The sequence below is a fragment of the Meriones unguiculatus genome, chromosome 1 (genome assembly GCF_030254825.1).
Source record: "Meriones unguiculatus strain TT.TT164.6M chromosome 1, Bangor_MerUng_6.1, whole genome shotgun sequence".
Classification (NCBI taxonomy): Eukaryota; Metazoa; Chordata; class Mammalia; order Rodentia; family Muridae; genus Meriones; species Meriones unguiculatus.
This window is the reverse complement of record NC_083349.1, coordinates 189,599,093-189,886,456: the sequence shown is the minus strand read 5'-3', so window position 1 is coordinate 189,886,456 and position 287,364 is coordinate 189,599,093. Positions and strand designations below refer to the sequence as shown.

Here is a 287,364-nt window from a genome sequence, read left to right as displayed (position 1 = left end):
TTTCTTATACACTTTGTTTTTGAAGCAGAGACTAGTGCACCAAGGTGCTTGTTGCCCATTGATTGCTCTAAGCTCTTGTAATTCAGTGCTTAGTGACCAGGGACTGGCACTCTGACAGGATTAGAAGGCTCAGGAGGTGTGACCTTGTTGGAGGAGACATGTCACCGAAGGGGAGCCCTTAGGTTACTGTGCCAGTGTCATGCATGTGGCCATGCTCCCCGCCACAGTGGTAATGGACTAACCCTTTGAATCTGCAAGCAAGTCCCAGTTAGTAAAAGGTGCTTCCTTTTACTTATATGAGTTGCCTTGGTCATGGTGTCTCTTCTCAGTGACTAAAACAGGGAACAATCCCTGTCTCAAAGAATAAAGTGAAGAATGGTTGAGGAGAGTTCTTGACATCGACCTCTGGCCTTTACATGACTTTCAGGCATTGAACTAGTCATTAAGCTTGTATGGCAAGTGTTTAACTCACTTCACCAATTCACTGGCCCCTTTTTCAGAAGAAGCATACAAACTCACTTCAACAAAATTTTTCTAGTTAATTTTAAATATCTTTACTAAAGTGTGATGTAGTGACTCATGCTTGTAATCCAGTATTCAGGAGGCTGGGGAAGGAGGGTCACCATGAGTTTGAAGCCAGCTTTGTCCAGAACAAGACTCTTGTCTCAGAAACAAAAATGGGCCTGGAAAGACAGCTCAGCAGTTAAAAGCAACTGCTACTCTTCCAGAGGACTGTAGCTCAGTTCCCAGCACCCACATGGCAGCTGTCAATCATCCACAACTCTAGTTCCAGGGAATCTGACTCCTTCTTCTAACCTCTGTGGGCATCCAGGGCACATGTGAACAAAACACTCATGCATTTCGTAAAATGAAAATCCTAAATCTAAAGCAAAAATTTAAAGGAGAAGCTGCAGAGATGGCCTGGGGTTAAGAGCACTGGAATAGCCCAGAGGACCAGAATGTGAAGGACGGCACCATGTGCTCTGTAGATCCAGTTCTAAGGCAACCAGTGCCTCTGGAAAGCTCAAGATGCCACAGACAAACATGATGTAAAGCACCCATACACATAAAATAAAATACAAATGTCATCAGTGAAATATGCATCCTTGTCTCAGTTAGGGTTTCTGTTGCTGTGCTAAAACTGCATGGCTAAAGGCAACTTGGGGAGGAAAGGGTTTATCATAAAAGAAGTCAGAGCAGGTACTCAAACAGGGCAGGGGCCCAGAGGCAGGAGCTGATGCAGAGGCCACAGACGAGTGCAGCTTGCTGTCTTGCTTCCCATGGCATTTCTCAGCCTGGGTTTTTATGTTACCTGGGACCACCAGCCCAGGAGCCGTCCCACCCACGATGGACTGGGCCCCCTCCCTCTCCACTCATTAATTAAGAAAATGCTGTCAGCTCGCCTACAGCCCAGTCTTATGGAGGCAATTTCTCAATTGAGGTTCCCTCTTCTAAGATAATTCTAGCTTGCATCAAGTTGACATAAAACTATGCAGCACAATCCCCATCTCAGATTTGGGGGGGGGGGGATCCAACAAATTTAAAGAAAGACATTAAATTCAGCAATAAATAAGTAGTCAAAGGATAGGGGCAATCAGCTCACATCCAAAAATGCATATAGATGCTTAAACCACATTCACCTGTAATTGTATTCAAGTGCGTGCATATCAAGAAAAGAATGGAAACTTTTAACCTCTTTATTCCTAGGGGCAAACTAAAACTCTAGGGTCATATATCATTCCAATGGGTGGTGAAACCGTGACACCCAGAGTTGTGTCTGACCTTGAAGGATTCCTACAAACATTTTTTAAAGGACAGTTTGGCAATATGTCTCAGGAGCCAAGAAGCATTCTCACTCTTTCACCCAGTTAAATCCATTCCTGAGCCTTTATTTCTTGCAAAACTTCAGAAAGAGAAACTGTCAAAGGTATTCATTATAGGATTTTCTTTATTTAAAAAAAACAACAACAACTTTTTTTTTTTAATGTAGACTGTATCAGTTACTTGTGACAAAACACCTGACAAAGACAGCTTAAGACAATAAAGGTTTATTTTGACTTGAAGTTTGAGGCTATCGTCCATCATTATACAGAAGTCACAGCAGCAGTTGCTGGAGGCAGTTGGTCACAGTGTGCGTGTATGTGAGGATCTTGGCAGTCCAAGAGCACAGGCTGCTCTTCCATCAGCTCGGGTTCTATTCTCAAATCTACGCGGTAACTCGCAAACACCCGTAAGTTCCGGGAGACCTGATGCCCTCTCCTGGCCTCCTAGGGCACATGTAGTACACATATATAGTACACATACACAATACAATAAAGGTAAATGAGATAAATACATTTTAAAAAGAAGAAGCAGTGAGCGATGAGTACTCGTGCTCAACTAGCTTTTTCCTTTTGATGGGGCTCAAGATCCCAGCCTGGTTTACATAGCAGGACAGCCAGGCCACACAGTGAACTCCCATGTCAAGAGAAGCTCTAATGCCTAAAGCATGTCAAGGAACACAGTGCCTGATGGTTGGGAAGGCATGGCGGTTGGGGGGTACCGTGTCCTCAGGAACAGGCAGCAGCTGTTCTTTCCGACTTCCCGTCTCTCCCATCTAAGCTCTGTCCATGGCGCAGTGTCACTCATATTCATGCATGGGTCTCCCGTGGGTAGCAAGAGCAAAAGTTAATGACAGTCAGATGGTACCTGGGAAAGGGCTGAAGAGCACAGGGAAGAAGAGGTGAGAGGAAAAGGCAGAGTCCAAACCCTCACATGGATGTCGTGGTAAGTGGCGTGGACTCTGCCCTGGGGCAGTAATGGGACACGACTGACAAATTACATGTTTCACTTACTAATGCATTGCTTTGCTTAGTGAATCCTGGCCAAAGGATTTGCCCTGTGAGGAATTTGGGGGGTGGGGTGGGGGGAATACTATCTCTGGGATTGCCCAGTACTAGGACTTGGAAATGCAATTCATGGAGGTTGTTCAAATTCCATTGATCTCAACTGTCTCTCATATTTGCTTACAGTGTAGAACCCAGCTTTGTTCTATCTGCCAAGTCCACAGGTCAAGGGCTTAGGATGCTATGCAAACAGCAATGAAACGTACCTCAAAGCAGATAATGAGTCTCAAGGTCTTGATTCTCCCTAGAGTGGCCGAGCCCAAGGCATCAAGTGTAATGGAGTGAGCCTGACTTGGTGAGACAGGCCTACGATCCCAGTTACTTGGAAGACCGAGGCAAGATGAGCAAAAGTTCAGATCCTTCCTGGAGTATATAGTTAGTTCAAGACAAGCCTGGGAAACTTACTGAGACAAAATGTATGAGGCTAGGTGGATGGTTGCACAGTAAAAAAACACTGGCTGCTGTTTTTGTTTATTTATTTATTTATTTATTTATTTATTGAGACAGGGTGTCTTTGTTTATGCTTGATTGTCCTGGACTCCCTTTGCAGACCAGGCTGGCCTCAAACTCACAGAGACCCACTTGCCTCTGCCTCTCCGAGTGCTGAGATTACAGGCTCATGCCACTCACCTAGCTTGCACTGGCTGTTGTTTTAGAGGACCTGGGTTTGACTCCCAGTACCGACATGGCAGTTCACGATCATCTGTAACCCCAGTTCCAGGGAATCTGACACCCTCTTCTGGCCTCCAGGATGCCAGGCAGATGTGCTACATACATGCAAGCAAAACCTCTGTAAAAAATAAAAAAAAAAATAGTTTTAAAACAAAAAGCAAAGGCTGGGGGAAGGGGCTTGGACTACAGCTCAGCATCAGAGTATTTGTCTAGGATGTGTGGGGCTCCAGGTTCCGCACTCAGCACAACTGAACGTGGAAAGAAATGGGATGAACACTTCAAAGTCCATTTCCTGAACCTCGGGTAGACGGTACCTGTTGCCCATTTCAACAGTTTGGCATCTATTCTCAGTGATGGTGTCATGGCAATGGTGGGCAACCCCAGGCAAATATGGGCTCTGATTCTCACTCAGGCATTCTCTAGATGTGTGAACCTGAATGTCCACTTCCTTACCTATAAATCAGAGTTATCAAGTCCACAAAAGGTTCCGCAGAGCTCAGTGGTTAAATGGGAACAATACTGTATAACATCTCAAAATGCTTGGAACCAGGTGTGGTGCTTCACACTTGTAATCCAAGCATGTGGAAGGTAGCAACCAGAGGACAGGAGCTTAGCTACACGGGGAGTTCAAGTCCAGCCTGGGCTATGAGACCTGGCTCAGACCATTTTACTTTAGCCATATTTAAGCACAGCACAGTTTTGGAAAAGAGTATTCAGCTAACAATTAACTCAGCCCCATGAGTACAACAAAACTTAAGACATGTTTACATTGACGTTCTTAGCAAAGTACATAAGACTTCATCCTTAAGAGGAAGATAAGGGTCTAGGGAGAATGGCTGGGGTGAACACAGTGCCTGTGGAAGTCAATAATTGGCCTGGCCCTAAGATAATATAGGAGTCACTTAGGCTGTTGTAAAATACAAATGACATCACTCATAAGAATGGATTTTATGGTCTAAAAGCAGTGCTCAAGATTTAGGAGGAAAGGGTCTGAGCTAAGTAAATTCTGGAAGATACCAGCAGAACCTGTCTCATGGGATCAAAGTTGTAAAACTACATCACAAGGATCACAAGTTGTAAAACGACATCATTCCTGGCATTCCAGGAAGAGCAGCTGCACACCTCATTCCACTGAAGAGGTAAGCTGGGCTTAACTTCCCTGCCTTCTCCAGTGCTCCTCTGTGTACACAAGGCCTTTTTGCCTCTACATCACCCTTATACAGGGATGCAGCCTGACTTTCCCCGTGGCAGGAGAGAGGCTGCTCCTGGCGGTAAACAACTATAAACACAGTCTGCTGACGGCTGCTGAGTCGTCTCTCTCTGCCTCATGTCTCTTTACTCTGCCTCAGAACTCCAACAACTGCGATCCCATGGTAAATATCTGAATCTCAGGAGAAAGCTCAAACAGCTGTATAACCCATCATCTTCTTGGGAAGCAGGGGCAGGTGTCATTGGGCTACAGAGAGACAACAGGCTTAGTGAGCTCTGCCTCAAAAGAAAAAGAAGATGGGGTGATGGTGGCTACCCATTTCAGAGGCTCTGGGTTCAAGTCCCTGTATCACAGAAAGCAAGAAGAAACAGGACGCAAGCAAAGCCATTGATTAAAGTGGAGGGGTTATGGGATGACAGAAAGAACTTAATATTGACTGTATTTACCCAAATCCTTTGGAATGTCCGAAATTAACCTCTAAACCTCACATGCCCAGGGACCAGTTCACTTCCTGGATTGCTGGGAGTTGTACTTCTTGAAAAATAACAAAAGCTTTGTGGGAAAGTACAGTGGCCCACGGGTTTGTCTTTATAAGTTCCTACAACATACTGTCTTGAGGCCACTCCGCTGGAAGGTCCAGGGAGTGGACCTGACCCAGGTCCCACTTGGTCAGTGTTTAATAAAGCCTGCTTTAAATCTGGTTCAAATGGTGGAACTGGTTTTTTTTCTTGTGAATCTCAGGATAAGCATCTTTTACCTTTTGTCACACCCACTCCTTGGCTGCTTGCTGACATTTATTTGTTTTCCTTTCAGATTTTAAATTCATTGTAAGAATCAGAATTGAAATAGACAAACAAAAAGTCAACATTTTAAAAATATTCACAAATTGTCAGGTATCATACAGCATTCCCAACCCCCACCCCTGGGTCAACTCTCCCACCCCTATACTTCTCTGTCTTCCTGTGCTGCATATAGGGGCAGTGACAAGACTGCAATTGCCTAGGAGCATGGACCCCTTAAACAATGGGAGCTATAATTCTATTTCCTGCCCTGGACAGTGTGATCAAGGAAAAAGCCGGGGCTCAGATCTGTTGTTTTGTTTTGTTTTGAGACTGGGTCTCTCTATGTAGCCCAGGCTGGCATGGAACCCCCTTATCCTCCTGTTGAAGCTTCCTAAATTTCAGGATACAAGTGTCGCCTTGGCCGGCAAATCCCAGATTTAAACACACATTATCCTGGCATGGTGGCTTATGCCCATAATCTCAACACTCAGGAGACAGATGCAAGTTGGTTTTCACAAGTTCCAGACTGGCCTGGGCTACATAGTGAGCTCCTGTCTCAAAAGCCATCCCTCCCTCCCTCCATGCATCCATTCATCCATCAACAGTTGTGTGCTTTCTCTGAGGCCATTTCTTCATCTACTTGACAGGAAAGTAACATCAGACTCTACAGACTGACAAGGTAATTATGAAATGATTATATTCAGTTGATATAAAGTCTGACATGGTTCTACACACCAGGTAAGAACTCAACGTTCCTTCTCCTTCTAAGCAACACCCCGTGTTTCTCAGGGCCTGTCCTGAACATCTGGAATGGCCAGGGCATAGGCATAGAGAATGAAGTTAGAGCCTTACTTTCTGACTCCCCAGCCGGGTGGCATTGGGCCAGTCACTTTGCCTCTAGCTTGCAGTTTGCCTGTCACTCAAGATTTGTATCCGTTGGCCTTCCTCACAGTATCATAGCTCAAAAGAGAGGGCTTCAATTAGGGCAATGAAACTAGCAATTAAAGGGGATTTTAAAAGGGAACTTTCAACTCAACTTGGCCTCCTACATTTCCTGTGAGAGGTTTGTAGAGGTCCTGGCTTTCCTACCTAGGATGGGTTATATGCAAATGAGTGGCATATTAGCAATTACACAGGAATGTCCCAGAACAGGATCTGAACACACAGAATTCTGGCTTGTTCCTGGGCACTCCAAGACAGGGAAAACATTTGTAATAATAACTGTAGTTTGGCAAGGACTTCTATTCCCCTGATTCTAACTTTTGAGAGAAGGAAGTACAGGCAGAGAGTCTCTTTTTGTTTGTTTTGGTTTTGTTTGTTTGGTATTTATTTATTTATTTAGCTACTTAGTTAACTAGTTAGTTAGCTAGTTAGTTTTTTGAGACAGGGTTTCTCTGTGCAGTGTTGGCTGCCCTGGAACTCTGTAGACCAGGCTGTCCTCAAACTTAAAGAGATCCATCTGCCTCTGCCTCCCAAGAGCTGGGATTAAAGGCGTGTGCCACTGAAAGAATCAGACTAACTTTGTAACCTATGTTTCTTTTAACTGCCTTATAACCTACAGTTTTAGGCCTATGTTAATTAAAGCCTTTTAGTGCTTCTCCAGAGAGCTGAGGAATGTAAAAGTTCCTGCCATCAGCCATCTGTGAGGGCAGAGATAAGGAAGAGAACAAGCAGAGATTCCCTACTAAATGAAGAGTAAATCACCGATTGGTGCCTGTGAAATGGGCCAAATGACCCCAATCCTTCTCCTGCATAGCTCCTGACCTTTGATCCAAAGCCTGTAACCCCCATTCCTCAGAATAGACACGGGATAAATTAGTTACTCTCCCGTCGTTAACTGTGGCTATATCTCATGTGGCAAGAAATTCCAAACTGACTTGGAGATCAGATATTTACGGCAGGACTGACTGGACCTAAGGGTGCCCAGAACCAACCAATTATTTTAAAAGTTAAACACCTCCTCCAATCCTAAATTGCCAAGATAGCAACCCCAGGAGATTCCCACCTTCTGCCTTTTAAAAACCTAAGGTCTTTGTCTCCCGGTGCCACTCCTAGCTGACCAGCAGGGGTGACCCCATTGCAATGGTCAAGAAGAGTCTCTTGCGTTTTTGCATCGATGGATGATTAGTTTCCTGAGTTCTCTTCATACCTTCTTATATTTAGGCTCTTGCTGGGCTTAACACCACTACTGCCTGGCTCAGAGAATCTCTTAAAGGCACCTGCCTGCTCCACGGCTTCTGGTTCCCTGAATCTTAGAGGACAGAGCCTACATCTTTCCCACCACTAAGGTCCCTGTGGCATGTGTCTACACTGAGTGGAAGGGGATAAGGTGGCCTCTGAAGACAGCCCAATCGTTCCCTGGGCTGCTTACCTGCTTCCTGACCACTGGAAGCTACTGATTGCAGTGCCTCCAGGAACACTTGCAGTTCCTGCCTGTCTGCTCAGGTGACCTCTGCTGCACTCACTGGGGGATGACAGAATAAAGCCCCAACCAGTTACAAAAACAAAAAAGAAAGGACTCCCCCACAAACTGTCACCAAGCCCTCTGACGAGCTTCAGTAACAAGCTGCAGTTTAAGCCTCAGGTGTGGTCCAGCAGCAACTACGAGCTCAGCCACCCGAGTCCGACTAAATCAGAAGCTCTGGGTACAGCTTTCCTTGTGATGTCGAATCGAGAATCTAAGAAACAAGGCACATCTAAAGGCCCTTCCTGCCTTGAGCTCCCTCTTCCATGTGAAGGGCTTTTGTAAGCGCTGTGGAGTGCAGACGAGACAAGGGCAGAAGTCCTCAAAGGAAGGGTGTTTCCTTTTCGAGCCTTCTCCTCCTCCTTTTCCGCTTCACAGCTGTGTTCTCTTTTCTTTTTTCAACACTTTTTAAAAAATCACATTATTTTGTGTAAAGGAGCACTCAAGAGCACAGAGGGTAGGATGGGGCACATGTGCCAGGATGAGTACGCAGAGGTCAGAGGGTAACCTTGCAGAGCCGGTTCTTGTGTTCTACCCTGTGGATTCCAGAGACCCACCGCTTGGCAACATGCTTTATTTCACCGGCTCTGGTTTTGCACTATGGTGCAGGGCTTTGCTATTTAAATCAGGCTCACGCTGACCTAGCAGCAATCCTCCTGCTTCTGTTTTCTGAGTACGAGGACTATAAGAGTGTGCCACCATGCTTCACTTACTTGTTTCTTGGTCAGTTTTTTGGTTTTGATTTTTAGAGACAAGCTTTCATTATGTCACCCCGGCTGACCTTGAACTCACTCCTCCTGCCTCAGCTTCAAGAGAGCTGAATACAGACATGAAAACCATATGCCTGACTACATTTTATTTTCTTATTTATTTTAAACATTATAAATGATTACATCCTTGTGTTTAATTTTCATCAGTAGCTTTTATTATTTATTAAATTATTTATTATTATTTATTTATGTGTATGTGTGTATGTGTCTATGTGTGCCATGGCACATGTGCGGGTCAGAAAATAACTTTCAGGAGCTGGTGTCCTTCCACCACTGGGGTCCTGGGGACCAAACTCAATACATCCAGCTTAGCACCCTTACCCACGGAGCCATGTTACGGCCTCTCTTTTTACGTCTTAACTTGTTATTTGTATGTGTCATGTGTGGAGGTCAGAGGACAACCTTTGGGAATCCATTCTTTCCTTCCATCACGATTATTTGGGGATTAAACTCAGGCTGTTACGCTCATGGCCGAAGTGGTTTTATCCACTGAGCCATCTGACTGCCCCATATTTTCTTTCTAGACAAGCCTGTCCATGGAAACATGAGGAGAAGAAAGAAACACTGCAGAGAAAAACAACTGAAATGGACGGACCTTCAAAAACAGGGTGGGAGTTGGGGAGGGCAGGCAAAAGGAGGAGAGGTAGAAACCAAAGTCCAGGCTTCACCACAATTCCATCCCACGTCTCCTTAATAAGTTTGCTTGGGGACCATTTTCTCATACTTTCACATTTTTACAGTAGAAATAGGGTTTCCACCACATGGTTACATTTCCAGTCATCAAACCTTTAATCCCTCCCCACAGGCGGCTGGGTAGTATGTCTGAACTGCTGCTTCCTGCTGAGTGATATACAGCTAGAGATTTGAGGACAGACAGTCTTGACAGGAAGAGAAGTGGACAGGTCTGGGCAGGACCTGAAGTGAGGGTTGGACAAATCTTCTAGCAGGCGACTAGAACCCACACAAGCCTTCTCGTCACCAAAGAGGATAGCAGAAAGCTAAGGGGAAATTTCAGGTGAGCACGATTATAACGTTTCCCTGACTATACCTCAGCCTTGAGGGGCTTTGCAGGCTGTGTCCTCTGGCCGTCCATCCACCAATAGCCTGGTACATGACTTCCATCAAGGGCACATGAAGCAGTAAACTAAACCCGTGCTTATTCCCAAGAGTGGAGGTGCTATTACAGTTGGAGAGGAGAATAGAAGGACTTTATACAGTACCAACCATTATACCCTCAGCTCTGCCTCTCAGTTAGGTGTCCCATGCCGAGTAGCTTGTGCCACAACTAAGGAAGAAATCCTTAAGCTCAGCTGAGGCTCCTTGCAGCTTTTAAGAAAGATTTACATTTTATTTATCTCTGTGTGCATGTGTGTGTGTGTGTGTGCCCGTGTGAGTGTATGCCATGTGCATTCAGGTGTCTATGGAGTCAGAAGACAACACTAGGATGCCCTGGAGCTGGAGTTACAAGCAGCTTTGAGCTCACCAATGTAGTTGATAGGAAATAAACTTTGGTTCTTCAAAAGAGAAACAAGAGCTTTTTAATAGCGGAGCAAGCCATTGCGCTCCAGCCCCTGTATGGGCTGCTGTCCTGGCCTTGCAAGAGACCCTTTAGCTTCATGTATATATGTATGCACGTATGTATGTATACATGTATGCACATATGTATTTCTCTTCACCAGTTCTTCTACTTGCTCAGACCAGTCAGGATCTCCTAATCATGCAGTGTCTCTTGGAAATGCTGAGGACATCCTCCATTCCAGTTCACACCAGAAGTAGAGAGTAGGGAACCCATATCTGAAATTCCAGAACTGAAGAGGCTGAGGTAGGAGAGTTGTGAACGCAAGGCTAGCCTAATCTACATGGCAAAGCTCTATCTTAAAATACAAGTAAAACACCAAGAACAACAATAAATAAACAAGCAAATAAAAGACCTGTTGTGTAGACGCTTGTCCTAATGATTATAGCAAGAAAAACCAGGCTGACTGGCCAGGTGGTGATGGCGCATGCCTTTAATCCCAGAACTCCAATATGGGGCTGGAGAGATGGCTCAGTGGTTAAAAGTACACCATGCTCTTCCAGAGGACCTGCGTTCAGTTTCCAGCCCCCAATAGCAGGCCCTCAAAACTACCTGATACTTCTCTGATCCCCTCAGGCTGTGTAGTTGTGTGCACACACACATGCACACACAATTTAAAAACAAAAATTAAAAACAAAAGATATCACTCAGAGCTGAAGAGTGAGATGGCTCAGTTGTTAAGAGCGCTTTCTGCTCTTTCAGAGGACCTGAACTTGGTTCCCAAGAACCCACACCTGCCAGTTTATAGCTTTGGGTAATTCTAGTTCCAGGGTATCTAACATCATCTTCTGGTCTCCACTGGCTTATACATATATGTGTCAGACACATAGATATACACATAGATGAAAATAAATCTTGAAAAATTAAGAGTAGAAGACTCAGGGCCTCCAAAGCAGTATAAGTCAGGCAAAACTGGGCAATACAATATATGTTTTGTTTTTGTTTGGCGGTGCTAGGAATTGAACACAGAACCTCATGCATGCTAGGCTAGCTCTCTGCCACTTCACTACTTCCCAGCTAATTACTTGGTCATGTACTCCAGGTTGGTTTGAATCACCTGTGTAGCTGAGGATAACCTTGAACTTCTGATCTTCCTGCCTCGATGTCCCAAGTGCTAGGATTACAGGAGACCGAACTCATGTGGTCTTGGCAGCCCATGATGGGGTTATCATCCAGTAGGGCCACCAGGAGGCTTCGACTCAGGTTTCATGAGGTCTGCTGGCCCCACAAGACAGTAAGGGCGACCCCATTGCTGGTAGCCTTCCTTGTGGTGGCCGGGCACAGATAGGTCGTGCCTGAACTCCCGAACTTCCAGGGTTCTGGATGGGCTTTTTCCAGTGGCCACCTTGATGGGGCTGATGACAGTAGCCCATCATGTCTCTTGGTTAGCCTCCTCTGCCCTGCCTCCATTATTAAGTTCCTTGAGGGCCTCACTCAGCAGAGTGGCTACAGAGGCTGATGTAGTCACTTTCCCTAGTGTCTGGCACCAACTGGGTAATCTTACCCGTTGCTACCAGAGCCCACACCTCTGCTGAGGTTCTAGTCTGAATTCATCTATATTGTTAAATTTTTTGTATTTTATGATATGGGTGTTTGCCTGCGTGTATGCCTGTGTCCTGACTGCAGGCAAGCAGTGCCCACAGAGGCCAGAAGAGGGCATCCAACCCATTAGATCCCTGACAGAGTTTAAAGGTGTGGGCCCATCTGGCTTGGGGCTTTGTTTGTTTGTTTGTTTTAATAAGGATTCCCCTGCCCATTTGATTATACAGTAAATACATCTGTATGTTTGTCTGCCTTAAATAGGTTTTACGACAAATTAATGTTCAGGTTCAGGCTGAGATTCTAAAAGGGTTTTGTTTCTCTTATAATACATTTCATTCAAATCCCAAGAAAACACCCTGGTTTTTGTCACACTTCTCTGGACACGGTGACTTCTTTGGATTTTCTCAAGTAGCAAAAAAAAAAAAAAAAAAAAAAAAACCAACCAACCAACCAACCAACCAAACAAACAAAAACAAAACAAAAAGCCAGGCATTCCGTCTTCCTCCCTAGACGCCTCCAGGTCAAGGGCTGGGGGCCTGCAGGCTTGGAGTCCTGAGACCACACCCCCTTCCTCTCTTCCTTGCTTGGGGTGGAGCCCAGCATCTTGTGAATGTTTTACACGCATTCTACCACTCAGTACATCTGTTGCCCTCCAAGAGGGTTTCCGAGGCCAGTGTCCAGGTCGGCCCCGCTCCTCTGCAAAGGGGCTGCCAGAGGAGAAGGGCGTGTCCAGGGTGAGCACAGGTGGCAGAAGCCAGCCCTATCTAGATGCTCTTGTAACCGGCCTGAGAGGAATGAGGACATTCTAAGGAGACACTTGTGCCTCTCAGTCTGACTAGCGGATTGTTGAAACAGTGACCCTCAAGAATTGGAAATTTTCGCAGAAATCTCATTCTGGGAGAAGGAAAACACATTACTGAGAGGTGGAACCTGTCTCCTGGAAAGAGATTTTTTTTCCTATTTCTGGTTTTTGTTTTGTGTGTGTGTGTGTGTGTGTGTTTTTTTTTGTTTGTTTTTGTTTTTGAGTCAGTATCTTGCTATGTAGACCTGGCTAGCTTAGAACTCACTATATACACGAGGCTGGCCTCAAACTCACAGCTGTCCACCTGCCTCTGACTCTCAGAAAGATTTAAAACAATGTTGGGTCAGTGGTGGACACTACCATACCTTGACCAGGACGGCTTAGATGTGCATACCTTGGCTCTCTGTTTAAACTTTGATCTCAGTTTAGGACCCCAAAGGCAGACTTGGGGGATTTTCTGGATCTTTTTGTCCCTCTTCTCAATGCCGCTGCACTGAATAATTTTCTTTCACTGTGTTTAACTTTTGTTGTTGTTTGTTGGTTGGTTTTTCCGACCTGGACCAGTTCACCCCTCCTTGGGCAACCTGGCGGTTCCCCGCTCCCAGGAGGTTGATGCTGAATTTAGGACACTGGATCCGCCTAGAGCACTACAGCCCAGAACTCCTGAACTAAAGCAATCCTTCTGTCTCAGCCTCCCTGTAGTTGGTTTTTCAAGACAGGATTTCTCTGTGTAGCCTTGGTTGTCCTGGACTGGATTTGTAGACCAGGCTGGCCTTGAACTCCCAACAAGCCGCCTGCCTATGTTCTCCCTGTGTGATGGGATTACAGGCGTGGGCAGTAATCCACCGCTCTGCTTTCAGATTTTTAACTTGGCTTTTAAAATCGGCTTATCGTGGACCGACCTGACATGGGAAGTAGGTTGTGACGCGGCCAAACTCAGTAACACCTTCATTCTCAATCTAGGACCACATCCCTCATGGGAGGCCCGAGGATCGTGTGCCTGTTCTACCAACTAGTGACTCTAAGGGATTTTCTGGCCCACTGTCACCAGGCATGAGCCGGGCGTTGCGGGTCAGAGTGCTAGGTGGAACGGGAGACACCGACAGTGGCCAGGAGTCAGGCGGCCCTCGGAGGCCACCGCTTGGCCATCCCAGTGCGCTGCAGCAGTGTAGACCGAGCAGGCCTCTGTCCCCTGGGAGAAGTCACCTCCCGACTCAATCTAGACGGGCTAAGGCCCCGCCTCCTTCCCCCAGGCCGCGCCTCCGCCTCAATCCCGCCCCCGGCCCCGCCTCCGGCCCCGCCCCGGGCCCGGCCCCGCCTTCCCGGCCCAGCCCCTGCTCTCTCCCACTGAACTGCGGGACCCAGCGGAGCGGGCCAGGCTAGGCTGGCGACGCTGCCCGCCCCCGGGCTGGCAAGGGCCGCGGGTGTCGGGCTCGGGGCTCCTGCAGCTGCCGATGGGAAGCGGCGCTCGAAAGGGTGAGAGACGACTCTGCGGACACCATGGGGAACAAGCAGACCATCTTCACTGAAGAGCAGCTGGACAACTACCAGGTGAACCCGGCGCGCCGCGGCCCCTGTGGTTCTCCCCGCTCTCCTTTTCCGAGGCCTCACGAAAGCAGAGTCACCGAGGTTCAAACCCTGCCGCTGCCTTCAGCGCGTAGCGTCACCTTGGGTGGATGACATCCCATGGATGAGCCTCAGTTTCCCAGGCCGGGGGATGAGAGAGCATTCCAGTTAGAATAGTCTGTCAGAAGCGCCCCCCCCCTTCTTCCTACCCTCCCAGGCGGGAACCCAGCCATTCCTCCCACTGGGTATGACCCCCATCCCAGACAGGTCTTAGAGTAGGAGGAGGACAGGAGGCTAAACACGCGGTTACAGATTGGGGTGTGTTGTTTATCTGTTGGGGTTTCTCTATGGCTCTAGCATGGAAGTAACTGGAGGAAAGAGACTGCATCTCTCAGCTTTGTGCTCCCAATAGCCCCTTTCACCCCAGTTTCTTCCAAGTCAGAGCTAGTTGTTGACGTCAGTGAACTCAAAGCCCCCGGCCATGTGAAAACTTTTCTGTAGGTGTAGGTAGAAACCCTATCTCCCGGTTGGCCCGGAGTCTTGCTCAGGTGCCTAGCTCACCTCTGCTGCGTTAGTCTCCTCAGCTCTCTGTATCCTGCACCCTGTACTCCATCTGCCTGAGTTTCCCCACTGGCCAGGTTCAGTCAGTTTCCTGGGCATGAGATGCCTTTCTCTTGTCTCCGTGTAATGCCTCGGGTCTTTGAAGGCCCAGATGAGGAGTTTCTTCTGTCTCCTCTAAACAGATTGGGTAGGACTTTTATGTCGAGTGTATTCCTGCCGTAGATGTGTGTAACCTTCATGAATATTCAGTTACAACGGAGAGATTATCTCCAGTGTGACCCTAGGAATATGTACTTTTGAAGAGCCCTAGTGGACAGGGAAGGGCAATAAATAGCAAGGGAGCTCTTGCTTTGACTAGAAGGTTCAGAAACATTGTAGAGTTTGCACAGGGCCTTGGGAAACCAGGATTTGTACTCAGTAAGTTCTGGAAGGAGGCATTCTAAGTGGAGGTAGATACAGGCAAGCAACCCAGAAGAGTGAAGAGTGGCCTGGTGAGGGTGGGGAGCCTGCATGCACACCTAGACCAGCCTGGCATTGGGTTACTAGTCAGACCCAGTCCAGTGTTGAGTTCTGCTCCTTTGCCAGGGCCCAGCTAGACCCTGCCAGAGAAATGAGAGCCATGAAACACGAGAGATGCACCTCTCCTTCCCTCTGGCGCTCTAGCATGGCCAGCCAGGGCTTGGTGGGGTTATAACCAGAGTTATGCTTCCTAGCCTGACAGTCTTCTCTCCCTAAGGCAAGATGCCCCACTTCCTGCTCTCCAGATGCCACCACAGATACCCAGAGTTTAAGTTACTGTCCCAGCCACTTACAAGCATGGCTCACCCATTGCCCCAGCCCCTCAAGGACCCACACAGGGCCCACTGCCCTCCCCAGAACCCAGTGCCCTCCTCAACCATTCCAGCTCTTCGCTTTAGCCCAGGTTTTCAACTACGAACAAGCCCTGTGACTCAATCTGCTCTGCCTCTCACCTTGACATCCCCTCTTACATCCCAAGAACATGGCCCTGGCCAGCCCTCCAAAGTCTCCTGGGGACAGAGGTCTGACTGGAGCTTCCTCCCCCAGCTCGAGTAGTTGACTCCAGCCATGGTCCCTGTAGTCTTATCTTTTGTCCTTCTTCTCTTCATTCTCTCCTTCCACCCCCACTTCCTCTTCCCTCCTTCTTTGGTCTTTCTATCAAGAGATAGCATATAGTTGGGTTCACTAAGTGAACTAGACCCCTCTAGGAAACCCTAAGAGGCCATCCATTGGGCCTGGATGAATGTATGTAAACGCCATACCCAGCTCTAGCAGAGAACTTTCTAAAACCAATATAGCTGCCTTCTCTCCAGGTAATTCTGGTGTCTTGGGATGACTGTTTGAGCAGGCAGAACAGGGCTCATCTAGCCTGGTCTAGGTTCAGCTGTTCTCCAACTTCATTTCATTTTTTTAAACTTAGATTTATTCACTTTATGTGTGACTGTTTTCTTTGCATGTATGTGTATGTGACCATGTGTGTGCCTGTTGCCCGTGGAGGCCAGAAAAGGGCATGGGGCCCCTGGGACTTGAGTTACAGATGGCCGTAAACCACCATGTGGGGGCTGGGAATCGAACCTGGGTCCCAGGCAAGAGCAACAACTGCTCCCAACCACTGAGCCGTCTCTTCAGCCCCAACTTCATTTCCTTCAAGCCCCAGGCACCTGCAGGGCTTCCAGTCAAGCCGGTGCTGTTGCCTCAGCTCCTCACCAACAGTCCGTCTAGGCTTCCCGTCTTCAGGATGGGTTCCTCGAGCTCACCTTGGTTCATTCGCCTGGGAGTACACTGTGGGCCTGAGACTCATATACCTCTCCAGTCCTTTCTCCGGCCACTGAAGGGTTCCTATTGGGTAATGTTGCTGCCTGCACGCCTCCCTTCCTGTGAAGCCTTTTCTAGGCACAGAAGAGGCTTGTGAGGAAAGAACGAAGGAAGAAAGGAACACAGACATAACATATAGTTATGTTCTAGGAGGGCAAAGAACTCGATGCAGGGATTCTGAAATCCTGGGTTCGGGTTGTAGTTGGGCAGTTGGTGCTATGGCAGTTAACAAATTGGTGTTCTCTTTTGGGCCCAGGTCCCCACTTCTGTGATGGGAATTCTTACTCTCCAGCTATGCTTATGTCACAGGGCTGTCTGTCACAGGCTCAACTAAGGTCATTTTGGAGCCTGACCTCCAGCTGTTTGGTGATTGGTAGGGCCAGGAACAGGCTGGGCTGGCAGAGCCAGAGAGGAGCGCCCTCTCCTTCAGATGGCACGGATAGTGGCTTAGCTCCTGACCACTGCTGTAGGCAGGCCAGGTAGATAGGAAGCAGACGCCAGACAGAGTCTTGAGTTGTGTACCAGCTATGAGGTGCTTCTCAGCCTGGGCTGCACTTTAGAATCACCGAGGGATGAAGGGAGCCCTGGGCAGGTTGAAACTAAATCTTTCCGTATGCTAAGCACTCTACAACCATCGATCCGTGTCCCTGTCCCTTGTCTACTGTTCACTTTTAACCTTTTTAGACAGTGTCTCACTCATTGTCCCATGCTGGCCTTGGGTGCTAAGTACTCAGTAGTCCACACAGGTCTTGAACTTTGATCCTCCTTTCTTAGTTGGGATTACAGGCCTGTTTGGAAGGATTGAGTGGCTCTGAAGGCTACTGATGCTTGGGAGGATCCAGGGACTTCCCGTTTCCTTGGTCTGAGGGGTGGCAAGATTCCAGGTCTTACAAACTGCTCTTCAGGTGGCACTGTCCTGGAGATGTTGCTGGTAGGAATTGGCACCACTGGGGGGTTTTAAAATACAAGTGTCCACCCAGAATTTTTGACTCCAGAGTCTGGCACAAGAGTCTCCATTTCTAACATATTCCCGGGAGGCTATGGCTTGGCCACTACTCCTTAAAGGTCCGTATGAAGTGAGTCCAGTTGTGCTAAGATGGCCACGATGTGTGGGAAACGTTCACACCTTTTGCAAGCAGTACTCTTGCAGGGTTTGTATATTTTCTCTCTGACTCGGGATGTATGCAGGAGGAACAGAGAGACTGGAGCCGAGACTCCCTCTCCTCTATTCCAGGGCTGTGACTGCGCTTCCACGTTAGTCAGCAGAGCCCTGGCCCATTCTGCTTGGTCCCCTCAGATGGCAGAGCTATCCCTCCAGATAGGGAGAGTGTTCAGGCTGCCTTGGCTGCTGGATCCTGGACTCTGAGAACAGCCCATATGCTCTCAGCCTGCCTGAGTCTTAGCCCTGCCAGACAGGGAGTTTTCTGTCTGCACTAGGTCAGGATGGAGCTGCTGCTTCCCAGCCTGAGCTGTTCCTGACTCCTACAGAGACACCATTGCCATAAGTGAAGTCGAGCCCCCTAGGAAAAGGCCCTGAGTGTCCAAGATGGGCACAGCCCCATGGAGTCCTTCTTCTGTCTCCCAGTAGACAACAGGCAGCTCACAAAGACAGATTCACTGGACTTCGTGGGAACCTGGAAATTCCACCCACCTTCCTCTTTGCCCATACAGAGGCAGCACGGAAACCCCAGCTGTTGTGCAAATACTGTGGGCATCCTCTTTGGCCCACCTCAGTGTGCCATCCAGCCGGCCTGGTGTCAGCAGCTCCATGTCTTCCAGAGCCAGCCCGGCTGCGGGTACGCCTGTTCTGTGTCCATTCGCCCCCCTCATCAGAGCAGCTCTGCTTAGCATAAGGCCCCAGGAGGCCCTGTGGGCTCTGCAGAGTCTGAGGCCTTCTTTCTTCATGCCGCAACAGTGGGCAAAGGCAGAAGAGCTAGACAGCAGGAGGTAAACGGAAAAGCCCTGCATCGGTGGACATTTTAAGTCCTGTTGGGTCATTTTCACGTCCTCTGGCATATGCCTGGCATGGTAACCATTATCTAAGACTCTAGGCCATAATCAGATGCATTTCATCCAGACAGACAGGTCCTTAAAAAGAGTCCAGATGCTGCCTGTCCACTCCCTTCTTCTGGGGTTTACCCCTCATAACTCAGGCCCTCCATCTTGTTCCTAAGATCCTAAAACCACAGATCACATGCCTGGAACTGTAAGTTTCCAAACTTAAGACTGCTGCCTGTGGCTACTCAGGGCTACTCAGACTGTCAACCCCCATGAGGCCCTGCTCTCAGTGCGTATGGTGCTATGCCGAGGCATGCCACTGATGCTCTCTTGAGTGGTTTTGAGAACCGTCTCTTAGCTACCCCACTGCTCTCCCAAAGTGTATCCCCCGGCCTTCAAATCTTCTGTGGCCACTTATGTTCCTCTTGGCTGAGTACCCCGAAATGTGGCACCCAGCCTACCCCACCTGTGCTCACTATACTGGGCCCATTTGGGAGGAGACATGGACCAGAAGCTTCTGGAGGCATCTTCTGGACTGACTGGAATTGGCTGTCTCCTCTGGGTAGGGGTGGAGAGGAGCAGTAGGCACTCTTCTGCCTTGGATCCAGGGCTGTTGGGTGGGGCCCCATAGCTGTGAGGGTTCCAAGGGTCCACCATGTGTGTTTTTCTCCACAGGACTGTACTTTCTTCAATAAGAAGGACATCCTCAAGTAAGTATGGCTTCCTGTCTACCTCTTTAGGGTTAGGGCCATGGTAGGGGTGGGGTCTTTTGGGACCTGCTACCATAGACCCCTGTCTCTTAAGCCAGAGGTTCTAATAATACTCTGGCTTCAAGGTCTGTCACTCCAGGGATGTTCAAAAGCCAAAGGCATGCCCACCACTCCTGAGCTGTTCACTGGGGGGGGGGGATCCCCAGGACAGCCCCTCTCCCTGGGGGCTAAGGAGGGGGTCCTGAACAGGAGCTTGCAATGTGGTCATTTTCAGATCAGTGAGCAGCCATTACAGGACGCTGGGAAACCTGCAGCCATTGCTGGCCCCTCTACCTAGGCTATCCGGTGTCACTAAAAGCCAGCAAAGTCTCAGGATCAGTTTCCCTGGAGATCGATGCCCAGGCTGGGACTGTAGCCTGGCGTGGCCTCCCCAGAGGGCTCTGTTGTCGTTTGTCACTACCCTTCCAGCCCTTCCTTATTTGTGGGGAGAGGATACCCCATCTTCACCTCTTACAGGGTCAGAGCTCCCAGACTTGATCTGGGTTCTCCTCCCACATCCACAGCACTGGAGTTCTGTGCCTCAGTGAGGTTTGTCCCTCTGGAGCCTCGCATTCTGGGGTGCTGGCTCCCTTATCAAGAGGCAGTAATCAAAGGCCTGGTACCTGACCACTGGGACCACTGGGAATGATGTGTCTGTCCTCAGCGAGGACTTCCGGTGCTGACTCTGACTCCAGAGCTCTTGGGACACGCCCTCTGTTCACACGGGTACTGAGCTGTGCTTCCAAGTGCCGCAGCCCCTGCTCTGTGTTTGCTGAGTCTGGCTGCTTGCACGCTGAGGCTCTATTTCTATTCTGATCCAATTCCTTGCCACCCGGCACTTACAATGCTCTTAAAGCCAGCCAAAGCTCTGTAGATTCATAGGCTCAGTAACTAGCTTCCTCTGGAGCAGAATTTGGGTGTCCCTACCCATGCCTGTTCCTGGGCATGATGCCTCTTAGCTGCCATTGATTGTGTAAGAGTGTGATTAAGAATAGGAAGACTGGCCACAGAAGGACATTCCAGGATGGCAAAACTCAGAGACAAAGGCACAGGCCCATGTCTCCTTCTCACCTGACCATGTACCATTTCTCTTGAGATCAGCAAGGTTGCCCTTGGGGAAGCATGGCTCAAGACCAGGCCAAAAATTGAGCTTGTCTGACAGGCCTTGGGGTGTCTCTGGCAAATGAAAGGCTCTTGAACAAAGGTCCCTAGTTCCACACTGCCCTGGCCTTTTTATCTCCACACTTGAGAAAGAACAAGTGTCAGGTCCCCTCCCGGGTTGAGGAACCCCCAGCTAGGGGGACACCCATTGTGAGCTGTTGTCCAGCTTGTTCCTGGATGTCACTGCCAGCAGAGGCCCATGTCACTGACCCCTGCAGCCTGACAGGCCAGCCCCTCCCCACTGCTCACAACTCAGTGAGGCCTAGAGAGGGCAAGGAGCAAAGACCACCCAGCATTGTACTGCAGGTCTGTGGCAGAGCCGGGCTGGCCCCACTCTGCATCCTCCAGCCTGTGCTCCTCCCGTGTCTTTGACGCAGCCTCCCCCTTCCGTCTCCCAGCTGCTTGTTTCCTTGGTAAGCTGCACCCTGAGTACTGACCAGATGGCAGGGAGGAAACCTGAGCAGGAGGTTCTTCTGTCATTGATTGGGATCACAGATAACCCCATCTCCTGCTCAACTGCTCCCCTACCGCCAGCCCCTCCAGGTCCCATTACCCTCCCATCCCAGCAACCAGGGGAGTGGACAGCCCACCCCACCCACCCCCTCCCCCTCCCCCCAGCTTCTCTGCTTCCCATGGGTAAGAGCTTGGCCCTTCAGCTCCCTTGTCCTCAGTGACACTCGCTTCCTGAGCAGGCAGACAGCAGTCCTGTCCACCACAGGCAAAGACAAGCATGTCCAGTTGACACTGCTAAGTGATTTTCTTAACCTTTAAAACATTTATGTCATCTATTTTAATTACTTTTTATTTATCTTTACTATACATGAGGAGTCTGGAACTTAGCTGCCTGCAGGGGCTAGCCTGCACCACAAGTAAAGGGTGTGAGCCAGTCCCTGGATTATTTCTGCGGTAACAGCTGCTCCTAGTGCCAGGAGGATCAGCAAACAGATGTACAGTGTAAAAGTCTTTCAGTTCGTCAATGCTGGCAGATAAATTTGAAATTTAATTTAATCTTTTCTTTCCTAAAAATGTAATATATTTAAAACCCCACTGTGGAAGCCAGGCATTTATATGGGTTATCAGTTTCTGACTTTTCAGAGGAGTCTCTCTTTCCTCCAACAATTTCAAATGCTGCTTATCATAGGTTACATCTCATTAACATTCAGGCAACATTCCTCTGAGTCTGGTGCCAGTGTCTATTTCTTTTCTTTTCTTTTTCTCATTGTGGGAGGAGCACAGGAGGCAGGAAGTTAAGACAAGCTATAATTGGATGGTTTCGAACTTTTGCAGGTACTGTTGTTTCATTCTTAATGTGTCCTTCTGTGATGAGGGCTTGGTTTGTCTCTCCCTTTTTTTCCTCTTTATCTGTCCCTCCCCCCTTTCTCTCTTTGCCTATCTATCTATCTATCTATCTATCTATCTATCTATCTATCTATCTTTGGCTTTAGGTTTTTTGTATTGGGTTTTCTTGTTGCTTTAGGTTGGTTAGTTGGTTTTTGTTTTTGAGACAGGGTCACCCTGTACAGCTCAGGCTGGCTTTGAACTTGGAATCCTCCTCCTGCTTCAGCCTCCCTAGTGGTAGAAAAGGCTCTTTTAACTTACTAAAATCATCCAGGTGTCTTCCATATTTGGTTTCATTCAGCTAGAGAGAGGAGCACAGCTGTCATTTCTGGTTATGATGGGATGTACAAATCTTTTAACCCAGTGCTCGTTTTTGAGGGAAGGAGTGAGAAAGATATGGTTCCTTCCTCCCTCCCTCCCTCCCTCCCTCCCTTCCTTCCTTCCTTTCTCCTCTTTCTTCCTTTCTTCCTTCTCTTCTTAGATGATTTTCCTCCCACAGTGATTTGGGCTTTTTAATTATCTGTGTAGTTCCTTAAAGTTTTCCAGCAACTCTAGTTGCTTTACTTTTTATTCTTAACATTTTAAAAGATTTATTTCTTTTATTTTATGTGCATTGAGTGTTTTGCCTGCATGTACGCATGTGTACCACATACTGCCTGGTGCCTGCAGACATCAGAAGACGGGATAAGAAGAGGGTGTTGGATCCCTTGGAGCTGGAGTCACAGTGGTTATGAGCCATGGTGTGGGTGCTGAGAACTGAACCCAGGTCCTCTGCAAGAGCAGCAAGTGCTCTTAGCTGCCAAACCACCTCTCCAGCCCCAATTTATTTTGTGTGTGTGTGTGTGTGTGTGTGTGTGTGTGTGTGTGTGTAGCCCTGGCTGTTCTAGAACTCACTCTGTAGACCAGGCTGGCTTCGAATTCAGGGATCTGCCTGTCCCTGCCTCCTGAGCGCTGGAATTAAAGGTGTGGCCACCCACCTGCATGAATATGCATGCATATGTGGGTGCATCTGAGTGTGCATGCGTGTGAAGGCCAGAAATCGCCTCCCATTATGCTCAAGCCCTTCCCCTTTGTTCTGAGGCAGGGTTCCTCAGTGGCCATTGTTTTAAGCTTACCACATAGGTCAGGCTGGCCGGCCAGTTATCAGGGGTCCTCCTGTCTCCTGCTCCCCAGCACTCCCCAGGTTTAAAGTGCATATGGTGGGGATGGAGAGATGCCTCAGAGGTGAAGAGCACCTGCTGTTTGATAGAGGATCCAGGTTCAGTTTCCGGGCCCTCAGCAGTGGCTCTCAACTATCCCTAAGCGTGTATGCGGTGCACATACAGAAATGCAGACAGCACACTCATGCAGATAGAGTAGAATAAGCGAATCTTCAAAACCTTAAATAAAGAAAATGTTAGGATTTCTAAAACCAAAAACTCCAAGTGTGTATGTCATCATGTCCGGCCTTTTCTTTCTTTCTTTCTTTCTTTCTTTCTTTCTTTCTTTCTTTCTTCCTAATATAGGTTCTGGAGATTGAACTCAGGTCCTTCCCTCACTTTATTTACTGAGCTGTCCTTAGCCTGCTTCAGTTCTATCAACACTGTCCTGTTTAATCCATACGAGTATGGAAAATGACAGACTGGTTTCCATGTCTGCCTGAAAGTTATTCTCTGCGGTCACTCCATTTACCCAAGGCCACCCCATCAGCTAGTGAGTGCCTTAGGTGCATTTCCAACCTCAGCCTGGCTTGAAGCTCCTGCCGTAGCCACCCCCACAACTTTGGGGGCACACGCTAATGTCCAGAGACACCCAGTGTCACCCCTAGTGCAGGTGGAGGGGAATAGATGTAAAGGTCTAGTCCAAAAGGCGATCGGAAACACAGCGGACCTGTTGACGGTGAAGGAATTAGCCAAGAATGGCAGTCTCGGCATGGGGAGGCTGCAGGCTGCCAGATCGAGGTCTGCAAGGCCAGGCTGCACGGGAGACCCTGGCAGCCCCTGCTTCCTCCAAAAAGCACACCAAGTGCAAAATACAAATTTTGGTGCAAGGACTGTTATTAAAAAAAGAAGGGCACTATTCCTCAGGGTAGGAAATAGCAGAACATCTGAGCGTCCTCTTGAAGAGCCCCAGCTCTGATCTGGCCCTGCAGTCTGCTGACCCCTCCTGCACAAAGGGGAGGATCTGGAGGTTTTCCCCTTCTGCTCTGTCCCTGTGGCCTCGGGTCCTTTGATGGAGATGTGTTCCTGGAGCATGAGCCGTGGCTTTGAGCTTATTGTTTATCCAGGACACGTTCTGCTCTAGGAGAGGCAGTGTTTTCCAGGGGGCTCGACCTGTGTGTGTGTGTGTGTGTGTGTAATTGTGCTGCGTTCAAATCTCATCTTCACTGCTCCTTCACTATCCTTATACAGGGCACTTAATCATTTGGTCTTCAGTTTTCCCATCTGGACAGTGGGAGGCTAATGCATACTTCTCAGGGGTGTTTGGCAGTTAAAGGGAGCACGGATGTCCACACAGGACTAGTCTGGAGACGTGGGACTCGGTAGATGGCAGGTTCAGTCACTAACCTTGTACCCAAATGATCTTCCAGATACCAGGGGCAGATGGGACCTAGCTGAGTACTGGGTTTGCTGTCCTAGGGGAGGACCTGGGCATTTTAGTCACTTAGAGGGCCTTTTCTGATCTGATTTTGAGGTAGATGGGCAGATCCAGCCCAGGGGATGTGAGGTCATACATGGTCCAGTCTGCTCTAGTCTGGGGCCTCACCTTGGCCATAGCCAGGGCCCCTGCATCTGCCCATACCTTGAGCAGCTTACCGGTGGGACATGGCCTCCTGAGTACAGAGCAGGAGTGTGGGGTGGGAGCTGGGGACCTGAGCCAGCAGCCAGGATGGTGTCGCTCGGTTGGAGGGCTTGGTCCTGATGAACCCAGTTGGAGGAAGGTTGTAAGGACCCATCCACAGGGGCTCCTGGGGGATGTGAAGGCTGCTGAGTGTCCTTAGCCACTGGCCTTCAGGACAGAAACTGGGGTGGAGCTCTGGAGGACCACCTGATTGTGGTAGGCAGAGGAGTGGTTGTGTTTCTGCTCTGGACTTTCCACTCTCAGGTTCCAGCCACGGACCTTGAAGTTCTGGGGCTTCAGACAAATTTCCCAGTCCTCAGTTTGCTTAGCTGCCCACTAGGATCATAATGTGTCTGTCGCCTGCACAGTGGTGAACAGGACATTAAGGTGACAAGTGTCAAGCACGATGCCTGGTGGAACATACAAGATTCCTTTTATTAAAAAAAAAAATCACATTTATTTATGCCTGCGTGGTGTGTGTGTATGTGTGTGTGTGAGAGAGAGAGGGAGAGACAGACAGACAGACAGAGAGACAGAGAGAGAGACGGAGAGAGTGCCTGTGGAGGTTATAGGACAGCTGCGGGGGTTGGTTCTCTCCGTCCATCATGTGGGTCTCAGGGATCAAACTCAGGGTGTTTGTTGACAGGAAGCACCTTCACCTGATGAGCCCTCGTGCCAGCACAGCATAGAAGACCAAATCAGGTCAGGGTGTGGGGAGAGGAGGGCAGAGAAGATGAGAGAGACAGAGAAAGAGGGAGGTGGGAGGTAGTTGTCCAGCTGGGGACAGAGAGGAAGTGTAGGGAGGACAGTGGTTCGCTGCATGTATGTGTGTTGGAAGCAAGGAGGGCCCAGGCAGTTGGGTCATCAGCACAGGGATTTGGGCAGAACCCGTTTCTCCTCCAGGCTATGCCCTCTGTGGACAGAGCAGTCAGCCTCCTATTGGCCCTTCACTAGATCTCGGATAAGGACTGTTTCTCTAAGCCCAGACAGGGTGGCACTGGGTTACGGGGCTCGGGGCTGGCAGCCTCTAGTGCGTTTCCTCTGCTTCTCCCAAAGGCTTCATGCACGGTTCTATGAGCTGGCCCCCAACCTTGTCCCGATGGACTACAGGAAGAGTCCTATCGTCCACGTGCCCATGAGCCTCATCATCCAGATGCCGGAGCTCCGGGTATGTGAGAGGCCGCTGCTGGGGAATCCACATCCAGGCAGAGAAGAGGCCCGGCTCCAGACTGAAGCCCGCCTCTCCTCACTGTGAATATGTTGCCCTGAGACCATTGGAGCGCTCTGTGCCTCAGTTTCCGATATGCACTTTGCATAAAGGAGTTATGGGAGGGCATGGGGCTTGGTAGGTATACTGTGCATTTGTAGCTGCCCACTTCCCAGCCACTGGCCTGTGCCCACCTGCATGTCCCCATGGACTAGCCTGGGCTGTAGCAGCAGCCCCTGCGCTGCTCTTTCAGACCACTTTCCCCTCTTCACCATGCCTGGTCATGGATTCTCGGTCATCTCTAATAACACACTTGGGACTCGAGCCTCATGGGAATCTTTCAGAGTGCCTGTTTGGATGTGGGATATGTGGGGTAGCTCAGCCAGCTCCCAGGGAGGCCACCAACACATTGACAGCTTCTTGATTCCTTCGGATGGGCTACAGAAAGGACAGCCCCACAGTAAGAAAGCATTGGCACGATCCCACAGTGCTGCGGGACGAGGCAGGCCTGGGGTGAATGGCTTACAGTAGGGTAAGAGAGCCCCAGGGCATCTCGATGGGCCTGCACCCAACTCTGTCCTGAGAGATGACAAGCACAGGGTTGGCCTTGGAAAGCTCTGCCTGTCCTCCAGGGAGTGGAGGACCAGGCTGAGTGTCATGGAGAATGAGAAGTACTGCAGGGACCTCGTCTCCAGCCCCCGGGGCTGATCCAGGCTGAGCATCTGTGATGGAAAGAGAGTGGGGTCTAGACAATTCAGCATCACCAGAAGGAGCAGAGGCAGTGCTGGAAATGAGAACAAATGGGCCCTGCGGCTGGAGGCCTCAGAACCACCTCTTGCTGCTTGCGTTGGTCCAATTATCTGACATCTTGGGGCCTTACTTCCATTTCTCACCTGTCTAGCCTGAATTAGCTTGGCCCGAGGGCTTCCTGGAGCGGTTGTCTTCTTTTGCTGGACACAGCCCAGTAGGTGGGGGAAGGAGCCTTTTTTTTTTTTTTTTTTTTTTTTGTGCCTCTGAAACACGAGACAGTTGGCATGCAGGCCCTGCTCAGCCTGTGCTCATGTGGAATTCTGTGCAGCATGAGAGCATGTTTGCTGAGCCAGGCCCCGGATCAGTGCCTTACACACTCAGACTTGGCAACTCCTCCGACAACCCGTTAAGTAGCCATGATCATGGCCTCATTCCAGAGGCCACACTTGCAGGCTGTCACAGGCTGCCCACACACTGGCAGGTGGCCCCTGCCTCACCTACCCTCAGTGATGGCTGTGTTTATCTTCAGGAGAATCCCTTCAAGGAGAGGATTGTGGAAGCTTTCTCTGAGGATGGTGAGGGGAACCTCACCTTCAATGACTTTGTGGACATGTTCTCTGTGCTCTGTGAATCGGCGCCTCGAGAGCTCAAGGCAAACTATGCCTTCAAGATCTATGGTAAGGAAGGGCTGGCAGCAGGGCGGAGCTGTGGAGCTGAAGCGAGCATCATATGAGCCATTGCGCCATCCAGTGATTGCTGGGTACGCTGAGGCTACCCTTTGAAGAATGGCCGCCTTGAGGCCACAAAGCATGCCTGAGACACGTCTTCCAAAAGGAGGAGAGACTCGCCCAGCCTGGTGGGGTTTAGAGTGAGGACTGCTGTGCCAGGGACTAGAGGGCCAGGGGGGACAAGAGGACAGACACCCTGACAGAGTAGGTGGCAAGGCTTTTGGAGATAAAGAAGGTGTGGGATGTGGTGGGAGGAGGGCTCCGTGAAGGTACAGAGAAGCCAGCTAGGCTGTGAGGAGTTTGGGCCGAGTGCTCACAACCAGGACACTGCAGGCTTCAGGCAGGGGAAGGGCAGTTGTGTGCTAGAAAGATCACTGGGAAACTTGGAGTTGTAGACTAGAAAAGTCAGGTTAAATCTGGGGGCCAGACAGGAGACTTCCTGGGACATGATGATGAGCCAGGGAGGGAGGGAAATCCCCCAGAGTCCCCCCTCACATGCCAGAGGTAGGGCCCTTCCATTTCCCCAGCCTGCTGACCCACCTGCCACTAGAGGGCGCTGGGTACGCACAATTCTCCCGTGGCTAATTGGAGGGTTCCACAGAGCATTGTGCCTTGATTTTACTGAGCCACAGGAAAAGACTACAAACCTTCCTGTACCTCTGAGAAGCTGGTGGAGGTCCAAGCAGTGGGCCTATCAAGCGCTGTCTGCTACTTTTGTGATTTCGTGTTTACTTCAAAGGACTTTGGTTTAGATACAAGGTGTGGCACAATGTTTCCATATAAGAAAGCAGACCCTGCCTGTCCACCCTTCGTAAGTGTAGATTCTAAAATCGCACCCTTTATCCTTCAGTCTAGGACCCCACAGTGCTGCGCCTGGAAAAGGCTCTTGTCTTCCTACAAGAAGAAAGTGCAGGGCATGCGGAGGTCTCAGTTTCTTACTGCTAAATTGGCCCAGGAGTCTCTCCAGCCCACTAGCCAGAGAGCAGGTCTTTTTATGGACCCTCCTGCAGGCCCTTCAGGAGAGACGTAAATCCCACCCATGCCCACGTGAAGGCCTTGACAAGCAGGGGCAGAGGCGGCAGCTCAGGCCTGTGAGCTTAGCGAGGTCCCTGTCCTCTCCAGCTCCGCCTCTTCACCTGCGGGAGTACAGGCATGGTTTAAGTTTGGCCCTCACCGCTGCCATTTATGCCAGCCTAGTGGGCAACAGGCATCTAGCTGGAGGGACCTTCTAGCTAGAGGGTGCTTGAAGAAGTGTGGAGGCAAGTGGGTATTTGCTGGGAAGGCATCGGGGGCATCGGGAACCAAGGGCACGGAGCTGGCAGCTCTGCCAGGAGGGGGAGGGTGATGGAGTTAATCACGATGAGCTTGCACATGGCTCCGCCCACAGAACCACTGGCCCGGGCTCTGCTGATAGTGGCAGTGCCCAGGGGACCCATCAGCGCCCCCTACTTTATGCACAAAAGCCTTCCCTGCACTGGCGTCTCTCTAGGGAGATCCCGTATCTCCTGACTTGACCTCTATGTTTTTTTAAATTGACGGATTAAGTTGTACATGCTTACTGCATACAACATGATATAGGAGTTAGCCATGTGTGCCTGAGGCCTACCAGAGGAGGCGAGGGGCCATTCAGAACGTGTGGGTCTTAGAGTCTCGGAGACCTTGTGAGAATCCTTGCCCCATCTCTGACTGGGTCTCTGACTTGGACTCAGGCACTTGGTCTGGGTCCTGGCTTCCCTGGCTCACTGGGGGGTGAGGCCAGAAAGGCTAATTGGCTTCATAGGAAATTCTCAGAGAGAGCCTCATGTTTGGAACCGCTTGAGCGATAGACACCTTCACTGTGTGTGGGGGGGGAGGGGGGTTGTGGGTTCTCCAAACGTCAGTTTAATTGTGGGTATTTAAGATATGCTTTGGGTGTGAGCCTTTTGGTTTTTGTTAGTGGGGACATGGACCCCAGTGTCCTCTGGGTTCATAGAGATACTCTGGGGACTCCAGGGGCTGGTAGAGAGATCAGGGCGGCCAGCTGGGAGCAAGGGGTCATACTGGGCAAGGCCCCCTCCCCCACCGAGGCCCCGGTGGGGAACTCAGCCCTCTCTTGACCATCTCCGCTCGTCCCACCGACCTTGCAGACTTCAACACTGACAACTTCATCTGTAAAGAAGACCTGGAGCTGACACTGGCCAAGCTCACCAAGTCAGAGCTGGATGAGGACGAGGTGGTCCTTGTGTGTGACAAAGTCATCGAGGAGGCTGACCTGGACGGGGACGGCAAGCTGGGCTTCGCTGACTTTGAGGACATGATCGCCAAGGCCCCTGATTTCCTCAGGTGCTGCCACCCCCGGGGCTGGGCTCGGGTGGGATAGGCAAGAACGTTAGGGTCACAGCTGGCTGCCTGGTCTTGTGGGACCACCATGGGCAATGATATATACAGGCCTGAGATACCTGGTCAAGGCCTAACTCCCCAGATGCACGACTGACGCTTACGTGACCTCCTATCATGAGAGGGATCAAGACCTGCCATGGTACACAGGAGGGATCCAGACTCTCGGGATTGGGGGTAGAGGGTGAGGAGTGGGGGCAGGGGTGGTCTAGGCCTTCAGCATGGGGGCTAGAAACTGGACAGCTGCCCCTTTGCGTCTTCTGTGGTCACCGCCTGCAGCTTCCCTTCAGGGTTAGGTTAGCTTTCCCCTTCCCCTGCAGAGCTTCCTGCCCAGCCCACAGCCTCTCAACCCTCCCTGTGCTTTCTGTCTCTACAGCACTTTCCACATCCGAATCTGAGGACCCTGCCAAGGCTGCAGGGGCGCCTAGAACGCAGTCCTCCAGCCTGCTGTCAGTGCAGGTATGGTTTCTCCAGTGCTCCAGGAAAGGAGCAGTGGCCTCTGGGATTCTCACCCGTGGACATTTCCTGTGGCCCTTTCAGCAAAAAAGAACAAATAAAACACTTCAGAGCAATGGGGGAAAAAAGAGCAACAGATGGATTGTGAAGAGCAGGACCCTCCCTAGGGCCTCGGTGGCCCACCCTCAGTACCCCGTGGACCCTCTCAGCCACGTCCTTGCCCAGTCCTTATCTCACACAGCATTGTCCCCCTAGGAGGGGAAGGTGGAAAACCTAGCAGGAGGGATGGGGCTGAATGAGCCACTTGCTGGGCAGACACGCCAGTCCCCCAGGGCTAAGTGCAAAAAAACCCCAAACCAAACCAAAAACAGAGACTGGTTTAACAAGCTATGCAATCTTTTACCAAAGCCACGGCTGGGCTACACCCACCCCAACCCCATACTTTCCCAAAGTGAAGCTGTATCAGCAGTGGGTCCAAAGGGCTCTGCCCCATGTCTGGACACTACCCTGCTCACCCCCTGGATGACATGGTGTCACTGGTGTGTGCTGACCTCAGATTTGTGAATTCCTAGAAATAAAACACTTTGGTGTCCTGCGCTCTCTGTGTCTGTCAGCACTGAGCATGCCCAGTGGAACCTCTGCATTCAGTCCCTGAAGCCTTAGCCTGGGTGAAGCGTTGTCCCGGGTGTTGGATGATAGTTTTGGTTTCAGGGTGTTGGGTGAGGATTGTAGTAGTTTTGTCTGGCTAATAGACTGTTCTCCAATGTAAGGTTTCGGGCTAACCTACTTCTCTTAAACCTTTTGCTGCCATCCCCAGCAGAAAGAGACTTCTAGAGTTTAGAGGAAAAAAGAGCATCAAGCAAAAGTCTTCCAAGGAATGGCTTTCCCCACAAATGTGCACTGAGCCAGTTCTGCCCAGGGCCTGGGTGGAGGCACGTGGGGAGGGGAACTGTGGTCTTGGTTCCTGCTTCCTGCGTGTAGGGTCAGGGTGGACAGAGGACAGCAGACCGTATGGGTGTGGGGACACATGGTTGAGGGGAAGTGGCACAAAACAGGAAAGGTCCCTGGAAGAGCCAGCTTGTGGCCAAGGGGACAGCTGAGGCAAGAGGCCTACGTGCCCTACTCCCAAACTGGTGTCTGGGCAAAGCCCTGGGCACTCACTGCAGGTAAAACCGCCAGGCTGGTGGTGGATTGCATGGGAGGAATCTGAGTTGACCCAAAGGTCAGGGCTGGCTGGAGGCAGAGAGCAGGTAGGGGTAAGCAGCATCGTAGGCAAGGCATCAAATGTCCCCTGACTGAGGAGTCTCTTTTCACGCCCCCAACAACTACATCTTCAAACAGGTGGCTCTAGCATAATCTAGGAGTTTGCAGAGTGAAGCTAGGATAAAGAAGGAGAAGTAGGGCAGGAAGAGCTGGGGCGGATCCCAGGAGCCCATCCAGCTATTAGGTCAGAGCCATGGCTTTTGAAGCTGGGCCCTGGCTGCTATATCCCAAGCTTCTTGCTGTCATCCTCTTGGGGCAGGTGCAGAAGGTGTGGCTCCTGGCCTTCTCCTCCCATCTTCCGGCAAGACCATGAGGAAGGGAATTGGTTTTGTTCTCAGAAGTAATAGTGTAATGTTGGGAAAATGTCTGTCTTGGCAAGGGGCCTGCCACATGCTTGTTAAGTATCTGAGGAGTGAGGCAGGCTTGGCCGATCAGCCCAGGCCTCTACGTGTTCGTCCAACCCTCCCTTTAGGTAGTCCCCCACTCTCGCTGGCCTCATTTCCTTCACTGTGTGGACAGACAGCACGGAGGACACATCCAGGAGTGCAGGCTGCTGCAGGGCCTCTCCCAGACCTTCCCAGAGAGGTATCTAGGCTGCATCCCAGAGCCTGCTTCCATAGTGGCTGGCTGGGTCACACCTTCAGGTGAGCAGAGGGAACCAGTAATCCTTGGTGTGGCGTGGACACCCAGAAACCCTCCACATGACGGGCCTTCCTCAGAATCTGTGCTTCTTGTCTGTGAAGAAGAGCCTCCGAAATTTGTCCGGCTGGAAGGAGGGAAAAGATGTTAGGGGCTGGGCTCCCCAGTGGAGAGGGAAAGACCCAGGTTCAAAGGCTCTCAGCTCAGGCCTGGGGTGAGGGTCCAAGCTAGACAAATGATGCCAGAATGCAATGCTGGTGTGGCTCCCACATTCCTCTCCCAGGGCCCCAAAACTCCACTTTCAGTCTTCAAATTTAAGATGAACATTTGCCATTGTCTGGCCAAAAAGGGGTAACAGGGGAGGGAAGAATGTGAAAAGGTGGAAAATACTGCAGAGCATCATCTTCCCTCCTGGATATGTGCTCATATCCTGCTGCCTCTTACCCATCTGGGGCCTTGCTGTAGCCTGGTGGCAAAGGTGGAGGAGGAGAGGGATTATATACCGGACCACCAGGGTTAGAGGAAAACATGGGAACACCTAGGGGAAGTGCAGGCATGGCTTCTGGAGTCCCCAAAGGACCGTCCAGTTAGAGGATCAACACCTCAGAAAACGATGGGGCTAAGAGGACACAGCCCTGCCCTGAGGGAGGAGCTGGGTCACCTAGAGGCTTTTGGTTCTTAGCTCAGGATGTCCCTTGTTCAGGCCAGGGGAGGGAGGTTTCAGGTTTCTGGGGACTTGGGGCTGTGTCCACAGGAAGATACCTTTCCCCTCCTGTTGTTTGCCAATATAAGCAACCGAGGGGTGGGGAGGGGTTTGTGGCTCAGGTGCCACCCTGGGGACCCAGAACCAGCCCCATGCCAACTGCCTCTTTACCCGCCATGTTCTCCTCTTCTCTACCCTGAATCCTCAGAAATAGTCGCCCTGTTCACCAAGAGCCACTGGGATCACGCCCAGGGGCTCTGACAGTGTCTTGTCAAGAGAAGATGTGGGGCACTGTTCCCTGGGCAGCTGCCCTTAGCACAACCGGATGATCAGCCCATTTTACAGATGTGCAAGAAGAGAATCTGGGTAGGGTTGCCTCGTAACAACACAGGCTGCCCAGTTAAATCCGAATTCTAAGAAAATAAGATTTTGTTTGTTTTTCTTTTCTTTTTTTTTTTTGAAACTTAAAAAAAATGATTGATTTATTTTTATTTCATGTGTTTTGCCTGCATGTATGGTTTGTATGTCTATGGAAGGCTGTTGGATCCCCTGTAACTGGAGTTATAGACAGGTGGGAGCTGCCATGGGAATTGAACCCAGGTCCTCTGGCAGAGCAGCCAGTGCCCTTAACCATTGAGCCATCTTGTCAGTCCCCATCATGATTTTTAAGACCTATGAAAACTACTGGTTTAGGTCCAATTCAAATTTAACTAGATGCCTTGTATTTTATCTTGCTGAATTTGGTAGCTTAGTCTCCAGGGAAATGGGCTTGGCCAAAGCCAGAAGCTACAGTTGCTTCTTCATGACTAGGGCCAAGGGCGTCCTCCTTGCCACCTCCCAGTGGGGGCCTGCGCTGGGTCCCAAGAAGGGCGAGGGTGCTCTGCCATGGAGGAGGCACTTAGGTGGTTTCACCTGGAAATCTAGCAGCTGCTTCTCTCACCCTGAACTTACCAGGTGGAAAAGTTCTGGGCGCTTCCGAGCATTGCCTCATGCTTGAGGCCCCCAAACAGGGTCTCTCTGTGTAGTCCTGGAGTCCCAGAGCCCCCTGTGTAAGACAGGCTGGCCTTGGACTCATAGAAATCCTTCTGCCTCTGCTACCGTAGTGATGGGACTAAAGACGTGCGCCACCGCCCACCCCCTCAGGGAACTCACCTTGGGCACCCGTCCAGTGTCCTTGTTCTTGGAGGCTGGGATTTGCTCATAAGTGTTTCCTGGCTCTGGCAGCTGAGAGGTCCCCGAGATCTTCTCGTGGCCACAGTTCGAAGGCTCTGAGAGCTGGCTGTATGTGGGACTGACTCCTGGGTATGGGAACTTGGCAGGGCCATGCCAGCAGGCTGGAATCTGCTCATAGGTACTGCCTCCTTGGTCTGGTCTGTCCCTACCCTCCTGCTGTGGGCCTGCTGTCCCAACAAGCTGGTAGGTATCGGTAGAGCTGGCCTCAGAGGTGGACTGAGCCTCATGGCTCAGCTTTAGGAACCCCTGCCTCCAAGTAGTAGCCCGTGATCCCAGGGGCTCAGAATTGGGGGCCTGGGGGAATCCCAATGAAGCATAAGGCATTGTAGAGCCCTGGTTTGGTTTTACTCCGGATGGGCCAGGCCCCAGGCTATTGGGCCTGTTCTGATCTTCATTTGAGAGTTTCCCTGAGGGCTCCCTGTCTGGGGAACAAGCCAGGCTGCCCGCTGGAACTGGCCCGTGCCTGCCAGATACCTCTGTGCCCAGGTTTAGCTGTGCCCGGTTCATCTTCTTCAGGTCTGCATAGATGATGTCACTGGGGCTTGCAGAAGGCTCATCCAGAAGAGAGGGGCTCCTCTGGGGAATGGGGGGCACTCTAGTGGGTGCCTGGGGGAGAGGGACAGAGAATGTCTTAAAAGCACCCCATTGCTACCATAACCTCAAAGCTCAGACCCCCTGAGCTCTATTGATGAGTTGAGCTTCCCCTCTTTTGCCTCAGTGTGCTATCACTTGCAAGGATTTATTCATAGCCTTCAGGTTTCCTGGCTCTATGACTCTTAAGTAGCCTTTACCTTGACACCCAAGGCCTTGGGCCATCAGCTCAACAGCCAGCCCAACTAACCCTGCCTGGTCCTCCTGCTCCAGCGTGGTCCACTGGTCCTCACGGGGCTCCATGAGCCCACCCACTCACTACTATGTACCCCTTCAGAGGAGCTTATGCCCACGGATCCTTCTAACAACTACTTCCTGAGCACCAACGACATGACAGGCAGTGTAAGTCCCGGGACCAGCTTGAGTTTACATCCTAAGCTGGAAACAAGCACCATGAGGCTATGTCATGGAGTGTAGAAGGACTTGATGTAGTGTATGGTACATGAATGCGTCATGAGTAATGTCATGTCAGATCAGATCAGTGCTGTGGAGAGCAAAGCAGCTAACGTGAGAAGAGAGAATAACAGGTGGGAAAGGTGACATGTTCTATAGCCAGGCGGATAGGGGACATGTTCTGTGGGTCAGGTGGCCTTTTGGAGGAGAGATGGCATGCAGTAGGAGTAGAAGCCAGGTGAGACAGAATACAGTATAAGTGACATCACTCTTAAGGAGAGCAGCTGGGCAGAGCATGCAGCAAGTTAAAAGCCTCAGGGGTTTAAGGAAGATCTGGAAGGCCAGTGGAGGCACCGTGAGGATGGCAGGGAGGTTCAGGATGCTAGGGAGCTTAGGTTTTATTCTGAGCGGAAGAGGTGCTCAGCACTCTGTGTTCTCTGTTTCCCATCATAAAGATACGGCACTTTACAGTTTGCTAAGGGATTTCCAGGTATCTCATAACCATCTCATTGAGACCTCGCAGGAACTTCAGGAACGGTAAATAGACTCAGAGAGAACCCAGGACTCCCGCAAAGCCTCACAGTGAGAAAATGGAAATGCCTAGTCTAGGCTTGAGGTCACTCTGGCTGACCAGGGCAGGCCTAGCATTGGTGGATGCCTGGGGACTGGCTCTGGGTTGTTCTTTTCCACCGTGGGCCTGATGCTCACCCTCTATGTCTGAAGAAAGTGCTCTGGTAGAGTCTAAGGACCTGACTGTGGTATGTCCCCCCACCTCCTCCAGTCCCCACACTCTGGGCTCACCACCATCAGCTTGTGTAGCTCAGAACCCTCCTCACCTCTGCACCTTCCTCTTTTGAGACAGTCCGGGGACTCACATCTAGAGCTTTCTTGGTGTGCAGGAAGGAGACCTGGGGCTTTGAAGCAAGTCGGGGGCTGGTGGCCTTGTCCGGGACCATGATGGGAAATTCCATGGCTGGAATTTCCAGGCCCAGATTAGTCTGCTGGAGGCCCGTGTTGACAGCGTCGTACAGATCGTTTTCCTCTAGCTGGAGCAGTGGGGACAGGACAGGTTTATGGTCACTGGCAGTCTCCCACTGCCTGCCAGGGGCTGCAGAGAAGGGCCGGAAACACCCTGCTAGGTTTCTGACCTTGGGTAAGAGTCTTTTTTGAAAGAGGGCCATGACTCCTCTGAGTTCCCATGATAGCATGTGCCTGTGTGATTCCTACCCCAAGGCTGGATACCCCGTCCTATCACCCTCACCCCCGCAAGAAGAGTGCCTAACCCGTGGGCAAGCAGCAGCAAGGGTCTCCCCGAAAGGCTCAAGCTGCACCTCCTGGTAATGGCGCAGGAGCTCATCCAGCGTTCTGTGGCTGAGGGTGTCTCCTGAGATGAGGTAGCGTCGGTTTCGGAGCTGATTGATGACAAAATGACGGCAGCGGTCACTACCCCTGGAACAATCACACATAGGCTGGGTTGGCCTCTGCCTGCTTTGCCCCTGAGTATCGGACAGGATCATCTCTCAGTTCAGTACAGACTCATCTGACCAAAAGCCTCCCTGCCCATGTGAATCTGTGGTGTTCCTTGGGGAAGCAGGGGGCCACTTCAAGTGTCTGGGGCCCTGGGAAGGACCTCAGCTTGTTCTCAGGAAGGGCACGGCTAGGACTAGGCTGATTGAGACACTCACTGAGACAAAATTTAGAAGGTACCCCCAAATCTGGCTCATCAGATTTACCCATGCAACACTTTACCTGTTTGTTTGTTTTTGTGGTACTGGGGTCAGGCCTAGGCGTCTCCCACATGCTGTGAAATGCTGACCACCCAGCAATGCTCCCCCTGCTAGCCCTATTTACTGGTTTATTTTAACTTTAAATCCTTTAATTATTTACTCATTTATTTTTGAGAGAAGATCTTACTGTGTAGCCCAGGCTGGCTGGCCTCAAACTGAAGTGGATCCTCCTGCCTCAGCTTCTTCAGTGCTGGCACTTACAGGTATGAGCTACCATGCTTAATGGATGCAGTATTTAGAAGAACGAAATGAGAGAAAACAACAAACCCATAAACACAGAAACAGCGAGGAAGGAAACATCAACACTTCCAACAAAAGCAAGAGCCAGCCCAGCACCTTTACCACGAGGCTTCACCCAGGCCCCGTCCTGTGGAACAGCGGGCCCCTCCCCCTCCTATAAAGCCCTGCCCTCTTCACCGTCCTTGTTAATGGGAGACTGATTTAAACCCAGAGCACAGGTCCTGGGAGTGCATCAGGATGAACTTCTACACATAAAAACGCCCATGTAACCACATGCAGATCAGGATACAAAGCCTTGCCTAGCCCCGCCCTGCCAGCATCCCACGGGCGGCCTCCTCCTGACCCCTACTGCCGCGACTCTGTTTCTTCCATTATGGAACCTCAATAAATGAGAATTATGCAAAAGTCCTCATTTGTGTCTCACTTCCTTCACGGGAGGCATTTTCAGATTCACTGAGGTCCAGATGTTCCTTCTTTTAAGAGTTGTGTGCAGTGTCTCACTTGATAGAAAACCTACAGGCTATTGGGTATTTAAGCTATTTGTTTATGAGGTTGTTATAAATATAGCTGTTTATGCTTGCCTTTGTTTTGCTTTTTTTTTTTTTTTTTTTTTTTTTTGAGATAGGGTTTCTCGGTGTAGCCCTGGCTGTCCTGGACTCACTGGACTTGTAGACCAGGGTGGGCTCGAACTCACAGAGATCCTCTTACCTCTGCCTCCCTGAGCACTGGGCTCACAGGCCTGCACCGCTGAGCCTGGCTTGTTATACTTGTCTTTTGGTGAATGCATTTACTAATTTCAACTAAGAATATGCCAAAGAGTAACAGGGGCAAGGTGGAGGAAAACACACACACACACACACACACACACACACACACACTATTAAGGAAAAATTAAATCCATCATTCTTCTGAGAGCTTGTTTGGGGGTTCTAGAGCAAAGATCATTCTTTCTGTATTTTGGGAAGCTTGCCCTCTTCAACAAAGCGTGCTTCAGGAGAGATTCGTATGTTGTAGTGAGGAGGAAGAAGACACTGGAGCCAGCCAGAGCAACTGAATCAATGCTGGCCATCAGTCGGGCCACAGATGTTATGGCCAGATTGCCTTCACATCCAGATTTATCAGTCTTTTATAGCAAGTGCTTTTTGTGTCTAAGAATTTTTTGTTTATCCTGTTTTCATAGGCACTTTGTTTACTTATGGACATTTTTCTGTTTCTTTTTAGAAAAGTTACTGTTTTCTTTTCCTTTCTTTTTTTCTTTCTTTGTTTACAGGGTTTCTCTGTATAGCCTGGGCTGTCCTGGACTCACTTTGTAGACCAGACTGGCATGAACTCACAGAGCTCTGCCTGCCTCTGCCTCCTAGAGTGCTAGGATTACAGGCCCTGGCTGTAATCACAGGCGCATCACTGCACCTGGCTAGGTTATTGTTCTTGTTTTTGTTTTGTTTTGTTTTGTTTTGTTTTTTTTGGATCTATGATCCTTGTAGAATTACTAATTTTTGTACATTATATGAGGCAGTGACCATTTTTTGCCCCATTTGGATATCCAAGTGCTCTGTGCCAATTATAGCAAAACCAGGAATGACGACATCTGATGCAAATCGGGGAGTCAACATTCTGAGTCGTCTCTGGGCTTTCCTACCCCTTTTCACTATTTATATTTCTTTGAGCAGCTCCGCTTGCTATCTTTTATAAGGTGGCATTCTCTCTGAGGTCCCATGAGGGAGAGAGAATCTCAAAGAAACACGAAATACAGGAAAACCAAAACCAAAAAGAGTTTTTGAAAATGCTTAGTCATTATATTTCAGAGTGCCCAGAATAGGAGGAAAAAATGAGAATTAAGCGATGATTAACATTTGTTTAGCCGTTCCATGTCTTGTTACTGTGCTGGGCACTTTCAAATCTGTCATCCTACTGTGCGCTTGCAACCATCCTATGACAGGAAACTAGAATACTCCCGTTTTACATATGAGATGGCACAGGCACAGAGAGCCAAAGACACTTCCTCCAGGTTAGGACCCGAACAAGGTGACTCTGTGCACATGATTTGAATCAGGATCTGAAGACTTGGAAGCTTGCCCTGCAGCCCTGGCCTCCTTCCAGGTCTCCAGAGGGAAGCTTTGACCTTCCCAACTCAGCCTAATTTCAGGCCAGGGTTCAGTCATCACCTCCAACTTTGTAGTAGGTACCTGCTTCTTCCTCTTTGGTCTCATGGCCTTACATTAGTAAGACCCAAGATCTTCATAGCCCACCAGTGGCGTGCCCCTCTCCCACGTGGTATTCACAGCTCCAGACTATCTCCAGTTCTCCCTTATGCCATTAGAAGGGCCTTGGTGAAGTGGCAGTTTTCCTGGATCCCTTCTCTGTGGTAATACCTCTCATCCAAGGCTATCCTGCTCCCAGAAACTTTGCCTTCTGCTGCACCCAAGGATCTGTGACTCTCAAGTCTTGCATTTCTGCTCATGCCAGTCCATGCACTTGGAAAACATCCTTATACCCAACCATGCCTTCTTCCCACTACCTAATACCTGTTCCTCCTCTCTTGGGCTTAGAGTTCATCTGTGCCCTCCAGGAAGAGGCTTTATCTGGTTCCCCTCATCCCTTTGAGGGCTGCAGCACCATCCCTGGCATATAGTCAGTGCTGCTGCTCTGAAAGGGTTGGCCAAACATGGGATGGATGAATCATGGGGTCAGGGCCCAGGGAAAACCAGACAGTGGGTTTTCAAACCTCCCTGTTCATCAGCAGATTCTGGAACCTTGAGGCTTCCTATCCCTTCAAGGAGGGATTTTCACTTACCTGTAAGACAAGATGTAGCCCACAGCCCGGTCACTGAGGCGGATGAGGAAGGAACCGAGAGCTTTGTCCCTGAGTAGCTGCTCTGTCTGCCTGGACAGAGGACATGCCATTAACTGGGGTGTGCACCCTCATAGTAACCAAGCAGCCTGAATTAGACCTGCCTCAGGATCCTTGCAGGCCATGGCCTTGATAGAGAACCTTCTCAGACCCTTGACTGACTCTGAGGTCTCTCAAGGCACAGTCTGTGCTTGGTCCCGCCTCAGGTGAGCTAACTAAAGACTGTCGGGAGTTGGATGCGAGTCCTGAGGCCAAAGGCACCCTCCACTCCCTCGGCAGCCTTGCCAGCAGGTACAGTAGGCGCACCTGCAGCTCCCTGCCCTCCACCTGGAAGGAAGAAGGATGCCGCACAGCTGGAGGCCTCTGCACGGTCAGGGATCCCTCTCTTGGGACTAAGGGTGCAGCTGTGTTAGATGCTCGCCCTGTAGGCATTTCTGGAGCGAAGAGCTTCTGCTGTGTCTCAAGCCTGGTTCCAAGAGAAGCTTACAGGAACTCACCCCACCCCTTGGTGCCTAGTGTTTTGGGGACATGGTGGACAGTTCTAGCTCTTTTTCTGTTTTTGATTTTGTTTTTGTGGCTTGGCACAACACAGACCCTATTTTTGCTTACCCACTTACTCACCAAATACCCCATTGAGTGTCTACTCTAGTCAGAACTGCCTCATAGTTTTCAGGGATCAGTGCCGAATGAACACTTGAGACCTCTTATTTCCAAATGAGGAGTAGCAAGACAGTGGAGGCAGGGCGTTAAGCGGGTGCAGCTCCCCCCCCCCCAACACACAGCCTTCTGTGGTCCAGAAAACTGTCTCTGGTTCTGTGTTAGGCATCGGGCCAGGACTTGGTGGGCTTTGCTCTTCATCCCTTCCCTCACCTAGTGCTCGGGGAGCTTGGCAGTCTAGCTCAACCGCAATGCATCTCCTACATTATCACCTCCGTGCCAGGTTAACCATGTGTCTAGATTTCCTGGACAGTTTTTCAACTCGGCTCCAGTAGCATTCCGGTGCTGGTGCATGGCGTGGTCTCGTAACGTTCACCAAGATACCGGGAACTCATTTAAACACGCCCAGCTCCCACACAGTCTGCTTTCTGTCGTTCCCACAGCAGCAACTACCGAAGACTCCAATAGGGAAATGCCGTCCCCCCCCCACCGCCTTCAGAAGCTTCCTTAGTCTGTCCCCTCTTCCCCCAAGGTCCTGCCTAGTGAGGGAAAGGTCAGGAGCCCAGGGTTCCAGTGTCCTTGGGCCATATTCTCAGCCTCGAGGAGCTGCAGATCAAGCTGGTCATGTGATCAAGGGCAACCTTACTTGCGGGTGATGAATCCATGAAACCAGGGTGGCAGAGCTCCGTTCTGCAGGATAGAGGGGGCCTGTGTCTCCATGAACCACTTCAGAGCCAGCTCCTGGATCTCAGCCAAGGCCCGCCCATCCCCTGTCTCCTCCAGTGCCTTGCCCAGATCCTCTGGGTCGCCCTCCATCCTGGTGAACACAGATGGGATGTGAGGCCTGATGACGGCAGTCCTTTATATCTGCGAGTGATGCAGCTCATTTGCCTGTGCCCACACCCTCCTCAATGCCCGCAGCACACAAGAGTCCTATTGCCTCTGGGCTGGTAGCTGGGTCTCCTCTGTGAAGCTTTGGGACCAGGCATTTTTGGCTGGCTAGTGTCCCTAGCAGGAGGCTACCACAGCAGCCTCACCCTGGGAAGGGTCAGGGCGGAGTTCCATGATCCCTGGGCCAGCGGATGACTGCTGCTGATGTTGGCTGCGGTCACAGCGTGGTCCCCAGATTTAAACCCAGTGTATCCTGCCCTCACAAGGACTTTTGTATTTTGGTGGGGGAAGTTCCATGCTGGTTAGTTTTTCCTTTCACTTCAGACTGTATCAAGTACCTGCTGGACACTAGATAAATCTGAGAATAAGGTCAGAACATGTGGGAAAATATTTTCTGTATGTGGGCAAGGTGTGTGTGCTTGTGTGTGCTTGTGTGTGTGTGTGTGTGTGTGTGTGCGTGTGTGTGTGTGAGCGTGTGCTTGTGTGTGTGTGTGTGTGTGAGTGTGTGCTTGTGTGTGTGTGAGTGTGTGCTTGTGTGTGTGTGTGTGAGCGTGTGCTTGTGTGTGTGTGTGTGTGTGTGTGTGTGTGTGAGCGTGTGCTTGTGTGTGTGTGTGTGTGTGTGTGTGTGTGAGCGTGTGCTTGTGTGTGTGTGAGTGTGTGCTTGTGTGTGTGTGTGTGAGCGTGTGCTTGTGTGTGTGTGTGTGTGTGTGTGTGTGTGTGTGTGCGTGTGCTTGTGTGTGTGTGTGTGAGAGAGCGTGTGCTTGTGTGTGCACACATGCACACAGACATTTACCCATGCATATGTTTGTGGAAGTCAGAGGTTGGTACTGGATGTCTTCCTCTATCACTCTTCACCTTGTTTTTTTTCTCTCACTGAACCTGGAGCTGCTGTTTGGGGCACCCTGTCTGGCCAGCAAGCTCCTGGGATCCACCTGTCTCTGGCTTTCAGTGTGTCTGGCTTTTCTGTGGGTGCTGGGGTCCAGACTCAGGTCTTCATTCTTGTGAAGCAAGCACTTTGCCCACTGAGTCATCTCCTCAGTCCCAAAGAAGTACTTAATACTAAAGGAGGTAGATAGACAATAAATGTGTGTGTGTGTGCGCGCATGTGTGCATGCTCACGTGCCTGTGGATACTACAGCAGATGCTCTCAGCCTGCAGGAGGCTGGGTGAGGAAGAGAGAATGTGTTGGCTGCATGTCAGTCTTGCCCAAAAGTGGCAGTGGGTCCTTGAAGGAGGAAGTCAGGCACCTGGGTGGAGAGAGCTGTTGCCAGCCACGGGGAAAGTAAGGGCAATGCCAGGATGGTTGGGATCAGTTTAGGGCAGGTAGTAAAATGCTTCATTCACACACAGATATTCCCAGTCTTCATGCCAGCAGAAACTGAAGCCAGGGGACACCAGGGCAGCAAAATCAATCAGCCTCCCCCCCAAAAAAAAAAAAACAAACAACAACACTGGTTTGAATCCCACTTCCATCACATTTTGGCACTTGGGATCCGAGGGTTGCTGAGCTGTTGGAGATCTCAGCTTCCTCAGAGACTGGGAATTGGAGGCTACTGTCTAGGCCCCGAAATCATTACAGTGAGGAGGAGTAAAACTGTAAAGAATGACATATCATTTACATAAATTCAAAACAGGGCAGAACAAATCAACGGTGCTAAAAATTAAGAGAGCAAAGGCTGTGGTGGTGGAGGGTGGGAGTGCTTAATGACTTCCAGGGAGGGGTGAGTGCTAGTACGTTTCCACTCTTTGATCTGGGTGCTGTGCTCGCTATAAACATCCATGGGGCATAGTTTATGCTCCTTGATAATTACATGCTATATTTCAATAAAAACCATTGACTGGAAAAGAAGGAGAAGATGCCACAGCCACATTTCTGTGGTTCAGATTCTGGCTTGATAGCTGTGTGACTTTAATCAATGTCATCATACCTTCTCTAACTTCAGTGTCTTCATCTTTGAAATGGGGATGATAATAATATGACCTGTGCATTAGTTTATTTTTTATTGCTACAGTGAAATACCTGAGGCTGGGTGCTTTGTAAAGAAAAGGTGTTTAATTCATAGTTTTGGAGGCTAGAAGGCCAAGGTGGGGTACTTCTACCTATTTGGGCTCTGACAGATGTCTCCTCAGCTAGATCACAGGATGGTGGATGCCACCGTAATTGAGAAGGAGCAATCACATGGCCAGACAGGACCAGGTTAGCTCTTCCATAATAACCCACTCTATTGAGAACCCTCTAGAATTCCATGAGAGTGGAATGAATTAATCCCTTCTAAGGACAATGCTCCCCACTGACCTGTCTTCTCCTGAGCCTCCTTCAGGGATCCACCAGCTCCCAAAATTGACACTCTGAGGTTCAAGCTTCCAACTCATGACTCCTTAAGGGGACAGGCCACATACAAACCATAGCAACCTGTTGTTAGGAAGGTCAAACAAATTAACACCTTTGAACAATAGCTCCTTTATTTGGAATAAAATAAGTGATTAGGATTAGCCGTTGCTCTGATGATCATAACACCAATGATGGCGATGATATAAAGATTCCTAAATATGAATAGTCTGCCCCTGTTAGGGAGACTATTACTACTACTTCAACTTTGTTATGAGTCATCTCAAGTCTGAAATAAATGGTGTTAAGGGAGGGGGTGTGTCGGTGCACACCTGCTATCCCAGCACTAGACAGGCAGAAGAAAAGGATTGCAAGCTTGAGGGGAGCCTGGGCTTCAGAGCAAGAGAGCATTTTGAGAACAGCCTGAGTCGTACAGCAAGACCTGGCCTCAGAAACAAAACAAGGGTCCTGGAAAGATGGCTCAGTGGTTAGAGTCAGATCTGCCCTTGCTGAGGGACCTAAGCTTCATTTTCAGCACCCTTATCAGATAGCTCATAACTGCCTGTGACTCTAACTTCCAGGGATCCGGAGCATCCTCTTCCGGCCTGCTTAGTTACTGCACTCACATACACATACCCTCCTCACATATACATAATTAAATATGAAATAAAATACTTTTTAAAGACAGGTCTCTTTATGTAGCTCTGGCTGGCCTGGAACTCACTATATAGACCAGGCTGGCCTCGAACTCACAGAGATCTGCTGCCTCTGCTTTCTCAGTGCTGGGATTAATGGTATATACACCACTATGCTTGGCTTCGAAATGAAATCTTTTGAAAAAATGTGTTTGGGCGTGTGTGGGATGTGTTTGGTTTGGCGGGAAGGCCGGGGCTTGAAGCAAACCTGCAGCCTGGACCTGGAGCTCTGTCTTTGTCTCTCAGTCTCTTCTCATTTGCACAAAGAGTAACAGCGCTCACCTCTCACAGACACCTCTCAACACAAAGACAGGCACATGGCTACGTAGCAAGTGTTCTTGGAGAGTCAATTTTATAAATTATGAATTTCCAGCCTTGGCAATGAGAGTAATGTCATCATTTCTGAACCTGTTCTTTGGTCTCCCCATCACAGGCAAGCAAGAGAGGTCATGTGGTCTGGAGTCCCAGGCTCAAGTCGGCAAGAACTAGAATTCTCTAGAACGTAAAGCCAGGGAGGAAGGAGTTTCTGTGTCTATTCTCCCTACCTTTTTATTGAAATTCAGTACGGCCTTCCTGGTGAACACACAATAAGGCCCATGAACATGAACAGCACCTGTTATTTCATCACCAGCAGAAGCCACAGATATTTTCCTATCTCATGACAGCAGCTGCTGACATGTGCACAGACCATTTTCCTCATCAATCAGAATGATAAAAACTCAGCCCGATGCTGAGTCTTGCTCTTCAGCACAATGTAAAAGCACAGTGCTACTGCACCGATATTTTCAGCAACCCGACTTCCACATAATTTAATCCCGCTGTCCCTCTATAGGTCCAATTTCGCACATTAAAAAAAATAGCTAAGAGGCACACAAGACTCAGCAGATTTTCCAGAGGCCCGTGGCACCATAAAGAGTGAGAATTCTGGGGTCTAACCCAGAGCTGGTTTGCTTCCAAGGTAAGAAGGTCCTGGAAGTATTCAAATGCAAAGAAATGTACTGCTCTCTTTTTCCGTGAGGCAGTCCCACCCCACCGCCTTTTATGCTGGATACATTTATGTGTAGAACCTGATTATTTTCATAAGAAGACAAAGGCTTTTTTGTACAAAGAGGGACATAACCCAGATGGTTGTGGACCAGGATTGACAATTCTGAAAGTTAGGCAAATAAGGAGAGCTCTATATTTATACCCAAAGAAAACACGGGACTGAGGAGGGGCAAAGCCCAGGTTTGGAAAGAATTGGCTGTGCTGTGTAAGGATTATAGGTAGGAAAGGATTGTTTGGGAAGAACTCCATATCCCATCTTTCATTTCACTACGTGTGGTCACCTATAGGATGCTGGTGGAGAGAAAACTGTGGAGTGTTCCCCTTCTGCTCTTCCCTGGGGCCCAGAGGTGTAGGGAGGAAGCGCAAGGGCAACAGGCTCTGGAGTCAGACTAAATGGCTCGGAATGCCAACTCCCACCACCTGGCCCTGTGATGTCACCGTGTCTCAGTTTCCACATTTTCCTCAGTTTTAGAGTCTCTGTCTATAAAGATGGAGTGGGAGTGGTCAAGCACTCCCATGAGGCTCTGTGTCGAATCCCTCCCGTCGAGTAAAGAGCTGGATGTAGTGGCTTGTACTTGTAACCCTAGCTTTAGTGAGGTGGAGGCAGGAGGATTTCTGGCAGTCACTAGCCAGCTAGTCTTGCTGAACTGATGAGCTGCTCCCAGTTCAGTGAAAGACCCTGTCTCAAAAAAAAAAAAAGGATTAAGGGGCTGGAAAGATGACTCCAGGATTAAAAGCACTTCCTGCTCTCACGGGAGTTTCAGGTTCAGTTCCCAACATCCACACGATGCTTCATGACCTCTTGTAACTCTAGCTCTCAGGGATCTAACATCCTCTTTTGGCCACTGTGTGTACCAGGCATGCGCATAGCACATGTACAAAAATGCAGGCAAACATTCACATACACATAATAAAAATAAATCTTTCTACAAAATACAGTGGAGAATAATAGAAAGGAGACCCGTCAGCGACCTATGGCCTCTACATGCATGTGCGCATACACGTATAGCTCACACATGTGGAGGAGGGGAAATACCCACGTGATAGGGCTTGGCTGTGAATGAGCTAATATAAATAGCTCAGTGGCCGGGAGGCATGGCCACACAGGCTGGCAACGTGATTCGTACCTTGGCTTCAAGACAGTACAGGTTGGGAAGTGCCCAGAGTTTGGTGTCCTGTCTGTGTCAGTAATTCCCTGTCCTGGATCCTCATCCCACAGACCCTGCTCTTCAAATAGAGAGTGACAGACCATCAGTAAAGGACTTTTCTAAAGGTGTTCAGCCTGGCCGAGTCTTGGAAGCAAGACGGGGGTGTCGCATATCTTGCCAGGCACCTGACTGAGCCCAAAGAGCGAAGCTGAAGGAAGCTCTGGCTCAGGCTTCTTCCCTGAGGCACTGCAGTCGTGAAGGTGTCCACGGTGAGGTGTCCTGGTCACAGACTCCTGGGGAGAACGTCAACATCGCCCTGGCGATTCTGAGGACAGGGCATGATTTTGCTCCATGAACATGAGGACCAGAAAGAGAATGACACCCCCCCTCTGTTTCTCTCTGTGCCTGTCTGTCTCTGTCTGCCTCTGTCTCTCTCTAAAGGGTCAGCCATTCTCTGCGATATACTGTGCCCAGAACAGTGCTTGGCACAGAAACAGTAGGTACATGTTACATTATTATTCAAATAAATGGCCATTTAGATGATTTGAAAAAAAGATTCTACATATTTTTATTACTGAACAAACTAATTAGTTCATGTGGAACATATAAAAGGAAATCAGATCCTCAATTGAAATTAGCGCATAGGCTAAAACGTTCAGCTCCATCCGGTAGGATTCATGGACGACCATGACTCACCGTAAATCCCCAGTCTCACCATCCTGCGTGAATGCTTACACACCCAGCTTCATTCTCCAGTGTATTCGCTCAGAGTTGTACCTGACTTTGTTACCAGTTTCATCCAAATTCGCTGGGGGAATAGGACGATTTTGCTTTTGTTTCTTGGCCAGGAATCGCTTGATTCTGAAAGTCTTGTGAGAAGACCTGGCGAGAAGCCAAGTCAGGTGAATGGCACGTGATGGTGGAGGGAAAATTTAAAAACTTATTCTCCTCTCATATGTTACATTCTGACCATAGTTTCTGCTCCCTCTTCTCCTCCCAGGCCCGGCCCCTCAGCCCTCACCCCCATCTACTTTTCTTCTGTTTCTCAAAAGCACATGCCTCATCCAAACACGGCATGTCGCATTGCGATGAGATTAGGTCCCTCTTCTCGTATTGAGGCTGGATAAGGCAACCCAGCAGCAGGACGAGGGTTCCGAAAGCAGGCAGAGGAGTTGGAAACAGCCCCCGCTCCCACTGTTAGGAGCCCCGCAAAAAGACCAAGTTACACAACCATAACATATATGCAGGCTCCCTGGTCGCCAGTTCAGCCTCCGCCAGCCCCTATAAACCCAGGTTGCTGTGGGTTTTCTGGTGATGTCCTTGACTCCTCTAGCTCCTAAAATCCTTCCCCCAACTCTCCTGCAGGATTCCCTTAGCTCCCTCTAATGGCTGTGGGTCTCTGCCTCTGTTTCCATCAGTTGCTGTATGAAGCCTCTCTGGCAATGATTATGCTAGGTTCTGGTCTAGGAGTATAGCAGAGTATCATAGGAATCATTTTATTGATTTTTTTTTTTCCTGTTGGAGGTGTGTGGTCAGGTCAGACCTATCCTAGGTCTCTGGGATATCCAGCCTCTGGTTCCTGACCCTATAGGCAGTGTCAGTGCTGGGCTCCCTCAGTGGGGTACTATTTAGCTGTTAAAATATCATCATGAAATTTGCAGGCAAATGGCTAAAACTAAAAAAGAAAAAGAAAATCATTGGCTGTAAAGTAAAGGATAAGTATGGTCTTTTAGTTTTAATTTTAAAAACACACAATGAGGATAGGCCTGGGAGGGTGGGTCATTACTCTAGCTACTCAGAAAGCTGAGGCAGGAAGATGGAAAGCTCAAGACCTGTGCAACTGAATGAGACCTTGTTTGTGCCTGTTTGTTTTACGTGAATAAAGGACAGGAGGGTAGCTCAGTGGTCCAGGGCTTGCATGTGAGCTGCCTTGGTCTCTATCCCCAGTACTGAATAAAGAAAACAAATTGTGCCAGAGGGGAAGGAGAGAGAAGCGAAGAGAGGGGAGGAGAGGAGAGAGGAGCAAAGGGGAGAAGGAAAAGCAAAGGAGGTGGCTAATATCGGTCCTCTATTTGACAGGACCTACAATTACTTAAGAGACAGCTCTCTGGGCGTGTACGTGAGGGGGTTCCTGACTGAGTTCCTTGAGGTGGGAAGGCCCACCCTAACTGTGAGTAACACCATTCCATGGACTGGGAACATGAGACAAAACAAAGAAGAGAAAGTGAGCCGAGGACCAGCATTCCCGGTTGTGGATGTGACCAGCCACATCCTGCTCACATTCCCTCCGTGATGGACTCCTGAGAGGTGAGCCAGAAAAACCGTGCCCTCCTTCAGCGGCTTTTGTCGAATATCTCATCACAGCTAATGAGGAAACAACTAAGGGGAAGGAGAGAAGGAGAGGAGGGAGAAGAGGAGGGAGGATAGGAAAAGTTAGAGCTGTCTAGGCATCAGGTGCACACCTTTATTCCCAGCATTTGGGACGCTAAAGCATTTGGGTCACAAGCTTGAAACAGCCTGGGTTGCACAATGCAGCATTAACCTCAGCCACCCAGCTCCTGAGCCCACCTCACTCCCAGAGGTAGCCACTGTAACTCATTTCCTGAATGCTCTTTCTGCGTTACTGACCATATGCATCACACACACACACACACACACACACACACACACACACACGCATACATATGCGCGTGCGCACGCGCACACTCCCCTCCCCACCCCCTTTTTGAGACAAGTCTGCCTATGTTGCCCGGGCTATTCCAGAACTTACTACATAGACCAGGCTGGCCTCCAACTCTGGGAGATCTTCCTGCCTCTGCTTCCTGAGGGCTGGGATTAAAGGTGTGCACCACACCTCTGCCTCACCCTCCCCTTTTTTGAGGCAAGGTCTCACTACGTTGCCCAGGTTTCCCCAGACTTGTGGATTCAATCCGTCTTTCCTTTTCAGTGTGCGGAGTATCTTGGACGACTGGGGTTTTTTACTGTTCCCCTGCTTATATAAAAGGTAGCCAACTGTATAGTGTTCTACTTCTTGCCTCATAAAACATTCAGTGATGTAACAGAGCTCCTTCCACAAGAGTTCACGGAGAGGTGACCTATTATTTTTGGAGCTTCATAGTCATTCCATTATCACCATGCCTGCCTCCCCATATGCCCAGGATTACAAAATGGCCTGTGGGCCAACATGCTTATAAACTGCCCCACTTAGGACAAGGCTTAGAAATGGCATGTGCCCCCCCCCATGTAACCGGGTTTGGAAATATCATGTATACCAACATGCCCCTGCAACCCTCCCCCAACAGAACAGGGCTCAGAAAAGGACAGGGGTACAAACTTGCTCACTCTGCCACTCTGTATGACTTAGGTCAGAAGTGGGATGCGGTCCCTCGTGCTCTACACGCTCTCCTATGACTGACCTGGCCACACACCTCCAACGTGTCACACATACAGTGTCCTCATATGCCCAGACTTGGAATGGCATGTGGGTCAGCATACCCATGTATTTCCCAGGTGACCAGGTTCAGATATGGCATGTGGGCCAACAGGCACTCTCACTGTCCAATGTGGATGAGACTGGAAATGCTGTGTGGGCCAGCATGCCCATACAGACCTCCATGTGACTGAACTAAAAATATTCATGTGGGCCAACATGCCCACATACCTGTCCATGTGACCAGCCTTGGAAACGGCACGTGGGCAGATAAGCCCATGAACATCAAGCTGTGTCTGGGCTCTGTATCTGGCATCTGGGTAAACATTCTCCTTCACCCCTCTTCGTGATGGAGCTCAGAAACGTCATTAGGCCTGTATGCCCACACACACATGACTCCCCAACGTGGCTGTGTTTACAGGTGGCATGTAGGCCAGCGAACACTCACACCACCCGGCGTGACCCAGTTCAGAAAGGCTCGTGGACCAGCACGCCCATGCATTGGCTGTGCTAAGCAACAGTATGCAGGCCAGTGTGACCCTTCCCTGATCTATGGGAATTGTCAGAAAACTGCATGTGGGCAAACATGATACGACCTCGCCCTGAAATGGCAACGGGGCCACCATGAGCACAGAACCCTGACGTGTGACCTGGCCCACATATCCCAACGTACGACCAAGTTTGAAAATGAGATGCAAGCCGTCCATCACCTCAAGATATGACAAGTCCCAGATACAGACCAGATTTCCAAATGACCCGTGAGCCCACATGCCATATAACCAGGCTCAGAAACGGCGTATGGGCCAGCATGCCCACATGCTCCCCTGTGACGGGGTTTGAAAGTGGCATGCGAGCAAGCATGCCCACACAGGCTCAGAAATGGCGTGGGGGGCGATTTTGAACCTGTCCCGTGGTGGGCTAAAAGGAGGTGATATGGCCATGTGTCATTTCCAAGGTTGGTGTTGGCACCGATGAAATTTCTAAACTACGGCACATCTGTGGGTGTGTGGACCTGTTTACCCACATGCTATTTCTGAGCCTGATCGCGTGGTGGTAGGCTTGTAGGAACATGTTGTCCCACAGGTCATATCTTAGCCTGGCTATACTGTGTGTGTGTGTGTGTGTGTGTGTGTGTGTGTGTGTGTGTCTGTGTGTCTGTGTGTCTGTGTGTGCACATGCTTGTTGGCCCACATGACATTTTTGAGACCCATCATGGGGTCTGTAGGCATGTTAGCCCACATGCTTACTTTGAGCCAGGTCCCACGGGCTGCTGTATGCGTGTGCCGTTTCTTGCTCTGGGCACACTGGAGTATGTGGAGGCAATTTTTCTCATTACTGAGATGGTCGTATGGGGAAGTTCATAGGCAGTTTAGCCTGTATGCCATTTCTAACCCTGGTCACATGGAGGAGTACATGACTGTGTTGATTCACCTGCCGTTACCAAGCCATTCATATGTGAGCGGACACGGACGTTTTGGTCTCTATGCCTTCCCAAGACAGGTCTTGTGGGAGTCTGTATGTACGTGCTGGCCTACGTGACAGTTTTGAGCCTGGTCACGTGGAAAAAGAGTTGTTCTCCTACATGCCATTTCCAAGCCTGGTCACACCAGGGAATGTATGTGTATGTTGGGTCACATGCCACTTGGGGCCTGGTCATATGGACTTTGTATGGCAGGTTGACCTACATGCCAGTTTTGAGGGCTGTCACATGAATGAGAATAAACATTTTTGGACCGTCTACCACTTCCCCATCCTGTCATACGTGAGGGTGGGGCTTTAATGTCTACGCTGAACACAGTTACCCAGGAGAAGTGTGGGTGTGTGTTGGCTCACAAGCCATTTCTGAGTCTGGACACATGGCAGGGCATGGACGGATATAGTAACTTTCATTCCATTTCAGAGACTGGTTTTCTCTCTCTCTCTCTCCCTCTCTCTCTCTCTCTGTGTGTGTACATGCTGTTTTCTGAGACAGGTCATATGTGGTGGTGTATGAACATGTTGGCCCATTTCTGAGACACGTGCTGGTTGGTATGTGAACATTTGGCCTATAATACATTTCTTAGCCCAGCCATTTGTGGCATAGGATGGGCCTGTTTGGTTGTTGTTATGTTTTTAACTACAAACCTTTTCCAAGCCAGTCTCACTGGGGTGGAGTCTAAGCATGTTGCCTCACACGCCATTGTTAAGCCCTGTCAATATGTGCGTGTTAGCCTATATGCCACATTTGAGTCAAAGTACATTGAGGCTGTGTAGGGGTATGTTGGACAAGCCTTTTCTGGGCCCTGTCACATCGGGGTGGCATATGGGACTATTGGCCCACATGTCATTTCTAACCCCATTCTCACAGGGCCTCATCTGGCCATGTTTGTCCTTAGGCCACTTCTTAAACCAGTCCAATGGGAGATGCCCAGGCATGTTGGGTCACCCGCCGTTTCCAGTCCTGGTTGTGTGAGGGGTTGTATTGGTGAGTTGAGCAACCTGCCACTTCCATACGCAGTTAAAGGGGTGTGTCCGTGCATGTCGACTCACATTCTACACCTAAGGCTGGTCACGTGTGGGAGACGTGTGGGCTTCCTAGCCCACATGACATCTCGAGTCCTGGGACGTTGGCACTATGGGTGCTTGTGGGCAGGCAGAGCTCTTGTGAGTTTAAGGCCATCCTGGTTACATGGTGTGTGCCAACCAGGTACCTTGCCTCAAAACAAAAGCTGCCCAGAGCACACACAAGAATCAGAACTGAGCATGCCTGTAAGTCGAACGCTCGGGAGGTTGAGGCAGAAGGATCATGACGAGTTCAAAGCCAGGCAGAGTTAAATCTTGTCTCAAAGAGAAAAGAAGAAAGGCCGGAAAGGAATGTAGGCTGATCATATTTTAGTGAGAAAAGGAGTAAGACCCTCAAAGGTGACATCTAGAACTACCCAGTGGCTGCACAGACCTGGTATTCCCGGGAAGGAGCCTTCTTTTTTCTATTCACGTGACACTGGGCATCGCTTCGGAAGAGGATTGGGTTTACATGGAAAGTCCTCTTGAAATAGTCTTGGATATTTAGGAGACACGAGGAAATGCTGCCACCAGGTGGACGGCGGCCCTGGCGTACCTCAGGGAGGGAGAATAAATGACCCTCATCAGTCTGATAGCTCCTGCGCAAAGTGAATATTCTCATACTTGCGGGATGAGTAGATTAGTGATGTCATGACTATAATGACTTATTTAGTAGACTATGTCTTAGACTGTGGTGGCCAGAGTTGAAAATTATTATCCAGGAACTTAAATCAGTTCAGAATCAAACCAATGGCGAAAGTAGTTCTTCTGTTTTGGATATAAATAACTATTTGTTGTCATCCAGATTATGCCAAAACCATATATATTTTTTAAAGGCGAGGTCTCATGGAGCCCAGACTGGTCTAGAATTTGCTATGTAGGTGAGCCTTGAACTTAGATCCTCCTGTCTCTACCTCTTGCGTTCTGGGGTTACGGGCAGCATCACCATTCCCAGTTTATCAGGTGCCATGTTTAGAACACAGGGCTTTGCACACACACTAGACAGATACTCTAACACCTGAACTCTACCCTTGTCTCCCGAACCACACTTTTGATTAATTTTAAAATTGTTTTACTTAACCTTTTATATGTTGGTTTGCTTTTGTGCTTCAGTTGGTCCAAATTATTTTGCATCATTTCCCCGCTGCATCAGCTATTTTGACCACCTTCAGATTTTGGGATTATAACCCTGGGTCTTTGTCCAGACCGTTAGTGCTGAAGCATAAATGGGGACTGACTCCTGGGGCATTCTTTCAAGTAGCTAGCTCAGACTTGTGGATCAGCTCTCAGAAGTAATCCCTCAGGCCAGAGGACTATCCTTCAGGCAACCACTGGGGGTTACTGGGCAAGGAAGTGCCCAGTTGAGACTCAAGGGCAGGAGGATTGGGAGTTCCAGGTCGTCCTCAGTTATGTAGGGAGTTGGAGGCTAGCCTGGGCTACAGGTGACTCTATCTCAAGTGGACAAACTAAAAGACCTGGGAATAGAAGGAAGGGGGACACCTCAATAATTTGCCAAAGCCAAAGGCTACAGTATGCAGAGCGTCCTGTAGAGAGAAACACCCAATGTTATGATTAACATTGATCAATGATGTCTCATTCACAGGCTATTAAATGTAACTGTTCTCAAAGTGAAAACAAGTCCCAAGGAAAATGCCGGCCTTCCCTGTCTCATGTCAAGTTTCTTGATAGAACGCCTTCGTTAAGAGTTGGATATTCACATCGTCTAACAACTCCCTTTGTTCAGATCCCAGACTGTTTTTGAAGAGTCAGGATTTCTGTGTAATGAATGGCCAGGAGAGAACAGATTGGCCAGATTAAACTCACTAGCTGGGCCACCAGCCCGCTGCAATTCTTTTGGAAAATTAATTACATAGTGTTTTATTCCCATGTCCATCAAATGTATAGGGTACTAGATATTACACAAAGGATTATTGCTTCGAAGTTTTAAAATGCCCTTCTAAAAGTGATATGACTGGATCATGTGGTGTAGAGAGATTTTAATCCAGGAACATGGCTACTCTGGCTGGAATACAGACACACCCTTAGTACACACCTTTAATCTCAAACAATGAAGGTAAAGTTAGTTGGTAGAAGGAAGGAGGCATGTTTAAAATGGATGTCTAATTGAGGGGCAGAAAAAGTGACCAATCAGAGAAAGATTTGACAGAATAGGATACGGCCAACAGAGAGGAAGGAGAGGTGACTTAGCACAGAGAGAGAGCGAGAGAGAGGAGGCAGTTTTATAGAAAAAGTTATACACAGACAGGTTGCAAAGAGAGAACAAGCTAAACACAGGTGAAGACAGAATGAGCAATAGAATGAGAAGGCGCAAGAAGATTAGAACGTATCATCAAAGTTAGGTGAGAACAAGCAGAGCAAGCCAGTGAGAAGCTGAGAGAGAAGCCAGATTGGATCAGTCAGCTTGGAGAGGAGTTTGAGCCGGAACAGCCTAGTTGAACCAGCCAGCCAGAGTTCAGAAAGAGGTTGAAAGGGTGAATTTATTAAGCAGTAAGTCTCAGAGGCTGAAAACATTTTAGGCTTAGGTTACATTGTACAAAGGCTAGAAGCCTCCAGGACCAGGCTGATATTTGCAGAGGGAGGCAGTAAGCCTCTGAGGTGACAATAACATCAGGCAAATAAAAGATCTGTTAGCAATGTGGAGCGGGCCATAAAGTAGAATGTACTCTCATGTAAGTAAAATTCAAGATTGGGTAAAGCCGATCCAAGGTGGTGGAAATCAGAATAAAGGCTGTGTCTGGCAGGTGGAGGTGTTGACTAGAAAAGGGTGTGAGAAAGATTTCTGGATTTAGGGGAATAATCAGTACTGATATTACATCATGTGTCAAAAATTTCCAGGCTGAACCAGGTAGTGGTGGCACACACCTTTAATCCCAGCACTCGGGAGGCAGAGGCAGGTGGATCTCTGTGAGTTCTAGGCCAGTCTGGTCTACAGAGTGATTTCCAGGACAGCTAAGGTTACACAGAGAAACCCTGTCTTGAAAAAAATATACATACATACATACATACATACATACATACATATATATGAAAAAAAAAGATTTAAGTGAGTTTGACATTTATTTTCAGTGAATTCATTAGCTCCTGATAAATATATTCCTTTTTAGTTAACACAAGTTCTGTTCTATTCTTTTTTTTTTAAAAAAAAAAATTTGATTTATTATGTATAGTGTTCTATCTGCATGTACACCTGCACACCAGAAGAGGGCACCAGATCTCACTATAGATGGTTGTGAACCACCATGTGGATGCTGGGAATTGAACTCAGGACCTTTGGAAGAGCAGACAGTGCTCTAACCTCTGACCCATCTCTCCAGCCCGTGTTCTACTCTTTACTAAACATTTCGGCCACAATTTTATTAGTTTTGAGGGTTCCGTATCCTCACTAATTTTAGAAAATTAAGATATTTGTCAGAGTCCAACTGGCACTTTTACTAAAAAGCAAGTTAAAATCATATAATACAGTCACTCTTTTACTGAATTAGAGAGATGTTCTTTAATTAGAAAGGTTGTTTGAGAATCTGTGGAAGACAAGCATGGTGGTCCAGCATGCTTGTATGATGAGCACTTGAGAACTAGAGGCAGAAGAGCTGGCAGTTCAAGGCCACCCTCAGCTCTTGATGTCAAGTAATTTCCCCTCAGAGTCAGGCCTCGCTGATCTGTTACGGCACCTGGCACATCATAACGCCATTATCACTAGCATAAAATCCCCACTCTTCCCATCATCTTCATCAGCCAGCCACAGGCACTGGTTTCCCAGGGCAGAACCCTGTGAACTACCACAGGCTACTTCATAGGCCAAAAGATTGATCGCTTTCTGCCAACAGCCTAATTGAGTCCGGAAGGAAAAATTCACACCCAAACCACAAGAAACTGTCTCTTTATTTGTTTGTTTTGAGACAGGATCTCACTAGGTTGCTCTCGCTGCCCTAAGTAGATCAGACTGGCCTTGAACTCAAAAATATCCATTTGCCTCTGCCCGTAAGCACTGAGATTAAAAGTGTGTATGCCCCCATACCTGGCTTTATTGGTTCCTTTGTAACAACACAACTAGATGCTTCAGAATGATTTTCCCTCCACAAGTAACTCAGAAGACAAATAACCTCTGAAGACAGTCTGATTAGTCCAGGATCCTCGTTCCCTCCCAGGAACCGGCCCCTCCCATTCCTAAGTGGGTGACAGCTTTAGACATGCCAATACAACCTTACTTGACAGAGACCACAAATAAGCCAGAAAGAGGTACTCACAGGGTTCCTCCAAATGTGAAAACGACAACAAAAGGTTAGCTGAAAGCAGATGATGAGCTGTTAGGGAAAGGGACTCTGGATAAGGGAAAGAGAGGAAGGCATGACAGGACAGAGAAAAGGAGAGCATGGCTGGAACACAACATAGGCATGCCTGGAGACGTTACAGCGAGGCCCATGAGTTTCTATAATTAGCATAACAACCTCCAAGTTCTTTATAGAAGGGGTGTTGGTGGGTAGGTAGAAATGGCTACTTTGTGGAGAAACTACTGTGTTGTAGATCTTAAATGGACATATATTATTACTGTTAATCTTTACAAGCACATTTTTGGAACTGTGGTTTTATTCTTATTATTTGGGTGAAACCACCAAAGAGCAGAGAAGAAAACTGCTTCCAGTGCCACGTGAGTGGCGGCAGCTACATCGCTTGCACTTACTTCTCCATGTCCTCTCCAGCCCTGGTTGTTTCCTCTGCGTGACCACTTTAAAATGGCTGGTCCAGTGTTCAGGGTCATTGCTTCTTTAACATCTAAGTCTGGAATCTCAGGACAGCACAGCATCGGAAGGCATTTCGACAGGAGAAATCAGTTGTTGGACAGAAGATCAGATCTTAACTTTGGGAGTTTTGTAGAAAACCTTCACAGTAGTCTGGCAGAGTTCAATCCAGAGAGATCTTTCAGTAAACGGTAACACAAGGCCATTAAAGACTCAAATTCCCATGTCAGTTTGTAGTTGTCTCTAGAAGTCTGGATTTCAGAAATATAGTTGGAAAGGTAAGTCCATAAATTAATAGGAAGAGAAAGGGGAAGAAGAGTTGCTAACTTTTAATTTGCCCAGAAAGCATGTTACAAAAATTACTGCTACTCTTGATTGTTAACTATTGTTCCCATGGCTGCATGTTCATTCCTGAAAGCCAGAAGAACACAATTCAAAAACAAGGATTACTCTTCCAGAGAAAGACTAGCTGGTAACCTTCCTCTGCCAGTATGTTCTTCATTACCGTCATTTCTCCTGTATTTGTCTCAGATGAGAGAACTCTGACAGTCACTCTACTTCTGGTTATGTTGTTGCCAGAAGCAATCTTTTACAGCGTGTCAGGAACGGCACTTTCCATGGCAATCAATGAAACGAGGAGCTCATTCTCAACACCTAGGCCTTTAACTTTGACTGTGTTCCTGGGCCCATGTGTGCACGCCTGCCCCCAGGCATGTGAACCCTAGAGGACAATCTAGGGTGTCATTCCAGGGGTCATCCATCTTTCTGAGACAGGGTCTTTCATGGGGCCTGGAACTCACCAAGCAGAATAGACTGGCTGCCCTGTGACTTCCAGTCACCCTCTGGTTCTGCCTCCCCAGGGGGGAAATTACAAGTGGAGGCTGCCACATCTGGCTCTTTTGTTTTTGTCTTGTTTTATTTCTTAAACATGGACTCAGGGACTCAAACCCAGGTCCTCAGGTTTGTGTCTGCACTTTACCAACTGAGCTATCTCCTCAGCCCCTTAAATCTGATTTTTAAACGTTGCTAATTGGCATTTCTGTTTCTGGCATTTGTTAAAAAGTCAAGGTATAAAGCATAGAGCTTCGATCTGTCAATCATTTGTTTAAGGCAGTGACTGACCTTTGAGGTTTCTATGCCCCATTTGTTAGTGTTTGGACATTGGCCTGAACCAGGAGTAGCTCAGGGATTAACAGTCTAGAAACGCTGAAGAAAACAAGGAAGTCTCATTGTTTCAACCAAAAATGTTCACTCCGTGTTTATTTTATTCTTAGACATAAACACATGTAAATTTATGGTGTCACTAGATTCTGACTGAGTAAGGAGAGAGAACCAGTGTGGTTCTGACTGTTCACAGAGTCCTTGCTGGAGCAAGGAGTCTGAAAAAAAATGACAGATAGGTAGGAGGTCCTTGTAGAAATTGCCACAAAAATCAGATGACCCAGTTTATCAAGCAGTAATAAACTACAATCAGTGGATAGTGCTTGACATTTATGGGGTTAATTCTAGGAGAAAAATATAGAAAATACAAAATAAAATGAATATAAAATAAAAACAAAGTGAACAACAACAACAACAAAACCATTTCCAAACCTAAACAAAATTACTTGGCCTCTACTGACTACTGTGGTCCAGTGTTGGAAATCAACCTTAAAAAAAGAGATGTATTTAGTTATTATTTTATTATTATTATTTAATTTTTTAAAAATTTATTACAGTTTAGTCACTTTGTATTCTCACTTGTAGCCTCATCCTTGTCCCCTCCCAATCTCACCCTCCCTCCCTCATCTCCTCCCATGCCCCTTCCCCAGTCCACTAATAGGGGAGGACTTCCTCCCCTTCCATCTGACCCTAGCTTATCAGGTCTCATCAGGACTGTCTTTCATAGTCATCCTTTGTGGCCTGATAAGGCTGCTCCCCCTACAGGGGGAGGTGATCAAAGAGCCAGCGACTGAGTTCATGTCAGAGACAGTCTCTGTTCCCCTTACTAGGATGCCCATTTGGAGACTAAGCTGCCACAGGCTACATCTGTGCAGGAGTTCTAGGTTATCTCCATGAATGATACTTGGTTAGAGTATCAGTTTCATAAAAGACCCTTAGGCCCAGAGTTTTTTGGTTCTGTTGTTCTCCTTGGAGAGCTCCAGACCCTTCCAGGTCTTTTTATCTCTCCTTTCTTTCATAAGATTCCCTGCACTCTGCCCAAAGTTTGGCTATGAGTCTCAGCATCCGCTAGATGCTCAATCTTCATTCAGAAAGGCAAACGGGATAGACATCGGAAGAAGGTGAAAACAAGGAACAAGATAGGAGCCTACCACAGAGGGCCTCTGAAAGACTACCCAGCAGGGTATTAATTTATTATTTATACAGTGTTCTGCCTGCATACCATAAGAGGGCACCAAATCGCACTATAGATGGTTGTGAGCCACCATGTGGTTGCTGGTAATTGAACTCAGGACCTCTGGAGTTCATCCAGTGCTCTCCTGAGCCATCTCTCCAGACTTTTTGTTTGTTTTTTTTTTTGAGACAGGGTTTCTTTGTGTAGCCTTGGCTGTCCTGGAATTGCTCTGTAGACCAGGCTGGCTTTGAACTCACAGACATCTGCCTGCCTCTGCCTCCCAGAGTACTGGGATTACAGGTGTGTGCCACCAAGCTTTTAATATATCTATCTATCTATCTATCTATCTATCTATCTATCTATCTATCTATCTATCATGTATATGAGTGCTCTATCTGCATATACACCTGCATTCCAGAAGAGGGCATCAGATCACATTATATAGATGAGCCACCATGTGGTTGCTGGGAATTGAACTCAGGACCTCTGGAAGAGCAGGCAGTGCTCTTAACCAACCACTCCAGCCTCATGGAAATCAACCTTGTTAAAGACAGTCAAAGTTAGAGCACTGGGGAGGTGGGGCTGGAGGACTGAGAGTTGGAAGCAAGCCCCACTGCATAGTGTATACTATCTCATAAAAAGGAGTTAAGACAATGAGATATCCCATCATTTACCTTATCCATAGAGGCTAATAATTATGGGAGGTGTATGTGTTATTCACCCGAAACAAACAAGCAAGCATCTTTTCTGCTCACGCCATTAGTAGTCAGAGACAGGATTATTTCGTTGTCAATATCTGTTGCATTCTCCAACACACCAAAGAGAAGTGCCATATTTTCAGCTTTTGATTCTTAGTAAAGTGAGATAATTGGTCTTTTGATTATGTTTTCCAGTTCTCTTAATTATGTTTCATGGTCTCCTTGGTGATAGCGACTGTGTGTTGGTATCAAGCTGGACCGGAAACACATGCCAAGCAGCGTGGTTATTTAATTATTACAAACCCTACGAGGTTTGTGGGGGCTCCTATAACTCTCATTTTATAGATCAGGATACTAGGACGTGGCATGGTTAATTTGGCAGGACTACACCATCAGCAGGGGGTAAATCTAGAACGCAGCGTGTTTCCCTAGTATCTCTGCTATACTGCCTTGTGCCAGAGCTAGCTCATTAGAAATACCTCCACTGCCTACTGAGTTACGATCTCTAGGAACAGGACCTAGAATCTTGCATTTTAAATGGGCTCTTTAGGTGATGCTTCAACCTCAACACAAACCAGAGAAAAAGTCACTCACGCAGCCCGAAATAGAGGTGTGTGGGAGTGCAGAGGCTGCCTCATATCTGAGAACATAGAGAGGCAGAAGAAATTGCTCGTGAGGATAAGCAAACAAGTGCTGATTGAGCCAAGCAGCAGCCTACATGTCTGCAGAGGCTACAGTATCTTCAGAGTCTATAAGGTGATTGGTCTTTTTTTGAGTGTGTCGTGTCCTTCACTGCCTTAATTTTTGCACTTCCTCATGGTTCTTTGCCTAGAGAGTACTTTAAAACCAAGTAGGGATTGATTGGATAACATGGATGTGCCAAGAGAAGATTTATATAAAGGACACATAGGATGTATCTCAGAGGTAAAACCTTCGATGGCATACTAAAAACATAGCAGGCATTGACAGCCAGCCAGGGGGAAAAAAAGCAGCTGTGTTGTTCTGAATCTGCTCCCAGGGAGCATCACCAGGTCCTGATCTCTGGTTCCTACTGTGCTTGGCTTTGTTTCCGGCTTCTCTCTGCAAACCTGCTTACTTCTCTGCTGTGTAATTTGTGCTCATTTTTGTCTCAATTTTACAAGTCCTTTAGGGTCTTTTATACACTATTGTCTGATCCAAGAACTGTGTCCCAGTTTCACATGCCCAGGTCAGAGAATCTGATTGGCTCAGTCCAGTCTGTGTGTTAGCTCTCATTTGAACAGGCTTTAGTTAGCTCATTCTAGACTTCATGGAAACCAGAGCAAATAGGGTCAGTTGGGGTCACCTTGTCAGCAGTATGACAGGTGGACGCAATTTCAAAGGACACGATTTATATCAGTAAGTTCAAATATGCCCAATATATTTGATGTAATTTATAATTACACTGTAGTTCCCAGTACCATCACTGCCTTGTATGTTATGTGTAGTTTTGTATTTTTCCCAGACTTTTAGCATCATTTAGCATCATATGAATTCACTATACCCTTGCCTATAAAAAGGAATTAATACAAGTATCCATATGTAGAAAGCAATACATTAGTAGAAAGCAATATATATTACCATCAGCATAATCTCTTTTTTTGTAGCTTCTGTCTCTCATACATTTTTATGTGTGTGGTTAGACTGAATTCTCAGTAGGGAAATTGTATATGGGATTTCACGTTAGGATGTGTGCAATCCCTTTCTACTATGGCTAATACACAGGCCACAGACTTTGTGGTCTGTGTCTGTGTCTCTGTTCAAGTGTATATGTGAATGTGTGTGTGTGAGTGTGTCTGTGTGTATATGTGTGTATCAGTGTATGCAAGTGTGTGAAGATGTGTGTGCATGTGTGTTTGTGTGTACATGTTTCTGTACACATATGTGTGGGCATGTGTGTATGCTTCTGTGTGAATGTGTAAGCATATGTCTGTGCATGCATGTGTGTTTTCAGGCGATGTGCATGAATATGCAAGTGTGTGCCTGTATGTAAAACCAGAAACTCACCTCAAAGGAGGATAAGAGATAGTTTATTCTGGAGCCAAATATAAGTGACTATGGCCCAAGAACACAGATTCAGGTCGCTACAAACTCCATGTTCCAATGCAGAAGCAGTTTCCTGAACTTTCTATAGTAACAGAACAAAGAAAGTCATAGATCAAAACACCTTTAAAATGCACTGATGTAAACATTGGAGAGGAGGGTTATAGTCTCAGCTATTGGCCGCGATGTTACTCAACAGCAGTCTTAGCCCTTTGACTGAAGGAAATTAAGGTTCACTTACACATTCTGAAGGGTTTTTGTCTGTCAGTCACAGGCTGTTAGGTCTGACACAGGGGTGGGCAGGGAATGGCTAGTTAAGGGGCTAAGGAAGGCCCAAGAGAAATGGTAACTGGATAAATTTAACCCCTCTACACCGCTGAAGCTCACCAGCTAGTCAGCAACTTCAGACACAGCTTCTTTCCGGCTTTTTATTCTCAGGTATGTACATAGGTGGATGTCAGAGGGCTCTCAGCCTGTCCTTGCAGTCTTGAGGGACCCAGGAATCAAACTCAGGTCAGACTGTTGTGCCCAAGAACCCCTACCTACTGAGCTATCTTATCTTTATTTTTTGAGACAGGGTCTCTCACTGACACTTGCCCTTTGGCCAAACTGGCTAGCTAAGCACGGCCCAAGGACCCTTCAGTTTCTGCCTCCTCAGTGTTGGTATTATGGGCATGTGCTGCTATGCCTGGCGTTTTATATCAGTGCTGGGGATCTGAACTCAGGTCTTCAAGATTATATGACAAGGGCTTTATTTACCAGGCCATATTTCTAGCTTCTAAAAGCATAGTTCTAATAGATTGTTATCAAATAGATTTTTACTCTGAAGCCCAGATTGGCCTCAAACTCATTGTGTGGCCCAGGCCAAACAATGAATCTCTGGCAATACTCCTGCCTCAGTTTTCTGAGTTCTGTCATTATAGATGTGAGCCACCTGTCTGGGTTTTTTGTTTGTTTTGGTTTTCTAGACAGGGTTTCTTTGTGTAGCCTTGGCTGTCTTTGACTCACTTTGTAGACCAGGATGGCCTTGAACTTACAGAGACCCAACTGCCTCTGCCTCCCTGAGTGATGGAATCACAGGCGTGTACCACCGCGCCAGGCTTCTGTCTGGGTATGCATTTTTAATATGTACTGAGGTTGGTCCTTATGTCAGATGAAGGTATCTGTTTTCTGCTTTTCGTGTGTGTTTGTATCCTAAAGTCTTGTTCAGTGCATGGCCTGAAGGAGCTCTGAGTGTCTGACCTATATCTGAAGATCTAGCCTTGGGCTGAAGTGCTAGCAGATTTGCAGGCAAAACTCTAAAGGGTCCAGTGTCAGCAAAAGGATCCGAGACTTGGAAGCAGACTATAACGATGAGCAGATGTGCCCTCAGCCAGGGCGTCATAGTTAACTTAGGGTGTGTGGTTCCATTTGCTTGATTTGTTATTGAGCAGGATGTTTTGAAACACTGAAAGAATAAAAAAAAATGTTTAAAAACTAATAGGGTTACAAATAATTCATTTAAAAATGAATGTTTAATTAGCTTGCAGAGTAGCAGGTTTCCTGTGGTATTTCGATAGCTACTGAGTTTTGATTAACCCTACCTCACCCTCATAACTCATCTGCAAAAGCAATGCCAGTGACTTTTGTTAGGTGGGGAATACAAATCACTGTAAGCCAGCATCTCACTTAAACTAGTTTAATGTCCTTCTGGCTACTCGTTAAAAAGCAAACTGAGAAAAGCATTTGGGATAATTTCATTTCATATACACAGGGCAGAGGTGATGGAGCTGAGGGTTGTGGGGTATGGAACTCAAGTCACCAACGCCAGGAGCAAAGGCTCATCAGGGACATCTGACCCTTTGGGTATCTGAGCATGTGCTCCTTGTAGACTCAGGAGCTCTGTGCTGCCTAGGTGTTTTATAAATGTAGATGTATATTTTACATTTGGATTTGTGTTTGACATACACATACATTATTTTACTTTTAAATGATAGTGAAATAATTCCACAATCAACTTATTTGTTCTTATTTAAAATCGAATTCTATAGCGAGGCATGGTGGCACACACCTTTAATCCCAGCACTTGGGGAGGCAGAGGCAGGCTGATTGCTGTGAGTTCCTGGCCAGCCTGGGAACTCAGTGTACAAAGTGGGTCCAGGACAGCCAAGGCTACACAGAGAAACTCTGTCTCGAAAAACCAGCAAGAACAACAATAACAAAAAGAGCATTGTCTGCTCTTCCAGAGAACACAGGTTCAAGTCCCAGCACCCACACAGGAGCTCAACTGTGTATAATTCCAGTTCCAGGGGAAGTGGAAAAGTATCCTCCCTTCCTTTCCCTTCTTCCGATGAGATGGATTCATCGGAAACAAACAGGTCAGGAGCACGAAGCACACTCATGCTGTTGGACATGTATCACGTCCATGTGTCTCCAAAGCACGTTCAGCTCCTGCACAAGGAGCCCTGTTCCCATTAAGCAGCTGTTCCTCAGGGCTTCCTTTCCCAAGTTCATGGCCACTACCAATTTGTTTTCTATTGATTTTCCTAGCTTGGAAATTTTGTATGAATAAAATTGTACAAAATGTGACTGTTTTCTGTCTGATTCTTCATTTATTTATTTCATCTTTTTTTGAGGTAAGATCTCACATAGCCCAGGTTAGACATAAGCTTCTATATAGTTGTGGATATCACTGAACACCTAGTCTTGGTGCCTCAGCCTTCCAAGTGCTGAGATTACACACAGGAGTCACTGCTCCCAGCTTGGCTTCTTTTATTGAAGCAAAGCACATTTTTGAGGCTCACCCACATTATAGCATGAGTGAGCAATTCTATACCATATCTTGACTGAGTAATATTTTCTTGTATGTTTGTAGCACATTTCATTTAATCTATTTGCCTCTAGGGGAACAGCTATTTATGTATTTATTTATTTATTTATTTTTGCAATCTGCTTTTTAAAAAACTCACTAAGAACAAGGTCCTCGAAATCAACCAAGCGAAGCATATACGAATTCAGGACAAAGCAACAAGCACAGGGCCTACACAGGTCTGCACCAGGTCCTCTGCATATACATTGTAGTTTTCAGTCTAGTATTTTTATGGGACGCCTGAGTGTGTGGATGAGTGGGTCTCTGATTCTTGTGCCTTCTCTTGGGGCTTGTTTCCTTCTGTTGGTTTGCCTTGTTCAACTCTGATGTGACAGCTTTTGTTTTATCTTAATATACTTCACTGTGTTATGTTCTGTTATTATCTCTTAGAAACCTGTTCTTTTCTAATGAGAGACAGAAAGGGAGTAGATCTGGATGGGAGGGGGAAATTGGAGAGGAACTGGGAGGCATACAGGGAGGGAAACTGTAATCAGGATATTGTGCTTGAGAAAATAATCTATTTTTAATTAAATGGGGAAAAGCTTATTAAAAAAAAGAACCCTTCCTTCTATCCTATTAAATGATCTTGCATCAAAGCTGGAAGTGCTAGTGATCATAGGAACATGTCTGTACAAACAAGCTTGCAGAATCCACAGCGAGGATTAAAGGAGAGTCAGTTGACAGCATCAGGCCTCGTTTGTTTGTTGTTAACCAGGAATGAAAGTGCACACACATTCTACCTATACTAGAAACCAGCCTTAGATCCAAGCCCTTTCATACTCTTTGTTTCTGCTGTGAACTCGACCATGCGAGGGAGAACACTGTTTCCTCACTCCTCCCTTCCCTTTCTCCACGTGGTGTCAGGAAGTCTGGCCTCTGACCACTTTGTTCCGTCCTGAGGAGTGTGGTTACTTGGAGATCTCAATAACACAGTAATACCACAGCCCTTGTTTTCCTCAGCAACTAGAAGAACATAGCAAGGTCTTTTTGCTCTCTAAGTCTATGACCAAATTCACCTCCTCTTCTCAACTTAAAATTATAGCCTGCTTAAACTCCACCCCAGCAAAACCAGTTTCTCTAGAGGCCTAACATGGCCAGCTGTCTATTCATCACACCAAGACTAATTCAGTGACTAATTCCAACTTTTCAATCCCCACTCTTTATCAATGCTTCCCACCTTCGAATTCCATTCTGTAACCACCATCTGCCACCATCCCCCCCCCCCCCCGCCCAGGATATAATATTTTGTTCCAGATGCTTCAGGAAGGTATGTGAATTCTGAGCTATCTCTGATACTTTCACTAACATGATCTACATAATATATCACCAATACAATTAAAATGCTTGGATTTGTAAACTTTTTTTTTTTTTTTTTTGAGACAGAGTCTCACTGTGTAGCTCTGCCTGGCTTGGAATTCACTTTGTAGACCAGGCTGGCTTCAAACTCAAAGAGATGCACCTGCTTCTGTCTTCCTGGTGCTGGGACTAAAGGGGTGCGCCACCATGCCCGGCAGCAGACAGTTTTTGAATTCCTGCTTTGTAGCAGGAATTGCCAGGCTTTCGGGAGTAAAACAACACCAGCAGGGCAGGCTATCAACTTTAACAGATAGACAACAGCGTAGTTACTGGAACAAAACAAGTTACGCTGGGTGTGATGAGGTTGCCCACCTGCAGTCCCAGCACTTGGGAGGGAGAGGCAGGAGGACTCGTGGATTCTTGGCTCCAGTGAGGGTGAGACTAACCTAGGCTACACGAGAACTTGTGTCGAAATAATCAAGAACATAATGGTGGTGATGACGATAACAGTGGTGATGATGATGGCTGAAGAGATGCCTCAGCAGATAAAGGCTGCCAAGACTGATGACCTGAGTTTGATCACTGGGACCCATATGAAGGAAGTAAAAAGCTGGCTTCCCAAAGTGTCCTCACTGTTCCATGGCATATGTACGAACACACACGTGTGCGGAAACACACACACAAACGTAGCCATACCTGGCAGATGACGCATGATGACATCATAGGTTGCTAGACAACCCAGAGCAGGCTGCCTAAATACTAACACACAGAGCGAAGGATGATGAGATTTCAGAGATGATTGCCTCTGGCCTGAATTCAAAACATTGTGTAAGGAAGAGTAGAAATTAGACAATTCCTGTGGTGTTGAGGGAGCTTCCAGATAGGAGAAATAACCAGTGTCCAGAGGCTTGAAAGGCTAAAGGAGTTTCCTCCTCTCCCCTCAGTGTGGAGGGACTGTCTGTTTAGAGATCAAAGGTATTGATGTTGGAGAGATGAGTATTATCTCTACATAGTAACTATTAAGTCACAAAATATCTTAAAAATTACTTCCCACTTAAGTGCTCATTTAAAATGAACCCATGAGTCTGGAATAGGGGCCCTGCCTTAAATCCCAACACTCAGGATGCAGTGCAGATCTCTGAGTCTGAGGTTAGCCTGGTCTACATGTAGAGTTCTAGGACAGCCAGGACTAGGAAGAGAGACCCTGTCTTTAAAAACAAACAAAGAGAGAAACAAAGAAAGGAGGGAAGAATTTAGTAAATCAGTCCTTTCTTTTTTGCTCTTTGAGACAGGGTCTTGCTTTCCAGCCTTGGCTGGCCTGTCACTTGCTCTGCAGGTCAGGCTGCCCTTCAGCTTGTGACTGTCCAGCTTCTGCCTCCTAAGTCCTGAAATGATAAGTGTGCCCCATTACCCCAAGCTTCTGTTTCACAGCATACTTGTATGTAGTATGCAAAAAAAGAACCATTCTTTTCACAACCTTCTAAAGATTAATCTTCTCGTAGTCTACTAACAAATTAACCTATGAAAACGCACCCTTTTATCCTATGAAAATAAAACTGAGTTGAGTTTTATTTGCCTGTAAGAGTCATAAAGAACTATCACTGCCTCACAAAGGGGTGTTTACAAATTGCCTTGTGTGAGAAAAAGTCGGAGACCTAAGGTTTGAGTTAAATGGCCAACTGTGAGGTGTAGTCATCAAGTTAGTAACTGTTCGTGACTTGAAGAAAGATTGCATGACAAATGCAAGCTCTTCTGCCGTGTGATGACTTTTATCATTGCTTTCGTTTGTTTAAAGTCATTTTTGCGTGTATAGGTGCTTTGACGGTTTTGTATGTCTATGCAGTGCGCGTGTGCCCAGTGCTCGCGGAGACTTACGTCAGATGCCCTGGAACTCCTCATTCTCATATCCCAAGGGGTTACAGACAGTTATGAGTATCATGTGGATCCTGGGAATTGAACCGGAGTCTCTGGAAGAGCTTGGGGTATTTTCAACCACTGAGCCAACTCTCTTATCCAGATATCTTTTTGTTTGCTTGTTTTTCGTTCTCCCCCTCCCACAGTTCTGGGGCCCTGTCCCCTCTCCTAGAACTCCCAATTCTTTAGTCTCCCCTCTCAAGTACTGTGGTTTTAGGAGTGTGCCACCACCATGGGTTGCTATGGTACTAGGGAATCAAAGCTTCACGAATGCCAGGCTAATGCTTTACCAACTGAGCTGCATCCTCAGCCTCAGTGGTGTGATTTCTTAGGCTATGCTAAAAAAGCCATTGCTCGTTCTACCAATCTCACTCATATTTCCTGTCATAGGGAAGATCGTCTACCGCGTGCCGAGAACAGAACTATGGAGAGAATCACACGGTGAGGAGTCGTGTCCTTCTGCCAGCTGCCAGGATCAGCTATCTGGCCAGGACAGCGTACCATCTTCGAAGCCTACGGACTTCTATAGCCCAGGCTGACACTTCTTCTTAAGGTTGCTTTATCAAGATTATACTTTACTTGACATAAAATTCACTAATTCCAACTATGTAATTCAGTGATTTCTGGTAAATTTGCAGAAGTACCACGACCACGATTTTATTTTAGAACCGTTATTTGTATCATCCCCAAAAGCAATCCCATGCCCATTAAAAGTTATTTTCTGTTCCACCTTCTGCCCAAGGAAACCATATCAATATACTGTGAAGTTTTCTAGAAAAGGAATCAAGTGATATGCAGGCTTTTGTATCAAGTTTTTTTCATTTCATATCAAGCTGACATTTTGACTGCATCTGAACCCGAAACTTCCACCTAAGCTAGGACTGAATTCTTCACCCACAGGCACTGTGATGTTGTCATTCTTGGCCACCACATTTTGGGCATAGGTTTTGTGATTACTGCTGGAGAGCTAAAGGCCTCTGACATTTACTGTATCATTAAATCCAACCCTCAAGTATTTGCCGTTAAAACCGGTAGAGCTGGCAGTGGCGGTAGTGGCGCATGCCTGTAATCCCAGCACTAGAGAGGAGCGAGCAAGAGAACCCACAGTCAAGTTTGGCACAAGTTACAGACTGAGCTGAGGCCAGCACTGGCTACCTGAGATGCTGCTTCAAAAGCAAGCAAAACTTGAGGATTTGAGGCATTTGCCTTACAAATGTATGTACTTGGGTTTTGTTTTGCTTTTTTTTTTTTTTTTTTCGTTTTCTGAGTCAGGGTTTCTCTGTGTAGCCTTGGCTGTCCTGGATTCTCTCTGTAGACCAGGCTGGCCTCAAACTCACAGGGATCCTCCTGCCTCTGCGTCTCTGAGTGCTGGGATTACAGGTGTGTGCTACTGTGCCTCGAATATCTGCTTGTTTTGTTCATTTATTTTTTAAGCATTTATTTTGCTTTATGAGTGTTTTGCATGCATGTATGTACCACAGGTATTCCTGGTGCCTATAGAAGCCAGAAGAGCGTGTCCCTGGAGCCCCTGGAGTGGGAGTTACAGACTGTTGTGAGCTGCCATTTTGGTGCTAGCATCAAATCGAAGTCATCTGAAAAAGCAGCCAGTACTCTTACCCCGTGAGCCCTCTCTTGAGCCACATGTTTTGTTCATTTAAAGGAGCTTTAATCTCATCGTTCTTTAATCTCACCTGTTATTCAGAGGCCTGCCTAGTCTCTCTAGCACATTCCAGGCCGGACAGCCATTTCCAAATCAGAAGAAAGGACCTTGTTAATATTTAGGTCCATGCAAAAGGGTAGATGGCTAAAGAAGCAATGAAATAGTGGATTATCAAAAGAAACAGTTAGTTGTGAGCGAGTTTAGGGGTGGCTGGCCTGGACAATAAGAGGATTGGTTACGATCAGGAGCCTTAACTTGCCATCTGCTATCCTGAGACACAGTCATTTAAGGACTCCAGGGTGCAGGAGGAGAGGTGCGGCCAGATTTTGATTTTTGGGTTGATACGGGAGAACAAGGAAGAGCTCTTCTTCACAGTTGTATGAATGGATCAAAACGTCATGGAACGCTTTTGTAGAACAAGAACCAGCTGTGAAATACTTAAGTGAGGTGGAATCAGTAGTCAGTCAGTCTTGGATGATTAATCTAATAGTGGTTTGACCTCAGTGAAGGTTCATCGAGAATCTAGTATTAACAGTGGGTGCCTCTATGTTCCTGCATGAGTGTGTGCATGCATGAGAGAGAGAGAGAGAGAGAGAGAGAGAGAGAGAGAGAGAGAGAGAGAGAATATATATCTAGAAGCCTAACTGGGATCTTGGATGCTTTTCCCATCTTGTCCCCCCCCACACACACACAGGGTCTCTCACTGGCTGGACAGTGAGTTCCAGGAATCTGCTGAGTTCCGAGTCCTCCCTGGTGCTGGAATTACAAGCATGTACCACTATACCTGCCTTTTTTTTTTTTTTTTTTAAACTGTGTTCCAGTGATTGAACTCCATTGCTCATGTTTTCAAGCTCTTTCCTGGCTGAGTTAGCCCTGAAGCATGGTTTTCAGGCTTTAAAATGCTATTTCAGTTGTGAGTGTGGAGATTAAAATTGTTTGCTTTTGGGAGCTAGGCTTTCCTAAGCTTCTTGAGTGAGCCGACACACTTAGCTCAAACTCTTTCTGACACAGACAGTATTCACTTCTTGCTAAGTATCTATTCTTCCTAAAACTGGCTTCTATAACCTACCCTCCATTTTCTTCCTTTATTTGGCATTTAATAAAACATTTGCCTCTGTTTATGAATATAGTGTTAGAATTGCTTCAGGTTGTTACTTTGCTGTTTTTTTTTTTTTTCTAGTTTCTACTGAAAAAAAATTTCTTTTTTCAAAACAGGATTTCTCTGTGTAGCACCGGCTGTCCTGGAACTGTCTCTGTAGCCCTGGTTGGCCTCAAACTCAGAGATCCACCTGCCTCCGCCCCCCAAGTGCTGGGATTACAGACATGCACCATCCCTGCCTGGCAGGAAATCTTTATCTACTGGAATTAAGCTTAACTTATTGTATTTAACTGATTGCTTTATACATTTTCACAGCACACCCCATGCCCTAATGTGCGACAGAAGAAGTTGGTGTGACCAAAGTACAACCCCAGTATTTGTTTCCATGGCAATTCATGCATAACATAACATGGGCCTTTATTGGTTATGATCTTTTTTTTTGTCGTCTGTTATATCTTTAATGTGTTTGCTTTTAGTCATGTAGCTTTCTATCTTTATTCATGGTCAACTGTCTATTACTAAATCAGTGATATTTCCCAGAATTCATTAAGTTGCACATAGTGTCAAAAGATAGAAATGACAACAAATTTGGTATGAGGCTCTGGGTATGTATTCTAGGTTGGCCTTGAATTTACTAGGTAGCTCAGGCTAGCCTTGAATTTAAAGCAGTACCACTGCCTTAGGCTCTGTGGTGCTGGGAATTGCAGGTATGTGCTACCACGCCTAGCTGGATGCTGTTACTTATCTTCAGCTCCTACATGTCAGTAAATTACTATAATTCTAGTACCAGGGAAAATTAAATATTGAGCTTAACTTGAACTGTCTATGGAATCTAGTAAGCAAACATACAGCAGTGTGTGTGTGTGTATGTGTGTGTGTGTGTGTGTGTGTGTTTATGTGTGTGATGTGTGTCACAGAGGAGGGAAGCCTTAGGTATTTGGAAGGTAGATAAGGTGACCTTCAAGTTACAATAAGGTTTGTCAAGTCAACAAAGGGAGGGAGGCAATCCAGAGAGTACAAAGAACATTAGAAAAGTCAAGGAAGCAATTTAAAAAACAAACAAACAAACAAACAAACAACCCGACAAAAACCCTAGAATGCTCTGGAAAGAGCATTAATTCAGAAGGGCTGGAGACTGACTAGTGGGGAATTGAGCAGCCTGAGCTAAAACAGGAAGATTAGGCAAAGCCAGATTGAACGGGATTGTCGGCCAAACTGAGGAATGTGGACTTTAAACTCGTAGGGAATGGGAGCTAGTAAAGATTTTAAACAGAGGGGAAAATGGTTTTGCTGGGTTGGTGGTGGAGCTCAGTGACGGAGCGCTTAGCCAGCTGCTGCCAGGTCCTGGGTTCTCTTCCCAGAACTGCTCAAACCAAACAGAAAAAAGGTTTCTCTGCATGATTGGAGAGCGCAGGTACAGCACGTGGAGGCAGCGAGAAGAGTTAAGTGAGAAGCAGTTGAAGGTAGAACAATGGGAAGAGGGCTGGGGAGCTGGTGAGGGGCATGGATTGTGAACCTCAAAAAAGAAACGGAAGGGTGGAGGTGGGGAATAGCTCCGAGGTTTTAGCCTGGGGTTTGCGGCACTAAACGAGAAGGGATGTGCCTGAGGTCGTTGGGAATTAGTTGATTACTTCTGCTTTTCACGGAACAGTAAACAACCATGCCAAGCCTGCCTCCATTCTCCCCGCCCTCGGCTTAACGCTTGGATGCGCTACACAGTCACCTCAGAGCAGCTCTGCTTGTAAGTTTCAGCTCCCACGTAGCTGATAGCCTTCAGGACGAAATCTGGGCTTCTCAGGGGATTCAGTGTCCGGCAAAATGAAAGACGCGGACCCCCTGGGTGCATTTATTTCTTGTTAATTATCATATCCTTTCCCTAAGTGTTATGCAGTACCAAACACCTGCCTCAGGCATTAAACTTAGTGCATCTAACTACCCCCAGCCATTTATTTTCAAGCTCTGGGTAATTTCTCCGTCGTAATGCTGCATTTCTAGTTGCCCTCAGCCTGTCAAAATCGGATCTAGGGTCTCGTTAGTCTGTGTCCTCAAAGGGCTCCTTCCAGACTCTTAGTCAATATAGTTTTTCATCTTTTGTGGCCTCATCGATTTTTGTATCTGCCGTAACACTTCTGGTGCTTGTCTGGTTACCCTTCTTTCACGCCTCGGTTTCTTCTCTACAGCCTGAGCAAAAATAAATAAATAAATAAATAAAATAAAATAAAGTAAAATAAAATAAAAATTGCAATGAATTGACCCGGAGCAGGGATCTGATTTCGATTTAGCAGACAGTCTGGAAAAGCAGGCGATTCTGCAACTTCATGACATCACTCACGGGGGGAAAATATCTAGACAGAGGAATCACCGGTCTCTAGGGGGACGCGTGAGAAAAACTGAGCAAAACAATTTGCTGTCGGGGGAGCAGAGCTTTCCCCAAAGGCTGTTGGAAGCCAGGTACTTTAAAACAGACAGAAGGGCTAAGATCATGGGACTTCCCGGCGATGGCAGTGTCCTTCCCCTGAGGTCAGCGGTGCTGATCATCACACACTGTGCTCGAGGCGAGCTTAAACACGTAGCCAAACAGGCCGGTCCCCCGGCCCCGCCCCCGGAGGTCTGGGCCCGGGGCTCACAGGCAACTCCGCAGATCTGCGCGCGCAGCCAGCACGGAGGGTCCGCGCGACGCGGCGCGCCTAGTTGCCCCGGAGACGGCGGCACGCGCACGCGCGCGGCGCCAAGCGCTCGGCTGCGAGCGCGGGAGCGTCCTCGTCCCTCCGCGTCGCGCCCTCGCGCGCGGCGTGACGGCCCGCACGCGCCCCGCTTGCGCGCTCCCCGGCGCCGCCCCCGCCTCGCACGCGCCGCGGCTCCGCGCCCGCACCGTGCGCCGGTGCGGCAGGCCGTGAGAGCATCCGGGCATTTCCGCAGCCGAGCGGCGGTCGGGCGGCGGCGGCTGCCGGAGCCTCTCATGGCCGGGCGGCGGCCGGCCGGCGACGAGCGAGCGCAGCGCTGAGTCCCGAGGACGCACGGGGAGCGGCTGCGGCAGGGCGCGGGGCTCGTCCTTCTCCGGCGCGGAGCGCGGTCCAGCCGGAATCCCGAGATGCATTTGCACCAGGTCCTCACCGGGGCTGTCAACCCTGGAGACAACTGCTATTCCGTGGGCAGCGTCGGGGACGTCCCCTTCACGGTGAGCAGAGCCACGGGCCCACCCACGCCCCCTCGGCTCCGGGCTTGGGCGGGGGTAAGGCTGAGGACTCGCCGCCCTCGTCCGCCCCTCGAGCGCGCCGGCGGCAGAGCTGGAAGGTGCGGGGCAGCCTCGGGGTCTGCGGTGCCCGGAGGTGGTTGCAGCGGCCGAAGCCTGGGGGGTTTCCACCTGCTCCTGGCTGGCGGCAGTAGGTCTTGGTATGGAGGCGACGCTGCTTCCTGGCTTCCCGGCCAGCCTGCGGCATTAAATGCACCCTCCGAACAAGGCAATAGAAAAATTCTCTCTATCCCCAAAAGTGTTAGAATGGAAGTCACCTTCCCACGAGTGGCCTATCTATCTCAAGGTTCGGTTTTGGTAATCCTTTTAGGTAATAACTTAATCTTTGCAAGGTGTAGTTTTTTTTTTTTTTTTTTTTTTTTTAAAGCCCGAAGCAGTGTATACATTTTATGACTTTCCTTGGATGTGTGATAAAGATGAATGTAAACATAACACTTTGGAAACTAGTACCTACCTACCCAACATGTTTCTCAACGAGATGGGATTCATCAGTCCTTTTCTGAGAATAGACTGTTAAAATTAAGCTCTCCTAGAGATTGTTTTATAAGACTCACACGGATTAATAGGAGTTTTCAAAAATTAAATTTATATGTGGTCCTTCTTAGAAGGAATGATATTAGTGAGATTGCTGTTAAGTACATATTGATAATCATGCCTAATAAAATTGGGTATTGCTTGGTAACGTGCTTTTTTGGACAAACTATTTGATTTTATGTCTACAGCAGCATGCTTTTAAAACTGCAGGGAAAAAAATTACAGCAAAACTGCAGAATCATTATGTAGCAGTGCGTTCTGGAACACCACCTCTGTTTTTAGTGTTTTGTGATTCATTAAGAATAACCCAACAAGGTCGCTTCAGGGCCTTATGTTTTAAAATGTAGTCGGCTCAGCTTTGTTCTAGTTGAAAGGATCCCTTAAAAGCAGGGTTGCTTGACATATTTTATCGCCATCAGTGTTGGTGTGTGTCGGTGCACATGTGGCCTAAAACATGAGTGTAGGCCCCATGAGATGGCTTGCTGGGTGGAAGTGCTGGCTACCTAACCTAGAGACTTGAATTCAGCCTGCCCCCTGTGGCTCGCGCTGTGGAAGGAGAGGAGAAACTCATGGCAGGTTGCCCTCTGACCTCCGTGTGCATGCTGTGGCGATCATGTGGTACCCCTCCCCCACAACAAAAATTGCTAAAAAATTCCCCAATAACGTTAGCATAGATTGGAGCTTGGTTGTTAAGTGTGTAGATACTGGAGAAGAGAGGGAGAGAGGGAGAGAAAACCTTTGTGTCTTGTAGTGTGTAGGATCAGAAGAATGGGTTTCTTTCACCAAGAAGTCACTCTGGACTTTTGATAATGGCTGTTTCTCTCTGTGCGGTGATGGTGGCTTACTGTGTCCGTGTAAAGTGAAGCACTAGCTGGGTGTGGTGGCATACACATCAGTGCTGTAGAACCAAGGGGATAGAAGTGTGAATCCATGCCTTAAACAGAGCAAAAGAAATCAGTGTCCCTGCTCCCTCCCGGCCGAGCTGGGAAGGCCGGTATGAGAGCCCCATCAGTGCTTTGCCAGTGTGGCTGCTCCACAGGCCATCTTCTGTCACCAAATCTGGCTGTTTGTGGGATGCCTGTCAGATTTACCCCTCTCAATGTCTGGAGTCACCACGTTGTTGGAGAACCCCGTGTTACTGTGAAAGCTTCCAAATGGTCTCCCTTATTCTCATCATTTCACCCTTCTCATGGCTGCTGGAATAATTATTTTGAGTGCTATTTCATCATGACACTCTTCTTTCAAGAACATAGAGTTGCTCCAAGAAGCCACATTAAGAAATCATTGTCAGATGGCCTGCTGTCTTTCGCTTTGTTTGACTGTCTGTTTGATTTCCCCCTCTGTGACATAGTGATTGTGCTGATAGCCGACATTTAAAAAATATTTATTTTGTTTTAAGTGATGTGTTTGTGTGTGTGTTAGTGTGTGGGTCTGTGCAGGCGAGTACAGACGACCATATAGGCTAGAGCTGTCAGATCCCCTGGAGCTGGAGTTATGGGGAGTTGTGAGCCACCCAGCATGGGTGCAGGCAACAGGGTTCATATCCTCTGCCCTTGACCAGTGAGCTCTCCCTCCTGCCCTGTACTAGTTAGGTTCACCAGGACAACCTTTCTTACTGTCTTCTTACCTGCTACAACTTGAAAGTTTATTTGGTTCAGAACAAACATATTTGTGTTATTTTGTTATTTTGACCCTTTGGGCAAGTGCAAATACAGATCTGTTTGCACACATTTCATTTTAATATTTAAATTTTGAGTGCCGTGCTCAGTTATCTTGCTGTGAGCTAAAAATGATCTTCTGGGCATTATGAAAACATACTTCGCTTAAAAATACAATAATAAGGGTTTTCAAGCACTCTAGAATAATATACCTCAAAAACTATGTATATAGTAAAAGTAAAATTTCAGAAAATGAAGTCTCTACACTAGAGCATGTCAGCTGACTTTATAATAGTCTGATAAAGGGAAGCCTTCAGTTCTGGGTCAGGTGACTGCAGCAGGGCTAGGCATGGCCGGAATGAGTCTTGTGACTATTGATTTGGTGGTCTTTTCTCAGAGGTTTCCTTCATAACAGAGAGCCTGCTCTGGAGAGAGAGAGAGAGAGAGAGAGAGACCCTCTAGACATGGTTGCTATAGAAGAAAAGTCTGCTTTGCCTCTAGTCAATGGTTCTTAGTTGACTTATTGCCTGATATCTTCCGGACCTTTTAAAAATAGAGTAGATAATTTACTTGGATATAAAAACTGAAAAAAATTTGAAGAGTAGAATTGTTCTAAGATTTTCTTTTTTTTTTCAACTTTTCTATTTATTCCATTCCCATAAAAATGTTACAAATAATAGTCATTCCTTATACAATTTCCAAGTATAATTTTCTTTCTTACACTAATTACATATAGTATTAAGCTAGTATTTGAAATTTTTTAAAATATATTTTTTATTTTAATTTTTATTAATTACACTTTATTCACTTTGTATTCCCCCATAAGCCCCTCTCTCCTCCCCTCCTAGTCCCATCTTTCATCCCCCTTCTCCATGCATGCCCCTCCCCAAGTCCGCTGATAGGGGAGATCTCCCTCTCCTTCCTTCTGATCCTAGTTCTATCAGATCTCATCAGGAGTGGCTGCATTGTCTTCCTCTGTGGCCTGGTAAGGCTGCTCCCCCCTCAGGGTGAGGTGATCAAAGAGCAGGCCAATCAGTTCATGTCAGAGGTAGTCCCTGTTCCCATTATTATGGAACCCGCCTGGACACTGAACTGCCATGGGCTACATCATGTGCAGGGGTTCTAGGTTTCTCCATGCATGGTACTTGGTTGGAGTATGAATCTTAGGAAAGACCCCTGTGCTCAGATTTTTTGGTTCTGTTGCTCTCCTTGTGGAGCTCCTGTCCTCTCCAGCTCTTACTGTTTCCCACTTCGTTCATAAGATACCATGCACATTGCCCAACAGTTGGCCATAAGTCTTAGCATCTGCTTTGATAGTCTGCAGGGCAGAGCCTTTCAGAGGCCCTCTGTGGGAGGCTCCTAACTTGTTTCCTGTTTTCTTCTTCTTCTGATGTCCATCCTCTCTGCCTTTTGGGATGGGGATTGAGCATTTTAGCCAGAGTCCTCCCTCTTGATTACTTTCTTTAGATGTACAGATTTTAGTAGGTTTATCCTATATTATATGTCTATATGAGTCAGTATATACCGTGTGTGTCCTTCTGCTTCTGGGACAGCTCACTCAGGATGATCTTTTCCAGTTCCTACCATTTACCTGCAAATTTCATGATTTCCTTCTTTTTTATTGCCGAGTAATATTCCATTGTGTCGATGTACCATAATTTCTGTATCCATTCTTCAGTTGAGGGACATCTGGGTTGTTTACAGCTTCTAGCTATTACAAATAAAGCTGCTACAAACATGGTTGAGCAAATGACCTTATTGTGTACTTGAACCTCTTTTGGATAAATGCCTAGGAGTGGTATAGCTGGATCTTGAGGAAGCACTATTCCTAGTTGTCTGAGAAAGCACCAGATTGATTTCCAGAGTGGTTGTACAAGTTTACATTCCCACCAGCAGTGGAGGAGGGTTCCCTTTTCTCCACAACCTCTTCAGTATGTGTTGCCACTTGAGTTTTTGATCTTGGCCATCTAAGAAGATTTTCAATGCTTATACCATTGGAATAATGGAAAAATAGTGTACTGTGTATTTCACTGCACGCAGTGGGGGTCGTGGTTGGCTGGGCTGTGAGTGGCTGCTTGGTGATGTCATGTCCCAGCTTATGCTGAATGGACATGGTGGTGCAGTTTGTAGTGGTGTTCCAGTGAAGCGTGTCATTTCATAGGTGCCGTGTGAGCTGTGATGCTGTTTATTTCTGTTCTGTCGGTTGACAGCAGCTTTTCCCCCTCTCATCATTCCACTGTGACTTTGAAAATATATTTTAAACTGACATTTTTGTATGTTGTTCTTAAAGTGTCACCTTTTTATCTGTCTGTTTTTTTAGTGTAATATCCAAGTTTCAGAAATAGTCATTCTGGCTGGGTGTGGTGGCGCACGCCTGTAGTCCCAGTGCTGGAGAGGCAGAGGCCGGTGGACCTCTGTGAGTTCAAGGCCAGCCTGCTCTAAAAAGCAAGTCCAGGACAGCAGGACTACACAGAGAAACCCTGTCTCAAAAAACAAACAAACAAACAAACGAAATAGTTATTCTGAAGAAAGTTAGATCCTGGTTGGTCCAAAGATGCTCTCCCATGTCTGAGCTTCATTATATTTATGTTGCCTTTAGAAACCCTTCAGATAAGTGAATGAAATGAGGCTTTTTAAATTAGATGTAGGTTTCTCATTTATTATTATTTTCTTGAAAAATATCCCTTACTTCTAATTATTCAACTATTAAAATAAAATAAAATACCTGATGATTATTAAAGTTTCACCATCTGTCCTTTAGAGAGGCCTATTGTAATTTTAGATGTATGCGAGCAGTTATTTCAGCTTCACATGAATTTAACACTTTGATCCAAGTTTGCAAAATTAGTCATTTTCATTTCCTTTCTTAAGGAATATTAATCTAATATATTGGTTGATTAAACATGATGAGCATGAGTACAAGTAGGCAGAGAGATGAGAATACATGTGGTTTGTGAAGATTAATATTGGGGCTCTCCAAAGGCAAGAACAACAAAAGCCAAGGATGGAGTAATACAAAAGCTGAGTATCAAGCAGGTTCTCTTCATGTAGGAAGTTTTTCTTGTCAGCCACAGGCCTTCATTAAGTAGCAGATACCCCTAGAATGTTGAAAAATATGATTTACAAGCTATTCATAGCCTTTTGTTGTTGTTTTCTTGAGATAGGGTCTTGCTGGCCAGCTTAGATTGAATTGCATTTGAATTTATGATTCTCTTCTGCCTTTGGAGTACTGGAATTACAGACATGTAGCTCCATGTTTGGCCTGTAATTAAAAAATAATTAATATACCACTAGAAGGTTGGTCTGAATGAAAAGCTGTTCCTCTTCAGAATCAGAAGGTGGGAGGTTGCTTACCAGTTACGAGCAGACTGCTCCTCCAGAAGACCCACATTCAGTTCTAGCCCTCCATGGCAGCTCATAACTGTCTGTAAATAGGTCCTAGAAGACCAGATAGCCTCTGCTACCCTCTGCCAGCATCAGGCATGCATATGGTGCACAGACATAGGTATGTGCAGTTAAAACACCAGTGCACAGAAAAATAAATTACAAAACAAAAAAATTAGGAGATAGTGTTACATGCTCTTTTTTCTAGCAGTTAGATATGTTTTTAACTCCACTGTAGAGTAACATTTTACTATTAGAATTATGGCAGGTTTAATAGTTTAATATTTAGAGAATTAAGGGCTATATTTTTCAAGGAAAATAATCAACACTAATAATGATCAACCTGCTTATACATTTAGCACATGTTTGTTGAATGCATAGATGTGTTGGACTCTGGATTAAAAAACAACAACAAAAAAACAACTGGAAGAACAAAGCCCTGACTCAAGGGAGACAACCAGAGAAGTGTAGGACTCAGATGTCTAGTAGGAGCATTAAATACGTCAACAGCAGCCGACCAGCTGTACGGCTTTATTAGGCGCTGCTTGTGAGGACTCAAGGGTTGAGAGGCTACTTCTGGACAGGGTATCAGAGTTGGTCAGAAAAATGCTCCTGCACTGGCTGTTTATTAACAGGTGTGGCACCTCACATATCTGTTTGACTACCTATGCTTAGAGTGAGGAGGAAGATGAAGTCAGGTTTAGAAGGATTTCTTTTTCGAGAGAAACTGGCCCATTTGGTTTTGGAGTGTAATTTTTTTTTTTTTTTTTGAGTTGATAGGAAGTATTTAAAAAAAAAATCAAGGGCTTACATTTAGTGTCAGTTGGTATGTGAATGTGAATTCTGTCTTTTCTAAGTCCATGTGTAGATTTTTTTTTTAATTTTTATTTTTTACCCTGTGTAGCTCACATGTAGACGAGGCTGGCCTCTAAGTCACAGAGATCCCTTTGCCTCTGCGCAGAGTGCAGGAATTTAAGGAGTGTATCACCACACTGGGCTGTGTGAAGATTGTTAACTAGCTTTTCTGCTGAGGGTGAGGAGACTCGAAGCTTCTGGAAACCCTGGGGTGGTTCTGAGTGCCTGCCTCCACAGTGCGAGTTCAGTGTCTAAGAACCTGTATGATCTTGATAAAAATCACCTAATCATTTTTCCTCTTTCATCTGTGAAGAGAAGTTCTTAGGTTAGGTGCTCTCTATGTGTTTAGTGAATTTTCTTAGAAATTTCTGGGGCCAGAGTTAAAATACAAAGTGGTTGTGGTGATAAAATGGGTCTTAGGTGATGGTTGCCTAATTCGTGAGACCCCATAGTCTGGAGAATTTTTGAAGCAGTAGGCTCACAGCTGACAAGGAGCTCCCTTCTCTTCCTTTAAAAGACATTACATTACTTAATTTATTAAGAGTGTGTGTCCAGATGGAGGTGTGTGGACATGCATGTGCCATGGCATGCATGTGGTCAAAGGACACTTTGGAGGAGCTGGTTACTACCATGTGGGTCCCAGGGCACAGACTCAGGTCATTAGACTTGGTGGAAGGTATCTTTACCTGCTGAGCCATCTCATCTCCATCTCCCCCCCTTTTTTCCTTCTCCTCCTTTTCCCATCTCCTCCTCCCTTCTTCCTCTTCCTTCTCCTCCTCTTACATCTCCTCCTCTTCTTCCCCCTCCTTCACCTTCTTCATTATTCTTGCTATGTTGCTCAGGCTGCTCTGCAGCTGGCCATCTTCCTATTTCAGCCTAACAAATGCTGGGATTACAGCTGTGTTCCACAAGCCATTCTTGGGAAAAGTTAGAACAGTGGTTCTCAACCTGTGGGTCTCCCAACCCTTTGGGGGTTAATGACCCTTACACAGGGTTTGCATATCAGACACTTTACACATCAGATATTCACATTACAGTTCCTAACAGTAGCAAAATTACAGTTATAAAGTAGCAACAAAAATAATTTTGTGCTTGGTGGTCACCACAACAGGAGGAACCATGTTAAAGGGTCTTGGTTTAGGAAGGTTGGAAACCACTGATGGAAAACAAATCAGAATCTTCAAAAGGAGCACAGAATGCTGGTCAATAACTACAGGACACAGCAGAAAAACAAGTCATGCTTGGCCAAGTGAATTTCTCCAGATGATAGAAAGCAAAGTATTATTTGTACCCCCTTGTTTGTTTGTTTGTTTTTTGAGACAGGGTTTCTCTGTGTATCCCTGGCTGTTCTGGACTCACTTTGTAGACCAGGCTGGCCTTGAACTCACAGCAATCCGCCTGCCTTTGCATCCTTGAGCGCTGGGATTACAGGCGTGTGTCACCTTGCCTTGCACCCATATTTAATTAAAGATAATTTTTGGTGTAAGATTGTTTGCCTGCATGTACATGTATGCACCGCATGCATGCTTAGTACCTGAGAAGGTTAGCCAACGGTGTTGGGTCCCTCGGATCTGATAAGTTCGAGATGACTCAGTTCATGTCTAACTCATTCATGTGAGCCACCGTGAGAGTACTACGGGTGGAATCTGGGTCCTCTGGAAGAGCAGTCAGTGCTTTTAATGGCTGAGCCATCTCTACAGCCCTGTGTCTAGCTACTTTTATAAAAAGCAAGTTTTTAAGGTAGATATTTTGGTATAAATCTTAGGCTTTTCAATTTTAGAGTTTGTGAAATTAATTTGCATGTCAATTTATAAACCTGCTACTAAGGAGTAAGTACAACTTCTACAGGTTGTATGACACCTCCCCCGCGCCCTTTGTTCGCTTTTAGAGATTGCTCGTTGTTGTAATCCTAGGAGTTGTTGCCAGTTTCCTGTACTTCTGATCCCCTTCTTGCATGAGTGCTTAAGTTTCTTTAATGTTCCTCATCACACATACCTGACAGTGAACCTTCTGACAGAGAAGTCAGTGCTAGAGAGGGGCTTTCTTTCTTTCTTTTGAGACAGGGTTTCTCTGTGTAGCCTTGGCTGTCCTGGATCCTGTAGACCAGGCTGGCCTTGAACTCACAGAGATCTGCCTGTTCTGTCTCCCTGAGCACTGAAACTAAAGGTTTGTGACAGCTACCCCAGCTTTAGAGGGGCTTTCTAAATAGAACTGACAGTCCTCGAATATGATAATTTGGTGAGGCCACTTAAAGGACAAATGATAGTATCTTAGATGGGATGGAGGAGGACCAGAAGGAGGAGCAGGAGGAGAGACAGCAGCTTCACCTCCTCTTCCTGTTCCTCCTCCTCTTCCTGATCCTCCTTTTTCTTCTACGAATAGATGCATTTTCTTCCCATCTCCAAAGATTGATTTTTTTCCCCAGATATGATAATAATTAAACATACTAAATCATGGTGATGCTTTTCTCCTCTGACTTTAGGGAAATGCAGGGAAATTTGAGGGATTTTGCAAGTGGGTGGCCCTTGAACAATCACAAACACTGCCCTCCCCCAAACAAGATGAAAACAACAAAACCAAAACCAAAAGAAACCAACATAAGAAAAGTTTGCTTTATACTCAGTTTACAGATATATGTAGCTTATATAGTAGCTGTTATTCAAGAACAAAATAATTACTGGTTCTGTTTGTACAGAGCTGTAATCTCAGCTGCTTGGGAGGCTGAGGCAGGAGGACTATAGATTTAAGGGCAACTTGGGCTCTAGAGTGAGTTCAAGGCTAGCCTGGGGAACTTAGTGAGCCTCTGAGAATGCAAAGAGGGCTGACAGCTGGGCCCACTGTCAAGGCTAATCAAGTGCATCACCATGCACAGATTTTCCATAACACATCTGTTGTAAATGTGTAACAAATGGTTCGCACATGAATGTAAAATATGAACTTAAGGACATGTTTTAACTAGGAGCTCAGTTTGCTTCATAGAACATCGTTTTTATTTGGAAGACCACTTGACAAACCAAAGCTATTCAGAATTAGATATTCAGCAATCATTTTCTCAAAAGTGAACGAGGCTAAGATGCTCCTTCAGAGATCTGACATTATTTGCTGGCAGTGATAAAAATCAAGCTACAGTTAGAAATTTGGAAAACTGGACTTAAATAATGACTTATAGCTTCCCAGTATAAAGACTTTCCTTTTGAGATCAATGACACTATAAAAGTATACAGCTTTTTTGGCTGGCCTGGAACTTGCAATGGTCTTCTCATCTCTGTTTCCCTAGTAACGGAATTACAGATGTGTGCCTCTATGCCTGGGCTATAAAGTATAATATTGTGATATTGTATTTAGTATTGTGTATTAAAATAGGTTAATATTTAGAAGCTCCTCACAGGCTGACATATTAACATAAAATCACAGATGGGCAGCAGCTATACAAGGGTCAAAAAGATACCTGGATTCCAATGTCATATATACAGGAAAACACAATCACCATAGAAAACCTTTGACTTACCTAGCCTCTGTGAATCTGTGTACTGGAATATTCTTACTATTGATAAAGTTAGTCTGTATGCCCAGGGTCCTGAATCTTACCCAACACTGTCTAGATTGTTTGTTGGAACAATATGATTTATAATTTATAAACCTCTGGTTCCCTTTTGGGATGCTGGGATTATTGTGACTATTTGTACATGGGCACAATGCTGGTATATCAGCCCATAAGTGCACTTTCCTTGGCAAAACCACCTCACATGTGTTGTGGAGGAAGAAGTGTGCTGTGAGTAACTCTGAGGATGGAGAACCTTGGAAGGTTGCATTTTCCATGTTCTACCTATGTGTTTTTCCACCTTAAGACATGCTATTTCTTCACCATAACCATAAGTATAACTTTCTGTGCCCTGTAACTTGTTGTTGATCTTTGTCCATGTAGGTGGTCAGTTCCAAAATGATATGACAACTTTTCTGATGATTTTAGGATATGGTGATGTGTGCCTATAATTCTAACACTTTGACAACAGTCTGATACTTTATTATCTACATGCCAGTGTTCAGATACTACCATTCATCACCTGGCCATGGTAGCACACAATCCCAGCTCAGGGGAGACAGGCCAGTCTTGTCTGCACAGTGAGTAGCCAGCCAGAGTAAAATTCAGGGTAGTGAGTTGGCTCCATGGGTCAAAGCACTTGCTGCCAAGCCCAACTACCTGGATTTCTTTCCCAGGACTCCCATGGTGAAAAGAGAGAACTGACTCCCACAAGTTCTTTGACAGGCAGTAGGGCACACGCACTAAACAAAAATAAAAATAAGATAAAAAATATTAGAAAAAGCTATTAAAATATTTACCCATCCAGAATCTGTGATGCCAGTTAAATCATCACAAATAGAATGTGAAAGCAGACAAGGGAACTAACTCAGCTGTTTCTTCATCTCTGCTGTTGCTTTCTGTTAGGCATGGGTGGCTTATTTGGGGAGTGCCTCAGATCACTGTTAAGGAAAGTGTTGCCAGGTAGATGGATATAATACAAATGGAGATGAAGAATGTATGCCTTTGCTCCCATTAGACTGTGCTGCTCAAACGGAGGTCTTTGAGAACCCAGACTCAGCAGCTGTGGAGACCAATGCCCGTCTTTCTGCTTACTCATTGCGGGCGCTCTGCAATGACAGTGCATTCTAGGCTCTTGAGTTCTTAAGGATTTGGGAACCACTCACCAGGGGCAGCTTTAGGTTGGAGCCCTGGTGGAAGTAGTCAGTATGCTTGTGACTAGAAACCCCTCCCACCCCCTCCCTGGAGATGCCCACTTTGCCTTGTGCTTTTGAGATGTCAATGGTGAGCCTCCTGCTGTAGCATCTCTAGCACTGGCATCACAGGTGTGTGTCTTATGACCCCTTTTTCTTGGTCAGGCTTTCTCCATGTCACCCTGGCTGGCCAGGAACTCACTGTGTAACTAGGTTGTTTTGAACCTGAGGTAGTTCTCCCATTTCTGTCTCCTAAGTGCTGAGATTACAGGCGTACACCAAAAGCCCTAATCTCCTTAGCTACATAGTTTACTCTCAAGGGGTCATGGAATATCATGTGTCATTATTCTGCATTCTGTTTTTCCAGGCCAGCATCCTAATGTTTTCATTGCATTCCCTGCTACAATTCCATGTTTCCTTTAAAGCTCTGTTTTGAATATCTTTACGCTTTCTTTTGCTTTTGTTTCACTTAGGACAAGAGACCACATATAAGTAAAAGCAAAATTTAAGCCAAGTATTGTGCATGGCTGTAATAGTAGCTGAGGCAGCAGGATCTGCTGTTCAAGGGCAGCCTGGTTTATCTAGTGAAACTATCTCAAAGAATCCGGAAACTGGGCCTGGGCCACTGGCAGTTGCCAACACTGGCTGCTCTTCTAGAGGACCGGGGTTTAATGCTCAGCATCAACCTGGTGCTCACAACCATCTGTAATTCTAGTTCCAGGAGTTCTGATAACCTCTTCTGGCCTCCTCAGGCACCAGGCACTCATGTGAAGCACAGACATACATACAGGCAGAACACTTATACACAGAAAATAAAAACAAAACAAAGAAATTGAGGAAAAAAAAGTTTTTTGCCTACTTTTTTCCAATCATGATAGTTTTATATCTGAAAAAAATGTTAATTCCATTGTTTTGAAGCAGCCATTTTTTTTCAACTAAGATGTTTTTTTGTTACTCGTTTTAAACATGATAAGTACTAATGCATATTCATTGACATGCCCATGCATGCATATGTCATGCTTTCATTATGTCGCCTTCCCAGCTTTCTTTCACTCTATTTTCTGGCTTCTCTCTCTACTAGCCCTTCGACCATGAGATACTTTATTCTTTTGCAGGGCAAGCTGTTTTATACTCTTAAGCCCAAGAGAACAAATTTGATGCAGAAAGATGATTATTTTTTACACATGCTGGCGCATCTCTGGGGCTGATACTATGCTCATTTTACTCTGATTACTCTAGCATTTTTATAATCAGGCCTCGGATAGCTTTTTCTTAGCACTCTCACAATAAGCAGTTATTTACATTTGTTTTCTACTGTCCCACCTTCTAGTGAGAGTGCAGACAAGCTGCAGAAAGCTGGCTTTGTGGTGCTCAATTAGAGCAAATTAATTATTACATGTTTGCTTTTCCAGGTCTCCTGTTCCCTTCAGCTATTACTAGCATTAGTAAACATGTTTTCTTTGTCAGGGGTATAGGAGTAATCTCAGTTTGGGCTTCTTTTGTGTTTCTTTTTAAAAAACATTTTTTTTTTTTTTTTAATTTTAGAGTGTTTTTCTTTTTTTTTTTTTTTTTTTACAAGAATCTTAGTTTGTAGCCCTGGTTGGCCTGAAATTCAGCGTATAGGCCGGGCTAGCAATCTTTCCATCTTCGCCTCCCACTACTGAGATAGATTTGTATCACATTACTTGGCTTACCTGCTTAACTCAATATTTAGAAATGTGTTATAGCGCCATCTATTTTGTTATTAATGTAAAATTGGCTAGTTTTTGTCCAGTGATAACAATTGTAAACTAAAAGTCCTGGGATGGAACCCAGTTCATGGGAAGCGTGTGCTCTGTCGCTGAGCTATACCTCAGACCCAAGAGAACTTTTTCATTACTACTGAATAAAAAACATGTTTTCTTTAAAACATTCTACCCATCTTTTTCTGGAAGTAGGTTTTATCTTTACAGATTTCAAGCTTTGCTTTCCTGCTATTTTCAAGTATTTGTTAATTTTGCATCCCTCAGTTTTTGGAAAGGAAGGGTTCTTTGGTTACCACACATATAGCTGCTGTGAAATGGTCACACTGATTTCCTCATTTTTGATGTAGGATAATTTTTTTCCTAATACATAAATCTCTTTTGCCCAGTTAGCATTGTTGAGTGGACTTTCCGCCATTGGAGCTTATACATTAGAAGTAAAATATTTTTGTGGGCATGTGAAAGAACATTGGGTTTTTGGAGACCGGGCCTTGCTGTGCTGCTCTGGCTGGCCTAGAATTTTTTTGGTTTGTAGATAAGACTGATCTCAAAGTCACAGAGATTTGCTTCTGCTTCCTGAGTGCTGGGATTAGCCATGTGCCATCGTTCCTGTTTACTTTTACCATTTTTAATTGTGTGATTGTGTGTCTGTGTGTATGTTCATGGATGTGTGCATGCTTGTGAGTGCAGATGCTCCAAAGGCCAAAGGTATTGGTTCCCCTAGAGCTGGATGTCCAGTTAGTTGTGAGTTCCTGTGAATGCAGGAAGCTGAACTTGAGGCTTTTGTAGTTATAATGGATAGACAAAAAAGGGGTTCTTAACTGCTGCGTCTTTTTAATCCCTAGATACTTCTGTCTCCTTAATACTGAGAATATATGCCACGTGACAGTCATTTAGTGACTTCTAATGTTTGCAGCAGCAACAAATAGGACATATAGATTAATTATGGCAGAATTACACAGTGGAGTAGTATGCATTTAGTAAGAATAAGGCTGACCAAGGGAGATACTAACAGATGTGCTCACGTGGAAGGGGGGAAGTTCAGGAGGCTCCAGCCCTGCTCAGAGAACTACAGGCAGCTGAAGAATGCTGGGTAGAGAAATAGCCTCCCCAGAGAGGGGCACACCAGTTGGTTATGCAGTACCGCCAAGTGGTCAGCCCTGAAAACATAGACATACAGGCATACACACACACACACACACACACACCACCACCACCACCACCACCACCACTACCACCAATTAAGGGAAAAAAGCCCATGATTTTGAATGAGAGTAAGGTAGGGCACATGGGAGGAGTGAGGAAAGACAAGGGGAAAATGATGTAATTATATTATGATCTAAAAAAATTATAAAAAGCAGGGCACAGTGGTGCATTCAGGGAGGCAGGGGCAGGTGAATCTCTCTGAGTTCAAGGCCAGCCTGGTCTACAAAGCGAGTCCTGAACAGCCAAGGCTACACAAAGAAACCCTGTCTTGAAAAAACAAACAAAATTGTAAAAAACTGAGGTAACTCTTTCAGAGCTAGTAGGGAACACTCTTCAAGATGAGTTAGTTGAATGAAGTTTCAGAATAGTGTACAGCGCAGCCCTATCTGTGCTGAAGAGGGTCATGTGCAGTTACCTTATAAATAAACATCTCAGGAGGACCATTGTAACTAAGTGACCGCTCCTTAGTAATGAGGCTCATCAAGGGCAACAAGGTGTCAAGCTTTTCTGATTTAAATTTATTTACGTCTTTTTTTTTTCTGCTTCCTAGAGTGCTGGGATCACAGGCATGGAGCACTACACCCTGCTCACTCAGCTATTTTTTTTTAAGATTTATGTATGTATGTATGTATGTATTTATTATACATTGTTCTGCCTGCATGTGTGCCAGCAGGCCAGAAGAGGGCACCAGATCTCACCATACATGGCTGTGAGCCACCATGTGGTTGCTGGGAATTGAACTCAGGACTTTGGGGAGAACAGCCAGTGTTCTTAACCTCTGAGCCATCTCTCCAGACTTCATTCAGCTAATTTTTAAGTCTGAGAATATTATAAGGAGTAAGGATTTTAATTAGATGACTGAAATGAAGAGAGAGAAGGGATATTATCTTTGTTTTTGAGATTATAATATAATGGTACCATTTCCCCCTTTTTTCCTTCAAACCCTCCCATATGACCTTCCTTGCTCTTGTTCTGATTCAGGGCCTCTTTTCTCATTAGTTGTTATTGCATATATATTTGTACATGTATATTTCTAAATATAACCTGCTCAGTCTGCGTAAAGTTGTGTTACATGATTTCAGGGCTGAGCACTTAGTGTTAGGTAACCAAAGAACTACAGGCAACTAAGAAATGCCGAGAGTAGGAGAAATACTATTTCCTTGCAGCATTTCTTAGTTGCTTGTAGTTCTCTGTATAGAGTTGAGGTCTCAGGGGCTTTCCTCTGCGCTCTTTGGTGTGTCTATTGCTGTTGTCTTTGTTCAGCTTATGTTTAGGTAGTCATGTTGGTGAAACTTCATGGATGTCACGTCTGACATGACAAGGAGAGATGCACTCTCACAGCAAACTCCCCGATCCTCTGGCTCTTAAGTCTCTTTTGCCCCCTCTTTTGCAATGCTCCCAAGCCGTAGATTCTGGAGTTGTTTTGCAGATGTGTCATTCAGGACTAGGACTCACAACTCTGCATTTTTGTTTTCTGTAATTGTCTCCATCTGTTGCAAAGAGCAGTCTCTCTGAGGGTTAAGGGCTGCATGTGACTGTAGGTATAAGGACAAATACTTTTAAAGTGTAGTTAGGGAGTGTGCTGGTTTAGTAAAGTAGTGTTTGAAGGTTCTCCTCCCAGATCCATGACTTCACTAGCCTTCAGTAGTTACCTTGGTTCCCAGACCAGGCACTATTCCCCTCTTGTTGAGCAGGTTTTAAGTCCAGTTGAAATGTTGGCTGTTGCCAAGGTGTATGTGCCACTACTGCGCCCTTAGGCTTATGGTGCCATGCTGGTCGTTGTTTTGGGTTACAGGTGTTTATAGCTGGGTAGGACTGTTGGTTTCTTGCCTTCTTTGGAAGCTTGCGTAGTGTCTTCTTGGTACCATGAAAGCCAGTCTTCAGGGAGGAGACATTCAGATTGGTTCCAGCTCAGGGGTCGCTGGATTCTGTTTTTGAAGCACACGGGGACTTTAGCAATAGGGACTTTTCCTTCCACCCTCGGGGAGAACCAAGGGCAGTAACAACAGCCTGCATGTTTTGAGTGTTTCTTGGCTAGCGCTGACCAACAACTCAAAAGGACTTTGCATGTCTGGTATTTAGGTTTTTGTTAGATGGTCATTAGTTTTAGGTGGAGGAATTGTCAGCCCAGATGAGAAAAGCTCATTTAAATTATGTGTGTATTTATACACAGATTTGTTTATCGTAGGCTTGTTTTTATGTAGTTAGTTAATAGTATGTTTCCTTATGACTTTTTCAGACATCCTTGTTGTTATTTTATCCTCCCTACCGTACTTACCCCCCCCTTTTTGAAGTAGGGTCTCCCAGTGTTGCCCGTGCCGGCGGGTGCTCAGTCATTGTCTTTCTCAGCCCTGATTAGCTGGGACTACAGGAGTGTGGCGCTGCATGTGGCTCTTGGGAAGATTTTGTCAGTTTTTGACTGTTAGACATATTCATAGTCAGCATTTGCCTCCCAAGACTTTTTCTGGAGAAAATTTGTATAACCATGAGACAGAGCACAGAATACAGTATGATGAAGCCACCTGAAGAGTCTACACGTTGTCCTTGCCAGTAACTGACACAGCTTTATTTATATTTTGTGTTTTCTTAGGGAAAATCAGATTCATGTAAACATTTCAAACATTTTTGTTTTTATACTTAACTTTGGTGCTATTGGTGTTTTGAGACAGGGCTCTTAATCTTTGGTCCTGGCTGGCCTGGAACTCAGAGTAATCCTCCTGCCTCAGGTTCTCAAGAACTTGGATGGCAAGCATGAACCACCATGCTTGCGTTTTACTTGACATTTGTATTTAGTTTATTTGAAATGTAAAAGAAATGTGAGAGGTTGGAACAATGTGAATTAGAATATAAGATTTTTTTAAAATGAAAATAACATTGTTGGAACAATGTGAGTAAGAGTATTAGATTTTTTAAAAGTGAGAATAACATTGTCAGAGCAGTTCTCTAAAAGGGAAGTAAGAGAGGCTAGAATAATGAGACACATTTCATCATTGTTCCACATAACCTTAAAAATCTCCGAAGAAGGAAACAGTATTGGTATCATGGTAATTTAGTATATTATTTCACAGTACTTTTAGCCTTTAGTGGATGATATTTAATTTTTTCATCAAGTGTTGAAAACACTCTATTAAAGTAAAAGGAGACAGTCATTTTGTTTTGTAGCCCTAGGCATTTGGCAAGGCTGCAAAAATCTTGTTTCTCCTTTGCATATGAAAAATCAGTGCATACTCAATGTCAGCTGCTGCATTTACCTGGCACAAAGGGGCCCACACCCATATTCCTTGAAGTAGTCTAGCGTTTGCTTAGAGCACTCGTTTTTCTTTGTACTATAATTCTTCCTCTAACAAAACTGAGTTTTGAAAATGAAGAACAGAGCAAAATTGCACTTCTAATCTCTGAAACTTTTTTTTTTTGGGACAATGTTTCTTTGTGTAGTATTGCTGTTCTGGACTTGCTGCTTTGTAGAGCAGGCTGGCCTTGAACTCAGAGATGCACCTGCTTCTGCCTCCCAGAGTGCTGGGATTAAAGGTGTGTGCCACCACACCCCGCTTTGATCTCTGAAATTTAAAATCTTTTTAGTAAGTATAGATTTTGTAGATAACATCTCTTTTTTTTTTAATTTTTTTTTTTTGCTTGAGACAGGGTTTCTCTGTGTAGCCCTGGCTGTCCCAGAACTCACTTTGTGGATCAGGCTGACCTCTAACTCCAAGATCCTCCTGCCTCTGCTTCCTTTGGTGGTTTTTCTACACCCGTTATATTGCTGGTTGGAAATTCTCAGCAGCAGCAGGGCTGTGTCACTTCTCCCAACTTCACATTCTTTGGTTGATTTTTTTTTTCTTTTTTTTTTTTTTTTTGTGCTTAGAGTTTTGGAATAAAAATTTTTAGGTTGCCTGTCTCTACCTCTCCTAAGGTTGAGATTACAGGTTCCTTCCACCATGCCTAGTTGGTTGTTGTTATTTTATTTTATTTTTGGGTTTAGAAATAGTTTTATTTGATTGATAGTTCTAGAGGACAGAAAGTCCCAGAGCATGATGTAGTTTGTGGTGATGGTGGCTGCTGGGAGAGGGTAAGTGGGGTCTCCTCAGGGCTATGCCCCGTGAGGCTGCTCCCACAGACGTCCTGCGCCCAGGCATAGACTGGCAGCAGGAAGTAGGTGCTCAAACACTTCATGCTCACATGCATCTACTGAGCTCTCTCTTCAGCACCCTGACCCCATACTTTTGAGATAGGATCTCAGTATGTAGTTCATGCTGGCCTTGAGCTTGTAGTCCTCCTCCTGTGTCAGCCTATGTTCTTTCATACATTAAGCTGATTTAATAAACTTGGGTTGTATTTTTAAACAATTTTCTTAGGTAAGTTCGATGCAGCCAGGTGTGAGAACCATTGCAGATTAGAAAAATAACCTTCCCCCCACCTAGATAAATCCTTTGGAAACTGTGAGGAATAAAGCCTTTCTCAGTGACTGAGCAGAGAGCACTGTGTAGCAAGCAATAGTCCATATTAGAGAAGCAACTGTACTGACACTTAGCTGAAAAGTTTCTCTTGTTTTTGCTCTTCATCTCTCTCTTTCTCACTGCAGAAAGATCACATCTGTTTTGCTTGTCCTTGTGGTCACTGCAGGTTCCTGTTGGAGCTGTTATGAACAGAAGCCATTTCCCCCCCTCTCCCCCCCCGAGATAGGGTTTCTCTGTGTAAACTTGGCTGTCCTGGCACTCATTCTGTAGAACAGGCTGGCCTTGAACTCACACAGAGCTTCCTGTCTCTGCCTCCCTGAGTGCTGAGGTTAAAGGCATGAGCCATCACCACTTGGCTAGAAGCCATTTTTTAACAAGATTTATTTATTTATTGTTTATACAGTATTCTAGCTGCATGTGTATCTGAATACCAGATGAGGGTACCAGATCTCACTGTAGATGGTTGTGAGCCACCATGTGGTTGCTGGGAATCAAACTCAGGACCTTTGGAAGAACAGCCATTGCTTTTAACCTCTGCACCATCTCTCCAGCCCCAGAAGCCATTTTTTTTTTTTTTAGCACGTTCTTGTCTGGGATAGTGTGTTACTTGACATGTAACTCAGGGAGAGAGTGTAGGAATCATAAAGGCCTGAGTTTGGACACTTCGTATTTTAATCATGGGCAAATGAATGAGTTTGGCTCTTCAATAATAATAATAATAATAATAATAATATCATCAGCCTTGTAGGTTTTTGCTGAGATTAAAGAGGTATGATGTGTTTATTAAGTATATCCTTTGCCTTTTGCACTGTCAGCTAGCCTTTGTTTTTGATGGATAATTTACCTAGTCATGTCTTAGTGCGGAATCCTGCCTTGGGCCTTCATATTGACTTAGCCAGATGTTTAAGTAGTATAGCATGTGCTGCAAAGTACTTGTCTGATGTCTGTCTTCATTTTTCTCAAGACTGGTTTGAACCCTGAGAATACGTTGCCGTTTGCAGTGACTTTACTATTTCCATACGAGGTTATCATTATTTCTTTAGGACTTTCAGAGACTCTAGTAGTGACTCTTCCGCTGCAGAGACTGATACTGCAGAGTAGAGAAACTGGAAGAACTTTTGCCTGTTGAAGGCAGTTTTTGAACGATAATACGTGGAATGTGGTTGGTTTATTTTTTTATTTGACTTTTTTTTTGTTTTGTTTTTTGAGACAGGGTTTCTCAGTGTATCTTTGGCTGTCCTAGAACTCACTGTGTAGACCAGGCTGGCCTTGAACTCAGAGATCTGCCTCCCCAAGTGCTGGGATTAAAGACACGCACCATTGGCTTTTGATGTGATTTGTGTGTGTATGTGTTGTTATTTGTGTATTAACTATTTTGTAAGATATGTCAGGTGTGCCTTTATATTAGTAACAGAATCCAAGATAAAATAATATGTAATAATAATTCAAAATTGTATCTCTTACATGTCGCAACTTTTTTTTTTTCTTTTTAGGCATATGGATCAGGCTGTGATATTGTTATTCTGGCGAGTGACTTTGAATGTGTGCAGATCATCCCTGGTGCTAAGCATGGAAACATCCAAGTCAGTTGTGTGGAATGCTCTAACCAACATGGAAGGGTAAGAGAGTTAATCACTTAATTAAATGACATTTAAATGTACTTAGCTCTTAGAGTATTTGCTATGAATTGTAAAGTGCTGTACCACTGAGGATGTGATAATTCTTCCTCAGTGAATACACTATGTTGTGTAGTGTAGGCATTTTGCTCTTCTGGTTGTTGTGTAACCTTTAAGCAGGTAAGAGAGGAGGGACCAGTTTCCGCCAACTTCCAAACCCAGCATTGTTGTTTAGTTTTGAGATGAAGTCTTGGTGCAGACTGGTCTTCACTCCTGGACATGAGTGAGCATCCTGTTACGCATCTGCCAGGAGCTAGCGCAGCAGACCCGTGCCTTGCATGGGCAGTAACAGTGAATGTTATCAGGACGTGTAGTGAATTTTGTCTAATAGGATACGTCACACATAATGCTTTGTAAGTTTGTCAAGTTAGTGAGAGTGTATTTGTTGAGGGAATACTTAAGAATTTATTCCAGCTTTAGAACAGAGGATTTATTTTGAAATAGTTAAAGCTTCATCTGAAGACTTCTTAGATTTTCTTTTTTCCTCTTAGTTTTCAAACAATATACAGTAAATACTAATGTAAATATAGCACATTTGATATATATTCTATGTATTCAGTAAGAGCAGTATTATATGACAGTTGTATGTCACTACAAGATTATAAAAAGGAAGTTTTAAAGCTGATTGCCCAACCAAGGATCATTCATGGATATAACCTAGAACCCCTGCTCAGACGTAGCCCATGGCAGCTCAATATCCAAGTGGGTTTCCTAGTAAGAGGAACAGGGACTGTCTCTGAAATGAACTCAGTGGCTGGCTCTTTGACCTCCGCCCCCCCTTCCCCCTCAGGGAGCAGCAGCCTTGCTAGGCCACAGAGGAGGACAATGCAGCCAGCCCTGATAAGACCTGATAAACTAGGGTCAGATGGAAGGGGAGGAGGACCTCCCCTATCAGTGGACTTAGAGAGGGGTGGGGAGGAGATGAGGAAAGGTGGGTGGGATTGGGAGGGAATGAGGGAGGGGGCTACAGCTGGGATACAAAGTAAATAAACTGTAATTAATATAAAAAATAAAAATTTGGAAAAAAATAAAAGAGGTTCCTTGTGCTTTTTCTACAAACAAAACAACAACAAAACAAACAAACAAAAGGAAAACCGATTGCTGATTACAGTTATTTATTTATTTTTGTATTTATTAAATTTTTTTCGAGACAGGTTTCTCTATGTAGCCTTGGCTGTCCTGGACTCGCTTTGTAGGCCAGGCTGGCCTCAAACTCATAGAGATCTGTCTGCCTCTGCCTCCCAAGTATTGGGATTACAGACGTGTGCCACCTTGCCTGGTCCAATTACAGTAATTTAAACACTCTTAGTTTTCTAGAAGTTGTTCTTTATTGGATAACATTCTATCAAGAATATGTTAAATCCATGGTAACCATGCAAATTGATACTGAATAATAAATTATGATTACTTTATTATTCCATCTCCTGCCTCATTCAGCTGCTTGTATCAAGTTTAGTAGCTATATAAATGCACCCTTATTTGGTAGTAATGTACTTGAAACACTTTATTTTCTGGTGGTCTCTATATTGGCTTCTTGCTTTTTTGACTTTTAAGTATTTTCCCCATAAGCATTGCTTGCATTTACTTTCGGGAACAAAGAGGACCACCTTTTCTTTTCCTTTTTTCTTTTTTGTCACTCCTCTTTCCTGGCAGAGCAAGGTAGCTTTAAGCTTGCCTAAGGTTGAATGATAATTGCCAGAGATCAATTTTAATAAGTTATCTAAGTGTTCATGATAATCACAATTACTTTGCGGGAGTAAAGATTTTAAAAATATATATAGTAGAGCTGGGTGAGATGAGGGGATTGCCTAAACCTAGTAATTAAAGCCACCTTGGGCAACTCGAAGACTTTATCTCAGAAAGAAAAAGGTCATTAAAATGTGCAAGGTTTTTGTGTTCACAACCACGGGAAGCAAGCAGACAGCCCGTATCTGTTCTCCTTACGTGGGACAAGAAGGTTAAATTGGTGTATCTTTATTGCTATGTTTTTTTTTTTTTTTTAATTTAGTCCTTTATCTTCAATTCTTGTGATGGTAACTGTCACATTGGTGACTATCACATTTCACATTGGTGACTAGATGGTAAAGGCATTTGAAATAGGTCCCTTGCCCTGCTGTGGATTAAAAGATTTTTCTTGGAAGGCATGTCAGATATTTAGGTAGCCCCTTTAAAGGGAAAAACAAAACCAAACATCCAGCCATCCATTTATTTATGCCCGTTAAGTCACAGTAAGCTTTTTGGCAGGCCTTCAGAGAATGTTTCTAACTTAGTTTTGTGGATTACCCAGGGCATTAGGGCATTAGAAAGGATGGCTTTGGTCGGTTTCCTGATGCTAATTCTTTCCTTGTCAAGAGGATGATGAATTGGGAACTGCTTCCAGCATTTGTTAGATTTGAGCTCTGTTAGCCTCTAGGAACAGAGGGACTACGGCCCTTCTTGCCAGGTATGCCCTGGAGCAGAACAGTCGCTCCCCACATTCTGCTCTGACAGTAGCTTCTCCGGCCAGGTGCCATGGGTAGCTCAGTGGTTTCCCATTGATCACTTCTGTTCCTTTGTCAAGGTGATTTCCTACTTGGTGTTTTCTGTTTGGTGGTATAACTAAAGCCATTTTTGTGACATATTCTTAAAACCTGTTACCATTTGATTTTTTAAAACTTCTCTTGATTCTTGTATTATTTTCACCGTATTGTAAACATTGCTGATAAAGAGATATAACACTAAATGTATTTTTGTCACTGAAGTTATTTCTATACTAAAACATTAAAATTCTTAAAATTACACTTTAAATTTGCTGTGCTCATTTGCACGTGTGTGTGTGTGTGTATGTGGTATATGTATGTATGTTTATGTGGTGTGTGTGTGTATGGTGTATTTGTGTCTGTGGTGTTTGCATGGGGTATGTGTGGTGTGTATGTATGTAGTGTGTGTGTATGTGGTGTGCATGTTACGTGCTATGTGTGTTATGTGGTGTGTGTGTGTATGTTTGGATGTATGTGTATGTGGTGTATGTTTGGGTGTATGTGTATATGGTGTATGTGTATGTGTGGTGTGTGTGTATGTAGTGTGTATGTATGTGGTGTGTGTGTATGTGGTGTGTGTATGTATGTATGTATGTATGTGTGTGTTATGTGTGTGTAGAGGTCAGAGGACAGCTTGCAGGAGTCAGTTCTGGAGATTGGATTCAGGTCATGAGGCTTGATGATAAGTACCTTTACTCAGCTATCTCTCTGGTCCCAAAATAAATTCTTAAAGAAAGTCTAATTTTTAAGATGGACTTTGTAGTGCATACTTGTAATCCCAACAGGATTAGAGGCAGGAAGATCAGGAGTTCATGTCCAGATTTAGGTACATAGCAACTTTGAGATTATCCCTGCCTACCTGAGAATCCATCTCAAAAAAATTTCTTTTTCTTTTGAATAGGATAGCTTTGTAATTAAAAAAAAAAAAAAAAGGCCACTGAATTTTTTGGTAACAGAGATTGTTTTTTTTTTTATTTTTTTTTTGGGGGGGGAACAGGGTTTCTCTGTGTAGCCATGGCTGTCCTGGACTCACTTTGTAGATCAGGCTGGCCTCGAACTCACAGAGATCTCCTGTTTCTGCCTTCTGAATGCTGGGATCAAAGGCATGTGCTGGCTGGTAACAGAGACTGTTAAATCTATATACTGCCAGGCTTATTTGTAGAAATAAACCCTGGTGATATATTGGAATTGGATTATATGAAATTAGTTCATACATTATTGTGCAGAGAAGGCTATCTGTATTTGCCTCTTTTCTAAACACTAATGTGTTCGTTGTCTTTTAGGTTGCAGCGTCATACGGAAATGCTGTCTGTATTTTTGAGCCCCTGGGTATAAATTCTCATAAGAGAAACAGTGTAAGTATTAATTGATAGTAGAATATTTTAAGAATCTGGTTAAATTTATTCTTATTACTATTTTGGTTAACTTGGATCTAGTTGGTTTTTTTTTCTTGTTTCTTAGACTATTTACAATAGCGGTAAGAGCTGCTTAGGAAGCAGTATAAGCAGTGGGTGGGAATGAATATCTGTAAAGTTTAGTAAAGGCCTTGTAGAAACCTCAGTGTTGATAATGTTGCTAATTGCCGTTGGCTGTGCTGCTCTTCCTTTTTCTTGGGTTACTACTAGTCTCTGGCACTAGTTTCCTATTCTCATGTCCCCTTCTTTCTTCTCTATAGAGAGGGTGTGTGCTTCTCTGGAAAATTGTGTAAGGGCACCATATTTCTTTTGGATTGCAAATCTGCAAATAGACTATAACCTTTCTTTTTCCTCCAAGCATCACACTGTTCTCCTTTAGAATGTATCCCCCTTTCCAGCCACGCTTGTGTTTCTGCTGCTTTTCAGTCGCCCTCCCTTTAGGCCTGAGCACCAGCTGCTCTGTGGATGCTGCCTTCTCTGTTCGGCTCCAGGGCTGGCTTCCACAGACTTCCTCAGAGAGGTGTACTCTACTATAAACCATAAATTCTCCTGTATTACTCCTGCCCCTCTTGCCTCAGGCTTCTTAGTGATGCGGTTACAGGCATGAGCCACGCTGCCCCAGTCTGCTTATCTTATAGTAAACTTCTCCCTATAGTATAGCACTAGTTCATTACTTAGAGTTTAGAACATACCGTCCCTTCACAAGTGGCCAACTTGATTCTTTTGGTTATTGTTATGTCCCAATTATTTAGACCAGTATCTAGTGTATTCAGACTTCCCTAAACATTTGTTTAGTGGAGTTACACACTTAGATGAGTTCATGAACCAGCTAAGCGATTAGCACATCACATTAAGAACCATTATGTAGCCAGGTGTGGTGTGCACATCTTTAATCCCAGCACTCAGGGAAGCAGAGGCCAGCCTGGTCTACAAAAAAGTGAGTCCAGGACAGCTAAGGCTACACAGAGAAACCCTGTCTCGAACCATTCACAGGTATGTGGAGTGCTGTGTTTTATATTACTTAATGTTAAGAAATCCTATATGGTTAGAGTCAGTAACCAGTTAAAAAATTTTACATGGGGGCTGTTGTACAAACGTGAGGACCTGAGTTTGAATATCCTGAACCCATGTAAAGCTGAGAGCAGTTGTGAGGCGTGAGGTGAAGACAGGAGATTCAGGACCAGCTTGCCTACTATACTTGGTGGCAAATAACAAGAAACAATGTCTGAACAAGGTAGAGGGGAGAACTGGACACTCAAGGTTGCCCTGTGATGCCCACATGTGTGCTTTGACATGTTGCACTTACACTCACACAAATATGCACATATATACATATATCACACATGCATCACATACACAAAGATTAAGAATCCCGGTCAAAATTCCTTTATAGTTTAAAAATATCAACTTAAAATAATCAAAATTGTGGACACTAAATCTCAATGTCAAATTTATCTATTCATGAGTACTTTCTGAGATAGGATTTTGTGTAGTCCAGGTTGGCCTTGAACTCACTGTTTCTTGGAAGATGATCTTGACCTTATGCCTCCTCCACTGAATGCTTGTATAGTAGGTGTGCACCAGCACTCCTAGTGTACACCATATTGGGGTCACCCGGGCCTGTGCGGGTGCTGGGCTACATCACGAGCCCTGTCCGACATTTAAGGTTTTTCTTTGATTTGATTTGCTTATATCCTGAGATGAGGTCTTGCTGAGTTGCCTGGGCTGGCTTCAAATCCCTCTCTCAAGCCATTCTCCTCCTTTAGCCTCAGACTTAGACTGTAGCTGGAACTACAGATGAGCCGTTGTGCCCATCTTTAAATGTGTTTCTTAAAACCAGTTTTGATTGAAATCTTGTATGTTTATTTATATCTAAGTTAAATTAAAATATTTTTTTTTCATTATAGAAATAGCTATTAAATTGTACAGAGGCTGAATCACTTAGAGGTAGAGATCAGTGGCTGATCTCAGTGTGTACAAGGCCTGGATTTGATGCCTCCCACCACAAATAAAGACCCAGCAGGAACACAGTTAAGAAAACAGAGATTGAGAGGCTAGAGAGGTGCTTATTGGTTAAGAAATTCACTGCCTTGTAGAGTATGTGCGTTAGGGTTAGGTTCACAGGACTCACATAGTCATTCCAGGGGATTTGATCCCATGTGCATGAAACATGTTGTGTGTTTTTTTTTTTTGTTTTGTTTTGTTTTTTAACAAAAGGGCATTTTCTACTCTTATAAAAACAAAGAAATACAGTTTTATTTATTCAGAAGACTGTATTGCAAGCCGAAAGCTTTTGGCTTTTAAACTTTTAACCACCTTGTATAATGAAAGGATTAGATAATAATAACTCAAAATATAACATATCATATTTGTGAATTACATACAAATTTAAAACCTGTCGTCTTAGGAGTTTTATTTTAGACAGTCCATTTCTGTGCATTAATAAATGTTTCAAAATGATTTATTTTTATTTTTTCTCTCTTTCTTTCTCTCTGTCTCTCTCTGTGTGTATGTGTGTGTGTACAGGGGCCTATATATGCCAGAAGAGAGTGTCAGATCCCTTGTAGGTAAAGGTATAGGTGGTTGTGAGGCACCTGAAGACGGTGTTAGGAAGAGGACTTGGGTCTTCTGGGAGAGCAGCAGGTGCTCACAACTCTGTGCCATCTCCAGCCCTAACAAAAAGAAGTTAGCATGTTTATAATAGGTACAGCATGTGCCAAAGGTAAATGATTAGAGCAGTAACTCCTGCTTGGCTGCAGAGGCTGGAGGATCACCACAGAGAGAAGTAGGCTACATGCCTAGACCGCATCTCAAAGAAACCCCAGAAACAAAACAAAAAGACAAAAAACAAAACTAAAACTCTTCACCCAGACCCTTCCCAACCCCAGTCCTAACAACAACCACAGATATGTCATGCTCGTAGTTGCCTAAAACTCAGCACTTGGGAGATGGAAGCAGGAGCATCAGGAGTTCTAGGTCATCTTTGCTATACAGCAAATTCCAGGGATTCCATGAGATCAGATCCGTTTTTTTTTTTTTTAAAGAACAAAAACAAGGCAAACACAAAAATGTTAAACAACAGTGACAAATTCCCCCAAATTACTATGACATCCTTCCTTCCTTCACTTAAAGAGTTGCTGTCTAGTAGGAAAGTCAGATCCATAAACGAATTCTATGTAGTCAGTGCGTGATGAAAGAATTTGAAACTCTTTTGGATGCTGATACAATGTCAGAATTCACAGAGGTGATGATTTAGACAAATCATTATGAAACAAAGGGACTTTCAGATGGAGAAGGGAAGGTTGTCCCACATAGTGCAAATGTGTCTGTAGAGAGAGGAAAGCTTGAGAGATGTTTAATTGGGCATGCAAGCAGCTCAGTATGGCAGCATGACCTGTAAGTGGGACTGTCGGAAGTTATTTTAAAAATAGTAGTGAAATATTTAAATCTTCATAAATTTGTTTTAAGTTGAAGAAAATGATAAAATGGTGGAATTTTGGGGGTTATATAAAAAATGTCCTTTTTTTTCTTTCTTTCTCCATGTTTCAGCAACTCAAGTGTCAGTGGCTTAAAACTGGGCAGTTTTTTTTGAGTTCCGTGACATACAACTTAGCATGGGACCCTCAAGGTATTTAGCAGCTCTACTTAGAAATTATTAAAATGAAGCATTTGATTTGAATGTATAATTAAAATGTCGCAATCTTTGGTGATAAAGTTACAAATGTATTTTGTTAATGAGTAAATATAGCCTTTCTTCTTGGTATGCACTGCTTTGCACAGAGCTTAATTTTCTTCCCTCTGCTCATTAGCCTTTGCCTTCTGCTGTTAACATGTGATATACCTTACTCTTGTTTTATCTACAAAGTCATGCATGAGACAGGGTTAGAGCATCTTCTACTGTGTTTTGTTATTGTGTATTTCAGAAAATTTGTCTTTAATTTGCAGAGTTTAGAAACCTGTAATGATAAGTAGCTGTTATCTCTTTTTACATTCACAATTAATGAGAGTTGTTTTGTATTCTATGTAGAAAAATTTGCTTTTGTTTTTGATCCCATCTTGAGAGTACTTCCACTGTAGAGGGCATCTGAGATGTGGTACTCCATTTCAGCTGCTCTCAGGCTTGCTAGATGAAGCCCTTGGCATGTTCTCTGATAATGACTCCTTTTGAGGCTCCTTTTCGTTCTTTTCCTCCTGCTACGGGGTTTCTTTTGAGCTGACCCATGTGCTTGTCCTAGATGGATTGTATGATAGGGTACAGACCTAACAGAAAACGTGTTCATTTCTTTTCTTAGATAGTTCTTGGTTGTTCATCAAAACATTTTTAAATTTTCAGATAACAGATTGTTGACAGCAACTGATTCAATTCAGCTGTGGGCGCCCCCAGGAAATGATATTCTAGAAGAGGAGGAAGAAGTGGATACTAAAGTCCCTCCTGTTTTAAGTGATTGGAAGTGCATCTGGCAATGCAAGTTAGTGTCTAAGTCTGTTGTAATCTGTGTTCACTAAAAATGCTTCCTAAATTATGTTCATTCTTACAAGGTCTTTGTTTTCTGGTGGTATTGTATTTTAGAAATCTAAAAAGTGGGCTTTTTCTAACCAAAACTGATGTTATTTAATCTGCTTTGTTTGCACAAAAGTAAAAAAAAAAAGTTCATGTTTACAGTTCAGTACTTGAGTTGACAGAATTTACGCGCAGGAGTTGCTCCCGAATGTGTTGAAATGAGAATAATGATGGGAAGATACGGACTTCAGCTGCCTTCTGGTGTGGAGCTGTGACTGTCCTGTTAGTGTCAACATGGGTCACGTAAAGAGACCCAGTTAACCAGGGAAGGTGATAATCTGTTTTTAATGTGTTATAATGAAGTTTTGATTGATGTGGATGTGGCAGTATCATGTTCAGGCATCACTTCTATTCTTTGTTTTTGAAAGTATACTTTGGAATAGTTTTATGCTTTTAGGAAGGTAGAATACTTTGTATTGTTAAGATATTGTGACATTGATATTAGGAATATCTTATTTTGACCATTTATGCATAGAACATACTGTGCTCTGAACACACTGGTTTTGTTTGTTCTTAGAACTTCAGTGTCTGTACATCTGATGGAATGGTCTCCTGATGGTGAATATTTTGCTACTGCTGGAAAGGTAAGGAGCAAGCCGAAAAATAAAGCTCTCAGCCAAACAACTGAAAAGATCCCTTGTGTTCATTTCCAGTTGGCTTCCGTAAATTGAGATAATTCTCCTGCAAAGCTTGCTTGAAGTTTAGTAAAAAGGTGGTTACCATTGGTGAAGTCCTGAGCTCAGTTCTAAGCTCTGTAAAATGGAAAAATGTTTTAAAATCTGCTATCTTTACAGATAGTAAACACTTGGGAAATAATGTCTAACATTCCTATTTTACTTTAGTGCAATTACATAACTTTTTTAACATTAGTGTGTGTGGTGTATATGAGAGATGAGGGTGGGGGATGGGAGATATATGTGGAAGGATTATTAATATTTAATATTGATTTTTATTTTTAGTAAAGCAGCAGTTACTCCCTAACCAGCTATATACCCAAATAACCACACAGAGAGAATAGAGTTTAATTAGCCTAGAACAAATACTGAGCAATACTTACTCCATCCTAAACCTCTAAGCTACTTTAGCTTCTTCCTGTTCCTATTCCCACGTTATACTTACTTTTTAGTCATGTCCTAGGTCCGGTTCATTTCCTCTGGTGTTTCCCAGTCCTCTCCTCATGGCTCCATCCCCTCCCTTCAATGGTTCTGGATGTCCCCCCACTCTATTTTCTGCATTTCTCAGCACTGGCTGGTTGGCTTTTTACTGGCAATAAGAGAACAAATGGTGGGCATGTTTACACAAACTTGAGACAGGAGATATTTAGAATAAACATCAATTCAGTGCAATGTCTGCATTGAAATAAGACAGGGTATGGAAATCAGCATTTGAATGAACAAAGGTAAATTCTATACAGTCCACAAGAATGGGGGAGGGGAGTAAGGAAGAGGGTGGGATGGGGGAGAGAGAATATGAATGAGAATGAGTGATGTAAGGAAGTCAGCTTACAAGAATCAGCTCTCTTCTACATGTGTGTTCCCTATCCAGTGGGAATTCTGTTCACCATTCATTTATATTTAACTTTTTAAAATTAATTTTTGAGGCTTTTATACATTATATTTTGAGATTCAACTCCTCCCAGACCACTTCCCAGTCAATACTCTCTCAACTTGGTGTTCTTATTTTGTTTTTCAACCCAATGAGCCCAAAGTTGGACATAGAGGTGCACACCTTTAATCTCAGTGCTTTGGAGGCAGAGTTAGGTGGATCTCTTTGAGTTCAAGGCCAGGCTGGTCTACACAGTGAGTTCCAGGACAGTCAGAGCTATATAGTGACACCCTGTCTTGAAACAACAACAAAAACCCCAGTGAGTTTGTTGGCATGTTTTTTTGTTTGTTTGTTTGGCTGATTTATTTAGGTTCTTCGTCTACCTTCCTTCAACCTTTATTCCTGTCCTTGGTAGGACAGAAAGGCAGAGGGGAAAGGGCTGTAGGACTCTTCATGCTGATTATGTCATCGGGTTGGGGCAAGTCCAATTTTCATAGTAAGGATATGCCCAACTTCTTGTTCTTGGGTCACACTACAACCAGAGCAGCAGCTGGAAGCAGCAGCCACCTTCTTCTTAGCCACCCCCTTCTTTGGAGTGCTGTGTCCCTCTCTGGGCTTTGGCATTTTTTCCCTCTCCAGAGTCCCCAGAATTAATCCGTAGCTGGCAAAGATCATGCCCCTGCTAGTGCACAAGACAGTAATATCCCACACCTGGGATTAAAACAAAACATATTTACATAACATAACTGGGTTTTAAAAGAAACCCAAACTCTCACTATAGAGTTCAATTTATGCTACTAATAAAGCTTTGGATGTGTGGCCACCCACTGAAGCATGATCAACCATAAAATTAGTTTTTCTATTTAGTTTTATTGAGCTGGACAGGATGGCATACTCGTATAATCCCAACACTTGGGAGGTAGAAGCTGGAGGGTCAGGAGTTGACAAGGGGTGGCACATATTTTTAATGCTAGTATTTGAGAGCCAGGTAGATCTCTTTGAGTTGGAGACCAACCAGAGATGGCTGCTGTTAAGACCCAGCCTACAAAAGGACAAAACAAAACAAAACCCACTAGACTTGTGCTACTGGAGTCATAATGACATACTCTCTGCTTAATTCTTCCCTCTCCCTTTTCTCCTCCAGTCTTCTTTCCTTTTTCCTTTTTTGACAGAACGTTGCTATGTGTATTAGGGGTCTCTAGAAGAACAAAACTGAATGAAAAAAAATATAGAGTGGCTTACAGGCTGTGGTTTGAGTAATCCATTATTTTATTCCAAATTTTAAACAAAATTAATCTCACAATTAAGTCTTTAATTCATATGGACGTCTTTGAATATTGCTTACTGACTTCTTCATTCTTTCCCCACCAACCTGCCATACCATTTCCAGATGTGTATTTAGTAATGCTTCTGTTGTTGATTATTGTACTTATTATTGATTTATCTTTTAGTTAATCAGCAGTTATTCCTAAACCAGCTGTATACCCAAATCACCACACAGAGACCAGGATTTATTTAATTAACCTAGAGCACAATGCTGGGCAATAGTTACTCCATCCTAAAGCTCCATAGTTTTCTTCCGTTCAGATTTCCCACATTATGCTTGCTTTTAGTCATATATTTGGTCTGGTTCATCTCTCCTCATGGTTCCAAGTCCTCTCCTGCTGATCTCTCCTCTCTGACTCCTCCCACTCACTTCTTTCTCTTCCCCTATGGACCAGGGTGTCCCACTCTATTCTCTCCATTGCTCAGCACTAGCTGGTTGTTTAATTGACAATACAGAGAACTCATAGTGGCATGTTTATACAAACTTGAGACAGGTGGTGCTTAGAATAAACATCACAATACAGTGTCCTGATTGAAACCAGATAGTGGGGTAGAGAAATCAGCATTGAATGAACAAGGGTAAATTGTATACATTCCACAAGAACATTGTATCAACATGCTTCAGTAAGGGTCTTGCATGTGTGCTAGGCATATGTATGGATTTTCTCGAGTGACACAGGAATAGATTTGGTGAGTCCTAGGTTACTTGAATCTTTAGCTTTTATAAACAGTCCCAGCTAGTTCTCCAAAGCTGCTGTTCATAATTAATTTCTCACCAACTTTGCCCAGTTCCTTGCCCAGACTGATATTATCAGACTTTTAAGTTTCCAAGTTTGGCTTTTGGACTTTGTTCAGAAAGATTTGTACAGTCATCTGTTATTATTCGGGTTCTGTCGGAATTTGGAAATTCAGAGTTGAATCACTGAGTGGTCTCAAGTGAACTTTATCTTAGAAGCCCATTGGGATGTCTAGGCCTGCCTTAGAAAGAGCAGCAGTCACACTCTGTGGCTCTTCCAGATGTTTTGAATTTTGCCAAACTAAAGTTCTGTTTAAACCTAGGGTTTGCCCTGTTGTCACTTGCTTGTCTAAACTTAGGTTTAAAAGTGCTACCTTCAGCGAAATGCTTGAGTTCAGAATTAGGTAATTATTTTCCTGTTTCTACAGTTTTAAAAATCCATACTCAATTCTGTTACTTCATAAAGTGAGAAAAGAAATTGTGCATTTACCCTTATGGCTAGATAAGACTGTAAGCACCCCATAGACAGAAATGCACCCTGGGCTTATTCTCAGGCATATTTCCCAGGTCATTGTAAGTCCTGACCCTTAGGGACTTCTTGGCATTTCTTTCCCTTTACAACTGGCCATACAGTAGCTACAGTCACACTATATGCCAGACAACAACTTGCCTTTAGCATGAGAGGAGTTCCAGTTTGATCCATTTTTCTGCAAACCATAAAGTTGTATTTATTTTTTAACGGTAGACGAAAGTTCCATTATAGGGGTTGGAAAGATGGTTCAGAGGTTAAAAGCCTGTACTGCTGTTGCAGAGGACCTGGGTTTGGTTCCCAAAACTCACATGGAGGCTTACAACTGCCTATAACTCCAGTACCAGGGCATCCAGTGACCACTTTTGGCCTCTGTGGGCTTCTGCATAAGGTGGTGCATGTAAACTTACGTGGGCACAGACACACACAGCCCCCCCAAAAAGATTCTTAAAACAGCTCTTTATGGCCAGCTGCTGACACATTTTTATAATCCTGGCTCTTGGGAGGCTGAGGTGGAGGCAGGAGGATCATGAGTTCAAGACCAGCATGGCTGTATAATAAGACCCTGTCTCAAGCAATGCTCCCCCAATTAAAAACAAACTTCTAAACAGCAAATCAAACATGCCCTCCATTGTGTATCACATTTTCTTTGTCCACTCATCTGTTAACAAGCACCTCAGCTGCTTCAGACCTTGGTCCTTGTGAATAGTGCTAAAGGAAACACGGCTGTGCAGGTATCTGTCGGATGCTGACTCAGATTCCTTTGGGGATCTCTAGTTGTGAAACAGTCCAGCTTTACTGTCTTGTGGCTGAGTAACTGCTTGGCACAGAGGTAGTTGCTCAAGAGTTGCAAGAACGTACTAGGAAAACTGTACCACATTGTAGACAGGAAGGTTACAGTCACATGGAGGTTAGCAGTGGTTCCCATCAATAACAGTTAGAAAGTGAAATGTGTGAAAATATTTTGAGATGTGTAGCAACTGTCTTAGATCACAAATATTTGTGATCTCTAAGACAGCAACGTATGGATTGCTAACACTGCTTAGTTGAAGGATTCCTTCAAATAGCAGTTACGGAAACAGATGATGGTTCTTCAAGTTTGTGGAACTTTGGGTCTTAGTTTGTATGCTTCTCTAGATTCACACTGAGATAAGGATACGTTGGGTACTATGGGAGCGGTCTTAGCATCTTTCATGCTGCTGTTGTACAATACTCTGACCAAACATCTTTAAGGGAGAAAAGTTAGTTTTGGCTTAGTGAGTCACAGACCATCATCACAGGGGAAGTCACAGAGGCCAAAGCTTGCAGAGCAGGTCATATTGCATCCCTAGTCAGGAAGCTTGGTGCTTCTCTGCACCCTTTCTCCATTTAATGGATCCGGATTCTAGCCAGGGGCTGTTTCTACCCATGGTGGGCATTGTCTCACCCTAACTAATGCAGTCAAGTGAGTCCTCCACAGGCCCTGAGGCCTATCTCCCAGGTTAGTCTGGATGCTTCCATCTTGACAGTTAACAAGGTATCACACAGGAAATGATCAGACAAAGTAGATTGGACTAACATGGCAGTGTGTCCTTTCTTAAGTGTATTAATTGACTTAACTCTGTGTGTACTCTGAGAGCCAGCATTACTCATATACATTGTGCTCCTTATACATATTCTTCAAAAACTGTTAACATTTTTTCATACGCTATATTTTGGTCACACTCCTCTTCCTCTACCAACTCTTCCTGATTCTTTCCATCTCTCTACCCACCCAAACTCTTGTCTTATACATGTTCTTTACTCATCAGGGATTGGCTGGCACGGATAGGGGCAAGAAACTTCAGACACATAGATGGAGGTAGATGCTTTCAGTTGAAAACTGACATTCCAGCTTGCTAAGGCTTGTTTTGTACAGGTGATGGGGCAAGAGCATCTGTTATATTGAGAACCCCTGGATTTAGAAGCTGGGCATTTTATATTTGTATTTGACATTCAGTAATTTTCATGGTTTGGGAATGGCTAGACAAAGTAGCTTTATTTTCCTATGTATCTGTCCATATATCCAGAGGTCCTACATAACTTACTGAAATCCTTGTCTTCCCTTGCTTTGTGGAGCCAGTTTTGTCAGAAAATTGAATGTCTACTTTTCTGTGCTCTTCTTTTCAGTGTGTTCATTCCTTGTACTTATGCCACTGTCTTAATTGCTGCGCTTTTAAAACAAGTCTAGTGGTACAGGCCATTACCTCTCAGCACTCATGAGTGGAGACAGGCTGGTATTCTGAAGTAGAGGCTAACCTGGTCTCCCTAGTTAGATCTACCTGAGGCTAATCAGGGTTATGTCGTGAGACCCTATCTGACAAAACAAAATCAGCTCATTTAAGCCAGGCATGGTGGTCCTGCCAGTGGTAATCCTAATGGTGGGGGGCTAGGCCAGCAGGGTGCTTATTCTGAATACAAACTTCTCTCATTTTTTTGGAATTGTCAGAGAATGCCCTGGAGTCTGTTTCCCTATCAGGAATAACAGGAATGCTGCTCAGTTTTTGCCATGTCTCCCTGCCTTCATTGTGGGACCTAGAAAGGGTAGTTTCTTCTTATTGTCTACATATTTTTTCCTCATTTTCAGTTGAGTCCACCTACATTGTCATCAGACTTCCTGTTACTGAATTGTGTGGTTAATTCTTACTTAACCTGTAAGCATGAGTCGACACACAATTAGTTACTTCTTTCTTTTTAAAGTTTTATTATTAATTTTTTGTAAGAGTTCTTTGGATTCACAGGAAAACAGAGGAAAGTACAGAGAAATCTCAGACACTATTTGCCCCTCTAAACATACACATCTTCCTTTATTGTCCACATCCTCCTAAGCGTGATGCATTTATTTCAGTTGATGAACTTGCACCAGCAACCGCTGGCAGCCAGAGTCATTGTCTATCAGCGGGCCTGGCTAAGTTGAAAACCACATGATCTGACATCGTAGTGCTGTGTAGAGTATTTTCACTGTCCTAGAATATATGTCCTCTGCCTATTTGTAATTCTGATTGTCCTTCAGATTTTTTGTTTGTTTGTTTTTGTATTGGGGCAGAGGTGGTGGTGTTTTTTTATTTTATTTTTTATGATTACATTATTATTATTATTATTATTATTATTATTATTATTATTATTATTAGGACAGGGTCCCGTGGATCTCAGGTTGGTTTCTAGCCCAGTGTGTAGCTGAGGATAGCCTTCTAATCCTTTTGTCTCTCCCTCTCAAGTCCTGGGATTATGGATGTTTGCCACAACCGTGTCTCTGCTACTTTTAGTATTGGAGTAGCCAGGTTCAGGATCTTTCCTCTAACTGTACTCATTCTCTTAGTGTTTAAATGCCATCTTTTAGATGCTGATGACAAGTTTTTGTCTCTTGCTTGCCCCTCTCGCTTGCTCTGCACCCATGCCGTTGTCCTCGTGGATCTTCACTAGGACATGTACATAATCTAGTCACGAGTTTCGTTTTTAAAGCAACAATGAACGAGCCCATCCAGATAAACTGTGCTCTTCTTGATTGCCTCCATGATATATTATTCAGATACAGGTCTTTAAAAGGTTAATACAATAATTCTTCCAGATTTTACTGTTTTCTTTCTTCTTTTGGTTTTGTTTGTTTTGTTTTGAGACAGTGTTTCTCTGTAGCCATGGCTGTCCTGGACTTGCTTTCTAGATCAGGTTGGCCTCACACTCACAGAGGTCTGCCTGCCTTTGCCTCCCCCAGTGCTGGGATTACAGAAGTGTGCAACCACACCTAGCTGTGTTCTTGTATTTTCTTTCTTTCTTTTTTTTTTTTTTTGTGTGTGTGTTCTTGTATTTTCAAAGTGCTTTTAAAAAACTTCACGCCAAGCCAAAAGGTCAGGTGTGGTGCATGCCTTTAATCCCAGCACTAAAAACCTAAAGTAGGGAGTTTTCATAACAATCAGGTGTAAGGTGTCAGTGTCAGGTTAGGATGAGCTACGACATTAAGACCCTGTCTCAACACTCCCCTGCACCAAGAAAAAAAAATACATAAGTCCTATCAGGTCATTCTTCCCTTAAAACTATCCTGTTTTCTGTTCATTCTAGAAAGCCAGAGGCTTTACAGTGGTTCACATACGCGCCGCACTGTGTATGTCTAGTGGTCATTCTTTGGGTGGCAGTTCTTGCTCTTTCATTCTTTGTAGACTTGACTGTAGCCATTGAGGCCTTATTGTTCATAAATAGGTTAGGCACGTGTGCGTACAGTGTTGCTACATTTGTACCTCAGCCTTGTATACGCAGACACCTGGGGGCTTTTCCCTTTTACTTCTAAATGTCAGTTTACCATCAGGGTTTTTCTGAGCACACCTTTATAAGTTGTACCTCACCTTTCAATGTATGTTCTGTTCTGTTGGTCTGCCTTCATTTTATCCATAATATTTATCATTAGGAGTCTATACCGCCTTTTTTTTTTTTAACAACAAATTACTACGAATGCAGCCACTACCATTGCACATTATTATCTCAGCTCTTTGGATTAGAAGTCTTGGCTGGGTGCTCTGATGAAGGGTGTGAAAAGCTCAAATAAAGATGTCATACAGTCATACAGTCTGGATTCTTACCTGGAGGCTTGACTCTGGGGAGTCAGCCTTCAGATTTACTCCAGGGCACAGAGTCAGTATTTTTGCAGCAGTCTGGCTGAAGGGCTAGCTTATGCTGGCTTTTGGTTGAGGCCTTCCCTAGACTCTCTGGCTCCCTGCAGCAACTCCTTTGGCAGTTGGGCTTCCTCTCTTTCCACTCCCAAATAATTAAAATACCCAAACAGTTTGCCTTAGTGGCAGGTGAAAGTCAAAGAAAACAGGAGCAACCACAGCTGGAACAAATGAATACAGCTAGAGTGAATACATTGGAAGAAAAAAAAAATACTAAAACTAGATTTAAGAAACAAAACCCTGGAAATTTTGGTAAGCTTGTTCAGTTGCTTCAGAATAATAAAAAGGTAATTTCTGTATAGGATGCAGAAATTTATGGAGAATTTTTTTTAAAGCAGTGTCTGAGAAGAATAGGTTAATAAAGGAAAACCATTTTCAAAATCAGAGAAAAATAAGTTGAAAAATAGTAGAAATTGTAAGCTTTTTTCTTAAACCAATGTAATTATTTTTTATTTGTACTTTGGGGGTTGGGGAAGCTCACGTATATGCCAGTGTGTGGAGGCTGGAGGACAGCTTTCTTATCATGTGCATCCAAAGGATTGAACACATAGAGATCCACCTGCCTGGTCCTCCCAAGGGCTGGAATTAAAGGTGTGTGACACCATTCCTGGCAGAAAGATGTCTTCTTAGTAAGTCTGTATATGGAGACAATCAAATGTTGTGAAATGATTACTTCTGAAATATTAGAATTGTATAACAGTTGAATCAAGAAAGGTACATTTGAGCTGAGTTGTCACTCAATGGCAGAGCACTTGTCTGAGGTGTAGGCCTGAGTCCCGTAGGGTGTGTGTGTGTGTGTGTGTGTATATGTATGTATATGTATATATATATGTGTGTGTGTGTGTGTGTATGTATATGTATATATATATATTTTAAGTTAATTATGTAGTCAGCTGGCTCTAATTTAAAAAGAAGATGTACATGATCATGCCTGGTGATATGCTTTTTATTTTTGAGACAAGGACTCACATAGCTCAGACAGGCCTTAAACTCATATGTAACTGAGGATGACCTTGATTCCTGGTCCTTCCATCTCCTCAGACCTGGAATTACAGGTCTGTGCTACCATGCCAGGTTTGGGTGTACGGTCTTTTGACAGAATCATTGGCACTTTATTTTATTTGTGGTATGGGGCATTGAATCTAGGACTTTGTACATTCAAGGTAAATCTGTGATTGAGCTATATCCTCTTTCCCTTTTCCATTTAAAATATTCTTTTGGGTCAGAGAGATGGCTCAGCAGGTAAAGGCATTTGCCACCAAGTCTTAACAACCTGAATTGGATTCCCGGAACCTGTGTGGTTGAAGGAGAGAACCTACTGCAAATTGTCCTCTCTCTTCCACCTGCATGCCATGGCATGTGTGTGTCCCCACTCACAGACACACAGACACAGACACACACACACACACACACACACACTAAAATGTCTTAAAAAGTTAAAAAATGTTGTCTTGAGACAATCAGTTGGTCTTAGTTGCCAAAGCTGGCTTTGGACTTGTGATCTTGCCTCAGCTTCCCCTGCAGCTGGGTTGGCAGGGCCGTGTCTCTAGACTTGCCCACTTGGCACACCGTTAAGTTTGCTAACGACCTGTGTATGGTAATCAGATTCATTGATGAAAGATGTGTAGGAATAAGTCACAAGACTAAAAGATTTGAAGCTCCTCAGGGCCTTCCACCTTGGTTTAGATCAGGAACCAAATATCTGTCTTTGAATTTTTATCACATACAACCTTAGCAGATTACGGAGAAATTTTACTTGTTTAATTATATTCCCTAAGCTTGTATTCAGTTCTCTGAAGAGCTGTTTAATAATTCTTATGGAATGATAAGACTGTTTTATTGATAAGGGTCCTTTGAGGGTTACTTAGCAAATGTGTTGGATTTAAGAAGATTATTTCCTCAGGGTTTAAAAGGTACAATATTAATTTAGATTCTCTTGAGAAAAGGACAGAGACTGACTTTGGAGTGCTGGGCAGTTTTTGTCCCTACACCCCCATCTGTTCTGCTGATGAAACTGAGTTTATGGGCTTTGATGAAACAGATGGGTACTTGCTGCGATCTCCCAGGGAGCACTGCCCACTCCTGCAGCACACACCGGCAGGGCTCGGTTCAGCTGTTCCGAGACTCCAATCCAATTAATTTCAGGATTTTGAAAATTACAGGGGACTTTTGCTGATAAGATCCATTTCTTATAAAAGTGGAGTTTCATTTTTCTTGGGCTTAAGTGTATTTGGAGTTTTTATCTGAGCTTACTTATTAATGAGCCAGTTTTCCTCACAAAGTACTTGATTCTTTTCATTTTAATAGTCTCTCAGCTCACGCTAGTCTCTAATTCACCCTGGCTCAGCTTTCCGAGTCCAATGCTAGGATTGTGAGTGTGTGTGTGTGAGAGAGAGAGACAGAGAGAGAGAGAGAGAGAGAGAGACTGATCATGGCTGGCTGTAAAGTCTTTTAAGGGCACTGTCATTTTCCATCATGTGAGTAAATGTACTACAATAGTCACACAACTTAAAAAATTTATTGTTATTATTATTGTTGTTGTGCTGGGATGGAATCCAAGGTGTCCTGCAAGTTAGGCAGATGCCATACTGCAAAGTTAGGTGATACAGATCACAGGGCTATACTCCTAGCCTCAGACAACTCTTAATGAACATCAAGAAGTTATTGTTTCTGTTGTTAAAAATGAATACATGAATCTTGTCATCCTTTTTCCTTTTTAGATTAACTTACTGAGATAATTTTTATAAAACGTGTTTAAGTGCATCGTGCAATGGATTTTGACAAATTGAAAGATCTATACATTCCTCACCACTAAGATAAGAGAACACTGCTATAGTCTCAGACTGTTAGCTGCCTTTTGACAGTAGTAAGAGTCTGTGCTGCTTCTTGTTGAATTTGTGTGTGTGTGTGTGTGTGTGTGTGTGTGTGTGTGTAAGCCAGAGGTCTGCATCTGGTCCACTTCTGTGTGTGTGTGTGTGTGTGTGTGTGTGTGTGTGTGTGTAAGCCAGAGGTCTGCATCTGGTCCACTTCTGTCACTCTTTACCTTGTTGACTTGTTTTTAAGATAGGGCCTCTCAGTTAACCTGAACTTATATGAAAAGAGGAGCATGACTGCATAAGCCTGTGTTTTCAGCATTTTGGGAGAGGGCTTAGGTGGGTCCCAAGAGCTTGCTGGCCAGCCATACCAGCCAAAATGGTGAGCTTCCCATTTAATGGGAGGCTCTGCTCCAAGGTAGTAAAGCACCAAATGAGAGAGGAAAACACCTGAAGTCTTCTGAGGCCATTTTCTGCCTCCACATGTGTGTGCTTAGGTGCATGCTCCTGCATACGCAACATGGATATTAACATACACGTTACATGATGAAAGCAATGCTGTTGTCATACTTGTAAGCACTGTAATAATATCAGGGATTTCATTGGCTAGCCAAATGTTTTCTTTTTAAATCACTTATAGGAGGCATCACGATATTATTAGCCAAGTACTAATATGATAATTACAGTTTTCTTAATTTGTTACTTTTTCGTGCTTTTTACATTGTTTAATTTTTTTAAGATTTATTTTATGTGTGTGAGTTACCTGGATGTATGTGTATGTGCCACCTGCATGCCTGGTATCCACAGAAGTCAGAACAAGATGTTGGCTCCCTTGAGTGTGGAGTTACAGATGGTTGTGGACCACCATGTGTGTAGTGGGAATTGAAGCCAGGTCCTCTGCAAGAGCAACAAGTGCTCTTATCCGCTGATCCAACTGGCCAGTCTTTAACCTTTAAATTTTTTTCTTTATTTTTTCTTTTATGTTTGCCGTCTGTGCCCTGTCCATGCAGTGCTCACATAGGGTGAAGAGGGTATCAAATTCCCAGAACTGGAGTTATAGGTAGTTGTGAGCCACCATGTGGATCCTGGGAATTGAACCTGGGTCCTCTGAAGAGCAGCCAGTGTTCTTAATCACTGAGCAATCTCCCCAGCCTACTCCTTTTTTTTTTTTTTTTTTTTTTAAAAAAAAAAAAAACATTTCTAAAGGGTTCTAAAAAGGAAAGGAAAGAAAAGAAAAGAAAACAAAATAAAACACAAGTAATAATCTGTGACACAGGCCTATGACATGTGGCTTTTTTACTGTCATCTATTTGGCTCTATAGAAAAAGTTTGCTGATTCTTAAAACTCTTGTGGATACCTTAAAACAGGTGATAATTTTAGCAGTGACTGATGGTTATATCCAAAGGACTAGGATCGCCCTCCAGTCATCAGCAGGACATTATGTAGCATTTGTCTCTGAAAAATGCTAGTGTGTAGAGAAGGTTGATGATGAATAAACTGCCCATTTATTTTTTTAAAGTAATAAAATGTCATTTCAGGATTAGTTTTGTAATATATTGGCTACATATTGTGTTTTTAAAGTATGTTTTGTTTTAAAGCTTATAGCACCACATTTTGAACGGTATGTTTACCAATTAGTTTTCTGTGGACTCACGTCTTTTGCAGGATGACTGTCTTCTGAAAGTATGGTACCCTATGGCTGGCTGGAAGTCTTCCATCATCCCTCACGATATCCATGAAGTGAAAAGGAGGCAGGCTTCTACCCAGTTCTCCTTCGTTTACTTGGCACACCCTCGGGCAGTGACAGGCTTCTCATGGCGTAAAACCAGCAAGTACATGCCCAGGTTGGATACACGTTTCATACTACAGGAATTTATATTCTTAAACGTTTATAAAAATAGTGAAAATGGAGTCTTCCCTGTACAGATACATAATGATTAACAGAACAGAGTGGAACGAAGCCATCTGAATTCAGCTTCTGCTTCTTCTGTCTTACCCTGGGAGCTTGTGAATAGGTTTCTTTAGCTCTCTGTCTCTGTTTTCTCTCTGTTAACAACAGTAGCGATAGCACTGTCTCAGAGTGCTTGTGTGCATGAAGTATCTATTGTACAGACCACAGCGCATACTACTTGCCCAGACAACATTAGCTGCTACTGTGAATAGCAACATTAGTAGCAGAAGATTCTAAAAAGGATATTTTTGCTAGTAAATAGGAAAGTACACATTGAGGAAAAGTGATAAACTGAATAATGTACATGGTGGTAAGAATATAATTGATGGTGAATAAACTGTTTAGGTTGTGCCTTTTTAATGCTAAGGTTACCAATAAGATTTCCTCAAAGCATTTTATGTTTCTTTATTGACATAAATAATCCATTTTCCATAGTGTTCTTGTATGCATGTGTGTTTATGTGTGTTGAGATGATGCCATGTTACATCGCGCTGGGACATATGTGGTCAAGTGTTATTGCTTTTAATTAGTCATTTCTTTACGCATATGAAGGATTAGTTCTGAGACTTCCCAGACATTAACATCTACAGATGCTTAAGTCCTTTATATAAAATAGTACATTATTTACAAAAAACCTGCACATTTTCCCATGTATTTTAAATTCTCTAGGTGATTTACAATAACTACTTCAGCTGATTCTTTTTATTTTATTTTATTTTATTTTATTTTATTTTATTTTTCTTTATTAATTATACTTTACTCACTTTGTATCCCCCCCCATGGTACGTAATTTTGTGTGTGTTTTACTTCTTAAATTTTTCTTCATAATTTATTTATTATATATCCCAATTAAAGTCTCCTCCCTCACCTCCCCCCAGTTCCACCCTCCCTCCTTCTTCCCCCTATCTCCTTCTCCTAGTCATGTGTGTGTTTTAACTCTTATTGGTAGAGAAAAATATCATGAGAAGTTTAAGGTTTCAGTATAGATACATTTTTTTTTTCCAAAAAATATTTTGTTGGTTGAATCCACAGATTTGGAACCATTTGGTTGGAAGATTAATTATGTAAATTAATTTTCCTCATTGTTATGCAGTCTCTCTCTCTCTCTCTCTCTCTCTCTCTCTGAGACAGGGTTTCTCTGCTCTCTCTCTCTCTCTCTCTCTGAGACAGGGTTTCTCTGTAGCCTTGGCTCTCCTGGACTCTCCTTGCAGACCATGCTGGCTTCGAACTCCCATAGATCTACCTGCCTCTGCCTCCCCAGTGCTGGGATTAAAGGTGTGCACTACCACGCCTGCTCTTCTGTCTCTTAAAGGTATTTAGAAGATTAAATAAACTGCAAAGAGCACATACAAACAATTCCCATATTGTGAATACAGATTTAAGAACACTGTTTGATGCTTAGAAGCTTGCTTAGAAAGGCTTATTCATCTGATAAAAAGTATCTTAGAACAGTTTATACATGACAGGCATGGTATGGAGATAACATAGCAAATTTATCTTCTCTAGAGTCCAAATGAAAGATTTATTTGATCCACTCAAAAAGAGAGACTGAATCCTGAATTCCAAATGCCAGAGACTGAAGTCCTCAGCCTTGCTAAGGGTGCACCTAATTTTGATTTTTGGTTTTATTCAATGTCCTTTGTTCTAACATGTTAAAGTTATAAAATAATTAGTAGACAGCTTACATTTGTGTTTAAAAGGTTTATTTTGTTTAAGTTATTTAAACTATTGTAAACATTTGAAAACTACTTCTAAAACCTTTAACAAAGTTGGATTCTGTGTGAGCAATTTAAAATATTTATTTGTTTATATATTTTTATTTTATATGTATAAGTGTGTTTTGTTTTTTTTTTTTTGCCTGTATGCATTCCTGTGCCTTGTATGCTTGCAGTGTCCACAGAGGCCAGAAGAGGGCATCAGATGCCCCCTCATATTAGAGTTACAGACAGTTGTGAGTCACCGTGTGGTGCTGGGACTGAACTTGTGGAAGAGCAGCGAGTGCCCTTAGCCACTAAGTCATCCTTTTAGTCCGAAGATTTATTTCTTTTGTTTTATATGTGTATGTGTTTGCCTGCATAGGAGAACCACATTTTTGCCTGGTGTCCATAGAGACTAGCAGAAGGCATTGGATCCCCTGGAAATGGAGTTAGGGATGGTTGTAAGCTGCCGTGTGTGTGTGTGTGTGTGTGCGCGCTAGCATTGAACCCCGGTCTTCTGCAAGGGCAGCAAGTACTCCTTAACCACTGAATCATCTTTCCAGCCCCATAGGCAGTTTTTAAAAAGACAGAATAAGTTTTGGAGACTACGGCTTAGTTGGTAGAGCACTTGGCTGATGTGCACAAGATTCACTCCCAGCACAGACACACACACACACACACACACACACACACACACACACACAGGGTGGGGCGAGGAGGAGGAGTAGGAGAGATGTCTTTGTTCTTTTATAATAAGCGTTATTCTCCTGCATTAATGTATTTAGCTGCTTGATGTTACAAGAATTTTTTAACTTTAATGACATTGATTTACAGTGTGTAATAATATTCTTCTATTATGAAGATATATGTTTATTTGCCTATACAGTTTTTTTGTGTTGTCAAGATGTCAGAAATGGCAGAACTACTGCCATAAACTAATTATATTTACTGATTTTTTTTTATGATCACCCTCTTACAGTTGTTAGCTTTCCTTCTGCTCATTGGCTTGTTTAGAAGATACTGAAGTTTCTTAGAGCCTGGTTTTAAGTTGTACTTGAACTGTCAAGCGTTAATTCCTGTGGATATTTTTTAACCATTTCCCAGTTCTTAATGGTGTTCCAAGGAATGATTTCAAGTCCTTGAATGAATTACTTTTTTCATACAGTATTTTGTGTTAACGTCTTAATACATGAAGAGCCAGTACTAATAGCTTTTAGTGCATGAATGGCATTGATAGGTATACAATTATTCGTTTGTCTTTGCTGCTAGGGGTTCTGTCTGTAATGTCTTACTGACTTCATGCCATGATGGTGTGTGTCGGCTTTGGGCAGAAACATTGTTACCGGAAGACTGCCTTTTGGGTGAGCAGATTTGTGAGACCACTACCTCCAGCGTTGCCAGCAACCTTTCTCCTGCTGGAAAACACAAAGACAGAATTCAACATGCTCTTGAGGTATTAGATGATGTAAAATGGTAAACTGATTTTGCACAAGTGTCTGATGACTAAGTCTTTGTGTTCACTCTGCCCATACACTTCTTTAGCAAAACATAGACATCAGTGATTTGACAAGCTTTTGATATCTTTTAACAATGTTATTAATAATGTTTAAAAAATTTTTTTGAGAAAAGTGCAAGTGTACTATGTGGGATACATCTCAGTTTAAACCTTGTGGCTCAGGGGATGAGTCAGTGGCAGACTTTGCCTAGTATACTGTGCTTTTCTGATACCATCTCCCATGAAACTCCTCAGAGCGGGGCTTATGTAATTGGGTATACTTGTAAATTATATGTTTTCTTTCTAGGAGGAAAATGAATAATACTGTTTTTGTTGAATATCAAGTATCTATTGAAAAAAAAATTTACAGGCAGTTTGGGCCAGGATATTGTAAGAAATCAGCAACTCCATAGCAGGGAGACAGCAGAGAACATACATTGAAATGATGCTGTTTTCTGCAGGAAAAGGGATGTAAAAGGAGGATTAGATACATTATTTTAGTAGAAAAACATTGGTAGCATATTGTTGCTTACTGACTGTGAAAACAAAGGAAAAGACGGAAGTAAGTGTGGTATTTGGGGGTAGGAGAGGTTATAGACTAAGGAGAGATTGTGATGTGACAAAGGAATTCTGAGAAAGACCATGATCCCGTGCCCTACATCATGCGTGTAAATAGGCATGCTGTGGAGAGTTTTGACCAAATAGCTGCCTCTTCATTTAGATCTTCCGTGCCAGGGGCTTGGGAGATAGACAGTTTAGTACGAGGTCACTGACCTAGAAGTCCCCAGGTACTGCACATAGGCCAGCACTTCAGTGAGGGCATTTCTGTCTGCTTGAAGTGGGTCCTATTCTGTTTTGTATCCCGTTTTCTTCTTTATATTGGAGATGATGCACCTTGTAGTTTAGATCAACAAATAATTTTAAGTGAGTTTTGAGAGGCATTGTTCCCTGGAAAGAAGATTCAGGGACTTCATTTTTATTCTGAGTAGTCAATCCCATTTCAGTATGGAATGCCCTAAGGCACCTCTCCAACCTCCCCATGCCTCCTAATCTCTACCAGGAGCCTTTATTCATAGTTTATAGATATCACTGTAAGTACTTTTGAGCAACTGCTTTTTGCCTTAAATTATAAAATTTTTAAGAACTGGGGAGCATGTAGCCAAAATTGTTCTACTGTAATTAAGAAAGTTTATCTTAAAATTGTCAGTTCCACAGAAAGTCAGTCTTAAAATTCTGAATACTGGAAAGGCTTCTCTGGTTGGCATTTGTTAGACCTTTCAGAGTTGGGTTTAGGATATTACTTTTCTATCTTAGACAATACATCATTTGAAGAATTTAAGGAAAGGACAAAGGAGGTCTTCTGTTCTCGTAACTCACACTGAACTGATGCCTGACAAGACTGCAACTCATGAAGTTCAAAGACACATCTCTCACCATGCCAACGCGCTGTGTCATTTTCACATCGCGGCAAGCATCAACCCGGCCACAGGTAAAGGAGAATAAGGGTGGCAAATAAATTGAAAATAGTATTACTCTTATAACCTGGTTTTTATTTTATGTTGCCCTTTAAAATATTTCTTACAGTGGGAATGTAATAAAAGGCAATCTTTCTTCAATTGGGTTTGTGTGGGTTTTAGGGTATAATTTCCATAATTTTTGAACATCTTGGTCTAGAATATAACAAAAGTTCTAAGTAAATTAGAGCTTTCCTTGAGCCTGGGAACACAAATGGTGTTAGCTTGGATGTTTAGCATACTCTTTCTATAGCTTAACTCTTCTTTGTAGCTCTTCTTTATAGCCATAGCTAAGTAATTTACATCTTGGTGCAGCTTATTTTTTTATCTAGATTTTCTTGACCTATGGTTAGGTAGAACTATATTTCTCTTTTAGATCTGGTATTTTCTTCTAGCTTGTCTTCTTATATGGGTAAGACTTAATAGAAGCAGGTTTTACGTTGGCAAAAGTTCATATTTGAGAACTTCTGTTTAGGGGCATTGTGTTATCTTATGGTCTAAAAATATATAGAAATGCTGTACATTCCCTACTTCATTGATGATAGAACTGTATTTATCTAATGTCCTACTTTATCAACTAGAGGCCTGCTGCTTCAGGGTGAAAGGGTTTCATTTTTCAATGCTTGTTTGTAAAATGATGATACTTAGTGACTACAGTTCCTAAAATCTGATCTTTAACAGTGTCTGCAGACATGTGCTGTCCAGAGACCTGAAATGTGACTGTTCTGAATCAAGGCTTGCTATATTGAACACACTGGCTTTCCTAAGACAGTATAAAAAAGAATGCAAAATTTCTTGCTAATAATCTTATTTCAGTTGATTACTTGTTGAAATTACGTTTTCCATATTTTTGGAAGAAATGAAATAAGTTAAATTTACCTGTTTCTTTTAGACATACATAGTTATTAGTTATTAAGATTTTTTAATTGAAAATATTTTTTCATACAGTATATTCAGATCATTGTTTCTTCTTCCTCAACTCCTCCCAGATCTCTCTCACTTCCCTATTAATTTAATTTGATGCTTTTTTCTTCCTCTCTTTTGAAAACAAACAGGCAAATAGTAAAAAACAAACACAAAGCAGAAAAATAATACAAGAAGTGTATGCACACACACATACACACACAGCATATAAAACCTCAAAATCGGATACCATAACATACTAGCAAAAGACCAGTTAGGCGAAAAAAAAAAATGCCCAAACAGAGCAACATGAGATAAAAATCCTCCAAAATTACCACTTGTGTTTGCATTCTAATGCAGGGCTTAGGGCCCGCCCTTAAGTGTGGTTTTTCATATGCCCAGTAAGCTTGGAGAAAACTAATTTTCCCTTTGCGAGCAGTTGTCAGTTGGAAATACATTCTTGGTTAGGGATTGGAGCTCCAATCTGCTCTGCCCTCTCAGTTCTGGGACCTAATTGGGATTTTGATGGGGTTTGCATTGACTCTATAGATTGCTTTTGGTAGGGTGGCCATTTTTATGATTTATCTATTCATTCATGCATTTGTTTGTTTATTTATTTACTATTTGAGGCAGGGTTTTTCTGTGTAATAGCCCTGGGTTATCTTGGACTCGCTTTGTAGACCAGGCTGGCCTCAAAGTCACAGGTGGTCCTGCCTGTGCCTCTCTGAGTGCTGGGATTACAGGAGCACACCACTGCGTGTAGCCCGTTTTCACTCTTTTGATCCTATTGATCGTGAATATGGGGGATCTTTCCATATTATGAAATCTTCGATGTCTTCAAGTGTTTACTATGTAAGTCTTTCACTTGCTTGGTCAGAGTTATCTCAGGATGTGTTATTTTATTTGTGGGGGGTACTATTGTGAAAGGTATTGTTTCCTTGTTCTCAGTGTGTCATTTATATGTAGGATACCTATTGATGTTTGTGTGTTAATTTTGTATCCTGATACTTTGCTGAAGTTGTAGAAATTTCCTGGTATTGTTTTTAGGGTCTTTAATTTCATGCATAAAATCATTAATATTTGCAAAAAAAAAATACTTTGACTTTTTTTTCCAGTTAGTGTCTCCTTGATCTCCTTCAGTTTCTGATGCTTTAGCTAAGACTTCAAGTACCATATTGAACAGGGTGCGGAGAGAGTGGACATTTCTAGGCCTGTCTTTGTTGAGTGGATGTGCCAGCCCATGGTGTCTGTTGCCTTCTCTGGATCTTAGAAAAGTGTGGTGGCTGTGTTGTCTGGTAGAGACTGCCTCTGCAGGTTGGTGGGTGCCGAGAGGAACTGGGGTGGCTAGGTGAGAAGACTGAGAGGAGCTTCAGGAAAGAGCTAAGGTGGATCCATAACAAGATGCCAGGTCCCTAGAGAGTTGGAGCTACGGTGGGAAAGGGGATCCTACAAGTAGGTTACAGTAAGGTAGAGAATAATCTGGAGAGACAGGAATGAAAGGGCTCGGGGGCCCCTGGGTCTGAACTAAGAGTTAGAGTTGAGGTGGGAGCAGGTCACCGTTAAGCAGATTGTTACCAGGCATAAGGTAGTGATGGAGAGATTGTATTGGAGGACAAGGAAGGAGAATCCAGGTCAGATGTGGCCACTGGTGGGAAGGGTGCAGCTAGAACATATTTATAGATTTTGGCGCCTGGCATAAAGGAATGGGAAGAAAGGGTTGAGAGAATCCACAGAAAGGAGGAAGCTGGGTTTGAAACGAGGCTCAGCATAGTCAGCCACTAAGATGTTTGAAATTACTCTTTTTGTCTACATTTGTGGGTCTCATTACTTTTTCTCTTTTGATAATGCTACCATGAGTGATTGTTATTTTACTTATATTACCCTTTTGTTCTTTTCACACCCACCCTGTGTTTTTGAGGCAAGATCTTTATTTGTACCTCAGGCTGGTCTGGAATCTGTAATCATTAGCCTTTGGAGTTCTGGCCTTCAAGGTGTGTGTCACTGTGCTCAGTTTATACTTAAACCTTTATTATAGTCTAAGAATGTCCTGTAACTTATTTTTTTAAATGTTGGTGGTTTTATATTTTTACAAAAATTATAACCTTTCCAAAGAAGCTTTTCCTGAGCTGTTGACTGTGATGAAGATATAACTTTTTGTTTTGTTTTCTTCTAGACAAGGTTTCTCTGTGTTACCTTGCCTGTCCTAGACTTACTTTGTAGACCATGCTGGCCTCAAACTCACAGCCATCTGCCTGTGTCTGCCTCTCAGAGTGCTGGGATTACAGGAGTGTGCCATCACACCTGGCTGAATGTATAATTTAAAAAAATGCAATTACTGTTAGTCTCTAATAAATTCTATCTACTTTAGGAAGTGTGGCTTTTAACTATGTATACTTTGAAACCAGATGGGCTTGGATCTCACATTGCTTTATTGTGGATAAACATAGAGGTTTTATGTTCTTGTAGCTATTGGGCCTTGCCTTCCTGCATTATTTTGTTTTTGAAACTGGATCCCACTACATAGCTCTGGATGGCCTGGAATTGAGTATGCAGATTTTAAGTCATTTGGCTTAGACTTATAAATTGACCAAATTGATTGTTAAATGCAAATTTTGTACTGTTAGGTTTTTTTTTCCTATTTTTTTTTTTTTTTTTTTAGGAAAAACATTTGAATCTATGATATAGCCAAGTGACAAATTTTAAATTTAAAATTAATTATTTTATTATTTTATGTGTAGGAGTGTTTTTACCTGTGTGTATATGTGTATATATGTATTCACCACAGGCATGCTTGGTGTCTAAGGAGGTCAGAGGGCATTTCATTCCCCTGGGCTTGGAGTACGGGTGCTGGGAATCAATCCAGGCCTCTACAAGAACAAGAAGTACTTTTGACCACTGAGCCAACTCTCCACCCTTAGCCAAGAAAATTTCCTGACACATGCCATACTGTTTATACAGATTCATCACATGTTGATATCTTCCATATTCATGTGTCCCCTTAACATGTATGTGTATATATACATATGTGTATTTTTCTTTCTGTCATGTATACGGTGTATGTATGTCTATATATATATGCCTGTTTGCATGTGTACTATGTATCTTTTCTGTCATGTGTGGTATACATTTATATATGCATGTTGCATATGTGTAGGTGTCTGTGTGTGTGTGTGTGTGTGTTTATGCAGAAGTCCCTGGTTGAACTTACGAGTCTTTCTTAATCACTCCCCACCTATTTATTGAGGCAGGGTTTCTCAGTTGAACCCAGAGCTCACCCATGCAGCTAGTCTGGCTAGGCAGCCTCTGGGATCCTGCCTCGGCCTTCTGCTCGCTGGGATTTCAGGTGGCATCACACCACCCAGCTGGTTCTCTTGCTTGCTGTAAGCACTGTAGTACCTGAGCCGTTTCCCTGGATCCTTCCTGCATCCTCGTGTTCTTTCCCCTCAGCCTTGAGAAGTGTTTAGACAGTCAGCAAAATTACAGAAGTACAGTGAACACTTTCATAGCTGTTAATTCAGTGTAACCATTAACATTTGTGTGTGCGCATGTGCATGTGTGTGTACATAGTATGATCATGTGTGTTTATGTATAAATGAGATTTTTTTTTTCCTTAATCTTTTCAAAGTGAGCTGCCCATATCCTGGAATTTTATCCTTCGGAACTTCAAGTGTCTTCTTCTGAGTCAGGAAAGTCATTCACAGAATCACAGCACAATTGTCATGCTAAGGAGTTGTTAAATAATTTCATAGTGTCTAATACCCAATTCATATTTAGACTTCTTCAGTTATCAATTATATGTTTCCTTCTTTTCTCAGAAACCAAGATTCAGCTAAAGTTGATGTGTTGCTATATTTGGTTTTGAAATTAGTACTGTAATTTCACCTAAGAGTATGTTATTAGTTCTAATATTTACATTCACCATTAAATTCAGTTAAAGTTGTTACAAATCCTGCTAGAATCATGCTGACTTGTTGTTTAGCACGTTTTCTGTGTAACTATATGATCAATCATGCTAAGCACTCGTCATATCTTTAAAGAAATTGGAACACCATTTTGGAAGTTTAATCTTTTTTGTTTCCACAGATATTCCAAATGTCCTGGTTGGCACTGCATTTAATATTGATGACGCCAATGGGGGATTTGTAGTTCATTGGTTAAATAACAAGGAATTTCATTTTACATCATCAACGGAAGTATTTATGCACCAATTACGGAAACTTTCCGAAAAACAGTTAGATCATGAAAGCGATGATGCAGATAGAGAAGATGAATTACGCTCACAGGAGGAAAGAGAGAGGGGTTTACGTATGAAATTGGATCATGGTTTGTATCCCTTGTTTAAGTTATTTTTTTAAATTTCCACTAAAGATAACATTTTGTGGTACCTCTTTAGGCTTGAATTCTTCCTATTCTTTATTATTTTGCTTTTCTCCTTTATAAGTACTTGTCATTTCTCATAGATCAGGCACTGTGTTCTTGGACACATCTTCTAACTCTAGCTGATGTTTTGTTTTGCTTTGTTCATGATGTGGACTTAAACCCAGGGTCTCATGCATGCCAGGCAAGTACTTTATGATCGAGCTCCTCCCTCAGCCTTTTAAATTTTATTTTGAGACATAGCACTCATAAATTGTCAAACTGGCCCTGAGCTTGAATTCCTTCTGTCTCAGTCTCCTGAGTAGATAGGATTACAAACATGTGCCTCTATGCCAGGCAAACTCTCTCTGTATACATTATATTTTTTTATAGTGCCTTGAATAATGTAGTACTTTGGAAGCCATACTTTTTTGGGAAATATATTTGCTTATTTTAATAATGAAAATGTAAAATTTTTATTTATCTAAAAATAAGAAATATAGTAATTTCAATTCAGACAAGAAAATATTTTTCCTGACCATAAATTGGAAAAGTAATTCATAATTTTATAGTTTCTAAATGAATTTTAGAGTATTGTATAGTATGTATTCTGATAAATATATTTTCTGATTTAGAATTATCTCTGGATAGAGAATCTGAGGCAGGTACAGGATCATCAGAACATGAAGATGGAGAGAGAGAGGGGAGTCCTAGAAGCCATCCACAGCTTAGCACCCCAATGCCGCTGCCTACAGTGCTGCTGGATCGGAAGATCGAAACGCTGCTGACAGAGTGGAATAAGAACCCTGACATGCTGTTCACGATACACCCTGTGGATGGGACCTTTCTTGTGTGGCATGTAAAGTATTTGGATGAATATAACCCTGGAATATTTAGACAAGTTCAGGTATGTTTCCCTGATGAAAATATTATTGTAGTTTTAAAATAGCAAGATGCTATATAGACTTCACAGATTTTCAGAATTACTAAAAAGATTAGTTTTTAGAAGCAGCTGACGAAAACGTATTCTTTTCAAAGAGGATCAGTACCACACATTTTGCACAGTTAATTCAAATGAAACTTTTTTCTCTTTTGAAATACTGAGTGTTTAAAATGACTATTTATATTTGCTGAGAATTGTAATATTTTTAGTATAATTAAGGTAACTTCTTTGAAAATATGATATATCCTTATTTTCAGTTTATTTTATTTTTCTCTTCCTCCTCTTCCTTTTCTTTTTCTTTCTTCTTCCTGTCCTCTTCCTCCTTATTTTTCTTATCTCTCTCCTCTTTCTCCTCCTTCCCTTCCTCCTCCTCCTCCTCCTTTTTCTTTCTTTCTTTTTCTTTTTTTACGAGGCAGGGTCTCACGTATCCAGGGTGGTCTTCAGCTAGCTGTGTTGGCAAGGATGACCTTCAGCTCTTGATCCTCCTCTCTCTCCTCAGTGCTGGCATCTTCACTTTTAAAAGCCAAATCAAGCTGCTTTTCTGTGTTACCATTCTTAGGTTTATTATAATTTAAGTACAAGTGTGGTTATTTTGGTATATAAGCAACATATTTGAAATATTATCATTCATCTTGTATTAGGGTATTACTAGTGATTTATTAAGTAGAAGAAAGGAATTAAACTATACAGAGGTTAAACATGGGTTTTTTTTGTTTGGCTAGGAAGCTGGGATTTGGCATTTTAAAAATAGCAGTGTGTTTGGAAAAGTATTTTTGAGAGAAGGCAAACTCCTTATAATGAATCATGTTTTATGTTTTTCAGGTTTCTTTTTCTTCTCGGATTCCTGTTGCATTTCCCTCTGGGGATGCAAACTCTCTTAGTAAAAACATCATGATGTATGCCTGTGTAAATGCTACAAAAGATTCATACCACATCCCATTACACCAAGAGCTGATGTCTGTAGATAGTTCTCGTGGATCACAAGTACATTCTGTATCACACAGTTCAGATATGAACATTTTAACGCCTACGGTAATGATGGTTTCTAAACACATAGATGGCTCTTTGAATCAGTGGGCAGTTACCTTTGCTGATAAGTCAGCCTTTACCACTGTCCTGACTGTATCCCACAAATTCAGATACTGCGGTCACCGGTTCCACCTCAACGACTTGGCATGCCATTCTGTTTTACCACTGTTGCTGACATCCTCCCATCATAATGCTCTGTTGACTCCTGAATCAGACTCTCAGTGGGACACAGACAGTAAATTAAATAGATTAATAGATCCTGTAAAACACACAAAAGATTCATCAAAACAGCCTCTTAGAAATGCAGCCACTCGTACATTTCATGACCCAAATGCAATCTACAGTGAACTTATTCTGTGGCGTGTAGACCCCATAGGACCTTTGTCATACACTGGAGGAGTATCAGAATTGGCTCGAATTAACTCTTTACACACCTCAGCCTTCTCTAATGTGGCATGGCTTCCAACTCTTATTCCCAGTTATTGTCTGGGTAAGTGGTTTTTTTGTTTTGTTTTGTTTTGTTTTTTAAATTGTAAAATGAATAAAAGCTTTCATTTATTTTAATTTATTATTATTATATTTTTTGATATAGGGTCTCTCTGTGTAGCCCTGGCTGTCCTGGAACACATTCTGTAGACTAGGCTGGCCTTAGACTCAGTGATCCACCTGCCTCTGTCTCTTGAGTGTTGGGATTACAGGCATGTGCACCATCACTCAGTGAATAAAAGCTTTTAAATTACTATTTGTTATGAACAAAATATTTTTTCTCCTTTAAATATCCTTTTATAGACCATGCTGGCCTCAAACATTGAGATCCTGCTGTCTCCCATGTTTTGTTCACAAAATGATTTATATTTATAACAGTAAAGCTCTTCATGGAATCTTATGAAAGAAGTGGGAAATAGTAAGATCTGGAGAGGACAGGAACCCCACAAGGAGAACAACATAACCAGAAAATTTGAACATAGGGGTCTTTCCAGAGACTAATACTCCAACCAAGTACCAAGCATGGAGATAACCTAGAACCCCTGCACAGGTGTAGCCCATGGCAGTTTAGTGTTCAAGTGGGTTCCATAGTAATGGGAAGAGGGACTGCCTCTGACATAATCTGATTGGCCTGCTCTTTGATCACCTCCCCCTGAGGGGGGAGCAGTCTTACCAGGCCACAGAAGATGACAATGCAGCCACTCCTGATGTGATCTGATAGACTAAGATCAGAAGGAAGGAGAAGGGGACCTCCCCTATCAGTGGACTTGGGGAAGGGCATGCATGAAGAAGTGGGAGGGAAGGGCTTATGGGGGGATACAAAGTGAATAAAGTGTAATTAATAAAATAAAATTTAAAAAATTATTTTATTTTTCTTTTATTTGTATGAGGGTTTTGTCTGCGTATATTTTTGTGCACCACATGCCTGCTTGGTGCCATCAAGGCCAGAAGAGGATATCAGCTCCTTAGGACTGGAGTTAGGCAAGTTGTGAGCCACCATGTGGGTGCTGGGAGTCAAACCCAGGGCCTCTGAGTAATAGCCAGTGCTTCTGACTGCTGAGCTATCTCCAATCCTTAGATGTTTTTTTAATAGGTTATCAAAATGTTGGTATAGGCTTATATAGGCTTATAGAACCAAAATTAGGTTCTCTGGAAGAGCAGCAAGTACTCTCTGACTTTTGAGCCACCTCTCCAGCCCTAGTTTGGGTATCTAAATCTTGCTTTGCTCAGAAAAGGTTTTAAGGTATCTTTACATGACTGTTTTTATTAGAAAATTTGAATATTTCCAAGCCTAACTTACACACACACACACACACACACACACACACACACACACAAATTAAAATTTAAATAACATCTTTAGAATTGTAAAGTTTTTACATTTTTTGTATTGACTTTTTTAATAAGCTTATTGTAACCATTTATTGTGATTCTTGATGATAGTTATAACTAGAAAGAAAGGTATAATTATTTGTTTCTTATGCTTCAGTTAATAATAAAAATAAATTACACAGTATAACCCAAAGACTTTTTTTTCTTTTCTCAGGCACATACTGCAATTCTGCAAGTGCTTGCTTTGTTGCATCTGATGGAAAGAATCTGAGACTCTATCAAGCTGTGGTAGATGCAAGAAAATTATTAGACGAACTGTCAGACCCAGAAGCTTCTGTAAGAATTTTAAAATATTTTTCTAAGCTAATAAGAAATTCCCTTTTTATTTTATTTAAGAACATGGTTTGTCAGTTGGTGTTTGGGGAATGAGAATATGTTTTCGACTGTGTAGGTCAGACAGACAGACACACACACACACACACACACACAAATTAAAATTTAAATAACATACTGTATCCCAATGCATTTAACATGTAAAGAAACAAATATCTTGTCATTTTTGTAAGATGTTGATTTTCTAGTTTGACGTTTTTAAAATGAGTATTTATAGGTATATGTGTGTTTCAGTGTGTGTATGCCATGTGTGCTCAGCTGTGCACAGAGGACGGTAGATCCCCTGGAGCTGACGTTTTACACCATTGGGAGCCATTCAGTATGAGAACCCAAAGTTAGGTTCTCTGGAAGAGCAGCAAGTACTCTCTAACTTTTGAGCCACCTCTCCAGCCCTAGTTTGGGTATCTAAATCTTGCTTTGCTCAGAAAAGGTTTTAAGGTATCTTTACATGACTTTTTTTGTTAGAGAATTTGAATATTTCCAAGCCTAACTTACTTAAAATACCCTGTGGTTAGACTATTTCAGTGGTAGCAGTGCCTCATTCTAGTAGTTCTGTGGGAGAGTAGAAGTCAGATATTTTACTTACTATTTAGATTTGAACATTGAATTTTCCATTTACTGACAAAGACACTCTTTATAAATAGACCTGTTGTAAAATGTTTCCAGTATTGAATACCAAGTATTGGGCTGAGGAGATAACTCAGTGAGTAAAAGTACTAGTCCTGGAAGCCTGACAGCCAGAGCTAGATTCCCTGAAAAGCCGTGTGTGGAGGCTCAGATTCGTAACCTTAGCATTTCTGTGGTGAGGTAGGAGGCAGAGACAGGAACAGCAGCTGGAAGCTTAAGCAGCACAACAGCAGAGACAAGAGAGACCTTGCCTCAAACGCAAAGAGGAAGGAGAGAACTGATGCCCCCAGGTAAACAAGGGAGCAGTTCATAAACTTTGAACACCAGACGCTGTCTTTGAGTCTGTGCACCTCTCGATGTGCAGGGATACCAAGTGTTGTCACAGTGTCTGCCTTTCAGAGAGGTTCAGTGTGATTGGAGAATACTAAGAGCTAGGTGTGGCGGCACAGGCTTGTAATTCTAGTGCTTGGGTGGTGGAGGCGGAGAATTGGGGTCTGACGTCGTCGTTGGTTACCTCATGAGTTCTGGGCAACCCGAGCCACATGCGATGTTCTCAAAAAAAAAAAAAAAAAAAAAAAAACTAAAAGAGATATTAGTAGTAAGTGATGAGCAGTTTAAGACAGAAGAGGAGGTATCTAGGGCCATTCAGTTGAGTGTTAAATGTGTGACACTAGAAATGTTTTACAATAGCAGAGGTCACATTAGGATGGAGATGGACATTTCTGTTGAAGACTGGGTTTTGCTTTGTTCTGGAAGATAGGTAAGATCTGGAAAGATGGAATAAGTGTGAGTAAGTGAAAATAAGTGTGGATATATGAAAATACATATATAAAACTTGTTCTGGATATAGTGGGGAAAACATCTTTGGGTGCTTGGTGTAGAGAAAGTCTCAGCTGTACTATACCACCCTAAACCCATCAGGTTTTGTGTGATAGTGGAAGCTAAATAAGGTCAGACCCGGTTAGTATCTGGATGGGAGGAAGTCTGCGAATTAGCATCATAGAATTGTAGTTGGAATTGGGTAGTATGTTAAAGGTCAGCTACTGTAACCAGCCATTTGATATTTTAGTCAATCCATTTTGCTGTCATTTGTTACGAGGCCACCAGTGAGGAAACTGACTTTGATTTAGATCATACTGCCTTTTAATTAATGTTGCTATTAAATTGAAATTCAGTTATTTTTTTTTTACAATTTTTTTTTTTTTTTTGCCAATCATAATTCTATTTAGATTAAATCTCACAGATAATCAAAGGTAGCTGTTTTGTAAACCTTGAACCTTCCTTCCTTTCAGGCCAAACTTCCTTTATTTTGACCACAAGTTTTGTGTGTGTGTGTGTGTGTGTGTGTGTGTGTGTGCGCGCGCGGGCTTGGGGAAATCGCTCTCTCTGATCTCACAGTCAGCTCCTATTTTGAGGGATACTCTTTACTGACCGTAAGTGTCCTATCAAATATTGAGAGGGATCTTAATTGGAACTGTGAGTTTGGTTATTTTTTCTTCCAATTTCTAAAAGTTTTTATCTCATGTACTTAAATTTTTTTTTTGGGGGGGGTCCTTGCATATCTTAACTTGAAGTCAAAGCTTTTAGGGAGGATCCTTCCTTGCTTGTCCTAGTGCCTGGTGGCCTGGGGAAGACCAGCTTCTGCTGATGATTCTTGTCTCTGCCTCTACCTTCCAGTTATATATCACCGGGAGCTGGTCAAGGCCTTTGACTGTTTAGACTCTTGAGTCATTTGAGTTTCAGAGCTGCATGATTTAAGGAGTCTGGGTTTGCATTTATTTCTGTCTAAGCTAAATGTAACATGTTTTGTAAAATTCCTGTCATTTCTGCTTATCCTTCCTTTTTTCTTTTTTCTTTTTGTAAGTTCCTCTAACTACTTCCTCTCCTAATCATGAGTCAGTCTAGCAAGAAGTTGGCATGTGCTTTCTTATTCCTCAAAATTAGATTTTTAGCAGATGCTGAGTAAAGGCCAGCTTACCCCACACCCCCTCCCACCTACCATAACAGACACTGAAAAATTTGAATTTTTCTGTAGATGGAGAAGTGGACCTAGGGGACATTGAAAATATTCGTCAGGGAAGCAAAATGATCAATTTGTGTGGTGATTTATAGTGGGTGTGCACTGGAAATATGATGGGAATAGGAGTCTACTGAGGTCAAGTAAAGACAGTTAAACAGAGTAGAGCATAGAGGTAGGATGCCATATAAACCAGGAAAGAAGAACAGACTTAGTTGGTTGAATGTGGGTACAAACAGATGATGCTGAGGTTTATAGCGTGATTATGGTTCTGGTGTGGCAAGATACTTGGAAGCTATTTATCATTTAATTTGGGGACATATTGATAATATGGTGACAATAATTTTAGGTTTCTTAAGGGCAGCTTAGGTCACTGTTTTATAGGTAATTGGAAATAAATTAATAAGGTTCTGGGGTTGTGGTGATCCATGCGTTTAATCCCAGCACTGGGATTAAAGAGGGATACAGAGGCAGATGGATCTTTGTGAGTTTTAGGTTAGCCTGGTGTATATAGTGAGTTCCAGGACAGCCAGGGCTATGTAGAGAGACCCTGTCACCACTCCCACTCCTCCCAAAACAGCAGTGTTCCACATTATATAGTAGTGGATATTTGGAATTATTACAGAGACATCACTGGACATTGCTAGATTTGTGCAGGCATTGGTAAATATGCATATGTGTGTATCCTTAATTATCAAGAAAAGGTTCTGTTCAAACAACTGTTTATAGAGATAATTTAAGGTGTTTCATTTTTAATATTAAGTTATAATTTTATCTCAATAGCAGTTATTTTAGTGCTTAAAACATAAACTTTTAAATATCTTTGCCGGTGAGTCTAGATTTGCTTTTATCATTTATGAAGGAGCACTTAAGGATGACCATGTTTAAACATGTGAGAAGTCTGGGGTTGTAAACAGTGGTTTAATATGTTCTTCTGTTACTAAAAACAAGCTTTTAGCCTGGGAACTGTGTTGTATGTAATTTGTTTTCACTCAGGAATTCACCGATTTATTAATCTCCCAATATTCATATTTTATTGGTGACCCACTCTGCCTCGGCTATGACACAGTGGAAGAACAGAGTGCGCATTGTACCAGATAATAAGAGCATTAATATGAATAGAAATAGTCCCAGTCCTCAAGCTATATGTCTGTGAGGCATATAAATATGGACATCGCATGTTAATAACTGGCAAGAAAAGGCCATCACAGGATTTGAAACTAAGTTGACTTCTATGTAGGCAGCTCCTTGCATTTCTTGATCTGCCCGGACACACTCTTGAAGAACAGTGTTTGAGGCTGAATCGAGTCTACAGGATAAGTTACAAGCTTCAGAAATATCAACAGCAATCTCTTATGTAAGGGTCTTTGTTGTTTTAAAGAAAGTAAATCTCAAATTCTTTGATTTTTACCAGTGAAGACTCGGGAGCCAGATGCCATGGTGAAAATTTAGTAGTTCAAAAGCCCCAGAGCCAAAGAGCTAAAGAGTTCCTTTGTCTCTAAGCAGTCTTAAGAACCCTTCAACTAAAAGTCCCTTTTTTTCTGTTAATCCCTGTCAGCTGGCTTCATGCTCTGCCTCTTGACCTAGGGTTAACCATATTAAATCTGGTTTACAGAAAGCTCTTGGATTAAAGGTATGTGCTAGGGCTGAACCACACCATAATCACCTGTTCACAATAAACAGAAAATTGTTGGATTAAAAATGTGTGTTAGGAGGCCGAGGATCTGGCTTGCTTCCATGTATGTGGACCTATCTGCATTGCCCACGTGGCATGCTGGGGTTGGCTACCCAGAGGCTATTTAAGCTGTGGGCTGGCTTTCCCCGGGGTCCGAGGATTGTTCAATGTTCCTGAATAAACTGCATTGGAAAAAAAAAAAAATGTGTGTTAGGTCTGAACTACATCAAAAGACAGGTTTTTATAGCTCACAATCTTGGGGTTCACAGAGGGATCAAATGTCCTGTAACAGGTCATTGTCAAACAGCTGCAGTTCTAAGTGTTTCACATACATTTACTCAATCTTTCCTGCAACTCTAGCAGGAAGGTAATACTGTTATTCACACTTCAGAACTAGAGAGACCGAAGTATTGGATGGCTCCATTTTTTTGGAAACTCCAGACAATCCGTTTCCTGGCCTCTACTAGCTTTTAGGGGCCATCTGCATTTCTTGGCTCCTGGCCTGTTTTCTCCATCTTGGAAGTCAGTCTGTGTCATACCTCCCCTCTATTACCTCTCCTTCTCTAAATTTACCTCTCCAAGCTCCCTCCTAGACATTCTAGAGATTAAAATGGCTTGCATGAATAATAGGGTGACCTCCCATCTCAGGATTTGAAGTTTTTATCATATGGATCTTTCACTTACTTGATTAGAGTTACACGAAGATATTTTATGTTATTTGTAGCTATTGTGAAGGGTGTTGTTTCCGTGATTTCTTTCTTAGACAGAGGGCTAATATGAAAATATATAAAGAACTTAAGAAACTAGACGTCAACAAACCAAATAATCCAATTAAAAAATGGGGCAGAGACCCAGACAGAATTCTCAGCAGAGGAATCTCAAATGGCTGAGAAGTATTTGAAGAAATGTTCAACATCCTTTGCCATCAGGGAAATGCAAATCAAAACTATTTTGAGATTCCATCTTAAACCTGTCAGGATGGCTAAGATCAAAAACACTAGTGACAGTTTATGCTGGCAAGGATCTGGAGCAAGGGGAATATTCCTTCATTGCTGGTGGGAGTGCTAACTTGTACATACACTTTTGAAAGTAATATGGCAGTTTCTCAGAAAATTGGGAATCGACCCACCTTAGAACCCAGCTGTATCACTCCTGGGAATATACCCTAAGGACACTCCATCCTACCATAAGGACGCTTGCTCAACTGTGTTCATACCAGCTGTATTTGTATTAGCCAGAAACTAGAAACAACCTAAATGTCTCAAAATGAAGAATGGATTAAAAAATGTGGAACATTTATACAATGGAGTGTTATTTTAAGTGAGAAAATAGCATGTTTGTCTTTCTGGGTCTGGATTACCTCACTCAGGATGATATTAGCTGTAAAGTAAAGGATAATCATGCTACAATACACAGACCCAAAGAGGCTAAGTAACAAGAAGGGCTCAAGAGGGAATGCATCAGTCTCCCTGGCAAGGGGAAATAGAATAGATTTTACCAGGAGACAGGGGCAGGTGGAGTTGTGAACAGGAGGGATCTGGTATAGGTAGAGGAGAGGGAGAAAATACTGGGAGAAAAAACTGGAATTTTGAGACATTTGGGGCTAAGGCAGAAACCTAGTGCAGTGGAAAGTCCATTGAATCTATAAGATTCAAAACTAGCAAAAACTTTTAGCATTGGGGGACATGGAGCCTGAAGTGGCCATTTTCTGTAACCAGACAAGGCCTCAAGCGGAGGATTAGGACACCAACCCAGCCACAAAACCTTCAGCCTATAATTTGTCCTGCCTGCAGATTGTTCTGGGACAGGAGCCTAGCATAATCATCAGAGACTCTACTCAGCAACTGATGGGAGTAGATGCAGAATCCCACAGCCAAACATTAGGTGGCGCTCAGAGAGTCCTTCCAAGGAAGGGGAGGACAGATTGGAGGAACCAGAGTGGTCAAGGACAACACAATAACGTAGCCCACAGAATCAACAGACCAGGACTCCTGAGGGTTGCAGAGAGATAAGGTCTGTAGGGGTCTGACCTTGGTACTCTGTATACATTATGTTAGAGTAGCCTGGTATTCTTGTGGGTTTCCCAGTAGTGGGAGCAGGGGGCTGACTCTGACTCCTGCTGTTGGGACCTTCTCCTCCTGCTGGGTTGCCTCATCCAGTCTTGATGATAGTATGTGCCTGGTTTTAGCTTGTTGTGGCATGTTTGGACGATAACCCTGGGAGGCTTGTTCTTTTCTGAGGAGAGGGGTGGTGTAGATCTGGGGACTGGGAGAGGTTGGGGGGATAGGAGGGAGGAGAAACTGCAGTCAGGTTGTAATATATGAGAGAAGAATTTTTTAAAAAGTTTTAAAAAATTATTTTTATTTTTTTAAATTAGTTTATTCACTTTATATCCCCTTTGTACCTCCCTCCCTCCCCCCCCCAATCCTACCCTTCCTCCCCCTTCTTCACCCATGCCCCTCCCCCAGTCCACTGATAAGGGTGGTCTTCCTCCCCTTCCCTCTGATCCTAGCCTATCAGGTCTCATCAGGAGTGGCTGCATTGTTATCTTCTGTGGCCTGGTAAGGCTGCTCCCCCCTCAGGGGGAGGTGATCAAAGAGCAGGCCAGTCAGTTCATGTCAGAGACAGTCCTGTCCCCATTACTATGGAACCCGCTTGGACACTAAGCTGTCGTGGGCTCCATCTGTGTAAGGGTTCTAGGTTATCTCCATGAATGGTCCTTGGTTGGAGTATGAGACCCAGAAAAGACCCCTGGGCCCAGACTTTTTGGATCTGTTGCTCTCCTTTTGGAGCTGCTGTCCCCTCCAGGTCTTGCTATCTCCCCCTTCTTTCATAAGATTCCCTGCACTCTGCCCAGAGTTTGGCAGGGTAGAGCCTTTCAGAGGCCTCTGTGGTATGTTTTTAATACCTTATAGTCTGGTTATGTTTTTCCTCCCTCAGCCCATCCCCCACAGACCTTCCCTACTTCTTCAACCCAAATCCATGTTTCTTTCTTCCTCTTAATAGGATACACGCAGGCACCTAAAATTATAGTAGGAAAGTGAAATTAGATAAAATAAGAACAAACAGGTCAGAACAAGACAAAATAAACAGAAGAAAAAGCACAAGAAACACACATAGATGCAGGGACACACATTCGCACAGAAATCCCATAAAAACAAAACTGGAAGGCATAATATATATGCAGAGGACTTGTAAAGTTAAAAAAAATTCTTGAGAGTGCATCATGAGACAGAGAGCCTCCAAGAGTGTCCCTGAGTTTGTTTTGTGTTGGTGTCTACTGCTAGGCATGAGGCCTGGCCTTGAGAGTGGGTTGTCTTCCCAGTGAAACTTATTGGAGGGAACTAGTTTTCCTTTGTGAGTGGTTATTGATTGGGGATAGCTTCTGGGTTAGGGCTGGGGGCTTGTGTCCACTTCTCAGCACTGGAAGTCCATCAGGCCCAGACCCGTGCAGGCCCTGCGCATGCTTGCCACAGTCCCTGTGAGTTCATTTGTGCATCATCCCTGTTGTGTTTAGAATGCCTTGTATCTCTGGTTTCTTCTGTCCCCTGTCTCTTACAATCTTACCTTATGCCAGTGCCCTGAACTCTGAGGGGAGGCACTTGATGGAGACATCACAGTTAGTACTGCGTGTTCCTAGGTCTTTCACTTTCTGCACATGGTCTAGCTGTGGGTCTCTTTATTTATTCCCATCTACTGCAAGAGGAAGCTTCTCTGATGATGGATGAGCAAAATACAGATCTATGAGTATAGCAGAATGTCATTAGGAGTCATTTTGTTGCTGTGTTCCTTTAGCAGAGTAGTAAGTAGTTTTCTCATAGGTCCCTGGACTATCGTACTTTCAGGTTCCTGGTCACCTGTGCAGTGTCAGGGATGGTGCCGTCTCATGGAGGAGCCTTACATGCAGTCAGATATTGGTTGGGCACGCAAGCTTTGAGCCGCTGCTGAACCAGCTTATCTGGCATGCAGGCCCCCATTGCAGACTGAAGGGCTGGTTGTTTATCTTTTCCCTTTGCTAGCCTGCAGAGTGCCTTCCAGTACTCTGAACACTAGTTGGTAGGATGAAGGCTGTAGGTAGGCACCAGCTTGACTTCCCCTCATTCAGCAAGTTGGGTAGGTGTTATTTTCAGCAATTGGGCCTTACTGTCAGTCAGTGTTGAGTGTCCTTAGAGCAGTTTCATTAGAAGAGTAGTAAGTGGAACACAGTGTGGTAAATCTGAAAAACCTGTAGATCACCCTGTGTTTGGGTATGGTGAACCCGATTCACAGCTTTTATTTTTAGTGGCATCTTACTCATTTCCCTAAAAAAAAATATTGATTCATTTTTATTTTATGCACATGAGTGTTTTACCCGCATGTATATATGTGTGTGCCCATTGCCCCTGGAGACCAGAAAGAAGGGTTGAATCATTCTGAAGTGGAATTATGGACAGATGTGAATATTCATGTGGGTGCTGGAAACTAAACCAGATCCTCATCAACTTATTATGCAGCAGCGTCATTCTACAGAAGAAGATTAATAGATCATATCTGTTTACTGATGACAAGAAAATAAGTTGATTTTGAAAACATTACTAATATATTTCCATCCATTAGAGTCAAGAAAATAAAACTAGTATTAATCTTTTTCTTTGGGCATATGTAAACTTAAACTTTATAATACACGTCAGCTGATTTTCTTAAAAAAACAAAAACAAAAACAGAACATATCTATATAGTTTTTGTTTTGCTTTCAGGATAATTAAGGCATTATTGGATCCTTACTTACATTTTTATATTTTATTTATTATAGATTTTTGCATAATTTTTATTTTTAACCTTTTATTTTATTTTTGGATTTTTGAGGCAGGATTTTTCTGTGTAGTCATAGCTGTCCTGGACTCCCTCTTTAGACCAGGCTAGCCTCAAACTCATAGAGATCCACCTGCCTCTGCCTCCTGAGTGCTGGGATTAAAGGTGTGTGCCACCACCTCCTGACATGAATTTTTGTTTTAGAAGATACCACATTAAAATATCACTTATCTTGATCCTGTTTGTATTTGTACTCTTGAAGTTCTGTGCTTTACCTACATCCAGCTAATTTTTGTGCTACCCTGCACTGTAAAATAAGTGTACTGATTGGAAGTGAAGTTATTTCTACTGTGGTATGAATTCCTTGGTCATAGGGTGAGTGGGATTCTGCACTGGCAAACTCTTTAGTTATAGTGTTGATACAGAGTTGTAAGGGGGGAAGACAAACCCTTTGCTGGAATTTGTATCTTTTTTTTTTTTGTGAGGGTCTTGGCTATGTGTTAGAAATACCTAAGGAGCTCATAGTTCACTTTTCAGATCAGTCTCTCTGAGTGGGACCTAAGTATCTGTGATTGAGGTGGAGTCAGTGTGCAGCCAACGCGTGTGTGTGTGTGTATGTGTGTCTGTTGCTAAGAATGTCACTCAGAGCCCTGTGATAGCTTAGTACGCACTCTACCATTGAGATACACTTCAGCCCTTAACTGGAACTTACTGTGTAGTCTAGGTTGCCCTGGACCCCTGATCTTCCTACCTCAGTCCTGGAATTAGAGGCTTACTCCAGTGTGGCCTGTGGCTTAGTTAGGGTTTTGTTGCTGTGACCAAGAGCAACTTGAGAAGGCAAGCATTTACTTCATGTTCCAGGTCTTAGGTCATACTTCATCACTGAGTGAAGGCAGGACCTCAAGTCAGGAACCTGGAGGCATAAGTGAAGCACAGCCATGGAGTAATGCTGCTTACTGTCATTTCTCTGAGGGCTTGCTCAGCCTGCTTTCTTATAACCCAGGACGACTTGCCCCCATAGGGCTAGGCCCTCTCATGACAATCATGAAAATACCCTGCAGACTTGTCTGAAGCCCAGTCTGATAGTCATTTTCTCAGTGGAGGTTCCTCTTCTCAAATAACTCAAGCCTGTGTCAAGTTGATAAAAATCTAACCAGGACACCCAGCGTCCAGCAGCACTTCTTAAACTTTCGTACACACAAACCTGAAGATATTGTTAAAGTGTAAATGCACAACACACTTTTAAAAGGTACTATTTTGTTGCTGTTGGTCTGTTGATATACTTTGAATAGCAGTAATTTTTTGTGCTAGATAAAGCCTGGCATTTTAGCCTCGCAGGTTGTAGGTCACTGCTGAGCCCAGGTTTCAGTGACAAAAACCAGCAGAATGTCGAAGGCAATTGTAGGTATTTGAGCTAATACTTTAAAACTTGACTCTTGAGTGAATGTACTCATAGCAATAAAGTTAGCCCTACTTAATCACTTGTTTTCTCTCTCATGATTTATTACCCCAGAACCTATCGCAGTCATTGCTCTCCAGAATTCTACTGATACAAATTGGAAGGATCCTACACATCCAATATGGATGTTCTTTCCTCTTAGAACTGAGCTCAGGCTGAACTGGGATGATCTAAACTGTGTTATGGCCTGGAGGCAGAGAAAGGCATTGGACATTGGAGATGGGTGCTGAGGCATTTAGTTATTGACAGTGTTTATTTAAAACATGGCTTGTTGGTGGAGGTGGGGGCAAGACCCCTCGCACTGTGAAATTTGGGGAGTGTTAAGAGATCCAGATCTCCCCATTTTGGGGATTTAAGATGCAAACTTTCTTCATTGCAATGTTGTCATCTTGTCAGTCGTGAACCCTGTGTTTCATGTAGAGAGCTGCATGCCACACATTCAGGCACTGGACTAGGTCCTTAATCACACTGGTCCTGATGAAGACACTGAAATAGCTAAATGCTTTGAAGTTATAATATTTATGTTAATATTGTCAGCTTGCTAAGTTCTTAACTTTAAAAACAAATGAGAATGGAAATTGGATATATTTCTTTGAATATATTAATTTTCTTGTCAATCAGTGATTATTTGGGTGGGCTTTAGTGTCTGATGCTGTCTCATATTGACAGGAGAGTGGTAATTTGTTGATCATTGACATTTTGCATTTGTTGTTTACAGAAACTTATTGGAGAGGTGTTTAACATTGTGAGCCAACAGTCCACCGCTCGACCAGGCTGCATTATTGAACTTGATGCAATCACTGACCAAGTAAAAACATGCTTTTGAATTGGTGATGTTATATGCTGTATTTGGTTCTCTTCATTTCAGTGTTTTCTGTCTATATTTTTTAGTTTTAGAATAATTCTCATTTGGTAAAACATCTAATGTCTAGTGATCCCCAAAGTGAGAGGGTAATTTTACTAATGACTTAGGAGTTACTGCTCTCTAATTGACTTCTATCTGTATCTTTATCTCTTATTTAAAGGAAGTTCAAAACTATAACCCCAGTGTTCCCATGCTGAGGGCACATACAGTGCAGCTGTGCACAGACTCCAGATGTGGCTTCTCCTTCCTATTAGCTTTGCACACAGCATTTGCTTGCTTGGCCTCTTTTCTTTTCTTTTTTTAATGAGATCCATTAAATGCAGATGAATGTAGTATCAGCATATATTTTTACTTTGTATTCATAACCCTTTGTATAATCAGGCTTCCTCTTACCTCCTATCTGGGAAAAGAGGAAAGCCCTTCTACCCAAGGAGTGCTAAAGTCCACTTATCCCTGTAATGTTTATTTCTTTCAGGTCATGTTCATGGACTGAGAAAGAAAGCACAGCCATTTAAATTAAAAAAAAAAAAAAATTACTTTGAGGAAATAACTACATCTTTAAAACAAAACAAAATGAAGAATAAGACAAGTTTAGACTTACTCATTTTTTCCATGGTGCTTGCATTCTTAAGGGAAATGAAGTTCTTTCTGAATATGGAGAAATTACCACATGAGCTTTTGGTAGCAGAAATGGGGCTTCCAGACTCAAGTTACTAATGACGCCTCTAAGGAAGTCGTAACTTTTCTTTCCTCAAGCTGCATCGTTGTGCTTTACATTCTACTAATTATTTTCTTTTTCTACTCCAGAGAAATCTAGAAGGGTGCATTCCCCCACTTGGGCCCCTTTCCTCTCTTTACCATGAGATATTGGTGTGGTCCACTGTCACCTAGTATTTTTTTTTTTTTTTTACTTTACATTTGCATCAGATTCCTTTCTCATCTGCTTCTGATTTTTAGTAGCACAAGGGTGGTGAAGTAGAACAATCGATCAATGACTGGCTTATAGGCCTCAGGGTTTAAAACTCAGTGCAGGTGTGCTCCCAGTGTGTTCTCTGATCTGTCTCTCCCTCCATGCCTTCCCCCTTCCTCCCTTGTCTACTTTTCCCTCTGTCAATAGTTCCCTCTTCCCTGATTCAAGCCTCTTTTTTTTTTTTTTCTTTTGCTCCTTCCCTGTTTGTTCTTTGGTTTGTTTTTGAGGCAGCTGGCTCTGTGGCTGGGCCTGGAACTTACCACTGTCTTAACCCCCTGAGTACTGGGATTTTAGGCTTTCATTTTTATGACTGTCTTGTTCTCTGAGTTCTGTATCCATGAAGGCATTACACTTCTTCATTTGTTTTCTTCTTTGGGAAAATGGCCGTACTTTTAAAAGAGATTTTATACTTTTATACCTAGAGAGACAAAAAAACAAAACAAAACAACACAACAAAAAACAAAAAAAAAACCTTTGATATACTTTCTGTGGCTTAATCTAATATTTTATTGTATTCTGTGTAAGGAGACCAATTACCCTAACTTTTAAAGATTGCAGTCCATTCAGTGCCCAGCTAATCAAAGCTGCTGTCTGCAGTGTTGCCATAGAGTGGTCTTAACACTCACGCAGGCTGGATCCAGGCTGGATCCAGGCTGGCCTGGATCCAGCCTTTTCCTTGAATTTCACTAGTTGGTTCTAGGTGGCGGTTTGTGGTTGCTTGTGTTCTCTGTGTGGTCTGGAAACATGGCCGTGCAGCTTATCTCCAGTGGTGCATTTCATAGTTCCTTCCAGCAGCCCTCTACACGTTCATCTAAATGAATTCTGCAAAGATTAGTATCTACTGTAAACAGATTCTCTCACAATTTCCACTAAGTGCTCTACAGGAAGCACTTTGAGAACCTTTCTCAGGTTTTTGTGTTTGGTGGTGGTGCCCTCTGATGGACTTGGAAAATCTGCTGGTTGTCTGTTAGTCTAGTGAGCTAGCCCTCTCTAGCTGTCGTCTCAGAGACGAAAGTGGTTCAGGTCACTTAACTACATCTGTGTTTTTTAGTATGTTTAAAGATTTATTCTTATCATGTTTAATTATGTATAGGTATATGTATCTGATTCTGGATAACTACATGTGAATGTTGGTGTCCAAGGAGGCCAGAGCCATTGATCCTCTGGAGCTGGAGTTATGGTTGTGAGCCACATGACCTGAGTTCTGAGAACTGAACTTTGGGCTTAAGCTCTGCGCCAGCTCTTTAGCTCCAGTGGTTTTCTTTGAGACACAAACCTTATGCTCTGTTTTGCATTTAGCTATGCTATCTTTGAAAGTATTTTTTTAAATTCAGGAACATCTTAGTAATTTTTTTACTGCTACTTTTTTTCTAGTTAGATTAAGAATAGACAGTGTATAGAGATTTTTTTCTTTTCCATATGGGGGGGGTAGGGAATAGGAGATAAAGAATTTCAAAAATGAAACACTCTTTCACTTATCTCATTTGTAGTGTGGCTCAAATACACAGCTACTGCACGTGTTTCAGGAAGACTTCATTATTGGGTATAAACCACATAAAGAAGACATGGAGAAAAAGGAAAAGGAAGCAGAAATATTTTTTCAGCCGTCACAAGGTATGCTTTTGAGGGAGGCAAGGCTTGTTTATCAGTTGATGAAGTGGACTGACTTGCTGTCATTCCATATCTTCCCCAACCAGTGAAATCTCATCTGGAAAAACAAAAAAGTGACTTTGCTTGATCATTAAAAACCCTCGAAGCTTTCATCACGTGTGTGTGTTAGGTAGTCAGTCTCAAGCTTTGGGGCACATACATTGGACACCCGTCAAAGCTGTTGTTAGTCATTGCTGGAGAGATGGCACCTTGGTTAAGAGCACTTTCTGCTCTTCCAGAGGACCAGCTCTTGGTGGTACCCTTTTTTGAACGGAAATAGTTTTTCTGTAAGATCTTTCAAAAACAAACAGTATAATGTTTAGTTTTAACTTCAGATCTTAACATCAAGTACTTTTTGTAGATTAGGATTTGGTATTTATGAAGCCATGCTATATTAAAATGAAAAGGTATGTCCTGCTCTAAAAATTTGTTCTCTGTAATGAGTAACACTCTACAAAGGATTTCCAAATACCTATTCATTCTCCTCTGAAGTATTTTTTATTCCTCTGTTAAGTTAAGCAAATAATTTTTTCTTAATGTTTCTTGAAATTTTTCTCTTTTGTTTGTTGTATGCATGTATGCATAGTTTCTTTTTTGTTTTTCTCCCAATTTTATAAGTTTTCTTTAAACACACATATTTCTTTTTATACATGCCTCTTCCTTACTTGTGTATTTTCTAGCTTTAAAAAATGTTTTTTAAAAAACCCTTTATTTTATGTATGGGTGTTTTGCTTGTATGTATGTTTGCACCAAGTGTGTGCCTGGTGCCTGTGGAGGTGACAAGGGTACGGTTGGATCCCCAGGGACTGGAGTTAAGGATAGTTGTGGGCTGCCGTGTGGTTGCTGACTTGCTGATAACTGAACCCAGCTAGTCTCGGAAAGCAGCTGTCTTAGCTCTGGTTTCTGTTACTGTGAGGAAACACCGTGACCAAAAGCACGTTGAGGAGGAAAAGGTTTATTCAGCTTATGCTTCCACAGCGCACTTCTTCACCAAAGGAAGTCAGGAAAGAAATTCAAACAGGGCAGAATCCTGGAAGTAGGAGCTGATGCAGAGGCCGAGTGCTGCTTCATCTTGGTCATCATGCTTGCGTGCTCAGCCTGCATTCTTAGAGAAGCCAGGACCACCAGCCCAGGGATGGAACAGCTCATAGTGGGCTGGGCCCTCCCCCATCAATCACTATCTCAGAAGATGCCCTGCACTGGATCTTTTGGTGACATTTTCTCAATTGAGGCTTTCTCCTCTCTGACTCTCGCTGTGTTAGATTTACATAAAACTATCCAGCAGAGCAGTCACTGTGCCCACTCCTTAGCACCTTACGTGCATGTCTGAAGGACAAGTTTTGCTTACGTTATCAAGCTCATGAAATTAACCTCAAAATCATATAATAAATAGTTGATGCCTTTTTGTATTTTCAGGTGTTTGACTCCACGTGTTTTTATGTGCATGTGCACACTGGGCTACACTCTGATGCTCATACTTGCGTGAACAGCACTTACCAGCTGAGCCAGCTCCCCATGCTCACCTTTTCACTTTAAAAGAAAGTTTGTGTTGTTCAATGTTAATCTTTATTTCACTTTTAACAAACGCAGTTGTTAACAGGAAAAATGTACTCAAACATGAAACTTCTGCAAGTTTCTCTGTGCCTTTACCACTGCCTCTCTCTGTTACTTACGATTTTTTAAAAAGCTTATTTCATATTAGAAAGGTAGTATAATGGGATGAAAATGTTTTGTTCTTTTAACTATTTATTTATTATGTGTATATGTGTGCATGGGCCTGTGAGCCAGAGTGTGCATGTGTGCAGCTCAGAGAACAGCACGAGCTCTGTTGAATAAAGTCAGGCCTTACCCCATCCATCTCACTGACCTTCATGCCTAATTTTAATGCCTGATTGGTGGTCCATCTTTGGATTCCTTTTGTGTTGGCCTTTATGTGTTTTTAAATTTTAACTTTTATTTATCATTGTGTATGTAAGACAGCATGATGTGAGTTTGTATAACTCTGTGGAGTTAGTTCTCTCCTCTCCTTTTCGAGGGTTCTGGGACTTGAACTCAGGAAGCCAGGCTTGTGTAACAAGCTCCTTTATCCATTAGCCAGTTCATTGCCCTGTTTGTATAATTTGACAGAGCCCAATTTGTTGTGATTGCTATGTAGCTTTTGAAACAAAAATATATTAAAAATCATCCTTGGAATGAATTTTTCCTGACTAGTCTGTTTTCTGATGTATTTCAGTAGTCCGGTACCATAGACAATATAAATGTTAAAGAAGAGAGATGTTGGCTTGTGATGTTTGGTCCAAGGTTGAAAGGCTGCATCTGATGATGGCAGAGTCCTGGGGGCAGTTCAGAATATCACATAGAGAGAGGGAGGGAAAAACCTCTTCCTACTCCCTCTTAGAAAGCCATCAGTATACAGCCATTGTGACTCCACCCTGATGCCTCCTCTAGTCCTGCTGCCTTTTAAAGGTGCCACCTTGGAAATACTACAATCAGATTAATTCTTCTTAATGCCTTAATACAGTGGGAATTAAATCATAAGGGTTTTAGAAAGGACAGGTCATATTCAAGTAATCATATTTGCTTTCTTTCTAACTTCCATGTATAGCAAGAGGTGTTTTTTCTTTATTTTTTTTTTTACCATTAAATTTTTTCTAGCCCTACAGAAAAAATTAATTTAATTATTTTCCCTTTGAACAATAGGATATCGCCCTCCACCGTTTTCAGAAAAATTCTTTTTAGTAGTCATTGAGAAGGACAGCAATAATAACTCTATTCTTCATATGTGGCGCCTTCATCTTAAATCTGTACAAGCATGTTTAGGTAAGTAATCATATTACCATTTTATATAGAGATGTCGTAAAATAAAGACATTTTGTAGAAAATGCTTTAGGTTGGTTGATTCTTTAAAAGGAAAGAATGAATTATAAATTGAGTTGATGAATGAGAGTAAAAGCCTCTTCTAGACTTTCTTCACTTAAATATGTATATTTAATACACATAGATATATTTTATTTTTATTGAGATGGGGGTTCTCATGCTATAGCCCAAGCTGTTACAAGGCCCAGTCCAAGATCCTAAGTCTCTTGAGTGTTAGATTTGGAAGATACATGCAGCCATGCTAAACTTCTGAAACAGACTGATCCTAAAAATAAACCAGTCTGGGGCAGAGTAGACATTCTGGGAAAAAAAAAAAAAAAGTGACTGAGTCGTTTTTAGTTAACACTTACCGAGTGCCTGCTGCCTGTTTGTGGATGCCATGTCTTTCAGTCGGCCCTGATGGCAGAATCAGTGTGGACATTTTGTAGAGTCTTGCGTAGCTCTCTGATATACGGTGCATCAGCTTAACATTATGAGAAACAGTTGTGGCAAAATATGATTAAACATCTGAAGGTTAACATTAAGAAATACAGTAGTGCATGATAAATTCTTTCACATGCTTTACTGTATACATTCAGATTAATTACAAAGCTAAGACATTGAACGGGGCAGCTTGTAGCACTGCATTTGGTGCCCTGTTCTGGTCCCTCGGTAAGGACGTTATAAACGAGCTGTGCTTCCGTGTCCGCTTCCTTTTTGTTCTTTCGTTTGCTGAGGCACAATCTCGTTATATAGCCTGGGCTAGCTATGAGCTTACTATGTAGGCTGTATTGACTCTTCAACTTTGCTTTCTGAGAGATAATTGTTAAGTAAAGAATCACATGGATAGCCATACCATACTGAGTTCACTGTTTTGGGGTAATAAGATATTTTACATGTGTTTCTTTTTTTTTTTTTTTCTAATTTATATGTGGTAGTTAGATTTTTTTTATGGATTACAGTGTGATATTTTAATGCGTAATGTTATATGTACTCTTTGGTTCAGGGTAACTGGTTTATCCTCTCAGACATGTGTCATTTAGTTTTCAAGGTGAATGTTTTAAATTAGCTAGCACAAAGTACTAAGAACTGTCAAATGAGTCTGTTATTTCTAATAATTATGCTATACCCAGTTTTATGAATATTAAACAAGTGCCTTTATCTACTAAGCAATCTTGTTAGTCCACTAGACTGCTTACTAAGAGTACAGATTACTGTGGTCTGTCTGCAGTTGATGCAATCATTGTCTGTGAGGTTAGACACGGATATTTGTAATCAGTGTCTCTGATGTTAGGGTGTTTGTAAATAGTTTCTCTGGGGTTAGACATGGGTGTTTGTATGTTGATACATTTTTTAGGCTTTGTCGATACATTTTTTAGGCTTTTAGTGTGTTTAAGGTTTAGAGATGCTGTACTGTGTAAGTTAAGGTTTTAGATCTCATATGTTGTGGTTCTCACCTGAAATACCCATGTGAAGGAGTTGGTCATGGTGAGAAGGAAAAAAATAGTTGAAAAGTATGTATTTTTCAAGGTTACCAAGAAGGAGTCTGAAAATTGTCTCCCCAGAACTGGGAATACTTGTAAGAAACATTTAGAGAATAGTAAAATGTCTCCTCTTATGTGTGTAGTGGTGATAATGATCTCAAATTTATTTGCAAAGCTAAAGCTGCAGAAGGCATCTCATCTGATAGTCTGCTTTCAGTACCTGGACAGAAGAATGTGGAGTCTTCTCCAGAAACCTCCCCTAGTGTGAGCTCCATGCCACACTCTTCGTCCATTGCCAATCTTCAAACTGCTAGTAAACTCATTCTGAGCTCCAGACTGGTGTATAGCCAGCCGCTGGATCTGCCGGAAGCCGTTGAAGTCATAAGAGCAACACCTTCAGCAGGTAAAGTGTTCTGACACTGAGCAGTGATGGCCCAGAGTGTCATCTTCTGATATGTGCTACAGTGACATTGAGGAAGTTACTGCTTGTAGTGATCTACTTGTTTAGAAATATGTTTCTGTTAATAATTTTTATGATAAATTCAATTTGCTGGTTTTCTCCGACCATGTGCATTTGGAGGGGTGGGAAGGAACCAAACAGTTTTAAATATATGCTTCAAGGTAACTAAGAAAGAGTCTGAAATTATCTCCTAAGAAGCTGCATTTATTCTCCCTTTTCTTTGTTTTTTCTTGTTATGTAGTTGGCACTGGCCTTGAACTCAGGAGAGTCTTTCTGTCTTAGCCTCCTGGGTGTTGGGATTACATTTCTCTTCAAATCTGTCTGTCAGACCTTGTTCACACATACATAATAAAGCTAAAATGTGATTAGCACAGAGTGAAGTCTTAAAATATTTTACATTTATTTATTTATTGGGAGGGCCCATGCTACAACACACATGGAGGTCAGAACATACTGTGCTGGAGTCAGTTCCGGCAGGTTCAGAGATCACACTGGAGCATCAGGCTTGGGGGCAAGCACTGTTACCTACTAAGCCGTGTAGCTGGGACTACAACACCAAAAGGAGCTTCAGTAACTTGCATAGAAATGTTTTGCCATCATAGGATTAAATGTAGACAGGATCCTTCACATTAAAAAACGTATTTCAGGACATTGAAATGGATCTGCTGGTAGAGACATTTTCTGTAGGCCTGATGACCTGAGTGCAATCTCTGGTCCTAGAAAGTGGCAGGGGTCCTCCATGTGTATTCCATTACACATGTGGACCTGTGCCCACGCCTCCTTCTCTATAAATGCTCAGTCTGTCTGTCTGCTTCTGTCGGTCATCCATCCATCCATGCTACTCTCAGAACTGGACTTGACTGGCCTGTAATGATGCTGACTTTAGTAAGGTAGATGAGGTGAAGGATTGGACTAGAGGCTACATTTGAAAGGACTTGCCCCCTATGGCGCTCTGATTGGAGAATTCCTAGAATAGTGATATTGACAAACCAAAGTGCAGGTTCAGTCTCAATTGGCTCTCTGGTGGGTGACACTGAGTATAGTTGGTTTTTTTTTAATCCTTAAGACAGATTTGCATTCACAGCTGAAGGATTACCTTGAGAAGACTTTTATTGAGCCAGGTATAGTTGTGCATGCCTGTAATCCCAGCCCTCAGGGAGGCAGAACCAGGTGGATCTCTCTAAGTTCGAGGCCACCCTGGTCTATAAAGTGAGTCCAGGACAGCCAAGGCTGCACAGAGAAACCTTGTCTTGAAAAAAGAGAGGGAGGGACTTATTATGGGCTTTTGTGTTCAACGCAGATCTAGGCAAATTGTTTTGGTTTTGTTTGTTTAGTTTTTGACAAACAAAGTCTTATTTGTAACTCAAGCTGATGTGGATATAGGAATACATACAGGAAAGTCTTGAACTTTTTAACCCTTCTGCGTCTGCCTTCCAAGTACTTGGACTGCAGGTATACTTTCCAAATACAGAACATTTGCTCTCTTCCAGAAACCTACAGTAAATACTCAAATCAGGTGGCTTCTAACCACTTAGAATTATAGCTCTAGGGGATCTGTCGCTCATATCTGGCCTCCAAGGTCACTTGTACTCATGTGCACATACACATAACTAATAAATTTTTAAAATATTTGAAAAGTTTGGAATATGCTCATTTGTTTGTTGAAACTCACAAATAAATTATATTTACAGAGTTTTTTTTTATTTACAGAGGTTTTATGAAATGCTTTCAAATGTCTCTTAGACAGTAACATCCCAAGTTGAATAATAATTGCTTCTTGTTATTTAAATGGAACAGACTTACATCTTTAAGTGGTTTTCCTATTCTTCCAAAGGTATTGATGGATTGGAACTTGAATTCAGCTCTTCTGACCCAAAAATCTTAGTCATTATACTGACAACAAATGGAAAGTGTTAGTGATGGTAGACAGGAATGAGGATTCTGGTTCAATATTAAGAGAGGATAAATTAAACAGATAATGGATTTAAGGTCCGTTGATCAGTCTCACATTGTGTGAGTCTCTGAGTACGACTGTTTTCTTTCCTTTTATAAAGGTCACCTGAGTTCCTCTTCAATTTATCCAGTATGCCTTGCACCTTACTTAGTGGTTACAACTTGCTCGGACAATAAAGTGCGCTTCTGGAAATGTTCCATGGAGACTAACTCAAGCGCTGAGAAGGAAACCTATCATTGGAGGAGATGGCCATTGATGAATGATGAAGGGGAAGATAACAGCAGTACTGTGAGCATTGTGGGCAGGCCCGTTGCTGTTAGCTGCTCATACACAGGCCGCCTGGCAGTGGCCTACAAACAGCCTATCCACCACAATGGTTTTATTTCTAAGGAGTTTTCTATGCATGTCTGTATATTCGAATGCGAATCTACAGGAGGGTCAGAGTGGGTTTTAGAACAGACCATCCATCTTGATGATTTGGTTAAGGTTGGGAGTGTACTTGATTCAAGGGTCAGTGTTGACAGTAATCTGTTTGTATATAGCAAATCAGATGCATTTTTAAGTAAGGATAGGTACCTTATTCCAAATATCAAGCATTTAGTACATTTGGACTGGGTGTCAAAAGAAGATGGCTCTCACATTCTCACAGTGGGAGTTGGTGCTAATATCTTCATGTATGGGAGACTTTCCGGGATCGTAACTGACCAAACCAACAGTAAGGAGGGAGTGGCTGTCATTACTTTACCACTAGGTGGTAGTATCAAGCAAGGAGTTAGGTCAAGGTGGGTTCTTCTGAGATCTATAGACTTGGTATCCTCTGTGGATGGCACACCTTCACTGCCTGTTTCTCTCTCTTGGGTGAGAGATGGGATACTGGTGGTGGGAATGGACTGTGAAATGCATGTATACGCCCAATGGAAGCATTCTGTCAAATTCGGAGACATTGAGGCGGATAGCCCTGGCGAAGAGGCAGTCCATGGTCATCCCGCCTTTAAATCCACAAGAAAAAGTATTGCTGAAGGAGCAGCTGTCACTGATGATGTTTTTTGTTCACCAACTGTGGTTCAAGATGGTGGCTTATTTGAGGCCGCACATGCTCTCTCGCCCACTCTCCCACAGTATCATCCAACTCAGCTGTTAGAGTTGATGGACTTAGGGAAAGTTAGAAGAGCTAAAGCCATTCTCTCCCATTTAGTGAAGTGTATTGCAGGTGAAGTTGCAATAGTTAGGGATGCTGATGCTGGAGAAGGAAGTAAGCGGCACCTCTCTCGAACCATTAGTGTGAGCGGCAGTACAGCAAAGGATACCGTTACCATTGGAAAGGATGGTACGCGAGATTATACTGAGATAGATTCTATTCCTCCACTACCGCTGCATGCATTGCTTGCTGCAGATCAGGACACATCCTACCGAATTTCAGAAGAGAGTACAAAAAAGCCCCAGAGCTACGAGGACCATATTGAAAGCGAACCAGAGGATCAATATTCGGAGCTGTTCCAAGTCCAGGAGATAACAACAGATGATATCGATTTAGAGCCAGAAAAGAGAGAGAACAAATCAAAAGTAATAAACCTGTCACAGTATGGACCGGCGTATTTTGGCCAGGAACATGCTAGAGTACTATCAAGTCATCTAATGCACTCAAGCCTGCCAGGACTCACCCGCCTGGAGCAGATGTTCCTTGTAGCGTTGGCTGATACTGTGGCCACTACCAGTACTGAGCTTGATGAGAACAGGGATAAGAACTACTCAGGTAAGCAGGTCACTGTGAATGTGAAGCTTATAACTAACACAACTATTGTGTTATCTGCGCAATAAATTGTTGTTTTCTTTTAGCCCTTATAGGGAAAAAAAAAAGACCTATGGATAATTGTTATAGAATATGTTTCTTTATAAAAGAAAAAACCATTGAGGCAAGGTTGTCACTTGCCTGTGTGACATGTGGATTTGTGCTGTCTGTGCATTCTCACTGAACATTGATTCTAATGCTGTTGTTTTTCTTTGATAAAAATGACCCTTTTTTGTTTTGTTTTGTTTTTTTGTATCATGAAGCTTAAAGGAGCTCATGGATCAATTTGCTTATTTTTTCATTTGAGGCATAGATAATTTTTGAAAAAGATTTCTTTTGTTTGATGAATTTTTTTATTACCTATGTATATTTGCCCTGCATGCATGCCTACTACCTATATCAGATCCCCTGAACCCTGAGTTACAGAGCTTTGTGTGCGCTAGAAACTGAACCCAGGCCCTCTGAAGGAGCATTAAGTGTTCTTAACTGCTGAACTCTCCAGCCCCATAAATAATATTTTATAGTTATATAAGTTTGCCCAAAAATTTTAGACACTTAATGTAGTATATATCTTGCCATTTGAAATTGGATCTCATTCTCTCCTGTCCAGCTAGTTAAGGGAAATAGGGTTAATTATAAAGAATAACATTAGCAAAGGAAACAAAATTATTGATCGTTAATTCATTCATTCATTCATTCATGCAATAAATATTGTAGAGAAATGAAGAATTACTATGTGCCAGATACTTTATCCCATTTAATTATCATAATCCTCTGGTGGGTAGGTGACTATTACTATGTATATATGTATATAATAATGTATAGTTTTACGCATGAAGATAATAATCCTTAGAAAATTTAAGGCACTCACATACAGTTATACAGGCATTAAATGGCATAGTGTTCATATGTGGAAAAATTGTTGCTTTTAGGACTGTAATTTTAACTTTTCTTAAAACTTTTAAATTGGGAGAAAACATATTTTCCATAGCCAGTTAGAAATATTTTTCACAGGTTTAATTTCTTACAGTATAGCCCCCTGATTTTCCTTCTGTAGATTAAAATAATAAACCTTAGAAGGTTTATTTATGACCCATTTTCTAGTTATGTTATGAAGAAACAGAAACTCGTAACTGCTTCAAGGTTATTGGCAATAGAGCAAAACCACCCCCAAAACAACCTTAAGCTTTTCTTGTACAACTGATATTGTTACAATTGGTGTTGTAATAATTGATACTGTTAGGTGTTTTTCTCTGGGGAATTAAGAAAGTGGGCCTTGGGGCTGAAGAGCCTTTAAGAGTGCTTGCTACTCTTACAGGGGACCCAAATTTGATTCCCAGCATCCACATTGAGATCTTAGAACAGTCTGTAACCCCAGCCCAGACCTCCATGTGCACTTTCACTCATGTGCACATACCCATATAGACACAGAGTCTCTCTCTCTCTTTCACACACACACACACACACACACACAGAGGTTAAAAAAAATATAAATCTTTTAAGAAGGAAATACTTGTTACAATCCATGAAAAAAAGTTTAAACTTTCTGATACAAAGCTTTATCTTTGGCTAACACTTTGTGAATTATTCTGGTCATAGTGGACGTTCATGAAGTAGATAAGGCAAGAGTGGATATTCCTATTTCATAGGTGGAAAATTGCACTTAAAGATTAAATGGTTTGTACATCTCAGCCAAAGAATCCTAAGTAAAAGAATTTTTCTATTTGTCTGGTGAGACAACTTTTCTGTCCTATCAATGGTACATGCTCTCATGTATCACTTCTATTATATCCAGAATATAGTCATTTTTCATCTCCTGTGCTGTGGTTCAAGCCACAGTTGTTTTCTGCCTAATTATTGAGAAAGTCTCCTGACAGCTTCATTCATATCAACTCTGTCTTTCAAACAGAAACCAGTGCTTTAGTGGGGACAATATTACATTCATGCCTGCCTGTTTGTCTATTCATTCTTTTTTGTTTTAGACAGGGTCTTTCTATGTAGCCCTGGTTGGCTGGAACTTACTATGGAGACCAGGCTGGCCTCAAACTCACAGAGAATTCCTAGCTGTGTGCTGCCATGCCTGACGGTCCTCTGTTCAGTGTATGCAGTGGCTTCCTGAACTGTAGGAACTTTGCAGTAGTTTATAGGTTCTACATGATCTGTGCTTATTTCCACTCCCTGTTTGGGCCTTTTGTTAGCCCACGGACATGGAGCACTTCGTTTCTCAGGGCCTTTACCTTTCCTGTGCGTAGAATGCTCATCCAGATCTGTCGGATCGCCCTATCTATGCAGTGCTCATTCTCTAACCTCAGATCTCTGCACAGGTTTCACCCCATAGTGAAGTTATTCCTGGCTCCATTGTATGATACAGAACACCCTTGATTCGTAAATATTTTGCTTTCTTCTGGAAAACTTCACTTTTTGAGGACTCTGCCAGTTGCTGGCTTAGGATCTGTCCATGCTTTTGCATTGCTGCTAAATGTTATTCACTCACTGTGTTTTCATATCTTTGTCCACGTTTTCACTGAGCACTATCAAATCTGTACAAGAAAATTTGTGGAATCAAGGCAAAGCTTCGAGTTACCCTTTTAAATCTAATCTAGCCTAGAAAATAAAATTTTAAATCTTTTTGTGCTATTTTTGTCAAGCTAAATAGCCTACAAAGTCTTATAACAGATAATTTCACTTTAGTATACAATTTCTGTCAGTAAAATCTCAGTACATGTAGGAAAATCTACCAAGAGTTACAAACTGACTTAATGTTCCAGTTACTTCTCTGTTGCTGTGAAAAGACACCATGACCAAGGCAACTTACAGAAAGAAAAGTTTATTGGGGCTTAGTTTCCAAGCGTGAGTCCATGACCATGATGGTGGGGAACATGGGAGCACACAGACAAACAGGTGGGCATGGTGCTGGGGAAGCAGCTGAGCACTTAACATCTGGTCCACGAGCAGAGAAGGAGAACAAGCTGAGAGTGGATGTTGGTTTTTGAAACCTCAAAACCGGCCCCCAGTGACCACACCTCCAGCAGGACATACCCTCAATCCTTCCCAAACATGGGACCAAGTGTTAAAGTATATGAGCCTTTGGAGGCCATTCTCATTCAGTCCAACAAACTTACTTATTAGTTAATACATTTCACTAGATTTCACTGTTGCTTTCATTATGAGTAAGTATAGATACTAATGTTATTTGTACTTGTAACTTTATTTTCTCAATTTTTACTTAGGAGTTTTAATATTTGTTTTACATTAAATATAAATGTAATATATTTATACATCTTTTATAAAGACACTAACTTGTTTACAAAGGAGTATGTTAAAATATATATACTGTACAGATTATTACAGAGTTTAATGTTTAGCTCAACCCCTTTGTCTGTGGCTGTTGAAACCCTTAACACATTTTCTCTTTAATTACAGGCAGAGACACGTTAGATGAGTGTGGTCTGAGGTACTTGTTGGCAATGCGCTTGCACACATGCCTGTTAACATCACTGCCTCCGCTATACCGCGTCCAGCTCCTTCACCAAGGTACTCCAGTTACAGGTCAAACGTTTGCACTACTTGGTGGTGGTGACTGTGTCTAAGCAGCTGGATCTTATGTACACGCCTGCCAGTACCCTGAGATCTTCATGTTGCGTGTACGCACTCGCGTTTCCTTTGTGTCCTCAGCTCTGCCCTGCTCTTCGACCTTTGTTCAGACAGCTCGGCTTCTGAGACTGTGGTAAAGTTGTAGTAGCAAACAGAGGCCTAAGGTTGTGGTACGCTGTGTACCTCTGCAGCACAGCTCTGAATTTTTCTGATGCCTTCTCTTTAAAAACCGTGTAAATTTCATTCTTTGTGTTATCATCTCCGTTTCCTCTCTTCCTCCTCTTCTCTGCTCCCTTGCTTCCTGCAATCCCTGCTTCCTTTCTTTTCACAGGATCTCTTTGTGTGGCCCAGGCTGGACTTGAACTCTTAGTGATCCTTTTGTTTGAGCTTCCAGGTGTTGGGCTTCAAGGTGTGCCCAGCCAGGCCCCACTTCACTCATTTTTACTTAAATCAGTGTGCTTAGTTGCTGTCAAGGAAGTTGATGTTTTGAAAAGGTTTCCCACAATGACCCAGTGCATTTGCTTTGGTCCAGCATATTGCCACACCCCCATTTGAGACAGATTTATATCATCCTCTTACTTACAGAAACTATAGAATTTTAGAGTGACTACTCTGGAAACAGGATTCTTTATTTGTAAACATTTAGACTCTCAGTCTGGTGCTCATTTGTTTAGACTGTATGCTTTTTGGAAAACCCAAATCTCGTATTTTGTTGTTGCCGTTTTGGAAGTGAAGTCTTACTACATACTGTGTAGCCCAGGCTGACCCAGAGTTGTGGCAGTTCTTGCTCCACCTCCCAAGTGCTGGGATTACAGGTGTGCTACCATGGTTCATTAAAAATGGGATTCTGTTATGCATCGAAACATACTTCATCTACTCAACCTTTATTTTGAAGGCTTTTACATTTTTCTGACTTTTAAATTTGAATGATCATTGTAGTGAATTATATTACATTCTTACATATAAATACTTATATTTAATTATTTTGCTTTTATTGTTTATTTTTCCTTATATTTTATTTATATATTCTCATTATTTCCTCATGATATTTTATTATAAATGGTTTTTGTATTGGTCTATATTTCTTGTTAGTTTCCTAGCAGTTGAGTTACTGAGTCAGAGTGTGAAACTCTTTAACTCTTGTTGAGTCTTAGCAAACTGTCCTTCAGAGTGATTACTTGTTTATAGTCAAAAGTAGTGTTTGGTACTGTCAAAACTCAGCCTTTTACCACCATTTGATACATTTTACTCTACCCTACCCTACCCTTCTCTTCTTCCCTCTCTTTTTCCTTACTCTCTTCCTCCCTTCTATCCTCCCTCCCTTCCTTTTCCTCCCTCACTTTTGGTAGGTCTTTTGGTCTTTCTGTCCTTCCCTTCTAAGATGAGAGATGAGCTCATGGCTATTGTATAGTTCTTATATTAAATGCAACTACAAGTAAATTTAGAGCTTGCTTTAAGTGACCTTTGGCTCTCTGGTTAGAGCAAAGGATGGAGCAGGTTTAAATTCAGTGCCAAAGGATGCCATCCTCAGGTAAATGGCAGGGTAAATAATAAAGCTTTTGACTTGACCAGTGTTTTTTGTTAGTGAGCATGCTCATGAGTAGCTTGGTACTCAGTTTTCTTTAATTTTCATTGATTATATCTCATTGTTAGTCTTTGTTTCAACTTCTCATGTAGAGCAGGATGGGCTCAAATTGAAGATGACCTTGAATTTCTGATATCCTGAGTACTGGGTTTACATGCATGTGACACTAATATATCATTTTGTAATATCTTTATTTTTGTATTTAAAAAAGGAATTATATGTGGAAGAAACGTTAAGAGATTGGGGTATTATTATGTGTCCTGTCACCAATCTTGAATACAGAGGCTTACAGAATAAAATCCTGAATGATGGTAGAGGTCCTTTATTCTTTCTTTCTGATTGACAATGCTTTTTAAAATAAAGGAATATGTAACTAAGCAGAATATTGTTTCATTGTTATTGTTACAGTTCCTAAGGTTATTATTTCATGTTTCCATTTTAGGTGTGTCTACCTGCCATTTTGCCTGGGCTTTTCATTCTGAAGCTGAGGAAGAACTTATCAATATGATTCCAGCAATTCAAAGAGGGGACCCTCAGTGGTCTGAATTAAGAGCTATGGGGATAGGCTGGTGGGTGAGGAATGTTAACACACTTCGAAGATGCATTGAAAAGGTAACTTTCCTTTATTATATATTTTTGACCACTTATAATCCCAGCACTGCAGGAGGCAGAGGCAGGCAGATCTCTGTGAGTTCAAGGCCACACAGAGAAACCCTGTCTTGAAAAACCACCACCACCACCACCACCAACAACAACAAATCATTCTGCTACCTCTTCTGCAACGATTGCTGAGCCTTAAGTGCAGGAATTGTGTTGTCGATGTGTCATTTGCAGCTTAGCACCACATAGTCACCTGTTGAGTGCATTTTGTTCAGTTGTGGTTTTCTATAATGACCTCTGTTACAAGGTGACTTTTTTTTTAATGAAGATACAACCTATAATTATCTGTGAGCATAAGGGTAAATGTTTAGTATGTAATTATGGATTATGGTACTTGAGTAAAGTGGCAGTTACAGGTTCTCCTTCAAGGTTCATGATTTTGCTACCATGGATAGTTGCAGATTCCTAGTACCAGGCATCATTGCCCTTTTGTTGGAAGGCCTGAAGTCTTTGCTGTAGGCCTGACTGTGGGTTACTGCCCAGGCTCGCATACCAATGTTGCACCAGTAGCGATACGGTGCTTTTGTAGTTGATGGGCATCATAGCTGGTCGAACTGTTGGTTGCTTCCTTCTGGTACCATGAAAGCAAGTCTTCAGGGAGGAGACTTTCAGCTCAGAACAGCTCTGAGTCCTGTGTCTTTGTAGACTGCATGGTGTCTTCATCAATAGAGACTTTCACCTCAAGGAGTCTTGGACAATGCTGGCCAACAAATCAAAAGTGGACTTCTTAAGCCTGGTGTTGAGATTTTTGTCGGATACTCTATGGATCTTGGGGGCAGCACTGTCAGCCCAGCTGGGGAAATTTAATTTAAATTATGTGAGGTGTGAGTGTGTGTGTGTCTGTTTATACAGACTTAAATGTATTATATGTAATCTTAGGTAGATAAATGATTCTATCTAGTTAAGATTACTACTGCTGCGATAAAACACTATGACCAAAGCAACTTTGGGGAGGAAAAGGTTTATCTGGTTTATCCTATTTATGCTCCCACATCACTGTTCATCATCAAAGGAAGTCAGGACATGAACTCAAGCAGGGCAGGAGCCTGGAGGCAGGAGCTGATGCAGGGGCCATGGAGGAGTGCTGCTTACTGCTTTGCTCCCCTGGCTTGCACAGTCTGTTTTCTTATAGAACCCAGGACTCTCAGCCCAGGGACTGCACCATCCACAATGGATCGGACCCATCAATCGCTAGTTAAGAAAATGCCCTTCAGGCTTGTCTACAGCCTGATTTTATGGAGGCCTTTTCTCAACTGAGGCTCCTTCCTCTCAGATGACTTTAGTTTTGTCAAGTCGACTGAAAAAACTGTCAGCACAGATTCCTTCTGATATTTTCAGCTATCCCTGTTATTTTACCCTCCTTCTCTTTCTTCTGTATTTATCTCCGTCCTTAAAGCCCCCATTCCTGTTTTTCTCTTTTCTCCTTCAGATTATGTGTATCCTTCTATTCCCCTCTCTATTGCTTCCCCCTTCCTTAAGGAAAAAAATATTTTTTTTTGCGACAGGGTTCTACATAGCCCAGTCTGGTTGTGAATTCCTTATCCTCCTACCTCTACTAGCAAACCTTAATGATATTTTTGAACTTCTAGAAAACCTTTTAGAGATAAATAATTTGTACATTTTGAGATTTTTTTTGAGAACAATTTTTTAAAATAACATTTATTAATTGTGTGTACATGTGTGTGGGTGCACATAAGAGTTTCAGACTTGATGTTCATAAAATTTCTATGCAGTATGCTGTCAGTTTATTTTGCTTTGTATAATATCTGTTTTGTTTGTTTTGAAACATGGTCCCACTGTGGAGCTCTGGCTGTTCTGAAACTCACTATGTAGACCAGTCAGGCTTTGAAATTAATCACAGAGATCTGCTGCCTCTGTCTCCTGAGTGCTGGGATTAAAGGCATATGCCACTATGCCCAGGTAATGGAATAGACGAATTTTTTAAGCATTACTCTTTGAACTGTATTTTATTTGAAAACAAACAAATAGACTCTAAGGCATGCTCCCACAAGCCTAGTACTTGAGAAGCTCAGGACAGGGTCAGCAGTTAGGAGGCAGCCGGGTTACAGAACACGTCCAGGCTAGTTTAGGCTTCATGGTAAGGTACTGTGTCCAAAACAAGCTAAACATAGGGGCGAATGCTTATAATGCTACCACTCAGGAGGCTGAGGCAGGAGGATTGCCCTAAACTTGAGGCCACCCTCGACTGTATAGAGAGGTCATGGCTATCCTGGTGTACATAGTAGAACTCCAAAACAACAACAGCAGTCAAACTCAGATTGTCAGGCTTGGCACGATGCTGCTTTATGCATGAAGTGATACAAAGTAAATAATCTGTGATTAATATAAAAAAATTATAAAAAATAAAAAAGGGTGTATAAAAAAAGAAATATAGTATGTTGAATTTTCAAAGGATGATCACATCTATTGATCACATCTGTTATTATTGTATTCTAATTAGTTTATTGCTACCTAGGTTTTCCTTTCCTCCATTACTGTGTGAATTTAGTTATTTACTTAAAAATCTTGGCTCAGTTACCTCCTCTATAAAATGAGAACATAGTACTACGTCATTGTAGGTTCTCGTGGCTAAGATTAGTCAAAGGTGCCTAGTGTGGTGACAGGTATATAGTAAAGAGTCAGTAAACGCTAGCTGCTTTGCTGTTTTTATTAGGATTACTGGCATGCAAATGCTTTTTTTTTCTCTAGGTGGATGTTACCATAAGCATATACTCTGATTTCCATAGTTTGTATGAGCTAAGGAAGTAACAAGGAAGCATTTGTTGTTAGAGTAATTAATTATAGTTCTTTTGTCAAATAGTTACATGCTATTTTATTTGCTTAGGTTGCCAAAGCTTCTTTTCAAAGGAACAATGATGCCCTAGATGCTGCTTTATTCTACCTTTCAATGAAGAAGAAAGCGGTAGTGTGGGGTCTGTTCAGGTAATGTGCATTTCACAGGATTTCGCAGAATGAGATTGTGTTTGGATCTGAACGCTATTGCTTTTGAAAAGACTTCACTACTGGAGCTCTGTCACATCCGCTGACTTTCTTTGTGCCTTGATTCTCTATTTACAGCAAATGGGCAAAATATCTTTTATTTTTGTTTGAAAGATGGGCTCTTATAAAACGTTACAAAAGATACTTTTGTCTCCTGTGTGAGTACCCAGGCACATCAGCCTTCCTTGGAGGAGATGCGAGTAAGCAGCATCTGTGACTGGAGCTGGCGGTCTTCTCAGCTTTATTATGTCACGTACATGAGTTCTCCGCCTGTTGCTTGTTGCCTGTATGGATGCCGTGTACCACGTGCTTCATGTTGTGCCCACAGGGACCAATGAGAACGTTGCATCCGAGAGTTGTGAGCCACCATGTGGGTGCTGGGAACCAAACCTGGGTTCACTGAAGAAGCAGCCAGTGCGCCTAGCCACTGAGCTTCCTCTCCAGCTCTACCTGACGTTTTCTTTGAGTGGAGTGTTTGAGTGGGTTTCCCTGTCTTTTCATGCATCCTGTAAAGAATTAAAATATTTTTAGTGTGAGCTAGTTACTACTGTTTGTGTTCTCATTTCCAGGTCACAACATGATGAAAAAATGACAACATTTTTCAGCCACAACTTTAATGAAGATAGATGGCGGAAAGCTGCTTTGAAAAATGCCTTTTCTTTGCTTGGGAAACAGCGCTTTGAACAATCTGCTGCTTTTTTCTTGTTAGCTGGTTCATTGAAAGATGCCATAGAGGTATAGATAAGCAAATAAGCAACTATGCTCTGAGGCCTTAGAGCAGGTTGTAATCTCTGCTACACGTTTACAAGAGCAGAGCACTGAGATTGCTGCACTCAGTGGCACTGGTCAGTTTAAGGGGATTATGACTTCAGGTTTGGTATATTACATATTAAGATAAAATGTGAAACTTATGGAAAATGTCCAAAATATTCATGAATTTTTTTTTTTTACCGTCCATCTTGTGATTCTGAGCCATTTAAATATGTGCACAGGCTACAACATTCTTACGCAAAAAAGCTGGTACTTAAGTACTTGGAGCTAACATGGCAGTTTGTGTTATTCTGCAATGTACCTGACTTAAGTATGGCCACAGTGTGTGAGGAGGTGAAGCATTGCCTCTTGTACAGGCAATTCTTAAAAAATCATTAATATTTTCTGTTTCATGATGACTCTTTTTAGGTTCGTTATTACCTTTATAAACTAACTACCTGGACTCAGACAGAAGTAAAAATAGAATTGAAAATAATCTAGTACTTGTGCACAAACACAGGAAGATCAGTCTGGGCTACTGAGGACCCTGTCTCAAGACAAAATGTATAGAAGATAATAATATACAGTACACTACAGTATAATATATAGATGTTACGTAGTCCTAGGGTCTGGCTAGTTTTGGTGTGTGTAATTTTTTCTTTTAACCACAGCTAAAAAAAAATAATAAAATTTAAAAGCAGCAACAATTTAAAATACCCCAGAAATATAATAGAAGTAAAAAAAAAATCCCTAGCAAAGTGAGCATATTGTACTTTTTAAAAAGTATTTTTTACAGTTCATCATGTTTAACATTTTTAGTTACAAATGCCTGTAACTTTGAGGTGGAGATGTTAGATAGTCAGAAGAGACTAACAGATGCTCTTATTGTGAAATTGAGCTTAGAGTCTCAGGATCAGCAGTTACATTGAACTAAGTTCCCCCAAATCTGACATCATAAATAGACGATTTTTCTTAAATAGTACAAATTTATATACAGATGTGTTTAGAAATTAAAAGGAGTTGGTGTATAAATCTAAACATTTTAAGTAGTGTTTAATTTAAAAATGAATGCTATTTAAATTGACCCGAGACTGAAATAATACTGACATACTTGGTTTAATGCTCATTTCAGGAACAATCATCCTGTCTGCTTGATTTAAAAATCTCTGCTGTCGAGGGAGAAAATAGGGAACAGGACAGGAGCCTGCCACAGAGGGCCTCTGAAAGGCTCTACCCTACAGGGTATTGAGGCAGATGCTGAGGCTCATAGCCAAACTTTGGGCAGAGTGCAGGGAATCTTATAAAAGAAGGGGGAGATAGTAAGACCTGGGGAGGACAGGAGCTCCACAAGGAGAGCAACAGAACCAAAAAATCTGGGCACCGGGGTCTTTTCTGAGACTGATACTCCAGCCAAGGACTATACATGGCGATAACCTAAGACCCCTGCACAGATGTAGCCCATGGCAGTTCAGTGTCCAAGTGGGTTCCATAGTAAGGGAAACAGGGACTGTCTGTGACAGGAACTGATTGGCCTGCTCTTTGATCACCTCCTCCTGAGGTGTGGGGGTGGGGGGGAAGCAGCCTTACCAGGCCACAGAGTAGATAATGCAGCCACTCCTGATGAGACCATTATAGGCTAGAATCAGAGGGAGGGGAGGAGGACCTCCCCTCTCAGAGGACTGGTGGAGGGGCAAGAGTGGAGAAAGGGGAGGGAGTTACAGGGGGGATACAAAGTGAATAAACTATAATTAATATAAATAAATTAATTAATTAAAGATTAAAAAATCATTGTATCAAACAAGTGTCTAGCTCATCTCAGTGTCTCAACCTCAGGATCTCCATCTGTGCTGTGAGAATATATAGCCAAGGTTATCGGTGGGATAATGTATCTCTAAATTAATTTTCGCTAAGATAAATATTTTAATATTTAAATTTGCAGGTGTGTCTTGAAAAAATGGAAGATATTCAACTAGCCATGGTTATTGCCCGTTTATTTGAATCTGAGTTTGAGACTTCATCTACTTATATATCCATCTTGAATCAGAAAATTTTGGGTTGTCAAAAGGATGGCTCAGATTTCAATTGCAAAAGATTACATGCTGACCCTTTTCTTCGAAGTCTTGCCTATTGGGTAATGAAAGATTATACCCGAGCCTTGGATACATTACTGGAACAGACACCAAAGGAAGATGATGAGCAACAAGGTAGATTTTTGTCGGTTTCCAAGTATCTTTTAAAGAGTAAGATTTTATAGGGGAGAGGCTCATTCACACCCACCGCTAGCTGAAGAATTCTTGACAGTTGATGGCTTCCAGGGAAGGAGAGTTATTTTTCTTTGAGGGTGTAACCCTTGGCAAGTCAGCTGTGCTCCAGAGGATGGAGCCACACCCATGAGGACCCAGGCAGCACAGATAGACTCCATGGGTTATTTAAAAAATAAATAAAAAGAGGACATGTAACTAGGAAACAACAGAGGTGGGCTTTTCGGGGAAGAGTGGGAAGTTAGTGTGATCAAAATATATTATGTGCATGAAAATTACTTGTATTTTAAAAGATGATTACCATTTTTCTGGATTTGTGTGTGGCTGTGGCTGTAAGATTGTGTTTGCTTGTAGCCTTATATTTTAGAGTGGCCTGTAATCCACTCTGTTGGTCAAGTTATCCTTGGACTTGTGCTCCTTCTGCCTTAGCTTCCTAGTGTTGGGCTTTCGGATGTATACCAGTGTGACCCAGATTTGGCAAGTTATGTGATTAAAAACGTCATAATTTAATATTTGTAATAAGTCTGCATTTAACTGTAATCTGAATACTGTGATAGTCACACATATTTTAATTTTCACAGCTATATTTCAAATTAGATATTTTTCAAAAATCATGGTAAAGTTACAAGACATTTTCAAAAAAGAGGGGGCAGAGAGGAGAGGACAGTGGTCTTTGGTCATGTTTGGTTTTGAGGGTTTTTTTTTTTTTTACCTGCATGGGTATGTGTGCATCATGTGCTTGACAGTGTCCTAAGAGGTCAGCAGAAGCCATTTCATCCGCTGGAACTGGAATTATAGGCAGTTAGGAGCTGCTGTGTCGATGCTGGGAACTGAACCTGGGTCCTCTGGAAGAGCGGCTTAGCTCACCTGCAAGCTTCCAGGGTTTCTCGTGGTGACCCATCTCCCCGCTCTTTATCATTCTGTGAAGGTGACCATTAGTCCTCTATTTTCCTAAAGGTTATTTTGAACTTATAGCTTTTAAAGTCATTCAGTCATGAGCAGTTTGTTCTTACGGATGCGCAGACTGTCCATCTTTAACCATTGGAGATCTTGACAGCTTTTTCTGAGTTCTTTTGATATTATTTCCTGATTTTTTTTTCTTGATTTCTAGTATAACAGAATAATTCAGGTTCATCTTGTATATTTTCTGGCTCAGACCTGAATAATGACCATTCTTTGAAGGAAATTTGCTTCTGTTAGTGGAAAATAATGTTTAGAGATTACAGTCCTCATTGCTTCTAGGCTGTTAGAACAAATGTGGTTAGGACTTCTCTCTCCCCTAAGAATGCAAGTTCCATAGCAAACAGGGACTGCCTCTGACATGAACTGATTGGCCTGCTCTTTGATCACCTCCCCCTAAGGGGGGAGCAGCCTTACCAGACCACAGAGGAAGACAGTGCAGCCACTCCTGATGAGATCTGATAGACTAGGATCAGAAGGAAGGAGAGGAAGACCTCCTCATCAGTGGACTTGGGGAGGGGCATGTGTGGAGAAGGAGGAGGGAAAGTGGAATTAGGAGGGGAGGAGGGGGGTTATGGGGGATATGAAGTGAATAAAGTGTAATTAATAAAAAAGAGAAAAAAGTATTAATTAAAACAAAAAATCAAGTAAAGTAATAATTATAGCAAGTATTCTGACTGTAAAAAAAAATAAAATTTAAATTAAAAAAAAGAATGCAAGATACCATGTTTTCTTTCTAATTCATATGGAAATGAGGTTCTTCTTAGGTTTCATACTTGTGTTTTATAGTGAAAGTTTGGCTTTTATGTTTTTAACATAGTTATTTACTATCCTATATGCATGGAATAGTTTCAGAATAAATATACAAATATTTGCTCAACAACAGAATGCTGACTGAGAAAACGTAAATCTTTTAAAATTATTTTTGTTAGTGGTATATCTCACTAAATATAAACAGCCAAATAACATATTTTAACATCACCCCATAATTTATCTTTATGTGGCTATACTATCAAGTTGAGATATAATATTCATTTAGTTTTGTGGTGGTTTTATTTTTGTGAATTACATCTTACTACATCTTAAAAATCTAATTTCCTTTTAAAATCATATAGGATGTTGACAATAGTTTTGAAAAAAAATAATAAATATAAAGTTGCTGGCTATGATGGTAGATGGCTTAATTCCAGCATATAGCAGAGGCAGGTGAATCTCTGTGAGTTCAGGACAATCTGATCTACATATCAGGTTCTAAGCTAGCTAAATAATGAGCCTATTTCAATATGTGTGTGTGTGTGTGTACATATATGTGTATGTACATATATGAGTGTTTGTATGAGTGGTGTTTCTGGAAAGTATTTTCAGAGAATTTAGGCTTCTTTTCCCATTCCTCTCATCTTTTGATTGGAAACCAGTTGTTTGTGTTTTGCTTCCATTTAAAATATAAGTAAATAAACATGTGTCTCTCTCCTTGCTCCATTTTCTTAGGTGAGTTGCTATGTGCACCCCTTTTGCACCATCTTTGACATTATGTGGCTTGGACATTACTCTAGCATTTGTTTCACTTACGTAGACTTAATGCTTATATGAATGAATGCTGGGTTAACATTTATAATAATATTCAGTGTTTTATATTTTGAGGAAATACTCATTTATTTTAATTTTTCAGTAGACATTCAAATGAACGCAGAAACTTGTGACTTTCATCTGCTTGTTTTCTGCAGTCACCATCAAATCTTGTAACCCTGTGGTGTTCAGTTTTTACAACTACCTTCGGACACATCCTTTAATCATTCGAAGAAATCTTGCTTCCCCTGAAGGAACTTTGGCAACTTTAGGTCTCAAAACTGAGAAAAATATTGCTGATAAAATTAACCTCATAGAGAGAAAATTATTTTTTACTACCGCTAATGCGCACTTTAAAGTTGGATGCCCTGTGTTAGCCCTTGAAGTACTTTCTAAAATTCCTAAAGTAACCAAAATATCTTCCTTAACTGCAAAGAAAGAAAAGGTTGACTTTGTTTCTGAAAGGATGGAGAATGGACCATCAGAATCAAAACCAGTTAGCAATGGCAGTTCTGGTGCTGACTGGTCAGCCATGACTTCCTCCCAGTTTGACTGGAGTCAGCCAATGGTTACAGTTGATGAGGAGCCTCTTAGGCTCGATTGGGGTGAAGATCATGATGGTGTCTTAGAAGAGGATGATGTGGGTGGCTTAGTAATGAAGAGTACAGATCCCATGAAGGCTGGACAGGACCAGGGGCCCTCAGATTCGAGTGCATTATTGACAACTCAGGAAGAGGATTATGCTGAAGGAGACACCGAGGTCGACGTGATTGCTGAACAACTAAAGTTCCGAGCTTGTTTGAAGATCCTTATGACTGAGTTAAGAACTTTGGCTACAGGCTATGAAGTCGATGGAGGAAAGCTCAGATTCCAGCTCTATAACTGGCTTGAAAAGGAAATTGCTGCCTTGCATGAGATATGTAACCACGAATCAGTTATTAAGGAATATTCCAGTAAAGCATATTCTAAAGTAGAGAGTGAACTTCTGGATCAGGAAGAAATGGTGGACAAGCCAGATATTGGTTCCTATGAGCGCCACCAAATAGAAAGACGAAGATTGCAGGCCAAACGGGAACATGCAGAAAGACGAAAGTTGTGGCTGCAGAAAAACCAGGATCTCCTAAGAGTGTTTCTCAGTTACTGCAGCCTTCACGGAGCCCAGGGTGGTGGTCTGGCCTCAGTACGAATGGAACTCAAATTTTTGCTGCAAGAGTCACAGCAGGTACGGGCATTGCTTGTTGTTACTCTCAGCCAGTTTAGTGATTTCAGTAGCTCTTCCAGTTAATCTGTAAATGTTTGGTTTTTTTTTTTTTTTTTTTTACAGTTTGTTAACTTTGTATCCCTGCTGTATCCCCCTCCCTTTTTCCCTCTCAATCCCACCCTCCCTCCCTCATCTCCTCCCTGCTCCTTTCCAAGTCCACTGATAGGGGAGGACCTCCTTTCCTTTCATCTGATCCTGGTTTATCAGGTATCTTCAGGACTGGCTGTAAAGTTCTCCTATGTGGCCTAGCAGGGCTGCTCCTCCCATTGAGTTCATGTTAGAAACAGTCCCTGTTCCCCTTATTACGGTACCCACTTGGATACTGAGCTGCCGTGGGCTACATCCGAGCAGAGGTTCTAGGTTATATCCATACATGGTCCTTGGTTAGAGAAACAGTCTCATAAAAGACCCCTGTGCCCAGACATATTTGGTCCTTGTGGCATTCCTGTCCTCTTCAGGTCCTATTAACTCCCCTTCTTTCTTATGATTCCCTGCACTCTGCCGAAGGTTTGGTTATGAGTCTTAATATCTGCTTTGATACACTGCTAGGTAGAGTCTTTCAGAGGCCCTCTGTGGTAGGCTCCTGTCCTGTTACTTGTTTTCTCTTATGTCCAATGCACATCCCATTTGTCTTTCTAAGTGAGGATTGATCATTTTACCCTGGGTCCTCTTTCTTGTTTATCTTCTTTAGGTGTATAGATTTCAGCATGTTTATCCTATCTTATAGGTCTATATAAGTGAGTATATGCCATGTGTGTCTTTCTGCTTTTGGGATACCTTACTCAGGATGATCGTTTCTAGGTCCCATCATTTGCTTGCAAATTTCATGATTTTCTCTTTATTTTCAGCACCTGTAGTCCTGTTTCCAGTGTGGCTTTCTGAGGAGAAGGCTTTAGTAACCAGAAGTTGGTCTGGTTTGCTGTGATGAACACTGATCAAACCAACTTGGGGAGGAAAAGGTTTATTTGGTTTATAGGATTTAGTCCATTGTCAAGAGAAGTCAGGGCAGGGAGGAACTCAAGACACAGCTGAGGTGGAGACCGTGGAGGAGTGCTGCTCTCCGGTTTGCTCTTCGTGGCTTCCTCCGCCTGCTTTCTTACACCACCTGCACAGTGGTGGCCCTGCCCACTGTCAGCTAGGGCCTTTCCCATTAGTCAGTAATGACAAAAACGTCCCCCAGACTTGCCCACAGGCCAGTGTGATAGAGGTGGTTCTTTGAGGTTCTTCTTTCCAGCTAAGTATAGTTTGCCAAGTGGATGGAACTGACCAGCACAGAAATACACTTTAAAAGCTTTTACAGAGTGGTTGCTGTCTAGTTTCTGTATGTGGTGTGGTGTCTGGGACAGTTGAGGTGCTCAGTAAGTGTTCGTAGAGCAAGTGAGCAAGTACAGGAACATGCTGCTTTTAGTCAAGTGTTACCACCTGCATTTTATCAGGAAACTGTTGGGGTTTTTTCTCCTTCGTTTTGACAGTTTTGGGGGAAAAAAAACAAAACCCAATTCATTGTCATCTACAGGAAACTACAGTAAAGCAGCTCCAGTCTCCATTGCCGCTACCTACCACCTTGCCTCTGCTTTCAGCAAGTATAGCATCGACAAAAACAGTCATAGCTAATCCTGTATTGTATTTAAATAATCACATCCATGATATACTTTATACTATTGTGCAGATGAAAACACCACCTCATCCCAATGTTGAAGATGTGAAGGTAAGGTGAAGTTCGTGATTACTTAATATTGTATACACTGGGAAGGTAATTATTCTTGTATGTGCTCCAATTTGAGTGTAGAGAGGATATTTGAAATCTTTTAATGTGTTGCCTTTTCACTGCTAATGAGTTCAGGAGTGCGATGAATGCAGTTTAAAAGTATGCATTCTATTTTTGTTGTTATTTTAGTTTTTTGTTTGTTTGTTTCTTTGTTTTCTTATGTAACCCCGGAGCTTGCTCTGTAGAGCAGACTGGCCTTGAACTCAAAGAGATCCACCTGCCTCTGCCTCTGCTTCTGCTTCCCAAGTGCTGGGATTAAAGGTGTGCCACCGTGCCTGGCCTTAAAAGTTTGCATTTTTATTTCTGGAAAAAGCTCTACAGTCTTTCTTTAAGACAGGTAAATACTTTTTGTAATAAAACTAATTTTCTAGATTGTATTCTCGCTACTTAATATTCATTTAGGTTTTCTGTTCCCTAAAATTAGCTACTAATCTAGAAATATTAATAACCTTTTGTTTATATTAAGAAAATGTGAAAACTAGGTTGGGGGGGTGTACTTAAGATAGCCATTTTAGTTAAATAGCTCCAGGGAGAATATTCTTGTCACTTGTTCCTGGAGATTTTGTTTATTGGAGCTGTGCCTTACGCTAGAATTGAGGCAATAGGCAATCAGAATTGAGAGTTACTACCCTAAGTTAACCCTTTACCGTGTTCTGAATACTTGAATGATGAATTCCCAAACATAGAGCTTGTCAGGGTGTGGGGAGCTGCCTCCACTCAGTGTGTGTCTGCTGCACGAGTGTGAGTCCCAGCACCTCAGGCACAGTCAGCTCCTGCCGAGTTCACTCCTCCCTTGTTTTCACAAGCAGCAGGATTGTCTAATCACATTAGCTTACCAGAGACTTCTCATCGGTAGCATAAATTAACTTGTATCACTATTCTTCTAGAGGTTGCTTAAATTATTTGATAGATTAAGAAATAGAAACGATAAAAGCAAGCTGGAAAATGTTCCATTCCTTGGATTTTGGATAAGGTTTTTAAAGGCATGGAACTATCTCTGGAGTCCTTTGAATTTAAGAAATTTATGAGTCTCAAAGTGTTGATTCAAGTGGAATTTCAGATGTTTTTTTGTGTATCTGTCTATTTTTGGTTGTGAGCCTAGCTTTTGACAGCTGGGCTATCTCTCCAGCCCTCAGATTTTTTTAAAGTATATGTTAGAATTTTAAAATTTTCTAGACACAAAATTTTATGACCCTCCCTTTCCTTGTGATTACTAAATTTTTGCTCTCTGAAAAGTGAGGCACTTCACACAGTGCTTGATTTGCTAAACAGCCATTGTTATCGCTAAGACTGGATTTGTACAGCTACAGAAGGCAAGGCTAACTGAAAGCTGTGGAAACCCTGTCCTCAGTGGCTTCAGCTGCCCTTTTTATATTACCGTGTAAGTCGTGTGTAGCTTAGGACAAGCCCTGGTCACATTAGCGCTAGTTCTTGCTCAGGGCCTGCTAAATATCAGGCTCATAGCAAGTATGTATTTGATAAGTTATGCCTGAGTCAGTCAGCTTTGTTTATTGGGCATTCCTATAAAGATACAGGAGTTATTCTAAAAATGTAAAGGTAGGGATGTCTTCCGTAGGACCCTGTTTTATTTATGGTTTTACTAGTTTCCTCAGTGTTTTCTAACTTTTAAGATATTGCTGTTGTATAGAAATGTTAGTACAAACTTAACTGTGGCTGTTTTGGTTTTAGGTGCACACACTTCATTCACTAGCAGCATCACTTTCTGCATCAATTTACCAGGCATTATGTGACAGTCATAGCTACAGGTAAAAAATCACCCAAAATAGCTTTAATACAGAAAACATCCAACTGCTCCAGAACTTTATTAGGATTCTATTTCTTAGGGCTGAAGATAATGCCCCAGTGTAAATGACATGTGTACTTGAATGGATAAAATAGACCAGAAAGAAAGTAATATTTGCTTAGTTAAGTTGTCACCAGTAACAAAAGAGAAGTACAGAGTATGACAAGCAGTAATGTGAGTGATCCCAATTACTATCTTTTATTTCCTTGAAAGAAATTTTATTGCATAAAATATATTATACTAGAGATTTTCTAGTCCTTCTCCATCAGAAATTGCTTTTAAAATGGATTAGATTCTACTTCTTTAAATTTCAGTTGAAATTTAAAAAAACTTGAAAAATAGACATAGATTCTTGACAAATGCTTTTAATTATTATTGTAACTTATGCTCTTACGTGTGTTGTAGAAGCCATTTTTGTTTGTTTTTATGCAATACTGGGGGATCCGTTGTAGGCCATTCTACCTGGGGTGCAGTCGTGTTCACCCTCAACTGTGCATTCCCAGCCCTCTACTTTTTGAGAAAGGGTCTCAGCAAGTTGCCCAGGCTGGCTGCAGCTCTCTTACTCTGTAGCTCAGACAGGCCTTGAACTTGTGATCCTCCTGTCTCAGCTTCCCGAGGAGCCAAGATTACAGGTCTGCACTACTATGCTAGCTAATTGACAACAATTAAAAATAATGCCTTGAGTTTTTCTAAGTATCAGATTGCCTGCACCTGTTTATACTTTGCATTTTAATTCTATGATCGTTCTATGTAAGTTGTGAGAAACTGAAACACTTAGTAGGATGTTCTAGACTGAAATGAAGTACATTAATAAAAAAAATTAGTAGAAATATATCTACATGAATATATGTTTTGCAAAGTTCAGTGCCCTTTATGGGAACGTTGGTATTAAAAGAAGGAGTTATTCTCTCAAAATGGTTGGCACTGTTTTTTATCCTAATTAGTTCATACAAGTGACTCCACAGATTTGAAATTGTAAGTAAGGAAGAAAAATTAGATTTAGTCAACATGGTCATCAATGACCATAGATAAATGATTTCCTGGTTAAAATGGCACTGAATGAGGATTCAAAGACATTGCTTTCAAATGCATGTTTGCAGGCTCATGCAGGACTTAGTTTCTGCAGGCATCTTTACCTTTTGTTTTTCTATAACCTTTATTTCCACAAAGCTCCTTAGAGGAGGGAGTCAGTTTTGAGGGACAGTGGTCTTAGATATTCTTCAGATATAATGCTCTAGCTTCTAGCTCACTTTCTGAACATACGGCTGAGCTTAAGCAGTTCTGCGGAGCTAAGAATTACAGTAAAGTAGGACCCAGAAGGGCTGGGTCTGCCGGGTCTTCTGCTAACCCTAACCTCTGGCTTTAAAAAGTGAGCTCAGGTGGGAAGTATTTTAAAATATTAAGAAGCTTCTGAAAAACAGTAAAATCATCTGCCCAGGTTTAGTAAAAACAGGTATTTTGCTTTAAAAGACTATCAGTAAACATTTGGGACTAATTTAAAGGACATTCTAAAATAAGTTCCCATTGCAAAAGTGAATACAGTCACAAAAACTTTTTTTTTTGGTAGTCATCTAAAGTAGATTTGTGTAACGTACAGTGTTCTGCCTCTGCCAGGGCAGTAACTGGACCTGTTTGTTTTAGCAGTCAGTCAGAAGGGAACCAGCTCACAGCAATGGCTTACCAAGGGCTTCTTCTAAGTGATCGCCGGCGACTCAGGACAGAGAGCATCGAGGAACACGCAACACCAAGCTCAGCTCCTGCCCAGTGGCCTGGTGAGGGCTTCAGTGCTATTGTGTTGTGCTGGGCTCATTTTTTTCTTCCAAATTCTTTGTAATTAAAATAAATTACACTTACGTGTGTGTGTGTGTGTGTGTGTGTGTGTGTGTGTGTGTGTGTAAGGGTCACTTATGTCATGGTGTACATGGAAGTCAGAGGCCAACTATGGATAGTCAGTTCTCTCTTTCCACCTTGTGGGTCTTGGAGATCAAAGTTAAGTTGTCAAGCAAGTACCTTTTCCCATTGAGGCATCTCACCAGCCCTGGAATTAAAAAAAAAAAAAGTCTGTGTGTGTGTGTGTGTGTGTGTGTGTGTGTGTGTGAGAGAGAGAGAGAGAGAGAGTGTGTGTATGTGAGTGTGTGTGTGAATATGTGAGTGTGTGTGTGCTTCTAAAAGAGCTTAGAAGACAACCTTGGGTGTTGGTCTTGATTGTCTACCTTTGAGACAGGATCTCTTTATTATTCATTGCTGTGTGTGTCCCAGACTATCCCAAAGCTTTTAGGGATTTTCCTGTGTCCTCCTCTCTTTTTGTTGCAAGAACGCTGGTGTTATAGATACGCTACCACTCTTGGCTTTATGTAGGTTTGGGGATTTCAGAGCCCACATCAGCTCAGTCTGTCTCTTTCTGCCTGACACTCAGATGTGAGCTCTCAGCCACTGCTACCACCATGTTCCTGCTGCTCCCTGCATGATGTTCGTTCATGGACTAACCCCTTGAGCTGTACGCAGGCCTCCTCTTCAACCCTTTCCGTAATAAGCAGAGTAAGCTGCCTTGCTCATGGCGTCCTTCACAGCAGTCGGACGGTGACCACGATCCGCTTCTTTTACTTGTACAGTAAGGTCTAACTGTACAGCTCTAGCTGGCTTTGAACTTACAGTGACCCTCCTACTTCTGGGATTGCAGGCATGCACTGCCACACCTGGCCTCTCTGTGTGTGTATCTAGGGGCATTTTTTTTTCCTCAGATATCTGGGATTTAGTTGTAGGCAAATATTCTTTCCCATTTAAATATTTCAGTATGTTTTTACATAAGAACAGATGTTCTCAGATACAAGCACAGTAGTTACCAAATTTGTCATTTCAATGCTGATAGAGTGTATTATTTTCTATTTGAAACTTTTTTCAAATTTCACTGTCATCATGTGATGTTTAGCTGTGATAATCACGTTCGTCTCATTGAATGGTAACTAAAGTTCCTCTTTTTTTCATGCCCCTTCCTCTCTTCCTTTCCTTTTGTCCTCCTTTTCCTTCCCTCTCTAACTTTCATATATATATATATGAAACTATATATATATATATATATATAGTTTGTTTGTTTGTTTGTTTGCTTGCTTTTTCTGTCTTGAGGGTTTTGATAAAGTCTTGCTAGACATCATAGCTCAGGCTGGCCTCTGCTTCCCAGTACTGGTCTCAGGTATATACCCCTACTATGTCTTATCTCTCCTGTTTGCCTCTCCAACCTTGACACTTCTGAAGATTATGTCCTTGCTGGTCACTTTGAAAGAACATTCCTTCCATTGTCTCGGTGGTACATGCCTGTAATCCCAGCACTTAGAGAAGCAGAGGTAGGCGGACCTTTGTGAGTTCGTGCCAACCTGGTCTAGAAAGCAAGTCCAGGACAACCAAGGCTACCCAGGGAAACCCTGTCTCAAAAAAAAAAAAAAAATAGTCCTTAATTTGGGCCTTTCTATTTTTTCTTAATGTTAGATTCAGGTTATATACTTTTTGACAGAGAAATCATGAAAAAGTGTGCCCTTTTCATTGTAAAGTATTTAGAAGTTCCTGTTGTCAGTTGGTGAGATGTTTCTGTCAGCTTTTCCTTTATAATTAAGGAATTGCTTTTCTTCTTTCATTGTTAGTAATATTTGAAGCCACAGAATATCCGTTTTTAGCAAGCAGTGTTGATTGCTTGTCTGAGTCAGAGATGATTGTGGAATGACTATATGAGGACTTTCTAATTCTCTTCTTCACCATTATCTTAGGGCTTATTGCTGTGAAGGGACACTGATCATGGCAACTCTTAAGAAAGAAAACATTTCATTGGGGCAGGCTTACAATCAGCAGTTTAGTCCATTGTTTTCTAGTGGTGGGAAGCATGGTGGCATGCAGGCAGCCGTGAAGCTGGAGAGGTAGCTGAGAGGTCTGCTTCCGGATTGGCAGGCCGCAGGAGAAAGAGAGCAACACTGGGCCTGGCTTGGGCTTCTGAAACCCCCAGTGACCCCCTTCCCCCAACAAAGCCACACCTCCTAATAGTGCCACTCCCTATGAGCGTGTGGAGGCCATTTTCTTTTTTTTTTTTTCCTATAATAATGCTTTTTTAATCTCTATAGTATTTATCTCTATTAACAAGTGAGGCATGGTGGAATATGTCTTTATCTTAGTACACAGGAGACAGAGGCAAGTTCATTTCTGTGAGTTCAAGGCCAGGTCTACATAGCCAATTTCAGGTCAGCCAGAACTACACAGTGAGATGACGTCTCAAAACAAACAAACCCACATTAATTATTATTATTAGTCAGTAGCATTATATCATGACTAAGATTATTTGGGGTGTAATTTAAGGAAATTGTACACAATTATGTCTATACACAATAATTTTGAGTTAAAATAGTTAATGCTAATTTTCTGTTTTATAAAATAAAGCCAAAAAACCTAACACACCATGAAATTGGAATGCTACTGAAAGGAAGAGCTTTCCCCTCTCCCCTTTAGTCTGTAACTGACCTGCTTTATTACTATAGTTGGCTCTTGCTTCATCCTATAGATTATAATCCATTCCCCTAATTATGTTGATACTTATTATGAAAATGCTATTTTATAGGGAATGGATACTTAGTTAAACTGAGATATAAGTGCCTTTTTTTTCTTTTGTACTTTGTACTAGTGTTTTTTAAATTAAATTTATTTATTATTACAATTTATTTACTTTGTATACTGATGTTTTTAATGATATTCTATGCTGTTACAGGTGTGAGCTCACTTATTAATCTCTTAAGTTCTGCCCAAGATGAAGACCAGCCAAAACTGAATGTTCTGTTGTGTGAAGCTGTTGTCGCTGTTTACTTAAGTTTGCTGATACATGCTCTTGCCACAAATTCCTCCAATGAATTGTTTCGACTTGCAGCCCACCCGTTAAATAATAGAATGTGGGCTGCTGTTTTTGGAGGGGGTGTGAAACTTGTTGTGAAGCCTCGGAGACAATCAGAAAGTATTGCAGGTAAGAGAAATCTGATGCAGACATTATAGAGAAACATAAGTAACTTTCAATGTTAAAATAAGATTTTTAATGTCTTAGCTATTTACCTTAAGAACATTGTTAATTTTTAATAAATAGCTAAGCATATATAAGAATAAGACTAGAATTTTTTACTTTTCTTTTTATGGAAGTAGTATTTTGGGGGTTGTTAAATCAGAACGTGTTTGAAGAGAATAAAAAGAAATTACAGAAAAGGTAGCAGTAACCAGAGGGGCAGTGTAGTGCAAATAAAATCATTAAAAGTTTGAGCAAGTCCCCAGAGTTGTCATAGCAGTTGGCCTCAGATTAAGCTCATGGTGATGTAAATGATAGCAGCTTCAGTCATACATACGGTGTTAAAAATTCCAGGGAGGTGTGAGGGGTGTGTGTGTGTGTGTTCTTTATTATGGACAAGAATGTATTTTTCATCCCAGTTTGAAAACTTGTGGAATAAGGGCGGAGAAGGTTCTTTTTTTCTTTTAACATAAGAAGAACCTTAATCCATCTACAGAAAAGGAATAGTCATATTACAGACAAGGAATAAGTGACACAAAGAATTTAAATATCGCATTTCTACCTCTGTCCTCAATACCCGTGGTTGAATTAAACTTGGTTCCTGGGTCAGGTACAATAAGGGATGTGATCTCACAACTCCTGCTGCTTCTGCCCTCCTTTAGCCTGACCTAATTAGAGTACATTTTAAATTATGAATTTTTCCCAAGTCATGTTTTTTGTTTGTGTTGATTCTAAAATGTTTTATTTCCGTGCTGAGGGTCAAAGCTTACTCTCTGTACATAGTAGGCAAGTGGTACCCCCCTGAGCTACATCCCCTTCTGTTTGTGGTGACGGTCAGCCATGCCTAAAACGTTTGAGAATGTTTGTCTTCACTCTTTCCCTAACTCTGCTGTCAGGCGTGTCCTGGTCTTTGGGATGTGGGAAGAACAAGACAACAGGAGCAGTCGAAGGAAAGTGATGAGGAGGGGGTGGGGCCAGTCTGGTTAGGATGGTGAGAAGATGTGTGTTTCTCATGAGGTTGTACTTTCAACAGATCCCTGGGGAGGGCTGTGGTTCCACCATACAGAGGTCTGTTATCAGAGTGTTTAGGCAGACGGGAGGAACTGGGAAACCATCAGAGTTAGCATAAAGAGGAAAGTAACTGGGGACAAGGTCATGTAGGTGTATGGGTCATAACATAGACAGTAGCTGTTGCTCTAAGGAAAGAGAAAATGATGGAGGATTTTAAGTAGTGAAAGTCTTAGGTTTTCTAAAGAGCCACCATAGCTGCTTTGTGGAGAGTCAGCTATGCAATAGAATAAAAGTAGAATAAAAGCATCCTGGGAAGGATGCTTTTGTAAGATAATGGTGGGTTACCATCAGTATAAGTGGATAAGTAACCCTTGTTTATGCGAGCAACCCTAATTAAACTCATTGGGTTGCATGCACACATAAATAAGAAGCCATGAAGCCAGGTGCGGTGGTGCATGCCGTTATTCTCGGTACTTAGTTGTTGTTGTTTTGAGACAGGGTCTCACTAGGTAGCTCTGGATGTCCTGGAACTCACTGTGTAGACCAGGCAGGCTGGCTTTGAACTCAGATCTACCTGTCTCTGCCTTCTGAGTGCTGGCCTTAAACTTAGACATCCACCTGCCTCTGGCTCCCAAATGCTCAGACTATACCAAGTTCTTGACCCACAGTCTGAAACAATCACTCAGTTACTCCTGTAAATACTTACAGAGTGTTCCATTTCTTGAGTGTTTAGGAATGATTGTGTGTATGTGCACGTGTGTGTGTGTGTGTGTGTGTGTGTGCGCGCGCGCGTGCGTGTGTGCGCACACGTGAGTACAGGTACCCTTAGAGTCTAGAAGTGGGTGCCAGATTCCACGAGCTGGACTTTGTGAGCTGCTGAAATAGATTCTGGGGACCGAGTTTGTTGCCTTATAGGAATTACTTTAACCCATAGTCTGGTTAGTAAGTAACTTCATGGGATGATGTCCGCCTGCTTCTTTTCCATGAAATATTGATTGATACATAATGACCAGGAAAGTTTAGAAGCCCTGATAGAAAGAAGTAGTGTAGAACTATCATGGCAAGAAGAGGATCAAAAGAAAAGGTTAAGTTCATAAACTAATGCTGACCTTTACATCTTATTTAGCACCTCCAGTTGCTTCTGAAGACATAGATAAACACAGAAGGAGATTCAACATGAGAATGCTGGTACCTGGAAGGCCTGTAAAAGATGCTACCCCCCCACCAGTGCCTGCAGAAAGACCATCTTACAAAGAAAAGTTTATTCCTCCTGAACTCAGTATGTGGGATTACTTTGTTGCAAAGGTAAGGGGTATGAAGTGCACAATGGGTCTGTTTTATTGACGCTTGTGTGTGTGTCACATCCAAATGATGGAACAGCTTTTGGTTCAGTCACCTCAGTTTAGACATTTAATTTTTCATGTCTAGAAACTGAATAGACCTTAAAAATTTAGTGATTATCAAATGATAATAGCTAAGAAAAACTAAAATCATATGGAACTTAGGTATAATCCAGAAATCAGTTTATTAACATATCATCAGCCTCATCTTTGTCCATGATGGGGATTCTTGTGTATAGTCTATAACCTTTTCCTGTTGATTATCAACAGTTCTCTTGATTAGCATGGATTTAGAGAAGGATTATCAGGCTGTGGTGAGATGCCACGGCATCCGTTTCTCCAAAGCCAAGAAAATTTGTCTGAGGACACCCTACTGGTGGTGATACCTCCCCTCACGTTCCATCTCAGACAGTATTGGTGCATTGCAGATATGACACTTACCTTCCTACTCTGTACAGGAGAGTCCATTGCTTGCTCTTGCTTTATTTCCTTTCTCTCGTTTTTTAAAATTCACTTTACATCTTTGTTGTAGTTCCATCCCTCCACCCCTCCCAGTCCCATCCGCCCTTTTCTTCACCCCTCAACTTTTCCTCAGAAAAAGGGGAGCTCCCTTTCCCATCTACCCCAGCTCATCAAGTTGCATCAGGACTGATTGGGTCTTCTTCCTCTGTGGCCTGGCAAGACAGTCCTGCCAGGGAGAAGTATTCAGAAAGCTGTTAAGTGAGTCCAGTGCAGTCCCCACTTTGCTTACCAGAGGACCCACATGAAGCCCATCTGCTGCCCATCTGCTAAATCTTTGTAGGGCGCCTAGGTCCTGTTTGTGCATGGTCCTTGTTTGATGCTTCAGAGCTTGCTGAGACTGAAGCATCAACCAAGGACCATGGTTAGTTGGTTCTGTTGGTCTTCTTGTGGAGCTCCTCTCACCTCTCTATCATCTAGTTTCAAAAATTGTCAACTCAGTGGATGATTATCTCATTTTACCATTATTTACCATTGAGGGATTAGAAGCAAATGTAGACCTCAGAAGATTTAATTCATAAATAATTACTGTGTTCAGAGACAAAACCTTGCTGTGTAGCCTTGTGTAGCCTGGTTTTGAATTTGTCTCAGTCCTCTTGTTCCTACCTCATAATACTGAGACACGAGTATATGCCCTCATACTTGAACAGTATTTAATTTTTATAAGGGGGTTCTTTCTGTGCTAGTGGGGAAACCAGAGTCCACTTCCTAGAATTCAGGTAGAGAGGAAGGAAAGTAACAACTCCACTTGTCCTCTGACCATGATATGCATGCACATGCGAGATAATTTTTTTAAAGCCTCTTAAAAAAAATTGGCAGGGAGGGCAGCCAGATGATTGATTGGGTAAAAGGCACTTGCTGGTAAGCCTGATGATCTCAGTTCGGTCCTTAGGACCAACACAGTGTGAAAGGAGGGAGCACATCTTTGTGCTGTCCTTTGACCTCCACCTGTGTGGCATAGCACGTGTCAAGAGTTTAGAAGAAAAACTCCAGAACAAACTATGACTCTTGTCAGCTGCTTACAGGAGCGAGCTAGAGAAGAGGAAGAGTGAAAGCTAGGCTGTTTGAGTTTAGCACAGAGCTCAGCCATGTGGCTACTTGTCTGCCACAAGGAGGCAGGTAGCTTCAGAGAAAGAGTAAGGAAGCCCAGAGTACCAGAAAAAGCATACATGAGCTCTGGCCTGCATGTGAAGGAAAGAGACACAGGGGAGACAAACCAGGAAAAGGTTTAACTCTCTACTCTCCCTTGGGATTTAAGTTTCTTGTTTGTGTAGAATAAAGTGAGAGTCAGACTTCAGCATCCTCCACATACTTCTTGGTGAATCAAAGACACTTTCCCCATAATTTTGACTTTTGTAAATCTAGAACCTGCAAAAGAAAGAAAGTTTTGCTTATATTGACACAGTTTAATGTATTAAATTTTAAATTGAATAAAGCTGTATGTTGAAATAACTTAGTAATGTTTAAAACATTTTAAATGTGCACTGTTACAAGTCTATTTTAATACATTATGAATTACATAGTTGCCAATGGCTTTGCCTTTTATTGCAGCCATTTCTTCCTTTATCTGATAGTGGAGTCATATATGATTCTGACGAAAGTGTTCACAGTGATGATGAAGAAGATGATGCCTTTTTTTCAGACACACAAATACAGGAGCACCAAGATCCTAATTCTTACAGGTAAATAAGCCTTCCATCCCCTTTGACCTTCTTTTGCAGAAAAACTTGATACTATCTATAAGTAGTTGGATGAGGTAATTTATATCTTTAATCCCAGCAGAAGCAGGCAGAGAACGCTCACTAAATTCTTCCTCAGCTTGGTCCAAAAAACAAACAAACAAACAAATACCCCAAAATTAAAAATAGAGACAGAGTTTCACTGTGTATTCCTGGCTGGCCTAGAACTTGCTTTATAAGCAAGCCTCTATACAGGCTGGCCTCAAACTCCACCAATGTTTGCCTATTAAAGAGCTACTATTAAATGCATTTGCCACCATGCTGGATTTCAATTTTTTTAATAAATAGATAACATTACTGTTAATTTATATAAAATGTGACATATTTTCAAGTTAGGAATCTTTACCTTTCAGGTATCTGGAGTAGCTTCTATGCAAATTATAAAACTAACAGTTTATTGAGGAAAATGTAACTTATGCTTTTGGAACTCAGTACATCAGTAAATGATATGCTGTTAGATTTTGTGTGACAGTATGAGAAATATTTTTCTACTAGATAGTTTCCATACATTCTAAATGTGATCCATTATTATTTCTTCCCTCTTTCTTTCTCTCCCTCTCTCTCTCTCCCTTCCTTTCTTCTTCTCTCCCTCCCTTTTTCCTTCTTTCCTTCCTTTTTTTTTTTTTTTTTTTTTTTGAGACAGGGTCTGTATACATAGCCCTGGCTGTCCTGGAACTCACTGTGTAGACGAGGGCGGCCTTAAACTTATAGAGATCCACCTATCTCTGCCGTTTCAAGCACTGGGATTAAAAGTGTGTGCTACCATGCCTGGTACACATTATTTTTTAATGACTTTAAAGAAACCATTTTTGTGGAATAAAAGTCAGAGGCAGCTTTTCTGGGTTGCAAATTAGGCCAAACAGTTTTTAGGGGACATGACTACTCTTACCCTATGATTCTTTTTTCTAGATTAATAAGTGGGTTTTTTTGTTTGTTCATTTGTTTTTTCTTTTCCCAAAATAGCTGGGCTCTTCTGCATTTGACAATGGTTAAGCTGGCACTTCACAATATCAAGAATTTCTTTCCTATTGCTGGGCTGGAATTCTCTGGTGAGTTTGGAGTTTGAAAGTCAGTGCTGCTAAATACAATAAATTTTTATCAAGTTTATGTTAAAAACCTATGTAAAAGGCCATTTAATATTTTTAAAATGCTGCATTAGATATTTTGCAAAGTCTTCTCTGTAACATGCTCCAGTCTATGGTTTGAATGTGTTTTGTAAGCACTACAGCCTGCCTAAGCAGATTGAAAGACCAAGAATCCAGAACAGGGAAGCTGCATATTTTTCTCTGCTCATTTTAGTGTTTTCTTCTTTGTTGAAAGTATTAAGACTAATAATAGTCTCACAAGGTTGAAGTGTTCAGATCTTTGTAGTTTTAGAAGTCTTGGCGCTATGAATTTAGATTTTTCACAAGTGTGGTGCTACCAGATTTTCTTACCTTCTAGAGCTCCCTGTGACGTCACCATTAGGAATTGCTGTCATTAAAAACTTGGAGAACTGGGAACAGATTCTGCAGGAGAAAATGGATCACTTTGAAGGTCCACCTCCTAACTATGTCAACACATACCCAACTGACCTCTCAGTGGGAGCTGGGCCAGCTATTCTCCGAAATAAAGCAATGTTAGAGCCTGAAAATACTCCATTCAAGTAAGAAACCCTTTAGAATCCTGGTGATAGGATAGCTTGCTTGAAGTTTGCTAGGAGACAGTTTTACAGGGCATGCCAGTAGCCTTCATAGTAGTCTGTACAGCAGTGTTCTATAAACACAGCAGAGATCTGGATAGAAATTCTCTTACCCAGACCATCTAATCAGTAGATACATACTCTTATAATTAGGATAATCGTCCTGTATTTTCTTCTGTGACTCTTATTCTTGGGGGAAGATTTAATAATAATCTGCATATGCAATCAGTGTTACTGAGTTTTTGTGGATAATTTAATGAAGGAATATAAACACTTTATTGTTGTTTTGATGCTCTGCCTGCTCACCTCAGCCCTTTGAATGACCAATATCTTTTTCAAAAAATTATTTTGTTTAGATTATTTATTAATTTTATATATAGTATTCTGCCTGCATGTACACCTGCATGCCAGAGGAGGGCACCAGATCTCATTATAGATGGTTGTGAGTCACCATGTAGTTGCTGGGAATGAAACTCAGGACCTTTGGAAGAACAGCCAGTGCTCTTAACCTCTGAGCTATCTCTACAGCCCCCCAAAATTATTTTTAACTAGTAAATAAAAACAGGCCATAGTAGAGGACAATGCTGCCACTTTTGATGTGAACTGATAGACTAAGATCAGAAAGGAGAGGAGAACCTCCCCTATCAGTGGACTTGGGGAATGGCATGCATGCAGAGGGAGGAGGGAGGGTGGGATTGGGAGGGGAGGAGGGAGGGGCTTATGGGGGGATGCAGAATGAATAAAGTGTAATGGATAAAAAAAAAAAAAGAAGGGGAAGAAACCCAGGTCAAAGACCCAGAAAATACTTTTAATGAAATCATAAAAGAAAAAAAAACATAAGAATGATTTTTCATGGCTTGGCATGTGATATCTTGACATATACAATGTATAACGTTACAATCAGGTTGAACATGTCTGGCTGCATGCTTTGTTTTGAAGGAGCCATGCTTACAAGTAGTGTTCACAGACTTGAAGGAGCTGGTAGAGATTTCCAAAGCTTAGGCAATTGGAGATGCTGTTTGTTCCCTTATACTCATCTAGGTGCTTTTACCGTCTGGAAAGCCTAACCTGTAATTTAAGAGGAAAATAATGAATCACTTGATAGTTATCTCTCCCAGCTCATTTAGTATCATTGGAAAATGTATTACTTAGTCAAGCAGTTATTTTCAGGCAAAATAAAATTACAAGTGAAATAAATCACAGCCTCTAGCTGTGTTCTTTGAATGAATTTGGAACTTTTAAAGCAAGTGTCTGCAAATGCTATATTTACTGTAAACTTATTGGTTCTTTTCAATGTCCGTTTGATAGATCCCGGGACTCTTCAGCACTTCCAGTTAAACGACTCTGGCATTTCCTTGTCAAACAGGAAGTTCTTCAAGAGACATTTATTAGATACATTTTCACTAAGAAGAGAAAGCAGAGTGAGGTATTTTGAGATTATTTTTTTCTGTTGACAGTTTTATTTAGTCTCTTTTTTCTTAACATATCTGATTTTTAATACTTGATTTATTTTGAAATTTTATTCTTGGATGGGACTTCTTTGTTATTATTTACACATCCTGCATAGCAGCCAAAGCTTATTAATCTGTGGTGGGCTTTTATAAAACCTTATACTTCTATTTCATAGCAATGAACAGTTCCATGATAAATCACATATTCAAGCGACAGTTGGCAATTCCTTTAAATAACGGCTGTTGGACTGTCACATGTAATAACTTTGCAGTTAATGGTTCCAGGAGCCTGATACATAAGCGACTGTACTCTGTGATGTGGTTCTTTGAATATGCAACATAACCCTTCATTTTTATTTTATAGAAGAATGGGGTTTTTGTTGTTTGTTAATTCAGCAGGGCTCTGATCCCCGGGAGCTGGAGGTAAGGGGTCAGAATCTCCTGCCATAGTGCTGAGAAGTGAACCTGGGTCTTCTGCAGCAGCAGGATGTGCTTGTAACTGCTTCAACAGCAGTGAGCAGATGTGGAAACAACACATTTAAGGAAGTTTTGCAAGAGAATAAGTTACAGAATACCAAAAGCAAGATAAGGGGTGAATATACTGTAAAAACGAAGGCACAGGTTTGCTCTTACGTGGTGATTCAGAAGCCAATATTAGTAATGCATGCATGAGTTGAGAAGAATCAGGAATCTAGGTGCTGGCAAAGGATCTCCTCCTTAGAAGACATTTTATTCAGCATTTTAGTGCCTTCAGTGAGGCAGTGGCCAGACTGCAGAGCTTGCAGGACCAAGTCAGACACAATTAAAGGCTTGGCAAGCACAGGCTGAGAAGAGAAAAATGAATTGTATTTCACTTAGGACCGTGAAAATGGAGAGGGACAGGCGGGCTCCTTCCCAAGGTCAAGTGCAGAGCTGCTGGGCCTCCCCATGCCCGGGTCACAGTGTCGGCCGCACTTGTTCTCGTTGAGTACTTATCCGTGTGCGTGGATGCTGCCTGCGCCGTCCGTAGACAGGTGTGTTTTCCCTGAGTGTTTGAGGGTAGGAAGGAGTGTCGTGAGTCCTTGAGTCCTGATGAGCCTTTTGATAACAAAGACTAACGGTATTGAAATTACTGATACATTAATTGTTGGGGAACTCACAGGGGTGCACTGTTTGCCCTGGCTCTAACCCTTCCAGTGGTGACTGATGCTGACGCTAGTCCACAGTATGGGAATCTAAGAAGTGACTGTAAAATGACAGATGCTTACTCACTTATGACTTATTCATAGAAGCCAAATATTTGAAGGCCTCTGTTTTTTAAATCACTAAACTTAACAGTTTGTAAAAACTGCATTTTAACTCTTGTTAAGGTTTGTAGCATACAGATCCAGTTGGGCTTATAGACCTGAAGTTCTGTGGGAAGTCGTGATGCCCAGGTTTCATAATCCTTATAATGTATAGCCCTCCTCTCCCTGCTCTTAGTCTCCCGCCCATCATATCCAGCAGGCCCTGTGGTCTTGGAGTCAGAGACAAGCTGAGAGGGTTAGCAGTGCATCCCTTTGAACTGCAGTGGGGCAGGGGTAGGACAACCAATTCCTAACTCGCTGTCTGAGTATGTTACAGGTTTTAGGGAAGGGAGTATGTGTCTTGGAGTTGGTGTGAGAGGATTTTCGTCAGCCTCCCTTTTGACTTTGGCATGTTGAGTGAAGTGACTCCCTTGTCTAGTGTTAGGCGGTCATGTGTGACTGAGCACTGCAGTGTGGCCCATAGGACTGAACCTCCAATGCTGTTGAATTTCGAGTAGCTTCATGGTTAGTGGCTACTATAGCGTAAATACGGATCTGTTGAAATTTTGTTTTCTTTAAGAAAAGAATTTTAGAAAATATTTAAATCTTAAGATAAAAACTGATCACTAGGCTCAGGAAAAAAAATCTCCAGGAAGTATGCTTTATCTTTGTAGGTTTTGGGGTAGGATTTTCATGATCAGCGTGTTTTGTAAATTGATTAGAACAATCCTTAAAACACACACTCACAAACACATGCACACACCCATGTGCAAAAAAATTAAAAAACCAAAAACCTTAGAGAGCTCAGCAGTTATGAGCACTTGCTGCTCTTTCAGGGGTTCTGAGTTCCATTCCTATCTCCGCCTGGAAGTTCACAACTTCTTCTGCCTCCAGCTTCAGGGGATCTGATACCCTCTCTGGCCTCCATGGTCACCCCACACATCTGGTATATACACAATGAAAAAAACATATATACATACGTACATACACACACACACAAGTAAAAATTTAAAGAACTACAAACAAAAGGAAAAACTGACATATTGGCTAATTCATGATTTGAAATTCTTGATACATTATAAAAAGATAGCTTTACTCATCAAATAAGTTAAAGAAAAATATTCCACAAATCAAGCTTTTGTCACATTGATCAGTATGTCAGAGCAGTTAGTTGACTTAGCAAGCTGAGTGTTCCGTGATTGGCTTTCACTGAATCAGCTATTCTGATTCTGAGTAGAGCAACCCATGTGCTTCCGGGGTGCTTGCTTCACTGTCAGTGGCTGCAGGCCCTGTGGTCCTCTAAAGAGCCTCAGAGGCTTTGAGTGGACTGTTTGCCTGCCGTGTTATGTCACGCACACTGGGGAGAAGTTTCAGGCTCTGATCATGCCTCCTGGGGTTAATGTAGTGGAAGAAGAATATTTCGAGTTGTACCTCCCCTAAGATGTCAACCAGTGAGCAAGCAAGTAACTTTCTTTTGTATGCCTCATCTTCTCAAACATTTATTTACAAGGAGAGTAATCTTCTGATGATATGATTGCTCAGATTTGTTAATGAAACAGTGGTCAGTGCAGAGCTTGGTGGCCTTCCACTGACATCCCAGCGTTTGGAAGGTAAAAGCAAAAGGATTCCTACTTCAGCCCTAGGCTGTGGAGACCAGGTCTTGATAAAACAAAAAGGTAGAAGGCTTTCCTAGCACGAGTGAAGCTGTGGGTTCAATTCTCAGAACTTTAAACAAATAAAAATAAATGGAGGTAGGTGGGAACTGATGACATAACTCGGGAAACGGCACAGGCAGTAAATTGCGGCAAGTACAGGGACGTGGGTCAGGTCCCCAGCCCCCATAGAGAAGTCCAGTGCAGAAGTGGTGCAGCAGAGACAGGTGGATCTGGGACTCTTGCTGGCTGGCGATTGATGAGATCAGATTCATCGAGAATAAGTTGCAGAGCCACTGAGGATGGCAGTCGGTGTTGAATTCTGGCCTCTACATAACCCGCTCCCCAACATGCACCTATATCAGTATGTACATGTGTATATCACAAAAATTTTAGAAAGTAGGCGTATAGTTCTCAAAATTATAATCTCTTACATCTATAGTTTTAAGAACTCTTAAGTTGCATAAATGGTATACTAATAGTAAACTTTTATTTTGAAATAGTTTTCATATGCGTATGATAGAATAACTTCAGTTATGCCATTTTTTTCTTTGTTTATCTGGTATTTTATTTTATCCAATTAAATTAAGTCAGTTTTGTCATCTTTGTATAACAACCATTCTAGCTGAAGTTTTTCACTCTCTTTATTATTTCATTTTATGCATGTGTTTTGTGTTTGTGGCGGTGTGGTGTTGTATAGTCTGTAGAAGAACATGTGGAGCAGGTCAAACACAACTCCGTAGCAGAAGATTTCCACATCAAGGTAGTCCCCCATGGGCTTCTCTGTAGCCCACTTCTCAGAGTTCTCGGAGCTAACCCTCATCTCCAATGCTAACCATGGCTCATCAGGAGAACCTACCCAGCCGGCCTTAAGGGGAGACAGGAGGGAGAGCACCTGTGTCTGGGTCTGCTCTGCCCAACTGTGGCTTCTTCCTTGTTCTCATCGCCACTGCGGTCACATTTTCTAGACGGTTTTTAAGCATAGCTGATCCTTCTTTTTGACTCCTCTTGCTTCTGTTTTATCTCTGACTGTCAAGATGCCTCCCTTATTCTGACCAGTCAGTCTTCATTCTTTCTTCCTGATCTTCCTAGGTTTTCCTTATTCCCATTTCCTAGCTGTTATTTTAAAGTATAAAGTCCCTCCTTTAAAGTCCTCCTTTGACTTTCTATGACTTTGTCCTTCACTCTGTGCCTCTTACCTCTCTCTCTCTCATTACAGTATATTAGGGCTTTTTTTGAAGAGCTAAAATAAATGTGTAACTTGTGAAGATTTTTGCCATTATTACCGTGACATCACATTACAACTCTTCATAATTGGGGTATTTGATTACAGAGCTGCAGAGCATGAGAGCAGATTTCCCAAACTAATTCCCAGCACACTAACGCTCCCCCCACCCCTCCTGCTGCTGCTACATTTTCTTCTTACCCAGCTGTCATCCTGTGGGATATTCATGACTGGAGAGTCATGCAGCAACAACTAACTCTCAGCAATGTTTTATAGGTTGAAGCTGATCTGGGTTATCCAGGAGGGAAGGCAAAGGTCATTCATAAGGAATCTGACATGATCATGGCATTTTCTATTAATAAGGTAAAAATTGTAGTTATTATAAATAATGTTTTGCTTTTTAGTGAAATTTCCCAAATCATTGTTCTGCCTTTGCTTTATAGGCAAACTGTAATGAAATTGTTTTGGCTTCAACACATGATGTTCAAGAACTCGATGTCACTTCTCTGCTGGCCTGTCAATCATATATATGGATTGGAGAAGAATATGATAGAGAATCTAAAAGGTGTGTCTCATGGTGGATTATAAATGCCATCGTCAGCTGAGTGGTTGTTGCACATGCCTTTAATCCCAGCACTCAGGAGGCCGAGGCAACAGAGGCAGACAGATCTCTGCGAGTTTGAGGCCAGCCTGGTCTACAGAACTAGTTCCAGGACAGCCAGGGCTGCACAGAGAATCCCAAAACATCTACATAATAAAATCAATGCCATTGTCTTCAGCAAGTGCCTGCTAAATTGCCGAGATAAGAAATATGCACTTCTCTTCGGTTGTGCAAAGAGCAAACATAATTGGCTTAGCTGACAGTAGAAGATCTTATATTAAAATTTATATATTACTCATAATTTTCCCATTAAACTTTTATAGTATTTAAGCCAGAATAATCTCTGACATGGAGGTCTAAGGTTTAAAACTGCAACTTTGTCATTTAATCCCAAGGAAACAGGAGTTATATAGTAGTAAATTTAACTGATCTGGATAATGAAAGTAGAAAAATAGTATGCATAAATTTATAGACTAATATAAAAATTAGTCTATTGATTCTATAATGTTAACTATAACTTTTGATAAAGCATTTTTTTTTTTTACACGTAAAAATATCAGCAACTTTAGTTTTCATCTGAAGAGTTTTGCAGCACTTTCTAATTTTAGGTTTTTCCTCCATGTTTGTTTTTCCTAGTCAGGAATTTTATGTCCTAGGATGGTACCCCAAGGGCTGCTTTCCATGTTCAATTATCCCTTTTGTTAGTCTATATCTAGGCTTCAGTCACAGTTTAGAAAGGATAGAACCATTTAATACAGTATATAATGCCATCATCAACTCACGTTCACATTTATGTGATGAAAATTAATGTTTTACGATTTTTTTTTCTTATTTGTTTTAGGCTTTTTGAGATAGGCTTTTGAGACATGGCTGCCCTCCAGCCCCCATGTAGCTGAGCATTATCTTGAACTCATCTCTGCCTTTCACCTTCTAAGTACTGCAGGCATGTGCCACCATACCTGGTTTTAAGAAAGCTTTAAAATCATGTTTCTTATTTCTTTATACTGTGGATTTGGGGTATAGCTCAGAGCTCCCGTTGAGCATGCAAGAGTCCTGGGCTCTGTTGCATCCCAGGGGAGGGCAGAGTTGGGCATAGTGGCTCATGGCTATAATTCTGGTACTTGGGAGAGGCAGATGTAAGAGGATCTCAGGTTGAAGGCCAGTCTGGGCTACATTGCAAGGTCTTGTGTAGAACCATGCAGATGAAGGAGCTGGAGAGCGCTCCATTGGTAAAGCGTTGCTGCATAAACGTGAGGACTGAACCTGGATTCTCAGCACCCGTGTAAAGCCTGAGTGCGGTAGCCAGTGTCAGTACCCAGCACCGCAGAGCAGTGCCACCCAGCCTAGCAGAAACAGGAAGCTCTAGGGAGAGACCCTACTTCCAAAGGATAAGGTGCAGAGCAATTGAGGAAGGCCCCTGACTTTGGCTTCTATATGTTTATGTAGCTGAAAACACATATACACAAAAATAAGAACCAAGCAAATAAATGTAAAATAAAATAATTTGATATATAGGCTACCTACATATAAGAGGTCACTTAATATTTATGTTTAATCAAAATAAAATCTGTGTTAAGTACTTTTTAAGGTTTTTATTATCATATATTAATTATACATAATGAGTTTCATTATGATATTCCAATACATATACATAATGTTTTTCTCTTATTACTGTTAGCCTCTTTGCCCCTCCCTACTCTTAACTGATAACCTTTCCTTTTCTTAGCTAGATTCTCTTATCCTTTTGTGTCTTTTGTGTATGTGTTTATGATCCAGTGAGTTTCATCATAGAAGCATTGGCACCGTGCCAGAGCTATACCACTGAAGAAAAGGTTTCTCCCTTTCCCATCAACCATTGGCTGTTTATAAATCCTCAAGGAGGGTTAAAATACTGTAAAGCAAACGTTTTATTATTTTGTAGTAGTAAAGTTGCTCACATAGATAATACATTAGACTGAATTTATATTTTGTTTAATGAAAAAAAACCTTAAAATTGGCTACGTTTAGATTTGTGCCTAAGTTCTTAGTTGATGGATATTTATTTTTTAAATAATATCTTAACTGCCAAAGAATAAATTATTTTTTAGAAAAGTAAATGCTTACTAAATCTGTATCCTCAGAAAAAGAAAATTTAAAAAGTATCTTTTATGGTTGTGTAAAAATCCCAGTACTTGGATTTGTGTTAAGAGAGAATGAATCTTTCGCAGTAACATGCAACTGTTTTCCACAGTTCAGATGATATTGATTATCGTGGTTCCACCACAACCCTGTACCAGCCTGGTACAGCCTCCCATTCTACAGGCCAGGTGCATCCGCCTCCATCTCTGCCATGGCTCGGCAGCGGGCAGACCAGCACGGGAGCTACTGTGGTATGTCTTATTTCTGGCACGTGTGGTCCCTGGGTATAGGCTCCTTGTGAAGCGCGCTGAAGTTACTCGACATAGAAATTATCTTAAATATGAGAATAACTTTTGCTTCTAGTTTTCTCAGTGCATGCTTCCCACCTCTCCAGCACATTTGGGAATGGGATGTTATCATCCTCCAGTACTATTCATAGATGAACGAACTGAGGCACAGAATGGTAAAGCAAAGTTGAAGAGTTCAAGTCTGCACAGTGTTTGCCTCAGGTTGCTGAGTGTTAATGTCTTGGACACTGTAGTTGAAGAGTCCTACTCTTTGATACTCTGCCCTGAAGAATGTGGGTACTCGGAGTGTGCCGTGGTTCATGCTTGTGATTCCCACATGCAGGAAGCTGACGCATGAAGATTACAAATTGGAGGCCAGCCTGGGCTGGCTAGCTAGGTTCTCCCACCACCACTCCATAAAAGCAACCTGCTTGTTTTCAGGGAGAGGCCAGTTGGAAGGGAGTCCTGTTGTTAGTAGATGAGGCTGTTTGTAAGTCTTCACAAGGCAGGGCTGTACCAGAGAGTGATTGTTTCTGTTTGCAGAAATGTGTGTTAGACATTTCAGAGTCCTCAGCAGGGCTTACCTCAGTTAAAACTTCTTAGGAGGGTAAATGTCAGGAGAGATGCTGTGATGCTTTTCCTTTCTCATCCCTTCTGAATGCCAAAGTAAACTCACTTTCCCTCCTTTTAAAGCTCATGAAAAGGAACCTACATAATGTTAAGAGAATGACTTCACACCCTGTCCATCAATACTGTAAGTATTTTTTTTTTTGTCATCTTAGAGTTTTGAGTATCTTTTTGAAGAACGGGAGCTATTGAAACTTTAGTCTCTTGCTGCCCACATTCTCTGTGTTTAGATCTCACAGGTGCCCAGGATGGCAGTGTACGCATGTTTGAATGGACACGACCTCAGCAACTTGTCTGTTTCCGTCAAGCTGGCAATGCAAGAGTTACTAGACTGTATTTTAACTCACAAGGCAACAAGGTTCGTTCCTCAGTTAGTGCTGAATGCATCCAAAAATAACTGGATTCTCAGGATGAAATACTTACTGAGACTATATCAAAGAAATGTAGTTCCCCTGGTTTAAACCAAGCAGGCTGTTTGTTGGGCTCTGTTTATATAGCCTCTTTTCTTACAATATAAGCACAAATCTGCAAAGCTTAGTGCACTTTAACCAGTCATTCATTCCAGCATTGTGTGAGAGAAAACTGCTCCTGCCCAAGCGCTGGTGGTGCCTGCCAGCCGGCGAGAGTCTCCCGACACCCAGTCGCTCCTTCCCTCTGTCACGGAGGCTTAGGGGAAGGCCGTGGGTGTGAAAACACACTTAGACGGTGACAGGGAAGGCCGTGGGTGATCAAGTCTGTAAGTGTTCTTACCTTTGGCAGGGATTCTGAGAATCTGTGATTTTCATGCCATTCTTGCAGTGTGGTGTTGCAGATGGAGAGGGTTTTCTGAGCATCTGGCAAGTTAACCAAACTGCATCGAACCCTAAACCTTACCTGGTAAGTGCCACTCACATTCCCAGAATGCATGTAGAGAACGTACTGTTGGAGTGTCTGCTTTTAGCAGTGGGTCTCAGTAATGCTTCTCTTGGAGAATGACAGTTCAGCCTACCGTGAGCCATCCATGGCTGTCCTCGGCTTAGACAGAAATTACCAAAACAACAAACAACTTGCTTTTTACCTTAAAAGGCAACCATGGATTTTTTTCCCTGTGTGGTCCAACTCAGGATACCTTTCTAATGGTATTTTTGTCCATTAGGAAACAATTATTTTTTAAAGTAATATTTTTGTTTATGACAACTAAATGCATAATTGTAGAATTTTGTTAAATATATAATTAAAATTCAGACAGATTCTGAGCACTAATTTTCTTCAGAATTTTTTCTTCTCACCAGATTGTAATCTAACCCTAAAAGTTACTTCACATAGTTATCCATACCATGTTAAATACATGATGACACACACGTCGTGTCTTCCTGTATCAGATGGGAGGTGGTAGTGTCCTATGAAGGGTCTTAGGTTATTTTTATTAGTTATGTGTGTTTTGCCAGCATGTGTTCTTGTGCACTTCTAGGTCAGAAGAGGGTATCAGTTCTCTTGGAACTGAAGTTAGAGATGGTTGTTACCACCATATGGATTCTGAGAAGAGCAGTGCGTGCTTTCAATCTCTCAGCAATCTCTCTAGTCCTGGGTGGGATTTTTGGCATTCTGTAAATAAATGGAGGCGCAGAAAGCTTTGAAACTTCTGAATCCAGATACATTACCCAAATGCTTTTAAATTGTCCTTTCTAGAGTATGTAGATTTTTAATAATATTTTTTATTAAAATTCGTATTTTGATCATATTTTTCCCTCCCTCAACTTCTTCATTACATGTAAGAGATTATGAATATCCCTTCTGGATTAGTGCACTGCAGACTGCCATAACGTCTTCTAAGAAATACAAATAATCTTGAGTAGATATGTTGGCTTCAGTCTGATCAGCTCATACAGAGCAACGTCTTGGTTTTGGGGTTGTTTTGTTTTTAAATACGCTGGTGTCCTCTGGCCCTTTGAGTCCTTACTTTGCTTTTTTTAAATTAATTAATTAATATTTATTACAATTTATTCACTTTATATCCCAGCTGTAGCACCCCCTCTTCTCCTCCTAGACCTACCCTCCCTCCCTCTTCTGCCCCTAAGACAGTTCCCTAGTCCACTGTTAGAGGCAGACCTCCTCTCCTATTTGACCCTAGTCTATCAAGTCTCATCCTAAGAATGTTCCAGCAATGTGGGAACTAAGTTACTTTTTCTTGTTAGATGAGGAATGAGAACAGAAATTTCAAAGTAAGGACCCTCTGTAGAAGAAGGAGCTCCACAAGGAGACCAACAGAGGGTCCTTAATTTGAAATTCTATTTTCATCCCTGATCTAATAAGAAAGTGATACTTGATACTTAGTTCCCACCTTGCTGAAACATCTTAGAAGCCTTTTAGGGCAGCTTTAGGCTTGTGGGATTGTGTAGGACCACTTTTAAAAGTGCTTTTGTGTGTTCAAATTTTCTGGTTCTGTTGCTCTCCTTGTGTGGTTCCTGTCCTCTCCAGCTCTTACTATTTCCCACTTCTTATATAAGATTCCATGCACTCTGCCCAACAGTTGGCCATAAGTCTCAGCATCTGCTTTGATAGTCTGCAGGGCAGAGGCTTTCGGAGGCCCTCTGTGGCAGGTTCCTAGGTTGTTTCCTGTTTTCTTCTTCTGATGTCCAACCTCTTTGCCTTTCAGGATGGGGATTGAGCGTTTTAGTCAGGGTCCTCTCTCTTGCTTAGTTTCTTTAGATGTACAGTTTTTAGTAGGTTTATCCTATGTTATATATGAGTGAGTATATACCATGTGTGTCTTTCTGCTTCTGGGACAGCTCACTCAGGAACTTCCCAGAGACTCATACTCCAACCAAGGACTATTCATGGAGATAATCTAGAACCCCTGCACAGATGTAGCACATGACAGTTCAGTGTCCAAGTGGGTTACATAGTAATGGGAAGAGGGACTGCCTCTGACATAATCTGATTGGCCTGCTCTTTGATCACCTCCCCCTGAGGGGGGAGCAGCCTTACCAGGCCACAAAAGATGACAGTGCAGCCACTCCTGATGAGATCTGATAGACTAAGATCAGAAGGAAGGAGAGGAGGACCTCCTCTACCAGTGGACTTGGGGAGGGGCATGCGTGAAGAAGGGAGAGGGAGGGTGGAATTGGCAGGGGAGGAGGGAGGGACTTACGGGGGGATACAAAGTGAATAAAGTGTAATTAATAATAAGGTAACTACTAAAACAAAACAAATAAATAAGTAAATAAATAAAAGTGCTTTTGTGATTGGTAAAGCTTGGAGGAGCGCAGGGAGCACAAAGGTGGCAAGGTGGATGTTTGCATTTAGACTACAGTTTTAACTTAAGTCTTTTCTGCCACAGCCTAAGGCTGGATGGGCAACTTAGAGTTTTTCTCTTTGGGCTATTGTCGTTTGTTATGATTTATAAAGTTTTTCAAGTTATTCAAGGTTGTCAGCAATAAAATAGTTTGAGCTCTTAATGTAATCAAATGATTTTAGTAAGTTCATATATTTAGTTTGAGGTGGAGGCTTGCTATAGCCCAGACTGACCTTTGACTCTTGGGTTCAAATGATCTTCCTGCCCCAACCTTCCAGATGCTCCAGACACTCACATTGTGTCTACTAGTTTATGTACTGTAGTATCCTGTTCTTTTCTTATAATCCAAAAATTTTATTTTTTTTTTATTTATTTTTTAAAGATAGGGTTTCTCTGTGTAACCTTGACTATCTTGGAACTTGTTTTGTTGACCAGCCTGGAGTCAAACTCATAGAGATTTGTCTGACTCTGCCTCCTGGGTGCTAGGATTAAAGGTGTGGAGAGAGCTATCATGCCTGATTAAAGAATATAACCTTTAATTCAGTATATCTATCATGAGTTTATAATTTTTAAATTATTGGATTTTTATCAAAGTAATTTGAAAATATCTATCTCGTTTTACTATAACTTTTTACTCTAGACTGAATCTTTATGGTAAACTATTTTAATTAACAGCTTGAAAATGTCAGAGACTTACATAGTTTTTTTTAATTTACTTTTTATTTATCTCTCGTATATTATATCAGGACCACAGTTTCCCTTTCCCCTCAGTCACGTGCCCCATCCCCAGTTTGCTTCTCCTCCATTTTCCTTCAGAAAAGAGCAGGCCTCCCGGAGATACTGGCCCCACATGGCCTGTCAGGCTGTAGTGAGACCAGGCACCTCAGGGCTGGAGAGGGCTCAGCGGCTAAGATCCCTGTCTACTCTTCAGGAGGGTTTCGAGTTCAGTGCCAGGCATGGTGGTGCGCGCTCATAATCCCAGTGCTTGGGGAGGCAGAGGCAGGCAGATCTCTGTAAGTTTGCAGCCTGCCTGGTCTACAGAGTCCAGGACAGCCAAGACTATACAGCGAAACCCTGTCTCCAAAAACAACAACAAAAGACTAGGCACCTCCCCTCATATTAAGGCTGGACAAGGCAACTTAGTAGGAGAAAAGGGTCCCCAAAAAGCAGGCAAAAAAGTCAGAGACAGATCCTGCTCCCACTGTTAGGAGTCCCATAAGAAGGCCAAGCTACACAACCATAACATATGTGCAGAGAGTCTAGGTCAGACTCAGGCAGGTTCAGTCTCTGATTCCCTATGAGCCCAGGTTACTTGATACTATGGGTTTTCTTGTGGTGCTCTGAATAGGAATGACCCCCACAGAGTCATGTGTTTGAATGCTTGGCCCGTAGGGAATGCCGCTACTAGGAGGGTGGCCTTGTTGGAAGTGTGTCACTGTGGGGGTGGGCTTTGAAGTCTCCCAAAGCTCTCTCAGCTCCTTCTCCAGCACCATGTCTACCTGGACACTGCCATGCTTCCCACCATGATGATAATGGACTAAACCTCTGATACTCTAAGCCAGCCCCAATTTAATGTCCTTTATAAGAGTTGTCTTGGTCATGGTGTCTCTTCACAGAAACTAAACCCTAACTAAGAAGTTGGTGCCAGGGACTGGGATACTCCTGTGACAGGCCTGACCATGCTTTTGTTTGGAGGAATGTGGACTTTGGGATTTTGGATTAGGAAAGCAGTGGAACGCTTATGCTAGTGTAAACAGGGCAGACGGTCGTGCTGAGGGTGATCTGAACTGTGGGGGCCTAGCTACGAGGCTTCAGAGGAGAAAACATTTAGTATGGAGCCCAGAGTTCTTGCCATATTTTGGAGAATGTGGCTGCTTTTGCCCTTAACCAGAAAGTTTGCCTGAGGCTAAACTGCAAAGTTTTTGCAGGGGAGATTTTAAAACAGCCTAGTGTGGACTGTGCCCTGTGATCATTAGTGACCAGGCCTATAAAGAAAAGGAGCAGACTGAGTAAGGAAAGTTACAAAATGTACACTTTGAGGAGAGAGGGGCACCAGGAAGAGTGAAGCTAAATCTTTTGTTTAAGGAGATAAACAGATGAAACGTGTTAAATGGAAGAAAAGGAGTGGTCGCCCAGCTGGGTTTCAGCCTTCCTTTGGTCCAGTGTTTCCTTCGTATGCTCCCTTCCTCCCTTTGGGAACAGTAATGTATATCCTCTGCCATCATATTTTGGAAGTATGTGATCTGTTTTTTTTATTTTAATTTTGCATTAAGAGATTACATGAATCTCAGGAGAGACTTTGAACTTTGGACTTTTAAATATTGTTGAGACTGTGATAGACTCTGGGGAGTTTGGAAGTTGGGCTGAATGCATTTTGCATTAAGTTATCACTGCGAGCCTGTGGGGCCAGTTAGTAAGATGTGGTAGTTTGAATAGGGGTGGTCCCCACAGACTCATTTGAATGCTTGTCCCAGAGGGAGTGGCACTATTAGAGGATGTGGCCTTGTTGGAGGAAGTGTGTCGCCGGGCGGACTTTGAGATCTCCTGAGCTCAAGGTATGATAGCATGCCTGCCTGGAGACTGCCCTGCTTTCCACCGTGATGATGATGGAATAAACCTCTGAAACTATAAGCCAGCCCCAACCGTGGACATGGTGTCTCCTCACAGTAATGAAACCCTGTCTTAGGGTTAGTGTCCTGGACACCTCTGACTCTTTACATTTCTTCTTCCTCTCCACAGGATTCCTCTAGCTCCACCTAATGTTGGCTCTGGGTCTCTGCAGCTGCTCCACTCAGTTGCTGGGGGAAACCTCTGATGATGATTACACTAGGCTCAGAGTATCATTAGGAATCATTTCATTGCTCTCCCTCTCTCCCTCTCTCCCTCTCTCCCTCTCTCTCTCTCTCTCTCTCTCTCTCTCTCTCTCTCTCTCTCTCTCTCTCTGTGTCTGTGTGTGTGTCTCCCTGCCCCCCTTGTTGTTGGACCTCTGGCCCTCCAGGCAGTGTCAGGGGCAGACTTCCTCTCATGGCATCATCTTATGCTAGACCAGCCATTGCTTGGCCACTCCCACAATTTTTGTGGCACCTTTACCCCCCCCCCCGCCCCAGCACATCTTGCAGGCAGGACAAATTGTGGGCCAAGGTTTTGTGATTGGGTTGGTGTTCCAATCCCTCCATTGGGAGTCTTGGCCTGGTTATGGGAGTTGGTCAGTTCAGAGTTTGTATCCCCTGTTACAAGGAGTCTTAGCTAGGATCACCTCATATTCCTGTGGGCTTCCATTGCCCTAGGTTTCTGTCTTGCCCCAAAATTCCAGTTGTCTCTCCCAGTACTCTCTCACTCAAACTTCTCCCCACATGGTCCCTCCTGTTTCTGTCCTTACCTGTTCCCAGCCCACCTGTAATATCTTTTATCTTTCTTCTTCTCCTTGTTACTTAGATTCTCTGGGTCTTTGATTTATAGCATAATTATCCTTTACTTTATAGCTAATATCTACTTAGAGTGAGTACATACCATGTTTGTCTTTCTGGGTCTGGATTACCTCACTCAAGATGGCTTTTTCGAGTTTCATTCATTTGCCTGCACATTCAATGATGATATTTTTTTAACAGCTGAATAATACTCTTTTGTGTAAATGTACCACATTTCTTTATCCATTCTTCAGTTGAGGGATATCTAGGTTGTTTCCAGATTCTGGCTATTATTAATAGAGCTGCTCTGAACATAGTTGAGCAAATGTCCTTGTGGTATAATGGAGCATCTTTTGGGTATATGCCCAGGTGTGGTATAGCTGGTTGAGGTAGGTTGATTCCCAGTTTTCTGCAAAGTTACTATATTGATTTCCAGAGTGGCTGTACAAGTTTGCACTCCCACGAGCAATGGAGAGTGTTCTCCTTGCTTCACATTTTCATCAGCTTGAGCTGTCACTTGAGTTTTTTTTCTTAGTCATTCTGACTGGTGTAAGATGGAATTTCAAAATTGATTTGATTTACATTTCTTCGATGACTAAGAACATTAGATATTTCTTTAGGTGCTTCTCTTACTTTAGAGATTCTTGTCAAGAAATCTCTGTTTAGATCTGTGCCCCATTTTTTAACTGGATTATTTGGTTCCTTAAATTATTTATATATTTTGGAAATTAGCCCTCTATCAGATGTAGGATTGGTTAACTGCCATTTTATCCTATTGGCAATAGGACTTGGTTTTATGGCCTTGATCATTTGGTGTTCTGTAAGCTTCTTGAACCTTTATAGTCATCTCCTTCCTTAGGTTAGGAAAGTTTTCTTCTATGATTTTGTTGAAAATATTTTCTGGGCCTTTGAGTTGGTAATATTCACTTCTATCCTTATTATTCTTAGGTTTGGTATTTTCAAGTTGTCCTGCATTTTCTGAATGTTTTATGTCAGGAACTTCTTAGATTTAACATTTTCTTTGCCCAGTGTATCTATTTCTTCTGTCTTCCACACCTGAGACTCTCTCTTTGATCTCTTGTATTCTGTTGGCCATGCTTACATCTGTGGTTTCTGTTTGCTCACCTGTATTTTTTCATTTCCAGAATTCGCTCAGTCTGTGTTTTCTTTAATGCTTTTATTTCCATTTTTAGGTCTTGAACAGTCTTTGTTTCCTTCAGCTGTTTGTTTTTTCTTGGATTTCTGTAAGAGATTCATTAATTTACTCTTAAGGGCCTCAGTCATCTTCAAAAGCTGGTGTTGAGGCCATTTTCTTATGTTTCTATTGTGCTGGAATATCCAGGGCTTGCTGCAGTGGGATGGCTGAGTTCTGGTGGTGACATATTACCTTGGCTGTTGTTTACTGTGTTCTTAGACTGGCCTTTGGGCATCTGGGTTTAAGGTAATTATAGGTGTTAGGTACCAATGTTTTTGTTGTATGGATGTTTTGTTCCTTGATTTCAGTTTTGTTTTTTTTTTCCTCTGGGCTTCTGGGGTGTGGCCTGGATTTCTCACAGTGTATGGGTCTCTGGTAAGAGTGGGGAGCCTCCATCCCAGTAGGGGTCTGGGACAAGGAGGAGATGGGACTGGGGATAGGGTGAGAAGGTACTGGGATAATGAGATTCGGGCGGGGGGGTTGTTAGGCAGACAGTCTGCTGCACTTTCCCAGTCGCCTTGGTCTCTAGTAGTGTGGGGGTTCTCGGCTCCAGGCTGGTCTCTAGAAGAGCAGGGAGTCTTTTCCCCAGTTGGAGGCTAGGTTGTGGCAACTAGGAGGGTAGGAGACTGCGAATGCGAATAGGGTGGGCAAAGACCAAGAGAGGGGGAAGTCTGGCAGTGGGAAGCCTGCCTGGACTTCTCCCAGTCTGAGTGGCCAGTCTCTGGTCTATTTATTTTTAATTTTATTGAATTCTCAAATATTTTAAGACTTTCTAACAGGGGAGGTAATTAATTGTTTTACTGTCTTATAATTTGACCCAAGAATTAGGAACATGATTACAAACCTAATGCTTCCTCCAATAAGAAAAAATTATTTGTAAGGTCAGATTGTTACAAATTTAATACTTTATAGGCTCAAAAATTAATACTACGCTTTTAAAATAGTGGGAACACTAGAAATGGGGAGAGACAATCACAACTGACTCATACTGTCTTGTTTGTTCTTTGTCCACATGAAAAATTCTGTAAAGTGCTATGCCTTTATCCTCTACTTTAAAAGAAGGGAAGGTTGGCATATGGGTCTGGGTGTGCTATGGCCTGCAGGTTCTGAGTACTAAGCACAAGTGCAGGTCTGCGTTCTGAGCAAGAGAGTCAGGCTGTTTAGTCTGGAGGAGCCAGGCCCAGGCCCAGGCCGCCCGGCAGCGTGGACCTGCAGAGTGTGGGGTTTACACCAAGTCCATCCAGGCTGAGTGTGAACAACTGTTCTTGTTAGGTGTGTAGGACACCACTTGGGAAACTGAGGATCATGAGTTTGAAGCAGCCTGAGAAGCATATCAAGATCCTGTATCAAAAACAACAAAAATAAACCATAAAAATATATATTATCACTCAAGAGTCCGATACATTATTGGTGGGACAATGTTTGTATTATTTCAGTTGCTCCTGGATTTTTCGATAACATTGGTTGTATTTTATTTTCTTTAGAGTTGGCAATGCCACAGTAAGGCCACAAGTGACTTTGCATTTATCACCTCTTCAAGTCTAGTTGCAACATCTGGACAGTCCAATGACAATAGGTAGGTTGATAGAAACAAAGAAAAGAAGGGGACAGTTTTAAGCACAATGCTATCTTCCCTAGAAAGTAAGGATTTCTATTTAGTAGGGTTTTTTAATCCAAGGAATTTTGTTTTATTGTTTTCTAATTCTTAATATGGCTTTCTCTACCAGAAAGAAACAAAGCAAAATTTTCTCCAAATGTAGTCTATAGTAGCATGCATCATTTTTATGTTGAAGTGATTTAGTCTTTTGAAAGGCTGTCGTTATACAGTTCTTTAGAACTGAGAAGCATTTAACATGCTATGGTCATCATTCTTTGCATTTTCCCCCTCACAGTGTTTTCACCAGCTGCATGCTATGATTAGGGCGTGTTTCTCTGAAGTGATTACTTCTTGGGGATATGGAAGTACCCTTCTGTTGAGGAAGTCATTTCCCACTTTCTCCAGAAGGGTAATAGAAAAGAGGTGGGCTAGGGTTGCAATGACAGGGACCTTATGAAACAAGCTGATACTGGTTTTAAAAAGAATAAACTCAGCTGGATGCTGTGGTGCACACCTGTAATCTCAGCACTCTAGGGGGCAAAGGCAGGCGGATCTCTGTGAGTTTGAGGCCAGTCTGGTCTACACAGTGAGTTCCAGTACAGCCAAGGCTACACAGAGAAACCCTGTCTCTTAGAAGAGGTAAAACACCCCCATTCTAGTTGGAAATTTCAAATAAGTAAAATTTTTCTTGACAAAATTTGTCCTTATTGATGATTTAGAATAATTGTTTCTGATGTACTTTATTATTTCTTTAAAAGAAATGTATGCCTCTGGGACACATTAATATCACCTGGAAACAGCCTCATTCACGGTGAGTCAAGGTGTGATTTTGACACAGTTTGAAGGAATGCTCTCCAGGTTTGATTTTGTCGTGACCCAGTGTTTGCTTCTAGGCTGATGTGGAGGACTGTGCACAGGGAGAAGAGGTTTGTTTTGTCCTACACTGCCAGGCCCTTGTTAGTTCTCTCTTGAGTCTCTGGCAGAGAAATACTTCATAGAGGGAAGATGGGGAGGAGGAAGCTGCTCTCCTCAATACTTCAGGAAGCAAAGGGGAGAAGAGTCTGGATCCCCTTCAAGGAGATCTCCTCATCCCCTAAGAGCTCTTCTACCACCTACTGGTGCCATGGGCCAGAAGCAGCTGGGGGTGCTTACCCAAACCATAGTAAGAAGCTCAGCTCCTTAGCTTAGGACCGAAAGTATTCAGGTGCAGGAGGCTGTCTTCCTGCTTAGTGTGGGATCTTTGGATGCAGATAGCATCAGGTGGGTAAGTGCTGAGGTAGCGATGAGGTGAGTGAGTGCACCATGGAGAGGCTTGGACTCTGTACTTTTGCTTCTACATGCCTTAAAAATGCTTGAAATTAACATGTGCAGTGCATGAGGGTCAGTGTGCTATTTCCATATGTGGCACTTTCCATATTTTGTATGAGGCACATAGTTTAAGACTTAGACTTTAAGCACCATTTTTTTCTGTTCATGTTTCATATTGATAAAATGAGTAGAAATGTATTTTCTTTATTTTTTGATACAAAGCTCTTTACATAGCTCTGGCTGCCCTAGAACTCCCTCTAGAAATAATTTTTTTAGCATGACATAGCACTTTAATTACAGGGTTTCAGAAATTCTGTGACTTAAAAGATGGATGTTCTTTAGTTTTTGTTGCTGTAACAGACACCTGACAGAAACGGCTAAAAGGAGGAAGAGTTTATTGTGGTTAAGGCTTTCAGAGGCTTCTAGTCAGCCTGTTAACTCCATGTTTTCTGGATTGTGATGAGGTAGAACATCACAGCAGAGAGTATGAGGTGAGCCACCTCAACTCGGTAGACAGGAAGGGCCAGAGTAAAATGCAGTCCCGAGGAACATGCTTCCTTTGATCCTTTCCCATGGCCAGGCCTACCTTCCAAGGTCTTACATAATGCCATCCAATTGTGAATCTCTCTGTGTATAATTGAGAGCTGATGCCAGAACCCTCATCGTTATCATCTCTTAGTGATTGGATTGAGTAGCTGGGGATGTGTTCTAAACAAATCATAACATTGGGGATGAAAAAAGTGAGCTATTAACTCCATTATTTTTAAATGCGAATTTAAACATCAGAAGCACAAGCTAGAAGTTGTTTTGGGAAAGTCTCTTGGTGGTCTTTTTTTTTTTCAGCTTTCACTTGCCATGACCACGGTGCCACGGTACTTCAGTATGCCCCCAAACAACAACTCTTAATCTCTGGCGGTAGGAAAGGCTACATCTGCATTTTTGACATCAGACAGAGACAGCTAATGCACACCTTTCAGGCACACGACTCGGCTATTAAGGCTTTGTCTCTGGATCCCTGTGAAGAGTACTTCACCACAGGTTCTGCAGAAGGCAATATAAAAGTAAGTAAGCACAGGAGGTGAGAATGGTCTCAATATTAGCCTTCCCTGCTTGTCAAGACTGCTAGGAAAGAGAAAACACAGCCACTGTACTCAGGGTTATTGATGAAGACCCTCGTGGAGCACTGCGTGTCCTTGGCATGCACCCCACCCTACCCTTCCTTCTGTGTGGCTCTTCCTGAAGTGTTCTGCTCTGGAAATCCAGCCACCAATCGAATTCACTGGATCTCAGGTTACTCTTACTGTGAATCTGGAAGGGGCTGGGGTGCACCTCAGTCATAGTCTAGTTGCTTAACATGATGATTAACAAAATATTAATAAAAGGGGACTTTGTTTTGAGTAAAATGTTGGAGGTTTTGCTTTGTTTTGTGATGGTGAAGATTTGAGCTTGGAACCTCGTGATGCTACGCACGTACTCACTAACAAGCTTTGCCGCTGGCCCAGAGAGAGTGGTTTTACCTAACGTGGACATATTTGGCAAAATTAGTTTGGTACCTCAGAGTTTTCTTCCTTTTTTCTACCTCTGTCCTCAGTACTCTTAGCTGAAGGGATGTTTCCAGGTGGGTGAGGTAGTACCACATTTCTTTTTTTAAGATTTATTTATTTCTTTATTATGTAGACAGTGTTCTGCCTCCATGTGCACCTGCACACCAGAAGAGGGCACCAGACCTTACTATGGATGGTGGTTGTTGGGAATTGAACCCAGGACCTTTGGAAGAACAGTCTCTTAACATCCGAGCCATCTCTCCAGCACCCACCATATTTCTTTTATTTTGTATTAGAACCTAGCTTCACATGGAAACATTTTATTGAATTAAATATTGGTTGAATTAATAAAGGAATATATGTGTGTGTGTATGTATGTGTGTGTGTGGAACCTAAAACTGTAACAGAATGTGAAGAGAGAAATTTGGAAGAAGAAGCAGTCGTCTAAGGAGAGGATATAAATTATTGGAGTGATGATGTCCCTTTCTGTTAGGTAGACTGTTAGGAAGGCAGAACTCAGCAGGATCTAATTAGTTGGGCTAAGGAAGAGAACTGAGGGCCAGACTTTTACTTTGTTTCTATCGTTTTAATGACTAACCATATTGATTTTTTTTTTTAACTAGGTGTGGAGATTGACCAGTCATGGCCTGATTCATTCATTTAAGAATGAACATGCTAAGCAGTCCATATTCCGGAACATTGGAGCTGGAGTCATGCAGATTGACATCAGCCAGGACAATCGACTGTTCTCCTGTGGTGCAGATGGCACTCTGAAAACCAGGGTTCTGCCCAGTGCTTTTAACATCCCTAACAGAATTCTTGACGTTCTGTAGTTTGAAAGATTGGGCCTTTATTTTTATATACCTTTCAGTTAAAAGATGTAATGCAGGAATTTGGCAGCTCTGCCTTCCAAGACACTGTTACCGCCTGGAAAACAACATAGAGACCCTCTGTGGAGTTTGAATCTGATGCAAGCTGGGCTTTCCTCTGCCTGAGTGTTGCCAACCCAGGTTCATAGAGTGCATGTACTTTGTCATTATACTGACATATTAAAAACAAAACAAAACTACCTTGTATTAAGGGAAGCGATTCTTCACATCATGTAACAAACCTGTTAGCACTTGAGGTTAGCTAACAGTAAGTTAAAATAATGAGCAGGGCCTTTGTACCAAATTGAGGAAGAAAACCCTGCTGATTCAGGTTTTTCTTCCTGTTCTCATCATGGATGAAGCATGCCCGCTGTCTCCATTGTTGAATGAAGGAGTCATGAGGTGTTAGACCAGAAACACCTCTAACTGTGGAGCCGTACCCAGTCATTCTCATTCTTCCCTGCTGAGTATGTTTCCTGTTAGTGTTTGTACTGAGCTAGTACTGTAACTTGCAGATGAGTGCAAATTTAAATGCAACGTTTTCCTCACAATTTGCACATTGACATTTTTTGAACTGCTAGTTTTTCTATTAAAATATTTGCCTTTATGTCAGGAATGTAATATGTTAGACATGGCGTATTTGTAGTTAAGCAAAACATACCTTCTTAGTCTAATTTAGTACTTTTTATTTTCACGTATTTAAGGTTAATAAGACGCATTTAAGGCTATGTTGAAACTACACCAATAGAACATTTCATATCAATTAAATGAATGTTAGGCTTTTTGTGGCCAGTTGATGAGATTGGTGATATTATTTATTGCCACAGCCTATTGTATAAACTATGCAGAGTTAAATATTATTTGCTTGTAAAATATTAGCCAGTGTCATATTTTGATGTATTTCCTTTGTTATGACCAAAAATACGTTGCAATATTGAAACCAGTGTCTATATGTGTTTAAGTGTTAACCAGCAAATTGTCTCATCATGTAATGAGAATGTTTAACGCCCATGTGGTAAATAGTAAAACATAATGGTATAAAAGCACCTCTCTCTGAAGGCAATGTGGCACTCATGCTGTGAAATACATACGTAAAAGTCAATGTTACTTGTTGGAGTTTTTTTTTTTAGTTTGGCCTATTTAAGTAAAGTGGTCTGGCATTATTTGACATTGTTTTCAAGAGTTAATTTTAATAAAGTGCTTAACTGTTAGAGAAAATTTAAGCTCTTAGGCTGTTTATTCGTTCACACGTACCTATTGAACATCGTATATACGAGAAACAGCTCTGGTGAGACGGCGATTGAGAGTCGGGCAGGCGCTTGCTTTACTGGCCCTTGTCTGGACAGAGTTAATTACAGAAGGAAGTGTAACTGGTGGTAATGCTGGGAAGGAGCTTCGCTGGACTTGTGCGTCTGTATAGTTAGGAGGAAGAGGATATTGAACACACAGGAACATAGACTTGATAAAGATGTGGAAGTAAACACTCAGCTGCCACCACGTACCACACGGTAGGATGCTGCAGCCTGTGCGGGCTGCGTCGTCTTTGTGTATAGCATACAAAGGTAAAGCAAGTGGTCAACAAGAATCTGAAAGGTAATAGATTCCTTTCAGAAATTGAGTGTCAGAGCTTTGATTTGAACTTGTACTTTATAATAACCTGCCACTTGTCACGCTTTTTAAAATTGTCAAAATAGACATAAAAACAGTTTAGTGTTTGTGAATTTTGTTTTCTCTTTGTTTTGGTTAGATTGGTTGATGAAAAGGGGACCTTACAACAGATACTAGGATAATCTATTAGATCTTTGTTCTAGTTTTTTCCTGTCACTGTGGTAAACACCATGAACAAAAGCAAATTTCGAAAGGAAGAGTTCATTTTAGCTTACAAGTTATAGTCTATCATCGAGTGACGCCAGTGCAGGGGCTCCAGGCAGGAGCTTGAAGCAGAAATCTCCAGGAATGCTGCTTTAGCTCATGTCCAGCCGTCTGCCTGGGGATGGCACTGACAAAGGACTTGATGCCAAGTGGTGGTGGTGGTTCATGTGTTTAATCCCAGCACCCAGGAGGCAGAGGCAGGCAGATCTCCGTGAGTTCCAGGACAGCTAAGGCTACACAGAGAAACCCTGTCTCAAAGGAAAGAAGAAAAAGAAATGCTTTATAGACATGCCCACATTCCAGTCTGATGGAGGCAGTTCTTCAGTTGAAGTTCCTCTTCTCAAGTATGTTAAAGTGACAGCCAAGATCAGCCATTACAAGCTTTCAGAATATATGGGAGGCCTATGAACCACCATTGCTGGCTAAGTTGCTTCTTCCCTTTGCCTTGCTTTTCCCTAACCTACCACCATCTGCAAACCCACAAGCCTAGTTCCAGACTCATGGCCTGGGAACCTTCCTTTTGTGAGCTACCTTTGCTCAGGTAAGTCTATTCTTCCCCTTCAGAGCCCCCTTTCATATCTCCATTCCCTCCCTGCCTGTGGCCTTCTCCAGACTCCCAAGACTAGCTCCTTAACCCTCTGTCTTAAACTTGTAGTGTTTGAGAGCCATGCTTGACTAGCCAGCACTCCTTTCTCTGCTTCCTTCTCTCTGCACACCGTCATTTCTATACCCTCAGGCATAGCAGCAGACCCATGGTTTGGAAGCCATGTTTGTCAGCCAGGTCCAAATAAATAGCTCATCCACCAGTTTTACCTGGCCCAATTCAGGTTACACATCTCTTTAAATCGGCCCAGTCTAAGAAAGGCCAGATTATCACACCAGACTTGAAAGAAGACAGCATATTGCCAGTCAAACCTGCTAGTTCTATAGAAGTGTTCCCTATTACCTAGATGAACGTCAGGACACAGACATTAAAGGAGCAATCATAAACTCTGTTAAGAATTCAATAAATGGAAAGAAGACAGAAATGAACACTTTACTGAACCTCCAAGAAAGAAGAACACTTGAATGATGTTTGAGAGAATACAAATACATGGCTAAATGAAATAATGAATATAGCTCAGTATTTCAAAGCTGGATTTAGTAGTGTCCAGAGCTGCCCATGCGACACACCTCTAATAAGGCCACACCTCCTAACCCTTTCCAAACAGTTACACCAGCTGGGGGCCAGGTATTTAAGCATATAAACCCATAGCTGGGGGCTATTCTCATTCAAACCACCACAAGACATAGATCAAATAAGCAAAGAATATGAAAGAAATTGTAAGCATAGGAAAGTAATATGCAAGAAATGTGGGATACCACCAGAAAGACCAAATCTTTGAATTACAGATAGAGATGAAGAAGAATCCCAGGTCAACGGCATTGACCAGATCTTTAGCAAAGTCATAGAAGAAAACATCCCCAAACTAAGGAGAGACATACCCATACAGACACAAGAAGCACTCAGGACCCCAATTAAACAAGACCGTTTATAACATTCTTCATAGAAATAGGGGGAAAAAAAAAACCCTGAAGTTTATATGGAACCAGAAAAGATTCTACAAAGCCAAAGCAATCTCAAACAAAATGAATAATACTGGAGGGATTGCCATTCCAGACTTCAAAAATCATCTCCAAGTGGATCATGGACCTCAGTTTGAAACCCAAAACACTGCTAGAAGATAACACATGATTTGGGTATAGGAAAGGTCTTGATAAATAAGACTTCGTTGGCTGAGGAACAAAGGCTAATGGTTGACAAGTGGAGCCTCATAAACTAGAGAGCACACAACTAGGGAAACAGTCAAGTGAAGAAACCTACAGAGTGGGAGAGAATGTTTGCAGGCTCTGTATCTGACAGAGGATTAGTAGCCAGAATATACAAAGAACTCAAAAAATAGAATCAAGGAAACAAGTACCCAATTAAAAAAAAATGGGATAGGGATCTAAACAGAAAGCTCCCAATAGAAGAAATAAAAATGGCAAATACCTCAAAAATGTTCATCCATTTTAGCCTTAAAACAGCTTGAGATTCCATCCCACCTCAGTCAGAATGGCCAAGATCAACAAAACAGGTTACAATTTTTGTTAAGGATGTAGGGGAAAGAGAAACATCATTCGCTGTTAGTGGGAATGAAAATTAGTGCAGCCATTCTAGAAATCAATATGGAGGATCCTCAAGAAATAAAAATAAATATGCTTTTGACCAAATAGTACCACTCATTGACATATGCCCAAAGTGCTTGACAGATTACTTGCTCAGTGATGTTCATTGTCACTGTATTCACAACGGCTAGGAAACAGAGCCAGCCTAAATATCCTCCAACAGATAAATGGATAATGAAAACATGGTACATACAATGGAATACCATTCGGCAGTAAAAGAAAAGAAATCCTGAATGGATGGGCCTAGAAAATGTATTTGTGGGGTAACCTAGACTCGTAGAAACACCACAGATTTTCTCTCATCTCCAGGTCCTAGCTCCAAATCTTCAGATGTGAATACAAACATGGAGTGGCCACGGAAAACAGGAAAGTATAAAAGTACCACATATGTGGGATGGGAATTTGGAGGGGATTAGTAAGATCCTGGTGATAGGAACAGGAAAGTGGGCAGAGGTCTCCAACTGGGCATGTGAGGAAAGGTCAATACAGAAGAAAGGAGGAGGGACAACACCAAGGTTTCATATATGTATTCATATATATATATATGAATACAAAATAAATAGTCATTGTATAATGTATATTAATAAATATACATTTAATATTAAAATACATACCAATTGGTATGTGTGTGTATATATATAGAGAGAGACTAATTAAATGAAAAGGAGCTGGAGGTGCCTAACATGAGTCTCTGGATTTTCTCCCCAGCATCACATAAAACTGAATGTGATGATGCATATCTGTAAACCCAGCACTTGGAGGTGGAAGCAAGAGGATCAGAAGTTCAAAGTTACCCTCTGTTATAGCTCAGGATTAGTCTGAGCTCTATGAGATCCTTTTTCAGAGAACAAAACAAAACTCAAAGTACTTGCAAATCCAATTCAATAATATATTAAAGCAGGTGTTTGTTGGATGTCTGAGCTTTTCAGGTACTCAAGTGCCAATGTGCAGAGCCTCTTGGCTTGTCTTCCTAACTTTCTGTTGACTGTTAATCATGCTCAGCCTTTAAAATATGTTTAGAGGGTCAACCAACCACAGCAGCACCCACGTGACCTTATTGTCCTCAGCCTCTGCTTCTTTCCTAGTTCTGTAACTGCTGTTTAACATCCAGCAATGCATCATGCCCACTGGCATGCCACCACTCCAACCCAGCAGCAACTGCAGCTTTGGCGATGGGGCCCCTCTGTTCCCGTGGCAGCCCGGGTCTCTCCGGCAGGAACAGTGGCTCCTTCTGGGATCGCACTCAGCCAGATCTGCCAGCTTTAGCAGATGTAAATGCAGGATTCAGAGTTTGACTTTTGTGTTAACATTTTCATTTTTAATCTTTTTTTTTTTTTTTGAGAAAAGGTCTCTCTGTGTAGTCCTTGTCCTGGAGTTCACTGTGTAGAGAAAGCTAGCCTGGAATTTACAAAGATCCACCTGCCTCTGCCTCCTCAGTGCTGGGATTAAAGGCGTGTCCCACCACAGCTGGTTTAATTCTACAGAGTTTGGTACAAATATATCCAGTGAAATTTTGAGTGTGCTTTTACTAATTTGTTTTTCTTGATCTACAATTAGAATTTTCCTTTGGCATTCTGGATATCTGATATCCCAGAGAAGGCGTCTGAAGTGGAGGTCAGCCCTCCACAAGTCATTCGTGAGTGTGTAATGGAACTGGTTTAATCTAGCGGGACTGGGCCAGAAGGAACAGGGGAGTGTTAGGATGCCAGCTTGGTGACATAACCCAAACAGGGAACATTAGCGCTGGGTGGCCCTTTGAGAGCATCCCAGGGAGGGCTGAGACGCCTAGGCCCTCACATTCATGCGGAGATCAGCCCCTGGGAGGGAAAGGCATGTCTTTGCTGTAGGTGCCTCTGTGCAGACTGGGCAGCTCCTGCAGGAGGCGGTATCTGAAGGCTGTGGGCTGACAGCAGCTCTAACACTTGATGTATCGTCCAAGCAGTGATTCTGTCCACTACGTTGCAGAAGAATTGAGAACTTTGTAGGAGAATAGAAATGTACCACATTGGGGTTCTGATATGTAGATGGCTCAAAAGAGACCTTGGCTTGTAGGTAATGACTACCAAGTGGCGGTTACTTTGAAAGGGTAAAGAAGTATATCCCATTGATGGTGGCAATTTTTGCCATAGTAATGCTGGACTCTTCTGCTGGCTCGTCTGCTTAATCTGTAATGATTGGTATTACCGACTCATGGTCAAACTTTTGTGGGGAGTGCTCTCTGCCTGAGGAGGGAAAGGGGCTCTCTACATACAGATTTTTTGAGCTGGTCTACCCTAACATCTACCCTATCTATGAACTGCTGGAGCATGTGAAGGGGCTGGTCCTCCAGAACTAAAGCTATAGGATCTCCATGACACAGGGCAACAACAGGATATCCAAGAGGAGTCTTGGTGGGGATCCAGTATTGATGGTGTAGCAATAGCCAGAGGCCTCAGACCAGACAAATGACTCACTGCAATGAACATTTGCAAGTAAACCTGTTTGGTTTTGGGCAAAGGGTGTACTGTGTTACACGTGGTGAAACACTGCAACTTCCATGGCCAGATTTCTTTTTTAAGTTTTTATTTTCTTTTGGGGGGAAGGTTATAGGGGTTGAGGGTAGATGGAAGAACCACGGAATGAGTGGGATCGGGGCATACGATGTGAGGACTGCCGGAACTTTGAGGCCAGCCTGGGATACATGGTAAATTATGGGCCAGCCTACAGTGTGTTATGCTTCCTCAAAAAGCAAGACAACACCCAGAAAGGAATGGCTTTCACACACATGCTCAAAGCCAGTTACGTCTAATAACAGGAACCAGATGTCCTCTGTTGATGACAATGAGGTGGAAAATGTCGTGAGGCCAGGCAAGCATCTGCTCTAGCACTTAGGCTGCACTTGGGGTGTTAGTCGTTTTCTGATGTTTCACTGGACGTTAAAATGGTGGTGTCGGCTGTGTGTCTTGTAATGGCCCTATCCTGTGACTGGGGACAGTGTTCCCTGGCAAACAAGCTTAGCACCCTGACATAACCAGACTGCTAGTCACAGGATTCAGACTTCTAGGCAGCTTAACCACTTATGAGCTGGAACTTGACTGAGGGCTGGTGAGACCACTCATGAACGAAGAGCGTGCTGTGCTCTTGCAGAGGACCTGAGCTGCTCGCAACTGTCTGGGACTCCAGCTCCAGGACTCGGTGGGCACCTGTACACACACACACACACACACACACACACACACACACACGCTTCTTTAAAAGTTAAAAAAAAGAACTGAATTGAAACAATTTCGCTAGTGGAGGTTGAGCATAACAGCTTGCGAGAAGGGGAAGTAAGTGAGGCTGACAGATGAATTTCATATTTTAAATCCCACCTCTAGCAGCTACAAGGCACTTAAATTGCATACAGAGTCAGAATGACCCACTTATAGGGGCAGAAATCTTTTCTCTTTTTTTTGGACTTCCCTGTTTTGTATTTTGACTTTCAGTTATGAAAGTCACAAGCAGTGCTTGCTGAGCTGCAAGGGCAGAGATGCTTCCAAGATGTTCCATGGCCATCAGGTTCTTAAACTTCCTCTATCTGAGGCAGTCTTTGTGTAAGTTCACTGCATTAATTAAGGGACTATTTTTTTAGTGCGTTGATGTTACCTACCTAATCAAACCAACCAGTACACAGAAATTAGTGACATTGTGTCCCTGCCTTAGGAACAGAACAAGTATAACTTCTTAAGACTTGTACAGTTTTTAGAGCATGCCACATATGATAATCAAGGAATGTAAGCATCGTCATTACGGTTTCTATTGCTGCAGTGAAACACAATGACCAAAAAGCGAGTTGGGGAGGAGAGGATTTATTTGGCTTCTACTTCACTGTTCATCATTGGAGGAAGTCAGGGCAGGAACTCACACAGGGCAGGAACCTGGAGGCAGGGGCTGATACAGAGGCCATGGAGGGTGCTGCTTATTGGCTTGCTCCTCTAGATTTTCTCAAACTGCTTGTTTAGAGAACCCAGGACCACCGGCCCAGAGGTGCTTCCACCCACGATGAGCCAGGCCCTCCCACATCAATAACTAAGAAAATGCCTTCTGGATAGTCAGGTCTTATGATGGTCCCTCCTCTCAAATGACTCTAGCCTGTGTTAAGTTGACATAAAACTATCCAGAACAGTGGGTTATACCATTATTCTTGTTCCAAGGAATTGAGACTGGTCCAGAGTCACACAAATCTAGTTTTTAGAAGTTGTGTTTTTGTTTGTTTGTTTGTTTGAGACAGGTTTTCTCTGTGTAGCTTTGGCTGTCCTAGATTCCCTTTGTAGACCAAGTTAGCCTGACACTCATAGAGATCCACCTGCCTCTGTGTCCCCAAGTGCTGGGATTACAGACATGCTCCACCAGGCCTGGCTAAATTGCCATTTTTATTCTTGATTCCAAATAGTTTTTTAGTTACCTTGCCCCACTGATGCTATCACCAAATCTTCACCATGTTTATGTCTTTATGTACCCAATTCTGTGTCCTCTGATCTTGGTTGTGACCTTGACACATCCAGGAGGAGGGGACCTCGAATGAAGAGGTTCCTCCATCATATCCATATGCAGTCAAATCTGAGGAATTGTTTGGTTGATGATTTAGGGAGGCCATAGGCCAGCTCACTGTGGGCGGTGCCACACTTGGGCATGTGGCTCTGAGCTGCAGGAGAATGCTGGCTTAGCATGAGGCAGTAAGCAGCCTTCCTCCATGGTCCTCTTCCTTGGCTCTTGCCTTGACTTCCCTCTGTAAGTTGATATAAACCCTTGCCTCCCAAGCTGCACTTGATCGGGCTGTGCATCACAGCAACAGGGAACATACCGGAACAGGTCTAGTTTCTAGTTACCTAGTTTCCATGTTTTCCTGTAGCAAGAACAGTCCATGTTAATGACTTCCCCCTTTCAAACAGAACTAGAACTTTCTACAAAGAAATCATCAACATAATTCTACCTCAATGTTGATGTAAGTTATTTTTCTTGTATGTGTGTGTGTGTGTGAACAAAGAGGTAAAAATTGCAATACACTTATGTCTACATGTGATTATATTCTGGACAATTTTATTTTACTAATTACAACTCTTATTTGCTGGTCATTAAAAATCTGTGGTTACAGATGGGAAAGTGTGTGATAAACAAGGCCATCACACTGATAAAAACCGAAGAACTCCACCCCTCACCTTTCCTTCAAGTAGCTCAACGCCAGACAGAAGCCCAAGAGTATTCTATATGCCTGGAAGATGATGGCTGGCATTTCAAGAACTGTGCTCTTTCATTGACATTTCACCTTTGATTCTGAGGGTAAAAAGACTTCAAAGGAACCTGAGACCAGAGCCGACCTGAAATGTGCAGCCTGGGTGCTTCCTCTGTCCTATCACCTCAGGTGCAGCGAGGCCAGAGCCACCTTGGCAACATCAGTTGGGTTCAAGAAATGCTTCGGTATGTTGGGTCTGGCCTAGATTTGAAGCTGGAAGGTATGGTTTCTAGTGGGCCAGAATCTGCTTTAGAGTTGGGAAGAATTCGAGAATCATTTGGTCTCATACAGAGATCTGCAAAGTTCTTTTAGAACAACTCTGGCTATAAGTGACAGTGGGGATAATTAAAACAATATCTTCAAAATACAAGACTATGTACCCTATTTCAGTATGAAACACTTGTGTGTGTGTTGAGTGATATAGAATGAAGTACTATTCACAAGAAAAAAAAACTTAATTCTTTTCCTTCTGTAAAGACAAACTCATAAAACAGCAGCCACCCTGACTTGTTCTAATCCTACAATACCATGACAAAACAAGGAAACAGCTATGAAGAGAAACAAAAGTCTTATCATGAGCTTCTCTAAATTCGAGTGTATGATCTCCTACCCACAATTAGAAGGGCCAAAGAGCCACTGTGTGTGCTCCTAGCACTCAGGTGACTGAAACAGGAGGATCACTTAGTCCTAGGAGTTAGGGATCAGTCTGTACAAACACAGACTTCCTTTCAGGAAAGGAAGGAAGGCAGGAAGAAAGAAAGAAAAGAGAGAAAGAAAGGCTAAGATATTTGATAGTTCAAATATCAAAACTGTGAGCTTACTGAATAACTATTTTGCTTACATGTACAATTAGTATTGTATCTATTCTCAGCAATACTGCTAAGTAATAGTAAATGAAATTATATATTTATATCCAGGTCCACTGAATTCAGAAAGAGTACCATATATTTGAATACTTCAAAAGAACAATACCATTCATTAGACACACTGATAAAACATTAGAGCTCTTCATTGCAACAAATGAATCTGAGAGAATATTTTTAAGAGCTTCAATAACTGACAGACACAACCAATCTAATCGAGACGTGAGAAGCTTTGGAACCCATTACCTTGAGAACTCAACAAGTGGGCACTGACAGCTGCCTGGGTGGTACCTCTACTAAAAAGATTAAACCAAGTCACAGGGCCACTGGGAATGGGTTTGGGCCCAGAGAAAATATTTAAGAACACACACTGGAACAAATTGCTGGTCAGTCTTTTCTGGACAGTTTCTGTAGTTTCTCTTCCTGTCTTCAGCGGCCGAAGCAATTCCCAGTTCCCCTTTGAAGCCCCATGGCCCTGCCAGGAACTCAGTGCGAGGCAAAAGGAGTTGGCAGAAAACGTGCTACTTAAGGTCTCATAGGAGCCAATTAAACTAGATTCTTTTCTTACTATCCAACAGGACCAGATCCAACCTTGAGGATCATTTGGGGGTGAACACCTCCAGACGGGAGGTTCCCTTATTTCATTTGATACTGCTCTTAGCTTTCCCCTCTGCCAAAATCCAAGTCTCATAAAATGCCACTTCTCAGTCTGAACAAAGCCAGACAGGACCCAGGAAAGAAGCCTTAGGTTAAAGGTCAGCTTTCTTTCTTTCCTTTCTTTTCCTTCCTTCCTTCCTTCCTTCCTTCCTTCCTTCCTTCCTTCCTTCCTTCCTTCCTTCCTCCCTCCCTCCCTCCCTCCCTCCCTCCCTCCCTCCCTCCCTCCCTCTCTCTCTCTCTCTCTCTCTTTCTTTCTTTCTTTCTGTAAAGGACTAGGTAGTGATGCTGAGGGGTTTGCAGAGCTGCTCTGCCTCCCTGCTGTCATGGTCAGAAGTATGACTCTTAGGTGCAGGAATGCCATGTGACATGCAGGAGTGGGACATACATTGGCAGTGGCCTCTGAGACCATTGCCTTCCCTTGTTCTAGAGAAGAACTGCAAATGGGGCCCCTCTTCTGAAAAGCCATCATGTCTCCTTGGCTCTCGACAGATTATCGCCCGCTTGGTGATACTCTGGTAACAGTCCCATAGCCTTGGCAGAGGTGGCCACGGCTGAGGATTTGTGACCCCCAGCAGCAAACAGACAGGATCAGAAACTGACAGGCATCTGGAAGGGCCCAATGCAGTTTCATTTTGAGACCTGAGCCTGCAGCTATTCATGTTTTTTTTTTTTTTTTTTTTTCTTAACTAATCTTAGATTTGTGCTTAGGAGCTGAAAATAATCGCCATTCTGTGGTAGCAGGTGCACATTCAGAGAAAAATAACAAATTATGGATAACATGATAAACATGATGCCTTATAAGCCTTAAGAGCCAGTGTGCCTTCCCTCAGGACCAAATAAACATAAGTCATTACTGATAATTCACCCCTCAAGCTGCAGATAAACTTGTTTACGTGTATAGAAACCCCCCCCCAAAAAAAACAACAACAACAGAAAGCAATCTAATATATAATCAGCCAAGAGTCACATAATTTCATGCAGGTAGCAGAAGTGTTATCAATCATACTTGTCTTATATTACCAATTGTCTTATATTACCAATGGGGAAACTAGGGCCAAGGAGGAGAGTTACCTTGGTGAATTTGAGGAGGCATCACCAGATCTCATCCATTTCTGCTTCCAATCTGTAGCTATTTAAGCAACCTGGTTTAAAGGGGACTTGTGATTGCACAAGTGCCTGGGGCATGGGGTTATGCTCCAAGGACCTGGGTATCCTTTATGGATGAGCTTTCTGTTGGACTCGAACAAGCTCTAGAAAACACATGGAGTATAACAAAGGAATAGACAGCAGCCTATCGGCTGCTTGATGCTGCCGACAAAAACCGGACAGGATAGAGCATCAGATGGCCATCTTCCCACGAATACAGGTGCTGATCCCTCAGGTTGTATGACAACATGGCAAGAACAGACTGTGACATTCTGAGAGCGAAGTTTGCATTGATCTGTTTCCCTCCCAACAAATCAAAGGCAAACGTGACCCTCGTATCTTTGGTGTCCGTGACGTACAGGATCCCTTGAGCTATGAAGGCGTTGCCAGCCTTGGATTTAGGGTATGTGGTATTGATGTGCTGCAACACAGAGAATGTCCTCTCATCCAGCTGTGCTACAAGGATGCTTGAGCCATCCGCACTTGAAGCATAGATAATCCAGAGGCCCTTCTCGTCCACTGCTATGTTGAAGTACGTCTTGGAATTTGCAAAGAGGTATTTTCGATCAAAATACAAAGCATTTTCAAGCTTCAGAGTTTGAGGTGTCTCTTTGCCAAATTCAAATCTGAAACATGTTTTAAAAAAGGGAGAGTGAGTTGGAGTGGAGTAGCCTTGTCTGCAGACACGGTGGTTTGTTACACTCTTATTACGCTGAGTCAGCAAGGGTGGACCAGGCCTAGTGTTCTCTGTTGCCAAAAGGCGCCAGGAAACTTCTTTTCTACTCACCTTTGCTGATGTTCTGAGGAGCAAGGATGTGAAGGCCAGTGACTAGCCTGTGCTAGCAGAAGCAAAGGGAGACAGCAGTGTAGCATTAAGGATCATCCTCAGATTAGCAAGGTAGCTGAGGACAGCCTTGAACACCTAACCCTCCTGTCTCTACCTGCCAAGTTTCTATAGTGCTTGAGATCAAAACCAGAACTTTAGACACTCTCCCAATTGAGATACACCTGTAGGCTCTAAAATTAGGTTTTAAAACTCCCAAGTTTGATAGTTATTTCTTTATTTCATCCTGAATTGTTTGCTTGTTTGTTTAGTTTTGGTTTTTCGAGACAGGGTTTTTCTATGTAGCCTTGGCTATCCTGAACTCATTTTTGTAGACCAGGATGTCCTCGAACTCATAGAAATCCCCTGCCTCTGCCTCCCTGAGTGCTGAGATTAAATGTGTGTACCACTATATCTGATGATGGCTGACTCATCTCAGGGCTTTGCAGTGACAAGGAGGTTTTTACTTCAGAATGCATCACAGGCCTGAGGCTTTAGAAAGGTGTAGGATATTTGCCTACAGTAGAGCCTTAGGGGAGTGCCAGGATTGAAGAGCCTTAGGGGAGTGCCAGGATTGAAGAGCCTTAGGGGAGTGCCAGGATTGAAGAGCCTTAGGGGAGTGCCAGGATTGAAGAGCCTTAGGGGAGTGCCAGGATTGAAGAGCCTTAGGGGAGTGCCAGGATTGAAGAGCCTTAGGGGAGTGCCAGGATTGAAGAGCCTTAGGGGAGTGCCAGGATTGAAGAGCCTTAGGGGAGTGCCAGGATTGAAGAGCCTTAGGGGAGTGCCAGGATTGAAGAGCCTTAGGGGAGTGCCAGGATTGAAGAGCCTTAGGGGAGTGCCAGGATTGAAGAGCCTTAGGGGAGTGCCAGGATTGAAGAGCCTTAGGGGAGTGCCAGGATTGAAGAGCCTTAGGGGAGTGCCAGGATTGAAGAGCCTTAGGGAGTGCCAGGATTGAAGAGCCTTAGGGAGTGCCAGGATTGAAGAGCCTTAGGGGAGTGCCAGGATTGAAGAGCCTTAGGGGAGTGCCAGGATTGAAGAGCCTTAGGGGAGTGCCAGGATTGAAGAGCCTTAGGGGAGTGCCAGGATTGAAGAGCCTTAGGGAGTGCCAGGATTGAAGAGCCTTAGGGAGTGCCAGGATTGAAGAGCCTTAGGGGAGTGCCAGGATTGAAGAGCCTTAGGGGAGTGCCAGGATTGAAGAGCCTTAGGGAGTGCCAGGATTGAAGAGCCTTAGGGGAGTGCCAGGATTGAAGAGCCTTAGGGAGTGCCAGGATTGAAGAGCCTTAGGGAGTGCCAGGATTGAAGAGCCTTAGGGGAGTGCCAGGATTGAAGAGCCTTAGGGGAGTGCCAGGATTGAAGAGCCTTAGGGGAGTGCCAGGATTGAAGAGCCTTAGGGGAGTGCCAGGATTGAAGAGCCTTAGGGGAGTGCCAGGATTGAAGAGCCTTAGGGAGTGCCAGGATTGAAGAGCCTTAGGGGAGTGCCAGGATTGAAGAGCCTTAGGGGAGTGCCAGGATTGAAGAGCCTTAGGGGAGTGCCAGGATTGAAGAGCCTTAGGGGAGTGCCAGGATTGAAGAGCCTTAGGGGAGTGCCAGGATTGAAGAGCCTTAGGGGAGTGCCAGGATTGAAGAGCCTTAGGGGAGTGCCAGGATTGAAGAGCCTTAGGGGAGTGCCAGGATTGAAGAGCCTTAGGGAGTGCCAGGATTGAAGGGCCTTAGGGGAGTGCCAGGATTGAAGAGCCTTAGGGAGTGCCAGGATTGAAGAGCCTTAGGGGAGTGCCAGGATTGAAGAGCCTTAGGGGAGTGCCAGGATTGAAGAGCCTTAGGGAGTGCCAGGATTGAAGAGCCTTAGGGAGTGCCAGGATTGAAGAGCCTTAGGGGAGTGCCAGGATTGAAGGGCCTTAGGGAGTGCCAGGATTGAAGAGCCTTAGGGGAGTGCCAGGATTGAAGAGCCTTAGGGAGTGCCAGGATTGAAGAGCCTTAGGGGAGTGCCAGGATTGAAGAGCCTTAGGGAGTGCCAGGATTGAAGGGCCTTAGGGGAGTGCCAGGATTGAAGGGCCTTAGGGAGTGCCAGGATTGAAGAGCCTTAGGGAGTGCCAGGATTGAAGGGCCTTAGGGAGAGCCAGGATTGAAGAGCCTTAGGGGAGTGCCAGGATTGAAGAGCCTTAGGGAGTGCCAGGATTGAAGAGCCTTAGGGAGTGCCAGGATTGAAGAGCCTTAGGGAGTGCCAGGATTGAAGAGCCTTAGGGGAGTGCCAGGATTGAAGAGCCTTAGGGAGTGCCAGGATTGAAGAGCCTTAGGGAGTGCCAGGATTGAAGGGCCTTAGGGAGTGCCAGGATTGAAGAGCCTTAGGGGAGTGCCAGGATTGAAGGGCCTTAGGGAGAGCCAGGATTGAAGAGCCTTAGGGGAGTGCCAGGATTGAAGAGCCTTAGGGGAGTGCCAGGATTGAAGAGCCTTAGGGAGTGCCAGGATTGAAGAGCCTTAGGGGAGTGCCAGGATTGAAGAGCCTTAGGGAGTGCCAGGATTGAAGAGCCTTAGGGGAGTGCCAGGATTGAAGAGCCTTAGGGGAGTGCCAGGATTGAAGAGCCTTAGGGGAGTGCCAGGATTGAAGAGCCTTAGGGGAGTGCCAGGATTGAAGAGCCTTAGGGAGTGCCAGGATTGAAGGGCCTTAGGGAGTGCCAGGATTGAAGGGCCTTAGGGGAGTGCCAGGATTGAAGAGCCTTAGGGGAGTGCCAGGATTGAAGGGCCTTAGGGAGTGCCAGGATTGAAGAGCCTTAGGGAGTGCCAGGATTGAAGAGCCTTAGGGGAGTGCCAGGATTGAAGAGCCTTAGGGAGTGCCAGGATTGAAGAGCCTTAGGGGAGTGCCAGGATTGAAGAGCCTTAGGGGAGTGCCAGGATTGAAGAGCCTTAGGGGAGTGCCAGGATTGAAGAGCCTTAGGGGAGTGCCAGGATTGAAGAGCCTTAGGGAGTGCCAGGATTGAAGGGCCTTAGGGAAGTGCCAGGATTGAAGAGCCTTAGGGAGTGCCAGGATTGAAGGCATTCACCACTACGCCCGGCCTCCATGCTGAATTTTTAAGGAAAAAAAAAAAAAAGACAATTTAAGTTAAGGAAAATTCTCACCAGGTGAGAAGAGATTGTAGCACAGGCTGTGAAGAGAATTTTCTTGTTGGGTAAGAGGCTTATAAAGACAATCACGCATGGAATCCCACATCCCTTAGCTTCTGGGATCTGATTTCCTAGACCCCAAACTGAAATATAGTATCAAAAAGTGAATTAACGATTTGACTGCTACCTAAATCTGGAACTTAGGCATGTTAGGCTAAAAAACCCACCAGATGGCGCTATTGAGCGCAAGAGGCCTCTCACTGTGGTGGGCATTTAGGAAGCAAGACAAAAAAGAAGCAGACTAGAAAACCTGAATTAAGCTGAAAAGGAGCCTAAGGAGAGTGGGGGTGAGGGGTTGTCCCACAGGAGCTGCACGCTTTGATACATCCTGCCCCTCCTTCTTCTCTAGGCCTGTGGCTTCACAGAGATCTAGGCTTAGGAGGATGCCTTCCCTACCCAGTCAGCACAGCTCAGGTGGAGGAATTTCAATTCAAAACGTGGCCGCTCTGGCAAGAGATCATATCTAAAGACTTTCTAGGTCTGTGTGATCTGGCTGGAATGCAGACACACTGGGCAAGGTTAGCACAGGCCTTTAATCCCAGGAGACAGGCAAGCAGATCTCTGAGTTCAAGGCCAGCCTGGTATAGAGCAAGCTTCAGGTAAAGAAATGCTTAGGTCCGTGGTGGTACACACTTTTAATACTAAATAATGAAGGTAAAGTTAGTTTATAGAAGGAAGCACCCATGTTTGAAAATGATGTCTAATTGAGTGGCAGAAAAAAAGGAAACATTTGATAGAATAGGGGGAAGAGAGGGAGAGAATAGGGAGAGAGGAGGCAGTTTTACCGAGAAGCTGAAGAGAGAACGAGCCAGAGGATGAGAAGGAGCCGGAAGATTAGAACATTCTGCCAAAGTTAGTTTGCGGTCAAGCTGAGCAATTCAGTCAGAAGCTGGGAGAAGCCAGTCTGAATCAGTCAGCTTAGGGGGGAGCTTGAGCCAGAACAGCTGAGTTGAACCAGCCAGCCAGAGCTCAGAAAGAACAAGAAAGGGTGAGTTTATTCAGCAGTAAGTCTCAGAGGCTGAAAACATTCTAGACTTAGATTACACTGTATGGAGGCTAGAAGCTTCCAGGACTGGCCTAGGTTAATCAAGCGAATAAAAGTTACTTTTACAGGCTCACCTAAGCGTGATAGTGGGATATATATATATATATATATATAGAGAGAGAGAGAGAGAGAGAGAGAGAGAGAGAAAGAGAGAGAGAATTCATTTCTCATTTAAGAGCTTCTTCACCCCAGAACTCTCCCTAACTCCTAACACCTACAGCTTCGACCCCTGGTAACATGGTATCGGGGAGCTGCATTAAACAGACATCAGGCACCGGGGCATCTGGTGCAGGGGAGTTCTTTCCTCTCCTACCAGTACTGGTAACCAGTGCCAAAATGGTGATGAGGAGACCAACAGAAGAGATGGTGAGAAAGCGGGAAGGGAGAGTGAGGTAAGGAAAGGGCATTTGCTCTCTTGGCTATCTGCCAAGCTGTATTGGCTGAGTCTGTTTGCAAAAGGTGGTTACAGCTGGGCGCATTGACTGCTGGAGGGTCGGGGGACAGTCATGGGTCCCTCACGTGAGTATCCAGCCACCCTGCCAATTATATGCAGTTCTGTCCTGATTACATGTAGCCTTGGGGTCTCGAGGAGGGGCTAGAGTAAACAGGAGGAGGAGAACTAGGGGGAGGGGCAGCCGTTATCTATGCTGGTGTAGGCTCTCTGGTGTGGCTGCATTAAGCTGTAACCTGCCTGTAACCCTTCACCCATCGTTCTGTAAGCAAGCCTATGAATCCACTGGTTCCCCAGACTGAACTTTGGTGGAATTGTGCCTGTGTGTCACTGGGGCTTTGGGAGAAAGGAGAGGTGTTGTTTATGGCTCCCCAGGGAGAGAGTTTTTAACAACATAACTCCATCTCAAGAAAAATAAGCGAGCCCCCAGGTCAGAGAGTGAGACTTTGTGCCGGGAAGCTCTGACTGCTTGCTTCCTGTCCCAAAGGATGTGAGAGCGGCAGTGGCCGTAACTCCAGGTCTCCTTCTCCCTGCGTCTCATCCAGCCATGGGGCCACATCAGCAACAAATGACCCCAGGAGCCCAGGCAGAAGCCAGGGCGTGGGTCTCCCTCGCTGTCCTCTGACGTTCCTTTGGAGGACAAACCCCAGACTGACCTACCTAGGCACATGAAGATGACAAAACACAGCTATCCAACCGCAGGAGACAACATGCGGTGGGCAGAGCATGAGACCCTCGAGGAGACCCCCAGGGCACAGGGTCAGGGCGGCTCACCTCACGATGGTGTTGGAGCCCCCTTTGTGGTAGTAGAGGGAGTTGTTGTAAACAGCATGCCCACAGCCGTGGAAATAGTGCGGCAGGTGGATGAGGGTAAAACTGCTATTCAGAAGTGCCGGCAGGTCTTTGAACTCCTTCACCATGATGCCTGTGGGAGGGAAGGGGGAGGCTGTTACCCATAGCAATCACACCCCTGCCCAGGAAAGGTCAGGCTGCTGGGAGAACTGTCCCCTCCCACCTACGCCACCCTAGAGTATTTATAAAATCAAGCAGCTCGAGCCTGCCCCAGGAACAAACACTTGGTGCTTCCGTAGCCGCTGCTTGCTGCCTCCTACCCCTTCCCACCCACCAAGACTGCCAGGCCTGCTGCTGCTCCTATACACTACTTTTCTTTTCCTTTGAGCCCCATGCCCTCCGCCTGGTAGACAGAGGTTACTGCTGAGATGATCAGTTAGCGTTGATAAAGATAAAGAACGTGGCTCCTGGCTTTCTGGCAACCAGCGTGCACGGTTAGACCTTTCTGGAACGAGGCCACTCCTACTGGCCACTTCAACCACGCGTCCTTTGGGGACAATGTGACCAGTTCAGGCGTGAGGAGGCTGAGAAATGACTCTCTGCCTTCTCCTGCCGGGCTCCACCCAACAGACACGTGAGATATGGCCAACAGCGCTCCCATAAGATGGCCTCAAACTCAGACAGCGGCTCACTGTACACAGGCAATTTGTCTTTTCTATCTAAGGCCATGTCATCCCAACGTACACCAGACCTTACAGCCAGGTGGCTTGTGTGGCATAATTCGTCTCCTATGGCATCCACAGTTTGCACTGCTTGACAAAACCTGATATCATGCTCTTTGTTTCTTCTGGCTATTGTGTTAAAATTGGATAGTTTGCATTGCTGTGGCCGTGTTCCTGGGATCTGAACTACAAGCTCGCAGCCAACACATTCAAACTACGGAAGTGTTCAGCCCATTTAGTTGTGCTTTCTAAAATGCAGAGCCTTAGACTAACACTAGCAGGGACCTCAGACACTTGGGTACAGGATAAGCTTGAAGGTAAGCCACAAAGACGATTTCAACAGCAAATGGGCCATCTCTGGAGGGAAGTACCTGAAAAATGTTCAGTCACCCAGATACGGTCATCGCTTTTGTCAGCAGACTCTCTTATCCAAGCCCCAAAAGTCTCTCTCACTTTTAGTACTTGGGTTGGGTTTCCAATGGAAGTGATCATGGATTCTGTCAGAAGAAAAGACAGTTACTTACCGGACAGTAAATGCAGCCAGTTTTGAATTTCCAAACTTTTGTGTGTGGTTCTGGGGATTGAATCTAGGGCCTGTGCAGGCCAGTGAAGCACACCACCACTGAGGCACACCCCAGCCCAGGGTGCTGGATTTTGTACCTGTTTGTGGAGAATGATGTTCATTTACTTTCTCGTCAGCTTTCCCCACCAACGTATCATCATTCGGGATGACACACGTCTCACCTAAAAGGACAACAATCAAAGCAGATGCTGTTGTCACAATGGGGTTATATGGCTTTATGTCTATAACCTCCACTTCCTTGAAAAGTGCCAAATATAGCCATTAGAACATTTCCGCCATGGCTTTTGGTAGCTTGCCCTTTAGCGCTCCCAACCAGTGTTTCACTCTGATAGTTGGGTCCATTCCCCGGAAACAACTTCTAGAAATAACACTATTCTGAGCAAGGCAGGTGTTTGGAGAAAGTCAGGGTCTTCCTCCATGTCTGCTGCTGAAATGACAGCTCAAGGGGTGTCTCATGGTTTAAGACAAGCAAGGCATTCTGGGTAACTTCTCAAGTTCTAAATCCACTCTAGCAATATTTTCCATTATTATGATCTTTTGTTTCTAGGAAACTTCTGAACTGAGCTGGGCCAGGGAGTTCCCTGGGTGTCTGTTTTCTATCTGTAAGTTAGAAACACACATGCCAGCATTCTAAGATAGTCATGGGAATCAGAAGAAATAAGTCCATAGCACCATGCTGGACACTGTTATCAGCACTTAAAACTTAGAAGTGGAGGATTACAGATATAGCTTAATGGTAGACATGGGGCTCTGAGTTCAACTCCCCCCACAACACACACCAGTGATAATGATGGAGCTGCTATAATTATTCTCTGCAGGGAATTAGCCAACTTGAGTGCCCCACTATCTTCCGGACTTTCACTCTCTCGGGAATTTGATGCTACAGTTAATAGCTTAGACCTCAAGATGCTGCCCTCAGGGGACCTAGTGACACTGTGTTTTTAAGTTGTAACAGTAATCAGAAACAAACCAAATAAAACACTGCTCCAGGGGGAGGGAGGGAGAAAGGGAGTGGGGGAGAGAAGGAGAAGGGAAAGGGGAGGAAGAAGGAAGGGGGAGGGAGAGGAAGATGGGAAGGGAGAGGAAGAGGGGAAGGGAGAGGGTTGTATAGCCAACCAAAAAGAGAGCATGAAGGTAGGAGCTGGGAGAGAGGTGAGGGAAGGGTTGCTGGGTTCAGTGCTGGGCCAGTCCATAGTCCTCATTCCCGGGATAGGTATTCAGATTTCCCATGAGCATACTGCAGGGAGGAATCTCTTTTAAGACAATGTCTCCCCCTTTCAAAATCTGGTCACAAATGGGTTCCATGGGGGCTTGGTGACCTGGACACTGGCTGTTGAACATGTTTTGCTGCCGAGGGCCTTTGGCTCTTCTGCTTCCAGGAGGACCTGGAGGCCCTGGGGGTCCAGGTGGGCCAGGGGGTCCTTGGTCACCTTTGGCACCTAGAGAGGAGGAGAGGGACAAACTGATGAAATGTCTTGCACAGAGACAGTTTCCCTTTAGGGAAAGAGAAGCGGGCAGCTCTGGTGTCCCGCTGTGTGCACCCCTTCCTAGAGTTGATTTAGGTTAATGCTGTCTTTACTAGGTTAAAGAGCTACCATAGCAGGTCCTGATGATCTGCTATGTGTAAGATCTGTGCCAAGAGTTTTATCCGTCTTCCCTTCATTCTTCCAAGTCCCTGTGAGAGGTGGTAGTGGGATCCTCTCAGGCACTGCCAGGGAGCGGAGGTCAATTAAGGTCACAAGTGAATAGAGCAGGACCTCTGCCCAGTAGCATCTGTCACTGCGGGCAGGGGGTAGGGGATGAGGTTGGGGCGGGGGATGGGGAGAATGGTGGGGAAATGAAATGGGAGATGGACGGTGGACCCAATTCTGGTTTCCTAAAAATCTCAGAGGAACTCTTTCCTTCTTCCCCTCCCTTCTCCTTCTCTTCCTCTACTTCTTCCTCTCCTTCCCCCTTTCTCTCCCCCCTGTCCTGCCCATTTTCCTTCTTAGGCTAGGGAATTTAGCCCAGGGACTCTTGCAAACAAGGCAAACACTTTATGACCGCACTACAACCCCATCTCCTGTGAACCCTGACAGCCATTCAATCCCAGAGAGCATCGGAATGCCTGGGGGGAGACTGTCATGAAGCTCCTCTGGGTGTGGCGGACCAGCCTCATTAGACTCTGCTCTGGTCAGTGAGACCTTGGTCTCAGCACCGAAGCAACCCTGCAGCCTCAGCCTCCCTATGCTTGGGACTACAGGCGGCAGCTACACCCTACCAACCAAGGTGAAAGAGTTAAGTTACAGTCAAGCCAGATACGGGACTCACACTTGCCCACATGGAGAAACACAGCTCTGGAAATACAGACCGCCATGCTGAACATGGTGGTCCGCAGCTATAGTCCCAGCACTCTGGAGGTAGAGGCCGGAGGATTGGGCAAGGCCAGTCTCTACTACTCAGTGAGTTCCAGGCTAGCCTGGGGTACAGAAGACTCTGTCTCAAACAAGGAAGGAAAGAATTCCAGAACCTGCACAGAGCAGAGATCCGGAGAAGAGAGAAGCCACCAGGGCAGCCCATGGGTTGGGCAGGGCAGCCACTGTGCCCCAGTGTCAGGAGAAGCCCGGCCTACCTGTCAACAGCACGTCATTAGACACATCTCCTTTGTCTCCCTTTTCACCCTTCTGTCCTGGCGGGCCCTCATTTCCAGGCAAGCCCAGTTCTCCAGCATCTCCCTTTTCTCCCTTTTCTCCTGGACTTCCCGTGGCTCCGGGTAACCCTGTGAGGAAAAAAAAAAAAAAAAAAAAAAAAGACATATTAACTTGTGTACACGATTCTGTTTTCCTCTTTCTAATGACTGTACTTCTGTAGAGCAGCTTTGTAAAACGACCACCACACTCTTCACCACCCATCCACCGATGGTGCTGGACACTCATTGTGGGATGGTATTTCCAGGTGGCTCTGGGGGACTGCTTCTAGGGAATCTGGCTGAGCCACGAAGTTGGAGAGTGAAGCAAGAGAGGAGGGGATGACAGTTTGAGGAACGCAGCAAGTTGCTTCTGACAGCTGTTTTGTTGCAACAGCAAGACACAATCAGAGAACACGAAGAGTAAGGCTAACTTGTGATGGTTAATATTGACTGCAAATCAGCCTGGCTCTTCCAGACTTGCTTTGTTGATTGTTTCACTTGTGTCCACTGCCACCTTTTCCTGGGACTTGTCTCCCTCACTGCTAGCAGAAGACTTTCCCAAGGCTCCATCTAACACTCCAGCCAACACGAAACAAGAATTCAGCTTCCAGGAAAATGTTCTAAGTGTTAACTTATAGCCAAAATTAAGTAACCATAATCCAAGTTACCCTACAGTTAACTGCCTGACAACATAGACTTCAAAAATTGGGTCAGTCAGGAAATACAACTCAGTCTATTAACAAACAAGGAAAAGCATAGGTCGATGGGTGCGAAAAGGCATTTGTATGGCATTCAACATACATTCTCAACGAAATCCCCACCGAAACAGGAATAAAAAGGAATTTCCTCATTCGGCAAGTCAGAGTCTGTGAGAAACGACAGCTGACATCGTCATTTCCAGTGAAAGGCTACGTGTGTTCCCCTAATATCAGGAGCAAGGCCAGGGCAGCCATGCTCACCCATTCTGGTTAATTCTTCTGGGTGCAGAAAACACGATATTCTATAGAAAAAGAAAGATGAGGCTCACTGATTGAGAAGTGGGCATCAAAACCATCTTAATTTGCAGGTGGCCTGGTTATTTATGTAGAAAATTTCAAGAAATCTATTTTAAAAATTAAAAAATAAAAAATAAAAAGAGCAACTTGAAGTCACAAGGACTCAAGCATTCCAAGTTCTGGGAGGGGAAGGTGGGTGCACAAAGACGTTGTTAGAAATGAACCATATGTGCTACTCCTTATCCCAAAAATTGATTGTTCATTTTGATAGGAATTCCCTGAAGACAGCGCTTAATTGTAATGCTACTCAGAGTGATGGCAGCCACCAGGGAAGAGCCGTCAGTGTGAGCCTAACAGTCTCCTCAGTGTCCATAGCAAGATGGAGTGGGAGCTCTGTCTTCGGCGATCACTGCCAGTTCCTGTCCCTTCTGTAGACCCCACCAAAGTACCCACTCCGCTGCCCCTCTCCTGTGCTCCACTCATCTGACTAATCCCTGGTTTGTCACTCTGGGGAAAGGTGAACTTTGTCCTCCAGTTTGTTTGTTTTTAATTCTCACTATACAGCCCAGGCTGGTCTCACACTCACAGCGATCCTCCTGCCTCCATCTGGGACTCCGGGTGTGCACTATCACACCTAGCTTACGTGGGGCTTCAGGCTAAGCCGGGCTTTGCGCAGGCGAGATGGCTGCTCGACCGTCTTAGCCGCATCTCTGGCCTGCTCTCTAGTTGCACCACCCTATCTGGACCACCCTACCTCGCGCCAACCATGTTGCATCCCATCATAGTTGTGCCAAAGCAGCATCTGTCAACCTGTGGGTCACGACCCCTTGGGAGTGGTTGGATGACCCTTTCACAGGGGTCACCTAAGACTGCCCGAAATCGGAGATATTTACATTACAATTCATAACAGTAGCAAAATTACTGTTATGAAGTAGTAATGAAAATAATCTCAGGATTGGGGTCACTACAACATGAGGCTGAGTTAAAGGGTCACAGCATGAGGAAGGTTGAGAGCCACTGTTCTAAAGGAATGAAAACAAATTCCAGGTTAGAAGGCGCTGTGGGATTCATTTAGGTCAATTTCCCATCAATCCCCAAGCTTCTCTGTGCTCCCTGCTCCCTGCTATCCAGTTGGCTCTGTCTGTTTGTTGTATGTAGCCCCGGCTGTCCTGGAACTCACTCTGTAGACCAGGCTGGCCTTGAATTCACAGAGGGCTGTCTGCCTCTGCCTCCCTGAGTGCAGAATTAAACATGCGCCCCACCATGCCTGACTACGGCTGACTCATCTCAGGGCTTTGCAGTGACAGACAGGTTTTCACTTTGGAATGCTTCACAGGTCTGGGGCTTTAGGAACGCTGTAGAGTGCCTGCCTAGTGCGGGCCCTGGGTTCAGTCTCCGGCATCACAGAAACACAAAATCAAGATGCAGCGAGGAAAATACTACTCGATGGATTTCAACAAATCACAACGGAAATCTAGAGCTGGACCCGATGGCACATGGAGGTTGGGAGTGTAAGGCCATCATCGGTTGCACAGAGACTCTAATACAAGCTTGGGCTGCCTGTAACCCTGTCTCAGAAAACAATAACAACAAATCCAGATGAAAAAAAGCTATCCCTGAGCGCACAGTGGAGGAGGACGGGAAGAGGGACAGGCGCCCCCCCCCATCAGCAGCACGTGCCCTGCTGTGGGCTTGACATCTATGGTCACAAACTACACAGTGATGCTATTACTGAGCAGGGCCACTCTTCGCACAGCACCGAGAGCCCACGGCTCTGGGTCATTCTTGACACTAGGCCTTCTGGCTGTAAAGTGACAAAAGCCCTTCTCGGGGCCCTCCGCACGAGAAGGCAGCCCTTTGTCAGTATTTAACAAGCAGCCAGGCATATCATCGGAAGGAGACAAAAGACAGGGTGGTTGCTATAGCATTCTGCCCGCAGAGTGTGCCAAGTGTCACAGACACCTCCCGAAGATTTACACAACCCACATTCAGCAGCTCTCAGGGAAATGGTGTCTGCTGCTTACTCGAGGCTTTCCAGACCTTTTCTCTGCCTCAAGAGCGTGTCTGCGCCATCATCTGTCTTCCCTTCCTTTGTCTTATTCCTCCTTCACGTACCTTTCTGTTCCTTTCTCAAAAAGGCCACGGGGCAACAGGAAAATGTTCAATCCATACCAGAGCCCTGCTGGAGCCTTTGCCTGAGGGAGTATTTTGCCTCATAGCTAGGGTGTGCATGGCCACTTTTCATTTTTTGGTAAAAGACGGTGGAGGATGGTTTGTCTCTATCATGCAGTCTGTCTTTACTGTGTGCATACATCTGTGCATGTGTGTTTATGTATGTATGTGTGTGTGTCTGTGTTGTGTGTTTGTGTGTTTGAAGGTCACATGTCAATATCAGGAATCTTCTTCTATCACTCTTCACCCTATTGTTTTTAATTAAAAAAAAAAAAAAAAAGAGCTGGGCGTGGCAGCACACAGCTTTAATCCCTGCACTCAGAAGGCTGGCAGCTCTCAGTTTGAGGCCAGCCCAGACTCGTACATAGTGAGGTCCAGGCCGGCCAGGGACTATGTAGAGAGGCCCTGTCTCAACACAAGGCAACAACAAAGGTTTACCGTGTGTTGGAGGTAGGTGGCAGGTGTGCACGCATGGAACTCGGAGGGTAGCCCGCAACAGTCAGTTCTTTCCTTCCGCCGAGTGGGTCCTGGGAATCGAACCCAGGTCATCAGACCTGTACAGAACGCATCTTTACCGCTAAGCCTTATCTTTGGTCTCATCTTGTTTTTTGAGATAGGGTCTTTCTACTGGGCCTGGAGCTTGCTGTTTTAGCAGGACAAGCTGGCCAGCAAGCTCCAGGGAAGGAACTTTCTGTCTGCCCCTGCCACTCTCCAGGTGGCATTACAGGGGTACACTATTATGCCTGCTTTTGTTCTTTAGCTATCGCATGTGACAAAGCTTTCTCTATGGTAACTCACGTTGGCCACCCACTGGCACCATCTAACCACCATTCGCTGTGGTTACTTAGGCCAAGGCTGCCAGCCCTGCACAGTGACACTGCAGCACAGCATGGCCTGAAGCCTGGTACTCCCTGTCCCACGACTCTTCACTGGCTTGGAGTGACAATCTGCTAGAGAAGAAAAGTTATATTATCCCTGCCTGACTCCCCAGGGAGAAATGGCTGTCTTGTTTTCTTCTGGCATCGCCCACTCAAAACAGACAGTTCCACTGGGGTCAGCTCCACTGTCTTCACATCAAGGTGCGAGGGAGGACAATTTATTCTCGGCAGTGCCATCTGTCAGCAACCAAGGCAAAGGACAGGGGGCTAGAGAGTATTATGCAAAACCCAGTCCCAAACCATGTATTGGAAGAAGGGCATTGTTTTTGGTTTTCTTGACTTGAAGGTTTGATTTTTAGAGAACACAGTAACATTAACTCCTATGTGAAAAAATATGAGACAGATGGAAAGGGGGAAAAAACCAAAACACTTGGTTCTGAGGCCCTGGAACTTCAGACTTCGTAGAAGATGCTAGCACATAACTGGCAGCATTCAAGTCTCCCAGCCCTAACCAAAGCTAAGATGGAGTTTCCAGCCTCGTGCAGAACATTTCCACTCAGCTTCCTTTCAGTCAGGATACCACACAAAGGATAATAAATCAGGTTCAGAGAGACAATACAACACGCTCTCACATATATATGGAGGTAAAGTTGATCCCAAAGAGTAGAATGTGGAGTATTGTTTACCAAAACCTGGGCAGGCTTGGGGGCACTGGAAGGGAGACTGATTTGTATGGAGTGAAATAACTCTACCCTATAGGAACGAGATTGGGTAACAGTAGCTGATGAAGTGGATTGAATTCTTAAAACCCAGAGCTTCTATTCTTTCTCCACAATACCTTCACTGGGACCTTCCCATTTTTTATATCTAAGGTGCTAACACTTCTCTTGCCTGTCTTTTTGGTTTACTTCTACTGCAGAAGCCAACTTCTACACAGGGTCCTATTTGCTCAAGGCTGTCCAGGGAAGTCAGGCTTTTCCTTATAGTAGTACTGTCTGTCATGGGGTACAAAGCCATCTTCCAATCAGGATAAATGGCATTGACTACATTTTGTTCGTAAGATAGATAGACAGACAGGTGCTGTGCTACATTCTCATTTATGCACGCATTCTTCATCCATTTAGGTCTTAACTAATAGACGAGAGGATTAGTAAAATCTACAAGACAGAGACTCAGCCTTCACGGGCCAACACTGTAGAGGAATATTTAGAATTAAAAGTATGGCCAGGATGTGGTGGCACACACCTTTAATTCCAGCACTTGGGAGGTAAAGGCAGGTGGGTCTCTGTGAGTTTGAGGCCAGCCTAGTCTACAGAGTGAGCTCCAGGACAGCCAGGGCTACACAGAGAAACCCTGTCTTGAAAAAAAAAAAGAACAAACAAACAAAAAGTATGACATGGGTGTAACACTACTTCCTCTGTCTTTAGATGAGAAGGTCAGGGCCTTAAGGATGTAGTGACATGCCCAAGAGAGGCAGGTCTTCCTGAACCCCTCCCACTGTCCCCAGGCCTCAAAGGAGCACTGGTATACAACCAGACTGTGAAGCGCAGGCCACTATTGGTCAGCTGCATATCTTTATGTCTGTCAAGAATGCTGGCAGTCACCCAGCCCTCCCTGTTGGTCTCAGAGTTGGGGCTCAATTTGGAGGCTGTTCAAATTCCTATACCTCCCACAATTAGTGGCATCAGTCTTTAGGGCCCTGGGCTCCTTTCTGGATTGCTGCCACTAGCTACCAACCTATGGTATGTTTCAGTAAGCCTGTGCTCAACTGGATCCTGAGCCCCTTGGGCAGGGGAGATGAGTGTCCCTGTGTGGATAAAAGTAGGGTTGTAGGAATCAGACAGACCAGGACCAAGAACAACTTGCTTCGCTTTGGAGCTTCTCTTTTTTTGAGACAGGGTCTAGCTGTAGCTTAAGCTACCCTTGAACTTGAGTTTCTCCTGAGGGCTGGTGCACAGGCGTGTGGGCCTTTGTCTCCCTTATCAGCTTTTTTATGTTAGACATGGGATGGAGGCCTGGGTAAGACAGGCCTGGCTCATTCTCGTAGGTCTCACTTAGAATAGCGGCCAAATAACCATAAACAACATGGAAGGGGTAATGCCATGACAGAGGAGGGACAGTGACTGGGCGTGTGAAGCAGAGCCCGGGCATGGGGGCAAGGGGTGACCCTGACCAGCAGGTGGCATCTGAGCTGAGAAGTGATTCCGTGGAGGAAGGAGTAGCCAGAGAGGGGGCAGCTGGGCAGCTGGGCAGTGAGCACACCATACAAAAGTCCCTGGGTTAGGGTGGAAGATTTCTTCATCTGGAAAGAACATGGCTAACAGAAATAGCCGCTGAGCCGGGTGCTGTGAGAGGTAAATGAGCCACGTGCCAGACACTCAGTAGGTGTCTACCTCGGCAGCCATTCTTGATTGTTGAGAAGATTCTGGGAGAGTCACACCCCGCCCTGACAGGTCCCCATCTCTGTGGAACATAGCTCCTCTTTGCACACCATTTTCTTCTTCTGGCAAGCGATTCTATTCTCTCCTTCCTCAACTTCACCTGGCAAGCCAGGAATGATCCTTTAGCTTTTAGCGTAAATGAACACCCTTCCTCCTCCAGAGTCACACAGGGCTGCTCACAGCTGTTTAAAACCCTGCAGTACCTTCTTCGGTGCTGTCAAGGAGACGGCATGCTGCTACGCTAAAGGGTCTGAACGGGCCTGGCCCCAGCCTACTGCAAGTCCCACTAGTCACAGAGGCAGGGCCTTCCTCTGGGTCACTCTCCCCTTGACCCTCTGGCACCTTTTCCTTCAAGTATCTATCTCCTTGGCTAAGGATGTAGTTTGACTGTAGGCCTAGCATGCAAGAAGCCTTGGATTTGTACTTTATGAAAGTGGGTGGGGACACATGTCTGTGAATCCTGGCACTGAGGGGCAGGAAGGGCAAAAGTTCAAGATCACCCTTTCCTCATGTATATAATAAGTTCAGGGCCAGCCTAAACTACATGTCTCCCACAAGTCTTGCGCATTTGAATACTTGGTTCTCCAGATGGTGGCTGTTGGGGGAGGATTAGGAGGTGTGGGTTTGCTGGAAGAACTGTCACTGGGGGGCAGGCTTTCAGATTTCAAAGGCTCCATGCCACGTTTGAGTTAGCCTTCTCTGCTTCCTGTTTGTGCATCAAGATGTGAGCTCCTGGCTGCTGCTCACTGCCATGTCTGCTTGCTACTGGCACCAGGCCGGCCTGTCTGCCACAGTCTGTGGCATAATCGTGATGGGCTGTCATCCCTCTGGAGCTGTAAGCCCTCAAATAAATGTCTTGGTCGTGGTTTCATCACAGCAATAGAAAAGTATACATTCCCCTCTCTCAGAACAGTCTGGACCATAGCCTCCTGTGACATGGCATTCTTGATTGTTGAATGCCAGCTTTCTTCAAAAGACAGAATGTTCCAGATTGGGGGCTCCCTCTAGTAGCTGAAATCTGCCCTCCCCCAGGACTCCTCCCCAGCTTAACACTGTCCCAGTACTTTGCTGACCCTGTTGCTCACCCACCTCTAGTGCCAACTAGATGTTGCTGTTTCTCAGGGCCCTGTGCCCTCCCTTAGTCTCACACCCATACTTGCCCACAAGCACTTGGGGTGACTAGGTATGCTTTGAGACCCCTCGGGGGCCTCTCACTGCTCCCCAGATACAGGTGGGCTCTCCCGTAGCCTTGCGGTTCCCCTCTTCTCCCAAAGCCTTCCACTGGCTCAGGGATAGTGGGAGAAGGAAGGCCTCCCAGGATCAGATTCTGGGCGACCGGGACAATGCCTCCCTTCTCTCAAACCTGAGCTGGCTCAGAACTGAGCAACTTTCCAGTGATCTCTTTCCACAAGGCCTGGTTTTCCAGATAACCTCGGTCTTTCTCTATCTAAAGCAGTCTTAGCTGCTTAATATACTGCTCCTGCCTCTCCCCCTCACAGTGCCAGCTTCAGGAAGGCGCTGTGGCTCGGAGCACCATCCCCTCCACTATGGCGTATTTTTGCATGCTGAGCAACTTGATATAAGGGAAATTAAAAGCTTCCAACCCATGCTTAGAATAAAGGTCCTCCAACTGCCCACACTCAAGGAGAGGATCTCTGGGGGCCCTGTTATCTGCACAAAGACTAGACAGCATTGGGAAAGACATAGGTGCCCATCCCCACCCAAATGGGCACTGGCGTGGGTTATCTGTCTCAGAAAAGAAGACTAAGAGCCATATCCACTTTCCTTACGAGATCATGGCTGTCCCTTGGGCTCATTCAAACTCCGGATAGGATCTTTATGCACGCTAATTTCTGTCCCGGATCCATTTGTTCTCTATGGTCATCACTGGAAGGGGGTCTGCAGGTTTCTGAACAGGGATGGCAGTGATTGCCGGCATGTGAGCAACGTTAATGCCTTTATGCCTTTTCTTCTGTTAGGTATCCTGGCCAGTGTTTCGGTGAATGGTCAGAGTGTGTGTGTGGGGGGGGGGACCTTCCCTTTGTCTTTACAAAGGCTAATCATCTTTGCCACTTTTGAACCAACGTTTAGACTAGCACTTGCCACATAAGCAGCACGGTTTCCAGAAACTGATGAAAATTTTCCATCCTCCTTGTGGTTGTGTGAGGACATGACTGCTTAATTCCATGTCCTCAAGACCAGGGCTCTGTCCCAAATCTTTTAGAAAATGCCCCCTTTCTATATGTGTCTGATGTTCACTTCTGGCATGGTGCTCCCCCACCCCAAGCCTACCCCCCAGAATATCAATTTTCTAGCCTCCATCACAAGTTTGGTGTCTTCCCAGGATAAAGCAAAGGACTGCACATTCTCACAGTCGTCATCATTCTACGCTGATGAGCACTGGCAGTGCTAATTAGTAGCCGGCTCTGTAACCCCAGTTGTCATTGCTGGCCTGGTGAGGTCTGGCTGGAGCTGGCTGAGGCCTGTGCATTGGCATCTGTAGGATGCCTCTGGAAACACAATAGGTGGGCTTGCCGAGGGCAGAGGGCTCCTCACTTCCCTCCCTCTCCACTGGCCTTCACTGACATCTGTGGAAGCAGCCCCAGGGCTGAAGCCGGGAGAGGCGCTACGAGGGGGAGAGGTGCTATTGGAAAGAAGCGAAAGAAGCGAGTGCCTCTCCTAGCCCAGGACCTGTCCAGACCTGTGGTGCTAAGAGGCCACACACAGAAGACCTGGTGGAGTCTCTGGCTGAGAGCAGCCTCTCTCTGCCTTTTTTTTTTTTAAAAACTAGTGGCCTTGCCTGAAAGGGGGTGGGGGGCAAGTCTCTCCTTCCAGTGTCCACCATGTGCCAGTTTTCTTCAGAGGATTCTCCTCTAGTCTGACTCCACAGGCCCCCACGATGGTGATGCTAGATCTTTAAAAATCATCTCGCCTTGACCCTGGGGCCTCCTGTTAGGCCCCACACCAGCCCCTGCTTCTCCCTGCACACAGCAGACACGTTGGTGACTCTGGCCCTTTACTGAGCTCACACACAACAGGCCAGAGAAACTGCCTCAGAGAAATGGAATCCTTTTGAAAGCTTCCTTAAGAGAAGATCCTGAGTTAAGTGCCAGCCTTGGGAGGCCGGAGCTTTGCCTTTCTAGTCAAGCAGTGGGAGCCACCCTTCCAGTCAGAGAAATCCTCCACAAAGGCCATCATCAGTCCTTTGATGATCAACCAAACGCAGCAGGCATCTGGAAAGAAGGCAGCAACAGCACGCAAAGCAGAGACGGAGCCTTGAGTGAAGGTGGCTGTTAGCGAGCACGGGATGCCACACAGCTGCCCCCCCCACTCCCATACATCTCCAGCTGCAGAAGAAGTCCGTTCCTAGGAAGCTGTCCCCTCCGTTCTGACACAAACATGTGGACCAAAAAGAAGATGCCCAGCCTTAACATAACAACTTCAAGGTGGGAGCTCCATCAGAGCCCCATGCAGCCCACAAAGCGCCCTTCCTCCTTCCCAGTGCCGCCCATCTGAACGGTCATGGAGAAAAGAAGCAAAGGAATTGATTGGCAAAACTGCCCAATTACCCATTTTTCCTCTCTTCCCATTTGCTCCTTTTTCGCCCTTTGGGCCCTGGAGACCAGGCTGTCCATCTGATCCGTTGTGGCCTGGTAACCCACCAGCTCCTGGGGGTCCTGTGCCAAGCATCAAACAGAAACAGTCAGAAACATTTTCATCTATGGTGCTGCGATTCCCTTTAGCTAGCGAGACAGTCAGCATCTGTGCCATTTTCCACGCTTCCTGCTTTTGCCTGACCTCTTTCTAGAACAGGGACAGGCAGAGGGTCTGGTGAGGGGGCGGGGGTCTCAAGTTAGGGCCACAGAAAAGGATATGGATGCTGCCTCACTCTTCCCCTCTACAACCTCTGGTCTTTCTGGTCCTTAGGTCCCTGGGCTCCAGCCTCCCATAGCTGCCCTTGAACTAGAAGAATTCAAAATGGGTACTTACCGGGTGGGCCAGGTGGGCCTACAACAGAAAGGGGAATTTAGATGATAAGCCACAGGAGGTATGAAGAGGAACCTGTATCACAAATGCCTTCCCTCCTTAAAAATGTCTTAGTTACCTGCTAAGAAAATAATCCCACACTGTTTATGATTTATAGCTTATGTTTCCCCAAAGGGTCTTAAAAACAACAGCAAAGATACATTTGCTAATCAAACCAGCTTTGCTTACATTTCAACAGACCTAGAATAATTTCTGGGCTGGGTTAAATATAGATTCATACATTAATTATCTTAGAAGAGATCCGACTAATTATTTGGGGGCCAATGGAAGCAGAGATCCCTGTGCAGCCCTGGAGTAGGGCAGGTGTCGGTACATGGAGGTTCTGTCACTTCAGAGCAGAACCCTGACTGCTGCTGGAACACTCCCAAGAGCCCCCCCGCCCCACCCCACCCCTGAGCCCCCAGCCAACTTGTCTCCTCTAGGACACTGAGGAGTAACCCTAGCAGATGCTGGCTTTATAGACCTGTATTTTGTTGCATGAAATAGCCTGAGAAAGTCTGAGAGCTCAGGTCAGGTGACAAATACCTTCTTTAGAGTGAAATGATCCAAGGGCCTAAGTGGTTTGGATGAATCATTTGCACAGAAGTGAGCAAACGATTTTGCTTCCAGAAAAAGGCGTGCCTTATTGTCGGCTAGACTGTGCACGCGGCGAGCCAGTAAGAACACGAGAAGACCGGGATATGAGAGGGCTGAGTTTCTGGCGTTTCTCTAGATAATACGCAATGACTCCCAATTTGAGCCTTTGGCCACTTAGAAGGCGAGCGTTTCTAAACATATACCATACCCCCCAAACTCCACTGAGAAATCTCAATACTGGTGATCTGCTGTGTTCGTAGTTCATGTGAGGAAGGTTGATCCTTTGAGACCACAGGGCAACATGAGAGGCCGATAAAGAAATAAGCCCCAGGTTATGGGACAAGTGTCTGGGTACACTGGAGTCTGGGAAGAACTCCCAAGAAGGTGACCTTTGAACCATGGTCCTGAAGAAACAATGGACTGAAAAGTCAGCATATGTGGGCCTAACATTTCATGCAAGGGACAGACAGACACCAAGGTCCAGAAGCGAGAACTATTAAGGTTCAGGGTGGGAGAAAGAATGAAAGGATTGGCCATGCTTGGGTGGAGATGCGGCTGGACAAGGCAGGGGGTGGGCTGGACAGATAGAAACACTTGAATGCCAGGACAATACGCAGAGGCCTGGGAAGTGGGTTCTTGGCTAGAGTGTGTTCCTGGGACATCAGTACGGGTCTGAGATGTTCTTCGTAGCTGGAAGATGAATACAGCTAAGTTAGGTGAGCTAGAGAAACAGAGAAGGGTGCAGTGGGGAAACTATAGGGAGACCTATGAGGTGGAAGTCGGGCAAAGCTGTGGGTGAATGTGCCTGCTGAGCTGCAGAAAAGGCTCAAAACTCAAAGAGTGTATCCACAGAATAAGGAAGGCTCCATGTCCAGTTAGAAGTAGATGGGAGAAATTTAGATAAATGAATTCAGGAGCATTGACGGATAGCATCTAGGGACACAGAATTCTTGCAAGAATAGGTGTCTTTCAAAATGCAGTGATTTTCAAGGCCTTCAGGCCTTTCACAATGGCCTCACAATGGCCTGGAAACTTTTTTGAGGGGATAACTCTAACCAAGCAAGTTAAAGACTTGTATAATAAAAACTTTAAGAAACTGAAGATATCAGAAGATGGAAATATAGTGAAAATGGACATCCACCCGAAAGCAATCTACAGAGTCAATGCAATCCCCTTCTAAATTCCAACATAATTCTGCACAGAAATTGATAGGACGGTTTTCAGTTTCATAGGGTAACACAAAATAAACAGGATTTGTAAAAACAATCTTGCATCATGAAAAGCTGCTGGAAACATCACCATTCTCAATTTCAATTTGCCCTCCAGAACTATAGAAATAAAGACAACAGCCACTGATCAATGGCACTGAATCGAGCACCCAGACTTAAATCCACACATCAATGGACACCTGATTTCTGACAAAGAAGCCAGAAATACACACCGGAAAAAAGACAGCATCTTCACCAAATGGTGCTGGTCAATCTGGATGGATGCATGTAAGGAGAATGTAAATAAATCCATATTCATCATCATCCTTTGCAAATCTCCAAATCAATCAAGGACATCAACCTGGAATAGTTTTGAACTCATTGGCACAGGAAAAGACTTTTGGAGCGGGGTACCCACAGTTAGCACAGGCACTCAGAACAGCAGCTGATAAGTGGGACCTTATGAAACTGGAAGGCTTCTATTTTGGCAAAGTACACCATCATTTGAACAAAGCAGCAGGCTACAGTGGGTTCTCAAAAATCGGAACACAAGTGGCTGAGACATACTTAAGTGTTTAAGATCTTTAGCCACCAGGGAAACACAAATCAAAACTACTTGGAGATTTCATCTTACACCAGTCAGAATGGCCAAGATCAAGAAAACGAATGCCAGCACATGCTGGTAAAGATTCGGGGAAAGGGCAACATTTATCCATTGCTGGCGGGAGTGCAGACTTGTACAGCCACCGAGAGAATCAGTATGGGAGTCTTCTGGAAGCTGGGGATAGATCTACCTCAGGACCCAGCTCTACCAGTCTTTCACATATGCCCAAAGGATTCTGCATCCTCTATAGGGATACTTGCTCTACTAGGGGAAAACCAAACAACATTGCTCTGTTAAAGGAACGAATCAATAGAATGATTCCTAGCAGCATTCTGCTATATCCATGGATCCATATGCCTCTCAGCCTCCATCAGAGACACTTCCTCCTGTAGCAGGTGGAAACCCACAACTGGTCTACGTGTAGAGAGTCAAAGACCTTGGGCTAGTCAGTCATAAAATGGGATTTCTTCACTAATCCTCCACCCTCAGGGCTCGGGGAACTCTGTGGAAGAGGAGGCAGAAAGAATGTAAGAGCCAGAGGGGTTGTCTGACTCCAGGAAAGCAGTGTCTTCCAGACACAGCAGGACTGACGCACAGAGGCTGTGGCAGCACGCATGGGACCTGCGCAGGTTCAAGCCAGATGGGGTACCGTTGCCAAAGCTGTGGAGTGGGCACAGGCTCCCATCCCTGCCAAGAAGCTGCCTCCGACCGAGAACTGATTGCAAATGAAAAATTAGTTTTCTTCAACGGAGAAGAGAATTGGTTCACAAACCACACCTCAGGGCAGTCCCACACCCGAGAGCAGAAGGCTAACCCAAAATGGGCTCAGTGATTTGGGGAGGTTTTTTGTTGTTGATGTCTCCTAAAGCTTTGCCTGGACAGTTTGTTAAAATCTCACATGACTGGGTTTTTGCTTTTATATTATGTCTCACTGGGTTTTTGCTTTTATATTATGTCTTCTGATTTTGTGTTTTTACATGTTTTGATGTGCGTGTTGTGCTTTTTATTTTTTAAATCTGTTTTTTCCCCCCTGTTTGTTTTCTAAAGAGAGAAAGATGGCACGGAGTTGGAGTTGGATGGGTAGGAAGGTAGGGAGGAACTGGGAGGAGATGAGAGAGGGCAAACCATGATCAGAATACATTTCAGTAAAAAGATTTATTTTCATGTTTCACTCCTTTAATCCTGGCACTCAGAGGCAGAGGCAGGCGGATCTCTGAAAGTTTGAAACCAGCTTGCTCTACACAGTGACTTCCAGCACATCCAGGGCTACAGACTCTCTCTCTCTCTCTCTCTCTCTCTCTCATACACACATACACACTTCAATTTTAAAAGTTTGCAGCACTTTGCTGAAAAGGCTTGAGTCAGTGTGTGACTTTACCAGCAGGGGGCACACGTGCACACACTGGAAAGGGCTGACAGCTAGCAGGGGCTGAAGACCGGCTAGTCAGTCAGTTTCTCTACAGGATGTGCCACGAGTTGAGAGGCACAGGATGATGGAGGGACACTCTGGAAGGTGCATGCTGACCGTGTCCAGTGGGCATCGGGGGCGTCCAGGAGAGCCTAACAATCACGTGCTGTGCTTAGGGTGTGTTTGCTCTCTATAACAGTTCCCTCAGTGCTGACACTCTGGCTGCAGTTCTGTTTGAAGCCTGAGACTGGCCCACCATGTTTCTTAAAATTAAATATCTGGGTGCCACCTGGAAAGTTTAGTTCATTCTGGGTTGAGAGTTCGGCCTAGAACCTTCATTTTCCCCAGGTCGCCCTGGTGAATGGCACACATGGCTGTAGAGCCATGGCAGTTGGCAGTTTTCTAGAAAAATATTCAGCACATCCTTAAAAGGGCCCCTGTGGATGGGTGGGTGGGTGGGGTCCCTGGAAAGCAGAGCTTCCGTTGGGAAGCTCAGCACATCTAGCCTTGGCCTGTAAGACTTGAGAGTCATGCACGCACTCTCTTCTTCTGGTGCCTGCACTGAGGTGACAGGGGTTTGAGGTAGCAACGTGGTGCTCTGCGTTACCAGAGGAAGCAGGACTGGGAGGGTTATCAAGCTGAGCTTTGCGACGTGAAAACTTTTGGTGCGGTAAGTCACTGAAGTTTTACTGTCTGCTAACAAAAGAATGACCTAACTTGTACTGGCAAATATACTCCTCTAGCTGTATAGTGATCTGGCACATGCCATACCATTGCTATTTCTCAAGTAGGTGGGTTTCTATTAGCAGGAACAGGAGAATTTTAACGTAGGTAAGAAATATAGGCTTCTCAGATGCAGCCCATAGGCATCTCAGTCTCTATGTGGGTTCCTAAGTAAGGGGAGCAAGGGCTGTCTCTGATGTGAATTCTGTTGTCTGCTCTTTGGTCACTTCCACCTGGTGTTGTGGCCTTGCCAGGCCACATAGAAAGAGGATCCAGGCAGTCCTGATAAGACCTGATAGCAAAGGAGGAGGGCTCCCCTGTCAGTGAACTGGGGGAGGGGATAGTTGGTAAAGGGAAAGGGAAAGGGAAAGGGAAAGGGAAAGGGAAAGGGAAAGGGAAAGGGAAAGGGAAAGGGGAAGAGAGGGTAGGACTGACAGGGAGGAGATGAGGAAGGGGGCTACAATCAGGATATAGGGTGAATAAAGTGTAAAAAATAGAAATAAAAAGAAAGCAATACAGGCTTTTCACAGTTATGGGAAAATGATAACAAAGAGGCTACAGCCTCAAGATTGGGCAAGGGTAATTCTGCAGGTATCTGCACTACTCAGCAACACCCACAATAACCACACTTCAAATCAAGGCAACTCCTTGAGTATCTGTAACTCCCATCTGTCCAGAGATCGCCCGTTCACCCGAGCATAGCAATGACCACAGAGAAAGCACCCACACTTTTGAAAGTCTGATTTAGAAACACCTCAGATGGTGACGCCTGGGTCTGCTGTTTTAGAGGGAGCTAAAGGGAGACATACTCCACAGACCTGAGGAAACCTGGGGTCTGCAGCCCTAACACACACACACATACACATACACATACACACACACACACACACACACACCCTCTCTCTCTCTCTCTCCATCTCTCTCCATCTCTCTCTCTCTCTCTCTCTCTCTCTCTCTCTCTCTCTCTCTCTCTTTCTCTCTCTCAAACAGGCTTCCTCTATAGCCTTGACTGTCCTGGACTAACTTTGTAGACCAGGCTGGCCTTGAACTCACAGTGATCTGCCTGCCTCTGCCTTTACAGGCAGATTACATTACTGTGTCCAGCTCCTAACTCTCTCTTCTCCAGCAAGGGTTCCTTGGGGCACGGCTTTTCTGTCTGTGTAGTTATTTCCCATCTGAATAAGTTTTTAAAAAATATTTATTTATTTATTATGTATACAGTGTTCTGTCTGCATGCACACCTGCGCGCCAGAAGAGGCCGCCAGATGTCATTAGAGATGGCTGTGAGCCACTGTGTGGTTGCTGGGAATAGAACTCAGGACCTCTGGAAGAGCAGCCAGTGTTCTTAAGCTCTGAGTCATCTCTCCAGCCCCCTGAGATAAAAAGATGAATCTACTATAGAATCAGGCCCATCTCGGGGGCCCGAGGCCAGCTCTACCTAGATTACCCTCCTGGCCAGAACCCACACTAGCCCATGGACCGAGGCTCTCTGCCTACCACCAAAGTTGCCCAATCCAGTCCTGGGTTCTGCTGCTCATCCTTCTGTCCCCACCCCCAATACAGACAGTATGGTTTGTCCCAAAGCATCTACTTGCTTTGAAACTTACACTTTTCATTCTTAAGTTTTTAATTGAAGAGCTTCTGTGCAAAAGGAGATTCAATTTCAAGCTGGCATGAAAGAAGAGAGTGTTGGCTTTTGAAAGCCTGTTCTGAGGTGAGAAAAAAATTGCCTACTCAACCCATTTCCACCATTCCCGTCCCGTCACTCTCCTCTGAGTGGTCTCAATAGCTCCATCCCGCACGTTCACCGTGCGCCTGCCTCTCAGGTCTCTATAAAAATAAGAAAGAGGCTTTTTCGGCGCCTCTCAAGGTCTTGTTTCGGTCGCCTCAGCATTTCTGTAGCATTCATACTGTCACGTGTGGCAGCTCTGAAGAGGGACTCCCACAGATGGACGGGAGGCGCTTCCACCACGAGAGTTTCTGGACAAAGGACTGGGGCTTTCGGAAGATATTTCATTTTCTGTGAGGGCCGAATGTCACTTAAGTAATTCAATTAGCATTTCCCAAGAAGCCACAGGATTACAGCTTTCCTCTCTGAGGCCAAAATAAGGGAACAAGAGTTAGCCTTGGAGTCGAGGCTCCATCTTTATTTACTCACTCACGTAAGCCACAAGTTCATCCTTTAGACAAACTCACCCCCATGTAAGGAGAGAAACTGAGGCAAATGCTCTAGAAGCTGGCCAGTTTCCTGACATCTGGGTACTGACGGTGCAGGAGCTCCTTACCCTGTGAGGTGCTCAAGTATTCTCCCTGGCACCTAGGGACAGCAACCTCAGAGTCCTCGAAAAAGCTTTTGTCCTCAAGGCCTTGTGGACATCATCTAGAGTCCACTGAAGTGTTTCTTCACTTCGTTTCTACTATTTTTAATGGGAACATAATTATTTTCCATTTCTCCTCACAATGCTACCATTCTCTGGAAGGGCAGAGTGTCCTTCCGCTTAGGGGTCAGTGAGGGTGACTATTTTGAACGTGGGCTCTCCTTTGCCTCCACCTCCTGGTTGTCCTCACCTTCACAGGGCAGACCCTTCACCTTAGTAGCAGGCTTCTTCCAGGCTTACATCCAGAAAACCATACCACGACTGGGCATGTATACACCCACAAACTCAGAACCCAGGAGGCTGGGGAAGGAAGACTGTCACACATCTGAGGCTAGCCTGGGCTACAGAGCAAGCTCCTATATTAAAAACAAACAAAACAAAACCAACCTCCTCCCTCAAAACAAAACACAACACACACACACACACACACACACACACACACACACACACACACATTTTTCTATTATCCATTCCTTGACCCAGGATTTGATACCCCTCCTGGCTGGCTCTTTTGTATGTGTCCCTGAGCCACTGGAAGCAGGAATAAGCAAGCGGCACAGCCAGACGTTAAGCCCACCTAGCACATGGAATGCAGCTCTGGAGATGCTTCGTGGAAGTGGCTCAGCAGACAGCATGCCTGCTGTGCAAGCCCGGTGCCCTGAATTTGGTCCTCGGAACCTACGTAAAGGTTGAAGGGCAGAACCAACTCCATACGGTTGTCCTCTGACCCCTGACACGCACGTCATGGCATGCACATGCTCCTCCCCCACGTCATACACAGACACAAAGATAATGGAAAAAAAATAGAGAAACAGTGCTTGGTGATGGCCTAACACATTGGTCCAGAACTGTCTGTCTATGCTGCACACCTGATACAGGGAAATAATTACATCTCGGGCGTCACGGCACTTCTCACAAAAGAGAGCTCTGCCCTGTAGCTCTTTCCCCTTCTTTATTTTCCCCTTTAAAGCTAGTGGTTGAAGAAAACATCCTTGGCCCTTGTTTAGGGTCACACACATTTCTAATTACTCAAGTCCTAGTTATTTTCCATGGCCACATTTCTGTGACAATACCAGAAAAATAATACTTTCATAATCATATTACAATTGGTTTTCTTTCCATTAAAAACATCTGGTGAAAGAAAGAAGATGCATTTTTGTAACCAAGGGCCCTAAGGTGCGCTTTCTGCCCCTGGCTCTTTGGCTAGCCCCTGTGTTGATACACGCACAAGCCTACCTGTAAGGCAGATGCCCTTCGTACTGTTGCACAGGTCCACCATCACTCGGATCTGTGAAGAGAGAGGGTGATTAGTAGCAAACAGTAGGCAGTGGGCTTGGAAGACATCATTTATTCAAACAAGCAGAAAACAGCTTGGAAAAGCCACGAAGCAACGTCAGGGTAATATGTACATGTCTGAGGAAAAGAAGTCACTAAGGAATTCTGAGAGCAGGAGAAATAGTCTTCCCCAGGGAAGAGCACACCAGTGGGCTATGTGATTTCAAATGGTCAGCGCTAAAACCACTTATACAAGTAACATTATATAGACCGAGCAGGGTGCAAGTATGTGTTTAGGAATATATATATTGCCATTACACAACCTATATATACACAACCTATATATACACAACCTATATATACACATATAGGTTGTGTAATGACAATTGACGAAAAAAGAGGCCATGGAAAAACAAGGAGGCTTGCTAGAAACAAGGAAATAGAAGGAAGAAATTATGTAATTATAATGTCAAGATGAACACATACGCAAACCAAACAAATAAAAAACAAACAAACGACCTGAAGAGTCAAGCATGGTGGAGTAGGCCAGTAATCCCAACCATTCCCCAGGCTGAGGCCAGAGAATGGCAAATTCAAGGCTTTGTCTGGGCTACAGAGCGAGTTCTAGGCCAGTTTGGTCAATGTATGGAGACCCTATAACTAAAGTTAAAGAGTAGGGATATAGCTTAGTGGCAGAGTCCTGTGTAGCAAGCACGAGGCTCCACGTCAAAGAAACTTTTCAAAGACTTATACATATTTGATAGGAGAGCTCATCTAGAGAACCCTCTTGTGCTGTGGCTATAAACTTGTTTTTGTTTTGGTCTCAGGTGTGAGATGCAGGACTGATTCAGATGGTCCACAGCAGCAGACTATTTGCTTCTTGTGGGCTCTGAGAGGAGCTCTTTGCCAGCTGCAGATAGTTTAAATCTGAGGACTCCGGAGAGAGAATAAATGCCAGAGTCCAGAGAGTGGGTAGGGGAGAAAGAACAAGGCTGCTCCTGCTTCCCCTTGCTACTCCTATCTGCTGTTTTGAGAAAAGAAGTTGAAGATCTCCTGAAATGAGGATTAGACTGGTTCCAAGGAACCAGATGACCTTGACCAGCAGGAAGCAGCAAAGAAAGAACTGCTCCCCCCCCACTAACCCTTTCTCTCTCCTACCTGGTGTTGGGATGTTGGAAGGGGTTGGGGTGGAGAAGGGAGAAAAAGATAAAAGAAATGTAAACAAAAGAGTTTAAAAATTAAAAGTACACCCACACCCTTGATTTTCTTCAGCTTCTGGGAAGACAGAGGGGATCCCTGGGAAATGATCATCAGCAGTTTTCACTATGCTGATGAGCAGACATGCGAGCCTGAATAAAGAGCTTGGAGAAGAAGCATGTTCTCACTGAGCAGGTCAATAAGCACTGAGGGGATGTTTAAACTTTGTAATCTACAAACAGTCCCTAACATGTGCAAAGTAGCCCTAGTTGGCTGTATCCTCAGACCACTGGATACTGCTGACTCCCAGCATAACCGCCTGTCACAATCACTACCACGAAGGATGGGTTGATGTCTGCTCCCCCATGCTCTGCTCTGCTCTTGTTCTCTGTGCTGATCCCCACGTGTGAGGATCTCAAATCCACAGGTTGATAGATAGAAAGGTAAATAAGTGATAAAATGTGGAGCACAGGACGGTGTTAGAACATGCTTCTGTTAATAGAAAGCAGCCGTGCAATCAGGCTTTCCCATGGCTTTACACTGGTAAGTTTAAGGTATTACAGAACAAAAGAAACAAACTAAATCACACCAGGTGGAGTTGGAGAACCAGTGCGGAAGAAACTGTATTAAGCTCAATATGTCATTTATTTATTTATTTTTCTTCACTGATTGCTCTTTCACTTAAATTACTTTTTAAAAAAGAAAATGTTAAAAAATAAAGATAATGCTTTGGGCTGGAAGGCAGGCTCAGTGTTTCCGAGCATTAGCTGCTCCTGCAAGCACTGGAGTTCATTTACAACTGCTTGCAATTCCAGCTCCAGGGCATTCAAAAGCCTCTTCTGGCACAGGCACATACAGATACACATGATTAAAAGTAATAATAATAATAATAATAATAATAATAACTTTTTAAAAAGATCATGCTTTGACTTGAAGAGAAAGTGATTGAGTTTCTTGTGTTGGGGGGGGATCTGTTTGTCAGTGGATCCAGAGGGAAACTCATCCTTTATTTTATTTTATTTTATTTTATTTTATTTTATTTTATGCCAACAATATCTGTTGAGTGTAGTAGAACGAGGTTCCTGAGCCACTGGATGCCCATCACACATCTACACAAATGTAGTGAAACTGAACTATGCAAGAAATACAAATAGTGGGTCCTCTTTATCTCACATTCGGCACTCATAGATCCAACCAATTCCAGGCTGAAAAGAATCGTGTTTGTACTGAATATGCGCTGACTCTTTTGTCATTCCCTGAGTGACCACGTACTACAATTATGTGCATGGCATTTATGCTGTATTAGCCATCACAAGCAACCTAGAGACGATTTAACATAGACGAGAAGTGCGTAGGTGCATGTAGTTCTCCAATACCGCACTGTTTCTACATAGAGGGATTTGCGCGCCCTAGGAGTCTGGTATTTAAGAAGGGTCCCAGAATGAATGCCCCGTGGGTGCAGTGGGTGGACGGTGACATATTCCACCCTAGATTAAGGTCTGGAAACTAACCAATGCCAGGTGAATGTCTCAGGTGCCTCTGCTGGCCAACAGCTCCCTGAACTGAAGCATAGTGGACAGTGCTCATTCCTAGGAGCGCCCCGCCTACTCAAGGGCACACCGTCTGCTGGCAGGGGTGGGGGGAGGCTCAACTCCAGGCGCGCCGTATTCCATAATGTCTTTGATAAGTACCTTAACATGACCAGGCCCACCCCAAAAATTGGATTCCCTGCATTTTAGTTATTCTTATAAATGAATGTAATCAGCTGCACCGTGACAAAAAATTTATTGTCTTTAAAAAAATATATAATTGCCCATTGAGAGGACCAGAAAAGATTTCACAATGGTTCATTTGTTGCCTGGGGGATCACAGCAGAAGAAGTGGTTTGCCACGGCGGAGCGTCAATAGGGAAAATGAGCCCTTCTTCCTGACACTCATTACTGGTCTGGGGCAGACACAGCTGCAATCCGCAGGGAAGGAGTTTTCATTTCCTGACCCGCTGACTGCATTTAGACACTGAGTGTCAATTTACATGCTTTATAGGAAATTATCTTAATCTTCTTGGAAATACTGTCTTAATAAACTCAGGCGCCATAAAGCTGTACTTGAAATGAAACCTTCTGCATGAAAACTTGTAGCCATAAAGCAAGAAGTGATCCCTCCCACCCCCGTCACAATGATTAAGAATTTGGGCGAAAATCTAAAAATTAAGAATCAAAGATCACGTTGGTATAGAAGGCTTCTTAGGTTTTGATGTAGGACTTGAGGGTGCTGAAGTGGAAGAGGCCTCTGAAGCCATTACCCTGGGAGAGTTAGGCAGCTCTGTCTACAGTGCGTTCCTGTCCCTGTTGGAAGCCACTGTCCATCATTGTCACACTCCTCGTCGCCAGTCATTCTGTCTTACCACACCTATTCTGTCATTCCCACTAAAGGCTCCGGTCAGGCTTTCCCTAACTCCTAAGTGATACCCAGATACTCCTGTGGCCTCAACTGGCTTTTATTTTATCTAGGTAGCACTTATTATTAGCCAATGTTGTACTGCTTATTTATAAAGTTAGTCATCACGTGCTCCTGATAGGAAAAGTAGACAAGGACTTCTGGCCTGGAATGTTCATTGCAACGTGGTTTGTGTAGTAGACAACCTTCACATAACGTATTGATGACCGGTTATATTGGAAAGAATGTGATGGATCACATTCTTCTGGAAAATATATGTTCTGGAATGATGGCTTTGGCCTACTGTTACAGAAGAAAAGCAAACCCTAGCCCAAGCTACACAGAGCAACAGTGGGCCCCCTGGGGCATCCCTGAAGTTCCCCCATGCAGACCTGCTCTTGGCTCAGTGGAATATTGTTTAAATGCCAGGTGAGGGGCTGGAGGTATGCACTCTCCAACAGTCCTGGATTCCACCCCCCAGAACTGTACAAAATCAGACTGGAGCGCACCTCTAATCCCAGCAGCCTGCACTACATCGATTCTGTCTCAACCCCCAAAACAAGAACGAAAATAAAAACAAACATAACTTAGTCCCCTGGTTCTTACACAGCGAACACTCTTCCGGCCGTTCTCAGCCGTATCAGTTACTATTATGAGCGTGTAAATGGCCTCACAAACAAAACCCCATGGCATCTGGTAATTACCCCTCTCTTAGCAGATTCTTAGGGCTGGAGACAAAAGGTCACAAGAATGTGGTGTTTCTTTTATTATTATTAAATTTTAATTTTTTAAATACTAGTTACAGTTTATTCACCTTGTATCCCGCTGTATCCAGCTCCCTCGTTCCCTCCCAATCCCATCCTCCCTCCCTCATCTCGTTCCTGCCCCTTTCCAAGATAGGGGAGGTCCTCCCGCCTTCCATCTGACCCTAGCTTATCAGGTATCTTCAGGACTGGCTGCAAAGTCCTCCTCTGTGGCCTAGCAAGGCTGCTCCTCCCAAGGGGGATGGGGGAAGTCAGAGAGCCAGCCATTGAGTTTATATCAGAAATAGTCCCTGTTCCCCTTACTAAGGGACCCACTTGGATACTGAGCTACCATGGGCAACATCTGAGTAGTACATCTAGGTTATATCCATACATGGTCCTTGGTTGGAGAAAGTCTCATAAAAGACCCCTGTGCCAGATATACACATGGTATATACTCACTTATAAGTGGATACTAGACCTATAAGATAGGATAAACATACTAAAATCTGTACACCTAAAGAAGATAAATAAGAAAGAGGATCCAGGGTCAGATGATCTACCCTCACTTAGAAAGACAAATGGGATGTGCATTGGATGTAGGAGAAAACAAGTAACAGGACAGGAGCCTACCGCAGAGGGCCTCTGAAAGACTCTACCTAGCAGTGTATCAAAGCAGATACTAAGACTCATGACCAAACCATCAGCAGAGTGCAGGGAATCATGTGAAAGAAGGGGGAATTAGTATGACCTGGAGAAGACAGGAGTTCCACAAGGACCGAATGCAGTGTTTCTTACTGGACGCTCAAGCCACAGATGTCGAAACTCTACCTAGATGTCTGAAGTTATGGCCAGAGACTCGGGCTCAGCTAAGAAAGTCAGGCTCTTCCAAGTGGCCACTGTGTGAAGAGAATTCCCAATTCCAATGGGAACATGCAGTTTGCCTTTGTTAAAACAAAAAAAGAAAAGAGAAAGAGAACGAAACTCAAGGCCAGCCACCTGTAGCCACCTAACTGAAACTTAAAGTCTTTCTGACCTCTTCCTCCCCAAACCTGACCTGAAACATAAATACAAAGTACTCTGTCCTTGGCAAGGGCTGATGAAGCTAAACAAAGCAGCTGCAGATAAGCAGTCTAATGAGCTTCTTGCCTTTAAAGAGTACGCGCACACCTGTAATCCTAGCATGTGGGAGGTTGAGGTGGGAGCCTCACAAGTTGAATTCCAGGTCAGGTTACAGGAAAACACACACACACACAAACATATACACAGGGTGTATGTGGGGGAGATGAAAAATTTTTGTTCTGGTATAAAGTCTCTTAGCTCATGAACTGCTTTCTCTATTTATAAAAAGCTCTTGAAATTCTAATCTTGTATTACAGAGCTGGCCTAAGGCTCAACAGTGCAATTCTGGAGTCTAGGTCCCAGCTGGTGCTGAGTTCTAGTCCTGGAAGAAATCAGTGGGGCCCAGGCATCACGCGTTTGTCAGCTCAAGTGAGCCTGTCATCTTCTTGTCATTCATTCTGCCTGGGATCCTCAAGAACCCCGATGAGTCTCCCTCCTGCTGAGCCAGGGACATCTCTGTCAGCCTACTTCATCGCCATTACCCAGCTCCTTAGCTGGGCTCTCACCGAGAGGGGCTGCTTATCCAGTCCAGGGGTGTTCGCATTACTAGCCCTGGAAAAGCAGCGTGCTCAGACTAGGGAACTCAGGAAACCCTTGCTCAACCAGGGAAGGGATGTATTTCTCAACCCTCACACCTGGCTTTCCTTACTGAAAGTAACATTGGTGCCGCTGGAGCTCAGGAAGCCACGCAGTGGTCTCTTGCCAAAACTGAGTACTTTATTTCTTTATGAACGGCAGGGTCTTTCTCTACTACCCAGGCTGGTCTTGAATTCAGTCTTCCTGTGTGTGTCAGCCTCCAGATGCTGTCTTCTTGAGTGCTCAGGAGCAGAATAATTTGGAAGCTTTTAGGAGCTGCCTCTGCACCAAGGGATCTCTAACCAGAAGTGACACCGAAAGGGAACTCGTATAGAAAGAAAATGAAGTAGTTAGTTTAATTGCATTTCACAGTTCAAAATCTCAGTGGTAGAACATAACCCTGCTGTGTGCAAGTTCAAGCCCAAGTATTAAAAAAAAAAGCACATCTCTTCCCACACCACACCCCAAAATGCCACAAAGTCACTGAGTGTGCGACATCAAAAAGCTCAATAATTAAGGAACTGGGCTGCCATGAAAGGAAGAAAAAAAAATATTCAATGACAAAAGAAAAAAAGTTCTAAAAACAAATGTAAACAAAAAACCAATAAATACATCCAACGTGATTAATAAACGCCAAACGCAAGAATCATGACGAAAAGAACAGCAAAAGTGCAAGATAATAGAATTCAATAAATGTTTAAAGCAAGGTAGAGGGAAAGGACATCTTTCATACGAGGAGCAAGCTGACCATAGCAACATCCTTCTCATCAGAAAATGCAAGTGAGAGCCCAGGGGGGATTGCATCGTTAGAATGTTGACAGAAAACCCCTTTTCTTGTGTTTTTTCTTTTTCTTTTTTGTATTGTTGTTTGGGGAGGGGGTGTTGAATTCAGGTCCTCATGAATGCTTCACCTACAGTCTGCCCCCAAGCCGTATACCCCCAGCACTCACACCCCTCCCCCCTCACAGATTTCAGTCTAGAATTCTTACTCAAAGCAGTTTTGTAAAACGAAGAAAAAGAAATAACTGAGAAGAACAATATAAGACAGAAACGTATCTACTTAAAAAAAGAACATTGAGGAAGAGATAAATAAAACCAAAACTTATTTTCCTTTTAAATAAAGAGCCAAAATAAAAAAATAAATAAATAAAGCAGTGGACATATAGCAAGTTCCAGAAAGCATCTGTGGTCCCTGTATGGCATATACAATCGAGCCCTTCGCTAACTCATAGGCTAGATATTTTTGTTATTGTCTTCAGAGTTGTGGTTCTCAACCTTTCTAATGCTGCAACCCTTCAATACAATTTCTCAACCATAAAATTATGTTATTGCTACTTTGTAACTGTAATTTTGCTGCTGTTATAAATCCCCGTGTAATATCTGCTATTAGGTCACACGGCTAACCAGGCATTGTCCAGTCCCAGTGCTTACGTTCTTAGTAGGGGTTGGGTCACATGGAGACCTGCCTTTTCACATTTAGACATCTGTGTGGTGTGTGCTGGGGATCAAACCTGGCTAATGCGTATGTCAGTCAAGTCCACTTCTGCTGAGATAATTTTTAGGTTCGTAAAGATCTTTCTCACAGAAAAGACAGAGTTCTCCCCAGAATCAAGGTGTTCTCCTTTCCCTGAAAACTTCCTTGTAACAAGTTTCATTGTGACATTTTTTTTCCAGGTCACATTCAATCTGCAAGCAGACCCAGCATCCTCCTGTTTCTGAACTAGCCCACTTCGGTCCTTTTTCATTTGTCTTTGAGGCCCACTGACCCCTGTCTAGATCTGGAGGAGTGATTCCTTTTCTTTCTGTCTAGCTGCCAAGTTCAATACACTCTTTTCTCTTGGTATTTCTAGAATGCAGATTTTCCTGTCTGCTCTACTTCTATCCCGATCACACATGAGCCTTTCCTTGCCTATGTTAATGTAGGAACTTCCTAACTTTCTTCTTGCTTTGAGCCCAGCCCCACACCTCACGCCACAGCATCTCATCCTGGGAAGCCATCTTCTTTACAACTTTCGCTGATAAAGGCGCACCCGCGGCTCCCAATCGCTCCAGGGCTTCATTCTTAAAAGTGGAAATCATCGTTTCTTCTAGCCTAGCCAGCCAACCTTGATTGCATTTCTCCAGCGGAAGGTCTGCAGCTTAGGGAAATGTGGCCAGGCTCCTTCTCTCTCACCATTGCCATTTGGAAATGCTTTGCCCTCCTTCTTGCCCAGGCTCATAAAACTGTCTTGCACACCTTAGTGAAGGCTCTGTCACCAGCTACTGCCCAGCCTCTGAGCTCCTTTCTTCCTGATGGTCCTTGTCCTTATCATGTGACTATAAAAAATCTCCTTTCAAAGATCTTGTTCAGAGATTTTGATACAGTGTACTCAAAGGGGGGATGGTATTTTTTTTTCCTTCTGATGAATGAGATTCTAGACTGTACCCATCACCTGCAGAGTCACTGAAAACAAACTGTAGAAATGTTTTGCAGCCCCCCGCACGGCATTGTATCATGGACACAGTTACCCACAACTCACTCCTAGTCCTCTACAGTCCTTAGCTGGAGCCCGGGAAGAGCTCCCAAAGTTTCCAGTAGTTTGGCAAACGCAGGAAACTTTCTAAGTGGCAAATGAAGAGATTGCTGAGTTACATTCAGAACAAAACTTCACAAATTGCAGTTTGAATGCTCTTCAGCTGGTCTTTTTGTTTTAACTCTACCTTTCAGTAAAGAAAATTGTGTCCTGAACTTTAGTTAAACTAGAAGCAAATTATACCTATTTAAGACACAGCGCTGTTAAAACTCAAAGATCTACATAAAAGCAACTAATGAGCTTGAAAAATGCTCTTTTTGTGGCAGAATCACAACCTAAAAGCTTCGGCTTCTTTTGCACAATGTGACCTTTAGTCTGCAGGTAAAATGCATGTAAATTAAGCTTGAATGTCAACTAGATTTAGCCAAGGATTCTGTTTTGATGGTGGGGGGTGGGGCAGGGCATAAGGATTGTAGGAGCAAAATTTGTCTTAGAGTTAAAAAAAAATACTAATAAGTGTGTTTTTCAATGACTATTGTTCTGCTGACCCCACCTTGGTAACCAACCATATCCCAGGGTACAAAAGACCCCCAGGAAAGAAGTTATCCTTCTCTTTTAGAAGTCCTTTCTGCTCCCTTTCCCCTTCAGATTGTCTAGATTTTCCAAATAAAAGCGAGAATCTCTGTTTGTTTTTTGGAGCCACTAATAGGAACCAGCAGAATTTAACAGTAGAGGAGACAGAGAGGAAAAACAGTGGCTTTCGGAGGTATCCGGCTTGTCACTGTATCACATGGAAGGGTAGGGGGCCGGGAATCCTGCACCTTGAAGAAGTCTGTCTTGATTATTTTTGGTGCTGCTGGGGATGGACCCTGGACCTTCTGCATGACAGACAAACCCTCTCCCATTTAGTTACATCCTGTCCCCTGTTTTGTTGTGAGTGACATGAGGAGTTAGGTTATTTTGATGGCAATCTAAATTTTTAGAGGCCACATAGTTCCCCAAAGTAAAATACAGACATCTGGAATGCTGAAGGAATTTGAGAGCAAATAGCAAACCCAGAGCTCTGGGCTAGAGGGCTCACAATTACATAACACTCTGGCTGTCTTTCTATCTCCTACCTCCCAGCTGTCATGTTGCAACAACGTAATAGCATTAGGAAGTAATAGGAGCCAGCGTGGTGGACACGGTGGACACCAAGACAATAAAGACACAAAAGCAAAGCATTCAAGGGTGAGGTTAATGTCCTTCCAAAAATAAAATGGGAGTTTTGTTTTGTTCGAGACAGAATCTCACTATGTAGCCACGGATGTCCTGGAACTCACTCTGTAGATGAGGTTTGTCAGCAACTCATAGAGATCTGTCTGCTTCTGCCTTCTGAGTGATGGGATTAAAGGTATGTGTGACCACAGTCCAGCAGTGATACAAAACGGAAGACTCAAAATGTGTTCTTACTTCTGTGTTTAGAGGGTGTCACCTATGAACTAGAAGATGGTCTACCAGACACTGTCTATGTTGGCATGTAGAACCGAGGGTTCTCTACTACTTGAGGTTGTGAGGAGTAAATTTCTGTTGTTTCAGTCTCAGCCAGGCCGTGGCGGTGCACACCTTTAATCCCAGAGCAGAGAGTCAGAGGCAGGTGGATCTCTGTGAGTTCAAAACCAGTCTGGTTTAAAGAGTTCCAGGACAGCCAGGGCTGCACAGAGAAACCCTGTCCTGAGGGGGGATGGGAGAGAAAAAGAAAAAGAACCCAGTCTGCAGTACATTGTCCCAGAAGCCTCAGTAGACTAAGAGAGTGCCTCTGTTTTTGGCTTATTTGTGTCCTGGGAATTGAATTGAGCACAGGGGCTGTTCACATGCCTGGTGTGAGCTCTGCCACTGAATTTCATCCCCAGCCCAGGGATTTAAAGAATAGAAACAATGACTACTGAAGGCCTGACTCTGACACTAGGTCCTGCCTTTATATTACCTTCAAAATTCCTAGAAACCGCACAAGACAGGCGTTACAGATGAGAACACCGAGGCCTGGAGAAGTTAAAGATGCCCAAGGTCACACAACGACTGGGCCAGGAGTCCATTGACTTCCATGCGCTCTGTGTTTATTCCTACATACTTCAGGGATCATTCAGGCATACGATCCGGATGGGCACCTAACAGCGAAGGAAGGATGCTGTGTTGCTCAAATTATGGGAAGAAACAAGGGGGCTGACGTCATAGCAGGGAGCCTAAGCTTATCACAGGGAGATCCTGGGCCAATGTCACCGCGAGGATCTGTGGGCTGTGGACCCACCCTTTGACAATCCTTTGTCAAGCACCCTCAGCGTGTGATCTGGTGTGGCCCCAGGTGGGCTGATCTCCCCAGGGTGAAGACGCACTTTTTAGGATTTATATGGCTTTGAGTTCCAAGACAAAAATCCACTAATTCTCAGCATGATCACAGGGCTGGTTAGGAGAAGGCAGGGAAATGGTGGGGGTAAGGATGGCAAGAGCAGATGACTCAGCAGCCTCTAGAAGACAGCATCCTGCTCAGCTGAGCTTCAGCTCGTTGACTCCTGCTGCTTCTGCCGCCCTGGCTGGCAAGACACCAGACCAACTCTGAGGTGGGTGTTCTTAATTTCCTTTTAATAGCTCTGTGGGAACAGGTCCGCATGGCTTCCTGCCATTCATTTGGTCAACACCATTTCCCTGTTCTCATGGCTCCAGATGTCCAGTCCTGACCCATGATTTCTTCCATATGTCCTTAGATGGCCATGGCAATTTTAAATAGCTGTCCCACAGACGCTGTCAGCGGACCTCCTGCCGCCAGATCCACAGATGCTGGCATCCCTCGTGTAAGACGGCACAGCGCTTGCACATAAGGTGTGCATATGCTTCTATAGGCTTGAAAACATGTCTAAGTGAAGAGTGGCAAGAAAAAACTCTACAGACTTAATACAGAAACAATTCTTTTCAACCAGGTATGGCGACATGTGTCTGTAATACTGATACTTCAGAGGCAGAAAGCAGGTGGACCATGAAGTTCAAGGCCACTGTTAAGATGGAGACCAACTTTGTTACCCAAGACCTGTCTCAAATAAGATAAACTAAACAGGGCTGGAGAGGTGGCTCCGTTGGTGATGCGGTTGCTGAGCAAAGGTGAGCATCTGAGTCTGAATCCTCAGCCTCTACAAAAAGCTGGACACAGCAGTGTTCGGGTTGCTATGGGGCGGAGTAGGGCAGTGGAGGCAGAAGGATCCCTGAGGCTTGCTGGCTAGCCGGCTTCTGGAGCAAGGAGAGACGCTGTCTTCAAAGGAAGGTGGAGGTGCGGGGCGTGACAGAGAAGCATGCCTGACAGCCTCCTCTGGCTCCCACATTTGCACACTCATGTGCATGCAACACTCACACACACAGAGAAATACACAGAAACACACAATAAGATGGAGGGCAACTGGGGCAGAGAGGGAGAGAGAGCCCTCCATTATTTTTAATGTGTGCTGGATTACATCTGAAGATGTGGAATTGATGGGTATAGAAGAATGGAGCGTAACAACAGCAAGTATTTTCTTAGTGCACATGCCAAGTTAGGTGCCCATGAAAAAGGGTCTGAAGGCTGTAGTGAAGGGGTCAGCTCTCCTGTCTTCCTAAACATGCCTGCATTACCTGAGTCACAGCCAGATTTACAGGGGTGTTCAAAGTATCAAGACCAAACAACAGACAAGATCCAAGCAGAGATGTAACCTTGAGTTCTCACTCCACCATTAACACCCAGTACAGTTTCTGCCATCCAAACTACCCACATGGTACCAGGTGTGCTCTGAGAATACTTCCCTGGCATCCCAAGCACAAATGAGCTCATGATGCCACAAGAAAAGATAAAGAAACCCACCTCCCAGGTCTGCATATGGCTTTCGATTGCGGCTACCCTCTCTTTTGTACGATCTCGTACCAGGCTAATCTATCATGTCCATTCTGAAGAACAGGAGCTCAGGAGGTCTCTGCTGTCCCCTCCAATTGAACAGAACAGAATGTGAAGAGGGCATACAATTCGGGGTGACTGAGCATTAGAGTCTGTCTCAACCTTGACTGCTCTTGATCTGGGAAGCCAGCCGCCTGGCTCAGCCCTCCTGAACGCAGCCACACCCTAACAGTGGCTTTGTTTCGCATCCAAGAAGCAATGCTAATTTAGCAGCTGGAGCTCACCAGCCCAGCCCTTCTCCAGGGATGACAGTATTCATGGGGTCAGCAAACTTCAGTAACCCTGCACATGGGAGACCTTAGGGTCCCAGGGGTCTGACACCTTCCTCTGATAATCTGTGTGGGAACCTGCATTCACATGCACATAAAATCTACCTACACACCTACCCCCCCACACACACACAAATAAAAATAGATCAAAGCAAGCCAAGCAAAATGTCACAACAACCACAGTGTCCAGAATCAGGCTTGTAAATAACAAGGCTGTGACCAAGCTAAATAAATCAAATTTGCTCAGAACCACCCAAGACACAACTGTTACAATTAGGACACTGGATGTCATAAGATGGCCTCTAGCAATATGAATGTTGTTTAGGCAAAATTGTTCCAACCAACTAATTTTTTTCTTTCTTCTTCTCTTTATTTCTTCTTATTATTTAATCTATTTATTTAATTCTTTTTTGCTCTGCTGTCAATATTTAAAAGTGGAGACATTTCACATTAAGAGTAAGATGTTTTTACTTCTCCTCAAAATAATAATAATAATAATAATAAAATAAAAGACTAGGCTCTGGTTCCTGTGTGGCTGTCATCAGTGAGAGCACATGCTGTAGGCTTCAGTCGGGGTATATTTGGTTGTGAGAGTGAGTTCCCCAAAGTCAAATGTTGGAAACCTTGTCCTCAAATTCATGTTACTTGTATTTAGAAGTGAGGACCTAGGAAGGTGATTAGGATTGAATGAAGTAATAAGGGGAGGTCTCCCATGACTGTGTCAGCATCCTTATCAGAAGAGAGACCAGTGCTAGCATTACACTGGCCTCGTGGATGCTCTGCCATGTAGGACGCATAGAGAAAGTCCTCAGGATCCAGGACCGCGTTCTTGGACGGCCCAGCTTCGGGAACAATGAGCCAAATCAACTTTTATTATTTTGTTTTAAGGGCAGAAAGCGGACTAAGACCTAGGATTGTCCCAGAGGCTGCTATGCTCACGTGCAGCAGCCATGTCATTTGCGGTCTATGTGTCTTCTCACGCACCCCAAGATGAGAGTAGCCGGGCGAGGTGGTGCACACCTATGATCCCAGGACTTGGGAGGCAGAGGCAGGCAGATTTTTGAGTTTGAGGCTAGCCTCATCTACAGAGTGAGTTCCAGGACAGCCAATGATACACAGAAAAACCCTGTCTCAAAAATACCAACCAACCAACCAACCAAACCAAACCAAACGAAAAACAAATGAGTAATTCAATTAGAATTTTTTAAAAAATATGCAAAGCTAAATAATAGCAAAAAGATTATTCTTACCCTCTACAGTTTTTTTTTTTTCTATTTATTTTCCATGTTCTTAAGTACAGGGTAATACAACACATACTTTTTTTCTGCCTTTTTTTCTTCAATTAGAATGTACCATAGGGATTAGTTCAAGAGGATTTCCTCGTTCTTGTTTCACTGCCACTGACCGGTGGTGTAGGTTCTGTTTCTTACTCTACTGATGAACATGGTCACCACAGCTTTTTGTTCTCTCAGAGATTCTGCAGCGAGTGACGAAAAACACGTCACTCAGGGGCTCGACAGTATTAACTCCCATGAATGAGACGGCGGGGTAAGGGGAACGACGTTCTCAGTTTCTCTACATTTGCCAAATTGATTTCCACGTGGCCCACATCATTTCACACCCCAAGAGTGCAGCAAGAGCCTGGCTGTCTCCCTTCAGCGGCCTCGGTGCAGCGCAGCTCCAGACTTTCATCACCTAGTCGTGGCAAAATGTGCAGTGAGTTTTAGAGTAGTTGCAGCTTGCGTTTCTTACAAGGAAAGGGGAAAGAGGAGACAATGGCTGAGGTAGGTGGGTTTCCAAAGTTAAAGAAAAAGCCTTGTGTAAACATAGTTCTTCATCAGTGAATAAAAAATAAAATAAAAAAGCTTAAGTAGAACAATCATGAATGGATGGACAATGCAATGCTTTCCCAAAGACATGGGCTACTAAATGGACATCTCAGAGCCAGTTATGGGATACTTCCCTACAGACTGTTAGTAAAGGAAGCCCCAGGGTCCCCCAAAACAACAAAGACTGTTGCCATTCCTTAGTCTCCCACCATATATGACACCCCCTACAGATGACAAGACCCTGTTGCTGGAAATATTATGCCCTTTGGTTGCAAGACATGAAGAAATCCATTTTGAAGCAATTTGGCAACTTCCTACCTGCTGCCTAGCTTTCATAGTACACTGGAGGAAAAACGTTCTCAGTCGTCTTACCCCGCGCTGGACCCTGCGTGCTACAACATCAACTTGCCAGCCAAGATGTGCCCACTGGTGCAATGGTGGTGCAATGCACTGGGGTTGACTGTATTCTGATTGGATTTGAGATCTGCTAAAAAAAAAAAAAAAAAAAAAAAAAAAAAAAAAAAAAAAAGGAATTCATGCCTGATATTGTAAACTCGGCCAAAAGTCCATGGCAATGGATGGAGGTCGCTAACCTACTACTGTTGTTTTGCAAAATGGACACGTTGTCAAATTGCCTTCTAAATATTTATGTTTATATCTGTAGTTTAGTGCTGCTCTCAATCTTGGTCACAGAAGTTTCTGTTTTAAAATTTAAAAAAATTTTATGTGCATGGGTATTTTGCCTACATACATATCTGTGCACCATGTCCATGCAGTGCTCATAGAGTCCAGAGAAGGTCACTGGATCCCCTGGAACTGGAGCTGCCTTGCGGGTGCTGGGAATAGAATCTACAGTCAGTGCTCTTAACTGCTGAGCCGTCTCCCTAGCCCCCAAGAAATTTCTTTCTGCAGTGGATGGCAGGTAATAAAAAAACTTCTAACTGTTCAAAGTGTTGAGAAGATGTGATATTTGAGTGTGCAGCCCTAAACAGGACATGCATATCAACCTCATCAAGACTCAAAGAACCTGGAAGAAGAGGGGACAGGAAGAATGTAAGAGCCAGAGGGTGGGCCTCACACCAGATGAATGAAAAAAAGAAACAAAAGGAGGGCATGACTGCTCTTAGTTATGGTGGAGGAAAAGTCTGTTGTAAATAAGAGGGAGAGCATAGCCAGAGGAATCTGAGAGAGTCCGGAGTGAACAAGGACAGACTGAGCTGGGCCACTTGAAGAAAGAAGGGGAGGGGAGGGGAGGGGACAAGTGAGGAGACAAGGAGATCAAGAGGCCAAAAGGTAAAAGAGCGCGGGGGGGGGGTGTTAGGGGGGAGCGGTGTAGCCAAAATGACTGGATCATATAGGGAAGAGCAGCTGGGGGAAGGGCAGCCCAGGCCCCAGGCTGGAGAGTTTAGGGTAGGTATCCTGTCACAGGATGGGCCCGAGGGATGCTGGCAGAATCCTGCAGATTCTGAGGGAGTCTGTTTTGGTGTATTAAATTGGCACTGCAGGCGTTTGTTCCCGGTTGGAGACCTAACCTAGAGCTGTGAAGCCAGCCAGTCGTCTTCGGGACAGGGCCCGTCCTTGGCATGCAGGAGCTCTCTGCAGCAGCTACGGTCACCTGCACGACATGAAGCCAACGAACGGGATTGGTCAGCGTCAGTGTTCTAGCAGCACTACTGGACTCAGTGGGTTACAAAAGAGAAACCGGAGAGAACAGGAAGGTGAGGCTGGGAGGCACTGGGTGTGTCCTGGGGGGGGATGAGAAGAAGGAACTGATGTTTACATATAAGGAACCTACTGATGTCTTTAGGATACTTTAATATTTTACTTCCCATTCAATTCTGTTATTGTTTATAGTAGGTTACTGGCAAATTTTGGGGGCGTGGGGGTTCCAGGTATATGATAATGTAATGTGATGAGAGCCAGACTTTCACTTCCTTTAGACTCCTTTCCTTCGTCTATTTTCTCTGACCAATCCTAGGACAAACTGAGCTACCTATAGTGACAACAGATAGCTCTCACAGGATGATGGCTAGTGAGTGGAAAGCTGGTTTTGGAGGTAAGAAATTCTCATTATAGTTCACCTTGTTAAGAGAGGCTCTATCAGTTTGCATTATAACAGCAGACTTAAAAACGTACTGGAGAGAGCTGGCTTAGTGTTTAAGGGCACTGGCTGGGACCCTGGGTTTCCAGTGCTCAGATGGAGGCTCACAACCTTCTATAACTCTTTTCCCAGGGGAACTGAAGCTTTCCTCTGACCTCCCAGGCATACACACGGCACACATACATACACAAAGGTAAAATGCATGTAATAAAATAAATTTCTTTAAAAGTAATAGAAAATTGGGTGGTGGTGCCACATCCCAGCACTTGGGAGGCAGAGGCAGGTAGGTCTCTGAGTTGGAGGCCAGCCTGGTCTATAGGGCAAGTTCCAGGACAGCCAGGGATAAACAGAGAAACCCTGTCTCAAAAGGGGGGTTGGGCTGGAGAGATGGCTCAGTGGTTAAGAACAATGGCTACTTCTTCCTGAGACCCTGGCTCAATTCCCAGTACCCATGTGATGGCTTACAACTGTCTGCAACTCCAGTTTCAGGGAGCCAACACCCTCACACAGACATACATGCACATAAAATGAAAATTAAAAAAATATAGAAAATTTAGTACTCTCAGTGCTTAGAAGGCTCAGGCAGATGGAGGGAGATCAAGGCTAGTCTATGACATGGCTAGGTTCTGTCTAAAATAACAATCTGGTGTAGGTCTTAAACTCTATCAAATGTCCTTTGTAGTATCTGAAAGCTGTTTAATCATGGTGTCTTTCTTGAAAAATTCTCTGGATTTACTTTTAAAAAGCGACTTTCTTGGAAGCTGGAGAGATGGCTTAGAGGTTAAGAGCACTGGCTGCTCTTCCAGAGGTGCTAAGTTCAATTCCCAGCAACCATGTGGTTTCTCACAGCCATCTATGATGAGATCTAATGCCCTCTGCTGGAATGCAGGTGCACATGAAGTTAGAGCATTCATGTAAAATAAATAAATAAATACATAAATCTTAAAAAAGAAAAAAAGTGACTTTCCTCTTAGAGAGATGTCCAGACTTTCAAATGATATCTTAGGTGTAGGAGTGTGCCTGGTATCCAGGGCAAACAATCACTATGGAGATATAGTCACCAGCCCCTGTGTATTGCAGGTTTTTTATGCTACTTTGACTTTTTATGAAAGTTCTTCTTGATGCTCTAGATTTGGGCTCAGAAAAGATAGCAGAGAAAACTGTCAGAGTGTCCATAAAGGGAAGATAGAGAGAGGAGGAGGGGCAGGAGGAGAGGGATGTGTGCTGAGAGGAGAAGGAGGAGGAGGAGGAGGAGAAGGAGGGGGCCAGATTGATTCTGCTGGGAGAGAAGATTACGAAAGGTTGTGGGAAAGAGAAACAAGAGAAGCAGTGTGCCCTACGGGAAGGGAGGAGGTAGAGCAACGCTTTCCTCCTCCCCATGGCTTCCCGGATGTCTTGTCTCCTTTTGGCCAGGCCAGTTGCTCCCCAAGCTTTGCCCACTGTCCCGCTCAATGCTTTTTCTCCAAAACATTCACCTGCTTTTTAAAATCTTTAATATGCTTGTCTACGTCAAATTAACTGAACTTCAGCAATATTACAGATTCTTTTTAAACAAAATCACGTACAGCTACCAACCAGAATGCACTGTTCAGAATATCCATGTTACTGACTTACTTTTTTTTTTTTTTTTAGCCAAAAGCACAGAAACAAGCCACAAGGATAAACAGACTATTCTGGAGGTTGTTTTGTTTGGTTCTTTTTAAACGCTGGCATTAACCTGCATTGAGCTTGCTTCTTTGTTCTTAGATCTCCAACAGAGAGTGTCAGCATGAGGCTCTGGGCTGGTCTGAGGATTTTAGACTTATCCAGGATCTGATGCTATAGAAAAAGCCTGGTCCATTTGGGATGATATCTAGGGTGGATTCAGGCATTGATAAGTTTTTAGGTTTCTCTGACGACTCGTGTTCTAGTATTCAAAATGCAGCCCTCAGACCTGCAGCACTGGTATGGGTGGGAACTTGTTAGCCATGCAAACTTTCATACCTTAGACCATTGGTTCTCAACCTGTGGATCATGACTGCCTGTCAGATGTTTACATCAAGATTCATAACCATAGTAAAATTATAGTTATGAAGTAGCAATGAAACTATTTACGTTGGGGGGGGTCACCACAACATTCAGAACTGTCTTGAAGGGGTTGAGAGCCACTGTCTTAGACCATCTGAATCAAAACCTTCATTGCACAACATTCCCAAGATACTATGTGCAAGGCAGAGCTGCAGTGTTCTTAGACTATGTATCCATGAAAACATGTATGAAGACAACGCTCATCAGGGTGACTGTTGCCTTCTGGTCTTGCTGCACCTCCCTCAGTGACTCAGAAAGGTCCCAACACATGCACTGCAGAGGTGAGAGCCGTGGGTCCTGCTAGCCGCAGTTTCTGGGCTGATCTGTAACAGCAGCTGCACTGCCAGGCGCTGTGCCAGGTGGCTGCATTGCCAGGTCACCTGGAGCTAAATCTGGCTTCGAGTGACATGGAAATGAGCTCATTCTCTTATGTTAGTGACTGAATGGGCTGCAATTTGGATTCAAATTGTCTACCTTAAAAGCAGGATTAAAGATATAAAGTGTTGGCTCTCAGATGGATTTCTCTCTGAAGGTAAAAAAAAAAAAAAAAAAAAACTCTTAAAATGCAGAGCCAAGAGAGTGCTCTAGAATCCCCAGCCACTCTGCTTCATCTTCAGAGGTTGTATTTTTTGAAATTTTTGCTTAGACTTGATTTTTTAAATGTTTACTTGAGTGACAATGTGAAGCCAGAAATGGAAAGCTTGACCTTTCTCCAGCTATGTATTTGAAGTGTGTCGTATTTGCAGTCTTAAAAGCCTTTAAGCTCACACATGATATCTGTAAAGCTCCTCTAATAACAGCAAATGTTTTAAGTAGATTTCTCTTCCAACATGTAGGATTCCAAAGCATAGCTCACTGGACTCGGGGTGGCAACTGAAAATTTTCTAATTGTGAAGTGAAATAAGACCATAGGTATTTGCAGTGAACGAAAGGGGGATGGAAAATGGAAAGGGGAACTGGAGTGGCTAAGCGCTCCCTTTAAAGCGCCATTGGATTCGAATCAACAAAAGCAAAACACCTGAAATCTGGAATAAAGGATGTTTTTTTTTTTTTCTTTAAAAGTCTTTCCTTTAGGGAAGTGTTTCTTAAGTCTCAGAAAGGGAATGTGCAAAGGATAACTTAGAAGCTGTCAAGAGGCCCAGGTGTGTTGTGGCACATGCCTGTAATCCTGGCACCAAGGTGCTGGAAGATGTGGAATCCAAGGTCACCCTTGGCTATGCAGCCAGTTGAAGGCTATCCTGGTTACATGAAACTGTCAAAGGAAGGAAGGAAGGAAGGGAGGGAGGGAGGGAGGGAGGGAGGGAGGGAGGGAGGAAGGAAGGAAGGAAGGAAGGAAGGGAGGAAGGAAAGAAGGGAGGGAGGAAGGGAGGGAGGGAAGCGAGGAAGGGAGGGAGGGAGGGAGGGAAGGAAAGAAGGAAGGAAGAAAGAAAGGCAAGCAAGGGTGATTGAAAAAAGAAAAGGTTAATGCTGGAACCTTTCCTAGAAGTACAAGTTTGTACTTCTAACACACCAGCAATCTGGCCCTCCACTCTCCTGAGCTTGTGAAGCAAAGCACAGACCCCACATCAAGAACCCTGGCTTTGCCAGTGCTTTTTCGCACGCTCAGAAAAGTTACATTACACCGAGTCCTCCCATTTGGAACAGCTTGAGAGCCAGGAACAACTTCCAGCATCTAGCTGGACAGTCTGGTCGCAATCTCACGGGGATGTGCCAGGCCAGATGGAAAGCCTGACCCACCAGACTGTGCCAGGCAAAAGTCACCTCTCTGCTTTCAGAGACACTGCCACCGGGAGCTGCTGCTGGGGCTCAGTGCAGACCCAGAAAACTTTTGTCAAAAGTTGGGAAAGGCTCTTGATACTGCTCACGCCCTCATTTACTTTCAGACTCAAAAGATGTCAGAAGTGAAGGCTTGCCCGTGCCTAGACCCAGCAGATGAAGAGACTGGTCTCAAAAGGGTTAAGCAGCTTGCCAGTACGACTTCCTTAGCCATCTACACCCAAGGGTCCCTCCAGGGCCTTGGCCAGAAGACCCTAGCTCCCATCACCTCCCGCGGCCCAGCCTGAAGGGGGCGGCACGGGGACGGGCCCCTGCCTACCGGCACCATGGAGTAGGTCATCATCATCATCATGTCCTGGCTCTCGGCGCGGATGTGTGACGCAGGCTCTCCGCTATGGCTGCGCTTGTTGCGCGCTGCGCTCGCGGGGTCCTGGGGTGGTTCGGGGACCCGGCCAGGTGCACGACTCAGTTCCGCCAGAAAGGCGCGTAGGGCGCTGTCCTCGTGCTGCTCCCGGCCGTGTTGCGCCTCCAGCGCCCGCAGCGCCGCGCTCAGCCCTCGCCACTGGCACAGCACGAACACGGTGCCCGCGGCGTTCAGCGCAGACAGCAGCGCTACGGCCACCAAGGCGCCGCGCAGCCCCCAGCCTGCAGCCCCATGGCCTGGCTCTGCGGCTCGGGTCATGTCTGCGTCCTCAGGCTGGACACCTCGGGGCGGCACTGGGCCTTCTCCCGCGGTGGCAGGTTTTGCAGCCTTGCGCGAGCCGTGGGCTGGTGGCAGAGCCGTGAGTCAAAGCTGCCTTTAGACCCGTCTGGCGAAGCGGGTTGGGGACAGTAGTGGTGGCGCCCCAGAAGCCCAGAGGGACAGGCGGGCAGCAAGGGGGTGAGAAGCCAGAAGAGAGGAGTGCGGAGGAGGGGCAAATAGCAAACAGGCCTCCCCTCTTTTTCTCGCTGTCCTGCCGTGGGCATTGCCAGGGCCCAGACAGGCATAGTCGGGGTCAGACTGAGGAGGAGGGCAGAAATTCTTAAAGCCTGAGAAGTTTCTAGATTCCACCCCCTCCTTCCTCCAGTCATCTTTGGAGAAAACCGTAAGCATGCCCAAACCCACTGTTCTTGGGAGGTCTGCTGCTTGGGCTCAGGTTCAAGGTGCCCATCACTCCTCACGGCCGCCATGTGGCCACGGAGGACTCTAAGAGATCTCTCCCAGAACAGAGACGGTGAGAGACAGGGAAGGGTAAAAAGCCACCCGTCAGAAACGGAGAAGCCAGGAGCACTTAGAAAGCAGAGGCCATCCGCAAGGAGACTGCTAGGACCGAGTCAAGAACTTTCCCATCAGTCTCAAACCTGGGAGGCAGCAGTGATGAGGAAAAAAAAAAAAAAGAGTTTTTGGAGACCTGGCTGCAAAGCCAGCGGCCAATGCCAGACATCTGGGAGTGGTGTGGTCCTGTGTCGTCGTCGCCCCCCCCCCCCCCCCCCCCCCGCTGGAGATCAAAGCCAGGGTTTTGCAATTGCTAGGCAGGAGCCAGAGCCCTAGTTCTGAGCCACACAGGATTTCACTACATAGCTCAGGCTGGTCTAGAACTCGCTCCTGCTTCAGCCCCTTGAGTACTAGGATTGCAGGCATGTTTTCCATTTTATGTATTTATTGTTTTAGGTTATGTGTGGGGGTGTCTTGTCTAGGTGTGTGGCTAATGCTCACAGAGGCCAGAAGGGGCTGTGAGCCCCCATGTAGGTGCTGGGACTCGAACCTAGGTACTCTGGAAGAGCAGCCAGTGCTTTGAACCACTGATCCATGTCTCTAGTCCCTACCTGGAATATTCTAAGCACATTCCTGGAAACATATTGAAGTTCTTTCTGGCTGAAGGCCTGGAGAGACTGCTCAGGACTGGGAACTTAAACTACACCTGCCTTTTCACAATAACCTTACCTACTCTGAGCTCGGCGTCTGGCGGGCCTCAAGAGTCACTGTTCCACGCCAGGTATGGCAGCGCGCAGTGCACATGGAGGCTGAAGCAGCAGCAACAGCCTAAGTCGGAGGCCAGACGGGATAACACGGTAATAATGGGAGCCCTGTCTCCAAACCCTCTCCTACAGACACTGTCTCTTGAATTGAGTCACTTCAGAGCCTCTTGAGAAGACCTTAAGGCTTTGTCAGCTTCTCTCAGAATGGCACCACTTTTCTAGAAATCTAGGACTTTCTGGGAACCCTGGTCATAGGGGAAGACTTGAATGGAGGCCAACATTGCTGCCTCCACAGTCAGAACACCCAGAGAGGCAGTGGCTCTCTGCCATCAGCTCATCTGCAGTAGTCAAGGAGAAGGACTCTTCCAGCCCTTCCAGCCTGGGAGCCAAGACTATTTGAACCAGTCCTGGGGGAAGAACAGTAGGATGACAGAGGGTGGGGCAAGAGGACAAGGGAACAATGGAGCTTTGTGACTGCCTCTATAACCATCAAGTTCATGCTGCTGGTGGTCTTCCTGCCAGAAGAGCGAATACGCAGCGGGATCAGACTTATCTTCAGGGTAAACTATGGCAGAGCCTTTGGAAATGCACAAGACAACTGGAGCTCCATCTTAACTACAACCGCAAGTCCAGGGTTAGCCCTGGGCTTCAATAGAAACCTCAACCAACTTGAGTATTCTTAGAAGAGCAGCTACACAAGACGGCGTTTAGAAAGCAGGAAGGGATTGAGCTACAGAGAGACACAGCTGGGGCTCAGTACCCTAGGTTCTCTGTTTAACTCAGTAACCCTTCACTGGGCCCTTATGTGTGCCGGCCTCTGTGATGGGCATTGAAGGCGTGAACAAGGCAAACAGTGGGAACACCGTGGCTGCTTCTGAGCTTCTCCTTATCCTAACATTCATTATAGCTATTATGGACCACCCATTACCACCATCAGCAACGCAATATAAGGCTCCATTGGTCAGGTGACATGTTTATTACACCTTGTCATTCCCGTCAGGTAAGCTAGTCAGGTAAGGTAGTCAGAATGGATATTTAATAATTATCTACGGGATGAACTGGTGAATGAATAAGTGGGTGAAAGGTTTGTGGATGACATTTCTAAGGAGAACAGGTATGTGTGATGCTGGTGGCACTTCACCGTGGTCTTTCACAGGACCGTGGCATGTTCATATGCCTTGGAGCTGGCCTTCACCTTTTTGCAAGGCTCGTTTCCAATGTTTGGAAGTGTGGTGTTAGCCTGAAATGTATTTTTTTCCTTTTAAGTCAGGACCACAGCTAGAGACAGAATGGAGGTGAGAATCTACTAGAATCCTTAAGTCAGGAAGCTGCTCCTCAAGCCAGGTGTGAGGCACTAGCACTCAGGAAGGCAGAGCCAGACCAATCACTGTGAGTTCGAGGCCAGCCTGGTCTACAAAGCAAGTCCAGGACAGCCAAGGCTACACAGAGAAATTCTGTCTTGAAAGACAACAAAAACCTAAAAGAAGACACTTGTGGCCTGGCTACCTAATAGGACCGGTGGATGGGGCACCTGGGCTATTGCACAGGAGCCAAGAGAGGTGGAAGAAGGGTGAAACAAAGGCTGACCCCTTCCCATGAGACACTTTCTCAGTCTTTCCAAGTAGGCACTCCGTGAAAAGGAGAGCCAGAGAGCTCTGCTCAATGCTCAATTATCTCCTAACTCATGGTTCCTCTAACCAACTGCCTTTCCCTGTTATCTTTCATATTTTCCCTGTCTCCTGCCTCTGACTCTCCTAGCACCAGATCGCCACAGCAGCACCTTACTCCTTTGCTGACCTGTTCCATGCTGCCGGTCCCTCATCAAGGCTAGTCCTCTCCCAAGCCCGTGCGTCCCCTCTCCCTGACCTCTGCAAGCCTCACTGGTTCAGTGACCCTCGACATAGGCTTTGGTATCGATAGAAATGACCTTGAAACTACTTTTGGACTGTGACTTTACGCATCCTAACTGAACTTCTCTAAAGAGGCTGTAACTGTTAAGATTTCGTGAGAAAGTGCTTCTGAAGTCCTCGGCTTGCGCCAACTTCTGCTTAGCTCTGTTGCTGTGGGCTACGTGAGCTACGGACCGAGCCTCTCTGCTGTTGAACTGGGTCACAGTCTTTTAGTTGCATTACAGTGCTGGTCAAGGTAAGGAATCCACATCACTGCCCCTCACAGCTCAGATTTGTGCTAATTAGGAATATGTTAATGCTTTCTGAGCACTACACATTTAAAATTCTTATCATTTTAATTGTTTTTATTTTGTGCATGTGTGTGTGAGGGCACTGTTGTCACAGCGTGCACATCAAAGCCAGGGGACAGCTTGCCAGATCTGGTCTTTTCTTCCAGCATGTGGGTCCCAGGAATGGAACTCGGGTTGTCAGGCCTCCTGGCAAGTGCCTTTGCCCTGAGCTGCACTGCTGACCTACCTTGTGAGTGCTTCAAAAACTTTAAAAACTTGAGCTTTGGCCTGCAGTACCCTGACTCTGAGGTTGGTTCTGTGAGGCCCTTCCCAGTTCCTAAGCCTCTTGAGCTTCCTTGCAAGGCAGATGCGCTTACACAGCATGACCTGCCCGGTATTCTTCTTCATGGACTGGAGCTTTCTACTTATTAATTTCAAAGAGTTTAGCTATCAGTCTAGCTAGGAGATTCAAGATAGGGTAGAGGTACAAAGAGATACACAAATTCCCTCTCTTCCAGACCGAAGAAGCCAAGAATACGATGTGCTGCCTTTACAATGAGGAACAACTTTTCCATTAAAAAAAGATACTTTTCCCCCCAGAGGTTAAACAGTAGTGGTTAAAATGTGTCCTGGGCTCTGGAGAATAAAATCAGACTGAGGAATCGTCTGCAGCTCATCCCCGAGTGTGAAGTGAATGCTTTTATTTAGGATAAGGCGCCTTGATCTTGTGTGATAAGAATCCGCCTTATGCTGTGACTTCTGTGCCTTGTTTCTCCATACCCAGCTGCCTTCCCCCTGGTCTGTAACTAAGGAGTCCTGTTGGAGGCTGCCATGTGCGTAGCCTTTGCTCAACCTCAGCTGAACGCCCAGTGCTTCTATTCGCTAATTAATAGAAGTAGTTAATTAATTTGTTTATTCTGCTATACAGCTCTAGCTGGTCTGGTCCTTGCAATGTAGCCCTGCTGTAGCCTCGAAGTCTTTGCAACTCTTATGTGCCAGCCTCCCAAGAGCTGGCATTCTGGGCATGGGCGATCATACCCTGTTTTCTTGTGCAGTTTTTCGTAAAATATAGCATGCCTTCCATTTTCTTAGGAATCAGCTTTGGAACTTCAAAGTGACAGCATTAAATCATGGTGTCTCTGGAGTTAGGAGTAAGACTTGGTGGTTTTGCTTCCTTGGGACATCTGAATCTGAGCTGGGCAGGGACCCACAGATTCTCACCCAGCACGCAGGTGAGTATTGGAGTCCTTTGAGCCGTCTGTTTACTGTTAGGTGCAAAGCTGCCCATGGTTGTAGCTGTGGCCATCTCAAGCTCCCCACCATCTCCTGCTTTGTCCTTTACTTTTCTATGACAGACATAACCTCTGCCCCGAACCCCAGCAAAGCGCACTGAACGGTCCTAGGCTGAGCTTTCTAAAGCAATACTGAGGTGACATTCAAGGTCCAAGGTGTTTCTTAGCAATCAGCACCTGTGAAGGAGAGACTGGGGACTGGCATTAGCATGTAAGTCTCACTCAGTTCAACCCTGCAAAACTGTCCAGCCTGCCAGAGAGCTGGGGACTGTGGTATGCCAGGCATGGCAGCTCACACCTGTAATCCCAGCACTCAGAAGGCTGAGGCCTGGCGACTCCCATCAGACTTGTCTGGGCTACACAGTGAGTTTCAGGTCAGCCAGGGTATAAGACTGTGCATCCAAAAGAAAGTTTCCTGTGTCAGGCCAGAAAGGCTGGCTGGGTTCTCAACCTTGTTCTACTTGGTCACAGGGCAAGAGGCAGGCTTGGGTGGGTGAGACCTTGGGCTAGGTGGCTTTCTGCAGCTGAGGCAGATCCTAACCTTAACACTGAAAACAGGAAAAGCACGATTTTTCCTGAAGGGGAATGAACCTGGGACATCCTCTATATCTATTGTATCCACCGCCCTATTTGTGCGGGGCACAGGGCTGCCAATTCCACTGGTGGTGAATTATGACCAGGTCTGACTTAGAGATGAGCCTTTTTCCTTTTTCATGCGCAGATGTAGCTTTCCAGTGAAGAACAGGAGTTGTGCTCTGAAGCAATTAGAATATGAAGCTGTAGGCATGGGCTCTGTGAGTCTGTGAGGATTGCTGTGAATCTGAAACTGCTAACCCCGCGGGCGTGAGGCAATACTGCAGAGCTCCGCTTCTGGAACCCGAGCGCTGTTTTTGAAAGGATAAGACAAAGCCTCAGCAGGCTGCACGTACACACGGGGATCCAGGCTCACCCAAACCTACAACTTCAGTTCCAGGGGACCTGACACCCTCTTCTGCCCTCTGCGGGCTCATGCCCACAAGTGGTACACACACATACGCTCAGGCATACACATACATAGAAATTTAAAAACAACAGCAGCAACGACAAAACCAGAACGAACAAAGCCTGAGGTGGATTAAGGGCACTTTCATTTTCAAGGTCTTTCCAGTGTCATTTGAGTCCCGTAATAGTCTTGTGGAGGGGGCAGGTCTTTAAAAATCTCTTAATGTGGTCCTAGGGAGGGAACCTAGGGCCTTGCACAAACTGAGCATGTTAACACTGAGCGATGTGCCTAGCCTCGAGGGTACATCCTATGCAGTTCCACAGATGAAGACTCCAGGCTCAAGGAAGGCTACGCATCTACAGCCAAGAAGTTAAAAACATTCACACACACACCTGCTCATTGGAGGCATGAACCACGTAGGTCCAGAGCTGGAGGTACTGAGGTAATGAGGAAGTAAGAGAACGGGGTTCTGGGAGATTTCAGGTGGGTGAGATAGAAAAAGGCTCCAAAAGCAGAAGACGAAAGCCAGGCGAGCACTGAATGCTGTTGCATGTACAAGCCAGATGAGAGAAGGAACCAGGTTCTGCCTTAGCATTTTCTGAAGGGTATGGAGAAATAAATGATACAAGGACATGATTTACTTTGAGGCCAGGTGAGGAAGTTGCTGTCACTGTAGCTCATCATGAATATGAAGAAAAGATGCATTTGAGACCTGTAAGAGTACAAGACCTTTCCTTGCTAAGTTTGGAATCCAGAGTGACAAGCAAAATGGACTTCAGCCCTCCAGAGACTGGGCGGAAATACCAAGGAGTTCCAGGCAGCGATAAGCCTGGAGAGGATGGCAGAGCCCAATGCAACTTAGAAGGAAGGCCCCACCCAAAAAAGCCTTCTCCTTCCCTCAGAAAAAGCTCAGCTCCAATCATGTGCCCTGAACTGAGATGAGCTGAGATGCCCTGAACTTTCAGACACTGTCTGAAAGCTGTGAGAGTGAGTATCTATCTCCAAACCCTGCCCCCAGTGCTGAAATTATAAAGCAATACTGAAAAGCTGCTTTTACTGACAAGCATCAGCTCCTTACTTGTGCCGACAAGGTTAAAGCCTTTGCCTTCGTTTTGTGTGTGCTTTTTTTTTTTTAATTTAAAAAAATTTATGCTTTTTAGAGGGGTGTATGACACAGCAGTTGCAGGCACTGGCTCTCTCACTGTGTAGCTAGCTGGGAGCAAACTCAGATTGTCAGAGTGGTGGCAAGTACCTTCACTCCCTGAACCGTCTGGCCAGCCCTGTCTCCTTCACTTTGGCTGATGGCAGAAAGATGAAGTCATTGTCCAAAACCTCTAGTCAGTTTGAATTCCAGCAAGACACAAACAAACCCCTCCACTAGATAAAACCAGTTATCCTTGAGGGTGAGGCTGAACCTAGGAGCACAGGCAACTATCTCTTGAAAATCACCTTGTCCCATCAAGTCACAAGGATTTTTCTGAACCACCTTGCAAAACAAGAATCTAGGCAATAACCAAGTAGACCACACCTTGGTAGGGATTTGTTTAAAAATATTTTTGTGTATCTGTCTACCTAGCTATCTAGCTATCTAGCTAGCTGTATTTGTTAACGTGTGTGTTGTGTGTGTGCAACTGCCACAGCCCAGTGCAGAGGTCAGAGGACAACTTTCTCCCAGGTGAGTGTAACATCTCTTTCTACCAAGGACTAAAATTCAGACTACCAGGCTGGTTGGCAAGTATTTTTACCCTTTGATCCATCTTACCAGAACAGGACTTCTTAATTTAAAAAAATATTTTTAAACTCTATCTTTTAAAAATGTACATGTATTCAATGGTTTGGTTTGGTTTGGTTTTTCAAGACAGGGTTTTTCTGTGTGGCTTTGGCTGTCCTGGACTCTATTTGTAGACCAGGCTGGCCTTGAAACTCACAGAGTTCCACCTGCCTCTGCCTCTGCCTCCCCAAGTGCTGGGATTACAGGCCTGAGCCACCACTGCCTGGCTTATTCAATGTATCTTGATCATACTCACCCCCTTCCTCGCTCGGATTCTCTCTGGGTTCCTCCAACACATTCCTCTCCCTAGTTCATGTCTGTTGAGTCCAGTGGAAGCTGCCTGTGTATGAATGGGTGTGTGACCCTTCACTGGGGCATAGGTAACCTGCCAATGGCACATTGCAAAGGAGAGTAACTCTCTTTCCCCCAGCAGCTATCAACTACCGATAACTTTTTAGCTAGGGGTTTCTTGGTGGCCCCTCCCTATCCATGCTGGCATTTTGACTGGCTTGAAATTGTGAAAGTCTTGTAGAGGTGGTACCCACAACTGCTCTCATTTCATGTATGCAGCAGCCATGAAGACAGAATTTCAGAGAACTTGCCACCCTCTAGCTCTTACATTCTTCCCACCTGTCCTTCTGCCTTGGGTTGTGGGAAGGTTGACAGACTACACACACACACACCCTCCCCACCCTGCCAGAGTCCCATCTGAACACTCAAAAAAATTACTGATTCTCAAGACAGATAGAAGCCTCTGTGCTAACTCAGAGATTGGTTGGTTACTCCCATATGATGGCAGCGTGCCATCATTGCCCTAGTATATTTAGCAGGCAGGACAGACTGCACATCAAAGGTTTTGTGGCTAGGGTGGTGTTTACTTTCTCTTCTGGCTGTCTGCAGTAAGAAAGGGGCTTCTTAATTTATGTATGCTTCTTGCCCGGCTGCCCTAGCATGTCCTGTGTTTATAACCAAAGTTTATGTTAGTGCTCTCCAATGGACTTGGGATCATTGGACCCCTCTATCTGTTCCTATTTCCAGTATGGCCACATTAAATAAACTGCCTTATTTTTTTCTTGCTCTCTTACTTTTATTCTGTAACTGGCATACCAGGGTAGGTGGCTGAGCTTCCAGAGCCCAAGCTTTGCTCCCAAAGTCCTGGGTGGTGGTAGGTGCCCTGACAAAGCAGCCCAGCTGGATGAGGATGCTATTGTAGAAGCATGCCGAGGCCAGGAGATGAATAGAGGGCAAGAGAGTATACTCTTGTGAGTCTTTTCCAGTCGCTGGCTATGAGCATAGAGAATAGAAAGTCTTGGCACCCTTTCTCTGGGCATAGCATCGCTCTTAGAAGACACTTGTGTGAAAGTGAGGCAGTAAAGAACAGCACTAAGTTTAAAAACATAACTTCGAAAGGTTGGGAATAATGACATCAATGCTTACTTTCTTATAGAGTACTAAGTGTTTTGTTTTGTTTTCCTGGACCCTGAAGATAAAACCTGCACACAAGTTCAGTAGAAGAAAGAAAAAGGAGGAATGGACAACTCCGCAGACTAAAGAGAGTCCTGAATACTCATCGGAAGGTTTTGGTATGTTTTGGACAGGAAAAATGATTTACAGGTTGGCAATTCCTGAAGTCATAAAGATAAAAAGAAAATCCTTCAGTCTTCCCGAAGGAAAACACAAACTGCTCACAAGAGAGAAGGCTCACAGAACATCGGTGGGGTTTTTTTTTGTTTTTGTTTTTGTTTTTTCACTTAAAACAGAGAAGATTGGCTGTGTGGAGACTACTGCATCATGAGGATCCTGTAGCAAGACGCCATCTCCAAAAGGAACATGTCTGAGGATATGAAAGCTTGCAAAGCACAAACCACAAAGCAGACATGGTGGCCCAAGCCTGTATTCCCAGGACTTGGGAGATGGAAGCAGGAGGATGAAGAGTTCAAGGTCATCCTTGGCTACACAGTGAACTTGAAGCCAGTTTGGGGTACATGAGATCCAATCTCTAAAAACCAAATAAGACAAAAAACAAGCAAGAAAAAGGATAAGTTACCACGTTTTCCATCAGAGGGAAAAAATGTTAAGGTAAGCGCTACCCAGACAGTAATTATCTTATGTGCTTTGGGATGGACGGTGAAAAGATGGGGGAAGCGGTGAGGAAGCACTTAGCTAGATTTAGATGGATAATGATGTGTAATGTACAGGCACTAAAACTAGAAGAGGAAGAGGAATATTTCAAGGGAAATGTTAGCAATAGGCTGGGGCTAAAAATGCTAAGGTAGCAGAGGGGCACTGTAAGTTTTCCACAGGTCTCTCCTGTTGTCCTGTGAAAGTGGCAAGTGCCAGTGGAAAAGCAAGAGCGAACAGAGGATGTGGGCGATGGTTTTTTATCTTCACATGATGAACTAATCCTATGAGTTTTATTATGAGTGACAAACAAGGAGCAGGAACTGAAAAATAGAGCTGAGACCTCAAGTGGACAAGAAAAACAACATGGAGAAACCTAACCAATAAACACAATGGCCATGTGGCTGGGAGAGTTAGTGAACTCTGAGACAGAAGGAGAAATACCTGTCTGCGTGGTGCTACAGCTTTGTAATGGCAGCACTTGGGAGGCAGAGGCAGGAGGACCACTGGAAATTGGAAATCAGTCTGGTCTACGTAATTGGTTTTCCAGCTAGCCAGGACGGCGCAACCATGACCCTTTTTTCAGAAAACAAAATCAAAATGAAAGTTGAAAATTGGTAAAGGAGGGGATAAAAAGATACCAGATAAACAAAGCAAACGGAGTCACAGCGTTAATACCCAACAAAGCAAGACTCTAAGGTTGGAAGCACTGAGTAAGTTGTGACCATTTTGCTAACACCCAGATGTGAGAAAACAGCCAAACCACCAATAGTCTTAATACTTTCCCCCTTTCCTTATGAAACACTGTTTGCCTTGCACAATCCTCCCTCGTGGTCCCTCCAATCCAACCGCACAAGTCATAAGTACAGCAGTACTCCGTACTTCTATACGTTTACCCTGTGATACTCAGTGTGTATCACTTTCTCTGTTGAGGTTTTCTACTTTGTTGTTTTTGTTTTTCGAGACAGGATTTCTCTGTGTAGCCCTGGTTGTCCTGGATTCGCTTTGTTGACCAGGCTAGCCTTGAACTCACAGAGATCCTACTGCCTCTGCCTCCCTGAGTGCTGGGTTTACAGGTGAGCGTCACCATGCCCGGCCCATTCTGCATTCTTTATTCACCCAAGGAGGGATTTCCCTAAAATACTGTTGTGTTCTCGCTCACTGTCTGCCCTCTTTCTGCTCACAAAGAGTCAGCTTCTCCTCACTGAGGTGAAAGGCCTGAGGTCAAAAGCAGAGCAATGGTTTATACTGGCAGCTGGGTGTGGTGGTGCACCCCTGTTATCCCAGCACTCAGGGAGGCAGAGGCAGGCAGATTGTTGTGTGTTTGAGGCCAGCCTGGTCTACAAAGTGAGTCCAGGACAGCCAAGTCTACACAGAGAAACCCTGTCTTGAAAAACAAAAACAAAACAAGACAAACAAACAACCCCAAGATTTATGTTGACGCATAATTTCAGGTCACCTTCCTTTGTGGCCTTTGGGTTTGTAACAGGCAGCACTTCTAACAGGAGGTGTGGTAGAGCAAAGCTGTTCATCTCATGGTGGCAGGATGGAGAAGCAGCAGAAGCTGAAACCCAATATGCCATTCAAGGTCACAGTCCCCAAGAACTAATGTCCTTTCACTAGGCACCTCCCATCTAATCCCAAGGAGTAAGGGTGAGACATGAGCCTTAGGGAACATTCCAGATCCAAATCACAAGGGAAATGATGTCCTGTCCCACTCTTCCCCTCCCTCTCTCGGGCTAGCCTGCCTCAGCCAGCTCCTTCACTGTCCTCACATGCTCCAAGGGCATCCTGTGGATCTTTCTCTTAGAAAATTGTTGAGGGTCATTTAATGCTTCCTTCTGCAATCTGTGCTTTGCCTCTAGTAAAGGTGGCTCTTGTATTTCCATATGCCTCGCTCTTTTCGCATGACATTGCAATGACAAAGCTGGGTGCGGTAGTGCTCAACTGTAAGGGAGAGGCAGGAGGATCTCTGTGAGGCCAGCCTGGGCTATAAAGCGAGTCCAGGACAGCCAAGTCTACACAGAGAAACCCTGTCTTGAAAAACAAAAACAAAACAAGACAAACAAACAACCCCAAGATTTATGTTGACGCATAATTTCAGGTCATGACACTGGTATATAATTTTTGGAGGAAAAAAAATGGAAGATGTATCTTTAGTGACTCCATAAAATTGGAACTCCACCTACTCTTCTAAATGCTTGCACCCATTCCGAGGGTTGCTATGTTTCTGGTCTCAACTTCTTCCATCTCAAATCCCAGCCAGGCACTGAACCCACCTGGCCAAGGTTACAGAGCGATTTTGTGCTAAATACAATTGACACTGTCTAGATGCTACCTACTTGTACACTCTGAGACACTCCTCAGCACTGCCTTTCCCCCTTCAACGGCTTTTAAATTTACCTTTAAAGTTAGCATGCAAAGCAATGGTTATATTATTGCATTTTCCTCTTCTTCCTCCTTCTTCTTATTCATCTTCTTGTTCTTCTTGTTCTTCTTCTTGTTCTTGTTCTTGTTCTTCTTCTTGTTCTTGTTCTTCTTGTTCTTCTTCTTGTTCTTGTTCTTCTTCTTCTTGTTCTTCTTCTTGTTCTTCTTGTTCTTGTTCTTCTTCTTGTTCTTCTTCTTCTTCTTCTTCTTCTTCTCCTCCTTTTCTTCTTCTTTCCAAGGGTTTCTCCGTGTAGCTTTGGCTTTCCTGGACTCGCTTTATAGCCCAGGCTGGCCTCACAGAGATCCTCCTGCCTCTCCCTTACAGTTGAGCACTACCGCACCCAGCTTTGTCATTGCAATGTCATGCGTCGATCTCATTATAGTTTATTCTTATTCCTTTCTCCATCCCACCCCCACCTCTTGAGACAGAATCTCCGCGTGTAAATCAGGCTTGAATTTCTAATCCTGCCTTAGTTTCCGAGTGCTGGAGCTTTCTCTTTGATGGCCTTTCCCGTGTTGGCCTTTGTGACATCACTTTCTATTGTTTTTTGTCTGTCTGTCTTTGTCCTATTTCCCTGGCCTTATTTTCCTCTCAGCTTCTCTGTTTCTCAGCCCTCATTCACCTACTGCCAGGGTCTCCCAGGGTGCTAGTGGCCATCCTTTCCTTGCAGACGCCCCCTTTGACCCCTTCAGCTTCTAAAGCTTCAGAACACCACTTACCTGCTGGGAGTCCAGGCCTTCTTTGGGCTCTAGACCCATGATCAGGCCAGCATGGTTTCTTCTGAAGGCTCCTGAGGCCTCAAACTTGACATACCCAAGCCCTCCCTCAAGTCTCCTATTTCTGAGGGGAAGGGGTAAACCATACTGAGTTAACAGAGGAAAGTACCATTTACTTTTTTATCACTCTTTTAGTAATAGCAGATTTTGTTTCATATTTTACTGATCATGTATGTGCATGTGTGTTTCCTGTTTGATGTTCCTTCCTCCCTGCCTTGTTACTTAGTATGAATCCTCATCACCCCTCAAGCAAATAATCACTGTCATATTTTTCTGGTGCTCTCCTTACTCCTAGTCTGAAGTCACATCTGGGTGTTTGGTCCTTGTAGTATGTTTATTGCACAGAGCTGATGATGTCGCTCTCTGGCTTACGGTATTTCAGCAGCTTTCCATTTCCTTTAAAGTGAAGGCCAAGCCTTTCTTCATGGCCCACACAAGGCTCTTTGTGTCGCAGCTCCTGCCTACTGTCTCGCCCCTGGTTCTCACCGTTCCTCACTTGTGCCTCCCAGTCCTTCCAGCCTCTGGGATATGCTGCTGCTTCCTTCCTTGCTCACGCCCTTGCTGCAGCATCTTTCTGCTTGTCTTCTGCTCATTTTTCTTAACTGGCAAACTTTCTTTAAAACCATGCACGTTGTCCTCTCTGGGGAATCTTCCCGTGTCCTGCGCTCTCAGGTCTGATGTCCCAACTGTGTCTCCCCACGGACACCTCACCCCTTTGAAGTGGCTATTTCCCCTGAGTTTCCCCCTCCCTCCTGCTAAGATGCATCTCGTGTCTCATCCTCCCCGCCCCTGAGGCATACCTGGCTTGTAGTAGAGGTCCAACACACTTTTCAGTGAGTGACTGTGTGGTGAGGGCACAGAGCCTTGCCATGACTCTTCTTGACATTCTGTGGATTTTCCCACTGAAGGGGGAATGGTTTTTTACCCAGCACGCCTAGTGCCCAGGATGACAGGGGGGCTTCTATGAGAAACGTTCTCTGTCTCGAGTGGATTTGAAGGAGATTCTCCACATCTGTTTGCCTCGTAAGAATTCACCAGTGTCATGGGACTTGGCTTTGTACATCTTCCTGTTACCTTTATTAGGGGAATTACTTTTACCAAAAAGTCTCTTTCTGTTTCACAAGAGGCCCAAGCTTTCAATACCCAAAGTGATACTGGAAAGAGGCAGAAGTTCCTGGCTCTCAGAGCGTGTCTGTTGGTGTCCCTCCCCTATCCTGCTTGCTCCGGCCTGGCTCCTGCTGAGTCTGGGGTGGACCCAGGTTGTACCCTGCTGATACTACTGGTGCTCAGGTTGTTTTGGTGTGGTAGAGCTCCCTAGAGTTGGAATCTCAGAGGGTGGGCTGGTGCAAAAACCCGGCTCAGGCTTGCACTGGAATGTGCCATTCCTCAGAGCTCAGAAATCAATAAAACATACAGACGGAGCTACCTCTCTAGAATGCCCGAGAACTCCCCGGTCCTCCCGCCTCTCCTTCCCAAGTGTTGGAGTCACAGGTCTATGCCACTGTGCCTAGCCGCTTTCTGTTTTCTACCTCGCAGCTTGCCGGCTGAGCCCCGCTGGTGCTGCCCGGGGCTTTGATTAGCCCTGGCACTCGACTTGGGCACGATGAGCTTGGGTAGGAGCCTTCTAGGCCGCCCTGTGGAGCACTGGGTTACGCGTAGCTTCTGATGCAGGCGGGACCAAGTGCTGGATGAACTGTAAATTCTACAAGTGATTTTTTTGAGCAGGATGTTAGATAATTGAGGCTGCTTGTTGACCACTCGGGCCAAAAATATGAACGCTTTTAGGTGGTTAGTGGTTGTATACACTGCAGATCTGCAGTACTATAACCGGATGCAAAAGGCTATTTTCTCGGACGGCCATCGACAAGCTGGTTCATATTTCTACGCTCAGAAGTCTCTAACTGGGTGAGGTTCAGTACACAGCTGGTTAAAGGAATGATATGGTGACGTGTTCATGATACACTGACCAAGAAACTAACACGTAAGCTTCCAGGTTTCCTTCCTGGGCTCCTCCAGCGCCTCATGTTTCTCAGGTGACGTTACTACCCTCCTCTTCCATACTCAAAGGGAAGGGCGTCTTCCATTATGCTTCTCTTCTGTTTCATAAATTGCAGCTTTTAGTTTCAAGAATTCCACTGTATTCTATGAACTTTGCTCTTTTTTCTTTCTATTTTTTTAAGTTACATTTTATTAACTCTGTATCCCAGCTGTATCCCGCTCCCTCATTCCCTCCCAATCCCACTCTCCCTCCCTCATCTCCTTCCTGTCCCTTTCCAAGCCAGAACTTTGCTCTTTAGGTCCTTAGGTACTTAGCATCTTTTGGAGCTATTAAAAAAAAAAAAAAAAAAAAAAAAAGAGTGTGGTGGTGTATGCCTGAATTTCTAGTGCTTGAGAGACAAGAATCAACTGAATTCAAGATCAACCTTGGCTACTTTGACCCTTGTCCTGGAGCTGTTTTGTTGTTGTTGTTAATTTGTTGACCAAAATACCGCTCCTTTATTTCTCTAAAGAATTTTGCTTCTAGCTACTTGGCAGTCCAGCTTTGGGAGGTTCGGGAGTTAGTTATACATCTGTGATCAGAATCTGCAAAAGAAGCCCTTCCCAAGTAGCAATTCAGAAGCTGGGCCAGGCTTGGTCTTGTTCCTTACCAAGCTCTCTAGGCAGGTATTTTCTTGCTCTCCACCCCCAGCATAGGCAAGACCCTCCTCATCTATCACTAAGAAAATGCCCTGTATGTTTGCCTACAGCCCTATTGTATAGAGGGATTTTTTTCCTCAGTGAGGCTCTCTCCTTTCACAGGATTGTAATTTAAGTTGACATAGCACAAGCCAGGGCACAATCCGTGGTATTCAGACCCTTCTAGAACTTGTTCTAGGTAACCTCCCTCCATCCCTCTTTCAGACAGGTTTCTAGTCTGTTGTAGCGGAGGCTGGCTTGAGGCTCAGGCCATCCTCCTCCTCCAGCCTCCCAAGTGCTTGAATCACCAGCAATCACCAGCAAGGCATTTCTTAATTTGGCTGCTAACTTGTGTCATGTAAAACATCTTTTGTGACTGTGACATTTCCCTGAGTTCTGTAAGCTTCTCTAGCAAATCGGACCCAAAGAGATAGATGCAGGAACCTCCTGCATCTTTTAGCTGCTCACAAGAAGTTCTGAAAGCCCAGGCTAGTGACAGGGCTTGAAGTGGAGACAGTCTTGGGAGCTCACCCTAGGACCCATGGAAACTATCGCTACCTCCGGGCTGATAGCGTCAGAGTGAGCTGAAGTAGAGGACACTGCTGGTGTCTAATTCTGCAGAATGGCATGCTGGATGCTGGGAGAAAGCTCTGTGGAGCCACAGAAATGATTCGCACTGGGGCCAATGGTGGAAGAAGCAGACTGAGTTGGCTTTTTCTGCTCAGGGCCCCTAGAGCTCAAGTGCGTGCTTGGTTGCTTCGCCATGTCTGTGAAAGGAAAGCCACTATGAGAAAGTTGCCATATATGGATAGATAATAATGGGTGCCATTCCAGATGCTTCATGCTTGTACGTCCATTATCGTATGATCTCCCACTGTCGGCCAGGCACTATGGTTTCCATTGTACAGAAGGAAAAAAATCTGAGGGACAATAGTGCAGATAACTTACAAGAACTGCTATCTGGAGATCCCTTGGCCATTCAAGGGCAGAACTGGGTCTACAGCCCAAACTGGCTTCAGCCGCCCTGGGCCTGCCTGAAAGCAGAGCGTGCACATGGACAGTGATACTCAGGGTCTCAAAGGCCCTTCACGAGCACCAGCTGATCACCCTTGCTCGAGGCGTCAACACACAGCCTGTAAGGCATACCTTCGTGAGACTGCCACAGCTGGGTCCAGCTGTTTAACTGGGTGTCACTTACGATGCTCGCCTCTAAGCTACGAAAGCTGAACAGGAATCATTCAGCATGTCTGCATGGTTAATGGCAAGCAGTGGTCAGCTCGTTTGGCCACACTAGAGACCGAAAGTATTTGTAAGAATTTTGCTTTCATTGGGGCATGGCGTCGCACGCCTTTGATCCCAGCACTCCTTTGATCCCAGCACTTGGGAGGCAGAGGTAGGCAGATCCCTGTGAGTTGGGGGCCAGCCTGGTCTACAAATCAAGTCACGGGGAAACTCTGTCTCGAAAAAGCAAAACAAAACAAAATAATCATAATAAATAAATAAAATTTGTTTGCTTACACATCTGACAGCATATATCCAAACCTGCTTGTACCAGCTTCTCTCTTCATTATAAACACAAGTACATCATTATTTCTCATCTGATGTTCAGGTGCTTGAAGAGTCGCTTCCGAGCATGGGGATGTTGATTATAAGGGAATGGATAAATATTCAGTTAACAAACTAAAATCTCCTATCATTGAGGTTGTGTAATACAAAACACAGACACATTCTGACTTTACCCAGATTCGGGGGGAGATATTGGGCTGAGATGCGTAAGGTATGGTTGGAAAGGAACATGAAGAGCTGAGTGGCTGGGAAGGGTGACTGAGCCAGACACGAATGACGTGGACAGCTGACAGCTCAGGCAGAGTCTGGCAAAGGGCCGTCCCCTCATAGTTGGACAGTGGTACAGTTGGACCGTTTGTGCAACAGGGCTCCATCCGCTCCCTTTGGCTCTTCATGGTCTTTCCTGTGGCCATTCCAGAAGAATGCAGGGGGAATATGACCTTAGGGAAGTATGTGGTTCGTGTTGGAACACTGCAAGTACATTATTGGAAAGATGCCCCCTGGAAGCCTAGCAAAATGCAACTCAACTTTTCAGATGTTGGTAACAAGAAAGTTTTCGTTTCCAATGACGACTTGTTCCCTGAGACCTTCAGCTCAAATAATAACAAACACAGCCTAGCCATGATAGGCATGGGCAGGGTGCTGGGGTCTCTTTGACAACCATGGGCAGGAAGTAGTGATCTGTGGGAGGCAAGAAGGTAGTTTCAAACTTTTGGAATCTGCCCCTGAGTTATTTTAGGTGTATTTAAGCAAAGCATAATTTGGTGAAAACTTTCCTGGTGATAATTAACTCATTCATATGCACAAAATAAAGCTTAAAACTTGATCACCTTAAAATTTTTGTGATGCACATGTGACGTCCTCCATACAGGTGTGTTCTGTGGATTGATGACATGTGACACCTTCCGTAAGGATGGGCTTTATAGATTGACAAGCTCTCAACAAGTTTGTTGGGGAAGGATCCGGCGTGGTCTTCCCATGCAGATAGTGCAGAGGTCACCAGGTTATTAACCATTTCCTCTCCCAGCCTTCAGGATAGACAACAGGTGATACATCCCTTCCTTTGAAGGAACAAGCCTGTGTGTTTAACATTTCTGGTTCCCCTAGTACTTATCTGTGAGCACAAGGGCCTCCCTGCCTCCCACAGCAAGACTGGAGGAACGGAGTGTCCCTGATTCCATGAAACAGCCTGTTGGAATTTGTGACCTCTAGAGCCTAGGCTTGGAGGACTCAGCCCAGCCCCATGACTAGCTAATGTTGAGGCAGGGTGGGGTGGGGATGCTATAATTGCAGGGTGGGATGCTGGTCTTGGCTCTAGGGGGACACACACAGCTGGAGCCTGGCAGGAGGTGTCTGTTCTGATCATCACACCAACTCAGGTAAGTACCCAGAGCCTGGAGTTGATGGGGAATAAA

At 44.0% G+C, this 287,364-nt stretch overlaps 5 protein-coding genes across 12 annotated transcripts; 2 read left to right on the top strand and 3 right to left on the bottom strand.

The window, feature by feature from the left end:
* Nucleotides 1-14,019: 14,019 nt before the first annotated feature.
* Nucleotides 14,020-30,843, top strand: Cib2 (calcium and integrin binding family member 2). Of its 3 annotated transcripts, XM_060373981.1 has the most exons (7): nucleotides 14,020-14,254; nucleotides 18,335-18,459; nucleotides 19,337-19,371; nucleotides 25,786-25,897; nucleotides 27,216-27,363; nucleotides 29,541-29,736; nucleotides 30,167-30,843. In XM_060373981.1, the coding sequence occupies exons 4-7, from the start codon at nucleotides 25,829-25,831 to the stop codon at nucleotides 30,186-30,188; spliced, it is 435 nt and encodes a 144-aa protein (XP_060229964.1). In that variant the 5' UTR covers nucleotides 14,020-14,254; nucleotides 18,335-18,459; nucleotides 19,337-19,371; nucleotides 25,786-25,828; the 3' UTR covers nucleotides 30,189-30,843. The 3 variants fall into 3 exon arrangements, with proteins under 3 accessions (XP_060229964.1, XP_021494363.1, XP_021494364.1); XM_021638688.2 differs by lacking the exon at nucleotides 18,335-18,459; XM_021638689.2 differs by lacking the exons at nucleotides 18,335-18,459; nucleotides 19,337-19,371.
* Sh2d7 (SH2 domain containing 7) lies at nucleotides 30,838-41,479 on the bottom strand. Its single transcript, XM_021638668.2, has 6 exons — nucleotides 41,310-41,479; nucleotides 39,950-40,039; nucleotides 36,412-36,577; nucleotides 35,965-36,174; nucleotides 34,004-34,690; nucleotides 30,838-32,275 (listed from the first exon to the last, which is right to left on the bottom strand). Exons 1-6 carry the CDS (start codon nucleotides 41,477-41,479, stop codon nucleotides 32,225-32,227), a joined length of 1,374 nt encoding a protein of 457 aa, XP_021494343.1. The 3' UTR covers nucleotides 30,838-32,224.
* A 6,025-nt stretch (nucleotides 41,480-47,504) lies between these two features.
* On the bottom strand, nucleotides 47,505-47,850 carry LOC132654613 (large ribosomal subunit protein eL39-like). The gene is made up of 2 exons (XM_060385025.1): nucleotides 47,795-47,850; nucleotides 47,505-47,655 (listed from the first exon to the last, which is right to left on the bottom strand). Exons 1-2 carry the CDS (start codon nucleotides 47,848-47,850, stop codon nucleotides 47,505-47,507), a joined length of 207 nt encoding a protein of 68 aa, XP_060241008.1.
* A 26,462-nt stretch (nucleotides 47,851-74,312) lies between these two features.
* On the top strand, nucleotides 74,313-207,891 carry Dmxl2 (Dmx like 2). Of its 6 annotated transcripts, none has more exons than XM_021638670.2 (44): nucleotides 74,313-74,590; nucleotides 94,726-94,851; nucleotides 98,711-98,782; nucleotides 102,392-102,470; nucleotides 103,176-103,311; nucleotides 103,921-103,987; nucleotides 116,698-116,876; nucleotides 119,950-120,133; nucleotides 121,490-121,664; nucleotides 126,676-126,915; nucleotides 127,584-127,855; nucleotides 128,714-129,410; nucleotides 130,953-131,074; nucleotides 142,419-142,508; nucleotides 145,026-145,149; nucleotides 147,886-148,005; nucleotides 149,701-149,928; nucleotides 152,040-153,692; nucleotides 157,152-157,262; nucleotides 159,350-159,519; nucleotides 162,413-162,510; nucleotides 163,137-163,302; nucleotides 165,257-165,521; nucleotides 168,263-169,326; nucleotides 170,882-171,073; nucleotides 172,823-172,899; nucleotides 174,579-174,709; nucleotides 177,682-177,930; nucleotides 180,101-180,279; nucleotides 182,385-182,515; nucleotides 183,536-183,621; nucleotides 184,016-184,217; nucleotides 185,562-185,679; nucleotides 189,322-189,384; nucleotides 190,123-190,209; nucleotides 190,290-190,411; nucleotides 192,678-192,816; nucleotides 193,546-193,606; nucleotides 193,710-193,837; nucleotides 194,278-194,355; nucleotides 202,840-202,931; nucleotides 203,711-203,763; nucleotides 205,104-205,321; nucleotides 206,428-207,891. In XM_021638670.2, exons 1-44 carry the CDS (start codon nucleotides 74,504-74,506, stop codon nucleotides 206,635-206,637), a joined length of 9,141 nt encoding a protein of 3,046 aa, XP_021494345.1. In that variant the 5' UTR covers nucleotides 74,313-74,503; the 3' UTR covers nucleotides 206,638-207,891. The 6 variants fall into 6 exon arrangements, with proteins under 6 accessions (XP_021494345.1, XP_021494346.1, XP_021494349.1 ...); XM_021638671.2 differs by having other exon boundaries at nucleotides 74,344-74,590; nucleotides 174,582-174,709; XM_021638674.2 differs by lacking the exon at nucleotides 189,322-189,384 and having other exon boundaries at nucleotides 74,344-74,590; nucleotides 174,582-174,709.
* A 9,861-nt stretch (nucleotides 207,892-217,752) lies between these two features.
* Nucleotides 217,753-269,182, bottom strand: Gldn (gliomedin). The gene is made up of 10 exons (XM_021638693.2): nucleotides 268,519-269,182; nucleotides 247,580-247,631; nucleotides 239,390-239,407; nucleotides 238,969-239,076; nucleotides 228,857-229,003; nucleotides 227,565-227,684; nucleotides 226,323-226,406; nucleotides 226,034-226,159; nucleotides 224,923-225,073; nucleotides 217,753-219,296 (listed from the first exon to the last, which is right to left on the bottom strand). The coding sequence occupies exons 1-10, from the start codon at nucleotides 268,879-268,881 to the stop codon at nucleotides 218,816-218,818; spliced, it is 1,650 nt and encodes a 549-aa protein (XP_021494368.1). The 5' UTR covers nucleotides 268,882-269,182; the 3' UTR covers nucleotides 217,753-218,815.
* Between the last annotated feature and the right edge of the window lie 18,182 nt (nucleotides 269,183-287,364).

Excerpts from the sequence above, each read along its gene's own strand:
- Cib2 (XM_021638688.2), top strand. The coding sequence starts at position 14,204 with ATGGGGAACAAGCAGACCATCTTCACTGAAGAGCAGCTGGACAACTAC. Across the intron at positions 19,372-25,785 it reads AATAAGAAGGACATCCTCAA|GCTTCATGCACGGTTCTATG; the intron begins GTAAGTATGGCT and ends CTTCTCCCAAAG. Across the intron at positions 25,898-27,215 it reads TCCAGATGCCGGAGCTCCGG|GAGAATCCCTTCAAGGAGAG; the intron begins GTATGTGAGAGG and ends GTTTATCTTCAG.
- Sh2d7 (XM_021638668.2), bottom strand. The coding sequence starts at position 41,479 with ATGGAGGGCGACCCAGAGGATCTGGGCAAGGCACTGGAGGAGACAGGG. Across the intron at positions 40,040-41,309 it reads CATGGATTCATCACCCGCAA|GCAGACAGAGCAGCTACTCA; the intron begins GTAAGGTTGCCC and ends TCCTCTGTCCAG. Across the intron at positions 36,578-39,949 it reads GGCTACATCTTGTCTTACAG|GGGTAGTGACCGCTGCCGTC; the intron begins GTAAGTGAAAAT and ends TGATTGTTCCAG.
- LOC132654613 (XM_060385025.1), bottom strand. The coding sequence starts at position 47,850 with ATGCCGTGTTTGGATGAGGCATGTGCTTTTGAGAAACAGAAGAAAAGT. Across the intron at positions 47,656-47,794 it reads CAGAAGAAAAGTAGATGGGG|GTCTTCTCACAAGACTTTCA; the intron begins GTGAGGGCTGAG and ends GCTTCTCGCCAG.
- Dmxl2 (XM_021638670.2), top strand. The coding sequence starts at position 74,504 with ATGCATTTGCACCAGGTCCTCACCGGGGCTGTCAACCCTGGAGACAAC. Across the intron at positions 184,218-185,561 it reads CCTGAAAATACTCCATTCAA|ATCCCGGGACTCTTCAGCAC; the intron begins GTAAGAAACCCT and ends TCCGTTTGATAG. Across the intron at positions 185,680-189,321 it reads AGAAGAGAAAGCAGAGTGAG|TCTGTAGAAGAACATGTGGA; the intron begins GTATTTTGAGAT and ends GGTGTTGTATAG.
- Gldn (XM_021638693.2), bottom strand. The coding sequence starts at position 268,881 with ATGACCCGAGCCGCAGAGCCAGGCCATGGGGCTGCAGGCTGGGGGCTG. Across the intron at positions 226,407-227,564 it reads GTTCAACAGCCAGTGTCCAG|GTGAGACGTGTGTCATCCCG; the intron begins GTCACCAAGCCC and ends TTGTCCTTTTAG. Across the intron at positions 226,160-226,322 it reads ACATCATTCTCCACAAACAG|AATCCATGATCACTTCCATT; the intron begins GTACAAAATCCA and ends TTCTTCTGACAG.